Here is a 288,358-nt window from a genome sequence, read left to right as displayed (position 1 = left end):
ATCCCCAGCATACATAGTAAGCTATCACCACCACCACCCCGCCCCTGCACAGTGTTCTACTTTGTAAAAGAAAGCGGACAGAATTAAGTGAAAGCAAAACTCCTTCCTTATCTAACTGTAGTATGATAGCTTTTAAAAAAATTTATGGGGATTTTATTTTGCTTCGGAATCCTAAATATTTTATGTTTCACTTCTTTAATCATCAGAGTCTAACGCTAAAGATTACGGGATTAATGATGTTCTGGATGACATGTTGTTTTGGGTTACTCACTACTCAGTGAGGTGTTCGGAAGTTGTACAATTTTCCCCTGGATACATACTGAACTTATGAGGTAAAGGTGGGAATTTGGGTCCTGAGTTTCCAGTTTTACTTTCCCCACTGTGTCAAGTTGCAGGAAAAGTAGGGCACATTCAAAAGAATCCCTTGGCAATGTGATGCCATGTTACAGATGCCGCTCTGATCCTGGCAGTTATATAAGTGGGTGTCGATCTGTTGAATCAAAATACCAACCCACACAGTATTACCTCCTTTCAGAAATGATGCCAGCCCAGGAGCCATTTCACTTTGCCAGGTCACCTTTTATCAACCTTTCTACTTCTTTTCATTATCCGTTAGGAAACTCAGAGAAAATTCAGCTTACATTTTTACATTTATTTTAAAGAACGCATTTCCTTCTGTAAATTCTACAGCACTGTGTTCTATAGTAAACTCCTACAACTTGTTTCTACATTCAGATTTAAGGGAACTTGAGTCAGGTACTTTTATTATAAGAAGTCATTCTCAGAAATTCTCTTTCACTACCCATCTGGAAAATACCAGCCTCCTTGAAACAGAGACTCAGAACTGGCTGACCTAAAGGAATGAACAGGTTTGGTGGCTTTTGCAGTTTGGGGTGGTGGTTATTTGATTTTCTTATGACTTTAAAAATAATCTTATAAAAAAGAACAACTGGTACTTTTCTTTGGCCAAATGTCCTGGGATTTTATAATCATTGATTTAATAAATGTAAGTGCTTACAGAGAAACTAGCCAGACGTGACTTAGATGAATGATTTGAGATGTGTCTTCTTAGATTTCTGACTTGGGCAGTGATTCAGAAATGGGGTTCCAAAATTCACCACTGATTTGCAAAAAACCTTAAGATGGTTCTTGGCAAGTCATAGTTAGATGATGCAGTCATTGAAAAGGGCCACACTTACTGCAGGAGCAGTAGAGCAGAGCCCAAGAAACTGCTCATTCATGCCCTGAAAGGGACATGCCTTCCTCAGCCACTTCTTTTAATGCTCCAAATGGAAGCATCGAAAAGCCACAGCCCATCCCATTACTGCAGTGACCTCTCTAGAGTCAGCTGCCAATATGGTGCCAGTAATTTGCAAACAAGCCCTTGTCAATTCTTAAGAAGCTTAGTCATATTATAATCCAAACCATCAAACATGCGTGAATTAAGATGGGTGTTTTTTTCAGGTAAACGTATTAATAGACTGTGTAAAGTACCTAATATTTGATTCTAACCCCAGCCATGTCCTTCTTAGAAATGGTCTGATCTGCATGTTTTTCCATCAGTTACCTCCTCTTCCTGCTTCTCTGCTTTGTGAAAATGCTGTCGTTTGCACATTCAGTTTAATTAAAGAGTCTGTGCTCAGTTCTGGATCTTAATGGCCCTATTAATGGTCACTCCATCCTTTTCCTGCCCTGCTCTTTCAGCTCTGCATTTACAAACTCTAGCCTGGCAGTGCTTTGAGAACTTGTACATAGACAAAGCATTTCATCTCATTGGACCTTAAATCTCTTTATTTATAAAATGATGGAGTTGTACTAAATTATTTCTTAGCTTGCTCTGTCTCTAAAAGTTGGGTTGTGTTTCCAGGACTTACAGCTCACTCTGATGGTAAAAGAGATTCTCTCTCCATATCTATTTATGTTTGGGCGCAACAAACAACAAACGGTATCAGAGTGATTTAGGCTGGTGACGCCTTCTTCTCCAATTCACCTCTTAAATTAATTCAATCTATTCTCTTTTCCTTTAGCTATTAAATCACTGGAGGGTTTTGGATTTTTTTAATTTGAAGGCTGTCTCACGATTTGGCTTCTCCCAGTTGATCCTCCGCATTTATGAAAAATCTCTTACAAAAATGTGGTTTACCAGATGCTCAAGGTTTTTCATCTTGTCCTACCTGCCATGGTTTAAAAATCACATGGTTTTAAAATAACCCTATTTTCCCTTCCTAGGTCTTTTATTTGAATGGGCCCTGCAATTTTTATTCTAAAATATTTTCCCTGCTTTTTTACTGTACCATGATCTTGAGATTTTCTTTCTTACCCAACACTGTAATTCTTTCCTTTCTTCCTTGGCCCTGCCCTTGATCCTTAAAATACAGTCTCATTCCCTGCCTTTACATATATTTCTCACCAGTGTCTCACAGTGCTCTCAAATCTAAAACTCTCACGTCAAAGGATAGGCCAAGTTTAGGTTCAGAGATCCCATTCATTCTCTTGACCTTTAACATTGGTTCATATTTTCAGGGTAACTAGGGCAGTGCAGGCACGCCCCACCTGAAATGAAGAACAGTGCCTGGCTTGTAGTAGGCTTTCATAAATATTTGTAAGTGAATCAATTTGTTTCATAATCTCGTGAACATCTGTGAACCCAGAAATAAGACACCTCCAAAATAAGAAAGGCAAGCCTTTACCAAAGGCCTTGCTAAAATGTGATGGGGGAGAGCCTTCTCTTAATGCATCCATGGCGTATTGGTAGAGGGTATAAAGAAGAGTCAAGCCAAATTAGTCACAAGAATTTAGTAAAGTATACAAAGTTATATACTGATTTCTTACAACAGAAGCCTTGATTTCTTTTTTTTATAAATTTATTTATCTTTGGCTGCATTGGGTCTTCGTTGCTGCGCGTGGGCGTTCTCCAGTTGCAGTGAGCAGGGGCTACTCTTCGTTGTGGTGCGCGGGTTTCTCATTGGGGTGGCTTCTCTTGTTGCGGAGCACAGGCTCTAGGTGCGCCGGCTTCAGTAGTTGTGGCACGTGGGCTCAGTAGTTGTGGCTCGCGGGCTCTAGAGCACAGGCTCAGTAGTTGTGGCGCACGGGCTTAGTTGCTCCATGGTATGTGGGATCTTCCCGGACCAGGGCTCAAACCCGTGTCCCCCTGCATTGGCAGGCGGATTCCTAACCACTGCACCACCAGGGAAGTCCCAAGCCTTGATTTCTTAACACATGAAAGCGAAAGCTTCCTAAGCTAGAACACCTGGATAGACACTTCATATTATAGTTTTTTTAATCTCCCATAGGCTAGGCATGTTATATACTTAATGAATAATTGCTGAATGAATGAATGAATGGGTGGATGGAATGAGTGTCTAACAGAAATGCAAAGCAGCATAAATAGACAGCATGGGAGAGGAGAGAAGACTTGAGAACTGGAATCTTGCTGCTCCTCTACCCGGCTGTGTGATCTGAAAGATGAATCTTCTCTGAGCTTCTGGTTCCTGCTCTATAAAGTGGGGCTACATGTACCTATGCCATCAGCCTTCCTTGAGGAACATTATAAGAAACATAAAACTTGCGTTTACTACATCCCACAAGTGTCCTCTTCTCCAGGCCTAGGTGAAGATATTGCTCTCAGACCTCAGTTCTCCTGCCCTAAGAAAAGTGGTCTGTCTTATGTAAATAGAGTGAATAATGTAACTGATATGTCCTTTCTTCATTGAGTGTCTAGAGAACTCAGAGCTAGATTTTCAGCGTACTTCTGGCAAAACGTTCAGCCCTAACTGTGTGTTTGAAATATGAAAGCCCTTGCTTGCTGTCGTCTTATTTCGCCTCAGCTAATTACTCCTTCTCCCTGATCTCATGATTTTATTGGTTTACTTCTTAGGTTTGGTTAGATCTTTGTAACTGGGCTCAGATTGTTTTCGGAACAAGGCTTGATTTTTAAAAGAGAAAGAAAGGAAACAAACAAAAAAAAATGAAGAAAGAAAAGAAGGAAAGAAGAGAGGAGGGAAGTGGGGAGGGAGAGAGACAGAGAGAGAAACAGACAGACAAAAAAGGAAGGAAAGGAAGTGAAGGCAAGAAAGTCAGAAAGCCAGTAGCTGTCTCTGAGGGTTATTGTGATGGTGAGACTGCGTCTCCTTATGCAGTTAAGCCCTCGACAGTTTCTACCTTCCATCAGAGAACCCAATGGACCAGTACGTTTTTAGATATAAGGCAAATAATAATGCAATAAATCTTTATTGATAATAAAAGATATTTTTAAAGGAATTGAAATAATAACAATATATGTAATTCCACGATTTTTAAATCATGCTCCCTGGAGTTCCCACCGTGCATAGATGACAAGGAGGTGGGATAGTGGAGGTAAGGTGATCTTCAGGGTCTTTTTCAACCAAAGGCTTTCAGAGTTGGTTTTTTTTTAAGTTGAAGTATAGTTGATTTACAATGTTGTATTAGTTTCAGATGTACAGCAAAGTGATTCAGTTATACATATATAAATATCCATTCTTTTTCAGATTCTTTTCCATTATAGGTTATTACAAGATACTGAATATAGTTCCCTGTGCTATACAGTAGGTCCTTGTTGTTTATCTATTTTATATATAGTAGTGTGTATCTGTTAATCCCAAACTCCTAATTTATCCCTCCCCAGAGTTATTTTTATTTGTTCGCTGTTATTTACATGTAAGGTTTCTATTCACAGAGGGTTGCTTAGGAAACCAAAAGTTTGAAACTATTGATACATGTGATAAATGGTATGTGACAGGATAGTGAGCTGGTGGATAATGGATGAGGATTTGCAAATTTGAGCACAATGCATTTTTGGCCAACAGGTTTAAGTGCTAAAACTGTTCCCTTTCTTGTGAGGTTGTTCGTTGTCACTGAGAACAAGTACAGCACTGTAAAATGATGTGCAAATATAGAAAAGGAAATCCATTTAAAACAACATCCAGTCACAAATTTTAAATATTTTTAAAAATCAGTAATTTCACGAAAATGCCCCAAATATAATTATATATAGAAGTACCCCTTCTCCCACACTCTCACCCCACTTATCCCTTCCCCACCAGGAAATCCCATAAGCTTTAATGGAACTCCTATTTGAAACATGGGCGTGTGAATTAGCTAGAGACGAGAATATAATCCATTTTCTGTTACATTCTCTTTCTACCCACTAGAGGGCAGCAAAAGGCACAGGGAAAGGGAAAATACTCCATCATTAGCATTAAGTTTCTCAGCCAACACTAGCCTTTCTGAGAACACCTAAAAAGTCCCTCAAATTCCCATATATGAATTATTAGCATGTCAGATTCCCTTCTTCTTTTCTTAAATATTTATAGAACTTTGATAACTCCCTTTGAAGTTATAAAATTTATCTGTTGGCTTGGCAAAACATATTCATTTGAAGTATGAACGTGAAGATATCTCTTAAAAAGACATTTATATAAAAGTTGTGTTTTAGTTGTATATTTCTGTGTTTCAAACTACTCCAAAATGTGATTTTAAACAACCATCATTTTACCATCTCTCAGTTCTGTTGATATCAGAATTCTGGGCAATTCTGCTTCATGTGATGTTGGCTGAGACTGTGTTCATCCGGGGGCTCAAGTGGGCTGGAATGTCCAAAATGGCCCACTCCGCTGGCTGGCAGTTGATGCTGGCTGTCGGCTGGGGGCACAGCAGGGACTGTTAACCAGAGCATCCAGTTTTCATACTTCATGTGGCTTCTTCCTGTGGCTTAGACATCTCACAGCACAGCAGTTATGTTCCAAGAGGCATCATCCCAAGGATGAGCATTCCAAAAGGCAGGAAGCAGAAGTGTCCAGCCCCAGACATGGCTTCTCCAGCCTTCTAAATGGTCAAAGCAGTCGCAGGATCAGCCCAGATTCAAGGAGAGGGAAATAAGCTCCATCTCCTGATGCGAGGAGAGAATCAAAGGGAGGAGAGAAATGGGTGCAGACCATCTTTGGAGACCACCACATTGAGGGTTAAGAAAAAGGCTATTTCTTACATTTGGGGAAGATAATTATAAGTCATGATGGATGCAGAGGAATATTTCTTTACTTAATAAATGAGAATTGCTTCTCAGTGTTGTATTTTAAGAAGATACACACCAGCCACTCCCTATGTTGTCCCCTCTCTGCAGATCTGTTGCCTAAAGCAATAAAAAATGGCCAGAGGATCAGTATCCGATGAAGAAATGATGGAGCTCAGAGAAGCTTTTGCCAAAGTTGGTAAGTAAACCTGATACCTCAAGTCACACAATTCTCTTCTTTTTTAGTAGCTTTAGGACAGATTCAGTGAATGGTAACATGAGCAAAATAGCAGAAGGGACAGGAATACAATGGTATTGGTTAGAGGAGCTGGGAAACATTTTTGAAAGCTGTTCTTCAAGACAATTACTTCTTTATCTAAACATGGAATATGGGCCCTTTGTCACCTGTAGCCTTTCCTGGTAATGGCCAACTAAGTCTCATCTTTCATAGCTTGTCTGCTTTCTTTGGTTTCCTTTGTTTTCCTAGTATTCCATACTTTTTCTTACTCTGTAGCCCCAAACCTGTGATTTATTTTCCCATCTGTTTCTATGAGAGTCTCTTCAGATTCAGCTGCAGAACCTCTGTTTTGAAATGATGACTCTTGGATGTTGGAAGTGATGCTAATGCCCATATCCAATAGCAACAGGCCTCTTGTGAGATTCTGACTTTGCATGGGGTCAGGCCACAACCCCTGAATGACTGCCTTTCCTGCCCGCTCCCCTCCAATCCAGCCTACTCTCACCTCTCTTCATGCTGTGACCCAAATCGCCCCAAACCTTCAGCTCCCCGTTTGCCTTACAGATTCTGATGGCAATGGGTACATCAGCTGCAATGAGCTGAATGATTTGTTCAAGGCTGCCTGCTTGCCTCTGCCTGGGTACAGAGTGAGAGAAATTACAGAAAACCTGATGGCTACAGGTGACCTGGACCAGGATGGGAAGATCAGCTTTGATGAGTTTATCAAGGTGAGTATGACGCAGAATCCAAGGAGATGCATTTGAAATGTGGGAGTTCAATTCGGAAAACGTCCAGAAATACATTCCCACCCTCCTTGCTTCAACATTGCTTATTCTTTCCTTTGTGGTTTTCTCAATCACAGATTGGGTTTCTAAAGATAAATTATGTTTTTGCAGGTTTTTCATGGCCTGAAAAGCACAGAGGTTGCCAAGACCTTTAGAAAAGCAATCAATAAGAAGGAAGGGATTTGTGCGATCGGGGGCACTTCAGAGCAATCTAGTGTTGGGACCCAACACTCCTATTCAGGTAGGTGTACCAGTGTGGGGAGGGGAAGCTGAGGTGGAGAGAGTGTTGGGCTGAGCTGAGGGCGGAGGGAGAGAGAACCATGTCAGAAGGATCCACGTCTTCTAGGGTTACAGATTCCAAACTCAGTATTCAAACCAAGGGGTGCAAAGAAAGACAGATGTTAACATGAGTTTATTGACTACTGCCTATTTTCCTACGTATAAGTGGGCCAGCAGTTCTGGCTCCAGGTAGGGTCCGATACCAAATAATCGGATCGCCATTTAAAAAGTACATGAAAGGCTGCCAAAATTCCTTTGCAAATCTTCTGGACAAAAAGAGCTACTCAAGCTTCTACCTCCAAAATTCATGCTCCAAAATGCCTGCTGAGCGGTCCAAAAAAAATTGTGTTTTCATTGATTTGGAGGAAAGTTGTATATTTATTCTGAAGGCTGCCATCCAGCAGCCTTCGTGGAAACTTCTCCAGAACAGTACAGTAATCCAATAATTCCCAAACTGAGATCTTCAAAACATTAGTTGATCTTAACGATCAGCTCATGGTTAAGTACGATTCTTAATTGCAAAGAAAATTTCACAGCCTTTTACTATGTAAACGTGCATTAGGAATCTTCAAGACAATAATATGCTGTGTGATGTTTCCCAAACTTTTGTGACTTAGGATTCTTCTGAGGGACTCTGTTTTTTTTCAGTGACATGCAATTTGGGAAACACGGTGCTGGGCTGTAAGGCATAACTTGAGGCTTTATTAAAATTTCTAAAATCAACTTCTGGCAGCTTTACTGAGAGGAAAGAAATAACATATCACAAATGATTTCATTTCATAGCAATTTCATTATACAGTTTTCCCCTGCTACCTGAAAGTAGAGTGTTCCTATGAAACCTTTCATAAGCTGAAATGGCGTAAAGCAAAGAAGCAGTTACCTTAGGACATATCTTGCTAACAGATGCACAGAATAAGTTGAGATGAGACAGATGCTCACAGACACAGCTGAAAACAATGGCCGCTTGATGCTGAGTTGTGGAGTGTAGTTCCTGGGGAAGGAGCTGGGCAGGGCCACTCTCCCTGCTAGGGGTATCCACCGCCTCTGTAAAACAAACACTGCAAAACAAACACGGAGAGCTATTTTTACTTTTAACCTTTTCTCATAAAAGCAAAAATCCGCTTCGGATTTCTTTTGGTTAATGAAAACAGGTACCAGTGTAGGTCTTTTGTAAAAGTGAAGTGGCATACAGCAAGTTTCAAAAAGTGGGGTTACCTGTACTTGTATAAAGAAGCTCAGAGATATTGCAGAGATTGCCTGTGATCATCCCACATTTAAATCAGCAGAGCTAGAGCTAAGCATTAAACCATATTTGCATTTAAATTGTATATAAATATAAATAAACATTTAATTATTTATATATATTTACATGTATAAAATACAGATATGTATATATTTACTTCTTTGTTTTTAATATATGTCTTTATTTTTTTAATATTTATTTATTTGGTTGTGCCGGGTCTTAGTTGCGGCAGGTGGGCTCCTTAGTTGCGGCACATGGGCTCCTTAGTTGTGGCATGCATGTGGGATCTAGTTCCCTGACCAGGTATCGAACCTGGGCCCCCTGCATTGGGAGTGCAGAGTCTTAACCACTGTGCCACCAGGGAAGTCCCTATATATTTGCTTCTAAATATAATATATTTGCATATTTGTAGCTTCTAAATCTGCTTGCTATGTATATGTTTTATGATTGGAGTGAACAGAGATTCTGTGCCTATTTCCCAAATCATTTGAGATTTTTAAATGTCGATAAATGTGAGATGATAGGATAATGGACAAGATCAGCCTCACAATGTCTCTCCTGGGCACAAGAATCTAAGATCCATGTGTATAATTTTGTTTGTATCAGATTTTCACTTTGCAAATAAGTCATTTTAACCATTTACTTGCAGAGGAAGAGAAGTATGCCTTTGTCAACTGGATAAACAAAGCCCTAGAAAATGACCCCGATTGTCGGCATGTCATCCCAATGAATCCAAACACCAATGATCTCTTCAGTGCTGTTGGAGATGGCATTGTCCTTTGGTAAATAACACTACCTTCTTGGCTTCCGAAGGTTTCCCTAGAATTTTCTGGAATACCAACAATTCACTGCGTTTATCTTTAGGCTCACTTCCTTTGGTACTCAGCTGGATCTGAAATGCTTTTCCAGACTTTCACGTGGCAGGTTCAGGAGAGCAAACTGATTTCAAAAGCAGCTTATAATGAGAAATGTAAAACTACCATCACTTGGGCGGAGGAGAGGGATGCACAGTACAGAGACAAACATGAACGTAGAGATATAGTTACACAAGGTCAAAATCAATTATTTTTTGGAATATACGCCATTTTGCTTCATCTGAGCATGGCCCGCTGTGAGAGTACATAGAATTGAACGATAATAGCAGCATGATAATTGAAGCATCCAATGCAAATCCTCAAGCAAAAGAACTATTATGTTGAACTATTATTATGAACTAAATATATGTTGTGTGGAAAAAAAAAAAAAAGAACTATTGAGAGGTGCACAAATGCTGCAAGCGCCTGGAAAAGGAGGGATATATTCTATGCACGGGCGCCCTCTCAGCACGGTTGGTCAACTCAGGATGGTGCCTTTGAAAATGCCTCTGTGGCTCTTGCTTTGGCAGCCTCTCTGTCATTGTAAGATGTGGCGTGAATGAGGAGGCTTGAAAGGCCCAATCTCAGGTGGGCTCGGGAATTGAAGGGAAAGATGTGTGGGCAAGACTTTGAGCTTCCTACCCCTCCCCTGCTCTGACCAGAGCAATTCCACTTTCGGTATTTTGTTTATCAGAGCTCACCAAGAGATTTCATTTTTAAAAAGTTCGACGGCTGAAAAAAGACATCAGAAACCTAGCCTGCATGTTCGGGTCCTGACTCTTTAGGTCCTGACTCTTTAAGACCACCCCCTGGTCTTCCCTCAATCTCTTTCTAGTTGTACCTCCCAAGACCCCCATGACTCAGGCACCCAGCCCAGGGCACGAGTGAAGGGTTGTATGACTGACTGGATGCTTGAGCAACCTTACTCACTCTTCCCCATACACGCCCTGCTTACAACTTGCAACTCTGGCTTTGCCTTTTATTTTCCTTTTTAAGAATGTCCTTCCCCACCCTCTCCTCCTACACAAATCCATTTACTGTAAAATTTTCTGGTTCTTCCAACTCCTACTGATCTCTCCCTTCACTGAATTCTTAAAGCACATATTGTTTGTAGGACTTTGGGAGCCATTATCATGTTCTGCTTTGGTCTGTTATGTAAATTTTCATATCCATATATTTTGTCTCTGTAATTTGACTCTAAGCTTTTCAAGGGCAGGGATATCTTATACTTTTTTAAGCCACCCCTCTCTCCTACTGTTTCCCAGAGCTTCTAGTTCACTAGAGTTTCATATTTTTCAAATAATGATTTAGGGGTGGTTTGCCTAAATTGCAGTAAAGTGCCTTTTATTTCAATATATGTACACACACACACACACACACACACACACAGAGCAAAGTCGTGGAAATACATCTTTATTTAAGCATCTATATGCTTAAGAATTGTTAGAAAAAAAGTTAATGTTGATTTCTCTTATTAAAAAAAGAAATAGTCACATTCAAGTTTATTATTCTTTGATTTTATTGTTGTTCCTTTGGATTTTTTCCCAACTTCCTTTCTTTAAATAAGATGGAAGTGACCTAAGGAAATTTATTTTTAATGACCCATTGGAGGTTAAACCAAAGCTAAGTGGGTAAAATAAGTTTTTCATAAATAATAGCTGCTTATTTTGGATGTCTGACCAATGTGTTAGATACTTAAGTGGGAGACATTTCTAAAGTACTGATACTATAATGCCTACAGGAGAATGTAAAACATTTTATTATATGATCAGTTGAAGGTATAGAGTTTGACCAGCTGTCAAATAGAAATTTAGACATTATATAAGCTCAAAAGTGTATAGATAATCTTTTATATAGTGGAGCCATTTTCATGGCTGAGAAAGTGAAGTACTCATAGAGAATTTGCCTTGGGTATCCACCCAGAACTTCCTAATGTGCTAAGGGAACCAGAATAATCTTCCAGCTTTTTAGGTGAGTGAAGGAAGTAGGATTCTTATTTCCTGCCTCAATATATTGTATGGCTTCAAGGAAAGCCATAGATTTTTGAATCTAGTCGAAATTGCAAAAGTGATTTTATATCTGAACACTGGGTAGTACCAATGATGTTGCTGTCCTCTTTGCTTATGGCATTGCTAGAATTTAAATTCAATGTCACTGGGCTCTTTTATTTAGAAGCCTGCTTTCTTTAATTGTTTCTCTTTCAGTAAAATGATCAACCTATCAGTGCCGGACACAATTGATGAAAGAGCAATCAACAAAAAGAAACTCACCCCTTTCACCATTCAGGTGTGTCTTCCCTGTGTTACCTTAACGTAGGATTGTGCTTTGAAGAAATGAGTCGCCGTGACTGCTGAGCCGGCCTTTTTCAGGTGCTCAGACATTATTTCCAAAGCCCAGGCTTTGGGCTGGTGATCTGTCATGACTAGTAGGGAGAGGGGAACACATTTCTATTTTGTCTTGTATTAATATAGTAGGGGGGGGCGGTGAGGGAAGTTAGTGAGTATTAGTAGTTGGGGTAGACTTTGTTTGTTTTGGCCACGTATGAATAAAATTCACATTGGCTAAAATTTAACTCAAACTTTCCCTGGCAATTTATCTTGGAGCTGATGCCAACCACACAATATTTTATCTGAAAAGATCAGCCTTTCTAAGAAGTGAGGGGGTAAAAAACGGGAAGTGCTCTGGCAGCCTGCACGGTGGTATTGGCCACAGACACCAGTGTGATAAATACAACTTGCTTTTATGCCTTCAGTTTGTTGATTAACTGGAACAGTGACCGGTGGTAAGTAAGCTGCATTTCTGTCTTATGTTCCAGCATTTTCACATTATTGTAATCTTCTTGCTCAGAAGCCACATCTCACTTCTTAAATCATGAGCAATATATTATGTCCTGTTTGGATTTAAGCAACCCTGTGTTGTTAAAAAATGGAAGCGGTGATCAAAGCAAGAACTGTGATTAAATGTACATGAAGGCACTTAACGTCATATTTAATCTTGATGTTAAGTTTTAGTCTTGGCCGTAAGTGGACATGATATTTTTTACTTGTCATTTTGAGCTCTACATTAGGGTAAAAACTCAGTTTTCTTCTGATTGTCCCCTTCCCAATTCACTGATGGCCTATGTTTTTTAAATTTATCATAAGAACAAGTTCTGTACATCTTTGACTCTGATATCTCCTTCTTTGTGGACTCAAAAATAATAGTACAGTTGACCCTTGAACCATGGGGGGAAGGGGGTGTGTCAGCCCTCCGCTCGGTCCAAAATCCAAATATAATTTACAGTCTGCCCTTCCTGTACTTGGTTCCTCCATAACCACTGTTCTGCGTCCATGGTGTCAACCAACCGTGGATCATGTAGTACTGTAGTATTTACTATCGAAAAAACCCTACATATAAGTGGATCCAGCAGTTCAAACCCCTGTTGTTCAAGGGTCAACTGTAGAAAGACCCTGGACTGAAAATTTCACTGACCCTATTGCAACTGTATATGAGTTACCTTACATACATTGTTGTTAGTTATAAGAACATATAATCTGTATGTATGTGGATATGCATGTGTGTGTTTGTGTATGTGTGTGTGTACTCAAGGTCCCTAGATATTATAGATACTCAATAAATTGTCCTAGTAAAAACCCCTCTGTCTTTTCCAGGAATTTCATTTGAATCTTTTTCATTCCTTCAATATCCAATCTGAACGTCAAAAAGATATTTTGTTGTTCTCTTTCATGACCTTGATTTACATTAACAACGGGGTTATTGACAATAGCCGGTGACAAGACAGTGACTGCCCTCAAATGTGCCCCTTCCTTGCTGGCTGATGGAGATGCTGAGAGCAGCGGCTCCATCACAGAGCAGTATGGAAAAAGAAGACTCGTTAGTTTCATCCTGACCAGGATGAGCCTTCAATTCAGGGCTCTGGCTTGATGGATTAGGCACTGCCTGGGTTACTGGATTTTACTCCAGTAAAATCCAGGTGTTACTCCCTGCTTTTTTCCAATGTTAAAAATCTAGTGAAGACAATGCCTCTAGACCTAGGAACTTTCTAGAAGCAAAACGTTGCTGCTGCCGATCAAGAATGATCATTTGGCATCTGCAAAGTCAAAAACAAAACTTGCATACTTTTTCTCCTTCAGGAGAATCTGAACCTGGCTCTGAACTCTGCCTCAGCCATCGGCTGCCACGTGGTTAATATCGGGGCTGAGGACTTAAAGGAGGGGAAGCCTTACCTGGTCCTGGGACTGCTGTGGCAGGTCATCAAGATTGGGTTATTTGCCGACATCGAACTCAGCAGAAACGAAGGTACCAGCAAAGCCTCCAACGTTAATAATGGCATGACTTTTTGTTAGTGCGTGTGTTGGGGGCTGTGAGAGGAAGATGTCAGGAGTTGTCAAACTCAGAATCCTCAGTTTTTGAAACTACAGTTATATCCAATCCATTGTATTAATGTAACACATTCTAGCCACACTGCCCAGACTTTTTAAAACAACAGAGCAAAAGCTTTTTTAAGACCACAGACTACTCATAATGCTTATTTAGAACCTATAGCTCAGTCTAGCTGTCTGAGACCCCAACCTCAAGAGCTTTTCTGAGTTCACTTTGCCTTTAGACACTTTGTAACAAATTAGGCTATTTTAAACTTGGATTTTACAAAGTGATTCACATTTATATACTGCAGTGATAGCACCAGAGTAGAAACTCAGTCTCTTTCTTACCAACATTATAGGAAATTACATTTAGAGTTTCAGAGTTCTCAACTAAATATTGTAGCTGTCAGTCTTATTCCATCAGCTGTCAGCATCCTAAGCATTTAAACAATTCAGCCTGTCCTTTAGACAGTAAGAGTAGACCTTGATAAATATCATACAAAACACACGGTTACCTTTCATTTTTCCTGTACAGATCCTACTAATATGAAATCTGTAGCCAAATTCTAACCTTTTTTTAATGTATATTTATATTTTATTTACATGTCCAAATCAAAGTAACCAGTGAAGAATCCTGGGGTACCATTTGAAAACAAGTATATTAAACAGAATATAAAGAAGAAAAAAGCAAATAAGGAACTCAGAACACATTAGAAAGAATATTGATTTGCAAATAATGACCTCAGCTAAATTTAAACCTTCTAGCTGAGCAAAAATGACTTAATTCATCTGGGAAACAGAGGAAAGAGTTAATTATACTTTTTGAGATGCTATAATTATGCAGGTAAGCATTTGAAATATAAAACACCTATGGGAATAAACAAGAGGACATTGTCATTATTACAAAATAGATTTCTTAAAAGCAAAAATGTCATATCATATCAAACGTGCTCTGACAGACCCAGCAGAGTATTCTGAGTCAATAGTCTTGGTTATTTCCATGGCTCTGTTCCTGTATTCTTAGGCATAGCACTGATATTCATTGGTGCCTTGTCTTCTCCACCCGAAAAATGGGGATAATAAATAGGCTTACAATACCTTACACCTCTTTTTAGGGAATAATAATAAAGTGTTTATTCCATGGGAGAGGCTCTGTGTCCCTCTATCCCAGAGAGATAACGTGGTATCTTTGACTTCCCAGCAGGGCTCAGTTTAATTTGTAACTAATCCCCCCAAATATCCCCTGCATTTATTTTTCTTCGTTTTTTGCGCTTCTTCAGCACTGGCCGCTCTTTTGAGAGAAGGGGAGAGTCTGGAGGATTTGATGAAACTCTCCCCTGAGGAGCTTCTGCTGAGATGGGCTAATTACCACCTGGAAAACGCAGGCTGCAACAAAGTCAGCAACTTCAGCAGTGACATCAAGGTAGGAGGAGTGTACTTTGTACACGACTAACCACAGGGGTGACGGGAATTTGGGCATTAACAGAGAAGAGACAAAGATAAAGACAAAGGGCTTCATCTCTTCAGTACTGGTGTTAGTTAGAGTGGCCGGCGCTGTTTTGGAGCCCATGCTGTTCTCGAGTCCATGTGCAGCTCCAGCTCAGGGCCACGTACAGACCTGCCCAAGGCCCTAGCAACCGCACCGCATCAAACGAGATGGGTGTCCCCTGGAGTTTCAACATCAGAACGTAGAGGGATGAGGGTGAGATAGAGGAAGAGCAAGAGGTAAGACTGATTTTTAGGTAAAGAGAGTCTGTGTAGGATTCTAATGTCTTTCTGATTTTATCAACGGGAGCATCAGATGGGGATTCCTTTAAAAAAAATTAAACGAGGATTACTCTTCTAATTATCCTAATCATAGCAAACAGTATGTACTGCGTGCCAGGCACTGTTCTAACTGCTTTATGCATGTATTGACTCATTTAATCCTCACAACAAATCTTTGAGATAAGGATTATTATTTGCTCATTTTGCAGATAAGGAACCCGAGGTAAAGAGAATATAAGTAACTTGTTCGAGTTCACATAGCTGGGAGAATGGGGTCAGGACTCAAACTGAGCAGTTGACCTCCATGGTACTTGACCACCATACATACTGCTCCTCTAAAACAATTCATAAATTTCTTGAAAGCTTATTATTTGTAGAAACCAGAGTGATGTTTAAAAGATAATGATTCTGGAAACCATCTGCAATGAGAATTAACCCCAGAAAATGTAGAAGACACAGTTAGTCCTACAACAGCGATCCAAAGGGAGAAAGGCTGAGGGAAGCAAGCACTGTAGTTTTCAAGTTTGTGAAAAGTTCCATGCCAAGGTGAAAGGAGCAGCTTGTTAGCATTGATAACAGATGGACCGACACAGAAAGAGCTTAAGGAGCGGGAAGGAATGTCAGTCTCAGTAGGAAATGGTATGAGATGCTGGAATGCAACATGAGAAAAACATTTCAGTCTCCACTTTCTCAAAAGTTAAAGACATTTTCTCCAAAGAGGAAGAGTCAGAGGAAAGGTCACATGACTCACCAAGTCAACCCAGGCTTGTAATTCTTGAGTGACAACTTCCCCCTGCTGTGGACTTAATGGCTTTTAGAACTCAAGGTCTGCCAGGCACAGTACCAATTAGAGTGAAGCTTCTAGATGGAAAGTCCCCAGTTCCTTAGGACATAAGCTAATAATGCCAAATTTATTTTTTCTAACTACACAGCTTTCATTGCTTATTAACATTCTTCTTGCACCACCAGCCAAACTGGGATTAAACAGGAACTGGACAGCATTATCTCCCTTTGTGCTCAACACTTAGGCTCTGCAATTATTTCAGCCAAAATTCTCAAACTTTTCAGATAAAATTAGGATGCTTGGTTGGAGCCATAAATTTACCTGATTTCCTATGACTGAAAAGCAGTGTTCTTTAGAATATGAGATAGGAACTGGCAAGCTGAGCACTTATACAGTGGTTGTGCCTGTTCTCCGGGAGTAGCTGCCTCACCACCAGCGTCAGTGCTGTGACATGTAAGGCTGAGCATGTGGCAACTTTGGGAGGTGCCCTTAAATCACACAAAGTCAGCAAAGGAGGGGAGAACCCCCAAAATACAATGAATGAGACAAGTTTCTTAGGGTCTGGTGAAATGAGGTGACTCTTAGCAAAGCTAAACAGATGTGACACATGATGTGCAGATTTTATTCATGCCTAACCCTGCATGGAACTTTCACTGACTTCGAAATACCTACAGCGAAAAGTAAGAGAAAGGAGAAGGTAGAGAGAAGAGGTGAAAATCAGTTTCCCAGGTGCAACATCCATGGCCGGTGCTCTCTCTTCTTATCTTTCTAATGTCACAAGAGGTGAGCATACCTCTGCTATCCCTGGGCTCTACCCAGTTTATAAAAAACAAACAGAGCGACAGCTGATTTTTCAGTCTTTAAGAGAAATTAAGATGTCTTTAAATGATTTAAATAAATTACCTGAAAATCTGTATGCTTTCATTGAATGAGAATAAACTTATAATTTTAAGACTATGATTCAGAAAATATTTGTCAATAAGCCTATTTCCAGAATCTAAGAAAACATGAGAATTCAATATCCATATCTACTCTGCAATAGCTAAACTAAACCATTTTTTCTAGCTTCTTGATAAATAGTAAATGCACTTACCTTAATATTGCTCCCTTTACATAAAGACTGCTTGTGAATGCTTCAATATTCTGTCTTCGAAATCTTTTTCTTTTGCTGATTGTCCATTTAAATGTGTTTTTAAACTCTGCCTTAAACTTCTGCTTCCTTTTTCTGTCACTTTTTTTTTTTTAAATTAAACCTTAGCTGGCTGACTTCTACAGCAATATAAAGGTATATATATTTTCCTGTATACAATTTAATACATGTAAACAAATTATTTTTCTTCCCTAATATCAATAGAAGAGCATTTGCCTTTTATGTATGTCCTGTATTTTTAACTGTTATACTCTTTTTAAAAAGAAAGGCAAATATAATATATAAAGAGACAAATAGAAAATTCAAATCAGTGAATGTTCGCAGCTTTGTTAATTAAGTTGCATTGCTGAATGATAGTTGTATGAGAAATGAAGTATGTTTGCTTTCGGGAAATTATTGTCGTGCTAAGTATGTAATTAGCTGTGCCATTTTGAAATTGTAATTTCCTCATTTCTCACAGGACTCAAAAGCTTATTACCACCTGCTTGAACAGGTGGCTCCAAAAGGAGATGAAGAAGGTATTCCTGCTGTTGTTATTGACATGTCAGGACTGAGGGTAAGGCCATGCCCCAAGTCGTGTTAGATGTGATGATTCCTCTGCATTGGCTGTTCCATTGCCCTGTGTGATGCTGGCTCCAGAGTTCCATGAGTGAACATCTCTGCTTAGAGCCATGTTAAATTGTTAAAAACTGTTAACAGTTTTGGGTTGTAACTGTGGAAGATTGAATCTGGAACTAAAATTAAGAAAAGAGAGGAATGATAATGAAATGCCATACACCATCGGAAGCACTTCTGCATGTGTCCCATCATTTAATAGGCCCTCCAACACCAAGAAGGATTATTTTTTCCATTTTTAGGTACCTGAATATTATTTCTAGAAATAGACAGGATATTTACACAAATAAATAAATTCCCACTATCACAATGAAAAACAAAATGAGATTCAGAAGGGTTCATTCATATGTCCAAGATCATATGACAGATTATTGGAAGTCATGTGATCCAAGGCTGGGGCTCTTTTCCTCTATTAATAATAATAAGAGGAAACCCCACTTGCTAGGTTCTTCCCATGTGCCAGGTATTATGCTGGGCATGTTGCTTACACTGCCCCTAATCCTTGCAAACATCACTAAAGTAAGTGCTAATAACTCTGTTTTATAATTGAGAAAACTGAAGGTCAGAAAAGTTAATAATCACCTCAGGGCCACAGAGCCAGTATGTGGCATAGCAAGGATTTAAGCCCAGGATGGCTCCAAAATCCACTCAGCCACAGCCCTGCCTCACTACACCATTGAGGGTAACGGGAGAAAGGGCTGGACAAGATCGTCTAAGTTTTTAGAGGTGTCTGGTATGAGGACTCATTGAAAACAAAGTGGACAACCTGGAAGAAATGGACAAATTCTTAGAAAGGTATAACCTTCCAAGACTGAACCAGGAAGAAACAGAAAATATGAACAGACCAATCACAAGTAATGAAATTGAAACTGTGATTAAAAATCTTCCAAAAAACAAAAGTCCAGGACCAGATGGCTTCACAGGTGAATTCTATCAAACATTTAGAGAAGAGCTAACACCCATCCTTCTCAAACGCTTCCAAAAAATTGCAGAGGAAGGAACACTCCCAAACTCATTCTATGAGGCCACCATCACCCTGATACCAAAACCAGACAAAGATACTACAAAAAAAGACAATTACAGACCAATATCACTGATGAATATAGATGCAAAAATCCTCAACAAAATACTAGCAAACAGAATCCAACAACACATTAAAAGGATCATACACCATGATCAAGTGGGATTTATCCCAGGGATGCAAGGATTCTTCAATATACACAAATCAATCAATGTGATACACCATATTAACAAATTGAAGAATAAAAACCATATGATCATCTCAATAGATGCAGAAAAAGCTTTTGACAATATTCAACACCCATTTATGACAAAAACTCTCCAGAAAGTGGGCACAGAGGGAACCTATTTCAACATAATAAAGGCCATATACGACAAAACCACAGCAAACATCATTTTCAATGGTGAAAAACTGAAAGCATTTCCTCTAAGATCAGGAAATGAGACAAGGATGTCCACTCTCACCACTATTATTCAACAAAGTTTTGGAAGTCCTAGCCACGGCAATCAGAGAAGAAAAAGAAATAAAAGGAATACAAATTGGAAAAGAAGAAGTAAAATTGTCACTGCTTGCAGATGACATGATACTATACATAGAGAATCCTAAAAATGCCACCAGAAAACTAGAGCTAATCAATGAATTTGGTAAAGTTGCAGGATACAAAATTAATGCACAGAAATCTCTTGCATTCCTATACACTAATGATGAAAAATCTGAAAGAAATTATGGAAACACTCCCATTTACGACTGCAACAAAAAGTATAAAATACCTAGGAACAAACCTACCTAGGGAGACAAAAGACCTGTATGCAGAAAACTATGACACTGATGAAAGAAATTAAAGATGATACCAACAGATGGAGAGATATACCATGTTCTTGGATTGGAAGAATCAATATTGTGAAAATGACTATACTACCCAAAGCAATCTACAGATTCAGTGCAATCCCTATCAAATTACCAATGGCATTTTTAACGGAACTAGAACAAATCATCTTAAAATTTGTATGGAGACACAAAAGACCCCGAATAGCCAAAGCAGTCTTGAGAGAAAAAAACAGAGCTGCGGGAATCAGACCCACTGACTTCAGACTATACTACAACGCTACAGTAATCAAGACAATATGGTACTGGCACAAAAACAGAAACATAGATCAATGGAACAAGATAGAAAGCCCAGAGATAAACCCAGACACCTATGGTCAACTAATCTATGACAAAGGAGGCAAAGATATACAATGGAGAAAAGACAGTCTCTTCAATAAGTGGTGCTGGGAAAACTGGACAGCTACATGTAAAAGAATGAAATTAGAATACTCCCTAACACCATACACAAAAATAAACTCAAAATGGATTCAAGACCTAAATGTAAGACCAGACACTATAAAACTCTTAGAGGAAAACATAGGAAGAACACTCTTTGACATAAATCACAGCAAGATCTTTTTTGATCCACCTCCTAGAGTAATGGAAATAAAAACAAAAGTAAACAAATGGGACCTAATGAAACTTCAAAGCTTTTGCACAGCAAAGGGAACCGTAAACAAGACAAAAAGACAACCCTCAGAATGCGAGAAAATATTTGCAAACGAATCAACGGACAAAGGATTAATCTCTAAAATATATAAACAGCTCATGCTGCTCAATATTAAAGAAACAAACAACCCAATCCAAAAATGGGCAGAAGACCTAAATAGACATTTCTTCAAAGAAGACATACAGATCGCCAAGAAGCACATGAAAAGCTGCTCAACATCACTAATTATTAGAGAAATGAAAATGAAAACTACAATGAGGTATCACCTCACACCAGTTAGAATGGGCATCATCAGAAAATCTACAAACAACAAATGCTGGAGAGGGTGTGGAGAAAAGGGAACCCTCCTGCACTGTTGGTGGGAATGTAAATTGATACAGCCACTATGGAGAACAGTATGGAGGTTCCTTAAAAAACTAAAAATAGAATTACCATATGATCCAGCAATCTCACTACTGGGCATATACCCAGAGAAAACCATAATTCAAAAAGACACATGCACCCCAATGTTCACTGCAGCACTATTTACAATAGCCAGGTCATGGAAGCAACCTAAATGCCCATCGACAGACGAATGGATAAAGAAGTTGTGGTACATATATACAATGGAATATTACTCAGCCATAAAAAGGAATGAAATTGAGTCATTTGTTGAGACGTGGATGGATCTAGAGACTGTCATACAGAGTGACATAAGTCAGAAAGAGAAAAACAAATATCGTATATTAACACATGTATGTAGAACCTAGAAAAATGGTACAGATGAACCGGTTTGCAGGGCAGAAGTTGAGACACAGATGTAGAGAACAAACGTATGGACACCAAGGGGGGAAAACCACGGTTCGATGGGGATGGTGGTGTGCTGAATTGGGTGATTGGGATTGACATGTATACACTGATGTGTATAAAATTAATGACTAATAAGAACCTGCAGTATAAAAAAAAAACAAACAAAGAAAAAAACTAATACTAAACTTTCTTTGGGTTATTTGTATGGAAATATGTTATTATAAATGTTTCAGACATTACATGAAATTTCTAAAAATCTTATATGTTCTGGTGTAATGTTATAAGTCATAATTCTAGTTATTACCTTAAAATGTATATCTCACAAATAACTAAATTTCCTTGTCAATTGCATTATTATAAACTTTCATCAAATCTTTAACCGTGGTCATTTTTAAGTCTTTTGTCATTTACAGACAGTTCTGGGTGTAATCTGATGCTTTTGCAAAAATGTTCCTATAAAAGGGTTTCATCTTCAAGGAATTCATGGAAAAGACTCTGACAAGTACAGGTTTCTGGTAACTGACTATACTGCTGAACTGAATGAATAAGCATTTTCAGAACTCTAATGGAAAACTGATGAATTCATAAAAGTGCTAACAAAAGATCAAGATGAAAAAAAAAATAATTACATGGACAGAGTAAACTGATGAAGATGGTTATAATTTTTGTGACTTTCTGTTTGAGTAAAAAAAAAAAAATCCCACAAGGACTCAGAGGCAAAAAATATACAAATCAATTTTCACTGCAAAGTAAAGGAGCTGTTACAGTGGAGGATTACTGGACCGAATGTCAATATTATGACATAATATGAGTGTGTTTCGTGTTTGGTAATTGCAATCATTGTTGCTTTTGTTGTGGTCATCCAAAAAAACAAAAAAATTTATTCTTACAGTTGTCTCATCTGTTGTTCGGCCACATTATCTGACACAGGTAGGATTTAGAGAGAATAATCTTAGAAAATCAGTATGGGTGAGATCCTCCAGAAAAAAAATCCTGTGGGTCAATCCAAAAGAAAATCTTGATGGAATGTTTTTATCTTATTTAGAAAAACAACTTTGGAAAGAAAATAAAAGATTTTGACAAAAAAATAAATAGAACCATACAGTATAAAAAAAGAAAAAAGAGAAAGAAAACAAAGGGCACAACAAGGGTCCGATTAAAACTTCAGTTTTGCCAGCACTTTAGTACTGATGTAGAGAAGTTGCCTTACCCATTCTTGTGCCTCATTTCATATCATTAGAGTTAAAGCCAATGAGTTAATATTAAAGTTAACTCATTCCTGCATGAGACGTAGAGCTCCTGAAATGTATAGTGTTATCTAGCAAAGCATCATATTAAGAGGTAATTCTAGTTTTAATAAGTTCCAGTTGTCTGAAAATTTGTGGTTTCATACACTTTTAAGAGCATTAAAGGGCAATGGACCGTATTTCAACAAAACTTTAGTCTTCTGATAAGAGTCTGTTTACAAATGACTGGAGATTCTCTAGAATTATTTGAATAGACTTTTACTATATTAAGGGGGTGACCCTCAATCTGAAGTCTGCAGAAGCCAAATAGATATTTTATATTTATCAATGACACTGTGTAGCTTCAATTTATTTTGTCTGAGCTGTAAGTACACCAACTCGGTGTGGGAAAGGCGGTTAAACTAATCAGAAGTTCTTGTTGGCAGATGTAAATATTTTTGATGAACTGAAAATAGGAATATAATTTATCACTTAATAAATGAACATTTTTCATGAGGTCTATGCAAAAAGATAATAAAAAGGAAACCTAATGGTTGAAAATAATTAAGATGAACTTAAATGATAAAACTGTAGAATCTACTGAATCTCTTTAAAAGCAAGACAACCAGCTATTCATCTGAAATGGTTCTGTTCTGTGTAAAGATGGAAGGACTCGATGACTTAACTTTTGAGATTCCTTTTACTTGTGACTTTCTGATTTGGGTTCAGGCAAATACAAGTGATAATTTGCTGTTAGAGAGGCTTTGAGACGTCCGTCCTTTTTCATTGCAGGAGAAGGATGACATCCAGAGGGCAGAATGCATGTTGCAGCAGGCGGAGAGGCTGGGCTGCCGGCAGTTCGTCACAGCTACAGATGTTGTCCGAGGGAACCCCAAGTTGAACTTGGCTTTTATTGCCAACCTCTTTAACAAATACCCTGCCCTGCACAAACCAGAGAACCAGGACATCGACTGGGGGGCTCTTGAAGGTAACTGGAAATTGGCTGCTTAAATGTTCGGAAAAGCAGTCACAATTCTAATTCAAGGGCAATTCAAAATCACCTCCTAAGCAAACCTAAGCCCCTCACATGGAAGATTTGCAAACAGGTCATCAATCCTCTGGTACATAACAAAGAGAATAAATAGATTAATCAAGTCAATTACAGACAAACAGGAATAATCAAATACCGTTATATCACACCCATTATACATAGGCTTCATCCGTTATCAGAATTAAATGTTTTAGGGAAGACAATGCATTTAATTATCAGATGAAATAAATCCTGAGTTCCAAAAACCTAATTTATGTACTTAATGGACTGAGTGTTAATTCCTAGGGGCAAGAAGTTGCAGCCACTCATCATTTAAAAATGATATTTAACTTACGTTAAGAGGTGCTTACTGAGATTTTTGTTTGGCTTCTTTGATTTGGATAATGGGGGCCACAAAATAATATTCTGAGGCAGAATCCATGACTGTTATATTTAGGGGGCTAAAGCCCTAAGACTGGACAAAAAATCACACAGCTTTAGTCAAGTTCTAATAGGTGATAGTGCCAGAGATGTTTTTCTTTTTTTCATCATGAATTGTCCCGATATTGAGACAGAACATCAATACAAAAGTAATAATAAATGAATATCACCAAAGAAAGAAAATCCAGATTTAAAGAATTGGTTGATCCTTTTCTGCAACGCTTTACTCTAGCTGGAAGTGCAAAATCAATCTGTGTTCCAGCACTGCTGCATTTGTATGATTTGATGAACAGTGGTCCGGGGTCTGTGCATTCTGTTGACTACCAAATATGTATATCAAGCCCTCTAATCACGCATTTCTAGCTGCCTCTAGATCATCCAGATTTGGGTCCATCACTATCGCTTGAAATTCAGCATATACAAGACAGAATTGATCATTTCCCCTTCCCCCATTGCCTCTCTACCCCCTGCCCCCATCCCATCCACTGTCCTTTAGAAATTCTCCATTTCCATTAATCATACCATTTTTTTTCTTCAGTTACCAAAACTCTGGGTTCCACTTTGGATATCTTCCTCTCCTTCACCCCCAAATCTCTTGAATCAACAAATACTAATAATTCTTCCCACAGAATGAGCTTTAGATTGTTATTTTTCCTTTCGGCTCTTCCAGACTCATTAAATCATACACCAGCTATTTCACTAGGTCTTAGGGGCCTGTTCCTCCATCCATCAAGCACTTGAATGTGCCCACGTGCTGGTGTCAAACACTATCCCCTCTGTGTGTTTAATTTAAATGCATATTGCCTTTCAGTAATTCTGCACACTGCTGCCAGGCACATCACAGTGCTGCTTTCATTATATCTCTGCCTTGCTCAAGAATTTATTATAGTAATAAAAAAAAGAACCCATAATGACTGTCATTGTCTAATATATCAACCAAAATCTGCTACCTGGCATCCAAAGATCCCTGATTCTGGTTCCAGCCACTCAACAGCCTTGTCTCTGTGGACTATACAACACAGATCGCTGAAAAATCAGTTCCGAATGGTTTTAAGACAGACCTTGCCTATCGCTCCCTTTGTGTTTATATTTACACAATCTCCTACTTCCACTCCTTACTTATCCCCCCAAATCCTCTCCTCTTTCCTCTTCACTATCCAGATTTTACTAACCCTCTAAGGTAAAGCTCAAATTGCACTCCCTCCAAATTTAGCCCATAAAATTCTCTCCTTTATCTCAACTCAGATATAAATATCTACCTCATATGTTAGCCCTCTAGCTTGCATGATCCCTCTTTGATGCCTAAAATACTTGTTTTTCCAGAAAGAATGTAAGCCTTTGAGGGACAGCCCTGAAGAATTTCCCCACACAGGATCTTGGGCACTACTAATAGATGCTCTAGAGATACTCATTGAATTGAAATGGGAAAAAAAATTAACACAGAATAGCAACCCTCACCCAAATCCATTAGGGTTTTTATTTTTTTCTACTTCCAGTGTTTATTACAGCCTCTTTAGTTAAACTTTGATCATAAAAAAAAGGCATATTTTCTAGATATGAAAAATAACTAGTCTTATACATGAAAGATAACTGGTCTTCATTCATTTAGGTGAGACAAGAGAAGAGCGGACATTTAGGAACTGGATGAACTCCTTGGGTGTAAACCCTCGAGTCAATCATTTGTACAGGTAAGAATATTGGGAGACTCTTCCTTAATATGAGGTACCAAGACCTGGAAAGATCCCCAAGATTTCAAATACCACTGTGGTGTGCAATTCTCTTTACAAAGTGTGTGCACCTCGGTGAGAAGGGGGAAATGCCACACTGAGCAGCAGATGTTAAGAAACTCACTTCCATACACCAACCTTGCTGTGTATTTAGTACAAAAATCATAACCCAGCAGCAAAAGGACAAATGGAATCCCTGTTGTAAACGCAAGATCTGCTCAGAAGCAGGCCAAACAGTAAATGTTCGGTTTGTGGTTGTATCTCCTATGCCATTTGTTAGAGCCGTATTTCTTTTTCTGGAGGCTGCGTGTTTCTGCTGAAGGGGCAAAGGTGGTCACACCTGGGGGAGACCTCCAGTAAATTCCCTCCCTTTCTCTGAGTCAAGGTTTCTTCACCTTTAAAGATGGAGCTACTGATGCCAGTGTTGCCAAGTTGCTGGGAATGTCCCTTGAGCTAATATATAAGGAATTGCCTGGCCCGCTGCAGGAGCTTCATAAATGCTGAGTATCTGAGAATTCTTTTGTGTTTGTTTTTGTTCAGTGACTTATCAGATGCCCTGGTCATCTTCCAGCTCTATGAAAAGATTAAAGTCCCTGTTGATTGGAACAGAGTAAACAAACCACCATACCCCAAACTGGGGGGCAATATGAAGAAGGTAAACAATGACTCTTTTTTTTTTTTTTGGTTGCGTTGGGTCTTCGTTGCTGCACGCGGGCTTTCTCTAGTTGCTTCGAGTAGGGGCTACTCTTCATTGTGTTGCGCGGGCTTCTCATTGCAGTGGTTTCTCTTGTTGCGGAGCTCAGACTTTAGGTGCACGGGCTTCAGTAGTTGTGGCACATGGGCTCAGTAGTTGTGGCGCACGGGCTTAGTTGCTCTGCGGCATGTGGCATCTTCCCGGACCAGGGCTCAAACCCGTGTCCCCTGCATTGGCAGGCGGATTCTTAACCACTGCGCCACCAGCAAAGTCCCAAACACTGACTCTTCTGATGTTCTGGTAGGCAGGTGAAGTCATAAGCCTGCAAGAGTACCTTGTGAATACTTTATCAGGAGGCCAAACTTAGATAACTGTTTATCCATGGATTAAATTAGAGTACTGCAATCAGAAACCTGAATGGTTTTATTAAAGTGAGTTCATTATTTCAGTTGATTACTTATTTATAATTCCATGTTGGATGTCTTTAAACTTTATGATGTAAAAATTCTAATTAAGATAATTAGAGCAAGCAGAGCTGCAGGGTTGCTTTTCCCCCAGCAAGATCATCATTCTAATTTTCTAAAGAATCGAAGCCTTGTACTAACAGTTTGACTTGTACAAATAGTATGTCTAGTGTCAACGTAATGGGAACAGATTGTTTTGTAAAAGGAGCCACGGGGTTGGCACGAACATTTCCCACCATTTCTCATGCCTGTGACCCAATGATCCATGAGTCATAGCCACAGGAATACCTGTCCCACATGTCAGTCCACCGTGTGCGTGTAGGATGGAGAATTCAGATGTTCTCTGTCAACCTCTATGAATTCAGCTATTTTAGGAATATTATAGACAGGTTACTTAGTATGGCTCTCTAGTTCTGTAGTGTGATATAGCCATGAAAATGTTCATCATAATAATTCATTTTGGTTTTGCACTTAAAGTACACTATGAATATTTTTTTGGTGGGAGTGAGGGGTTCGATTTAAGAAAAGATAGAAAATTATTTGACTAACTTAGAATCCTAGAATTGCAGAGCCAGGCGAGACTTGAGAGATCAATCAATCTTACCTTATTATTTCATTTTGTGTCTTTATTATCTTATTTTCTCGGGTATTTATCATCATAGAGATGATGACATTAGATTGTTTCCCTTCCTGCTCATTAACAGCTTGAGAATTGTAACTATGCAGTGGAACTGGGGAAGAATCAAGCGAAATTTTCCCTGGTTGGCATTGGTGGACAAGATCTCAATGAAGGAAACCGCACCCTGACATTGGCCTTGGTCTGGCAGTTAATGAGAAGGTAATGCAACTCAGGGGAATGGCATTTTATTGAATGTATTCTTTATCTAGAAAAATACTTGCAAATTTCAGGGATGTGATTTAATTTAATAAGACTATATGTTAAACTAAACTTAAAACCAAAGGAATGTTGGCGGGGCAGTCCTCTTTTTTTTTAATTTCCGTTCAGTTCTGACAGTTTTGTTTCAGGTACTTTGAAACTCTGTTATTAGGTTCGTCAGTGTTTTAGATTGTTATGTTCTCTTAATGAATCACCCTTTTTCATTATGGAGTGACCCTGTTTATGCCTGGTAATATTCTTTTCTCTAAAACCTATTTTTCCTGATATTAATACAGCCACTCCTGCTTCTTCTTGATTAGTTTAGCGTGGCACATTTTTTTTCCATCCTTTAACTTTTAACTGATTTGTGTAAATACAGTCACTTATCTTTTAAAGGGACTTTCAGAATAAGGGGGGAAATATGCTATATTTACCTACATATCTGTCATTTCAGGTGCTCTTCTTCCCATGGTGTAGATCCAGATTTCGATCTGATATCATTTGCCTTCTACTTGAAATATTTCTAGCAGTGCGCATCTGTTGGCAAGGAATTATTTCAGCTTCTGTCTGTCTGAGAAAATCTTTATTATATTTTCATTTTTGAAAGGTATATTATCTGAGTGTAGAATTCTAGGTTGATAGTTTTTTCTTTCAGTATTTTGAAGATGTGTTCACTGTCTTCTAGTTTGCATCATTTCCAATGATAAATCTGTTGTCATTCCTGTCTTTGTTCCTCTGTATGTAATATGTCTTTTTTCCTCTGGCTTCTTTTAAGATTTTCTCTTTATCACTCATTTTAAGTAATTTGGTTATGATGTGCTTTGGTGTTTCTTGTGCTTGAGGTTTGTTGAGCTTCTTGAATCTGTGGGCTTACAGTTTTCATCAAATTTGGAAAAATCTTGGCCTCTATTTCTTCAAATATGACTCCTGTACCCACTCTCTAGTTTTTGGGGAACTCCAGGTACACATTTATTTGGTCATTTGAAGTTGTCCCAAAATTCACTGATGCTCAAATCATCTTTTTCCTTTACATTTCATTTTTTCCTCTCTCTGTTTCATTTGGGATAATTTCTATTGCCTTGTCTTAAATTCACCACTCTCTTCTTCTACAGTGTCTACCATTAATTCCATTTGCTGTATAATTTTTTTATCTCAGACATAATAGTTTTCGTGTATAGAAATTTGATTTGGGTCTTTTTGACATCTCCTCTATTTCTTTCCTTAACCTTCTTGAACATATAGAATATAATTATAATAACTGTTATTTCTGGGTCTGTTTCTATTAACTGATTTTTATCTTCATTATGGGTCATATTTTTCTGCTTCTTTGCATGCCTACTGATTTTTCATAATATGTGAGGCACTGTGAATTTTACCTTGCTGTGTGCTAGATATTTCTGTATTCCTTTAAATATTCTTGAATTTTGTCCTGGGATGCAGTTAAGTTACTTAAGCACAATTTGATCCTTTGGGGGCTTACTTAAAATCTTAATTAATCTCGAGCTAATTTTGTCTCTCAATACTGAGATAATCTCTTCTGAGTACTTTACTTGATGCTCCATATATTATGAGGTTTTTCCACTCTGATTGGTGGGAACCAAATTTATGCCAGCCCTGTGTGAACTCCAAGGATTGTTCTGCCCATTCATTTCTGAAAGTTCTTTTCCCAGCCTCTGGTAATTTCCTCACATGAATGCTCCAAGTAGCACTCAGCTGAACACTTGAGGCAAACCCTCTGAAGATCTCTGGAGCTTTCTTTCTAGATGACTGTCCTCTCCAGGCAGCTCTCTTCTCTCTGCTATTCTGCCCCACACATTCTAGCACCCTGGCTTCCTTGAGTTCTCAACCCTGTCCGCTTGGCTCAGGGTCACTGTCATGCTCTGTTTGAGTTCTCTCTCCCTGCACTGCAGCCTGGAAACTCTCCATGCAATAATCTGGGACAATCTCAGGGTTTACCACATTTGTTTTCCTTCTCTCAGGGACCACTGTTTTGTGCTTCCTGTCGTCCAATGTCTGAACAACATCGTTTCATGTTTTTTCATTGTGTTTTATGTGTTTAAGGCGGAAAGGTAAACTGATCCCTGTTATTCCATCATGACCAAAAGCAGAATTTCCTGCTACTTCCTTAACAGAGAACTTTAGATACCTTTTAGAGTCAAACATAAAATTGATTAATGTGAGAGCTATGTGGCCATATTATTTAAGCAAGAGTAGAATATAATAAGATACAAATAGAAAATAAATGGTAAGAAAAGTAAACAATTTTTGGTACAAAAACATGAGTCTGGGAAGAATTCTAGACAGCAAATCTGTAAGCATGATCTGGTTTACTTTTACATGCTTTGCCCTTTCCCCCTTTACTGATAGCTCCGACCAGGCAGAAGTCTTCCGTTCCTTAATTAGAACCTATGTTAGTATGACTTAATTCATTTTTCTACCTGGAAGGAAGCCCAAGAAACCATACGTCACATTACATTATGTCTAACAAGGTAATGGCAGAGACAAGGGTTTGTCCCTAAGCACTGCCGCTTTATTCCCAGGCCACTGTCTGCAGATCCTCATATTTATAATGGTCCTTGGGGTAATCATGTCAGTGTCTCCAGGTGATGTAGGGTGATCAGAAATGATCATAATCAATCTAACTACCTGATTCACATTTGCTTTATCAAGTATGATGCTCCGTTACTCCTTTCTCAACTGGGATCTCTTTAATGATTGAAGGCAGATGGCATAAGGCTTCTCTGGCACAGAAAACTCCAGAGCTAAAGAAACTTTAGCCTCTATTTTACTGCATGTATCTAGAACATCACTGAAAGTTCCTAAGGGCCGTTCTCACTGGTGTATTTTCAGAAACGATTTCTGAACTACTCTCTATTTTCTTTCACATGTGTTTTTAATTCTTAACAGACTGGCTTTTGGTACTGATTGCTTTAAAAACCAAAGCAACAGTCTTTTTAGTTGCAACTGTTAAATTGACTCATGGGTTTGAAGATGAAATTATCTTTGATATTTTCTATTTTAGTGACTTAAAAAGAAAACTCAGTCCAACTCTCTTCTATTTTGAATTTCATAATATCTGAAAATCACCTTGTAATATGATCTTCGTTCTGGAAGTTTTATAAAAATGTGACCCAACATCATAGTTGACATCATCATGATAAGGGCTAGTTTGCTGCTGTGTCTCTACCTGGTACATAAGTCATATTTCTCATGAGTCTTTACTATATAAGAATTGTGCCTATAAGAAAATGGACAGAGAAATACATTACTGTGAAAGGCGATGAAATGACTGATAATTACGTAAATGCCACCAGAAGGGTATTTTTTTTTTTCTCTGTGTGCCACACAAGAACAGATCTAATAAATTTAGAGCCAGTTCTAGCTGGACTTTATTTCATTGGATTTCACAGATGTGCTAATTTGGTCATTTATCTGGACAATAAATGGCATGCCATTTTTCCCTCTAAAAACAAATGAAAGCTTAAACCTCCCTTTCCCCTTCAGTAGCCTGGAAATCGTTCTCAGACTGGAAAGCTGGCAAATTGCACGTGTCTAAGTTTGGAGACAAAAGCCTGAGACAAGTAGGCCGCCGGCAGACAGCCACAACAGTGAGACCCCAACAGATGAATCAAGAGTGTGAGGCAGGCAAAGGAGGGAATTCTCCCCAGATCAAACAGGCTGTGGCTGGTGAACTGGGGCTAGGTCCTTGAAAAACAAAACACTGAGGTATGTCCCTCTGGGTCACATGTTAAATAAATAACACAAGTGTTTGATGGCAGGAAAGCACACAAGTCATAATCACAGCCCCTCCAGCCCCACACCCCATCCATCGTCTGTGGTTGGATGAGGCCCTAGCTTAAGCTGCAGCTCATGGGGCCATTGCATTTTGACAGAGGGCTTCTCAGCACCGCATGGTGTGCAAACACCAGGGATACTGGGATCTTGTCTGGAGGGTTCCATTTAATAATAGCACAGTTCCCCCAAAACATGTTTCATGATAAGGAGTGATTATCTCACAAGGGAAATCCCAGGAAGACACAAGCCAAATTGATTTTTGTTTTCAATTTTGAATCTACATTCGGTGCTTCATGGACTTTCTAGACTGGAGTCTCCAACCTAAATTTGTGCCTTTCTTCCCTTTGTTTTCCTGATGTCCTTACAAGCAGGTGTCTGATTCCATTTAAACCTCTGCATCTCCCTTGAGGTGGCAGGACAACTCTGTGCTCACTAGCATGGTGTGCCACGACGAGGGGCTCTTCTCAGACCCCTGAATGCAGTCAGCTGCCTCCAGGATATTCTGCGTCTAAGTTCCCCTGTCCCTTTGTGGCCTTTTGTATTTGCACGAATAGACTTTTGTATAAAGGTGAGCTTCTCCTCTGCACCATTTTCTTCCCTCACTCAAGGAGTGGCTTGAAAGCACCGCTCCTGTTCACTGGAGAGAGTCAACAAAGCAGGCTGGGCCTCCTGGCAAAGGGAAGTGAGAGTTCGGTCCTGAGATGAGTGAGGCTGCTGGAAGATTAAACCTAGTCTGTTTCTCAGGTTATTTATGGACGTGACCTGATGAAACAAACACTAACCCACCATCTCTTAATGAGTGGACTAGGCAGAAATTCTTACGTGGTATAGTAAATGCTGGTAACTTCATGCACATGCTGTTAGGAAACAAGCTGGTTATGACATAAATGATATGATCAAACCTCAGGCCTTTTTCCAAACTAGTAATATTTTGAAAATCTAACTGGAACTTATCCCATTTGTACTCGTTACTCCTTAGCATTTTGGTCCCATCTCTGGGCCCAGACTAAGCATTTCTCAATTTGACTTTCTCCTTGCTTTTCCTGGGAGAAAGTCATTCTGTTCGTTTCATCTACTACTCTACTCTTTCATTTGCTAGATGCCCAGTATGTACTGGGCACTCTGCTAACCCCTGAAAGCACTGAGATGAATATGGTCTATGGACTCTGTCCAAGGGCACGAGGTAGGCAGAGAGACATGCATATCAACTCCATCCAAAGCTCTGGGAAACAGGTTGGAAGCAAGTGTAGCAATAATGATTAATATATGGCATGGGTCAGAAAAATGATCCTTGAACTGGGACTTGTTCTCAGGATTAGAAATTCACTAGAGAGGAAGGCCATCCAAGGCAGAGCGCGCATCTGAGTCATGGACGCAGGAGGCAGGAGGACGCATGGTGCGGTCGGCGAGCTGCCGATGGTTCTGTGCAGCGGGAAGAACATAAGTGTGTGTGACCATAAAGCCTTGAAGAAGGAGGGGAAGGAGGAAATGAGAGAGGCGCTGAAAAGGGACACTCAGGTCAAATTGTGAAAGGACTCGTGTGCCATTCTAAGGAATTTGATCTGTGTTCTTTGGGCCTCGGAGAGTCACTTTAAATGACATGACCGGAACAGTAGTTTAGAAAAGGCAGAATGAAGAGGAACCAGCTGATGTGAGGGAGTCTGGGGAGGTGTCATTGAGAGGACTTGGATGCCATATTGGTCCACGTGATTTTATTGTTTTGATAAAGAAAAGTTGCAGAAACACATTTCCTCCCCATCGCCAATGATAGGAAAGTGCTTTCACCTGAAGGAAGCAGGGCATTGCTCCTGTTTCCGAGATTGCACTTGGAAACCATGTGAGAGATTGTGGAAGAACTGTGTTTAGCACAGAAGTAGTAACTGGAGGAAGATACCCGATGGATTATGTAATGAGCAAAACCCTGGGCACCCAAGTGGAGGGTGACCTCATTTAGGGAGGCCCTCCAGACAGGACTCAATGGCAGGATACTTGAGTTTCATTTTGGACAACACACAGTGAAATTCTAGTCTTTTGTGGGTAATTTGACTCTCCCCCCCTTACAAGACTGAACCGTGAGGCCAGCAGACCTGCCCACCTGCTCTACTGCTTGGCTCTCTCCCTGCGTTTACCCTTTGAGAGAGATTAGCTTGGGGAGTGGTGAGTCTTCTCTGCTCCATGGAATTTTAAGAGCTTGAAGCATCTTCTTAATGTTTCCCCTGCAAAACCCACTTCTCATAACAGTATGTATCTAAGGCAATTCTTACCCTCAAACTAGAGATTAACTAGAGATTAATGTGTATTCCCAATATTTCTACTTCTGTGATACACAGAGGAAACTCTTATATTTTTTCTTTATTATGTTGGCTGCCTGGGCTTTGAAGTATAGCTGATTTACAATTTTGTGTTAGTTTCTGCTGTACAGCAAAGTGATTCAGTTATACATATATATATATATATATATATATATACATTCTTTTTCATATTCTTTTCCATTATGGTTTATCACAGGATATTGAATATAGTTCCCTGTGCTATACAGTCGGACCTTGTTGTTTATCCATTCTATATATAATAGTTTGCATCTCCTAACCCCAAACTCCCAATCCATCCCTCGGCCACCCTCTTCCCCCTTGGCAACCACAAGTCTGTTCTCTATGTCTGAGAGTCTGTTTCTGTTTCATAGATATGTTCATTTGTGTCATATTTTAGATTCCACACATAAGTGATATCATATGATATTTGTCTTTCTCTGTCTGACTTACTTCACTTAGTATGATAATCTCTAAGTCCATCCATGTTGCTGCAAATGGCATTATTTCATTCTTTTTATGGCTGAGTAATATTCCATTGTATATATGCCATATCTTTATCCATTCATCTGTCGATGGACATTTAGGTTGTTTCCATGTCTTGGCTAATGTGAACAGTGCTGCTATGAACATTGGGGTGCATGTAGCTTTTTGAGTTATAGTTTTTTCCGGATATATGTGCTTGGGCTTTTCTGACATTGAATTGTTCCTTGATTTTCATAGTTCCTTTAAGAAAAGTGTCACTGGTTCAAATCCTTTACTTCATTTTCCTTTCCCTGCTTCTCTTCTGCTTTCTCTCTGTACAATGACCATGGTATTTGCTCTGCAACTCACTCTAAGTATAAAGTTCTATTTTGTTATTCTAAAAGGAACTAATGTCATTACGTATTCTTTTTTCCTCAGATGTAATGGTGTTCAGTCCATCTTCTGTGATAGGAAAAAAAAAAACTTTTCTATGCTGGCGACTCTCTGTGAATAGTGAATTCTTTTTTTAAAAATCTTTATTGGAGTATAGTTGATTTAAAATGTTGTGTTACTTTCTGCTGTACAGCAAAGTGAATCACTTATACACATACATATATCCACTCTTTGTTAGATTATCTTCCCATATAGGTCATTACAGAGTATTGAATACAGTTCCCTGTGCTATACAATAGTGAATTCTTTAGCAACTTTTCTCCAGAAATCATTCTTGATTTTGTTCAGGTACACACTGAATATTCTTGAAGAACTTGGTGGTGGGCAGAAGGTCAACGATGACACTATTGTCAACTGGGTGAATGAAACATTGAAGGAAGCGGAGAAAAGTTCATCCATCTCCAGTTTCAAGGTAACGTGCTTGTCTCCTGCTCGCGGCCACCTGACCTTTATGCTTATCTTTATTGCTTCCACTCTGTTTTCAAGAGTGACCTTCAGTGTGAGGTCTTTGAGGCTCCCTCTCCCGTTTTGATTTTGCTTGAATGACCCATTATTGTTTTGGCGTTCATAGGCCATTTCATTGACAAATTTCTTGTCGTTTTCTCCTGTAATAATTTTAAAAAACCAATCGTTTTTTACACGGGATTTTAGACGTTTTTCTTCCAAAGTAACGTAAAATATAATGTTTTTTAAATGTGCATAGCTCCATGGTTCAGATTGTTAACATAATGAGGGTGAAATGTAAAATGCTAAAAATCTCCCATGGGATGTTTCTTTTTTTTGAAAAAAAAGCAGTTGTTTACTTGTATCCAAATCCCATTTTTATTAATAACAGCATGATATTTTATTACATTTCTTCACTCATGTTTTATACATTAGCTGGATCCTTCCTCAAGGGCCCTGCGCACTTGATCGACAGTATAATATCTGCGTCATATCTTAACTACATTTTCCTGGCTTAAAGGTCACGATGGCGGGGAGGGACCCCTTCAGAGTTATATTAACAGGGCGGGTGAGGCAGTTCGTCATGCTATCAATCCTCTGCTTCAAAATCAAGGAAAAACTGAAAATCTCTCCCCTCCCAGAAGGGGCAGAAGGTATATCTCTAGGCTGGGCTCTACCAGGAGTGCCCAGTCGCTGTGAGCTCAGCACAGGAAACGGCCAGCTCTGTCCCCCCTCTGCTTACCATCCGTTTGGTCTGGAGGTCGAAGTGGAGGCTGGTGACAGACGTGAGCAAGTCCTTCCAGAAGGAGATTTGGGAAGGCGGTGGCGAACAGTACAGTACAGGGTTGCTCGAGGATGGAGCGTGGTCTGAGCACTAGGGGCTCCTTGTTTGTAACAGGGGGCTCGTCATTTCCTCTTCACAGACATCATGAAGACAGCTTTACCATTTTCCCGATTTTTTTTCTTTTTTTGGCTCCTTCGGGCAGCATGCGGGATCTTAGTTCCCTGACCTGGGATCCCACCCGCGGCCCCTGCGGTGGAAGCGTGGAGTCTTAACCACTGAAGCACCAGGGAAGTCCCACCATTTTCCTGATTTTATAGTGAGGAAACTGGGGGCTCATTTAACTCCTGAGGTTACAGCTAGTAATTGCAGGTGGTGTCCATCAGGGAGGGGAAAGCACGTTTCACCTGCGAGGTGAGGTTATAGAGCGGAGGGTATCTATAGGTCACTTGATGACCATGGCTATGAAGTGAAGGGCTCCGGGCGTGTGTCTCTCTGTAAAGCAGCTGCCACTTTACAGGAAAGCATCCCATTTCATTACCCAGCAGCTTCTGGGGTGATCCTGTGGGGATATTCACTCTTGGGAATGTTTGGCAATTTTTTGCTCCTTGTGATGCTCTGGGCTAATTTTCTCCTGTCTTCTCACTGAGTCATTGCGGAATCGATTAGGTCAAAAGGACCACAAAAGGAAAATGTCAAATTAGCCCCACACTGCTTTTAAGTGAAACCCTTCAAAAACTGAGCACAGCGCACCCCGATTAACCATTGCAGAAACAGTCCTGGGCCCTCCTCACCTGTGAACGCTGCCAGCTGCTGGCCGTCTCGCTGCCTGTCAGCCCACCAAGGCTGTGGGAAGAAAGTAGGAAAGAAGGTGAAACTCAAATCTCTCCATTTTGCTTCCGTTGTGCTTCCTTACCAAAAAATGCTATGGAGATAGAAGCTCAGGCTAATGGTGGAAATTAGATTATGATTATATGTATATTGATCTTAATTTTGTGGTGGTTCTTACATAACCCAGAAGTAAATAAAAATGGACCCATTCTATTTTTTAAAATAGTATTCTACCTCTACAGAGGGCCAGTGCTGGAGACCTAGCATCTTGCGGGGGTCCTGTGTCTTGTTTCTTGCTTAGAATTGATTCTGATTTGGACCCGCAAGGTATGAGGTGTTTGGACTTGACTATGCTCAGATGGTGACACACAGTTGCCTCGGCATGTCTGTACTCACAGGTGCAGAGTTTTGTGCATTTACACCTTAAAAGCATTCACAGGGAGTTCCCTGGTGGTGCATTGGTTAAGAATCTGCCTGCCAACACAGGGGACACAGGTTCGATCCCTGGTCTGGGAAGATCCCACATGCCGCGGAGCAACTAAGCCCGCGAGCCACAACTACTGAGCCTGCGCGCCTAGAGCCTGTGCTCCGCAACAAGAGAAGTCACCACAATGAGAAGCCCGCGCACCGCAACGAAGAGTAGCCCCCGCTCGCCGCAACTAGAGAAAGCCCGCGCTCAGCAATGAAGACCCAACGCAGCCAAAAAAAAAAAATAATGTTCCTTTTAAAAAAAAAATCAGGTAGAACCTTTAAAAAAAAAAAAAAAGCGTTCACAGCTTTGCGTGTGTCCATCAAACTGTTTACAGACGCCAAAGAAAGAGCCCAAGATTTTAAGTCAGAATACCTGGGTTCAGATCCCAGCCCCACCACTTATTAGCAAGCCACTTAACCTCAGAAACTCCCTTTGCTTGCTGTAAATTAAGATTAGATGCCTCCATCCAAGGCTTGTGGCAATAAGTGAGATTACCTATAAAAAGTGCTGAGCAAACTGTGAGACGCCAATGGATATTAGTTGCAGTCATTGCATTTGATCACATAATTGCTGTCACTGTCTACCTGGACCTGTGGACCCTTTTCTTTCCCTAAGGTCCCCAGGAGAGGAGCATTCACTGAATCCCGTCCAACTGAGCCCACATCACTCTCCCTGCCTGTCACCTCTGGGATGTCCCCTGAAAATGAAGCGGGGCTCCTCTTAATGTCTTTAGTCTCTCTTTTCTGATGGTTTCTTTTTCAAATCATCCCTTCCTCTACTAATAACCAGTACTTGAATGAAACATACTATATATCAACCTCTCTGCTTTTCTCTAGCTGCTCTAACTTCCTTCCATTCACTATTGGGGAATGACTCCCTGCCTGTTGGCAGACAATGGATTTCCTCCACTTAGTGAACCACCAGGAAGCTACTAGTGATGCCCCTACAGAAATGACCACTGGTTTGAAACACCATGTGCGACACTGTGGCATTTCCCACACCAGGATGTATATATTCGTATTGAAGAGGAAAGAACCACTCACTTTCCTTGAGCCAAACAGAAGTAACTTGGGAGCATATTGTTAAAGCCCGTGCTTTCTCTCTCTGCAGGACCCAAAGATTAGTACAAGTCTGCCCGTCCTGGATCTCATTGATGCCATTCAACCAGGTTCCATTAACTATGACCTCCTGAAGACAGAAAACCTGAACGATGAAGAGAAACTCAACAATGCAAAGTACGTAAATAAACCTGAGGTCGGGGAGGAAAGGATGAGTCGGCCACTGGGCAGCTGTGAACTCTAGTGCCTGTGCCTTCGTGCAAACACTTTTAGGTTCACTGTTGATGCTTTTTCTTCTCATGACTTACTGTGTCCCATCTTCATTATTTTCAATACTGGGCAATAGCAGTTTAAGGCTCCAGGTGTTAGAGGGAACAAGACAAAAACGATTGGTAACAATTGAAACAATTGAAATTGAAAACAGTTGACTTCTGATTGATAAGCAAGCCTGTAATTTCATAAAACCAATTTCCTAATCATAATCTATGGGAGGCTTCCTGAATAGAGTTTGTACACGGTGCGAGCAAATATAAACATTCTATTTGTGAATATCTGTGGCTATGCATGGGCAGGCGTGGGGTTCAAGACCAGAGTCTTCACCAGCTTGAGAGCAACTGCCATTTGCTTTACTTGTAGAATGAGGGTCAGCAGAACCCAAATTTGGTCTGTTGTCAGCTTTTATAAATCAGGTTTTATTTACATAGTTTCTATAGCTCTTTCCCTGATACAATAGCAGAGTTGAATAGTTGTGACAAAGCCCACAGAGTCTGAAATATTTGCTATCTGGTCTTTATGGAAAGCTTGCCTTCCTAGAGAGGTGCCTTTCTACCCTAGAGACGTGCCTTTCTCAGAGCAGGCTGTATTAGTTCCTAGGTCTGTCATAACAAAATACCACAAACAAGGTGACTTCAAACAACAGAAATTTCTTCTCTCACTGTTGTGGAGGCTAGAAGTCCAAGATCAAGGTGTCGGCAGGGTTGGTTCCTCCTGAGGGCTTTGATGGAGAATCTGTCCCACACCTCCCTCATCCTAGGGCTTATACATGCACCACTGCAGTCTCCATCCCTGTCTTCACATGGCCTTCCCTGTGTTTCTGTGACTTCACGTAGCTGTCTTCTCTGTGTGTGTGTATGTCTGTGTCTCTTCTCCCTCTCTTATAAGGACATCAATCATACTGAATTAGGGCTCCAACCTACCCCAGCATGACCTCATCGTAACTAACTATACCTTAAATAACACTTTTTCCAAATAACATCACCATCTGAGGTACCAGGGGTTAGGGCTTCTGCATATGTTTTTTTTTGGGGGGGGGGGCAGTGTTCAACCCATAACACAAGTCCAGGGTTAACGAATGACTAGTGCCCAGCAGCCCTGCTGTGTATCTAATCCCAGCAGCGCCCTTCTCTCTGTGCCCAGTTTGGGAAAGTGGGGACGTGTGTTCCTGGTATGCTGATGTTTAGCACAATCTAATGGAGAGAAGAGAAATAATTCAACAGCAGTTACAGTAGAGTGTGAGGGATGGTATGGAAGGAGGATCCCAGGGTGCTGTGGAGGGGGCAGGAAGGGAACTGAAGCTCTACCAAATAACATCTAAGCTGGGACGGATTGAAAGGACAAGTAAGAAGGAGCTGGACGGGTGAAAGAGCTAAGAAGAATATTCCAGCAGAGGGAAGAACATTGATGAAGACCCAGAAATTTAAAAAAAAAAAAAAAAAAGGCCTTGAACCTATAGATGTTCAAGAGGGATGTGATTAAGTTTAAGGAACTCGCCCAGGGTTTTACAATTATCAAGTGGTTCAACTGAAATTCAAAGTCTGACTTCAGAGCCCAGGCTCCTAAGCACTGTCCTGTAAGGGCAAGATACAAAATTACTTAGAAAAATGGGTAAAAAGAATTATATAGACTCCTAAAGGTGGCTATGGTGGCAGGATTGTGCATGGTTGGTTTGGTTTTTGAAGCTCTATTTTCTAACTTTTTAATAATTTTTCCTCTATTTTATAATGGAAAAATTAATTTTATTTCATTAATAGTTAATATAGAGGAAGTGATTGAGAGATGGACGAAGAGAAAGAATGGGGATGCTCTGGCCTGATACTCTTAAATTAATTTGATCAATAAAGTAAGAGTAAAGTTATTTCAGGAGCGCAAAGGGAGTAATGGGGCTTTGGGTGGAATGGAGAATCTCTGGAGTAGCCACTGCAAGAAGTTACTAGATAATGAATGAGGAGAAGAAAAGAACTGCCAGGTAATAGGGTGGGCTCATTTGAAAATAGACTACAACTAATAAAAATTATCTTCATATAACTATAAACAGAGCAAACATATTCTGCTACAGCTATGGTAATCTTACATGAAAAATGTGTAATATAAAACTCTGGTTATTCTACTATTATAGTATCATAAATAAATACACATACATGGAGGCGAGAATTAGAATGGAACAAGGAAGAAAGGAGTTGATGGGTAAGGTCGCGGTATTACAGATGCGTTTCCCCTTTTTTCTGCCTTGTAAAAATGTTTCTGTAGTTGAAATGGTGTCTGCAGACTTTCCCTAGCACACACTCTCGTTCAGTTCTGTGACTTTTTCTGCCACTGTACAGCCCAAGCGAATAAGCATGCTGTAGGCACCAAAAGTGGTGCTAGCTAGGAAGCTCTCTAAGGACAAATAATAAATTTGCTAATTATCACGAGGCTGGACAGCAAGTTTGACGGAGTCAGGAGCTTTGTCAGGCCAGCGTTTGCCCTCAAATCTCGGGAGGAACCCAGTGATTGGCCCCAGCCATACCAGGAATGAGCTCTGTATAGTAGGTAGTTTATAGTGCCGAGCAGAGAGTATATAGTATAGATTATGTGGAATAGAGCATAACTGTGATCCTCAGGGGTCCCCTTCTTACTTGCTTAGGCTCCCCTCATTCTTCCTCTTTTCTCTTTTAGGTATGCCATCTCTATGGCCCGAAAAATTGGAGCAAGAGTATATGCCCTTCCAGAAGACTTGGTTGAAGTGAACCCCAAGATGGTCATGACAGTGTTTGCTTGCCTCATGGGGAAAGGAATGAAGAGGGTGTAAGGCCCAGCGGGCGGGACTGGAGGCGCACGTGCGTTTCTGACTGCTCAGCACCGGGTGCTCCCAGGAAACACGGGGACAAGTCAAACCATTCCAACGTTTTCAACTTGGTGACATTCTACAAGGTTCCAGACAAAATGTGTATCTGTTCAGCCAAGTAGCCTTCGTGTATTTAACAAAAAGTGCTTTATTCTTTGCAAAAGACCCAGTCTCTTACAAATTTTTTTTTTTATCATTGAATTGATTGCTTTGAAAATCTAGAGACAAAAAGAACTTATTTTCCAGGCACCCTTTCTGCTTTTGCCACTATAGTCAAGTATAGAAGCTGTAGTGTTGTTAATTTTAACATAATCTTTCAAACCAGCTTAAATCGGCGGCTTTCTTGTTTAGGGTGAGAACCGGGAGGGGAGAATCATCAAACCAGCCCTAAAACCGGCTTCTGGAGGCCAGCGTTTGGTCTGTTACGAGCCTCCTTCGTGTAGCCCCTCTGCACCCTGTCTCCCTGTGACTTCGCTCTCCACTCAGAACTCTGCCTTCTCTGTGGCCGACCTCTGCCGGCCACCCTCCTCTTGGGGCCATTTGGATCATCTGTCAAATCAGTCAGGCTGTTGGGATCTCCAAGAGTCTCTGGTAACCTGAAGACCTAAGACTCATCATCAGAGCCTTTTCTCAGAACTAGGGTCCCAAATGTCATCAGATTTTATTTTTTCAGCCAATAGGAAGCCCTCTATTTTTAACCCTACGATTTGGGCTCTGACCAGATCTAACATCTTGAATACTGTGCCTTCAAATAGATTCTTACTTAACTCTTGGTGGAAGGTTCTATCCAAGGAGGGTGTCATTGAGCAGCAAGACACTAGGGGGCAGTGCAGAGCCATAACAAAGCGTCTGTTCTTGGGTGCTGCCTCCCCGTGTGTTTAGCTCTGTGTGTTAGATCTAGTTATTGTGGTATGGCTGAATATCTGGTGACTGGGAACCATCTTGCTCTGATTTCATTTGCTCTTAGATCATAGTGCATGTGATTGCTGCCAGGCCATAGCACCGATGTTTACTTTTTTGGTACCCTCAAGCTCCCAGGGGCCATATGTGCCAATGACCAGTGACCCCCACCTCACCCCCGTACCCCAACACACACACAGACACTCACACACACACACACACACACACACACACACACTCACATACACACATACCTAGCCAGGTGTCAAGCTGGGTAAGAACTGGCTGCATTGCTTTGCGAAGAGCTAATGACTGGATAGTTAAAAGAATTCCAAAATAAAACCAGAGGAACAGTGTGAATTTGAGCAGTTCTAATAGACTATGCAATTTCCTTGAAAACTTACCAAAGGCTAAATAGCAACAGAGCACCGGGCACCAACACTAGACCCCCCTCTATCGTGCTGGAAGGGCTCATCAATGAGGTATCTTCTTTAGGGGTGGTATGTAGTGGAACTTAGCCATTTTTCAAAGCAATTGAAATGCATCGCCCCAGATCTGCTCCACGGCAGTGGGCTCAGGAAGCCGACATGTTGGCTTCTCCCGGCCCATAACCTGTGTTTCTGCTGCATCTGAATGCAAAGTGGCTGGCTTTGTCTTAATCTGCACTTCACGTAGCCTCAGACAATTCTCCCCCATCTGCCTCCAGGAAGAATGTTACTGCCTTAAAGGACAATGAAGATAAAGTAATGCTCAAGTTCTCTCCAAATAAAATGTTCCCTGTATTGGACGTCTTCTGAAGGTTTCGTAAGAGTGTACTCTAACTTATTCATTCATTCAGCCAACACGCACTGAGGGCTGAAATGTGCCAGGCACTGTGCACGGTTTTGGGAAAACACCTGTAAATAAGGCAGGCATTGCGCTCAGCTGATCAGGAAAGACTGATGATAAACAACTCCACTGACAGCTGTGATGAGTGATTGATGCGGGCAGGGTGAGACAGGCTTACAACAGAGGAAGCCATCTAAGGAGAAATATTTTAGCTGAAAGCTGAATAAGTTGGAGGGAGTTGGACGAAGAAGAGGCTAAAATGAAAGGTTTAAGACACAAAATCTCAGACACACATTGAACCCAGTGATGAACAAAAGCCAGACTTGGGAATTGGTGTGAAACGGCTTCTAGAATGATTCGAGGAGGAATCTTTAGGGCTGGCGGTGCCTGGCGGTCTCCTCTCTAGCCTGGCTGGGCCTCACTTTGGCTGGCACGGGGTGGGAGGCGAGGTGTTTGCTAAGGAATTCTGCTGCAGCCGGCTCCCGCGGGTGGGCTGCTGGGACAGAAAAGCATCTGTTTGGCAGGGTCACATTCTGTGCTGCACAGGTGTCACTCGCCCACACAGCTGCTGGGAAGCTGGGCTTTTGTGCTTAAGCTGTGTGTCCTGGCTTCACCAGCAGCAGCTCTTTGGAGATGGCTCTTTCCTGGCCTGACATTCCTACAGCTTCTACACTCAGGAGGTAGCGGCCTGCCCTACATATCAAGAAGTTACCAATATTAAGTGTGTTTTTGTGTGTATAAGACTGCACTGATAGGTCCTGACCAGAGAGACTGAACAGGTACAGGAAAGCAGAATACTATCAAGGGAAGAAAACTAAAACTCTTGGAGACGAGAAGGCTAAAGGAGTACAGCCATCTGAACACGATAATTTTTCTAAATTTAAAAGTTTATTGTTACACTTTAGCCCATCCAAGTATGACATCAGAAAGTAAAATCGTAACCAAAGGGTCTACAGTGGAAAGCAGGCCACCTTCCCACCCCCGTGTCTAGTGATGTGCTTTGAAGCCAGCTCATATTGGCTCCACCTGGCTCCAATGTTAAACCATTGTTATCTTGAAATTGGCCATGGTGGGCGTATTTACACCATAGAAATAATCAAACTCTACAAATAGGGGTTTTTATCCCCAGAGATCTGGTTTACCAACCCACCACTACCTCTGTCCCAAAACCTCAGTTCCCCTCGTCAGTGACCACTGTTACCAATTTCTTTTGTATCTTTCTAGAAATAGTCTACGCACATGTTACACACACACACACCTTTTTATTGCAAATATTAGCATACCATACACTTCATTCTGCATCCCATTTTCTTCACACCAAACCTTGGAGACTGTTCCACGTTGCCAAATATAGACCTGCCTCAATCTTTTCAACAGGTGCACAGTATTCTGTTGAATGGATGTGCCAACCTGTATTTAACCAATGGCCTATAAATGGATATTTAGGTTGTTTCAATCCTTTGCTACAGCATATAAAGCCACAATGAAAATTATGTCCACTTCTTGTGCTCAGAATGTTCATTTTAATGTGACAGGTACTTACGTTACTGCTCTAGCAAAGGTATTAAACACTGTAGAGTCACACATCAGTCCTCCTCTGAAGTTTCCTTGAAGTATTTGACAAAGAGCCCTGAGCTGGGATGGGCCCTTGAGCCCCTCCCATCTTCTACATTTCACGTCCAAAGTATGTTAATCCAGTGGGGAGATAATGGGCACATGCAAAATGTACTCAAAAGCAGGATGTGATAAACGCTATAACAAATTTGTCCATAAAGTATGGGAGCTCAGGGGAAAGATGAATTCTGAAGGAAGGGTCAGCAACATTTTGCAGAAGATCTGAGCCCCGACTAATGAGAAGTGGGCAGGAATCATGCCTCACCGTGTTGATGTCTCCAGCAGTGCCAAGCACTTTCTCGATTTTTAAGGAGAGCTGGGTAACTGAAAAATCGATTTGCGTTAGACAAATGTTTCCTGACTGTGGGAGATGCCAGAGAGAAGTCATTGTGAGAAAAGTTGTGAAATAGACCTACCTGCAGAGTTTTTAGAAGGGGATGGATTCCTGTTTGTTTGGAAATTATGCCATTAGAGCCTGTCTTGAGACAATGCATAGGACTAGATGGGCTTTTCAAGTCTCAGCCAATCTAGTGATTTTATCCACCTAAACGCACACACACAATCTAGTCTGTCCCGTGGAGCACAATGGTGGTCTCGATTATAAAAAGTATGGAAACTCAGCCCACCTTACAGCAGCCCATCTCAGACTGATGCTTAATGCACAAGAGACATTCCCCTGTGCTCCCAGTGTCCCTGGGCGGCTCCTAGGGCCCCCTTCCCTGTAGTTACTGTACCTGTTGTCATTCAGCAGCTGCCGAGATATCATCGACTTTGCTCTCTGTCCCCCACAACGCCCCAGTGTACCAGTGCGCTTGGATGAAATGCTGGCAGTGCCCTCTTAGTGAGCTTGACATGGCACGTCTCTGCCGGCCTCACGAGCCAGTAACCGGAGCTGAAGCTCAGCACAAGTCAGCAGTGCTGACTGATCCTCTTGTGAAATCTAGTTCCTTTGACAGTTTCCTAATAAAATTCCAGGAATTAAACTGTCAGCTGCCAAGGACTGCTCTTTCCACGGTGTCCTCACCCCCTATTTTCCAGAAGGCAGAGTTTACCAACGGAGGCTGTGTGTAGGTGACCAAAAAAAAAAAAAAAAAGGAAAAGGAAAATTGTGTAAATGTTTTCTCATGTCTAAAGTCTACATATACTTAATAACCCACCTTAGGTCAGACAAAAAAGCACGGGTAAGCTAGTCAGTACCCACCATCTCACCTTTAACAACTCGGAGAGAGGTCGGCGAAATGGCAGGGATTTTTATATTATCTGGCATGTCAAAATTGGGGAGTCCCATTTCAATAAGTATTTTGGTTAATAAAGAGCTACCGTGTATAATTTTTGGAATAGTAATTTTTAGAGGATTAGAATGCATGCAAATATTTAATTCTAAAGCTCTGTGCAATACAACATAAAAGTTAATGATTCAGCAGGCATTTTTGGATTGGGCCAGAGACCACGGACCCACCGTTAAGAGTTGGAATGTTCAAACCTCCTTGCTCTAAGTTTGGGGCTAAGACCAGGGGCACTTGGAAGCTGCTTAGAAATGCAGAATCTCAGCCTCACCCCAGACCTACTGAATCAGAATCTGCAGTTTCATAAGATCACCACTTAATTCATGTGCGCATTAAAGTTTGAGAAGCACTGTCCTAAAAGAAGATCTGCAGTTGATAGTCAGTTGCATTTGAACCAACTTTAAATTAGATTACACTTTCCCAGTAACACCAGACTTGAGAGATTGAAAAAACCCTCCACTAACATTTCCCCATCATCATTGTTCATTTGAGGTAGCCAAAGTGGCTCTGCCCTCCATCTGGGTATATCCGCCATCACCCAGCCTTGTCCTTTGCTGCCCCTCTCCCCCATGGCCCCTCTCTTCCCTGTGGCACCCGCTACCAGCCACAGGCCCCAAAAGCTTCATGTCCCTGGTCCTGCTGGGTAACTTAAGGTGTCTCTTGGCACTGCCTTCTCTTACCTGCTGCCCAGGGCTGCTGCTTTCATGCATCCGACCCAGTGGGTGCTACATCACTTAAGTCTTCTCTCTTGTTCCTTCAATACCTCCATCAAACCTACTGACTTTTCTCCCACCATCTCTGGAGCAACCTCTCTATGACTTCCAGTGACAGCTAGCTGACTTAGTAAACCAAACTGTCCCGAGGGAGGGGATTGTGGCCCTTCAGTGCCTACTCTTTTCTCCTCCAAAACATGCACTTTACAATGACTTTCCAGGGCTATAGCTTCATCATTGTTATCTTTGCCAATTTCCTAAAGGCAAAGAGAGAGCAAAGTGCCTTCCAGATAAACAGCTATAATATGCAAAGGTCCAGAGGATGGAAGAAGATGGTTATCTTTGAGGAACTGAAAGACTAGTATGGCTGAAGGAAAGGGAAAATTGCCATATCATGAGAAACAGATGGACTAGAGAAAGGTTTAGAGCTGATTCTCAGACTCAAGTGTGCTTGAGAATCACCTGGGGAAGTTGTCAAAACACAGACTTTCCAGATCCCACCTTGAGATTCAGTGCTTAGAGGGCTGGTGGGTCCAGGAGTCTGCATTTTCCACAAATACTCTCAGAGATTCTGGGACTCACAGGCCACCCCTGGAGAAGCACTAGTCCAACCCAGCTGTTCTCAGCCCTGGCTGCACGATCGAATCATCTCAGGAGATTTACAAGAAGCTGGTGTCTATGCCCCGCCCTCTGAGGTTTTGATATAATTGATCCGATGTGCGGCCAGGGCAGCTGGAGATTTAAAAGATGCGCAGGTGACTCTAATTACCAGTCAAGTTTGAGAACCAATGGGCTACAGCCTGGGGCGCTCTTCAAAGGCGCGGCCTGGGTGGAGCATCTTAAAAAGCGGATAGACCGGTAAGAGGGAGTAGTGGTTAGAAACGGGGAATGAAGGCATGGAAGTGCTTCAAGGACAAACCCTGCTTTCTTCACAATTTAACCATCCAGCTGACAAGCATTTGCCTCTCTGGGTGCCTAGTAACCCTCCTGGTGCCACAACTCCCAGGCTCAGTATTTGTAGCCAAAGCGAGGGCATGAGAACCTGGGATGGAGTTCTCTGCCTTCGAGCCTCAAATCCCCCTCTTCAATGACTCCCAAGATGGAATCATCTTGCCTCCCCCCTCAGAAACACAGGGGGCTGGATACGCCAACCCTTTGTGCAAATTCTAAAACTGCTTCGCTCTGCATGAATAAACATGAGAGAGAGTGTGTGGAGGGAAAACACATTTATCAATTATGTGTCCTCCAAACCTCCCAAGATTATGCAGCTTTAATGGCTGAAAGATTTTGAAAGGAAAACTTGTAAATTGAGCTGCACCTAAACTCATGACAAAATGCTATGAAATTGACTGACTCTCTCAGCGCTTACCTAACAGTAAGCCTGAGCTGCATATCCAAGTCCCGGCCAGTCCAGATCACGGTGGCGTTGCCCTTCTCCTCAGCCCGCTCCAATTGAGAGAAGGCAAAGCAGCCACTATTCACAGGGGAGGTTATCTTTTTAGGCACCGTCTTAATAAAGGCAGAGGGTTATGGCTCTTGAAGAAACTCTTGCCATATTATTTTTGCCACCTAATGTTCCAAATTGACTGGAGAGCAAATGTACAAATTAGCTGGTCCCCAGGGGGCATGATTCAGTGAGATCGATCCCCCAGGACCAGATTGGCTTCTGGGGCAGTGACTCATCCGCTAACTCTTTGGGAGCAGCAGAAAGAGAGGACAGCTGTCACCAAGGTCACCTGACTTGGGTAAGCCTCTGGGAAGAGAACACATTGGCCCCTCTCAGCTCCCTTCCTGGTTTATCTTTTTTTTTAATGAATGGGACATACTGAACACCTGTTTTGCCCGTCACTTTCAGCTGCTATCCCATTGAATTCCCACAACAGCCCTCAGAGGTAGGTTATCATTAACCTCATTTTTCTGCAGGGGAAACTGCACCTCCGAGAAGCTAAGAGATTTGCCTGTGAGCCAGGGTGGCGTCCATCTGATCAAGCTGTTGTGTTCTTCTCTCTCTCTCTTCATGCAATAAGTTCAACTTAAGAGTTCAGTTTGAGGAATTTTGCCTGTACACATTGTAACTACCACCACAATCAAAACAGAGAATTTTCCCACCACTCCAAAAATTTCTCCTGTACCTCTTTGTAGGTTAATCCCTTCCTCCCCAGCCTCAGGCCCTGGCAACAACTAACCTATTTTCTGTATCTGTAATTTTGCCTTTTATTGTGTCATATAGATGTTCAGAGTATAAAAAGACCTCCTACAAATCAGTAATAAGACAAACCATCTGATTCAAAATCAGGCAAACAATTGGAACACACATACACACACATATACTTATGGCCAATTAGCACAGAAAAGGTTCTCAACATTATTAGCCATCTCAGAAATTTAAATGAAAGCCAAATTAGACACCACCATACACTTACTAGAATGGCTAAAATGAAAAAGACTGCATCAGATAACAAGGATGTGGACCAACTAGAACTCTAATATATTGTTGGTGGGCGAGTAAAATGATACAACCACCTTGAAAAAAAAGGTACAGGAGTTGCTTATAAAACTAAATATCTCCATGACCTAGCAATTCCATTCCTAGATATCTACCCAAGAGAAACAAAAATGTTTGTCCATCAAAAAAGCCTTGTGAAAGTATATTCATAGCAGCTCTATTCATAGTGGTCCCAAACTGAAAACATCCCAGATGTTCATTAATAGGATAATGGATAAAAAAATAGTATTATATTACTCAGCAATAAATAGGAATGAATTGCTGGCATATGCAGCAACATGAAAGAATTTTAAAAACATACTGGGCTTCCCTGGTGGTACAGTGGTTAAGAATCCGCCTGCCAGTACAGGGGTAACGGGTTCGCCCATGTGCCACAACTACTGAAGCCTGCGTGTCTAGAGCCCGTGCTCTGCAACCAGAGAAGCCACCGCAATGAGAAGCCCGTGCACGGCAACAAAGAGTAGCCCCCCTCACCGCAACTAGAGAAAGCCTGTGTGCAGCAACAAAGACCCAATGCAGCCAAAAATAAAAATTAAAGAAAATTAAAAAAAAAAACATGCTGAGTAAAAAATGCCTGACACAAAAGAGTACATGTTATATGCTGTGGACTAAATGTTTGTGTCCTCCACCCCACCTGCCCCTCATTTATTTGTTGGAACCTAATCCCCAATGTGATGATATTTGGAAGTGGGGCCCTTAGGAGGTGATTAAGTCGTGATGGTGGATCCCTCATGAATGGGATTAGTGCCCTTATAAAAGAGACCCCAGAGAGCTCTCCAGCTTTCTTTCTGCCATGTGAGGCTACAGTAAGAAGGGGGTTATCTTCGCACCAGGAAACAGGTCCTCACCAGATATTGAATCTGTGCCTTGATCTTGGACTCCTCACCTTCCAGAACTGCGAGAAATAAGTATTTGTTGTTTAAGCCGCCCAGGCTATGGTATTTTTGTTTTAGTAGCCCAAACTGACTAGGATGACATGTGAAGTTCTAGATCAGGCAAAATTAATCTGTGGTAATAAAATCAGAGCAGCTGCTGTTGGAGTTGGGGGGACCTGATTGGAAGGGACATGCAGAAATTTTCTGGAGTGATGAAAATTTTCTATACCTGGATAGAAGTGTGGGATACTCAAGTATACATATTTTTGGAACTCATCTAGCTGTGTACTTAATACCTGTGCATTTCATTGTATGTATCTCAATTTTGAAAAGACACTGCCCACTGCTGCCTAGGACTGGTTTATAATAGCTGCTGGTCTGTAGGAGACAAAGGAGTAACTAAACCAGAAATAACTAAACCAGTAACTAAGTCAAGTCATCTGACTGGTGACTGGATCTTTGAAGGCCGCAGTGTTATCATGGCATAGAAACTCTGAAAACCAGAGTAAGACAACGTTCTGGACTGGAAGCCCAGGGGCTGCTTGAAGCCTTGTGCAAAACGGAGAGAAGTGAGCGAAGAGGTAGAAAGATAGAAAAGGAAAACAAAAGGCTTCCCAATGAGCTTACAAACCCAGGTTCCAAGTCACAGAAATCAAATGCTGAGAAAGGCAGCCAATAAAACCAAAGCTCAGTGCATAAAATCAGCCCAAATACAATTAAACTTCTAGAGCAGCCTGGCACAGACTTTAAAAATAAGTGTTCCGAGGATTCTCAGCAAGAGCTCTGAAGAAACCATACTCATAAAAAATGAAACAATAAAATATTTTAAATGATATTTTAAAATATGGATATGAAAACAACATGGATAAATGTGAAAAAGTGCCAGTTGCAAATGTTGGAAAATATTTATATAGTTATTGAAACAATAACAAAAAAATACCCACCTCAACTGACTATGTAGTCTAAACAAGACACAAAGAATGAATTAGTGTATTTGAAGATAATGCTGAGAAAAGCACCCAGAACTCAGCATACAGAGACAAAGGTTATGGTTTTTAAAAACATGAAAGGACAGTTACAAGACATGGAGGGCAGATCAAGGATCTCCAAAGGGACTAGCAGAGATCCATCCAACAGCTGAGGAAACAACAAAGTGAGTTTCGAAAACTGAAGAAATATCTAAATCCTCAGATCAAAACTACATTCTGTGTACTAAGCAAGATAATTAAAAATAATTCCACATCTATACCAGAGTAATGGATCTGAGGAGCATCAAAAATAAAGATAATCCCTTAAAAGACATTGAATAGAAAAGACAGCTGACCTGCTGGGAAACAACAGTTCCTGGATGGTCAGTTTCAACCACACAACAGTAGATGCCAAAACACAGCAGAAGACCTGTCACATTAGAATATTACATTCAACTAAACTAGTCTTTGAAAGTGATGGCCGAATAAAGTTATTGTTAGATATACAGAGCATAATAGAATTTACCACCGTTGGATCTTAACTGAAGGAGCCTTTAAAAGATTGCTTCAGCAAGAAGAAATGATTTTAAATCCAGAGGGAAAACCATAGGATACAAAATAGAGAGCACAAAAGCTAATAAAGTTTGTCAATAAATTTTAACTGTTACTTTAAAATTACTTTTTGTAATTTTAAAGTTATTTTAAAGTTACTTTTTGTGTTAAAAAAGTTCACTTTGGTTAGTTTTTCCCCCTCTCCACTTCAGTGTGGTTATGTTATTTATTTGAAACAAAATTACATTCATTTGGTTTGGTTTGTATTCATTTTATTTACTTGACTGCTTGTTTTGAGTATGTGAAAAATTAACATGGTTCTAAAATTCAGAGGTATTCAAAAAGTTTTACTCGAAGAAATGTCCCTCCCCCCATCTCTTCTACCCGGTTCTTATTCCCTCTTCTACCCTCTTCTTATTCCCACTGTTTTTCACTCACCTGCTGGAGGAAACCTATCTCATTGATTTCTGGTCTGTCTTTCCTGTGTTTCTTTCTCCACAAACAAGCAGAAACGCATGTATTTTCTTTGTCTCCTTCTTTCTTATATAAAATGTATTGGGTTGGCCAGAAAGCTCTTTCGGGTTTTTCCATAAGGTGTTATGGAATGGAAAAACATGAACAAGCTTTCTGGCCAACCCAGTAGTTTCAGTGGCGGTGGTCACCTCGATCCCTTAAATATGTTTCAATACCTTTGAATCCCAGAGAGAGGTTTGAACTCTCAACCCTTTCCTTCTCAGAAGTCCACTGAAGGGAGGATGATTTATTTTGCACATTTGCCTGCCCTGACCTCAAGGGCATTCAAATGCACTTACCAGTGGGAATGTAGGGAGGGGACCAGGGTCCCTCCACTTAACAGAGGTTAGATGTGGCCTCACACCAGACAAAATGTTATATGGTGCTACCTTCAGAATGACGTGTGGTGGGCTTTGATTTAGACTGTTATGGTGTTATGGCTGTTATGGTGACCTTCCCTAAATAAACATGATTCACAGCTACCTGATTTTTTTACTTCTCAAAAGAGCTCCCCACACATAGCATTCCTATTCTTTTAGGGGTGGACCCATCATTCCACATGGACAAGGAAAACTCTCTTTGAATGGAGATCCTATAATCCTCCACATAAGCTCTCCTTCTCAGCCATAAATTTGAAAAACTCACCTTTTATGTCTTCATCTAAGTTGAAAATGTTGAAAAAGAGGAAAGCAAGGGAAGACCTAATGAGTTAGTACTCCACAGGAGACCTTCCTCAGCATGGGCTGAGATCCATGGGTCAATACACTGTGGCTATGGTTCTTCAACAAACAAGACACGTTTCCACTGTATTACTATCCTTTTATTCTTGGCTTCATCTTCCCTGAAGAGTTAAATATTTTCTAGATAGTCTACAATGAGAATAACAACTCTCATCATACTTTCTTTTTGAGGGTGGGAATGGAAGCGAGTCGATTGAGCACGGAAACGACAGGGAACATGCCATTATATTTTAACCAGTGTGTAAAGAAGGCTCTTAAGTAATCAGCTATCTGGACCCTTCTCTTCAGAGAGTTTTGTTTTATAGCAAATCGCTGTGGGGATGAAGCTTTATAGCTTTGGAGTCCTTGTGGCCACCATCCTGTTCTGTGAGCAGCATGCCTTCGCATTTCAGAGGTAACCCGCTAGAATCCTAGATGGTGGTGGGTCTTTTCCCCCACTTGTTTGCCCCTCACGGAATCCAGTCAGTGCATTGGACTGGGGAGCAAAACATTCAAGTCTGAAGGTCAGCTCTTTCTGAAACTTTCCACGTTGCCCTTCCAAATCGTAGATGTCAGTATAATAAGGATCTCACTAGATCTAGGGTCTTTTTTTCTTTTCTGGCTCTAGTTTTATTACTGAGAAAACTCTGGATGATATGTATATTCAGTAGTTATGAAAATCAAAGAAATAGACTCTTGACTTTTTAAAATATGTAATTATTTACACCTTAACACTTCACGTGATTTATGTTTTTCTTGTCTTTGCGTATACTATGCACTGACTATGGATAATTTATTTTTTTCTTGTGCATAGAACATGGGAGGGAGAAGAGGATAAAGGTATCAAACAGGAGGTTTGGGTTGTGATGGGTGTTTAGCATGGAATAGGAAAGGAAGAATAGTTGTGTTATAAAGAACAAACACATGAACATATCTAGTTCTTATTTTGCTTGGTAGAGTGAATCCCTTAGGATTTTCTACTATAAACCACTTGACAAAATACAAACAAACTCATGCCCTAGCATATATAAAACATGGTGTAAATAGTTTTGAGGCTATATGTATTATTGTAATTGATTAGTCAACTTTTAGGCTTTTCAAAATTGATATTATTTCCTTTGGAATTATCTTTTTTTCCTGTTGTTTTTTTCTATGATCCTTTTCTCCTCCAGTTGCCTCTGAGATGTATTCCTCTCCTCAGTGAATGGCAAAGAGGGAAGGGACATACCAGGGGCAGGGAAAATTCTGCCAAAGAAACTGAGTCATAAAGAGCCATAGGACAGCATTTAAGAAAATAGAGTTTGGGAATTTCCTGGCGGTCCAGTGGTTAGGACTCGGCACTTTCACTGCCGAGGGCCCGAGTTCAATCCCCAGTCAGGGAAATAAGATCCAACAAGCTGCACAGCGCGGCCACAAAAAAAAGTTTGACTTGTGAGTCAGAAGCTGTGTTTGCCCATCATTACTAAACTAAGTATAGTTGGTTGATTCTTTTTTGTTGAATATAATCGCCAAGTATCAAGTAACAAATTTCATCACCAAATGATTGTTACTGAAATTGACATGGGAGTCAAATTGCTAGGAGAATTGGTGACCTATGTCTCTATGTATTGTCAATAAATCAGATGGCTATAATTTCTAAGGTTCTTGCTAGTTCTAATATCCAATGACTTGGCAGTTGGCTTTAATTAAGGGTAAAGGAGAGGGAAGGAGAAAAACTGCTCTCAACAAGTCCAACCTGGACACTGTAGGCAATGGCAGTGTCATTGCCAGAGAGGGAAAGGGGAGGAAGTGAGTGATTATTTAGCATCTGTGTTGTCCCAGGCACTGGGATAGGCACTCAGAAATGTTAACCTGTTAAGTGCTCACAATCCTCCGTTCTTTTTTACTGACATTTTACAGAGGAGGAAAATAAGCCTCAGGGAAAATAACACTGGCTCCAAATCAAACAGCAAATGTTGAGTTTGTATTCAACCCCATTTTCACCTCATTTCTACTCTTTTCACTGCCTCTAAAAATTATAGAAATTAGGAAGAGAGCCAATTTGAAGGGAGGTCAGATTTAGTCACAGTGAATTGGCAGAGACAGGCAGTCTGGAAGGTAGCCTGGAAGAGAGGCCAGGGCTACAAGTCCGGTCTCAAGGTCCTCGCTACGGCAGGTCTAAAGGTGGCCTCAGCGGCAGCCTGGCACAAACATTGTCACAGCTGGCTGTGGCAGAGGTCAGCAGGCTCACCTACAGACCACCATCTGCATCATATAGTAAACTAAAATCCTTAATAAGACAACCACTAGCAAGATATACCAAAGCTTGACCATGTTGCTGCAAAACGAATAAGCTTATAACAGTTCAGTGGGACTAGACGTTACGCAAATAAAGGAAATACACAGAAAGAAAATAGTAAGAAATGAATGAGAAAAATTCCCTCATGCATGGCTCTTCTTACTATGTTTTGCTTCAGCATATGCTTTGAAGTCTGATCGATACCTATGCTTGAAGAGAGGGGTGAGACTATGACTATATTTTAATCAAATAATATCATGTTGAAAATATTTAATACTTTGTACCTATCGTAATGGTCCCCATGTACTGGGGGAGGGGAACTGCAGCTTTGTGGGCAGACGCATATCTGATTCCTGGGTCCCATTCCTCCACTAGAAATAAAATCGTAAACTCTGCTTTCTGTGAGTAAAAATATATATATATATTTTTTACCAAATGTTTCTGAGCATTGTTTTTCCACGAATTGCCTATTACCAAAGCTAAAAGAAAACTCTAATTTTATTCAGGGCGACAGACTTTGATGAATTATTTCTGGGGGTAAAAAATATAACCCCTCCTAAAAACAGCTAAGGGTCTGGCTTTTTTTTTTTTTTAATTATTAGCACCTTTAATTATTATTTATTTATTTGTCTGTGTTGGGTCTTCGTTTCTGTGCGAGGGCTTCCTCTAGTTGCGGCGAGCGGGGGCCACTCTTCATCGCAGTGCGCGGGCCTCTCACTATCGCGGCCTCTCTTGTTGCGGAGCACAGGCTCCAGACGCGCAGGCTCAGTAATTGTGGCTCACGGGCCCAGTTGCTCCGTGGCATGTGGGATCTTCCCAGACCAGGGCTCGAACCCGTGTGCCCTGCATTGGCAGGCAGATTCTCAACCACTGCGCCACCAGGGAAGCCCGGTCTGGCTTTTTTTAAAGCCGCTCTTTGTTATTGTTTTCTTGTCATGATCATTTTCCTAATAGCACCTTGTGTTCAGACAATCAATGGCTGATCTGCAGTTGCATTTTGATAAATCTCATCAGTAAAATGCTCTGGAATGAAAACAAAAAAGTTTTAAAGGCATAAATACCATATGTCAAAGAGAAAGACAGCCCAAAAAAAAAAAAAAAAAAGTCTCCATGTTCACTTGATTTTAAAGGCCAAACACTATAAAGGGTAAAAATAAGATAGTAGCAAGAATCTCGTAAACAGTCATTAATTGCATTGTGCTCTGATTACCTGTGTGGCCAGTCAGCTGAGGCTATTTATTTGGAAAGAAGATGAAATAGGAAGAAAAGAAGGAAAAGGAGTTGGAGAGTGGAGGAGGCTTGAGGAGAGTGGGGGAGGCCTTTGAATTATTAATAGACCACAGGAAGTGTTCCTTTTGTTGACTTCATATACTGTCTGCCACCTGGAGACCAGCTTGTTCTCTTTCACTTAGCTTCTACTGATATATTATTTCCATCTTACAGAACAGGGCACACTAGTGGCTTTAAAATGCTGTAATGCATAAAACAAAATTGCAGCCTTGGGCTATATTCCATTGTTCAGAGCCATCTCACCAGCTTTTTAAATTCAAAAATAATCTTTCAGAGCTATGGCAAGTGTGAATCATCCCTGTAAACCATAGCAGGGAACAGACCTTGAGGAGCACAATCCTATTCTTAGAGGGGAAGCAGCAGAGGAAATGTTGCCTAGGTATTAAAAACACAGGAGCTGGAGAGTTGAGTTGAAACCTCAGGTCTGCTACTTACGAGTCATGCAGTCTTGAACAATTTGAGCCCTCCTTGAGCCTCGTTTTACTTTTTGTGTAAAGTGACCTGTTATTTCACTGTGCTTGTATTTTTAACTTTATTTTTGGTGCAAGCCTTTTTTTCCCCTAAATGGTTATTGGTTACATCTGTAACTATCCCTTCAGAGTCATCGGTCAAAACACATCTTTACAAAACAGAAATAGATACAGATATAGAAAACAAACTTATGGGGGGGGAGGGGGAGGGATAAATTGGGAAATTGGGATTGACATATACACACTACTATATATAAAATAGATAACTAATAAGGACCTACTGTGTAGCACAGGGAAGTTTACTCAATACTCTGTAATGACCTATATAGAAAAAGAATCTAAAAAAGAGTGGATATATGTATATATATAACTGATTCACTTTGCTGTACACCTGAGACTAACACAACATTGTAAATCAACTTTACTCCAATAAAAATTAAAACAAACAAACAAAAAAACCCCACGCCTTTATTTTTCATCTCCCATTGCCCCAATATATTCTATGTGGCTGAGTAATCTTTCCCCGCCCTTGCACGGAAAGTTAGAAAATTCTATGGCTTTTTAGCCCACTCTTAAGTAATTGGTGGTCCTTGGGTCATGTTGAAATGCAAACCTCAATTCAGAAACTAGAATGTCTACTCCAACCAAGGCATTATTCAAATATCTCAGTCTTCATAGGAAAACAACTCCTCACCCCTCTCCACACACACACACCTGACTCCTTTTCTCATTAGTCCTTTTCGTGGGTTTTAACTTCTTAGAGATTTCTGAGATTCCCTTGCTGGGGAATTCTGCAGACCAGGATAGAGGCAGCTGTTTCTAGGTAGCCACTTGTGACTCCCATCTTTCCTTCTAAGAATTTTGCCTTCACCTCCAGGTTCTTGCTGCTGTGAGCTCTCCACCCCTTTAGGTGGCGCTATTGGACGGCATCTGAGCCATAACGAACACATAACATGAAGTGCCTTTTCTTCTGATATTAATGGCTAATCTAGTCAACTGGAGGCCAGCCCATGCAGGTTTAGCTTTCTCAGGAGCAAGTCAGGCACCGGTGCTCGTGTCAGTAAACTTGAGGAAACATGCTTAGACTCACCCATCCTCCTCCCCACTAGGCTGAGTTGAAGGAAGTAACATCCCCAAACTTCATCCCCTTTGGGAGAGTGGGGATTCACAGAATCGCAACAATTTGATGCAAAGAAATATACTCACAAATTCTCCCCCTGTCTCCCCTCTGACCACTTTTCACATCCTCTCTCTGACTACGGGGGCAAGGAGCCAGGAAACTGATTTGAAAAAATGGTAAGCTCGACATAAGGTGATCTTGTTACCAAATGAGATGTGAGGCGCCCCCCTCTTGGGGCCCCGGCTGAACCGAAGTCCCCCTGGCTGGGTCAGGGAGCTCTTTCCGGCTCAGGTTTGTGCTGCCAATGATGAAACTGTTTGGTGCAAGCAAGACAGGCTTTTACTCAATGGCCAGAGAATGGAGAAGGGGAGCTCGAGCTCTAAAGGCATCTTCTCCCAGAAGGGAGGGCAGTAAGGGAATTTTAAGGGTTAGGAAGCAGAGAGGTCATCAGGGCTAGAGGAAGGGGGCGGAGACTTCCAGGGGCAGCCAGGCATGCGCAGTCTTCCATGGTCCTTTGCACACGGCACAAGTTGTGCCAGCAGAGTACAAATCCCCCCTGAGGGCGGAGATCTAAGCATGGTGATGAAGCAAAGCGCATTCCCTGACACCTCCAGGTTTCATCTACGTAGGTGTGTTCCTGTGGTCAAGTCAGAGCCAGTTCGGGGCGGTTGACCGTTGTATATCTCTCAAAGTACAGCTGCAAAACATCTCTGCCGAACACCAGGTACTTTTGAAACAAACACAGAGATAAATCAAGTTCAGGAAAGCAGTGACCTTTAGCCTATTTTGCCCTCTATCTAGGATCTAGCTGGTTCAGTCTGGTTTTGTTGTGGGCCTTTGCAGCATCCTGTTGATAAAACCCAACTAGCCTGTGTGGTTAAAACCAGTTTCTGTGCCTGGGCTGCCTAGCCTCTGACTGACCCCATCTCATTATTTGATTCTGTTGTGTTGGCACTTTTGTCAAACTTGAGATAGGAAGAGTCCAGCTCACCACAATTTGAACTTGGACATATTAATATATTTTATGGTAAATTTATATCCCCATAATTTTACTCCTCCACATTTCCTAATTTATTTTTTATATTTCCTTAATTTTTTTCTCGTTAAGAAAGAGACCCATTTAGATAACACATTTTTTACCTTTACATTTTTTCTCCTTCTGTTGACTAACTTTGTTACTTTCTTGTCTTCTAATACATTTGAAAAACGCCCAAGCATCTTATCTTCTAGTCAACACAAAATTTCCTTTATGCGGAATTGAAATTCAGCCTCTATTTTTTTAAACTTTTTATTTTATATTGGAGTATAATTGATTAGCAATGCTGTGTTAGTTTCAGGTGTACAGCAAAGTGATTCAGTTATACATATACATGTATCTATTCTTTTTCAAATTCTTTTCCCATTTAGGTTGTTACATAATATTGAGCAGAGTTCCCTGTGCTATACAGCAGGTCCTTGTTGATTATCCATTTTTTTTTAAATAGATCTTTATTGGAGTATAATTGCGTCACAATACCGTGTTAGTTTCTATTGCACAACAAAGCGAATCAGCCATATGCATACACATGTCCCCATGTCCCCTCCCTCTTGAGCCTCCCTCCCATCCTCCCTATCCCACCCCTCTACGTCATCGCAAAGTACCGAGCCGATCTCCCTGTGCTATGCTGCTGCTTCCCACCAGCCAACTATTTTACATTCGGTAGTGTATATACGTCAATGCTACTCTCACTTCGCGCCAGCTTCGCCCTCCCACCCCATGTCAAGTCCATTCTCTATGCCTACCTCTATGCCTTGCCACTAGGTTTATCAGTACCATTTTTTTTTCTTTTTAGATTCCATATATATGCGTTAGCATATGGTATTTGTTTTTCTCTTTCTGACTTACTTCCCTCTGTATGACAGACTCTAGGTCCATCCACCTCACTACAAATAACTCAATTTCGTTTCTTTTTATGGCTGAGTAATATTCCATTGTATATATGTGCCACATCTTCTTTATCCATTCATCTGTCAATGGACACTTAGATCGGTTCCATGTCCTGGCTATTGTAAATAGTGCTGCAGTGAACATTGTGGTACATGTCTCTTTTTGAATTATGGTTTTCTCAGGGTATATGCCCAGTAGTGGGATTGCTGGGTCACATGGTAGTTCTATTTTAGTTTTTTAAGGAAACTCCATACTGTTCTCCATAGTGGCTGTATCAATTTACATTCCCACCAACAGTGCAAGAGGGTTCCTTTTTCTCCACACCCTCTCCAGCATTTATTGTTTATAGCTTTTTTGATAATGGCTATTCTGACTGGTGTGAGGTGATACCTCATTGTAGTTTTGATTTGCATTTCTATAATAATTAGCGATGTTGAGCATCTTTTCATGTGCCTCTTGGCCATCTGTATGTCTTCCTTGCTGAAATGTCTATTTAGGTCTTCTGCCCATTTTTTAACTGGATTGTTTGTTTTTTTGATATTGAGCTCCATGAGCTGTTTGTATATTTTGGAGATTAATCCTTTGTCTGTTGTTTCATTTGCAAATACTTTCTCCCATTCTGAGGGTTGTCTTTTTGTCTTGTTTATGGTTTCCTTTGCTGTGCAAAAGGTTTTAGGTTTAATTAAGTCCCATTTGTTTATTTTTGCTTTTATTTCTGTTACTCTAGGAGGTGGGTCAAAAAAGATCTTGCTGTGGTTTATGTCAAAGAGTGTTATTCCTATGTTTTCCTCTAAAAGTTTTATACTGTCTGGTCTTACATTTAAGGCTTTATTTAATCTGTTTGGAGTTTACTTTTGTGTATGGTGTTAGGTAGTGTTCTAATTTCATTCTTTTACATGTAGCTCTCCAGTTTTCCCAGCACCACTTATTGAAGAGGCTGTCTTTTCTCCATTGTATGTTCTTGCCTCCTTTGTCATAAATTAGGTGCCCATATGTGCATGGGTTTATCTCTGGCCATTCTATCCTGTACCATTGATCTATATTTCTGTTTTTGTGCCAGTACCGCACTGTCTTGATTACTGTAACTTTGTGGTATAGTTTGAAGTCAGGGAGTCTGACTCCTCCAACTCCATTTTCTTTCTCAAGATTGCTTTGGCTATTTGGGGTCTTTTGTGTTTCCATACAAATTGTAAGATTTTTTGCTCTAATTCTGTGAAGAAATGCCAGTGGTAGTTTGATAGGGATTGCATTGAATCTATAGATGCTTTGGGTAGTAGAGTCATTTTCACAAAATTGATTCTTCCAGTCCAAGAACATGGTATATTTCTCCATCTGTTTATGTCATCTTTGATTTCTTTCATCAGTGTTTTATAGTTTTCTGAGTACAAGTCTTTCACCTCCTTAGGCAGGTTTATTCCTAGGTATTTTATTCTTTTTGTTGCAATGATAAGTGGAGTGTTTCCTTAATTTCTCTTTCTGATTTTTTCTTGTTGGTGTATAGGAATGCCAGAGATTTCTGTGCACTAATTTTATATCCTGCAGCTTTACCAAGTTCATTGATTAGCTCTAGTAGTTTTCTGGTGGCATCTTTAGGATTTTCTATGTATAGTATCATGTCATCAGCAAATAGTGACAGCTTTACTTCTTCTTTTCCAATTTGTATTCCTTTTCTTTCTTTTTCTTCTCTGATTGCCATGGCTAGGACTTCCAATACTATGTTGAATAAGAGTGGCGAGAGTGGACATCCTTGTCTTGTTCCTGATCCTAGTGGAAATGCTTTCAGTTTTTCACCATTGAGTATGACGCTTGCTGTGGGTTTGTCATATATGGCCTTATTATGTTGAGGTAGGTTCCCTCTAGGCCCATTTTCTGGAGAGTTTTTATCATAAGTGGGTGTTGAATTTTGTCAAAAGCTTTTTCTGCATCTATTGAGATGATCATATGGTTTTTACTCCTTAATTTGTTAATGTGCATTGACTGATTTGCGTATATTGAAGAATCCTTGCATCCCTGGATAAATCCCACTTGATCATGGTGTATGATCCTTTTAATGTGTTGTTGGATTCTGTTTGCTAGTATTTTGTTCAGGATTTTTGCATCTCTGTTCATCAGTGATATTGGTCTATAATTTTCTTTTTTTGTGATATCTTTTTCTGGTTTTGGTATCAGGGTGATGGTGGCTTCATAGAATGAATTTTGGAGTGTTCCTTCCTCTGCAATTTTCTGGAAGAATTTGAGAACAATCGGTGTTAGCTCTTCTCTAAATGTTTGATAGAATTTGCCTGTGAAGCTATCTGGTCCTGGACTTCTGTTTGTTGGAAAATTTTTAATTACGGTTTCAATTTCGTTACTTGTGTTAAGTCTGTTTATATTTTCTAATTCTTCCTGGTTCAGTCTTGGAAAATAGTACCTTTCCAAGAATTTGTCCATTTCTTCGTGGTTGTCCATTTTATTGGCATATAGTTGTTTGTAATAGTCTCTTATAATCCCTTATAATCCTTTGTATTTCTGCAGTGTCAGTTGTGATTTCTCATTTTTCATTTCTAATTTTATTGAGTTATATCCTCTCCCTTTTTATCTTCATGAGTCTGGCTAAGGGTTTATCAATTTTGTTTATCTTCTCAAAGAACCAGCTTTTAGTTTTATTGATCTTTGCTCTTGTTTTCTTTGTTTCTATTTCATTTATTTCTGCTCTGATCATTATGATTTCTTTCCTTCTACTGACTTTGAGTTTTCTTTGTTCTTCTTTCTCTAGTTGTTTTAAGTGTAGGGTAGATTGTTTATTTGAGATTTTTCTTGTTTCTTGAGGTGAGATTGAATTGCTATAAACTTCCCTCTTAGAACTGCTTTTGCTGTGTCCCATAGGTTTTGGTTCGTTGTGTTTTCATTGTCATTTGCTTCTATGTATTTTTTTTATTTCTTCTTTGATTTCTTCAGTGATCTCTTGGTTATTTAGTAGCACACTGTTTAGCCTCCATGTATTTGTGTTTTATACAGTTTTTTCCTGTAATTGATTTCCAACCTCATAGTGTTGTGGTCAGAAAAGATGCTTGATAAAATTTCAGTTTTCTTGAATTTTCTGAGGCTTGATTTGTGACCCAAGATGTGATCTATCCTGGAGAATATTCCATGTGCACTTGAGAAGAAAGTGTAATCTGCTGTTTTTGGATGGAATGTCCTATAAATATCAATTAAATCTATCTGGTCTATTGTATCATTTAAAGCTTGTGTTTCCTTATTTATTTTCTGTTTGGATGATCTGTCCACTGGTGTAAGTGGGGTGTTAAAGACCCCTACTATTATTGTGTTACTGTCGATTTCCTCTTTTATAGCTGTTAGCAGTTGCCTTATGTATTGAGGTGCTCCTATGTTGGGTACATATATATTTATAATTGTTATATCTTCTTCTTGGATTGATCCCTTGATCATTAAGTAGTGTCCTTCCTTGTCTCTTATAACATTCTTTATTTTAAAGTCTATTTTATCTGATATGATTATTGCTACTCCAGCTTTCTTTTGATTTCCATTTGCATGGAATATCTTTTTCCATCCCTTCACTTTCAGTCTGTATGTGTCCCTAGGTCTGAAGTGGGTCTCTTGTAGACAGCATATAGATGGGTCTTGTTTTTGTATCCATTCAATGAGCCTGTGTCTTTTGGTTGGAGCATTTAATCCATTCATGTTTAAGGTAATTATCAATATGTATGTTCCTATGACCATTTTCTTAATTGTTTTGGGTTTATTTTTGTAGGTCCTTTTCTTCTCTTGTGTTTCCCACTTAGAGAAGTTCCTTTAGCATTTGTTGTAGAGCTAGTTTGGTGGTGCTGAATTCTCTTAGCTTTTGCTTGTCTGTAAAGCTTTTGATTTCTCCATCAAATCTGAATGAGATCCTTGCTGGGTCGAGTAATCTTGGTTGTAGGTTCTTCCCTTTCATCACTTTAAGTATATCATGCCACTCCTTTCTGGCTTGTAGAGTTTCTGCTGAGAAATCAGCTGTTAACCTTAAGGGAGTTCCCTTGTATGTTATTTGTCGTTTTTCCGTTGCTGCTTTCAATAATTTTTCTTTGTCTTTAGTTTTTACCAATTTGATTACTATGTGTCTCGGTGTGTTTCTCCTTGGGTTTATCCTGTGTGGGACTCTCTGCGCTTCCTGGACTTGGGTGGTCATTTCCATTCGCATATTAGGGAAGTTTTCGACTATAATCTCTTCAAATGTTTTCTCGGGTCCTTTCTCTCTCTCTTCTCCTTCTGGGACCCCTATAATACGAATATTGTTGCATTTAATGTTGTCCTAGAGGTCTCTTAGGCTGTCTTCATTTCTTTTCATTCTTTTTTCTTTATTCTGTTCCACAGCAGTGAATTCCACCATTCTGTCCTCCAGGTCAGTTATCCGTTCTTCTGCCTCAGTTATTCGGCTATTGATTCCTTCTAGTGTATTTTTCGTTTCAGTTATTGTATTGTTCATCTCTGTTTGTTTGTTCTTTATTCTCCTAGGTGTTTGTCCTTTAATTCTTCTAGGTCTTTGTTAAACATTTCTTGCATCTTCTCAATCTTTGCCTCCATTCTTTTTCCGAGGTCCTGGATCATCTTCACTATCATTATTCTGAATTCTTTTTCTGGAAGATTGCCTATCTCCACTTCATTTAGTTGTTTTTCTGGGGTTTTATCTTGTGCCTTCATCTGGTACATAGCCCTCTGCCTTTTCATCTTGTCTATCTTTCTGTGAATGTGCTTTTTGTTCCACAGGCTGCAGGACTGTAGTTCTTCTTGCATCTGCTGTCTGCTCTCTCGTGGATGAGGCTGTTTTCTTCTGCTTTTAACACTTATAAGTTTCCTTTTTCTTTCTAACTTATTTTTTTACAAAAATGGGATAATATTTCTTACAATTCTCCACTCACTTCTTGCTTCTCTCTCTTAATGCATCATGTAAATCTCCCCCAAGTTTACTATTTTAACTAACTCTTTCTTTATAATGGCTACAAAACATTCTAGAATGTGGAGACATCACCAACATTCAACAATGCTGTTACTGATAAGCGCTCATGTGGTTTCCAGTTATTGTTACTATGAATCATCTTGTGATACATATCCTTGGACATATGTCATTTATCACTGGTTGAATAGTTTACACTTAACCATACCAATGATTGGCACCAAATCTCTGAATCTATTGTTTCTGGGAGCTCCTCTTCCTCTCTTTTGATAATCAAGTCTCCATAGGCTTATTTCCAGAGTTTAGAATCTTTTAATCAGGCTTTCCAAAATAAACCATCCTCCACCCTGGTGTCAAAATTATTCTTATAAATCACAAGTCAAATGATGTCACTTTCTTAACTCCTAATTGCCTACTAGATAAAGGCCAAATTTCTCAGCGTGCATTGGAAAACTTCTCTAGGGGAGAACTAACATAAGTTTCCAAACTCACTTCTGTTTGGCTACCATTCTTCTCTTGCCCTAAACACCTAAATCCTACACTTGGCAAAAATAAACAGCTTGCCATTTTCCCAACAATGCTCTTTTGTCTCCTGCCAGTCTGCCGTTACACTGCTTACTTACCCAGTTACCTCTTCCATGAAGCCTTTGCTCATAATGACAAGCAGAAATTATCATAACCTTTTGTGCTTCTGGAGTTCTCATTACATGTTTTTGTCTTATTTTTTAAATAAAATTTTATTTGAAATATTTTTAGATTTACAGAAAAGTTGCAAAGATATTACAGAGTTTCTCTATACCATGCACCCAGTTTCGCCTGTTGTTAGCATTTTATATTATCATGGTATATTTGTTAAAACTAAGAAACCAACATTGGTACACTACTCTTAACAAAACTGCAGGCTTTCTATAGATTACACCAGTCTTTCCACGATTCTGTTCCAAGACCCAGTCCAGGATACAGTGTTTCATCATATTGCAGATGTTCAATTTCTTGAGTGACATTCTTTTATATACATTGTCCAGTGTTTTATTTGTTTCAGGCAGGAGGGTAAACTTGGTCCCTGTTTCTCCATCTTGACTGGAAGCAAAATCTAAGGTTATTTTGAAATCTGTGGTGAGGTCCTCTTTTCTTTCAACATTTTGTTTCCTTTTTATAATTTCCTAGAAGCCCCTCCCAATATAATTTATCTTATTTTCACTTTTTATTTAATATCAAAATCCTGTTTTATTTTTCCCCCCCAGTGGCCAGGTTTTATCTGCTCTTCCTAGAACCTCCAGGCAAGTTCAAATTCTGCAGAATACTACTACAACATACGAGGTAACTTCTCCCTCATTTATCTTCTTATTGTTTATATTTTATACAAGTCTGGTGTGCCATGTTCTCTCCTCTATGTCGTCTGACTTATATACAGCTGGTATAAACCCCTCTCCTTGTAGCCTTTTCCTCCTTCCCATAATCACATGATTTTACTGGTTCCCCAAATCAAACTGTCTTCATTTGTACTATTGGCTTTTCAGCCAATTACATGACAGTACCTAGACACTGAAAGTGTGAACTTACTGGTTCATTCCTGGGTTTCAGCACCAAAAAAAAAAAAAAAGGGGGGGGTACTTACAAAGATGCTACAGTAACAGAAATCCAGTAGATCTTTATTTAAAAAGCAATAATACTTAACCAAGGTGTAAGCATAAAGAACACAAAGAAAAATTTATTAAAATTTTCATGCCTGGGACTCAACTCCCCAGAAAATAGAAAACTGATGCATTACAAAATATCCTGATAGAATATTGATGGCTGCATGGTTGTTGGGTTAGGGCTCTCTGAGAAGCAGAGGTCAAAACTATATTAGAGATGTTAGAGACTTGTTAGGTGGGGCTGCTTGTGAAGGATGAAGAGGAGGGAGCTGGAGGTGGCAGAGAGTACCCACAGACCATCAAGCAGCTCTGACACGTGTGCAGAAAGGAGAGTTGTGCGTGGACAACCTCTAGACCACAGGGCAGTCCCAATGAAGGTTTGGCTGGACCGTGATAAGTCCTTAAGCCAAAGACATCTGTAAGAGGAAACCCTAATCTAGCAGGAACGGAGCTGCAATAATACGCCCGCAGTGCTCTGTCATTGGCTGGCTGCAGCCCTGGAGAAGCCAGTGGGGGAATCAAGAGGGACAACAGCGGGGAAGGTTAGTGAACTAAGCCTCTCCCAACAGAAGAGCTGCCCGGCGCGTCCTCACAGCCACCACACCGTGGACAGAGGAAATACTGCCAGAGGAAGCATCCGAGATTCAGGAGTTAGATCTTGTTCTGCCACTTCTTGGTGTGTGATTTTAGGCGACTTAGCTTCGAGCCTTAATTTCTTCCTCTGAACAATGAAAATAATAACACCTGCTTAGTTTATGGCAAAATGTTGTTATAATGATCAAAGGCAATGAGTGTGAAAGTGCTTTAAAAAAAGCTCAGTAAAGTAGAAAAAAAATGTAAATATTATGTATGGGAAGGCATTTCCCAAAGGCAATTAGATTAAAGGAAAGGGACACTAACATCATAATAGTATCAAGGATATGGAATTTTTATTTAAAAAAAAGCAACATTTAATCGACTTTCTTTCTAGACCAACTTTCATTTCTCTTTAAACATTTGACATACACATCCAGTTCTACATTGGGCCATAAATATATTCATTCATGAATTCATTCATTAGTTCATTGCCTCGCCAAATATTTATTGAGTACCTAGTAAGTTCCAGGCCCTCTTTAGCCACTGGGGTTACAGAAAAGAATAAAACAAGCCCCCTGTAAAATAAATGTTTACACTACCACATGTGTAAATGGGGACCAGTGACCAGGAATGTCTTTTTTATTTCCCTTATAAAAACCCTTTTATGGCTTTAGCTACAGACGAGAGTGATGTGAAAAACTGTCTTTGTTTTTATCAATTTTCCCCCTTGAAACTGCAGATTGTCCTCTGGCAGCCAGTAACAGCTGAATTTATTACGAAGAGAAAAGAAGTCCATTTTTTTGTGAATGCGTCTGATGTAAGCAACGTGAAAGCCCATTTAAATGAGAGCAGAATTCCGTTCAGGTAGGCATGATTCCGTATTTACTGAGCAGCTATTCTAAGCACCTATGATGCATTTTACTAGTGGATGGTATCATTGCTTCCTGGAAAAATAAATACTTACACTAAACATGGCAACATGGAAATCTCTGGAACGGATTGGTGATGGAGCCCAAGGGGCTAGCTCAGTGACCCTGGACAAGTGGTTTGCCTCTCATGACCTTGGTCCCTTATCTGAAAAGGACTCTTACCGTTCCTCCCGGTTCCTTCCTTCTTATAGTTCCTCTACTCTGTGCCTGGACTCGGGGAGCAAAATTGTCACTCACTTTAGTAGGCTTTGTGGTATCTCTTGAAAAAGCAGCTGCTGAAGGAGATTTTGCTTCCTTCACAAGGTCAGTGAACATTCTGGAATGTCTGGCCCTAAACTAAAATTTGCATTAGGTGTGATTTCTGTTCAGAGTTCATGCCTTCTTCCTTTTGGAGTCTCCTTTCTGTATCTATTGCCCAAGCGCCAGTGTCCCTCTGCTGCCCTGACACTTCCTGGAGGCCATGCTCTCTTCTGTGTATCAATGGGCAACCTTTGGATAATACACTATGATTATTATTAATAATATGTTATTGGTGTTTTCTGCCTTCCAGGAAAGGTGCTGAGCCTTTCTATACATTGTATCATTTAATCCTTATTTAATCCTGTGAAGTAAATACTATCCTCTTTGTGTGTATGAAAAACATTTTCAAAGGAATTTCTCAAGGTCAGCCAGCTAGAACGTGGCAGAGCTAGGAGCCATACTCAGACCTTTCTGATGTCAAAGCCTTGGCTTTTACCTCCTGACCTAAGTAAAAGTAAAGAAAGCTTTATTAGAATGACAGCTAACTTTCAATTGTTCATCCCAGGTGACAGAATGGCTTCAGTCTGTCTTAATTAAGATGTTTGTGCCTAGTTAACTGTGTGATCCTTTGCAAGAGAAATTAAATGAGATCACTTTCCTGTACCTTCCCTATTCCTGTGCTTTTATTTCTCTGGAGATTTGACCAACTTTGGCCACGCAGAACCTATACATGCATCTGGTGTATGTCAGTGACTCACAGGGAAAAATAAAAAGAAAAGGCTTTCTGCTTCTCCTCGGTCCTTAACTGAAAACAGAATAATACAGTGTTCCTCTGGGTTGAAATACATTGTCCATTAACCTGTATGTTCACCTAAAACACACTAATGAGTCACATTCAAGAAATGTTCATAATGTTGGAGAAGGGGTGAGATTTTGGAGGCCCTGAAAACATACCCCATAGGAGCCACTATCCCTCCAATGCCCATGAGGCTCTACCCAGAGGGCTTGTATATTTCAGCTTATCATAATGTTAGCTGGCGGTGTTTTCACCTTGTGCTTGTTAGATTTCTTAGTGATTTTTCCCCCTTGCTCACCTGTTGTGCCTGCAATGGGCCGTGCAGGAAAATCAGAGCCCTCTTTGGAAACCAGCTCACGCCCTGTTTCATAACCCAGGGTCTTGTTGGAAAATGTGGAAGATCTTATCCGGCAGCAGACTTCCAATGACACCATCAGCCCCCGGGCCTCCTCCTCCTACTATGAACAGTATCACTCACTAAATGAGGTAAGCTGTCACGTTTCTCTTGAAAATTCCTATTTTCGTTTAACAAGCTTTGCCATTTCAGCCATGGGAAATTATTAGAGAATCATAATTGATGGAAGAGGGTGAAAAAAAAATCACAATTAGGTTGATTATACAGAAGTAATTCATCCTTTTGTAGATATCTTCCCTGGGAAGATTGTGTCATATTTTGGAAATTGCCTCTAAGCAGCCTGTTTGTCCATAGCTAAGAGTATCTCTGTTAGGAGTAACACTGCATTCTAAGGAACAACAGGAAATTGAAAATAGGGCCTTTCTATTGAAACTGCCACAAAAAAATTAACAGTCCAATTAATCATGTCTCCTTAGACCATTATCCTAATTGTACTCTTACTGAATAATCGCCATATTATCTCACTGAATTAAAGGAATTTATTCACTTATATTTAGTACGCAATAAAGTGTTTAAGTGCATGTTATTCCTCTCAGAAGGAACCTATTTAAGTAATAATAGTAATAATAATAATGTTGATAATGCCTGTGTTTTAATATTTAAGAAATTGGGTTTTTTCCTATTAGTACTTATAGGTTCTGATTTTTCTAGAGGGAACCTAAGCAAGATATCCATGTTCAGTTGGCCTCAGTAAGCTTTCGCATCATACTCTAAGTGCCATTTCCCCATATTTGTTAGTTGAAAGGGTAAACCCCTTGGAGCACTTTCTTTTCAATATAATATACTCCAAGTAGTACAAATCCCTTGATACCTTCTATTCTTTCATGGGAGTCTGCTGCTATATTCCTTAATATAAGTATTTTTTATCATCTTTGGCTAGGTGCCCAGAAACTGTTAAGAACCATATCCATATTTTTAAGACATCTAAGGCTTAAGTAATAAGAAAGTTTTCTATTGAATCTTCAAAAGCATCTGTTCTTTTCCAGTTAGTTAAACCAGAACTCAGTGTGCTTCTATAATCGATGTACCTGGCTGGTTGACGGGGATCTTAAAATTGCAGCCCTCTCCTTTTCTCTCTCCTACCTTGCCTCTGTCTATTCTACCTAGACCACCTCCCTCCAGCCTCCTACATCAGCCCTGCATGAGCAAACTTGAGGTCCAGAGTTGAGAGGCTGGGTAGGCACAATCTGCAAATGGAGAACCTAACTGTGTCAATGCTGTGTTGGGTTTGGTGGGAAGAGTGGAATGCCTTAAACAGAGGTATTTAAAAACATTTTTCTGGGAATTCCCTGGCAGTCCAGTGGTTAGGACTCTGTGTTTTCACGGCCGAGGACCCACATTCAATCCCTGGCTGCGGAACTAAGATCCTACAAGCCGCACGGTGTAGCCTAAATAAATAGATAAAGGATATGAACATTAAAAAAAATTTTTTTTCTGGTATATTTTAAATATTTTGTTCAAAGGGCTTATTTTTTTCTTACCCTCACCCCAGGAAAGAGTTGGAAAGACATGGGAGGAAAAAAGTATTAGTTTGCCATACACTGTATTAGTCGGTCATAAAAAAAGGGACATATACTGAGTGGCTTAAACAACAGAAGTTTACTCTCTCACAGTTCTGGAGGCTGGAAGTCCAAGGTCAAGGTGTCAGCAGGGCTGGTTTCTTCTGAGGCCTCTCTCCTTGACTTGCAGATGGCTACCTCCTTGCTATGTCCTCACACGGCCATTTCTCTGTGTGTGCACATCCCTGGCGTCTCTCTGTCCGTGCTAATCTCCACTTCTTATAAGAGCACCAGTCAGGTTGGATTAGGGTCCACACCAACAGCCTCATTTCAACTTAATTACCTCTTTAAAGGCCCTGTCTCCAAATGCAGTCACATTCTAAGGTGCTGGAGGTTAAGGCTTCAACATATGAATTTGAGGGAGGACACAATTCATTTCATCACAATGACGTTCCAGAAAACAGTTTGGACCTCTCCTCGCTCCCGCGCCCAATCCTTTCTAAGAGGTTTGTAGGAACCGTGGCAATCTTGCTCCCCGGAAATTCTGCCAAGTCCTTTCTTCCCCTTCAACACTGATCTCTCCTTCAGTCCTCACCACACGTTCGCTTGAGGGGCAAGAGGGGTTTCTTTCGTCATTGACTCTCACTAGGAAATTTTAAGTGATCCCCTGCAGGGGAGAAAAACAAATGACTGAAAAACATCACTTAAAACAAATGGCAAAAGAAGAGAGTTATTCAAAGGATGTGACCATCATTACCGCAGATTGTGAAATGAATAAAGTTTTCCGTAAAGCTGCCTTTATATAACACAGCCTCCCTGTTGGAGGAATTCGACTGAACCATCAATGCTGTAACACAAAATAGTTTGATGTAGTAGTTCTCTCAGGTGTACGCATGCCTTAGAGGAGTAACACGGTAAACAGAGGCCCAGTGAGGAAATCCCTGATGGTTAAATTTCCGGCACCTCAGACACTGACAGCACTGGTACTTGGCAGCAGGTAGGCCTTCCAGGAGCATCTGAACTCTCGGCACGAGACAACCACTCCCACACACCACTCACCCTAGTTATGTTCCTCTAAGAGGATCCAAGGGTAAATGGTGCTCCTGTTCCCATCAGCTAGGATTGCTATTTGAAATTACCTCTAGAAAAGTTCCCAGAGATAAGGCCATGGGTTGGTCATTCCCACTGCAGAAGGTATAAAAGTTTAAAAGTGGCCCCTGAGAAGTTGGTCTACATTAAAACATGGCCAGGCTCCATCATTCAATGCCTGCTTCCAGGTGGGCACTAGCCTAAAGTCAGACCCAGAAATTTTTGTTTTTTCTTTCTATTATAATCTTGACAGAATCACAGGCCACTAGACTTCCACCCAGGAGAGAGGTCCAGAATCAAACTCCTTCCCTGGGTAAAAGAGAAATTTTTTTTCTCCAGATTGTTTTCCCCTTTGCTTCTCATCATTTCACAGATTTTGTTGTGAGTCCACAGGTCTTCAGTAAGAAATAATGGCACCTCGATTGATCCTGTTCAAAGACAGTGCCCAGGACTTCCTTAGGTTACTCTTGAAAAGTGAATATTTAAAAAAAAAAAATCTCATATAGAAATGAACTCTTGAATGGTAAAGAGGATTTCATACACAGAGGCAGGGATTCAATGTGATGAGCCTTTAAAAATAACTTAAGGAGTGCTGCTTTGAAGATTATCTTTTCCTACTTTGTCGTAAGTTTCTTAGTACTTTTTCCCTAAACCTTGATATTTTTCAAAACTTTAGCTTTATTGATTTTTCTAAACAGCAGAAGAAATACCCTGCCCCAAGTGTTTTAGTTCCTCATTCTCTCCACATACAAGTGTTTTCGAGGGATCGCCCTTGCTCGAAGAAGTGGTCTGTTTCCTTTGGCAGGAAAATGCTTTGAACTTGCTCTGTGACTGCTGGTTTCTGCTCTGATAGATCTATTCTTGGATAGAAGTTATGACTGAGTGGTATCCTGATATGGTTGAAAAAATCCACATTGGATCCTCATATGAGAAGTACCCACTTTATGTCTTAAAGGTATGTTGTGGGAAGAGTCATTGACATTTCAACTTTGGGGGATGTGTTAATTCTCCAGCAGTGCTTGTTATTACTTGGATTTTTTTTTTTTTGAGTTCTGGAAATATGTGTATTATAAGTGTTCCTCAACTTTAATATCCAGCTTTTAGGGATTGGTTATTACCTTTAAATTTTTTTCCTTTACTAATGTAGTGTTGGTCTAAGAGTATCAACTCTGTGACATAGATAAGCCATTTAACCTTCCTGGGCTTCAATGCCTACCTTCATAAAATGAGGGGAGTGGTCTAGATTAAATTTCAAATCCTGTTTTATTAACACCACCACCTCTGACTAACTGACTTAGGCCAAAAAAAAAAAGAGTAGGGGAATCTGTGATTGAACAAATATTGACATTGATACAGTTTTTAGAACCAAAGAAAGAGTTGAACAGCGAAACTTAGGAAAGGATAGGAACCCGGGCAATGCTGGGATTTTGGGCAGCAGGGCTGATATGATAGCTTTTGCTTCAGTCACCACCTGTCTGGTTCTTTATTTTCAGTTGAATAAATTGGCCTTAGTAAAGTCAGTGAATGTGGCCACAGGAAGAATATTGGGAGCCATGAAACCAAACTAATTCCTGCCTGTTAATTTCTAATTCTGCAGTTCTGTTTTTTTAACCACTCTTTCCCCTAAAGAAAAAAAATAAAATAAAATAAATTAAAAAGAAGCTCTGGAAAAAAATTTAATCATTGGAAAAATACATCCGATTTAGGAACATTTAATTTATACATAGTTTCCCAACATTATCTAAATTGTGATAGGTGGGCCTCTTCGATCATCCAAAGATAAGATTTTGACTCAGGATTTCTGGGTTTTCATCTGTTCTGACAAGAACTTGCAGTGCAAACTCAAGGCAGACGTAGGAAAATTGGGTCCTCTTGGCAGCCAAGTTGGTCAACCAGACTGGATCCATGTAATCATGGCCTACCCACCCATGCCATTTACTTTCAGCCGTGTTGTGTGTACTCTTTGGAACTTGTGTTTCCGGGATGTACATGTTGGAAAACCATGCTTTCTGCATGCATCACTCCCAATCGTACTCAACCAAGGATGTGCACATCATGTGAGTCTCTGGGATTCCTCCATCTTCCCAGTGTCATGACCGACACCAAGAGAATTTGCTCAGCACAGTTAAACAGAAGGTCTAGTAAGGCAACTAGTGCAGACAACTCAGGATTTCCTTTTACACTGAGTAGATTAAATCAGCTGGGTCGTTCTCCTCTTTGTACAATTTGACCCTTTGTGGCCAAAGCCATTTGACTTTCTCACTTGCCTTCTTATTGGCTATCACTAGCTCCGGGTTAGTTCAGAAGAACCTCCCTGAGTGGCGTAGATGGCAATTTAGAAATCGAAATCTCTCTTTTTCTTGTTTTGGAATTCCAGCCCCACACATTTGTTTGATTTTGCAACACTCTTCTCCCTTCCCTCCATACTCTAAAATGTGTGCCTAACTAATGTTTAAAAGCAAATGAATTACGATTCATTTTGTTTGGAGGTGTTTTTGAGAATTCTTCTAAAGACATCAAAGCCTGTCATGGAGGAAAGGTTGGGAGTTCTTATTCCAGAAAGCTGGAAGCTCCACTAATCCCCCAGATGGTAAATCAGAATGAGGCCTCTGTCCCCAGACCTGTTGGTAATAAATTGGTGTGAAGCTAGACGTGTGCTTATTTTTGTGTGAAATAGGGAAATAATCTACACATTAAGAGTGTGCACCCGGGGAAAATGGTGAGGGAATCCAAGTTTATCTTGGACCACTGACTTTCCTCTCCCAAGCCTTTCTCTGTCCCACCCCTCCCACAGAAAGCTGCGCACCCAACACATAACCACTTAATTCTAACTAGAGTGTGAAGGTATGGCCTGAAACACTAGCTCTCTGGTATCTACTTCTACACCCACCTCATGCAGCTCTGGTATCACAAGGGGATTGTGAGGGAATAAAAAGAGCTTTACACAAGACTAAATCAACTATACTTCAATAAAAGATTTTAAACATTTAAAAAAATAAAAGTTAAAGTAAAAATAGTTTTAAATCGAGTCCTGGCTTCAGACCTCAGTCCCAACCCTCACCAGCTATGTGACCTGAGCTACTATCCTTTAATCACACCAGCTTTTAATTTCCCTTGAGAATTCTCAAAGGAATGCAGAGAATAATAGGTATTTCATAGATTTGCTAAAAGGATTAAGTAGAAGCACTATATATATGGAAGTTATTATCCTGAAGCCTCTTATTACTGTTTTTTGATTTTCTCTGTGCAGGTTTCTAGAAAAGAACAAAAGTCCAAAAATGCCATGTGGATTGACTGTGGAATCCATGCCAGAGAGTGGATCTCTCCTGCTTTCTGCTTGTGGTTCATAGGCTCTGTAAGTATTCACATTCTCTTAAGCCAGAGTTTCCCGATATGTGGCCTAAGACCACTTGCATCAGAATCAACTGGCCTGTTTATTAGATGCATTTTCCCAGGTCACATCCTAGAATTCGTGACTTAAAATGTCTGGAGGTGAGACTTGGGAATCTACAATCTTCACAATCTTCTCAGGTGACTTTTATGCATGTTAAGTTTGAGAACCAAGACTTTAAGCATTTAAATTACCCTAAAGATTGTCTATCTTATCCTTTCTACATTTCTGGCTGGTGCTAAACACCGGAACATAATTAAGAAATAGTATGCCGTTGTGGTATGTTTCCTAAGTAAAAGAAAGAACTGAAGCAGTTATCGGAATTGAGTACCAATGAATTTTTTTCTTTTGATTTGAATTATGCAGATATCCTTTGCCATATTCTGCCCTTAGAATTGTACATAAAGCAACATTACAGAGCAGATCGTATTTTCCCATATATCATAATGGGGAATTTTGTCCCTGAAGGCGGCCCTTGGCATCAAAAATCCATATATGAGACAAAGAGTACACCATAAAAGTAAAAACTGTAATGACTGTAAACCTCTATAATAAATGAAAACCGTAAAAATCATGCTTCAGATCTGATAAAATGGGCATATATGTCCTCTACACTGATTCATACAAAGAGCTATTGCCACTGGAAAAATAACTTGAAGTATGTGTCCTTCTGATAATGGTTTTTGTTGTCTCTGTAGCCACACAAATGTCTCTGTATCTATCTGGACAAATAAATCTCTACCTACCTTTATTTGCCTTACCATCTTCTCTTCCCACCAATGGAACTGCAGAATCCCCGAGCCTACTGAAAAGTTCCCAACCGCCAGACCCTAAACACAGCCATTTGATGATCTGGAACCTTCCCCAACCTGGATAGTTTTGTTCCTTTTTAGATAATGAAGGGGGCAGCACTTAGTGGAGAGAGAAACATGCAAAGCGAGAGGGGAAGAACATTTCTTTTTCATTCTGTCACCGAACCTGAAAAGGACTGGAAAGAAACTCCGGTTCGTAGGGACTCTAATGCATGTCGGTAAAGTTGTCCCTAGCTGCCGTCCCTCCTACCCTGACATCTCTTCCCTCCGGTTACATGTTACCCTCTCCCTCCACCCATCTGCTGAATCTTTGTAAGATTAAGTTTGTTATTCCACAAATATGATAAATTGCCGATGAGGTTCTTTTTTCTCCTCCAACTCTTGCCACGGTTCTGAATGAATGAAAAGTCCGTATGTGATGTGGGTCCCTAACAGCCGAGAAGCCTGCAGGCGAGGGCAGGGGACCGATGCCTCAGCCGAATGCCGCCCCCCCCCGCCCCAGGCTGAGAGAAGGGGCTTCTGTCCGAGGATGCTGTCCTCCGGAACTGGCACCACCCCACCGAGCAGCCCCCTGCGTCCCCCAGCCTGGTCCCCCTTTGGCCTCCTTCAGCATCCGAGGCGGGTACGCGTGGCTCCGAGGGGACGCCACCCCGGCTGCGGCCATCGGGGGCTTCCCTTCCGAAGGGGCTGCGGCCCGGCCCCAAGGCCATGTCCACGCTGCCCTGGGAGCCCCGGGACTGCCGGGTTAGGACGGTAGCAGCCTTGGATGACTTTCTCAAAGAGGGCAGAGGAATTTTCCTTCCACGGGCCACAAGGGGCAGGGCTGGGAGAAGAAATAGACTCGCACCTTAGCTCATGCAAATAATGATTTTCTAGCTCAAGAAGAGAATATTGGTGGAGTGGAAATGGGAGGTAAGAATGGGGAGGAAATCTGAGTAAGCCAGCTGGCTTCTAAGCCAAAAGGATTCCTCTTTGTTTATCTTTGAGACAGTCCGACCCTGAGAACAGCTTTAAAAGGGAAATTAGTGCTGAGACGGTAATTAGTGCTGAGAGCGTCTTCAGCCAGCAGGCGCTCCGTAGGTACGGAGCACAGGGGGCTTGGGGCAGTTCCTGTCACCCGTTTGTACAAAGTAGGGCCGGGAGATTCAAGAGGATGTATGTGTATGGCTTCCTCATCCCACCTGGCTTTTTGTCAGACCCGATTCTTGGCTTAGGTTTCCAGAAGCCATCGGCAAACATACACATGCATGCTGGAGCTGCCACATTTATCCCTTTGCCTGCAGCCTACTTTGGGGAAAAAAGTGCCTTACTGACTGTAGCCATTACAGTAGCCAGTGTATTTTGACAGGTGCCTATCCTTTAAAAAAAAAAAGTTCTCGTGTTTTTGTTTTTTTGTTTTTTTTTAAATTGCTGGCCTACTCTGAAATCCCTGGCAGATCACTGGGCCATTGGATTTTTTCCATTATGTTCATTACCATGTACCTCAGATCTCTCTCTCTCTCTGTGTTACAGTTTCTCGTCTTGGACTTTCTTTTACTATTACTATAATTTTTTTTTTTTTGCTTTAAAATGAGTGTGATGCCATATCCAGTCGACTTTATTCTCTCACCATGTACTCTGTAAGAGATGTGGGTGTTTATTTGGTCGGCATGCGAGCAAGTGCTGAAGTAGCATGATCAGTATACACGGAAGGTTTTTAGGAAGCATGGGAAAAAAATGTTGTATTGGCCATGATGGTGACGTGGTATAGTCAAGCTGCCTTTTCAGAGGTCCTATCTGTTCAGTGTGAAGTGATTTTTAAAAATAATAACCTGCTTTTCTGACTAGCTTAAAGATGGATTTGAAAATGGTTTTGGACGCAATTAGGTTATGCTATTTGGACAATAAACTCACCTTGACCTAAAAAAAAAAAAAAAAGTTCATATGTGAGATTCATCTAACAAATTATCTTCTCAGGTCCTTGAACTCTTTTACATGATTAAACCTAACCTTAACTCTGTTTTAGTAAATTTCTCCCATGGCCATTATCTGGAGCTCAGAAAGAATTCTCTCTCTGATCCTAGATCCAGAATATGACCATGTACAGTGACCTAGATCCAGAATATGACCATGTACAGTGACCAGGAAGGCCAGGGGGAGCCTCTGAAGACACTGACTTCTTAATTTCTTCTCATTCCTCACACTTGCTGTGTATGCTTTTTTTTTCCCCCTTTAGTAAATTTCCAGTCCTTGGATATATCTGCTTCCTCCTAATTCATCAGCTCCTTTCCAGGAATCTCTTCCTTCCCTAACTAGTATGAATCCCGTCACAAACCACCCTTCACCCGTATCCTGAATTTCCTGCTACCTTGATCTGCCCTTTAGGAATTCCAACCCCAAACGCCCCACAGAATTAACCAGCCTTCTTCTGGGCCACTGTGCACATCCCAATTTTACTATTATACAACATTAAATTGTTGTTCTTTCCCTTCCAACTTAACACTTTTCTTAGCTTTTTAAGGGCAATGATTATCTCTAAAGTCACTTTTTTTTGGTTCCCCGTAACTGTGTATTTTTTGGTCCACATAATCAGCGCTCAACATCCACTTCTTGTATTTGAAATTTAAATTAATGCTGCAGGTTCAGGCTGAAATACAACTCTGGGGTCCAGAGAGGACTTAAACAGTGCCTACTACTGGGCTACTTTCTTGCCATTGGGGAAGGTCTAAATTATCCATCCATACTTAGAGATCGGAGAAAACTGGGACTTAGAGCTCTTTGCTGTATTTCTAGTTGTCATGAGAATAACAGTTTATTTCAAAATCTTCCATTCATAGTGTCTTATATGCCTTTATGTACTAATTTATTCTCTGTCGAATGGTTATTGGTTAATTTGTTGGCAGGCATTGTTGCTGTTGTCTAGGATTGTAAGAAAGACAAAGCCTCAGCATCCCCCAGGCAAAGAGAGCTGAGTAATCATCTGTCACAGGTCCAGCTGATAGGAATTAGTCGAGCCTTTATCTTCTGCCTTCTATGTGCTCACTTGCTCTTGTGCTCTCCTCTGGCACCCTCAGTCCTCATCTTTCTTCTTGCTTTTTGCTTTTGTTTTAAAAAGTAAGACAGTGATTTCAATTATGTTACTTATCTTACTGGTGAGTCATTCCTTCAACAAGTATTTATGTATTGTCTTTGTGTGTCAGGCATAATTTCTGTAGTGACCAACCTCATGAAGAGTGATTCATTCACTAGATATAAAACCATAACTGTAAATATATTTATAGAATACTGTGAAAACTCACCAGATAACACATGCTTGGAGAGCCCCATGATACACAGATCAAAAATTAATAGTAAAGAATTAGATCCATGAAAATGATCAACTTGGTTGAAAATGTTATTTTAAAAAATCACGTCTTTAAACAGTTGATATACTGTCAGAATTATGAGGCTTATAGAGTTCTAGAAGTTACGTTATTTCAGTGACATGATTAGATATCTAGATGGCCTACTTTTGAAGTATAAATAACTGGATAAATGTCAAATCTGAAAATATTTTTATAAGTAACGTTTTACAAAGTTAATTAAGAACATTTCTTTGATTTCTCTGTATCTATGTAACCCTATCCCCACCCCTGCCTTTTTTTATTGAAGTATAGTTGATTCACAATGTTACGTTAGTTTCAGGTGTACAGCAAATAGATTCATATATATATATATTCTTTTTCAAATTCTTTTCCCTCATAGATTATTAGAAAATATTGAGTATAGTTCCCTGTACTCTACAGTAGGTTCCTGCTGGCTATTTTATATATAGTGGTATATATATGTTAATCCCAAACTCCTAATTTATCCCTCCCCTCATTTCCCCTTTGGTAACCGTAAGTTTGTTTTCTATGTCTGTGTATGTAACCCTATTCTTAGTCCCCACATGCCTGAAGGAAACACAGGTTTGCCCAGTTACCAAGTACAACCCAATCTTTCCCTTTGCCAATCAGGAAAATACCTCAGGTCGTGAGGATTCTGCAACATTACCTGGCTAATCCACTCAGGTCGGTCTTGCATCGGGGTCCACTTCTCCTCTTACAGGCATTAAGAAGTCCCCTTATTGCATTTTCCCTCTATCCTTCCTTTTTCTAAGCCTCTCCCCTGAGATCATGGCCTCCATTGTCACCAATTCCCACTTGCTCTGGACCCTCATCTTCTTTTATAAATTTATTTATTTATTTATTTATTTTTGGCTGCGTTGGGTCTTCGTTTCTGTGCGAGGGCTTTCTCCAGTTGTGGCAAGCGGGGGCCACTCTTCATCACGGTGCGCGGGCCTCTCAGTGTCGCGGCCTCTCGTTGCGGAGCACAGGCTCCAGACGCGCAGGCTCAGTAGTTGTGGCGCACGGGCTTAGTTGCTCCACGGCATGTGGGATCCTCCCAGACCTGGGCTCGAACCCGTGTGCCCTGAATCGGCAGGCAGACTCTCAACCACTGCGCCACCAGGGAAGCCCCCTCATCTTCTTTAATTGTGGACCTAAACAGGCTCACCACCAGTCCAGATGGTGCCTTCGTGCAGAATCAAACAGCTAGCTATCCATATGCAAAAGAATGAATTCAAACTCCTACCTCACACTATATGCAAATATTAACTCAAAAATGGGTCAGACACCTAAATTTAAAAACTAAAATTATAAAATTCTTAGAGGAAAACATAGAAGTAAATCTTTGTGACTTTGGATTAGGCAATGAGTTATTAGATATGACACCAAAAGCACAAGCAACCAAAGAAAAAAGAGATAAATGGGACTTTACCAAAATTAAAAACCTTTGTGCTTTTCCAGGGACACTATCAAGAAAGTTAAAAGACAACTCACAGAATGGGAGAAAAGTTTTGCAAATCGTATATATGATCAGGGACTCATATCCAAAATATATAAATAACTTTTACAAATAAACAGTAAGAATACAAATAAAAGACAATTTTAAATGGGCAAAATATCTGAAAGGACAATTCTCCAAAGAAGATATACAAATAGCCAATAAGCATTATGAAAAGATGCTCAACATCATTAGTCATTAGGGAAATATGGATCAAAACCACCATGAGATACCACTTCATACCCACCAGGATGGCTAAAATTTTAAAAAGACAGATAATAGCAAATATTGGTAAGAGTGTGGAAAAATTGGAACTCTCATCCATTGCTGTTGGGATCATAAAATGCTGCAGACACTTTAGAAAACAGTTTGGCAGTTCCTCAAAAGTTTAAGCATAGAGTTACCATTTGACCCTGCAATTCCACTCCTGGGTGTACACGCAAGAGACTTGAACACATATGTTTACAAATGTTCAAAGTAACATTATTCATAAGTCAAAAAGTGGAAACAATCCAAACGTCCATCAACTTATGAGTGGATAAATAAAATGTGGTATATCCTTACAATGGAATACCATTCAGCAATGTAAAGGAATGATGTACTGATTCATGCTACAACATGGATGAATCTTGAAAACATTATGCTAAGTGATAGAAGCCAGACACAAAAGGCCATATATTTTATTATTCCACTTACATGAAATGTCCAGAATGGGCAGATCCACAGAGACAGAAAGTTGATTAGTGGTTGCCAGGCTGGGGGAAGAGGAGATAGGAGAAGGGGGGTAATTCCTAATGGCTAAGAGGTTTTAGGTTTTTGGTTTTTGGTGTTGGTGGGTGGGGTGATAAAAATATTCTTACAATCAGATAGTGGTGATGGTTGCATAACTCTGTGATATAAAATCCACTGAATTGTGCACTTAAAAATGGTGAATTTTCTGGCATGTGAATTATATCTCAATAAAGCTGTTAAAAGTTGGCACCCCTTCCTCTGGGATTTCAGCTGCAACCACACATGAAGGTAGGGCTTGACACACAGAGTATAGGCTATATTTCAGCCCTCACTCACCCTTTCTGTTTGGAGCCCTGCTTATGAGACAAGAAATTCTCAGACTAACATTGATCATCTCTCAGAGACTAACTTTTTGCTGAAAGACTCCCATCCAACCATTGCTAAAGTAGGAAAGAAATAAAGAGAGTGAAAAGGACAAAAAAACCCACCATAGCACGTCTATTAAAATTTCAGCAAACATTGTAGAAATAAAAATGATAAATGCTTTATTGTTTGAAAGAAAATAAGATCTCCTAATCTTTTTTTTTCTGATAATGAATGCCACATTATTACTGAAAAATGACTCTAACATAAATTTGCAAATTTGTAGCATAAAAATGTATTTAACTAGTTGCTCAACTATTTAAAAGATTGCCTCTTTCATTCTATAAAATTATTTCCTTTTCATTAAGCTTTTGTTTCTGATCTATAGTAGATTAAAAAGTAACTTGTACTTTTGCTTTCTTTTCTCCCATATTTAATAAGTGGTTATCTATGGCAAATAATTTAAATTTGACTATTATGGTTGTTCTAGGAAAATATGGATATAATATTTTAAATATTTAAAGAAAAGATGGTAAAGTTTTAGCTATAGCAAAGGTAAGATTTAAAAGACATTTTTCTTAGATATTAACCCCTTATTGGTCATATCATTTGCAAATATTTTCTCACATTGAGTAGGTTGTCTTCTAGTTTTGTCAATGGTTTCCTTTTTTGTATGTGTGAACCACTATATTGTACACCTATAACTTATATAAAATTGTACAGCAACTATACTTCAATTTTTAAAAAAGACATTTTCTTTTTATCAACAATGAAAAAATATTTAACAAAGTCTTTTGAGTAAAGTTTAAATCAACAACTAATTGTGAACTAATCCACGAATTAAAATGTAACGATGTTGCCACAAATGAAGAATTTATACCAAAGCTTAGTCCTAGATGAAATGATCTAACTGGCTGAAATTTGTCTTTGTGGTTCTGCTGCGTCTATATTTGGTCATTTTGGAGTGAACTTCTCAGTCGTTGGAATGTGGATGTCCTTGGATCATGTTAAAATATGTGACCCTAAGCTGGGTATGAGTCTAAAGCACAGGAGAACAGTGTCAGATGGTATCTGTTACGAAACTCATAGCCAGTACCTAGGAAAAGCTGCCACTGGCTTTAAAGCCAAATGATCTGATGCTTGGGAAACAAACTCGATTCTAGCAAAAATTTAGCTCACAACTTATAAGGACAATGCAGAAAATATTATCTAGACGTGTGGGAATAAGACAAGGTTAGTCTAAGCTTTGACTGAGAACGGATTATTGTGAAAAGAGTGGAAATATATCTAGGTTTTTGTTTCCTTAAATCTTTGTAGTGGGCTTTAGGCTTTAATAAAGAATTCTTTTTGTTTCTTGAAGGAAGTTTTAGAAAATAGATGGTTGTATTTTCTGCCTCCATAAATAGGAAGACCAATTGTCCCACATCCAGGGCATTTACCACCACTTAGCAACATAGTACCCTAAGTTCAGACTTTTCAAGGAATTAATACTCTTCCTGAAAGTTGAATCTGCAAATCTAAACATCTCAAAATTTTTTTTAATAAAAAAATAGACTAAGTTTAGTGGATGTTAACTAGATGGATATTAACTAGACTTATTGTGGTGATCACTTCACTATATAGACAAATTTTGAATCATTATATTATACACCTAAAATTAATACAGTTGACCCTTGAACGGTGCAGGGATGAGGGGCGTCTACCCTCCCTACACTTGAAAATCCAGGCATAACTTGACAGTCGGCCCTCCATATCCACAGTTCTGCATCTGTGGATTCAATGAGCTGCAGATCATGTAGTACTATAGTACTTACTATTGAAAAAAATCTGCATACAAGTGGACCCACACAGTTCAAACCTGTGTTGTTCAAGGATAATATGTCAATTATATCTCAGTTAAAGAAGAAGACACAGACTAAGTTTAGAAGGTCATAAAAGATATATCATCAGATATACTTGGTTTAATTTGTAGGTAACTCGTTTCCATGGGCAAGAAAATCTGCCTACCAGTCTTCTGAGGCACATGGATTTCTATGTTATGCCGGTGGTTAACGTGGATGGTTATGACTACACATGGAAAAAGGTAGGTGAAGGTAAAGAAAACGAAACAGGGGATACAGGATACGTAGGCTGAATTATTTATAGAATCCTGGACCCTGGCATAATGGTTTTATTATGAAAAAAAGTTTTAATTCATTATGGAAAAGTTCAAACATATATGAGTGGGAATAATTGTATGGTAAACTCCTATGTACCCATCACACAGCCAATCAACTCATAGCCAATCTTTTTTCATCTATATCCCCAACTCCCTTCTATCTTACCCATATTATTTTGAAGCAAATCTCAGATACCATATAATTTCAACAATAAATATTTCAGTATGCGTCTCTAAAAGAGGTCTTAAAAAAATAACGGTACAATTATACCTAAAAATGAACAATAATTATTTACTAGCATAAGATTTCCAAGCAGTGTTTAAATTTGCAATTGTATCATAACTTTTTAAAAAGTTTATTTCTTTGGTTCAGGATCCAAATAAGGCTAATATATTGTGATTGGTTTATAGCTTTTATTTTTACTTTAATCTGTAGATTCTCTCTCCATCTCTCTTTTTCTCTATTTCCTTGCAATTTTTTCATTGAAGAAAAGAGCTTCCTGTTGTCTGGATTTGCTAATTGCTTTGCCATGTTCCTTTGTCCTCTGTATTTTCTAAAACTTGATATTTGGATTCTAGAAGCTTTGTAAGTTTCAGGTTTGACGTTTTTGGCAAGACTACTTCCTTGTAATAGTGTGTTCTCCCAACAGGAGGTGCACAATGTCTGGCTGTATCTCTTTTTGTGATGTTAGCTACCTTGATGCACAGTGCCTACATCCATTCATTCTTGCTAGGAGTCGTTTGAATGGTATTTTGATTGTAAAAGCATGAATTGCAAGAATTAGAACAGCATTCTAACCGAACGTGCATGGTAGCAGAATTGCATTCTAACCAATATGCGAATTTAATCCTAGTACCCTTTAATTCAATCATGAACATAAGTATGAATATCATGGTCCGTCTCATCTATACTGGAAACCATTACTATTTCTAATCCATCAACATCATGATTCATGTAAAATCACTCAAGCAATATGAAGTACAGTCCTTTCTAATTTAATGAGGGGCACATAAAAACATAGTTGAACATATATGAAAAACCTACTTGAATAGCACATACAAACACTAAGGGGAATGAGAATAATTGCAGTGATTAGATATATAAGGAATTATACAGGAATTATTTTATGTAGAGGGTAATTTAAGCAGAAGAGATAGGAATAGTGAAGGAGATTGATGAAAAAGTCATCTCAGGGAAGAGGAATACTGAGAGCAAAAGTTTGTCCGTAGGAGTGAGCAAACCCTGAACTAAGTAAATGAGAAATACCTAGTATAGTACCTAACACAAAATTGGTGTTCAATAAATGGTCACATTTGTAGGTTGCTATTACACTAAATTTATGCCTTCACTGGAATCACAGTGGAATTCAGCCACCTTTTAGATATCCTTACTCCCCAACTGTCCTTTGTATCTTAACTCTGCCAATTAGTCCCTGAAGTATGAGAACTTGATTTCCTCAGAACGACTGTTGCTACCAGAATCACAGGGCTGGGGTTGGAATCAGACTGGGAGGCTTGGCAGAAGTGTTGGTGGAATAGGGAAAAGTGTGCCATGTCACCCCAACCCAGAACTTAAACAAAGTCTGTGCAACTGTTTACATGATCAAATTCCCAGATTACCCCAAGAACCCAATGGGGTATTTGCTTTACGTTTAAAAACCAGAGTTGAATCGGTACAAAGGAGCCATCAGGCTAGAGGTGTCTTCACAGCTCTGCCTCCTATAGGTTTTAAGTGAGTGTTGAATTCAATCTAAAGAGAGCATTGAAACTCATGACTCAACAATTTTGTATTATAATCATCAAGCTTGCTAAAAGACTTGATCTTAATTATTCCCACCACAAAAAAGAGATGATAATTTATGTGACATGATAGAGGTGCTATCCCCAAAATGGCAATCATATTACAATATGTAAATGTATCAAATCAACATGCTGAACACCTTAAATTTATACAATGTTATATGTCAAATACATTTCAATTAAAAAAAAAAAACCTCATGACTCATGGTTTTAATTTGAGTTGAAACACCAAGTTATTTTACTTTTCGCAGAAGGAACTTAAAATGACAATGCATAAAATTAAAGGAAACAAGGCGAAATAAGAAGACCAGTAAGCGGCCTAGCAAAACCAAATGAAATTTTTTTTTTTTTGTATAGGTCAAAGCTCATGAAATATCACCATTTCAGTTGATTCAAGTTTGAGTGAACCCAACTGAGACCTGGATAGAACAGGGGCTATGCAAGAAGTACTGTGAAGACAGTGACAGGATAAAGAGATGGGGTTGAAGGAAAGAAACACAGTACTGTCCACTTAGGCTTTAAAAGTCGTGTCTTTCCTGAACTGCAAACATGGCTGCCCTGGTTACCTGTGTTTCGTTTATTTAGAATCGAATGTGGAGAAAGAACCGTTCTTTTCATGAAAACAATTCTTGCGTCGGAACAGACCTGAACAGGAACTTTGACTCCAAACACTGGTGTGGTAGGTTGTTTGCTTTATTTCTAGCAAATGTCTCTTCATTTAAAAGGTGGTATTCCTAAAAGCCCATTAATTCAAACTGATTAGAGGGGAGGCCTATCTGAATCAGAAGATAATTTAAATAAGAAACTTTTTGGTTAAACGTAGTGCTATGAAGTTTGACTCAAATCAGCAAAACACCCTTACCCTGTTCCTCCCTGCCACATCCATACCTTTAAAAGAAGGAAGTTGGACTAGTTCTTTAAGATCCCTTCTAGCTTCAAAATTCTAAAATTCTATTTCTCTAAAATCATAAGGAAGTGGCCACTAAATTTCCAACTTTCATAAACAAATAACATTCATTATGAAGATATCAAAGGCTAGGGTTGGGTGGGTACCTCTTATTTTCAATTGCTTTGGAAAATATTGACTTCTATAGTGCTGCAAAACATTTTGTGGGGTTTTTTTCCCCTTTGGCTTGTGGGATCTTAGTTCCCCAACCAGGGATTGAACCCATGCCCCCTGCAGTGGAAGCGTGGAGCCCTAACCACTGGCCCATCCGGGAATTCCCAGAACATTTTGTTTTGTATTCACTATTCACTTTCTTAAGTTCTTTCTTTCATGAATATCGTAAAGAGAAACTTGTGTCCAGCACTGTGGGAGCTCCTTGTTCCTTGATTCCAATGAGTTAAGACCCTCGGTGAACACGGATTTAGGCATTCGGGGATATTGTCTGCTCTCAGGGAGGTAGGTGTTAGTTCACCACCCCCTCACTATGTTTCACAGTTACTGCATTTAAGAAACAACTACAAAGCCACACTAAACTTAACGACGAGCTGGAATCACCCGTATTTTTGGAGGTGGGAGCATGTGACGACAACGGAGCACAGCTATTGAAACCACAGATACATCTTCGTCCTCCCATTCCTTTACTCTACACAGTCCTAGGTACATGATCTTCTGTATTTCCTTTTTAAAAAAGAACTGAAAATTCATGATTTTGAACATTTCATCATTATCCCAGAGTAGCTATGAAAACTTTTCGGTAGAGTACTTACTTTTTTTCTTCATTTCCTCCTTCCTCTAAGTCAGAAACCCCATGAGGGCAGGAACCACTATCTGTTACCTAGTGCAGTACCTGACACACCGAGGGGTCTCTGAAAGCTATTCAAATGAACACGTGCATGAAATTAGTTGTTTTAAGAGAGCTACAGATACGGCAAGTAAACCGAGGAGAGAACAGTTGATCCTGCCTCAGGCTCAAGGGAATCACTTAGTGGTTTCTTCCGTTGTTAAGATTGTTCAAGAAAAGTGCCCACGGAGGTGTAAAGACTGCCACAGCAGTGATAATTGGGCAGGGAGCCAGAGGAACGGCAGCTGATATAAAAGACCTCTGAAGAAATAGAGCTGACAGTTGCTAAGTGCTGAGCAGTTTATATATTCCATCCCCTGAGTTTCATTATCTACGCATCATGCATGAAGAAACCCAGACTTTAAAAGGTTAAGTCCCTTGCTCAAGAGCACAGAGCTAGGAAGTGGCAGAGCTGGGCTCTAAAGCCAGGCTGACTAACTCCAAATTTGTTGAAATTCTTCTACGTCTGACAATCACTCTTCAGTTATAAGTTCCCTTTTGGAACTTCTTTCATCCGCAAGCTCTTTTGCTGCTCTATTTTACTTAATGTTTTTCGTGGTAAAACTAGCATTACCTAATTTGAATAGCCAAGTACTCAAGATGTATTCTGTTATTGACATTAAGAAATATCTCAGGTCCCGATTAGGCCTGGTTTTGTATTATTACATATCACAAGAGTTAAAAGCAGAAACAGAAGCGGTAAGCATATGGATAAGAGAGAGTTTCACATAAAACAAACAATAACAGTGAGGAACGCTTTTTCTGCCAAGTGCCCCAGCATCTCTTCAGTAATATGTAAGACAGTGAGAAAAAAGAATTAAATGTAATCTTTTCCTTGTCCCTACACCTAGAATGTGCCTTTAAGATACTTTGTAAAGGATCTAAAAGAGCACCTCACTTATTAATAGGAAGCGATATATCAAGCCTAGTTATTCATTTTATGTTCATTTTACCTTTCCTCTGTATTAAAAGTGTGTGTGTGTGTGTGTGTGTGTGTGTGTGTGTGTGTGCTGGAGATGGGAATAGGTGTAGGGGTATCTTAGTCTGCTGCCATAAAACAATATCACAAACTGGAAGGCTCAAACAAGAGACATTTATTTCCTGCAGTTCTGGAGGCTGTAAGTCCAAGATCAAGGTTATCAGCAGGGTGGGTTTCTCCTGAGGCCTCTCTCCTTGGCTTGCAGACGGCCGCATTCTTGCTGTGTCCTCACATGGCCTTTTCTCTGTGTGCAAGCATCCCTGGTGTCTCTCTCTTCTTATAAGGACAAGAGCCATAGTGGATCATGGCCTTACCTTTATGACTTCATTAAACCTTTATTAACCTCCTTAAAGGCCCTATCTCCAAATATAGCACATTGTGGGTTAGGGCTTCAACATATGAATTGGGTGGGGGGGTTGGGTAGAATTCAGTCCATAACAGGGGGTATTTATGAGGACCTCTGATCTCAAACTTCCTAAAACAGCTCCACTCATTTTCTGAAATAGTAAGTTAAACTACACAGTTTTTGCAACTGGCATGGGGTGGAAAAAGCTTTTATTTCTTTTCCTAGAGACCATACGGTCTTTCAATTTTTAAAAAAATTGTCATAAAACATATATAACATAAAATTGCCACTTTAACCATTTTTAAGTACAGTTCAATGGCATTAAGTACATTCACGATCTTGTGCAACCATCACTACCTACCATCCATTCCCAAAACTTTTCATCATCTCAAACAGAAACTCTGTAACCATTGAGCAGTATCACCTTATTCACCACCCATAGGAGCCCCTGGTAGTTTCTAATCTACTTTTTGTCTCTATGAGTGTGCCTACTCTAGATATTTTTTTGATCTCATTGCCTATAGATCAAAGAATGGTTGAGTGTGAAGGGACCTGGCAGACCAAGCACCTCTTGGTACGGATGAAGAACTTAGGCTGAAAGAGATGAAGTAGCTTGCCCAGATTAACATGCCTATTTAATGGCAAAACAGAATCTCAAACACAAGTCTCCTGACTCCGCATGGCTCTTTCAACCAAAAGTTTGAAATCTCTAGAATCACAGTCACAAAATGAGAATCTGAGGCTACACTGTCCAGTACAGTAGCCACTAGCCACATGTGGCCGTTGAGCACTTGAAATGTGTCTTGTCTGAACTGAGGTGTGCAATGAGTATAAAATACACACCAGACTTCAAAGACTTAGTATGAAAAAGCAACACAAAATATCTCATGAATAATTTTTTTATTGATTACATTTGAAATGATAAACTCTGTACATATGGGGTTAAATAAATTAAAAGTATTCAAACGTAACTAAACTATCAAAAATGTTTTGTCCAATAACATTATTGATTCAAAATTAACACAAATACTTGGAAAGGCCTTGGGTGTTCAGCACAGCATTTTCTTGGGGGCGGGGGGAATGTTTGACAAACATTAAGGCTGTTTCTGTTGCAATAAAAGGAAGAAAATAGAGCAAGCTTAAGTAAGAAAGGCAGGCTTTATGTATAAAATAGATAACTTATAAGAACCTGCTGTATAAAAAAAATTTTTTTTTAAAACAAGGCAAAAATAAATAAATAAATGAAAAAATAAAAGTACTGAAGGGGAAAAAAAAAAAAAGAGGAAGGCAGGCTCTGTAAGGATAATAAGGATCATGGAGTAGCCCATGGAACCCAAGGACTGGGATGCAGGCAGACCTCGGAAACAGACTAGAACTGGGCCTGGAGCTCTATAGGGAGGTCAATGGCTCCTTTCTCTCCCCATCTCATCTCTGCAATGCACACTGGCCTTCTCTGTGTCCCAATCCATGTGACGATAATGATGATGATAATGCTGATAAACAAGTTACTAAACACTCAGTATATGCCAGCGCTGGGAAAAGCATTTTATAATTTATCCATTTAGTAGATAAGGAAATTGAGGTATAGATAGGTTTAAAAAAATCAAGATTGACTTGCCTCCTAGGGCATGCCCAATAATTCTACTCTTCCTCAACCACTCCAGAAGATTGATTGAAATGCAAGTGAGTGATAAACAGCTTAAATGCCAAAATAGAAGACTAGAACTTTTTAAAATTACTGTTGAGTCTTAACAATTAGCAGTGCCTTACTGGCATTTTAAAAAATAAAACAGAAGTATATTTGAAACGAAAATTTCCAACATGTTAAGAGTTGACGGTGCCAGATGCCCATCTTGTGCCGCAAGTGTTTTTTTTAAATGTAAAATACCCATTGAGTGAAAAGAATTTGTCTTGCTTGGTTGCTTTGGGAAGCCGGAGAGCATATGGGTATTCAGATATCCTGCTGGGCCACAAAAGTTCTGTTGATATTGCACAGAATGGGGATTCCAAACAGTCCTTATAATGGAAATCTAAAAGTAGTGTCCAATTTAAGGCCTCATCTTTCATTACCGTTATTCATTCCTATATAGGACTAATTTGGATTACATCAACTTTTGACTCATAGGTTAAAAAAAATTACCCAAGCCATATAGCTATTAAATGGCAAAGACAAGATTGAAATCAAGTGATGGGGTGATTAACAATATGATACATAGCCTCTTACTGTAAAGAATGGTTACCACCAATGGTGCCCAATTTGAGTCTCCTAAAATAAGAGCATTTACTTCACAGGTTTGCTGTAAAGATTAAATGAGATATCGCCTGTAAGTCTTAGCAGAGTTCCTGACAGATAGCTTGTGTTCTTTGGATGTCAGCTGGTGATGTTATTATTGTTATCTTCTTTGTTTTCAAGCGAGCAGCTTGACTGAAACTAGAATCTGCATCTTGATTTCAAGTTATCAGTGGAGGGATTCCGAATGGCAAAAGACAAGTGAGGGACCCAAATTGGGGCTAATAAACGGTTTCCAGGAGGGAAGAATCTTTCTGGGTCAGAGGTGGCTCCCTGGGGCTCTACCACTGTGAATTAGTTACAGAGGAGAGAAGTGATGGGAGTCAGGCTACCATCTGAAGTGATGTTTTGTATAATTTCTCAAAGGAATGAACACATATTAGTCTAGCACCAAATATCACCATTCCGTTTTACTTACTAAACCACTTTAGCAAGTTAGAAGTAGCACTGAATGCAGACTTACATATTCTGAGTTCTCAAATGAGACTTCTATGGGCTGTATTCATTAGTGATTTTTAAGCTACACATGTCAGGAAAACCAAACTTACAATGATGAAAGAAAATGGGGTTTATTTTTCTCTTGTAACCACAAGTTTGGAGGCAGAGCTGGCATATCTGAGACTCTCTTAGCCACTTTCTCGAGGCTGCGAGATGGCTGCCCTCAGGCAGCAACTGTTGGATGGCTTGCTATGAGGGCATGTAAATATTTGAATTCAAAATAAACATAAACAACATTTAGGGGACATTAGAAATATGTTCTTTACAGAGCTCGAGTGAATCCATTTATCGAAAAATGTCACACCCTATATATTAGGAGAATACATGGTCAGGGAGATCACAAATTACAATAGGTTGCGTATCTACTTATGAATCCACTCCATCAATTTCACTACAGGGGAAGGTGCCTCGAGTTTCTCGTGCTCGGAAACCTACTGTGGACTTTACCCTGAGTCGGAACCAGAAGTGAAGGCAGTGGCTGATTTCTTGAGAAGAAATATCAACCACATTAAAGCTTACATCAGCATGCATTCATACTCCCAGAAGATAGTGTTTCCGTATTCCTATAGCAGAAGCAAAAGCAAAGACCACGAGGAACTAGTAAGTGCTGCTTAATTAATTTTCTCATTAGCATTTCAGAAGTAAAATAATACGTAGTTCAAGAATCAAAAACTGTGGGGAAAAATGTTCTGTAGAGGACAAAGGGGGATAGATGCTTTATATCTTGATCTAACATTTCTGAGAGTCACCCTAGGTCAGGGTTCATTGAGAGATTGTAAAGAACTGAGCCTTATTTTGAGGACATGAACTTCCGCCTAGCAGAGGGGCTCTCTAGGAAAATGTCAGACAAGCTCTTGGGACGTCAGGAGGGAACCAGTCTACCTTGACCTGATCTACATATGAAGCCATATGAACAAGGACAAGGACAAAACTTTCTGGAATTATTGGTCTGTTTGTAGGTGCTAGCTTTCTACAACAGCCCACCACAGGTCAAGTCTTAGCACAATACTTATCGATTTGATACTAGCATTGGGAATTGTTTATACACTGACCTTCCTAACTTGCAGGGGTTTGATCCTATTAAAAGCAAGTCCAATTTCAGCATTGAGGCAAGACCTCCCTCCTTTTGTGGAATGCAGTGGATGATACAGTGAGTTCAAAGAGGACTCGTACAGTCTGTTATCCCCTCATCACTTTTTGGTCCCAGATAGTCTATGCTTGGGTTAATGGCAAAGGATGCAAGGGTTCTTGATGGATTGTGGCTAGGTCTGGACAAATTCTCATCCCAGATGCTCTCTAGACAATGGAAGTGCTATGGCAACAGTCCACTTCTTGCCCAAGGTCTGATCTTTATGTAGTGGTTTGTTTCTTATTGACTTGTTTTGCTCTGATTCTCTTAACAGAATAAACTATAGCCACATTAGGGGCTAGCAATTCCTGATGACAAATATAAAGTTATTTGCAGTTGCTAAGAATAACTCCTTTAGAACAGAAACATCCTTGATACTTATGATTCCTTTTTCCTCTCAAGGGAAAACTTTTAAGGAAAGCTCCTTTATTGGTGTTATCTTTGAAGAAGTGAGAGGATATTCATCATGATCTGGAAATAGATTTAGTGTGATTTTGAATTATTTTTGGATCACTGTCATCACAAGTGTTTGTTGAGAGTTATTATGTGTAAAATACTGTGTTGATGGACATTGAAAGAAGCATCAGGTAGGACCCTGCCCTTTAAGAGAATATGATATGGTTAGGGAGCTCAGCCATTAGCAATTGTTACAGATAGCTGTACTCTTAAGGTATAGTAACTACTAAGTAAGTGGCACAGATGGTACAACTCACTTCTGACTGGGATAGCTAGGGGGTGGCCTCATTAATTCATTCAGAAGGAAACAGATAAGTGAAGAGATAAAGTCCCTGTCCTGAGGGCTTATAATCTATTAAGATGTGACATACTGTAAAGAAAAAGGAATGATAAAGTGCCAGTGAAGTGAAGGAACAGGCACAATTTCAGCCAGATACTGAAAGATAGGATTTCTGTAAGTGGACCCGGAGGGGAAGACCTTTCTAAGCTGAGGCCAAGGTTCTCCCCACAGGAAGTACGTTCAGGGGAATGTAGGGGCAAAAAAAAGGAAGTTGATCCCTCAGAAAGTAGATGAGGTCAGCCTGTGAAGAAGAGGTCACCTAGTCTGAGTGTCAGAATAAATTTACATTTTATTCTGTAGATCAGGGGGTTCCATTAAAACTTTTGTTTTGAGCAGAGGAATGGCACAACATCATATCCACTGATATTCCTCAAGTCCTTCAAGGGAGGGATAGTGAATACCATGATGCTAGTGCCAATTTCAGAAAAGATGTGCATAAGCTAGAAACAAAAATAGTGGAACAGGGGACTTAGTTACTACCCTGCAGCACACCAGGGATATAAACTTTTTTATTTGATGAGTCTTTGGGAGGTATTAGACATTTTACACGAAAAGGAAATAGAGTTTGTGAGAAGGATGAGGAGGGAATCATACATTGCTGACATATGTGTATTGTTTAGAGAAGCTGGGTTTAAAGTTTGGTGAAAGTTTTGTCTAGTTGTTTGCCTTTGAAATATAGTTATACTTTGTTTTACAGTATAACTTGGTTGCATATACTTCGTTTTACAAAATAAATGAATTCCTAAAAAAGGCATATGAGAATTATTTTTTCTTCAACTTAAATAAAATGTCAATATATTGGAAGAGTCTGTGTCTAAAGCCACCCAACTGTGATTTCCGTAAAGAGAAAAACATTTTTAAAAGTTAATTTAGTCTTCTCAATTTATCTCTTGGATACATGCAGATTTTTCATATATACAATTCTCCCCACACCCCGGCTCTGTTGAGATATAATTGACTTATAACATTGTGTAAGTACAAGGTGTACAATGTGACGATTTGATACACATATATATTGTGAAATGATTACCACAATAAAGTTAATTAACACGTTCGTCACCTCACATAACTAGTTTCTTCTTTCGTGGTGAGAACACTGAAGATCTACTCTCTTAGCAACTTTCAAGTATATAATACAGTATTGTTAACTATAGTCGCCAGGCTGTATTTTCGATCCTCAGAACTTATTCATCTTATAACTGGAAGTTTGTATCCTTTGACCAGCATCTCCACATTCTCCTCCCTCCGCCACCCCCAACCCCTGGCAACAACCATTCTGCTCTCTATTTCTTCATATTTACAGTTTGATTGAATAAATATATGATTGGGTTTTTGTTTTTTTTTTTAAGAAACTTCTACCTGTCTTGTTTTAAAGCTGTACATTAACTGAAATTCCATATCCTATTGATTTCAGTCTCTAGTGGCCAGTGAAGCAGTCCATGCTATTGAGAATACTAATAAAAATACGAGATATACACATGGCAGTGGTTCAGAAAGTTTATGTAAGTATTTCTTCTTAAGATCTTAGGGGACTGTGAGGTACTAAAGAAATTTGTGTTTGGTTTTTCTGGGTGGATTTAATTTTTCTAAGTGGAATCTTTAAACATGGTCCCATGTAAAACAATCGGATTATAACAGTTAGAATTGGAAGCATAATAGCTATGACAGTACTGAACAAGGCTGTATTAATACATAAATTTACTAAAAAGAAACCAAAATGATACTAAGAAATTATGCTCAGTGCTATAGAGTAGGGATTATAGAATTGGTATCACACTAGTTGAGTGAAGCAGAAAAAGTCATAAAGGGTCAAAAGAATGTTTAAGATGCCCAGGGCCACCATGTAAGGTTGTGCAGGTTGAACACTGTACAAATCTAGGAATACCATTTACATTAGATGCTTTTTAGTGACAACCTGTGTCCAAGAGTATAGCTCATGGCACACTACAGTTGAATGTCCTTTGTTTGTATCACACTGATGGGAACATGTGTGTGGCAAGCTCTTAACAAATATTTTAAATTAATTTCTGCTGGGAGATATTTATTGAGGGACTCCTTTGTATCCACAGTGGGATAACAGACAATTTTGCTCTTTTTGAAACTGGAGGGGGAGATGGGGGAAGAGAAACAGAAAATAAGCATGTAACAAGGTGTCAGCAAATTATAACCCATAGGCCAAATCCAGCCCACTGCTTGTTTTTGGAGAGCCTGTAAGCTAAGAATGGTTTTTCCATTTCTTAAATGGTTGAAGAAAACCAAAAGAAGAATAAAATTTTGTGACATGCGAAAATTACATAAAATTCAAATTTCAGTGTCCACAAATAAAGCTTTATTCAAACACAGCCACACTCATTCATTTTCATATTGTCTATATAGCTTTCAGGACAGTGGAGTTGAGTAGTTCTGACATAGACTATGTGGCCCTCAAAGCCTAAAATATTAATTATCTGGTCCTTTACAGAAAAAGTTCGCCAATCTCCGATATAAACAATTAAATAGTAAAATATAGTGTAATCCCATTGATAAGTGAACAACATAATATAAGCATATAGGTTTGAAAATGACTGCCTGAGAGAGAGGCAACTTAGCTCAGGTGGCCTGGGAAGGTCTTTCTCGGTAGGTGACATGTCTGGGAGACCTACCCAGTAAGTGGCTGCCAAACAAAGGTGTGGGAAAAAACCAGGGAGAGGAAATGGCATGTGAAAAGGCTTTGAGATAATATGTTCCAAGTCCCAGAGTTTCCTTTAACAGGTATGATTTACAGGGGGATAAAAACACATTCATATTAATAATCACATCCATATTATTTTCAATAAATTACTTGAGCACCAAAGGCTCTATTAGTAGAAAGTCCAGAATCTTCCTCTTCTTCCTCAATCATCCCAAATTATCTCAGGACAAACTGAGGCCAGATTGGTCCACATGGTATCTCTGTCTCTTGCTGTCACTGGTCTATCTCTGCCTTTGCCGACCCAGGTCCTTGCTCTGGGTCACAACTTCCTTTCATAATTCAGAGCTTTCTTGATTCCCATCCTCTGTCTCCTTTTGTTCCCCAAAGCATGACCACAGTGCCTCAGGGCTGGAGGCGCTTCTAGAGCAACTTCCTGTTTTGACGAAATCATTCCATCTCCAGGCATGCATTCATTCAATACAAATCTCTGTGTGTGTGTGTATGTGTGTGCGCGCGTGTACGTAAGTATAAAAAAATATCTGGAAGAAAAAATGCCAAATATTAATAATAGCTATCAGAAATATTTGCTGAATGAATAACAACTAATCCACTGTTGATGGATATTTTTCAATACTTCAGTATAAACAGTGCTTCAGTAAACACCTTTGTCATTAATTCAAGTATAGGTGTTGGAAGGAGGAAAAATGATCACTTTGCATATTATATGATTGTCTACCTGGAAAACACAAAAGTATTAGTAACAAAGAGTTGAGTAAGGTGGCTGACTATGAACTAAATATATACGAATCTATAACTTACTTATATACCAAAAACAATCAGGAAGAAAGTAAAATGGAAAAAAGATACTACTGCCCCCCCCAATATACATGTATACACATGCAGATGTGTACATATAGATACATACATACATATATAGATTCATTGTTAAATGTATATATGTGCGCACACAAATCCATATGATCTCTATGAAAAACCTAGAAAACTTTACTGGTGTACATAAATGAAGACAAATAAAAGGAGAAACCCACTATGTTTTTGAGTGGAAAAGCAATACAAAAAAAAAGTGCCCGTCATTCTAAATTAGTTTGTATATTTAATGCAGTCCCAATGAACACTTAAATGACTTTGAACTTCATTTGAAAGAATACATCTGGTAGAAGAGCTTGTAAAATTCTGAAAAATAAGATTAATAAGAGAGAATTTGCTCCAACCAAGTATTAAAATACATTATAAACCTGTCGTAGTTGCAGTTCTTTTTTTTTTTAATTATACTAATTATAAAGACACAAAGAAGCAATTATGGATAAACAAGAAGGTTCATTGTAAAGGAACTGAGCCTGGAAGTGACATCAATAGAAGGGAATAGTGAGTACAGAAAGACACTCAAATATATAAGATCTAGTATCTCATAAAGAAGGCATTCCAAACAGTTAAGAATGTTAGATTGTTCAATTAATAGGGTTGGAAAAACTGGTGAGTTAATTAGAAAAAAATTGTAATTATATTACTAACATGTCTTTCTCCAAAATAAATTCCAGATACATAAAATATTTTAATATAAAAACACTGCCATAAACCAAGTTGAAGGCTAAATTACCAAATAAGAAAAAACAATTCTCCACATATTACACAGGGCTAATAACACTACTGCTGCTTTTATAAGTAATCTATAAAATGACTCAAGAAGAAAAATGAGCAAAGACAATTGATAAAAATATAAAGATGGTCAATAAATATACCAAAAAAATGTTCAACTCACTGATAATCAAACATAAAGACAATTTGATATTATTTTTCACCCACAAAATTGCCAGAAATGTATAATTCACATGGATGGTATGGGAATGGAGCATGGGCATATTCATACCCTGCTAATGTAGGTATAAATTAGTTCAATTCTTTTGAAGGCTATTTGGCAACATGCAGCACAACTGTGAAAAGTACATACCCTTAGACTAGCAAATCTGTTTCTGGGAGAAAACATTCTAAAGAAACAAAGAAGCAATTACGTATACACAAGGATGTTCATTGTAAAGTTGTTTATATTAGAAAAAAGTAAAGCTCTCCAAATAAATAATTATTAAAATTAATTACATCCAGCTTTACAGAGCAATGCTATGAGATCATTAAAAATGATAAGGTAGGGCTTCCCTGGTGGTGCAGTGGTCAAGAATCCACCTGCCAATGCAGGGGTCATGGGTTTGAGCCCTGGTCCGGGAAGATCCCACATGCCACGGAGCAACTAAGCCCGTACGCCACAACTACTGAGACCATGTGCCACAACTACTGAAGCCCGTGTGCCTAGAGCCATGCTCCACAACAAGAGAAGCCACCGCAATGAGAAGCCCGCACACCGCAACTAGAGAAAGCCCACGTGCAGCAACAAAGACCCAATGCAGCCAAAAATTAAAGAAAAAAAAATGATAAGGTAGATTTGAACTCATTAATACATAAAGCTGACCAGGATAGATTATGTTTAGGAATGTTCCTGAATAGCTTGTATAGAATGATCTTATTTATGTAGGAAAAAAATTGTCAAAGTATGCACTGAAAAAGAAAGCACTAGAATATAAATGGTGACCATCACTCCTTGGTAGGGTTATATGGGTAATTTTTATTTTCTTCCTTAACCTGCTTTCCTTCAATCTCTATTTTCTTCCACAAACTTAGATTATTTAATAATCAGAAAAAAGCAAAGCTATTTTCATTTTTAGGGAAAAAAAAATCCCATCTTGTTAGTTAACTTGAAACATCTGTATTTCAAAAAGTAATTTCTTTTTTCTTTTTGTAGATCTAGCTCCTGGAGGTTCAGATGACTGGATCCATGACTTGGGCATCAAATATTCGTTTACAATTGAACTTCGAGATACAGGCAGATACGGATTCTTGCTGCCAGAGAGTTACATCAAACCCACTTGTACAGAAGCTTTCGCTGCTGTCTCTAAAATAGCTTGGCATGTCATCAGGAATGTTTAATGCCCTTGATTTTTTCACTCTGTTCCCCTATTTTAATTTACTGATTCCAGCCAAACCAAATCTTTGTACCAGTTTCTTTTTAAGTTTTATCAGTTTTCATAAAAGGTTTTCCCATTCCTTGGTTTTGTCAAAGAACAAAATAAATGCTACCTTAAAATTAAGGCAGACAAGTGTTCACATTTGTTTTTCCTTTTTTTTTTTCTTTGAGAGGCTAGGTACTGATTTTTTTCTTTGATTCGCGACATTTGACTAGACATCTCAAGCAATTGTAATAACTACTTTCATGCAGAGCATTGCATCCTGAACAAGAAAAGGAAAGGCTGTCACAAGTACATTAAAGATTTCTGCTCCAAATTTACAGTAAGTTTCTGCTAACGCCTTTAAAAACACACCCGTGCATTCCGTTTGCTCCACTGTAATAGGCGATGGCCGAGAAAGCAGAGGCGTGTGAAAAACAGGACAAATACCGCCTGTCACTCCAGTTCAGCTGCTCAGTAAAAACGTTGAGCGAATGAATGCAGTTATCTTCGACAACAAACGTGGCATTTTTGCATATTCACAACAGCTGTCTATTGTAAGAAATTATGTAATAAAAGGAGAAAACGCTTTCTCTTAAATTCACTGTTAATTGGGAATTTTGTCTCTCCCGGGTTCCCGGTTTCTTCTCCAGGGCTCGCTCGTTAGGCACAGGTTTTTCGATTTCGACCGCACGCCTAGGAGGCGACGTTACGCCCAGGGGGCGTGTCCACAAAGGGGCGGTGCATGCGCGCTGACGACTAATCCGGCAGCCGGAAGCTGCCTCGGTCTACAGAGGAACAGGGCAAACTCTTGACTTCCGGCGGCATTTTGAGACGATCCTCCCAGCGGCCTGATAGTGTTTTCCTTGTCTTTTCTTACTTTCCAGTCTCTCTTCGTTCCTTTTTTTCATACGTCCCAGGCTCGCTTGACCCTGGCGAAGCGGCGGGCGGGTTCCGCTCCCTAGCCATCCCGGAGTCCCCTGGTAGCCGAGGACCGGTTCCCGGGAGCCGCGCGCGCACCTCCTTCTCGCTGTCGTCTTCCCGGGGCCAGGCGCGGGGACTGAGAGTCGCCTCCCCCGCTCCTTGGAGCGGCGGCGGCGGTGCCACCTCCGGACTGCGCTTGCGAAAGGAGCTCGGCGAGGAGGTAAGTTTGAACTCCGTGAATTGGCGTGGGTACCGGGGGAAAGGCGTTGGGTGGGCCCGGGATGGGGAGGCCCCGCTTGTCCTCTATCCCTGCTTGGGTCACGCCGGAATTTTGAGCTCTCCTTGAGCATCCCACCCTTAACTCTGCAATAGATCCCTGTGCTCCTGACTGGTTTCTCGCCCTGGTTCTGATGCTGGCGAGTTTACCTAAGGGGGCAAGTGGATTCAGAATGGAGGCTTTGCTGGGTCACTGCCATTTGATGTGAGCCGGGGAACTCTTGCGCGGTATTCGCATTGGTATGAGATGGAAGGGTGCCGGAGTATGGTCTTAGATTGAGAAGCTCCCTCTTTACACATTCCAGACCCGTTAGGGAAAGGTATCTTACTTTTGGTTATATTTGGTCTTGGTTATTTCCCGGCAGTGATTACGACGCAGGTCCTCGGAGTTGAGGAGTGCTACTTTATCTTCACAGTCCCTAGGTAGTTACTTTTGGCAGCTGTCAGAAACCCGGAAAGGTGGAATGAAAGGAGAGGCTCTGATGTTTGGCATTGTCTCTTTCTAAATAGCTTAAAATAATTTATGTGGCTGGAAAATTATTCAGAGTCGATATCACGTGAATGATATCGGTAGGATCTTGTTTGTGGAGCGTAGTGTCAAGCCATTCGGTTATATTCCGAGGTTTTCAGATAATTTGAACTACTTTGAAAATTATGGGCGTACGCAACCTCTTCAGGTTTTTGATTTTTTTTTGAAGAAATAATTTAAAAGTTTGGAAAAATCTTCATACCTCAAGTTTTCAAAGTTTTGCCAAAAATACTGTTGCAGTAAGTCCAAATGCTTATGCAGTACAATCCATGCGTATGTATGTGGTGCCGGTTATCGGAGTCTGGTTCTGCAGTGTTTGAAATTACTGACTTTAGAACCTAAGCGACAATGTTTTGGACAGTTTTGTGGACATATTTCTAGATTTTCGAATAATTTAGAATTTAATGAAATATTTCGATTATAACATGACAATTTCAAAAAGAGACTAAGAATGTAGGCGCAGGTATGTAGCAATTTGTGTCTGTAAAAATAGTTGTATTGTGAAACTAAGACTTTAACTGTGGGGATCTGGGAGGATCTAGTTTAATCAGGTGCATGCCTCTTACGCGCTTCCTAACTATTGGTGATTGGAAATGAACATTGATTGCATATTTTAAGATATGCAAATTTATCTAATTTTCATATTTGTAAATTAAAACTAAAATCCCACAGGTGGATGCTATTTTACTTTCTGTACAAGTTGTCAAACATTTAATAAGTTATCGGTGTTAATTTGTATTGTAATAGGCACTGACATTTACATATAGAAAGCAGTTGTTTAACATTTATTTATAGAATTGGTTTTCAGTAAATTTTAGTCTTTCCTACCTCCCCCAAACCCCGCTCTGCTTTTCATATAGAGTTGAGTTGGAGCTTTTTCAGCAGATATTTAGAAGCAGTTGAAATGTTAACTGGTGTTGGTATATATAAAGTGTCTTCTATTCTTTTTTTGGTCGTTTGTATGTTGCAGTTCTGTTTACTTCGCTTTATAGTAGTTGCCAGCATGGGATATTCTCCCTGCATAGTCTTTTTAACAAAATGTATTTTCTGCACAATGCTATAATATTGCCTTCCTCATACCTGTGTAGTCAGTTTAGTTCTGACGATTCTGTTCTGAATTCAGTTTGAAATTGTTTTAGTCTATTCTACATATGAGCAATCGGCAAGATTGTTCAAGAAAGTTCTTTTTTTTTCTTAAATTGTGTTAAGAAAAAAATCGCTCACACTATGCAACAAATAAACTTAACTGTTTTTCTTTCAAAACGAAGAAATATAAATATGAAGAGGTCTTATTTTTAATATAGCACTTTTAATTTTAGAATGCCAGTGGATATTTATTCTCCTATCAGTTAGTACCAGTAATTATGTAGCTTTAATTGCTTAGTTATTTGACAGTTTCCTAATATGATGGTGCTACTTATCCAGATTAAAGTCTTTTATGCTTTCATTTATGCTACCGGAAAATGAGATCTCAAAAAGATGTAATTGTGGATTGCAGTGAGAATACTAGAACTAATATGTTTTATTGACAAGATTTTAGTAATCAAGATTCAGAAATAATTTAGAAAGAGGCCCCTGTGTTTCTCCCTTCTCAGTCATATTTATAGCATGAAGCTATGAGTACATTGTGATATTTGTAAGTTTCCAGGGGAAGGAGGACATTTCCCATTTATTAAGACTTTTTGTTGTGTCTTAATAGATTTAAACTTTGTGTCCCATGTTTTTCATTTTCTTTACGCCGCGCGGCTTGTGGGATCTTAGTTCCTCTGACCGAGGATCGAACCTGGGCCCTTGGCAGTGAGAGCTCGGAGTCCTAACCGCTGGACCGCCAGGGAATTCCCTTCATTTTCTTTTTCAGTTGAAAAAGTATTATAACTTATGATATTTATTTACTCTACAAATGGAGAGGAGAAATAGGAGAATAACTCAACAGACTTTTACCACTGTCACTCTGGCTTTGCTAATGCTCGTGTTTGGGAAAGACATGATAATGTGAGTGGGAGTGTGATGGTTACTTAAAACTAAAGAATAAATTGAAAACTGAGGGAAAGCCTTCAAAGTCTCTGAGATAGGGAAGACTTTAATATTTACATTTTTATCTTATTGTTTCTAATTTTTCTCATATATTTTGAAGCATTTACTTCTTATTGAAGCCTGTTCAGATATGAATTGAAAAAGTTTTCCTCCTCTCAGTCAAATCTACATTTTATTCTTTTGTGGTTTATCTTTCTCTTTGGGCCCAAATTTTTAGAGTGAAAATTCTAATCGTCATATTAGATGGTAACATAGTTTTAAATTAATATATATGAGCAAATGTTTTTCTGGTGTACTGTAGGTTATGTGTATATATTTAGATAAATGGGATTTAAAATGTTATATTTTGTATTTGCAAGTGTAAGGCATTTTATCTGTGCAAATATCATAAATGTTTCATAATAATATTTAGATAATTTGTTGACTACTGATAGACGTTCCTAGATAGATGATCAGAAGAATTCCTGTTTCTGTCAATTAGAAAAGTTCAATTTCTACTTTTTCTTTTTTTGCCTCAGGGTTTTTTTTCTTCTTCTTTTTTTCCTGTCTAGGCCTCCCTGTAACCTAGACCTGGTCCTGAAACTCAGTGTCACTTTAGGCCAAGGTCTGACACTGTTGGACTCTCTAAGAAAAGAGGAGAATACGTCTTTACTTCATTGCTGTTCTTCCCTAAGTTGGAAGACTCAACAGTAGCAGAAGTAAAACTCCTGGGATAATCACTATGTAGGTGAATCTTGTAGTTCTTGATGTCACCTGTAAAGGCTACTTTGTCTCTGTTGGAAGGAACTTTTTTAGTGTCAAGAATACAAGTAAAGGAATAAGATTGGATCATTAGTCCTCACTTGATTGTCTGTCGCAGTCCAAACCCTTTGAAGTCTTCAAAGCTTATGTTAGGGATCTAGGATGGGAGAGAAGCGGTGAGACCATGCTTTCCAGCAGTAGGTCAGAGGAGGAGAGGAGAGCTGATCCAAGCAACAGGTTATAGGTGGGGAAGAGAAACAGTTAATAATACCCGGAGCCCTCAGAAAGACAAGAAAAGAGATAATACGTGACCAGTGTTTCAAGTATAATAATAAATAGCTTGTTGCCCCAATTGTGGAAAACACTACTGTTGATTTTTTTTGGAGGAGGAAGGGTGTGTTGGGAGTAGGGGCATGTTGGGGATAGAGATTTTGGGGGCACTGATAGTGGAAGGAAAAATGTAAGCTTAGGGTTACTTGTCTTGATGCAGTGTGGTGGGATGGTGTGCCTGTTTCCCAAGTTGTAGATAACTAATAATAACTAATAAGAAACTTTTAGAACACATTCATTTTTAAGTTTATTAATAAATGTTTTTAAAATTGAATTAATGAATGAGGGTTTCAATGTACACCTGTATGTTTTTATAGTAACAGATAATGAGACTTTAAAAATTTGTTTTTGTTCTAACTTTTTCCATACATTTTGTTACATGTTTACTTCTTATCGAATCTTAGTTATAAATTATAAAAAAAGTGTTTTTCTCAGTTAATCAAAGCTCTTCGTTTTCTAGATCTTTCTCAGCTCCACTGATCACTTATCTTGGCTTTTATTTATGTTCAGTGAGTCAAATGTACATGTGGAATTTACCAACTTTTCCTTTATAAATTCACATTTGGGCTGAGAATGAGCTCAAGAAAAGTTAAATCAAAGATTATATTACAATACTCATTCTAGTGTGGAGGGTGGACCTCATAGTTCCTTACTTGATGAACAGTTGATACATAAGTGATTTTATGTTGCACAAATTCTTGTTCACTTATGTGACACTCTGTAATTTTTAAAAATTTGTAATTACTTTAAAGTTACTTTTTTTTGAATCACTAAAAATTGATTGTAATCGTAATTAATGATTACATTGTATATTAGAAAATAAGAATATACATTTTTTCCAATTTACAACTACTGTATTGTATCATATCATATTTTCCTTTTGGTTCATTACCTGTTAATTTGTCAAATGTCCATATTCTTTGGACCTTTTCAAAGTGTGACTTGACAAGAAGTATCTAACTAGACCAAACATTGTAATTTTTTTTTTTAAGTTTTGATTCTGTACTACCATGATTTAATTTCCTTTTAAGTGATAGGACCTTACTTTGAAACCACATTAAAGAGCATTTGTGAACTTTATAGAGACCAGTTCTTTACCAAGTGGAACTTTTACTTCTTTAGTTGACATCATTCATTCTAGTAACTTTTGACTACTAACAAAATTTCAACTAATATTTAGTGTATAAAGTGTGATACGGTTTAGTTCCTTTTTCTTTCTCTTAGGCAGTTCCTACCCACTTCCCACAGTAGTGTACTCTCTAGATTATTCTAGGTCTAGAATTTAACATTGTTTTCTAACATATATCATAGTGCTGTTATCTGATATTTTCATTTCTAGTTGAATCACCTGATTGTATATTTTAGTTTCTAATGTTTTATTTACTTTTGTAAAATATTTTTATAATTCGTCTTTCTTTTCTTGTTAATAATAATGGTAAATAGCCTGTTTATTTCTTTTAGCACCTTTGACTTTTATGTCAATTCAATGCAGTATAGATTATCAAAACACCTTCACTTTTTCTAGTTCTACAGCCTGTCATATTTTGAAAGAAGGTCATTTATCAACATTGAGGGTTTTGTTTTTTGTTTTTGTTTTTTGTATTATTGCAAAATAAATTTCCTGATTATGCTGTTCTTCTTTGGCTTCTGTAAGACAAAGAAAATATTTAAATAGTATTTTTCTCCCAAGCTGATTTTTGGAACATAGCTGATGTTATCACTTAAACTGTGTAAAACAAAATTTCTACTCCGACTAAAATTCTTACCTGATTTTATTTTTGGCAAAGCTTTCTTTAACCGTTAACTAGTTGATGGAGAATGATAGCACAACTTTCTTTAAAAGACAGTTGTTAAATCTTGAAACAACTTTTATAAGGAACTTAGAAACTAAACGTTTTATAGTGTGTTTTCTGAAATTGAATGTACTATGGAAACTTAACTGTGTGAGTAGAATCTTACTCACTCTGTAGAAGAGGTAAAATTCTAGCCAAAAGATTCAGAATTGTTGAATCACTAATAAGGTATGTCTTAGAAGATAGTTTCTGTTTACCTCTGTTTACTTGTGACCTCTCCTATGGCTTTTTTCTTCTGAGAAAAATCCCCTGTAATTTTGCAGTGTTATCTTATCTACCATTTTATCTACTTGTAAGTTATTGGCTCAGTTATTTAAAACTGAAGAATTTTACAGTTTGCCTCTCTCTTTTTTGGTTAAAGTAGTACAAAATGTCAAAAATTAGAAGGAAGGTCACAGTGGAAAATACCAAGACCATATCTGATAGCACATCCCGAAGACCCAGTGTATTTGAGAGGCTTGGACCCAGCACTGGCAGTACAGCAGAGGTGAGTTGTCACTAGTACAGTCACAGGGGTTCTCTTGAATTCCTGTTCTTCAACTTCTTATTTATATCACAAAAGTGAATAGGTTGTTTTATTGTAGGAATATTGGTTTAGTAAATTTTTTCAAATGTGTTTCATAAAAAAGGAGTGAGATGGGCATTAGGGTTTATGGGCTTTTTTTTTTTTGATGTTTTTATTATTTGGGGAGTAATATATCTCAGGTTAGTTGGAATTTTGATAGCATTTATTTTAATTTTGTCCCACTAGCATCTTTTTTTCCAGAAATAAATATGACTAAATATGAAATTTACATAGTAATATCTGTCTCTTAGACACAGTGCCGTAACTGGCTGAAGACTGGCAACTGCCTCTATGGAAACACATGTAGATTCGTACATGGCCCTTCACCCCGTGGTAAAGGTTATAGCAGCAATTATAGAAGGTAAATTGAGAACTTTGAATTGTTCATATACTATTAGAAGATGGCTTTTGTAATTTATCTAGTATAAAAATCTGAAATACTACCATATATTTGGTCAGATTTTCTATTTTGGTGGTAGTCTTATCAATAGCCAAGATCGACAGGATCTTTTTAGTTGTTAATTGCAAGATTAATAAAGATGTTTGCTTTAAAATTAATTTGCTCAAAAATTTGTTTTTGTAATGTATGGCTTACTTTCGTGCCCTGCCCCCCAATTATATATTAAAGTGCTGTTTAAGACGGCAGAATTTCATGGATTTGCTTTTAGTGAGGAGAGACTACTTTCAACTCTTAAAATAGTAAAATTTAAATAAGTATAATTTTAGCTTTTTAAGATGTTGTAAATTCAAATCTTAATTACAAAAGATAATCTAATGCAAGCTCTGTAGGTTAAAATGCATTTGCCAAATCTCTTATCACAATATATTGAGGTAAAGGAAAGTATGTATTTATATGTGGATAAATGTACTACCTATTTAGAATATCATTTTTCCTTTAACAAAGGCAAGGCTAAATTAGACTTTCCTAATAAAAATCTTTTATTTTTTTTTGGCTCCCTCATGATGATTTTGTTATGGTGTTTAAAGATGTAACATACATAAAGATTGTCACAAAAGCAGTTTAAACTTGATGGGTAAACAACTGATTTACCTAGTCCTAAAATTGAATGTGCTGATTGCTTTGGCTTCAGCAACAGTGTAAAAACTGAACATTAGCATTTGGAGATTTCCTTTTTAGTTGGGTGAATTTTTGTGTATGTGTATAGATTTTGAAGTTTAACAGAACTTAAAATTCAAAACCTTAACATTAGCTGACTTTCTGTTCACTTAAATGTTGTACATTGTTAGGTTACTTGTGATGCTGAATACTCTGTTTTATTTGTATTAAGATTGTCATCTGTCCCTCCTGTCAATGTGGGAAAGTTAGTCTTTATAAGTTTCATACCTGTGCAAACACACACATACCTGGAGAAACTGTTTCAATAATTTTAATGTTTTGCTTATATTATTACTGTACTTTTAATACATGCTTTACTTCATCTGTGACATTAACATACTCAAAATTTTTATACAAGAGATGGTTGTGAGGAAAATGGGCAGAGAAATTTGTCTAAAATGGAAAAAAGTGTCATTACTAGATTTAGAATAAAGGATTTTTTTGTTATAATTTTGCTATTTTGTGCATTTTTTTCCCCAATAACTTCCTTTGTATTTGTGTATTTTCCCTTTTTTTTGTAAGGAAGAAAAATATAGTTCATAATGTGATTCAGAGATGGAAAGAAAAGTAATATATTTCAGAAATGCTTACTTAGTCACAAATCATTTAAGTCACTGAGCATTCACTGTATGTAGAGCATTCTGTTAGGTACTGTTTAGGATAGAAACAAGTTTATAATAAACTGTCTTATTATATAAAGGAGACTAGGGCATATAAAATTTACATGTGCATCATAATTATAATTTAAAGCATTTAAGTGCTGGTTCTTTATAAGAAGTTCCATTTACCAGTTCAGCTTTAACTGTTAAAACATTTAATATAGATCTATAAAATGTGCATGTAAATGTTAATGAGATCCTTTAAAGTGAATTGACTGAAATTATTTTTTCACTAATCATGTGATTTGTGTTAATGATTGATAAAGGACTCGATTTGATTGAACAGCTATTACTTGAAATAGATGTGAATATTTTTGTAATTTGTTTATATCCTTTAAAAACATTATACACATTTTTTTTTGGTGGCTAAAGAGGGACATATCATTCCTTGACAACTATTGCCCTCTTTTAATGGTGCTCTAGGAATAGTCTATAAAGGCAGTGTGTTTTCTACCTCTGCTTTATTTTTCTCACTTAGTGATGGTGTGAAAATAATTGAACAGCCATTTATCAAATTGCTAGTATAAATTATGAAGCTTTACCAGTGTTAAATATAAATATGTATATTTTTCCTTAATTAAAAACAAGAGTATAAAAGCAGAGAATAAACTCGTTGAAAATCTTGCTTTGAATTTTTCAACTACTTTCTATTCTGAAATAATTTCAAATTTAAGAAGAGTTGTAAGAATAACATTCAAAATTCCTGTATTTGCTTTCATTCTTGAGATGCGTAAAATATTTTCACAGTTGTTGATGTCGCATCCAACCATATACATGTATAGATGATAATACTGTTGTTTCTAGATTAATTTTGCAGTGCTGTGGTTTAAAACTTTACCTTCCTACTTTTTGCTTTCAAATATAACTAATATATTTATGTGATTCATAGGAAAACAAATTAAGCTATTAATTACAAATTCCTTTCTCTCAGCTCACCTGTAGTTTCTTATTAATATCACCAGTACCTGCCACCCCATGGAGTTTTAATGTATGCATTTTGATTGGTACTGGGAGAAAACTTGTAAGTGATGCTCATATTTTTTTATATATTAATATATAAGCTGAAATTTATTAATTGTTTTTCTGAAGTTTAGGAGCCATGGATAGTAGAAAACTATATTTAGATTTGTGAGGTTATTTCTGTAAATATATTCTTATAAAATGTTATATAAATATAGATTTTTGTTGTTTTGTTTTGTTTTTTGTTTTGTTTTTGTTTTTTGGTTCAAAGGTCACCAGAAAGACCTACAGGGGATCTTAGAGAAAGAATGAAGAACAAGCGCCAAGACGTGGACACTGAGTCCCAGAAACGAAATACAGAGGAGTCATCCTCACCTGTTAGGGTAGGAACGAATTTCCCAAAACAAAGTTAAATTTCAGTAGTGATTTGTCATTTATGTTCTATTTTAAGTATTATCTTGTGTGCTAAATATATGGTAAATGTGTAATGTTGCATTACAATGTTCTATATGGATCATGTAATTTAGAGGGAAAAAGTCCTCTGGAAAAACTCATAATTCTTAACCGTTTTAGTTCTTGGTGGTAGTTAAAATGAAGGGACCTGGTTGGCAGAGCTCCAGCTGAACTTCATAGGGTTTCTGTGCCATGGTGGACATCCGGAGTATTTAAATGTATTCTTAAGTTTTCAGAATTCAGCCAGCCATCGTTTCCTGCCCGCTTCCAAGAAGGGTTGAAGTGCCTTGCAGTAGAACACTTTTAAATTAAAACAGTGAAGGCAAGGCATGGTGGTGACAAACTGAACTAGAAAGCACATATGATCCCAGAATTTAGTGGTGAAACCAAAAGAGAAGCACAATTTATGATGTAGTTTATGGATTAAAAGAAAACATAGATGTTTGTCAGGAATGGAAATTTCCCAGATCTAATTTTTTTTTTTAAAGAAATTTATCGTGCTCTTGTGTGTGCATTTGCAACGAATTTATTGAGATACAGTTCATCCATTTAAAGTGTACACTTGGGCAGCTTTTCACATATTCAGTCATGCTTCCATCACCACAGTCTATTTTAGAACAATTTCATCACCCCAGAAAGAATACCCATAACCTTTAGCGGTCATTTCCCTAGCCCCTCAGTTGACCACCAGCCCTGGGCAAACACTATTCCAGTTACTGTCACTGTAGATTTGCCTATTCTGGTTATTTATATAAATGGAGTCATACAATATGTGAGTCTTTTTGTCACTAGCTTCTTTCACTTAGCATAGTGTTTTCAAGGTTCGTGAAAGATTAGGGGATGTATCAGTATTTCACTTCTTGTTTTTGCCAAGTAATATTCCATTGTATTGAGATATCACATTCTGTTTATCCATTCATCAGTCGATGAATGTTCGTGTTGTTTCCACGTTTTGGCTCTTATGAATAATGCTGCTATGAACATTTGTATACAAGTTTTTGTGTGGCCATATGTTTTTATTTCTCTTGAGTTTATATCTGGGAGTGGGATTGCTCAGTCATATGGTAACTATGTTTAACCTTTTGAGGAACTGCTAGGATGTTTTCCAAAGCAGCTGCACCATTTTAAATTCTTTACATCAGTGTGTGAGATTTCCAATACGCCACATCTTTGCCAAAATTTGCTGTTATCTAACTTTTTGATTATACCTATCCTATTGGTAATCTCATTGTAGTTTTGACTTGCATTTCCCTGATTGCTAGTGATGTTGAACATCTTCTTGTGTGCTTATTGGCCATTTGTATATGTTCTTTGGAGAAATGTCTGTTCAGATCCTTTGTCCATTTTTAGATTGGGTTGTCTTTTTATTGTTGATTTGTAAGAATTCTTTATGTATTTTGGATCCAAGTCCCTTATATATATGATTTGCAAAAATTTTCTCCTATTCTGTGGGTTGTCTTTTCATGTTCTTGATGGTGTCCTTTAAAAAACAAATGTTTTTAATTTGATGAAATCCAATTTATCTATATTTTTGTTGTGCTTTTGGTGTCACATTTAAGAAACTGTTGTCTAATTCAAGGTCAGAAAGATTTATGCCTATGTTTTCTTCAAAGAATCTTAGAGCTTTAGCTCTTGCATTTAAATCTTTGATCCATTTTGAGTTAATTTTTATTTATGGTGTGAGGTAAGGGTCCAACCTCATTCTTTTGCATATGGATATCTAGTTGTCTCATTATAACCTTTTTACGAAAGTTACTGAATTGTATAAGCAGCAACCTCTGATAATTTTAGATATATAGAAGCTTTCTTTTGGCTATTTTGATCCTTGAAGAAAAGCTGTGTCACAGTTTTACATTATAGTTTGTAAAGACATCTTTGGGGACTTAAAGTAATGCAGTTTTAAGTATGTAGCTTTCTAATGTCTGATATGATACATAAAACCGTTTTAGAAATCTCAAATGGTAGTTCTCAGCTGGCAGTATGTATCAAAATCCTTTTGGAGGAGAAATGGTCTTTTTCAAAATATACACGCAGGTACTTTACCCTTAATCTACTGAATTAGAATTTCTGGGTAGGAGCCGAGCATGTGTATTGCATTTTGAAATAACTTTTTATTTCAGAATAATGAATGGACTCCATGGTTTGCTGGTATATGTTTAACAACCACTCAGAAAAAAAAGAAAGCCATACTTTGTAGGATTTACCAATTTCTTTGGTGTAAATACTCCCATCATGGTCAGTTTCAAGCTTCTAAAATGGTATCACTGAATACAGAGTTGGGAAGTGTGGGACTACACACACACAATAAATGTAATTAACCACAAGAGTAAAGTATACTAAAATATTTGGGAAGTGAGTTTTGAATAATTAGTACTGTTGTTTTTAATATTACTTATTTAATTGTTAGTTTTTATAATTTAATTTTTAGTTACAGTTTGTGCAGTTCCTAAAAATTTAACAGTTAGCTCTTGTGAGTCAGTGTGAACTGGCTCCAGCATACCACTAGGTGGACTGTACTTAATGTAAAGGGCAGACATCTGGAATTCATATTCTGAACACATTACTTTAGGAATTGTTATTTAATGCTACTGTCAGTTTCCTTATCTGTAAAATGGAGGTGATAGCTATATTATCGTGTTGCTGTGAAGAAAATATATGTAAAACAAGTATCATGACTGACTCTTCCAATGTGACAGCTTAATAAATGGTATGTACTGGTATTAGAATAGCTCTTAGCCTTTTTTCTCAAATATAAATTGGTTTTAGGCTCTTAATAGGAGATGAATATCGGCATTGGAGATTGAGGTTTTTAACAGATATCAAAGTGTAAGTAGTTGTTGATTGTAAAGGTTTATATGTTCAGCATATCATGTTAGTAGACAGCAAAGTTGGTATTTTGTTAAGACATTTAAAGCCTGATTCTTGCTTTCCATAGATGAGATAGCCCTCAAAGGCACTTAGCTTCATGCACACCTAAGAGATAAAGTCTCAAGATTCAAGAGTAGTCAGGTTTTAGGGAATTCACTATCCAAACTTAGAGAAAACTGTTAATAAGTTAGGATACCAAGTATTAATTATTTTGAGTGCTATATCTGGCACGAAAACAGGTGCTGATCATTTCTACGGTACATTCCCTATTGTAACATGTGTGACTCTTGATCTTCACATAATGAATTTCTATGGGAAAATCAGATGTAGTTTATGTAGGGGGCAAGTATCGCATAGGTAACATAGCATGGCTAAGATAGGATGTGTGTGATTTTCCGCAAACTAATTCCACCGTTTCTCTGCTATTGACCTCAACTCCAATGTGTCTGAGGTTGATAAACCCTGAACTTGTGGAGAGACAGATTCATAAATAGGTAAACTGTAATGCTATAGACTGTGGTAGTATGTCAGAGAGAGATGAACAAAGCTCACAGTGGAGGGAATAAATAACTGCCTGGGGAACCAGAGGAAAATGACATTTGCACTGGATGTTGAAGGATAGATGGGATGAAGGAGGGAATGGGTGAGAGTCTAGGAAGAGGAAGAAAACCAACACAATAACAATAAGGAGTTTTAAAGGACTAGTGTGTTTGAGAACCTGTGAAGCTGTGCGCCTAGAGTGAAAGAATTAATGGCATGTGTATGTGAGATGAGGGCTGAAGAGATCTATCTTGTTTACCAATTCACCTCCAGACCCTGGAACTAGTAAGTTCACTTAACTGAATAAATGAGAAGTGATTCTGATGTGCAGCCATTGTTGAGAACTCCTGATGGTCTCAGGTCTGTGCTGTCCAGTGGGGCTGTTGAGCACTTGAAGTGTAGCTAGTCTGAATTGAGACGTGCTGTAAATGTAAAATACATACTGAATTTCAAGGACATAGTATGAAAAAAAGTCAAATATCTCATTAATAATTTTTTATGTTGGTCATATGTTGCATTGGCAATATTTTGGACATATTGGCTGGTCTAGGTGATCAGAACCATGCTTAACATAATGGAACTGAATTTATCATGGTGAGAGGCTAATTTGAGGTAGTGTCAGTAGGATTTGATGACCAAAAGAATGAGTGGAGGGGAGGTGTTCAGCCTAACTACAGGCTTTCCATGCTATTAACTAAGATGGAAAGGCCCCTTTTGTACGCTAGACTCATAGCATCACGGACTACTAACTTTTGGCACTGTTTTCTGTATTTGCACAAACACTAATATGCTATTTTAGAACATTTGTGAAATAATAAACATATTTTTATGGTACTGGATACTTTCCACCAGTCTATAGAACTTTTCAAATGCAGTAATTGAATTGTGTTTTCTTCTTCTATAACAGAGACTTGTTATTTTACATAATTCGAGCACAAAATTAAAATAGCTTTGAAAGCAAAATTAGACCTGTGAATATAGAGTCAGGAGGAACATTCAAGCATTTGTTGATGATTAGGGCATGCATGTGCTATAGGGAATCTCTGTCTCTTAAGAGAAGCTTTGTGGCCACATTCAAGGAAGTATAAAATAATTCCTCGTTGTGGGAGGATATCTAATAGTTGAGGATTTAGAGATGCCCTATGAGCATCCCTTGCTCACCTGAAATCTTACCTCAGAGCAGATGGGCAATGGTCTGAGTTTATTTGTATGAATTGATCTTTTAAAACATTTTTTTTCTTTTTTAAGTTATAAAATACATTATACATTTACCATTTTAAACATTTTTAAGTGCACAGTTCTGTGGCATTAAGTATATTCACATTGTTATGCAATCTTTACCACCATCCATCTCCAGTATTTTTCATGATCTTTGTTTTTAAAGTCTTAATCTTTTTTGTCAATCTGCTTTCTCATATATGAAATTAAAACCATTGGAATAATGTTTCAACTGATCTGTGTAATATATTTAAAAATATTTTTTCTTAATCTATCATGTTAATGACCTTCTCTGGTTCCAATAATAAGTCATTTTCAGAAGTTTTTCTTTTGAGACTTCAGAATGATGTTCCCTTTTCCTTGTCCAGTATTTTTTCAAAGGTCATTTTTATCATTTCCTACCCCACCTCAACCTGATGACTTATCTTCAGAGAATCTATTTAGACTTGATATTTATCCTCACCTTCACTCTGAATCTATTTAAGATGACTACTATGCAAATTACTTTTTCAGATCTCAGTCTTTAGCTGAATCTCAAGTTGATTATCCAACTTCCAGCCTCTTTCAGGTATTTTATAGGCTACCATTGATTTTGACTTTGCACACTACAGTTGATTTTGACCTACCCTTAGTGCTTGGTTCTCTGGTATTCTGAATTGAGAACTAATTTCTAGCATGAAGCTTTCTGTCTCTGGGAACTGTACCTCCCAGAATGTATACATAATTATTAGTTTTGCTTCATAGTCCCCTACCCAGTTCTATTCCTGTCCCTCATTTCCCTCCCCCCACCACCTAAAAAAATTCCCTTGTTCTTTTTCTACATCTTGATATTTCTGGCTAGATGAGGAAAAAGTTTCACTGATAAGGAAGGAGATAGGACTATATGTGTTATAAAAAGCTGCTTCATGCAATGGAGGACTTTAACTTAGAAGGCCTTATTAACAGTTTTATAACTATCCTGAGTAAGTCTCTTGCACCAATATGTCACAAGTTATAGTGAGAACCAAGCGAGGACGTACATGTGAAAATTCTTTGGAAAGAATAAAACACAGTAAATGTAAAACAGCAAGAGTAGAGAGTCACCAAATTAAAAATTTGAGAAGTGAGTATAGGATTAAGTAGAACAGATGAGTGTTGTTTACCCATTTCAAAGGAAAAGGTTTAGAAGAGAAGGGGAAGGGTGTAAGTGGAGATACAATATATACCACCTGGTAGGAATTTGATAATGTATATATAGTACACGATTGATTACGGTGATTTTTAAATGTAGATTAAAATGTTCACTTTATATAAAAAAAATGTCTTTAGCCTTGTATGATCTGCAAATGTATAATATTTTTTGATAGTATTAAAAGGAGTTCCAGTTGCCAAACCTTGGCGTAAAACAACCATTTATTTTGTTCATGGATTCTGTCAGGAAATCAGAAAGGGCACAGTAGGCATGGCTTATCTCTTCCTTTATGTCTGGAACCTCAGCTAAAGTGCTAGGATGCTGGAAGCGGGAATCATTTGAAGATTTTTTCACTCCCATGTCTGGTTGTTGATGCTGGAAGTCAGCTGGAGGCCTCAGTTTCTCTCTATGTGGACCTCTTTGTTTGGGTAGCACGGGCTTTTTCTCTGATGGCTAGGAGATAGAGAGAGAGAGAGAGAGAGCGCTAAAATCTGGTACTAGGTGTGCTTGTTCCTACTGGGGTGGTGTTTTTTTTAGGCCCTCCCAGCTGACAGAGCAACGAAATATATGTGTGTATACTAATTGGTGTATATGCATATATCTATAAATATTACAAGCAACCGTCTTTATCTGTATTGAGCTGAACATGAGTTCTTATTGATGTCTCTTAACTCTAATTCAGTACCACTATTACTCTTTTGTTCTTTGTTCTTTTTTCTTTTTTTTTTTTTCCTCAAATGTCCCTTCCTTAGCTTGTGGGAGGTCTTTATATTAGATCCTGAGCTCTGTTTAAAAGTTTACTTTACAGAATGTATTCATTTTAAGTGTACCATTTGAGTCTTGACAAATGTACACACCTATATAACCACCACCACAATGAAGATACAGAACATTTCCATCAACCCAGAACATATCTTCATGTCTTTTTAGAGTCAGTCCCCTCTCAAGCCAGGCTCCTGACAACCTCTGATCTGTCACTATAATGGAACCAGATATTATATGTTCTTGGGTCTTGGTTCTTTTAGCACAATAGTTTTGAAATGCAGCCATGTTGTCGTATGTGTCAACAGTTTGTTCCTTTTATTGTGCGTTAGTGTTTTATTATATGGATATGTCAAGATTTGTTATCCATTCCCCAGTTGATGGACACGAGAGTTGTTTTCTGGTTATTATGGCTATTGGCCATATGGTTTTCTGGTTATTTTGGCTATTATGAATAAAGCTGCTATGAACATTTGTGTACAGGTCTTTGTGTGGACATATGTTTTCTGTGGGTAAATACCTAGAGGTGGAATTGCTGAGTCATATGTTATGTGTAAGTTATGTGTCTTTTAACTTTATAAGAAACTGCCAAGTAGTTTTCCCTAGTGGTTATTCCATTTTACATCCTCAACCCACAGTGTATGAGAGTTTCAGTTGCTCTACATTCTTGCCAACACTTGGCATTGCTCTACTGGGTATATAGTGGTTTTAACTTGCATTTCCTTTTTTTTAATTAATTAATTTATTTTTGGCTGCGTTGGGTCTTCGTTGCTGTGTGCAGGCTTTCTCTAGTTGCGGCGAGCAGGGGCTACTGTTTGTTGAGGTGTGCTGGCTTCTCATTGCGGTGGCTTCTCTTGTTGCTGAGCACGGGCTCTAGGCGCGAGGGCTTCTGTAGTTGTGGCGTGCAAGCTCAGTAGTTGTGGCGCACGGGCTTAGTTGCTCCATGACATGTGGGATCTTCCTGGCAGGGCTTGAACCGTGTCCTCTGCATTGGCAGGCAGATTCTTAACCACTGAGCCACCAGGGAGGTCTCTTAATTTTCATTTCTTGATGATTAGTGATGTTGAGCATCTTTTCATGTGTTTATTGGCCTTTTATATATTTTTTGTGAAGTGTCTGTTTATGTCTTTAGCTTATAAGTTGGGCTGTTTGTCTTATTACAGATTTGTGGCTCTTATATGTTCTGAATACCACCAGTCATTTGTAGGATATGTATATTGCAAATATATTTTCCCAGTATGTGACTTGCCTTTTCATTTTCTTTGTGGTGTCTTTTTTTGTTTTTGCTGCACCGTGCAGCATGCGGGATCTTAGTTCCCCGACCAGGGATCAAACCCATGCCCCCTGAAGTGGAAGCACGGAGTCTTAACCACCGGACTGCCAGGGAAGTCCCTGTGGTGTCTTTAAAGATACCCTTTAATTTTGATGAAGTCCAATTATATCCTGCCTGTATTGACACAGCTTCAGTAGTCCTTGATAATTTCTTTGTTTCTGTTAAGATGTTCCCAGCTTATTGTATATATTTTATATCCTCTACTTGGAGTCAGCCATTTTCCCCTACCTACAGCCCTGGTTCTTTTATTGGGAGATGGTATTTCAGGACCACTACTTGGAAACCACTAGATTAGTCGTTTTTAGGGCTTTTCATTGTATTTCACCTAGGAAATACATATGTATCTTCTCTTTAAAAACATGCAAACAAACATGAGTTCAAATAGTTCAAATTTAGAATTGTAAGACTTTTACCTAATTCTTTGATTTTATAATTGTATCACTTTCTCTTATGCTGAAAATTTTAGTCCCTGTTGACATTCATTTGCATTATCTTACATTTAATAGTTCCAGAATAATAATTAACAATAGTATTAATAATATGATTACTTCAAACAGTTTAAGATGTCTTTGTAGTTCTTAGGATATATCCCGTGAGGGAAATATCTGTGATATATGTTTCTTAGGAAGAGATAGTCAAATTATTGTATTTTTTAAAAATTAATTTTTATTGGAGTGTAGTTGATTTTCAGTGTTGTGTTAGTTTCTGCTCTATAGCAAAGTGCAAATTATTGTATTTTAAGTCACTTGAACAGTTGTCTATGTGGTTAAACCACAAAATTGATGAAGTTGGGTTGATTCATTTCATTTTGATTTTAGTTTTAGGGGTTTTTTTAAAATATAATTTTGATTTCTAAGTATATAAAACATTTTCATGGTTTCAAAGTTATGAGACTGATGCCTGCTGGGCTAATAAGGTACCTTATGGTTTCAAAGTTAAATCTACAGAACAGGTTACATTCAGGAAAGTCTACCTTTTATCTCTTGATCACTCTACTTTTTTCCCTATAGATAACCTAAAAACTAAATTATTCATTATCCCGCTACTTTAAAATATATATACACGACTATTTGCTGGTGACATGATACTATATATAGAAAACCCTAAAGACTCCACCAGAAAAACTTTTAGACTAATAAATGAATTCAGTAAAGTTGCAGGCTGTGAGATTAATATACAGAAATCTGTGGCATTTCTATACACTAATAATGATCTATCAGAAAGAAAAATTAAGAAAAATCTATTTACAGCTGCCTCACAAAGAATAAAATACATAGAAATAAATTTAGCCAGGGAGGTGAAAGACCTATACCCTGAAAACTGTAAGACATTGAGGAAAGGGATTGAAGATGACACAAATAAATGGAAAGAAATACCATACTCATGGATTGGAAGAATTAGGATTGTTAAAATATCCATGCTACCCAAAGCAACCTACAGATTTGTTGATTCTTTCAGAATTTCTACATAGACAATCATGTCATCTGTGAACAAAGACACTTATTTCTTCCTTCTCAATCTGTATACTTTTTATGTCCTTTTCTTGTTTTTATTGCATTAGCTAGGACTTCCATTATGATGGTGAAAAGGAATGGTGAGAGGGGACATCCTTGTTTTGTTCCTGAGGTTAGCAAGACAGTTTCTCACCATTAATTATGATATTAACTATAGGTTTTGTATAGATGTTCTTTATCAAGTTGAGGAAGTTCTCCTCTGTTTCTAGTCTGTTAAGAGTTTTTATCATGAATGAGTGTTGGATTTTGTCAAATACTTTTTCTTTGTCTATTGACATGGTCATGTCATCTTTTTCTTTTTTAGTCTGTTGATGTGATGAATTACCTTAATTGACTTTTGAATGTTGAACCACCCTTGCATATCTGGTATAAATCCCACTTGGTTGTGGTGTATAATTATTTTTAGATATTGTTGGATTTCATTTGCTTATATTTTGCTAATGTGTTCAGGAGTTTTGCATCAATGCCCATGAGAGATCTTGGTCCTTTTTTTTTGTTATTTTTCTTGTAGTGTCTTCATCTGGTTTTGGTATTAGATATTTAGGTATTAATGCTGGCCTCAGAATAATTCTGTAAGTATTCCCTCTGCTTCTGCCTTCTGGAAAAGATTGTAGAGAATTGGTATAAGTTCTTTCTTAAATGTTTGATAGAATTCACACATGAACCCATATGGACCTGGTGCTTTATGTTTTGAAAGGTTATTAATTATTGATTCAATTTCTTCAGTAGATATAAGTCTGTTCAGATTGTCTATTCTTGATGTGTGAGTTTTGGCAGATTGTGTCTCTCAAGTAATTAGTCCATTTCATCTAGATTATCAAATTTGTGGGTATAACATTATTCATAGTATTCCTTTGTTATCCTTTAAATGTCCTTGGAATCTGTAGTGATGTCTCTTCTTTTGTTTCTGATATTGGTAATTTTTGTTTTCTCTCTTTTTTTCTTAGTTAGCCTGCGTAGAAACTTGATCTTTTCAAAGAGCTGGCTTTTGGTTTTGTTGGTTTTTCTCTGTTGATTTCCTGTTTTCAGTTTCATTAATTTCTGCTCTAATTTCTGTTACTTTTCTTCAGCTTACTTTAGATTTCAGTTGCTCTTCTTTATCAAGTTTTCTAAGGTGGAAACTTAGATTATTGATTTTAGAGCTTTCTTCATTTCTACTATATGAATTCAGTGCTATAAATTTTTCTCTAAACACTGTTTTCACTGCATCCCACAAATTTTTTTTAAATTTATTTATTTATTTATTTATTTTTGGCTGTGTTGGGTCTTCGTTTCTCTGCGAGGGCTTTCTCTAGTTGTGGCAAGCGGGGGGCCACTCTTCATCGTGGTGCGCGGGCCTCTCACTGTCGCGGCCTCTCTTGTTGCGGAGCACAGGCTCCAGATGCGCAGGCTCTGTAGTTGTGGCTCACAGGCCCAGTCGCTCCACGGCATGTGGGATCCTCCCAGACCAGGGCTCGAACCCACATCCCCTGCATTGGCAGGCAGACTCTCAACCACTGCACCACCAGGGAAGCCCTGCATCCCACAAATTTTGATAAATTGTACTTTATTTTCATTTAGTTTGAAATATTTTGAAATTTGAGATTTCTTCTTTGACCCATGTATTAAGTAGAAGTGTGTCGTTTAATTTCCACATATTTTGGGATTATTCAGCTATCTTTCCGTTATTAATTTCCAGTTTAATTCCATTGTGGTCTGAGATTAGACATTATATGATTTTTGTTCTTTTAAAAGTGTGTTTTATGGTCCAGAATATGGTCCATAAAATGGTCCAGAATGTTCCATGTGAACTTGAGAAGAATGTGTTTTCTACTGTCATCAGATGAAGTAGTCTGTCGATGTGAGTTATATCCAGTAGATTGAAGGTGCTTTTGATTTCAACTGTTTTCTTGCTAATTTTCTCCCTGCTGGATCTGTACATTTCTGATAGAGGGGTGTTAGAGTCTCCAAATGTATTAGTGGATCATGTATATCTCCTTGCAGTAATATCAGTTTTTACTTCATATATTTTGACACTGTTGTTAGGTGCATATATACTAAGGATTGTTATGTCTTTTTGAAGAATTGTCCCCTTTATCATTATGTAATGCCCTTTTGTCCTTGCTAACTTTCCTTATTCTGAAGTCTGCCTGTCTGAAATTAACATATCTACTCCCACTGTCTTTAGCATAGTATATCTTTCTCCATCCCCTTCCTTTTAATTTATATGTGTCTTTATTTTTATAGTTGGTTTCTCATAGACAACATATAGCTAGCTGGGTCTTGTTTTTTGATTCACTCTGACAATCTCTGTGTTTTAATTGGTGTGTTTAGTCTATTGATGTTTAAAGTAATTATTGATACAGTTGTATTAATATCTACTGTAATTGTTACTGTTTTCTATTTGTTATACCATTGTTCTTTGTTCCTATTTTTTTGTCTTCCACTCTTTTTGTGCCTTTTATGGTTTGAATTGAGCATTTTATACTACTACATGTTCTCTCCTTTCTTAACATATCAATTATACTTGTTATTTTTACTTTTTTAGTGGTTGCCCTAGAGTTTGCAATTACATTTACGATTAATTCAAGTCTACCTTCAAATAATACTATAGCACTTCACAGGTAGTCCAAGTACCTTATAATAACAAAATATTCCTAATTCTTTGCTCTGGAATATCTTAAGCGGTATCAGGATTTTCTGCTCTTGAAAGGTTTGGTAGAATTCCCATGTGAAGCCACCTGAGTCTGATACTACTTTATGAAGAAGTTGTGTAAGTAATTTATTTTTCCAGTGGAAATTAGTAGACTTTTGACTTTAAGTCAGGTTTGTTAACTTTTTTTCTAGAATATTATGTACTTTGTCTAGGTTTTTAAACTAGTTTGCATAGAGTTGTGCAAAGAAATCACATTTTTCAGTTTTCTCTGTTCTAATGGCTATTTTCACATTGTCATATAGGATTTTGAATACTTCTGCTTTTTCCCTTTTTCCTTCATTAGTTTAGTCAGTGGTTTATTTGCATCAGCTTTTGGATTTATATATTAGTTCTTTCTCTTTTCAACACATTTATTTCTCTTTATTAATTCCTTCCTTGGTTTATTGTATTCCTTTTCTTTTTTGAATTGGTGGAACATTTATTTATTTATTTTCATATACACACACGTATTTAATGCTATAAGCATTTTTCTGATAACTGCTTTAGCTGAATTCCATGGATCTCATATATCATGCTTTCATTGTCATTATTTTTAAGGAATTCTCATCTTTAGGTTTGTATTTCACCTGTGGTCCAATAATTGCTTAATGGCATGTTTAAAATTTTTCAGATTGAAGAGCCTTTTGTTTGTTTTATGTGTGTATTGTTTTGATTTTTTAAAAAATAACTTCTATATTATTGCTTTTTGTATTTCTTTTTCTCAGATTTGGTAAGATTTTCTTTGTGGCCTAAGATATGGTCAGTTTTTCTGAATGTTCTGCATATGCTTAAAAAGAAGGTATATCTTCTATTTTTTGGCTTTCAGATTCTAAAGTATATCTGAAACATCTGTTGTTTTGATCTCCTGTAGTTTTCATATCTTTGTCTACTTGATCTATCTTGGTTTGAGAATGTCTTTTAAAGTATCTTGTTAGTAGTATGCTTCTGTCTAGTTCACTCCCTGTCTCCTGTAGCTGTGCTCTTCAGTGCTGTATTAGTCGGTACATAGATACAGAAATATTAATAATTGTTCTCTCTTCATTGTAATTTTTAAAATGTGGTGCTTGGAGATGACCTGATTTTTGTTATCTGTTGACTGTTTTTTGAAGTTTATAATCTTATTTGTTTATTTGTGACTCTGCTTATTCTGAGACGAGCTAGTATAATTTTTGTGACCACTTCATAAAAGAAAATCTCTGATAACCCTATTATGGGATTTTTCTTCAGTATAGTATAAACAAAATAAACTACAGTTTCCTAAGTGTAGATCTAAGTTTCTTTACCGTCTGTGTTTCTATAGTGTTAAAAGGATCTGAAATTGCACATCTGTGAATCATTTTAAAATTTCAAAATGTCAGTTATATCTGTCCTAAAAGCTATATACTGAGCTAAGTTGTTGGGCTAATATTCAGGCCAAAAAACCACAATAAGGATTGTTCATTATTTAAAAGTTTTTAGCCTTGATCAGAAGTGTCCAGTTGAAAAGTTTTGAAAACATTAAGGTGAGAACCATAATCTTTTAAATATTAATAATAGCTTTTTGAATTGTTAATAGCTTTGATATAATATGTGATAGTAAATGACAGAAGAAAACTTTGGGTTAACATTAACTTTAACTCGAGCTGCTGAAAGAAGAGTTTTACGTGCTTTCTCAAGAACATAAACAGCAGCAAAACAAAGACAGAATTGAAACCAAGGATTGAGCAGCAAGTGTGAAAGCCAGTAGTGACTTTAAGACTTTTACAGGTATTAGAGCTGCTCAGACACTAAGCCTTGGGCCCATCTGTGAAGAGAGAACTGGTGACTTGGAAGATGGAGTTGAAGAGTTTATCCAGAATGCAGCACATAAAAACAAGGTTATAGAAAATATTGAAGAGGTTCACAAATGTGGGGGAAAAACTTAGAAAACCTAATGTACATCTAATTGGAATCCCCGAAAAAAAACAGAAAATGGGAAAGGCAATATTGAAAGAAATAGTGGCTGAGAATTTTCCATAATTAATGAGATATAAGCCTGCAGAAAGCACAATACATATCAAGTAGATATTATATCATAACTGCAAAACATGAGAGGCATAGAGAGAATATTGGAAACACCCAGAGATAAAAGACAGATCTTTCTACAAAGGAATGATAGACTGATACCATCAGTAACAATAATGGAAGCCAAAATACAGTGGAATGATATTTTCAAAGCTGAGGTGAATGTATGAACCCATAGTTATGAGCCCAGAAAAACTGCTTTTCAAGAATGAGGATATAATAAAGAAGCTTTCTGGTAAAATTAAGAGTGTTGACTACCAGGAGACCTTCATTACTTAGAGAATGTCTAAAAGGATATACATCAGGAAGATGGAAAATGACCTTAGAAGGAAGGTCCAAAATGCAACGGTAAAGGTGAACAGAGAAAACGTTTACTAAGTCAGAAAGTGTATTTTTTTTTTATGGCCAATGCAGTTGTCAGAAGTGTGGCATTGTACTCTGAGGAGGTGAAGTGTGGTACCAAAGGTATGGTATAAATTACCTTGAACTCCCCAGAATGCAATCAGTTTTTTTCATTTTGAAGCTGCATTTTGGTTTGGGGGATTGACCCCAGATTCACTGCTAGACCCTCATTAGTCTAATCTGGTCATAATAATCCCATTCTCCTTGCTAATTCTGTTGATTCAGGAACCAGGCCTAATTCATTTAGCCTGTGGCTATTATCTTGATATCAGTTATTGATTCAGATGTGGCCATGTGACTGAAGTTGGCCTACTCAGACTGAAAGAAAGAATTATTTTGTGATTGGAGAGAGGCACACACTGGGTGAACCTAGATTGCTTATCATCGTGGTAAAAGAAATATGCCTTAATGTGAAGTCAACAGTAGGAATAGCAGAGCTGTAAGAATGGAAAAAAACAACAAGAAAATTTGGTCTCCAGTGATTTCAGTGTGTTACTACATCACCCAGCCCTGAAGTTTACCCTATTTCTAGACTTCATTTTATGTGAGATTGTAATTTAAATTTATATAGCTTATAAGATTATAATTTCTTATTTAAACTCTACCCAAAACACCCCCCCGCAAACAAGTTCATTAATACAAGAATAATTTCAGTTCTATACTAGGAGAGGTAGAAGCTATATGCTCTATGCTGCTCTGGCAGGACTAGGTTAATTTTAGTTATCACATTTTATTGAAGCAACATTGGCAAATTAGTATGCCCAGAGAAGATGACAGAGTAGTGAGGGGTATGAAAATTGTGAAATGTTCATATATGATCAGTGTGTAGAGTATCTTTGGCCTGATATAAGAAGATATTGAAGAGATTTAGTGACAGTGTTGAAATATTTAAATAGCCATCACGTGGAAGAATTATTAGATTTGTTTTGCACGATTCTAGAGGTCAGAACTAGTTCCAATCAATAGAAATTCTGGAGAGGTATAAAAGAGTTGTGATCAGTATGAGAAATAATTTTCTAATATTTAGAACTTTCTGAAAATGGGGGCAAAGAATGCAACAGTGGAGAGCTATCAGTGGAGACCTTGGGAGTAAATCTTTTTTTCCCTGAAATTATTCTATTAGAGGACTTCTATAACTATACAATAGTTAGGAAAAAAATTTCAGCATGGGGTAGGAAATTGAATTATATTACTTCAAAGACCCCTAACATTTTATTATTATGGTTGCTAATCCAGTTATTATAATATTGGTTTTCAGTTCTTTTTGCCTCAACACTTCTTTTTAGATCATATTCTTGGTAATGCCTCCTTACTAGCTAAAAATAAAATTTATAATAAATATAATCTGTCCATACATATAATGTTTAAGAAATAAATATGAATGTAATATAAAGTAGAAATAAAGTGAAAGTAAAGTTCACAATTATTTATTGCATTGCTGAAATGTAAGAGACTTTTAAAACCAAACATTTTTCCTAAGTTAGGCATAGACTTATGTGGCAGCAAAACCTGATTTTAATTGATATGAAGCTTATTATACATTCTTTACCCAGTTGGTGAATTCATATGTTTTGCTGCAAAAATATCAGTATATTTGATTATAGGTTGCTGCTCCAGACCCTACTGGCATTGTTACTTAATATATTTTGAAATCCAAATAATTCTGAATTCATAAAATATCTCATCCCATGGGTACTGGCTAAAATATTGTGGTTCTTTCACAAGTATTTCAACATGTACATGTTCCAGAATGATTAATTTAGAATACGTAATAATCAAATGGTTGTACCTCTAATTAATATGTTTGCGTATAAGAACAGTAAGATGATAGTCCATTCTATTCAAGAAATTACAGGAAGGTGAAAGAGCAGACCATGCTGTACTACATGGGACAAGTTATACCAGACCCTTTATATTTGAATATGATCAGAGAAAGAGGGAAATAATTTTATTTTACAAGGAATAACATGCTTAAACAAGTTATACACTATTGAAGTGGAAAAATGAGGAAATACAACATTTAAAAAAATGACATGAGCCTTAGGTGTTATCAAAATAATTTCCTCTATTATGATTTGAGGTGGGATAGTGACAAAGTATTAGGAAAAAATATATCTCCTAACTTGAAATTCCACCACATATTGAAGCCTGCATTCAATCTCTAGTACTTAATAATAGAAGTTATATGTGATCTCTGGGGGCAGTATTAGAGTCATATTGGAAAACAATAGGTAATAAAAAATTATATAATTTCAATATGTAGGGTAAATATTATGAAATACTTACATAAATTATTAATGAAATTTATTGAGATTATTATATCTGTTTCTAAATCTGTTAAAAATATTCTGTTACAAATTTGCAGATTATTTTGTTTTCCAGTACCAGAATTACTGCTCTGAAACCCTTTTCAACTACATTTGTAGTTGGTATTACAACTACATATAGACAAATGTAGTCTGATACCTTATAGACCAAAAAACCCAGAATATATTATTCAGTAATTTGGAGATGACTTTCTATGAAAATTTTTTGATATAGCACATACTAATGTATATTTATAGTGGGTATAATCTACAGAACATTCAAAAGTTACCTGGGATATAGAATAGCTCTTCATTGATATTCCACAAAATGTGTTTTAAGAATAAAAATAGATGTGTTCCTTTTTCTCCTTTGTCTTATGTACAAATAGGAGTGCATTTCTTTTTTCTTTCTCTTTTTTTGATGTTTTACCGTTTTGTCATGGCTGATAACAATTATATAATCTTTTAATGATATTTGTCAGCCTCTGTTGTCGTACCAGCCACTATATATGTCATTTAGCAATAATACTTACAACATGACTTCATACCTAAATAAGTAAAATTTAGGGGCAGTTATATGCTAGAGTTCTTTAAAAAGAAGACAAAGAGAAATTAATTTGTGTTTTAAGCAGCCAAATTTTATGTCTGGTAATGCCCAGAAAGAACTCTCAGCACTTAATGTCCTTGTGTGTTAGTGTCTTTCTTAGTCAGGAGTTAGTGTTAATAAAAATGAGACATGGTGGGGGGAAGATAACAATTCCATGACACTGGTTATTTTCTTACCACTTAGTAAAATGTGGTTTAGAGTCTTCATCTTATGTAACAGGGTATTTAATTAAATTTTACGAGCTGAATTACTATTGTCCTGCTTTGTCTATAGGCTACTGTTATACCTGGAATAAAATGTAAAACTTCTTGGTTTTTAGCTGCAATGTAAGGATAACTTTTCTAACTATTTTAGTTACCATTTTGGTTTCATCAAAATAGGGAAAATCCCCTCTTTTAAAGCATTTATAAAATTATTAGATGAGTTTGGATTTATCTTTAGGTGTGTAGGTAAATGCTTTTACGTTAGTATATGACAAGTCTTAGATCAGCAATCATATTTCAGAATCTGCTGTGAACGGTGTAACCTTTTTTAAGTCATTTTAAAATATAGTCACTTACAATTCCTCCAGTTGTACTTTATCCGTTTTAAACTTTACCCCTGTAATTTTCACGTAGAAACTGAGTATGTAGTATACTACCAAATGCTTATTAAAGTACTCGATTTTCATTGTATCTTTTAAAATCTTAGTTGCTTCAAACATTTACCAAGTTGCCGTTCTTTAGTAAAATAGATAATAGTACAGTCTTTTCATCGTGATGCTCTAGAACGTGTTACTTCCTCTACTTAGTGGATGTGTGATTATTTGCAAGAGTGATTCTTTAATGAAACAAAGATGAAGTTAGAAATATTCTGTATTATAGTAACTACCTCATGTAGTTTTTATAAATATAATAACCCATATGTATGTATGTACTTTTTAGAAAGAATCTTCAAGAGGGAGACATAGGGAAAAGGAAGACATAAAAATCACTAAGGAGAGAACTCCAGAAAGTGAAGAAGAAAATGTAGAATGGGAAACTAATAGAGATGGTGAGTTTCAAAAAATCTTTGTTTATATAGTCAATTTATTGATTATTCATTTTGTAGACTTCCTGTGGGCTTCAAAACACTTTCCAGCTATAGTTTCAGAATTGTCTAATTGACTTGTGTCCATCTTATTGAGTTATAAGGCAGAAAATGGCATATAGTAGCAGAACAAAAGCAGAGAAAGCTATTCTCCCTAGAACTTACTATACAGCATCACAGTCCTTTGGAATTTTATGACATTTGTAAATCTTTAAGTTCCTCAGTACCAAGGTTTAAAAGAATCTAAATTTATGTTTATTGTTTTGCATAAAATATTAAAAGTGAGATTCTTAAACCTTAAAGACCTACGAAAATTATTTCTAAAGAATTGTTGGATTTCATCTTTCAAGAAATTGAAATCAGATGATAATTGAGACCTGGGATTTGTTCATAAGAAATTAGCAAAATTATCTTGAGTCATTGTCTTTAACAAGTAAGCATTTACTTTCCACACCATGAATGTTCTCTCTTCTCTACTTCTGTGATCTTCTGGAATGTGAGCACTGTAGCCTCACACTACCAAATACAGAGAAGGGGAACTCACATTTGTTGAATGTGTTGGGTGTACTGGGCATTTTAATATAACATATAATTACCTCATTAAATCAGTAGCTTTGTTACTCTACTTATAGATGACAAAACTAAAGAGTTTAAGGATGTAAGCAACTTCCTCATCGGATAGCTGAAAACTTAGACCAGGCGCTAGAAAATTATAGCTTGTGGGCCTGCCACCAGTTTTTGCAATAAAGTTTTATTGGAGAACAGCCATGTCTGTTGGTTACATATTTTCTGTGGCTGCTTTTGAGCTACAGTAGATGAGTTGAGTACAATGACAGCCAAGAGCCTGCAAGCCTAAAATGTTTACTACTATATTTAAGAACTATCTCTGAAAACTTACAGACTAGTACTTGAAAAGTACCTTAAATGGCTGTCCAGTAATTTGAACGTCAGTACTTTTTAAGGAAATCCATTCCATCTTTATACAGTATTGTCTGTTAAAACATTGCTTCTAAGAACAAGTAGGAAACTTCTCTATGATTACTTCATGGGACTTCATAAATAAATCTAATACCTCCTACAAAATAGCAGTAAATAAAATATTACAAGCCTTAACTGTTCAAGGATGAATGGCTAACTTTTCCTAAATTCTAAGGGATTAACTCTTAACACACTCAACATTTTTTTTCATTTTATTTTTGTATAAAATACATTCTGAAATGTATTGGCTGCTTATTTTTCAAAATAGAAACTTCTATTCCCATTACAATAATGCATGCTAATTGTTGACCGTTTTAAAGGTTCAGAAAAGCCTAATTTAGTTTGCTCCTTTTCTTCATAGTAGCTCTTTGAAACCCTCTCCTTAAATCTCCAACTCCTTAAATCTCAAACCTTCCAGCCCCTTTCTCCTGCTTGCTATTTACAACACAGAGATGATGGAATTCTTTATCCACAAACTCTTTCAACTTCCTGCCACCACACCTATAAACTAGTCTTTCATTCACATCTAAACTTTTTTACTTCCCTCTTTTTCTTTACAAGGGGCCTCCCTCCTGCTGCATAAGGTTCTATTGCCCTGATTTCCTCCCACCTCTGCAGTCTCGTTCATTTATTTTGCATTCTCTTTTACAGCTTTAACATCCATCTTGGCACATTTTCTCTTTTCCCCATATTATTTTGAGCCATCACCCTGCTTATTCCTACTTTACAACCAAATTCTACTTTTTCACCTCATATTTATTCAGTCTTCTCACCCTTGTCTTCACTAAAACTGTTCTTTAAGGTCACAGTAACCTCCTCTTTGCTAAATAAAAGGAGACATACTTGTCTCCTTCTTCTATAACCTTTCTGCAGCATGTGACACATCCCAGAGCCCCTGTCTTCTTGAAACACTTTCCCCTTGGCTTCCATCTGTCATTTGTCAGGTTTTCTGTTCTCCTGTTGAAGCCCTTTGGTCTTACATAGAGGCTCCTTGTATGCTCTCTATCCCTTAAATGTTGATTCCCAAGGCTTTGCTCAGACTATCATCTTTAAAAAATGAAAGTGATTTTACTACAAGAGGCTTTTTATGTGAAATTCTTTTAAAAGGTGAGTAAATGTCTCTTATAGTAGTTTTACATACAAAATACATTGCTATTTCTTACTCTTTCTCTTGAGGTTCTGATTGTTGTGTATCTCTATGGTTTTCCTGTTTTAAGGAATACTGAAGCATGGAGTTAGACTGAGCTCATTTAATATGTTTACCTTCTGCATTTTCAATCTAAAGTGAATAGCAGTTTTAGCTAGACTCAGAAGAAGTTGATCTGTATGAGTAGTTGTCAAACTTTTCAGTCTCAGGACACTTTTCACTCTTTTTATGGACCCCAAAGAACTTTTGTTTTGTGGATTATCTGTTTCAGTAGTCTCCGTATTAGAAATTGGTTCTGAGAACATTTTGAAATATTTATTAATTTATTTAACAATGACAGCAGTAAACCTAACATATACTTTTATGGAAAATAGCTATGCTTTGTAAAGCAAAAATAGAAATTGGAGAAGGTGGCAGTGTTTTACATGTTTTTGCACATTTTTGGGTTTTTTTTTGGCTACACGACTAGGCTTGCGGGATCAGTTCCCCAACCAGGGATTGAACCTGGGCCATGGCAGAGAACGCGCCAAATCCTAACCACAAGACCACCAGGAAACTCCCTGAAAATCTTTTTAACTTCTTAAAGTAAACTCTTAACTGGCTTAACGAAAGACCTCTAGATTTTCATATCTGCTTCTGCATTCAGTCTGTTACTGATATCACATATCATGTGACTTCTGGAAAACTCCACTGTATACTCAAGAGAGAGTGAGTAAACCAGGCAAATAACGTAGTATTATAGAAATATTTTTGATCTCCTGGAACTCTAGAAATTGTCTTGGGAATCCTTAGGAGTCCTCAGACTACTCTTTGAGAACCACTTGTCTCTAGAAGCAGCTTCTAAAATTTTTAGTTGTTTCCCCTTTACCAAGACTTCTTTTTTTCTCATTTTCCATTCTTCTGTCCAGATGAAATCATGCTCCCAGGGCATCATTAACATCTGTGTATTAATGACTCCAATATCTGGAGCTCTTAATTGAGGCATCTACCAACTGGATGTCTCCACCTGAGTCCCATATCTTAAGAGCACCACTTTCCTACTGGTTTCCCAAAAGCCTGAGAGTCATTGTTTCATTTTTTGTTTTTTTTTAAATTAGTTATCTACTTTATACATATTAGTGTATATATATCAATCCCAGTCTCCCAATTCATCCCATCCCTGCTTTCCCCCCTTAGTGTCCATACGTTTGTCTCTACGTCAGTGTCTCTGTTTCTTCCTTGCAGACCGGTTCATCTGTACCATTTTTCTAGATCCCACATATAAGCGTTAATATTTGTGTTTTTTTTAATATTTGTTTTTCTCTTTCTGACTTACTTCACTCTGTATGACAGTCTCTAGGTCCATCCACGTCCCTACAAATGACCCAATTTCATTCCTTTTTATGGCTGAGTAACATTCCATTTTATATATGTTTATCCATTCATCTATTGATGGGCATTTAGGTTGCTTCCATGACCTGCCTATTGTAAATAGTGCTGCAGTGAACACTGGGGTGCATGTGTCTTTTTGAATTATGGTTTATCCATTCATCTGTCTTGTTTATCCATTCATCTGTCGATGGGCATTTAGGTTGCTTCCATGACCTGGCTATTGTAAATAGTGCTGCAGTGAACATTGGGGTGCATGTGTCTTTTTGAATTATGGTTTTCTCTAGGTATATACGCAGTAGTGGGATTGCTGGGTCATATGGTAATTCTATTTTTAGTTTTTTAAGGAACCTCCATACTGTTCTCCATAGTGGCTGTATCAGTTTACATTCCCAGCAACAGTGCAAGAGGGTTCCCTTTTCTGAGAGTCATTGTTGATACTACATTTTCCCCTCAACCCAGACATTTATGGAATTCTGAACATTTCTATCTACTGAATGTCTTTCAGAACCATCTGTTTCTCTAAATTACTACTAATATTCTAGTTCTTAAGATATTTGTTGCCTATAAATATATTTTACTAAATAACCTTCTAACCTCATGCCTTGAGATTAGCCTTGTCTCCTAAATCATTCTTCACTTAAAGGCAGAATACTCTTCACAAAAATTTTTTTTACTGAAGTATAATAATATGTTCAGAAGAGTACATGATTCATGTGTACAGCTTACTGAATTTTCATGAACAGAACAGCCTTGTATAACCAGCACCCATCAATAAATAGAAAATTCTTAGTATCCCATAAGCCCCCTTGTACTCCCTTTCCAGTTACTGCCTCCCAGCCCCCATCTCCCAAAGATAACTGCTGTCCTGATTTTCTGCCACCATGGATTAGTTTTGTCTGTTTTTGAGCCCTATATAAGTAGAACCTATAGCATGTACTCTTTTTGTGCTTAGCTTCTTTTTATTTTTTAATAAATTTATTTATTTATTTAATTTTTGGCTGCGTTGGGTCTTTGTTGCTGTGTGTGGGCTTTCTCTAGTTGCGGCGAGCGGGGACTACTCTTCGTTGTGGTGTGCGGGCTTCTCATTGTGGTGGCTTCTCTTGTTGCGGAGCACAGGCTCCAGGCGCGCGGGCTTCAGCAGTTGTGGCTCGTGGGCTCTAGAGCGCAGGCTCAGTAGTTGTGACACATGGGCGTAGTTGCTCTGCAGCATGTGGGATCTTCCCAGACCAGGGCTCGAACCCGTGTCCCCTGCATTGGCAAGTGGATTCTTAACCACTGTGCCACCAGGGAAGTCCCTGCTTAGCTTCTTTTGCTTACAATATGTCTGTGAGATTATTGCGTATAGTTATAGTTCATTAATTCTTACTGGTACATAGTATTTCACTGAATATACCATAATTTATTCATTCTACTGTGGATAAACATTTGAGTAATTTCTAGTTTGGGGCTGTTATGAATAAGTTGCTGTTACTATTCCTAATCATATCTTCGGTAAACATGTACCCATTTCCCTTGAGTTTATGCTTGGGAGTAGGGCTGGGCCATGGAGTTTTCATATGTTCATCTTTAGTAGATAATGTCAAGTCAAAAATGATTCTCCTTTCTCTGTTGTTTTTTGCCTTTTTCATCTTAGCCATTCTGGAGGTGTGTGGTAGTATCTTTTTGTGGTTTTAGTGTGCATTTCCCTAATGAGTAATGAAATTGAGAACTTTTTCACATTTATTGGCCATTGTACAACCTGTTTTATAAACTCTATTCTCGCCTTTTGCCTACTGTTTTATTGTGTTACTGTTTTTTTTAATTGTTGAGTATTCTTTATATATTCTGAATATGAGATCTTCATCAGATATATGTATTGCAAATATCTCTCTCATTCTCTGAGTTAGAGTGAGCTTTTAAAAGAATAAATTGGTTCATTTCATTCCCCTATTTAAAATTCTGATTTCCCATTGCCTTGAGGATCAAGTACAAATTCTTTTGTACCTACAAAACTTTTCATTATCCAATTGCTTTCTGTGTTTCCAGCTCCCCACTCCCAAGTCTTTGTTTTTATTTGGTTCCCTAAACTTATCATATTTGTTTACCATAAGGACCAGTGTAGTAATATAAAAAGCAAAAGTATCATTTCAGTAGAGGAGAAAATGTATGAACATATTTTGGCAATCTTGGTGGTACGTACATCCTCCTAAAATAAAGCATAAAATCCAGAAGCTATAAAAGATTTGATTATATAAGGATTTAATTTTTTTGTGTAACTAAACACGGAAGGGATCTATTAAAAATAGATCACTATAAGAAAGTATTTGACATGTGTAATGTGTAACCATATAATAAAAGCACGGTATAAACTTATAATGAAGTTCCACAAATATATAAGAAAAAGATAGTCCAGTTGGAAAATGGGGGAAAAAAACAAAAATTGGTTATGAAATTCATAGAGGAAATAGAAATGCTCAGCCTTACTACAGGGAAATGCCAGTGAAAATAGAGATAGCATTCTTCACCCATCAGATTGGCAGAAATGAAAAATACTGGTATTATCAAGTGGAAGTTTGCATTGGTAAAGCTGTTTTGGAGTATAATTTGGCAATATTAAAAATAAAAATCATACTTATCTTTTGTCCAGCAAATCTAGTTTGTTCTAAAAAAATACTTACTCCTGTGAACTAAGGTAGGTATCAAAATGTTCATTGAAGTGTTGTTTATAATAGCAAACTATTGAAAACAAAGTAAATGTCAGAAGGAAAACGGTTAAACTATGATATGTTCATATCATGAAATGCTTTGCAGATGTTAAAATGAAGGTGTTTTACCTTTGTGTATGACATGGAAAAATCTATGGGACAATGTGTGTAGAAGAGTATAAATATAAAGGCTTATTTTTATATCTATTGAATATGATTACTTGCATACAGTAGATTGTTGGAAGTAAAATTGTCATATTAAAGGGTATGAATGTTCTTAAAGCTTTTACCCATACTGCCAAATTATTTTCCAGGCTAGAAATATTAGTTTACATTGCTACCTCCAAAGAATGAACATGCCTGTTATCTGTACCTTTGCCAGTACCAAATATTATAATTAGGAAAAAAATGGCTCTTTAATACATGAAAAAGGCTTATTTATATATCACTTGCATTTCTTTTTGTGTTTATATCTGTTCATGTCCTTTGCCCGTTCTTTTAATTAGTAAGAGTTCTTTATATATAAAGAATGTCAGCCTTATGTACTGCATGTATTTTTGTTATATATTCTTAAAAAATCTCTGCCTGTTAAATGTGCCATTCTAATTATATTTAATATTTTCCTGATGACTTACAACAGCTGATTCTTATAGATGATTCCTAGGTAATTGTAATGATAACCTTAAGCTGTAAGATATGAGAGACATTTTCTAAACTTATTAAATGGTTTCAGACTCCTTTTTTTTAAAAATTTTTATTGGAGTATAGTTGATTTACAATGTTGTGTTAGTTTCAGGTGTACAGCAAAGTGATTCAGTTATACATATACCTATATCCACTCTTTTTTTTTTTTTTTTAGGATTCTTTTCCCATGTAAGCCATTACAGAGTATTGAGTAGAGTTCCCTGTGCTATACAGCAGATTATTAGTTATCTATTTTATATATAATAGTGTGTATATGTCAGTCCCAATCTCCCAATTTATCCCTCCCCTCCTCAGACTCTATTTTTGAGTCCTATCCTAATGTTTTGTGCTTTCTGATTTTTCTTCTTTTGTCATACTATCAGTTGCATTATGCCTACTTCATAGCCCATCTCTTATAGATTGGGAAAACATCTTACGTTTGATTATAACAGATATGCATAAAGTTAGAATAAGTAGTTTCTGAGTAAAGACTTGAGAGCTTTCCCTCTAAGCAAAATATATTAGCTATAGTACCTTGACTTCGACATATATTTTAACTGCTCAGGTCTATCCCTACCTCCACTTCCCCCTTGGTTGAGTGGTTAGGGATTAAAGACTGAAAGCCAATTTGTCATTTTTTTACATGTGTTCTGTATGGGTGATATTTCCAGATAGCAGTTTTTAGATGAGCAGAACATTATTGATAATACCTTCAGAAACACTGTAAATCATTCTTCTCAATTAATTACCCTTTCCTTTGTTTTACCCTTAGTATTTAGTAATGAAATTTTATCTGTTAATAATTTAAGAACACAACAACCGGATCATCGAACCCTACTATTCACTGATGTAAAGTGTCTCAACGGAGTGTAAAATCGTAACTAGAGATAGCCACTATTCATTTAATTAAATTCAGTATCTTTAATTATTTTATCTAGTAAAAACTGCATGCCCATAAATATTTAGTAATTGCTTGCTGACTGAAAAGCATGATTTAGTCAATGTTATGTATTTACTGAGAAATTATCATCATACACCAATATAAGATGAGTAATCAAGTTTTGTGACACAGATAATAAGATATATAATTACCCTCTTAGTCCCCAAGCATGAATGGATAGTTTTCATTCTAATGTATTTACCTGTACATGACAATGATATCTGTTTTTTTTGTGCTGTAAGCAATCAAGTAGGGCTCCTTATCTTTATTGTTTTTTAGTTCTTCATTTTATTTCTCTACCCCAGGTTAAGAAGTGATGATCTTAAGTGCTAAAAGTATGGCTTGAGAAGGCACCTCACTTTATAATCAGTCAAGCCCAGTGTGTTCATGTGTTAGAAGTCAGTGAAATTTCCTCCTCCAGGCTTTTGGCATTATTAGCAAATAAGTAGCAGTGCCAGGAGCCTCTGAAAGCTACATGTTGTAATGAAATAGTTCTGCACACCACTCTTCCCCCGCCCAAACCAACCCTCAGATTCTTTTCATTGGAAAGGATGAATAGAAATAGATACATGCTATCAGATCCATTGAAGAGATGGACAGTTCTAGTCTAAGAAACTAGTACAAATCACTTATAATGAAAATGTTATAGATCCTTCAGAAATTAGCTCATGTACACATTAGTATTAAAATTATTTAACTTTATTTTTAGATACAAATCAGTTAGGATATTAATTTTTTAAAAAGCAACAAAACTATGGAAACATTATTGCACACGTAATGTGACCTTAATTTAATACTAACAAGTCTTTAAGAAAATGAAGAAGATAATGAATCATATCATATGCAGCATGAAATATTGAAGGCTTTGGTGTCTTTAATGCTTAGAATTTATAGCTGAGTGTTTTAATTGTATCTTTTAAAAATTCCATCTCCTAACCAAAAACCCAAACAGCCCAAAATCACTTCCAGAAAACCCAGGAACCTTAAAAATGTTTGTTTTCATAAAGAAATTAGCCATATTGATTTTAATTCTTTATAGAAACAGTATATGTTTCTTTTATCTTTTTGAAGTATGTTGTTCTTGTTAAAGAATCTACCATTTTAATTTGTATAAAAAATAGTTGAAAACTTTTCTCTGATTTTTGGTATAGATAATTATAATAGTTTCTGACAAGTAATGGAATTTTTATTTTAAAGATTCTGACAATGGAGATATTAATTATGATTATGTTCATGAGTTGTCATTGGAAATGAAGCGTCAAAAGATACAGAGGGAATTAATGAAGCTGGAACAAGAAAACATGGAGAAAAGAGAAGAAATTATTATTAAAAAGGAGGTATGCTATTTATTGAAATATGTTAGTAATTAACATCAAAATGAGTATTGACCAGAGAGCCCATTAGCTGCTTGCTACATCTTAAGTTGTATTAGGATATCGATACTTCACATATGTTAATTAATCTTCACATTTCTCTCTTAGATAAATAGGACATATATTTGTTATTGACTAGATAAACAAAACTGAGTGTCTGTTGCCTGGAGTCACCAGCTAATGTAAAATGGGACTTGAATCTATATACATCTGGTTTTTAGGCCCATGCTATTTCTAGAATACTTGTTTCTTTTTTAAAGAGTAGAAAGATACAATATACTTGAATATAATTTGTGTTTTTTCTGAGGAGATTTTGAAATTTCATAATTTTAGTTTGCTTTATTGATATTAGTGCTATGCTGGGGCAGTTAGTATTGGTTAACAGCATAGGTTCAGGAGCCAGACTAATATTAATATGTGGTGGCTATCATAACACTTAATACTTCATCTGAAGTTTGGTATAATTTAAAAACACGTGCTTTGTTGTCTGATTATAACAATCATGATTGGAAGAGTTTCTGAATTGAGTTACTGAATTCTTTTGGAAGGTTTCACCAGAAGTGGTTAGATCAAAGTTATCTCCATCACCTTCTCTAAGGAAGTCTAGCAAATCTCCAAAGCGAAAATCAAGCCCTAAGTCGTCATCTTCAACTAGCAAGAAAGACAGGAAGACAACTGCAGTATCCTCTCCCTTGCTGGACCAGCAGAGGTCAGTAGGGTGATAAATAGTGCCAGAATGAAATAGCTTTTTCTGAAGTGATATTCAAAATAATTACTTGGTAGATTACATAAAGATACTTTTAATACATTCAGTATTTAATGTAAACTTTTTTTTTCTAAGAAAAAAGTGTGAAAAGTTTCCATTTAAAAGAAAATTATAGAGAACAATAAAGCAAAGGTCTGTGTCACATCTATATATGCTTCAGAGCTTTTTTTTTTTTAAGAAATAAACAGCTATATTTCTGGTCCTTCCCTCTTGAATTTGTTGTTTATGATACCTATGCATGTGTGTTTATACTTCCATAATATGTATTATCTTACAATATATAGTGTTACTTTCATCTATTTAATCTTAATATAGATATAACTTTTCTTCTGCAACTTACTTTTTCACTTAGCATTTTTTTACATTTATCTATATTGATATATGTAGCTGTAGTTCTTTCATATTAGTATTTATGTATTTATCTGCTTTTCTTTTGTTGAACATTTAAGTTGATTCCAGGTTTTAGCTATTACAAATTATGCACAGTGAACATTCTTCTTGTCTCCTTGTGTACATGATCAAGAGATTAAATTCTTTATAGTATGTATGAAGCAGGAATATATTATTTAGAATTATTGTAGTAGTCAATTGAAAGAATAAAGATAGAAATAAATTACACTGAGGGGTTGAGAATAAGGCAGGAGATACCTTTTCATTTAATGTCACTATGGACTATTTAAATTTTTTTAAAGGACATACATTAATTTATTATTTAAGAAAAAGGCTGAACTAAAAACCTCTTCCCAATATTTGATCAGTTGGCAACTGTCTGTTTGAACCCATAATGAAACTCATAGTTGTCTCCTTCTAGATTCCATTTACTTTTTACCTAGTTTATTATATCATCCTACTAACTCTATTTACTTTATCTAGTGTCCATTCTGCCACACATATAAACATTTTCATTCAGCTGCCCTAACCCTTCACTTTACAGATGTTGTGAGAGAAATCTTAAAATAACAATTCCAATTAATTTATTATGCCATTGAAAAACTCAGTAGTTTTCCATTCTGTTGACTGAAATTCAGATTTTTTAGAATAGCATTCATACTTTGATCTTGCCACTCTTGTCCATATTTTCATCCAGCCTTCTTCCTACACTCATCACCTTCAGTCCTTCAGTGTCTAGCTCAAATTCTGTCTTTCCATTAAGTTTTCCCATTTCTCCTTACTGAACATAATTTCTGTTCCCTTTATATATCAGATTTTATTTATACCTCTCACTTAATACTAATTGCTATTTGCATTATATTTTAGCTGTGGCACACATGTTTTACAACCTCTATTAAATTTAAGCTCCTTGAAGATTGCAATCTTGATGGTTCACTGTTCTATCTCCCCACAGCACCTACTCTGCAGAGAGCTTTGTATTGTAATAAGGCACTCTGTAAAGTTGACTTGATTCTCTCCTTTGCTCCTAAGATTGAATAAAGGGATATGAAAGAAGTTGAAATATAGAGTGATATGATTTACCCCACTTGCTCTTTATTCTTTTGATTAACCAATTATATAACTTTCCCTCAATTCCATTCATTTCTCAAAAAACCGCCAGCATACCAGAAATACTCCTTTTCATTTTCTAATCCTTTCTAAATATTTATAAAATCTTCAAAACTTAATCTCTTCATAGAAAGTTTTTGTAACTATTTAGATGAAGGGTTAGTTTCATCCTGTTCGTTTTCATGTAGTCTTCTCTTACTGCTTTGTTAGTAACTCACTTATCCTTTGATGAATATTGAGCATGAATAATTACTCTCATTGATTTAACTACTATATTTCTGTATTATAAGATATTGACTTTAAGATGCACCATTAATTTAATAATAGAAGCAGAAGGATCTGGAGAACAATACATTAAAGGTACAAAGAAAGCATTGAATTGGGTATAGCATTTCTGTAGTTGTGCAGTTTACATTGCCTAGAGTGGGTCAGATCATCAACTTTTAGTTACATTGTGGATCATACTATAAACTGTTTGAATACATTCAACAAGTTAAGGATTGAAATTTCAGTTAAAATTCAGTGGAATGTTGCAGCCAATGCCAGTAAATCAACTGAGGTGACAGTCAGGTAAACAAACTCTTTGGTTTTACGTGGTTATCATGTTGAGTAGGCAGAGATAATCACAGACAAATTAAGACTCACACTTCTCCGTGAAAATTGGCAGTTTTCTTAGACATTTATTGTGAGAGAGAGCCTGATGGAAAGCTTTAAGCTGAGATATGTGAAGTATGTCAAAAGCTATTCAAAAGAAATAAGTTTTGGGGAGAGAGAGAGAAAGGCTCTAAAAGTGATAGAAGTAGATAATTGAGCTGTGTGCCACAAATAGGAAGTGGGCTCTTTGCCACTAAAGGATAATCATTTGACTTAAAAAAAAATGTTGAAAGATCTTGTTGACTTCAGCATGCACAAAATCAATTTTGGCCCATTCTGTTGGAAGTTACTTGCAAACTCTGTATCTGTAACACAACTATGTTTTACTACTACATATATTTTTTAAGGTATTTGAAGAAATTCTGCACTTTAGTGAGTGTACTGGCATAATCCTGGTTGTTATAATAGCTTAATCCCAGAATGTGAATTTAACACAACAGAAGTTTATTTCTCACTCAAGAAGTGGGTGTTTCTGATTAATAGGTGACTCTTATATACATGCAGCTTCAGTACCTAGGCTCCTTCTGACCATGGCTTCACTTTCTTATGTTTTTGAGGACACCAAAAAATGCAATATGTGAAGAAAAAAATTAGAGTATTGCACTTATTTAGTTATATAGTTTACAGTTACCTGGAGTATGAGAGTCTTATTAGTTAGGCCTGGAAGTGGTGTACATCACTTCTACTCACATTCTTTTGGCCAGAGCTTGGTCATTCGGCCACATCTAACTTCAAAAAAGTCTAGATAGTATGGTTCAACAGTGTGGCCAGGACAAAAGTGTAGTAAACGCCTAGCTAGTTTCTGTCACAGGCAATAATGTGAAAATACAGTTTGTGTCAAGAACTTCTCTATCATTTTATCTTGAAAATGGTTTTTAAAGTAATTTTTGATGCTATCTGTACCAACTATTGATTAGTGTGTGTCTTTTAAGTGGAAAAATATTTAGAAATGTAGACATTTATCACTTATCTGTTAAATACATTAAAAATTTGAGTCACTTCATAAATATGCAGTGAGATATGTAACTAATAATTGTTTTGGCAGAAGACAAAGATAAAAAGTAGATTTGGTCATATTTTAATAATTTCTGACTTGCTAGATGGTTGACCCTATCTATGACAATAAAAAGTAGGGATAAGGACTAAGGTAAATTTTCTGAATGCCCACTATGAGTCAGTTGCTTTTATCTGTTTTTAATCTTACCAGCAATTTTGAGGAAGATACTATCCATTACCTTTTTTACAGCTAAGGCATCTTGGGATTAGAGAACTCTAGGTCACAGGAAGTAAGTTCTAGGATTTTGGCTTAAGTTGTCATTTATAAATATCAATAGCTAGTGAAATAAGTACCTGGTGAAAACTTACCAGATGTGTGAAGAGAAAGGGCTACTTAAAAACTCAGTACCAGACTGAACATTCAATATTGCAGAAAACAGGAACAAATTTAAATAAGAAATTAATTCAAAATTTTAATATGATTTGAGAGGATATTGATTGATCTGTTGATAGCAGTTGATCGTGAAAATAAAAGCAATCTGTGAACAAAGATATTTTGGATGAAAAATGATTTTTAAAACTGGAAATAGCAGAATAAAGAGATTGCCAAATTTAATATTAGTAGAATGAGTGCAACTTAAAAGAAAATTTACTGAATTTGAAAACACATTTAAGATATTTCCAATATTTTAAGATATTTGAAAGCAAAAGGAGAGATGGAATAATGGAAAATAATGGAGGAGTGATCTAGGAGATGCAGTAACTATAATAAAGCAAACCAGAGAGACTTGGGTCATATGGAGAATTGATGAAATAAAAATAGAAAAAAAAATGAGTAAAAGACTAAGGTTTCAGATTGAAGCAGCACACTGAGTGATGGAAAAGGTTAAAAAAAAGAGAACCTTCGCTTATCTTGATGAAATTTTTAGTTTGTAAGGAATAATATAATAATGCATACAGGCAGAAAAGCTGGGTAACCTGCATAGGAAAAGAAATTGACTCTCTTTGGACTTTTCATCCAAAACACTAAATGCCACAAAGTATTGTAACAATATTTATAGAGCTCTGTGGGGAAAGGATATGACACCAAAATGCTCAAACTGTTGTCAGGGTATGGAGTAAAGACAGACAATTTGTAATGTGTAAGGGCTCAAAGTTACAGCATTTAGATAAAATGTTTTTAAATGCCAAATTAAAGAGGATAGTCTAGACCCAAAAAAACAATCCCAGGTAGATTAACTGTGAAAGACAAAATTCTAAAATTTAAAGGATCATCTCTGTAATCTAAGAGTTGGAAAAGATTTAAATGAATGTTTAAGATTTAAAACAAAGATTTAAAAGAATATTTACTAACAGTGCTTAAGGTTTCATTTATAGTTGATGTAATTGTTCTTTATAATGCTGAAAACATGGAAGCCACCTGAAAAACTTATCAATGTGAAGTTGTTTAAAGAAGTTATGGAGCATATCTATTAAAGGAAATTCTGTACAGTCCATAAGAATAATTATCAAAATCCACTTTTTTGTTATAGAAAGATACCCATGCTATATTTAGTACAAAAAATTTTACAAAATATTGTATTATGACTGTGCGTATGGGGTGGCAGGGAGGGAAGAAGGGAAAGAGACATGGAAAAAGTGTGGACATATATCCAAGGTGTTAACATTGGCTATCCTTGGGTAATGGAATTATAGGTGATTTTTACTTTTTCATCTACTTTTCTATAATAAGCTTTAAAAAAAAAAATTCAGTTCATGCAGTTGTTTTATTTTGTGATATTTTCCTTGCTGAAAGAATCTCTTCCTACTTCACCTCTTATCTTTTCTCAGAAATATACCCTTTAAAATTATATAATAAGCAGTGTTAATGAAGTAGGTAGCAAGTAAATCTTTGCTCATTTCTGTGTTATTTCTTTTTGATATTGATTACTAGTATATAAAATAGTAAATGGCAAGTTATTGAAAGGAATGCTACCATTTTTTAAAAGTGCTTTGTTAAAATGAAAATAATATTTATTTGACCTTCTAAAAGTCTTTAGACTTCTGATAGCTTTGTGTTACCTTCAGGAATTCAAAAAGCAACCAAAGTAAGAAGAAAGGACCTCGTACTCCTAGCCCACCCCCTCCTATACAGGAAGATATTGCTCTGGGGAAAAAATATAAAGAAAAATATAAAGTAAAAGACAGGATAGAAGAAAAACCAAGAGATGGAAAGGACAGAGGACGAGATTTTGAAAGACAAAGAGAAAAAAGAGACAAGCCAAGGTAAGTAGGATTGTATATTTTTAATAATCTTACTTTCTTAGAATCTAAAATACTATTCAGAAGCTTTTAGGCGTTACTACAATGGATTATTTAGTGTTTTTAAACTATGTATAAGTATTTAATACTTACCATATTGAAATATGAATACTTCAATCAATGTTAATGTTTATAAAACATAATATAAATCATTATGATTTAAAAAACATAAAATTTCTTAATTTTAACAATTTTTAAATGTCAATTTGATAGTGTTTTTTATATATATATACTGTATATATGCATATACAGTATATTCACAGTGACATGACATAGATCTCCAGAACCTTTTCATCTTACAAATCTGAAACTCTGTAACCCTTAAACAACTCCTTTTCACTCCCCCACCTATCCCCCGGCTCCCCAGTCCATAGTAAACATCATTCTACTTTCTGTTTCTTTGATTTTGACTCCTTTAGATACCTCATATAAATGAAATCATTTTGTCTTTTTGTGACTGGCTTATTTTACTTAGCATAAGGTCTTCAAGGTTCATCCATGTGTGGCATGTAACAGGATTACTTTCCTTTTTAATGCTGAATAATATTCCATTGTCTATATACCACGTTTTGTTTATCCATTCATTTGCTGATAAACGTATGGGTTGCTTCCACCTCTTGGCTGTTGTGAATAGTGCTGTTATTCATGAACATGGGTGTGCAAATCTCTTCAAGACCCTTCTTTCAGTTTGTTTGGAAATGTACCCAGAAGTGGGATTGCTGGATCATATGGTAGTTCAATTTTTAATTCTTTGAGGAACTTTCATACAGTTTTCCATACCAGCTGCTGTACACCATTAACAGTGTACAAGAGTTCCAATTTCTTCACATCCTCACCAACACTTATTTTCTGTGTTTTGGATAGTAGCCATCCTAACTGGTATGAGTTGATACTGTGGTTTTGATTTGCGTTTCGCTGATGACTGATGATGTTAAACATCTTTTCATTGCTTTTTGGCCACTTGTATATCATCTTTGGAGTGATGTCTATTTAAATCCTTTATACATTTTTAAATTGAGTCCATTTGATTTTTGTTGTTGAATTATAGGAATCCATTATAATTATGGATGTTAACCCCTTATCAGATATATGATTTGCAAATATTTTCTCCCTTTTTATAGGTGGCCTTTTCATTCTCTTGATAGTGCTTTTTGATGCACAGAAGTTTTTAAAGTATGAGGTAGTCCCATTTGTCAATTTTATGTTTGTTGCCTGCGCTTTTGGTGTCATATCCAAGAAATCATTGCCAACTCCAATGTCATGAAGATTTTTCCCTATGTTTTTTTGTAGGAGTTTTAAAGTCTTAGATCTTATATTTCAGTCTTTAATGCCTTTTGAGTTAATTTTTTGTATGTGGTGTAAGGTAAAGGTCCAACTTCATGTTTTGCGTGTAGAAAACCACTTTTCCCAGCACCATTTTTTGAAGGAACTCTCCTTTCCCCATTGATGTTCTTGGCACCCTTGAAGATCATTTTACCATATATGCAAGGATTTATTTCTGGGCTCTGTTTTACTCCATTGGTCTGCTTGTCTGTCTTTCTGCTAGTACCACACTGTTTTGATTACTGTGGCTTTATAATACATTTTGAAATCAGGAAGCATGAATCCTCTTTGTTATTACTTTTTGAAATTATTTTGGCTATTTGAGGTCCCTTGAAATTCCATATAAATTTGGGATGAATTTTTATATTTCTGCAAAAACTATCTTTGGGGTTTTGATAGGGATTGCATTGAACCTGTAGATCTCTTTGGATGATATGGCCATCTTAACCATATTAAATCTTCCAGTCCTTGAGCATGGAATGTCTTTCTGTTTATTTTGTCTTAATTTCTTTCAGCAGTGTTTTGTAGTTTTCAGTATACAAGTCTTTGACCTCCTTGGTTAGGTTTATTCCTAAGTATTTTTTACATTAAGTAATTTTTATGCTTTATTTTGTTCTTTTTTATGCTATTGTAGATGGAATTGTTTCTTAAAATTTCCTTTTCAGATTGTTCATTGTTGTATAGAAACACAGCTGATTTTGTGTGCTGATTTTGCATCCTGCAACTTTGCTGAATTCATTTATTAGTTCTAACAGTTTGTTTTGTTTTGTGGAATGTATAGGGTTTTCTACATATAAGATCATGCCATCTGCAAGTAGAGATAATTACTTTTTTCTTTCCAACTTAGATGCCTTTTTAAAATTTTTTTTGACTAATTGCCCTGGCTAGAACTTCCAATACTGTGTTGAATAGAAGTGGTGAGAGTGGGCATCCTTGCCTTGTCCCTTAGAGGAAAAGCTTTCAGTCTTTCACCATTGAGAATGATGTTTGCTATGGACTTTTCTTAATTGCCTTTTTTATGTTGTGATCATTCAGGATAAATTATCCATCCAGTAAGTAGCTGATAATAGTTTTTTGATATATAAGTTCAATAAAACCCAGTCTTTTCCCCCAAAAAGATTTTGGTGATAAGCTTAGCCCTTTCATTGTCTTGGTAAGAGATCATCTTGTCTAACTTATTTAGATGAATCAATTTTTTTTTCTCTCCTCCCTGTGGTGACTTAGAAGAACCAGAATGATTCTGTCAGCTGTTGCTAGGACCTAGCAACATTATTATGTCTTATTGGAGCAATAAAAAATGGTTAACTGGAGCATCCATAATTCTTGAACATATTTTCCTAAAATACACTCTTTATCTTATTCAATCTGGTTGGTTTGTTTTTGAAAATGACATGTAAATCAGATATAAATTATGTTAAATGTTCTTGCTGATTTACATTTTAAGAAGTCTTTATTCTTCTCTAATGGTTCTTGGTGCTCTTGTTTTGTTATTTTGACCCAGAAATCTTTGAGAGGTGATTCTTAACTTATATCCCTGGGTAGTTCACCACTGAAATGGTAACACATTTTGTATTATGAGGAATTGAATATTACAGAGGTTGATTCTTCATTTTCCATTTTTTTCTCCCTGGCTGTCTCTACCAGGAGCAGTAAGGTATGCCTAGGATTCACTTGTTGCTCAGTGTACAGAAAAATCTGAACTTGGTTTATTTCTTCTGTCTAAGGAAACTAAGCAGCAGATTACTGAAGGACTGCATGGGTACCTGATTGTCGCTGGAGTTCTAAAGCCATATTTGACAAGGTTGAAAGGGGGCATTTTGATTTAGGAGGAGTTGATTTGATTTCCAGGTGTTTTTTTTTTTAAGGCAGATTCATTAACTTAATTTATCTCCATTACTGTGAATAAAGAATAATTCTAAAGCCAAACAGTATATTTAAGAATCTTTGTCACTGCTTTCAGATTCTGGGGTATGTAATTAAAGGTGAGTATCTAAATTCCTTTTGGAGAAAATTGCCGTTTAACATTAATTTAGATGTTATAATGGGTTTATTGGGAGTCTTTTGGTTATCAGGATGTGCTGTGCTTAAGTGAAAGTATGCTAATACATTTATTATTTATTAGGTTACTGAATACCTAGTGTGTGGTGGACACTGCTTTAAACATTGGTGATGCAGCAGTGAACAAAAATCTTGTCAGAAACTTTGTTACTACAGGTGGAAGTAATACAGTAATCGTGTGTATAAAATAATATTTTTCCAAATATGGATTGTTTTTCTTCCTTCCAAGTAAAGTAAGACTTACTAGGCCTATTGGATATAGGGGATTGCTTACATTTCTTAAAGGGTGGTTCCCAAATGCATATGCATACATGTGAGACAAATGATGTAACAAAGCCACATGATCCTATGACTTTAAGTCCTTTTCCCTGTCTTCTGTGTCTCAGTTCTTCAACTTTCTACACCAGGAGCTACTAACCTGGATTTTAGAGGTCTGATTTGTGAGTTAAAATTTGCCCGTGTATGTTTTCGTGAGGGGGGAGAGTGTACATATCCTCTCAGAAAAATTCATGATTTCCCCATTCTCCAAAAATTCTTAAGAGCTATTAATCATTCTTTAGGCCTTTGCCACTAATCTGGCATTGAGGATTTCAGTACTCTCATCCCAAACCTTTATTGGCCATGTCAACCTAGTTAAGAATATACTCTCTTCCCAGAATATTTGTTAATTTGAGAAACACTAAATTCTGTTACGTAGTTGCTTTTGAAGCGAATAGTTTCCAGGCCATAGTGCTTAAAGGAATTCTGTATCAGTGTCTTCCGATTTTACTGGTAGACTTTACTCAGCAATGATTTATTTATGCAAAATTAATCAAAACCTGCATACCACTTGTTTATCCAAAAAAAAAAAGTGCCTTATGGATTTATTTTATTACTCTGCTTTTAGAGAATGTAGCAATTTCCCGTAATATTTTTAAAAATAAACTTTCTATGACCTGTTCGGTACAGAAAACAGCAAAATCTTTATTACTTGGAACTCAACTAAACCATTTATATTCTGTAATTTGTTTTAGAAGAGATGAGCTCACAGGAAAATTAAGTTTGAGTTAGGTATTTAGTCAGAAAATCACTTGAGAAGGGAATATTTTGTATCAGTATTCCTAACCTACTGTATCTAGATAATCCTAAACTGGATATTTCAGCAGTGTTTCAGTGGACCTCTAATATCATCTTTATCAATGAAAATCTATATTCTATATTCTTTGCTGAATTAGGAACGACCAGTATATTAGTGTAGTTTAAGAACAAGGGCCTAAGGAAACACAGAAGCTTTTTGGATAGTAGTTAACCAGAGAAGTTAGCTAACAAGTGCATATAGTTCATTCTGCTGGTTAAATATGGTTTTATGATAGGTAGTATGTTTTAATCAAAATACTAATCAAAATGCAGAATTTTGTGGTTTAATAAGATAGTATTAAGAGCATAGTAAGTTATTGTATTTTTTTCTAAATCACTTTATTATAATTATCTGAATACATCTTGATAGGAGTATAAATGCCTGCATGAGTCTTCCTCAGATTTTAAAGACAGATGTGATCATTCAAAACTTACTGACTTTGACATCAGCTTAGTAGAATAAGCAGATTACCACCAAATTGACAGTCTTATTTTCTTTCAGTGATTGCACACATCTGAATAATTAAAATCAGAATGTTTCAGATGTTTGACAAAGACTATTACCTATTGGATTAATTCTTTAATTTATTCATTATCTACCATTCATGTTCAAATACCATGGTCTGGACTGGTGAATCTTATTCTGTGGCTATGAAGGACAGGACAGGGAGGAATCCACGTGTGCACTAAGCATTTCTATAGACTGAATTGATAGTTTCTTTCTTTCTTTATTTATTTTTGGCTGTGTTGAGTCTTCGTTTCTGTGCGAGGGCTTTCTCTAGTTGCAGCAAGCGGGGGCCACTCTTCATCTCGGTGCGTGGGCCTCTCACTATCGCGGCCTCTCTTGTTGCGGAGCACAGGCTCCAGACGCGCAGGCTCAGTAGTTGTGGCTCACGGGCTTAGTTGCTCCGCGGCATGTGGGATCTTCCCAGACCAGGGCTCGAACCCGTGTCCCCTGCATTGGCAGGCAGATTCTCAACCACTGCGCCACCAGGGAAGCCCGATAGTTTCTTGAGTAAATGTGTACCTGTGACTCAGTTATATATAGAGGATGGAAGAATTACATGTTAATGTTACATTAACATTATTATTATGGAGCATTTCACAACATAAAAATAGAATAGTATAATGACCCTCATATCCATCGTTTCATCTGTACCCCTATCCACCTCCCCCATCCAGTGTTATTTTGAAGCAAACCCCAGACTTCTTATTTCATTTCATCTGTATATATTTTAGTATATATCTCTAAAAGAGAAGGACACTTAAAAATATACAATCACTATCTATACCTATATCTATCTATCTATATCTATATATATATACACAATATATATATATAACTGAATCACTTTGCTGTACACCAGAAACTCACACAATGTTGTAAATCAACCATACTTAAAAAAAAAAAAAATACAGTTACTATACCAGTATCCCATCTAAAAGGAAAAAAGGAGAATAATGTAATTTTAAAATTCAGACTTTAAAAGCATTGATGAATTTATAATATCTTTTATAATATTTTCCCAATTAGTGGACATTAGCACAAATAATATCATGAAGGATATGCAAATCTTTTAATATTAACGTGGAACCTTTGTATTCAGATTGGGAATTGCTTGTCTGAGACATTGTCTTTTTTCTGCATTTAATTGAGCCCTGTCTATAGACCTAAAAACTATTTTTACATGAATACTAATTTAGGCTAGGGATATAAAATTAAGACACTTAAAGAAATATGTAATATAGCTGAACATAATTATATAATATACTGAATTCATGGTAGACGTGTTAAAAATGAAATCATTTTATAAATATCAAAATAACTGCATTGGGGGGCAAAAAAGCCATTTACATTTAGTCCAATTGATCAAGGCTTGGACTCCCTTTTATAGGTGTGATATTGGGAAAATCTGTTGAACTCAGAAAAGCTCCTGTTTTGCAGCCAAAATCTAGAGTGGTATTTATGTTCCTAAAAATTGTGCTCTTAACCCTTTGTCTATCATGCTTGATGGAATTAGAGACTTGAGAGGAAAATTGTTCTTCGGAGAGGTTTTCAGTAGCAGGAGGTGGTTGGGAAGTTTAGCCCTGTTTAATAATTGGTCCAATCAGAAATGCATAACATGGCATACAAAGGCCAAAAATTTAATCTGGTAAAAATGTGGGACTGTGTGGTATGTAGTGAGACTAATGAAATATCAGATGCCCAGCCACAGTATCAAAATCCGTCTCTGTCTGGCTGTGGTTTGGTGTTATCTGGTGGTAATTTTCTACTGACAGTTAAATGACCTGTGACTGGATCGAACTTCCAGGACAGTGGCAGCGATTTCAATAATCTCCCTTATTTGACATCCATTTTCTTGGCCTGAGCTGAGGAGATTTTGGGTCTGAGAAGTCGGACTAGGGACTTGAGAACCGTTCTTTACCTCCCTCTTTCCCAAGACTGGATTGCTTGCTGTTTCTTGGCAGGGGCTGGGCCTCTCCATCTCCTCATCACCCCATCCTGTCCCAGGAGAAAGTGATAAGCTTAACTTGTTCCACCAGGTAGAAGATAGGAGCCAGCTGTCTTAATATTTGTTATGCTGGTGTATATTGTTTCTGGGCTTTATTGCATTTGGAATACCAACTCTCTTAGAGCTTAAAAACAATCTTTGTTATGCTGGTGTATATTGTTTCTGGGCTTTATTGCATTTGGAATACCAACTCTCTTAGAGCTTAAAAACAATCTCCCCATGTGCCAGGGATACTGGATATTTGTCTCTTCTGACTCTTGGTCACAACAATAGGTACAGTTTTTAGCTCACTCAAGTCATGGGATTGAACAAGTTCATGTAAGGCTCTTGAACCAGATTCTGAAAAATTATTATAATTAAATGGCACATAGTTCTGGACTTGAATATCATTGAAGGATGTGCTAATAATGCTTATCTTAACATTCTTCTCCATTCTTAGACTGAGGTTTTTGAAATTAATTCATTTCTACATAAATGCAAAAATGAAATTGAACAAAAATTATTAGTACTTGGCTTAGATTTACTTGTATTATGTACTTCTTACTAGTTTGCTTGAATCAAATCTGTTTTTCAAGTACCACTTATTTATGGAGGAGACATCTTTCAAAAGATTCCCACAACAAAAGTATTCTCCTAGTTTCTGTAGATCATTCGGTTAGAAATGATTCCCCTTCTGAGGAGTATTAATCACCTGCTGCAAAGGGAGAGCAAGCTACTAGGTCTAAAACAAATCATCACACAGAAGCATTTTCTTTCTGTCTTTCATAGTTATTTAGGCAAGTTGCTCAATTTCTGAATGACACTTCCCTGCCCAAAACTCCAGTGATTTCTTTTATACTTAGAATAAAATCTGAACTTTTATCATGACCTAGAAGACTCCATATCCTCTGTCCCCTGCCTGCTTTCTGACCCTCTCTCATGAACTTTTCATTCTCCCGTGAATCGTAGTTATACTTGTCTTCTTTCTGTTCTTTTTATATATCACCATCCCTCCTGCCTCCTTTGTGGTTGCTGAGTCCTCAGCGTGAAAAGCTCTTCCCTTAAATTTTCAGCTCTTGGCTCAAAAGCCATCTTCTTAGTAAAGGCCCTTTCCTTACCAAGCACCTAATGTAGTCCCCCGATGTACTTTTTTTGGACCTAACAGTTTACACTTCATTACTCTGTTGTATAGACTTGTATGTTGCATTAACTAGCTGAAATTGGCTTTCTTTGTTGTTGGTGGGCTACTCCTGGACTCTGCAACTAAGATAGACTGTTTTTCAGTCCTCTCTGTCTCAGTTACCTCATAGGGTTGTCGTCATGAAGACCAAATGAGTTAATATACGTAAAGCACTTAAAACAATGCTGTGGACATAGTAGCAGCATATGTTACCTGCTATTGTTAATATTATTATAATCATCATTATTATTTTGTTAGTGATTTTGTCTGTCTTCTTCATTTCTGTATCCTCGGTGTCAAAAATAATGCTTAGCATAAAAGGTACTCACTTAACATTTGTCCAGTGAATCAAAATGACTCTTTTCCTTCCTTCCTCCCTCCCTTCCTTCCTCCCTCCCTTCCTCCCTTCCTTCCGGCATCCCGTTGGAGGTTAGGGCCTCAACATATAAATTTGGGATGGAGGGTGGACACAAACATTCATTTGATAATGGATGATTAAATCAACAAACTTTTTTTTTCCCTGAAGGATAAGTAGGAAGAAAAATATGGTTAAAATGCTGAAGCCGTAACGTGACAACACATTGGTGCTCTGTCCTTACTATGATAGCTTGATTATGTAAGCTTGAACCGAAATTTTTTCTTCCATGTTATAGACACCAAATTGGAATAGACATGTGATTAGACTGTAATGTGTTTTTAAAAGATAGTTTTATGAACTATTTTATTTAAGTTTTGTGAACAAATCACCAAAGGGTATTGCAGACATTCCTGAAACAATTATGAGTATACCCCAGAAATAAACTCAGAACTAACCAAAATGTCATGTCAGTTCAGTGGAGAGCCACATTCTTTATTTTTTTCAGTTTAGGTGTTTCCAAACTGACTAGAACCTAATGAAATGGAAATTGGAAAGCACCAAACAATAGTCAAATTAGAATTTCTCAGTCTTGCAGTGATTTTTCTGTTCAGTATTTGAATAGCCATTGGTCATAAATGGTTTTCCAAATTTGGGCAAGACCCACTGAGCATTTGTACTCATATCTGTTAGTAAATAAATTTCAGTTTAGACTCAAGTTATGGTGGTTTATGTCTTATTTTTTTTATGTGAGAAAGGAATAACAATTTTTATTAAAAGCATGAAAGTACTGCAGAATCATAAATAACTATAATGTTTAGGATAATGTGGTGTTCTAGTTAGCTAACTTTTATTTTTTAAGTCAACTATTATCCAAAAGGTGATTGTGTTTATTTGCTTAATTTCTTGTTTTGCAAAATTCTTTCCTATATATCTGACCACTTTCCTGACTCAGTAACATGTATTTTATAGATTTAAACCTTTTATTGATAAAAGTTCTACTAAGGCATCATTTATAAACAGCATAGTTTAGAGCAGCGATTCTCAACCAGGGTTGATTTTACCTCTCTGGGGACATTTGGAGATACCTGGAGTAGTTTTTTATCGGCATGAATGGGGGTGGGAGGGAGATGGTACTGGCTTCTAGTGGATAGGGGCCAGGGCTGCTGCTCGACATCCTACAATGTACAGGACAGCCTGCCACCACAAAGAATTACTGAATACAGAATGCCAGTAGTGTCAAGATTGAGGAATCCTGGTTTAGGATTAATAATGATTTTGCCAACATTGCGGAAGTTAAAAAAATATTTATCATAGGCAGTGAAGGTAATTCTAAAATATTTTGACAGGAACTCATAATTTTTTTGAACAAACATCTGTCCTCAAAATGATTACTTTGAGAAATATGATACTTATCTGAGCATGTGATGTCTGAAGTGTTATTTTTTAAACATTAGTCCTGTTTCTTTTTAGTTATTGCCCAAATGTGTGTATTCTAGCTCTCCGTCACACACACCTTTTGCATATTCATTGTAGACACAGCCCAAGACATAACAGATTATAGGAGTGATTCAGATGTGCTTCATGAGTTTATAAGTTATTTCTCTGGCAGCAGTCAAAGAAGATGATTTGAAGGCAGCAGAGGAAGCCTCAGTTAAACCAAAGCTTATGAACTAAATTTCAGTTTGTGCTGCCCAAGAGTGAAGGCAGGTTATTTAAGATAAAGACAGTATAGACAGTATGTCCTTTCCTTAACTCCAGCTTTCTTTCCCTATCCTAAATGTCAGCCCAGGCAGTGCAAACTTTTGTTTGGCGTAGCTGGTGATAGCTTTTCCCTTCTCCCACAGCCCTGAATAATAGGCGTTCTTACACCCACTTTCTATCTAGATCTTATTAGTATGTTTTCTCTTTAGCTCTTTGTGGGTTCCCTCCTCCAATACCTATTTACACTGTCAGAGATTATGTCTGGTAAGAGTGAGTTCCATACTTTACGTGAGAGTAAGAACCATCTGTGCTCAGGGAGAATGTTACCTGGAAAGGGGAGTGTGCCTTGGAGCCAAATCTCAGGAGAAGGGTAGTGTATGTCTCATCTAGAACGGTTGTCTCAAGCTGACTTCAAAATCAGTCAGATCTTTAAAAATCAACTTGTTAATGATTTTACATCATTGTGAATTAAAATTTATCTTGGAATTATTACTCACACTTTTAGCTTTAACTTTTACATTCAGGTTTTTTTGTTTGTTTGTTTCTTTGTTTTTAAAGAAGATTTTCCTTTGGCTAGAAATGAAAGCTCTTGAACACATTTTTTTATTGTTGTTGCTTTCTTTGTAGGTCCACTTCCCCAGCAGGACAGCATCATTCTCCTATATCTTCTAGACATCACTCATCTTCCTCACAATCAGGATCATCTATTCAAAGACATTCTCCTTCTCCTCGCCGAAAAAGAACTCCTTCACCATCTTATCAGAGGACAGTAACTCCACCTTTACGCCGCTCTGCTTCTCCCTATCCTTCACACTCCCTGTCTTCTCCTCAGAGAAAGCAAAGTCCCCCAAGACATCGGTCTCCAATGAGAGAAAAAGGGAGGCATGATCATGAACGAACTTCACAGTCTCATGATCGGCGTCATGAAAGGAGGGAAGGTAAATACTCTATTGTGGTTTTTTTTTTTTAGAGTTCTTTAAGTGAATATTTTCTTTATTAAAAAAAATGGACGTTCAGATTTATTGTTAAAATAAGGGACAGAAGAGAACTGTGTTATACTACATCTCTGTAACACATGGATGATAGCTCTTGAGGGCAATAGGAGGTGCTGAAGGACATGGAAATGTAAGCTACTAAATAGATGTAAGTGGGCATTTATATGTATGCTAAGTTGGTCCTTTCTTTAGTTATGATGTTTTACTTGAGTACTTTCAAGTTCTAGAAATTTGGAATGGTATGATTCTTAGAGCATCAGTCTAATTGCTTAGCTAATTCTTTAAAAACAACAGAGGTGAAGGAAAGAAAAGCAAACCAGGGAGCAGAGTTTGAACATATCAGAACTATTTTGACAAAGAGGTGAGGGCTGGGGGAATGTTCAGAAAGTCAGTGTGAACCAAGTGATCAGTATTCCAGGTCTAACTCAACAAAGAAGTCAAGCAAAGCAGTTTTCCTTTCTAGATCCCTGAGAATTATGTTAACTTTGAATTTGCTATTTTCTGTTGACGCTGAGATGTTATCATCAAAACTTGGCAATACAATCTATTAGCTCTCATCTCTTTCTGTATTTCTTATCTAAGCTCCTTGTCCTTGTTTCTTTAACTTAACAAGTCTTTTTCCTAACATCTCCCGAGTTAGTTTTTTAACATAATGAGTACTCAGGAAATACAATACTTGCTGACTTGCAACAACATTTCTGTTTAATATGCATTTTTAAAGCATCGTACAGCATGCTTCTGCACCCCACACAAGACTGACAAAAAGTCACAATTTGAGTATCGTATAGCAGTCACCTATGAAACGTGTTGAAGTTAGTTTTTCTCTTCCAATCAACAGTGCAAGTTATTTTATTCAAGAAATGATGGATGCATAGGTAGGGACTGGAGAGAGCACCTATTTTAAAGAATTATTCCTTGTGTACATGATTTTGGAATCAGATCAGCATAGCAGTATTTATGGAACATTGGTAAGATGGGAAAATTCTCTTATACCTATCTATGAACAACTAGAGTTGACTGGGAATATAGTATATATTTCGTGACTACTTACTGAATGAAAACTATTATTTCAAAACATAACTTATTAAACACACTAATGAAGGGGAAATTTAGTATGCAGTTGAGTCTCATAGGAATGCTTTTTGTAGTAAGAGGGGTTTATGTTATAGGAGGAATCCTTTTAATAATAAACCATACATTTTTAGGTTCTTTGTAAGGAGGATGTTTCTTTAACCTTCCATACAAGAGATGTAGTAGGTGTTTATTCCTCTCTAGAGGTCATTTTTTGAAATAAGAATAATTTTAGTGAAAGGATGGGGAGGTAGGTAAAGAACAAAATATAGTAACTAGATGTATTCGTAAAGACAGCTGGGGGTATCATAAAAAGAGAATCTAATACTAAGTGAACAAATTTCTAGGCACAGTTGGTATTGGAGGAGGACTGGAAGGGATAGATGTGCACAAGAAGAGATGGGGATGTTGTCAGATTCTTGCCTAGCGCTTCTGTCCTTATATGGCATTCATGGATGTAGGCATATGGGCAAAGTTATGTTGCAGGGGAGATAAGTTATTGAGTTATTGATGAGAATCTAGGGGGTCTTGTGGATACTGGGCAGAGAAAGTCTGTGGACCTAGCCATAGGTAAATTTATAATGTCCTCGACCAAGAGCTGCTACAGTTGCTAAAATAGCCTCAGATCTTGGGGCTGTTCCAGAGTGTAAGAGCAATTTATGAAGGAATCTGATAAAAAGTACAGGGTTTGTTCTTTGAGGGTCTCTTGTTAATTCTTTCAGTTCATATCAGATTTATGCTGTAATCAATTTATACTTTTCTAGGCATCTCTAAAGAATAGTTTCTAATCTTTGCAAATTCCTATGATGTACGGGGCTGACTAAACCATTTAAGCTCTGGGCCTCTGTTCCTTCATTTATACAATGACAAGTTTAGATTAAATAACTATTGAGGTTCATTCCAGCTTTTTTAAATCTGAAATTATTTTTTTAAATATTTCTATGAAATGTTAGAAAATGCCTTAAGTAGAAAACTCTTTAGAGACAGGAGTGTGATTTCATTAAATAGCTCAAAAAAATAAATAAATAAGAGAGAGCGAGAGAGAGAAAGGGTGAATAACAGTATATGTTTACCAGCCAGCATACTAATTGTAGGCTAGTCTCAAGTGCTTAAGTACATTGGAGGTAGTCATGTGTGCTCTAGTCTGGCCTAATACTTGGTAGAGATGATTAAAGTCACTTGTGCCTCTGGATCTAAAAGTGATTTCTAAAAAGTAGGCCATCATTGATAGATCAACTTACTTGTTTCAGTTGTTTAAGATTTGTAAGTATGGGTACGTTGATGTGAGAAGATCGAGAAGATCATGTTCAAAGTTTATCCAATCAAGACAAATAATCCAGGTGTTAATAAAATTACCTTTGGAATTTTAGCTTACAGATAGTTTTATTTTTCTCATTTGCCCATGTTTTCTCCTTTTATTTTTTGTAAAGAGTATGAATTACCATTGTATTAAAAAATTTAAAGCTCTGTATTAAATACATCGTCTGGTTTCCTAAAATTTTGTGAATTACAGTGTATTTCCAAAATTGCGTTACAGAGACTAGAGGAAAAAGGGATAGAGAAAAGGACACAAGAGAAGAACGAGAGTATGAACAGGATCAGAGCTCTTCTAGAGACCACAGAGATGACAGAGAACCTCGAGATGGTCGGGATCGGAGAGATGCCAGAGATACTAGAGACCGAAGGGAACTAAGAGACTCCAGAGACATTCGGGACTCCAGGGAGATGCGAGATTACAGCAGAGATAACAAAGAGAGCCGCGATCCCAGAGATTCTCGGTCTACTCGTGATGCGCACGACTACAGGGACCGTGAAAGTCGAGATGCTCATCGAAAGGAGGATGCATATCAGGAAGAATCCCGAAGTTACGGCAGAAACCATTTGAGAGAAGAAAGTTCTCGCACTGAAATAAGAAATGAGTCCAGAACTGAGTCTCGAAGTGAAATTAGGAATGATCGGATGGGCAGAAGTAGGGGAAGAGCTCCAGAGTTACCTGAAAAGGGTAAGGTTTTTGACTTGTCAGTGAACTGTATGTTGTATGTTCATAGAGAAATTATTAACCTCCTAAGATTTGTTTTCTAAAGATATTATTTCTGACGTTCATTATCACTTTGTCAAAGTAATTTTCAATTAATTGAATTTGTGAATTTCCCTATAAGCTCCGAATAGGAATTATTAGCTACAGTAGCAGAAGGTAGGTGGGGCCTGACTTAGACCTCCTGGTTGAATTATGTCCAGTCATGCCTACCACCTTGTTTAATGTGGAACACTAAGAAAATTGCTATCAGGCAAAAAAGTAGCATCAAAAAGAAATAATTTCTAATAAACAGGTATATAGATAAAATGATCATTAAAATGGGATTAAATCGTGGGCTTTCAAAATTGATGGTGTCAGAAGTGACTGACTTGTGTATTCGTTAGTACTTGTGCTTCTTCAGAACCACCTCAAAACATCATTTATCTGGATCTTGAGCCATTTTTCTTATCTTTCTCTAAAAAGCATTTGCCATCACCATTATCATCAATAACTACCTACCTATATGGTCTTGACTGTCTCCAAACTGCCTTAACTGAGTTAGCTTTGACCGCTCTCTTCCTCCACCCACTTCACTCCCCTTCCCCAAAACACTGCTGCAGAATTGTGACCACTCTTACTCTTTCCAGAGGCCTGTTGGTTTATCCTGGTCAGTATTACAGTTTCATGTTAAGATGAAGGCCCCTCACCTTCTCATTCATAGTTGTCTTGGCTTTTCTTGGCCCTTTGCTTTTTCATATACATTTAAAAAATGAGTTGTCTTTTTTTTTTTAATTTCATGAAAAACTGTTGGATTTTTATTTCACATACATTAAATTTATTGATTTGTAACTTTTTCTGTTAAGGTCTTGTACGTGTTTTGTTCCTGGGTACCCTCTATTTTTGTTGCCATTGTAAATGGTACTTAAAAAAAAAATTCTCTCTTTTTAATAATGCATTCACATGGTTCAGAATTTCAAAGCTGCAAAAGGATGTATAGTGAAAGCCTCCCTTCTATCCCTGACCTGGTTCCTTCTTTCACCAATTTTGTATGTATCCGTCGGAAGAATATTCTACACAAGCAGATGTATATGTCTATTCATTTTCTCCTCTGGTTTTACAAATATAGTTTAAAACAATATTTTTATTTAAAAAAAACACACAACTATATACTCTATACCCTGCTGTTTTCACTTAAAAAATATCTTGGGGACTTCCCTGGTGGCGCAGTGGTTAAGAATCTGCCTGCCAGTGCAGAGGACACAGGTGTGAGCCCTGGTCCAGGAAGATCCCACATGCCATGGAGCAACTAAGCCCATGCGCCACAACTACTGAGCCTGCACTCTGGAACCTGCGAGCCACAGCTACTGAGCCCATGTGCCACAACTACTGAAGCCCGCACACCTAGAGCCCGTGCTCTGCAACAAGAGAAGCCACCTCAATGAGAAGCCCACGCACCACAACAGAGTGTAGTCCCCGCTCGCTGCAACTAGAGAAAGCCTGTGGTGCAGCAACAGAGACCCAACACAGCCAAAAATAAATAAATAAATAAATTAAAAAAAAAAAAATCTTGGAGATGGTTCCATATCAGTCAACTTGGTAAATAGCCACCTCCTTTTGAAAGGGTGCATAGTGTATGTTGTAGGATATACCATAAAGTTAATAAATCCTATATATTTAGGTGTTCTGATCTTTTTTTTGTTTTTGAATACTGCTTAAGTGAATAACTGTGTACAGGTGCACCAAATAATATATTTTAAAACATTTTTTCTGATGCTTATTGCTGGTGTATGGAAATGGTAATTAATATTTTTATATTAATCTTACATTGTGATGTTGCTGTATTTTCTTAGTAGATCTAATTAGATTCTCTTAAACATTTATGTATGGGAACAGATTTGGCTCTTCCTTTCTGAGTATTATTTATTTACTGTCAAGTAACCTGCTGAACAGCTGTTTCAATGAACTGTTTACTACAAGTGATATAATGGGCGTCTTTGCTTTGTTTCAGATTTTAAAGGATTATTGCTGGCATTTCACCATTAAGCATGGTGTTTGTAAATTTTTAGCAGATGCTTTTTATTGTGTTAAGGATGTCTCCTAATTTTCCAAACTTAGCTGACAGCTTCTATCATGACTGCTTTTCTGTATCTTGAGATCATATAGTCAGTCTCTTTTACCTTGTTACTTATGTTAATGTATTTTTTAAAATTTAGAACTATTCTTGCATTTCTAAGATAAATACACATTTCATTTTTTAAAAAAGTTCTAAAATAGGTGTGTTAAAATTTAATTTTGAATTAAGCATCTTTGTTTTTAATTGAGATTGGCATATAATCAATGGTATGATGGTAAATATTTAACAACTTACTCTTCAGGATAAAAGCCCTGGCTTGTAGCTAATGCCAATTTCCATGGTATAAATTACTCCTGCCATAGCAGATTTTGAGCTACTAACGTCACTCAGTGTGGACATGGGAAGAGGTGCACACAGTTGGCTCTCCGGTTCCACCATACCACTGCATAGCTTTTGTTTTTTATATTGTCTTTGTTTGGTTTAGAGATCAGAGTTATAGTAGCCATATAAAATGTGTTGGAAAGCGTTGCTTCTTTTTTTCTCTTATTTGGAACAATTTATGTATAAATGATGTTATCTTTTTATATATATATATAAATTTATTTATTTTTATTTTTGGCTGCATCATTGCTGCACACGGGCTTTCTCTAGTTGCAGCGAGCAGGGGCTACTCTGTTGCGGTACACAGGCTTCTCGTTGCAGTGGCTTCTCTTGTTGCGGAGCACAGGCTCTAGGCGCGCGGGCTTCAGTAGTTGTGGCTCGCGGGCTTTAGAGCGCAGGCTCAGTAGTTATGGCGCACGGGCTTAGTTGCTCCGCGGCATGTGGGATCTTCCCAGACCAGGGCTCAAACCCGTGTCCTATGCCTTGGCAGGCGGATTCTCAACCACTGTGCCACCAGTGAAGCCCTAGTTATCTGTTTTTTGACAGTTTGATAATATTTATCTGTTCTAAACACTTTCTGAATTTTAGTATGATTTCTTCTTTGACTCATGAGTTGTATAGAAATAGGATTTTAAATTTCCAGTCATGCTTTTAAAAATAAATCCCCTACCCCAATTTTAATTGTCATCGGAGAAGATTGAAGTCAGTCTTTTGGCATTTGTTTTTGTTGAGACTGATTTTGTGGCTCATCAGTCAGTTTTCATGTATTCTGCATATGCTTTTAATGGTTGCACCATATGAAGGGTGTATCTCTAAGATCAAGTTTGTTAACCATGCTTTCAAATCTACATCTGCTTTTTCTATCATTACAGAGATGTGAGTTAAATCTTCCACTGTCATTTTGAATTTGTTGATTTTGTGTAATTTGATCAATTTTTGCTTTGAATATTTTGAGGTGTTGCTAGTAGGTACACATAAGGCAAATTATTCCTTTTATCGTTACAGAATGATCCTCTTTATCCCAAATGGTGTTTTTTTTGTCTAAAAATATTATCCCACTCACAGATTTCTTTTGGTTAGTATTTGTATGATATAGCTTATTCTATCCTTTCAACCTTTCTATTTAAATAGCATATAGTTAGACATATGTTAGACATATGTTGAATCTTCTCACAGTGTCTTCCTTGATTCTTAACTTTCAGATTTTCCATCTCTGTATCTTTCTTTCGTTTTCTGAGTTGTATCCTCAGACATAACTTTTTTACTAATTTTCTCTTAGCAGCATCTGTTCTGACAATTTAACCTTTTCATTCCTCGATGTTATATGTAGACCATTTGTAGTCTTTTTTAAAAATGTTTTAAATTTCTTCTTTCTGGTCTTTAATTACTAAAATATTCTTTACAGATATATTGATTATTAAAATACCCCCATTAAAATATTTAGAATTATGCTATAATTCTTTCAGTGCTCAAAGCCTGTTATACGTAAGGTGTGTGTGTAGCTCTATGCAGTTTTTTAAACCACTTTATTGAGGTGTGTTGACATACAGAAAGCTGTACACCGTTAATATGTACAACTTGCTGAGCTGGGAGACACGTAGACACCCTTGAAACCACCGCCACAGTCTGTGCCATTAACATGTAAATGTTTCTTCTCACGCTCTTTATTACTTGTGTGTGTGTGTGTGTGTGTGTGTGTGTGTGAGAGATGAGAATGCTATTAACATACAATCTACCCTCTTACCAAATTTTTGAGTTTCCAGTACAGTATTATTAACTATAGACACTGTGCTGTACAGTAGATCTCTAGGACTTACTCATCTTATACAACTGAAACTTTGTACCCTTTGACTAATACCTCCCTGTTGCCCCTCCCCGGAGCCCCTTGGCAACACCATTCTACTCTTTGCTTCTATAAGTTTGACTGTGTTAGATTCCACATATAAGTGATACGATGTAGCATTTGTCCTTCTGTGTCTGACTTATCTCACTCAGCATAATATCCTCCAGGTTCCTCAGTGTTGTTGCAACTGGCAGGATTTCCTTCTTTATAAAGGCTGAATCCATTATATGTATATACCACTTTTTTTTAACCACATTTTTTTCCCATTCATCTGTCATTGGGCATTTAGGTTGCTTCCATGTCTTGGCTATTGTAAATAATGCTGCAGTGAACATGGGAGTAAAGATATCTCTTTCAGATCCTGATTTCAGTTCCTCTGGCTCTATACCCAGAAGTGGAATTGCTGGATCATATAGTAGTTCTGTAATTTTTTGAGGAACCTCCACACTGTTTTCCACAGTGTCTGTGTAGCCTTGTATTACCATCGCCACAATCAAGATACTCAGCTGTATCATCACAAGACTCCCTGTGTTACCTCTTTATAGCCACACTCAAATCCCCTCCCCTATCCTTGACCCCTGGCAACCACTAATATGTCCATCATTTTATAATTGTTATTTCACAAATGTTACATAAATGGAATCCTGCTGTATGTATGCTGTTGAGATTGGCTTTTTCGCTCAGCACAATTTCCTTGAGGTTCATCCAAGTTGTTGTGTGTATCAGCAGTTTGCTCCTTGTTGTAATATTCCATGGTCTGGATGTACCACAGTTTGTTTAGCCTTCACCCATTGAAAGACATTTGGGTACTTTCCAGTTTGGGGCTATAACTACTGTGAACATTCTAAAATGTTACTACTGTGAACATTCATTTCCCAGTTTTTTAATGAAAAATTTCAGGTACCACCTACTGTCAACAAAGTACCTTAGTTCTGTATTGGAATGTTTTCACTATAAACTGTAGTCAATGCAATATATCCATATCCTTAATTATTTTTATGATATTTCTGTGATTTAGATATGAATTAATAGTTTTTATTTTTTGTTTCGTTGTTTTTTGGCTTAATTGAAATGAGTCTCTTTGCTTTATGATTCCATTACATGTCCTTTCTTATAGATAGGGAAAACTGGGACTTAGCTTACCCAAGTCAGTCATTAGACACCTTGGGTGTTCTGATCCAACATTTAATATCCTTTTTGACAATGAATACCACACTTTGAAATACAAAGAAAACCACCAAAACCAAAAAAACCCCACATATCTTTATATGTTTTTGGGAGGAAAGATTGTGACTGACAACTTGTTGAATAAAGTGTACGTGTTAAATATTTGTGTGAATATCCTTTGTTTAGGAAGTCGAGGCACAAGAGGTTCTCAAATTGATAGTCACAGTAGTACTAGCAACTATCATGACAGCTGGGAAACTCGAAGTAGCTATCCTGAAAGAGACAGATATCCTGAAAGAGACAACAGAGATCAAGCAAGAGATTCTTCCTTTGAGAGAAGACATGGAGAGAGAGACCGTCGTGACAACAGAGAGAGAGGTTTGTTGAATGAAATATTATTAAATAGTGACCAACATCGATTGGGAGAATTGTTTTTTTTTTCAACCATTATCAATTTACTTTTTAACAAAGTATCTTTTAAGACTTTTGCTTGTTGACACATTTTAAATTATTATACTTATTCATATAATCTTCCTTTTTTACTTAGTTTAGGAGAGATTATGTAAATAGCTAGCTACCAGTACCTACTTGGTAACAGAGCAGATACTGAATTAGTAGGTACTTGCATACTGCAAGAGTTAAGGTGCCTTGCTGTATGTCTCTTACCTTAACCAAACAGCTCACAACGTTTTAAAGAATATAGATGCTTGGGTGACATTTCAGGTATTTCTGATTCAGGAGGTAAAGTTTCTCATCTGAGTATCCTGGCCACTCACTCACTAGCTGTGATACACAGTCTTGTAAGGACTGCCAGGGAGAAACAAGAAAAAACTGATGAAGATAGGGCTGGGGGTTGTTTGGAGAAATGTTTTATTCGTGTTCCTTTCTGAGAGTATGTAATACTTGGTTTAGCTCATTTTAAATTCTTGTATATTTTAAGCTAAAAATGTTCTGTTGCTCTACTAGATGATCTCTTAAATCAGTTTTTTTAAAAAAAAATAAATTTATTTATTTATTTATTTTTGGCTGCGTTGGGTCTTCGTTGCTACGTGCGGGCTCTCTCTAGTTGTGGCGAGCGGGGACTACTCTTCATTGCAGTACGGGGGCTTCTCATTGTGGTGGCTTCTCTTGTTGCGGAGCACGGGCTCTAGGCGCATGGGCTTCAGTAGTTGTGGCACGTGGGCTCAGTAGTTGTGGCTCATGGGCTCCAGAGCGCAGGCTCAGTAGTTGTGGTGCACGGGCTTAGTTGTTCCGTGGCATGTGGGATCTTCCCGGACCAGTGGTTGAACCCATGTCCCCCTGCATTGGCAGGCAGATTCTTAACCACTGCGCCACCAGGGAAGTCCCTTAAATCAGTTTTGAAGCAAGATACTAGAAGGCATTTAAGAAGGGTTATAAGTACTTTCTTTAACAAGCTTTTATTCTGTACAGATTAGGGCCTTTAAACATTTATGACCTTATGAAGGTCTTACTAACCTTGCCTGGTTACTAAAGTAAGGTTTGCTGTAATGCTGAGATTAATATAGTACAAGACTTGATGGAGTAGGGAATTGAGCATTGATGCTTCACAGTGGGCTCAAATTAAATCAAATATTCTTTATAATATTAAGTCAGAGAATGTATATTTTAAATCCTTTTATCTTTCAATATCCGTGAGTTTAGGTATGATAAGAGAATCTATGTTTCATATTTTAGGAGATTTGGGCTAAGAGAAGGGTAGTGATTTTTCCAGTGTTAGAGAAGTAAGTTCTAAAGCTAAAAGTCAAACTCAGGTCTTCTGACTATAAGTCTTATTCCCTTTTTATTTTATTTTACTGTAACTACTTCAATAAATATCAGTTGTATGATTGAAAGAGAAATATATTTTTGATAATGATATATTCTATAAATGTTTATTGAGTACCCATGCACTTTGCTAGGTTTTTGGAGTACAACACTTGTGCTTGTAGAACTTTATAAAGGGGACGATATCCCCCCTGAAAAAAGAAAAGTGATTGTTGGGTGCTGTCAAGGAAACATACAAGGGATCCAGATAGAAATAAAGGATGAGAGGGACCTACTTTATTCAGATAGTGTGCTTTTGAAAAATTTGCGATGACATTTATGCAGAGGCATAAATGTAAGGGAAGAAGCTAGCATTGCAAGTATTGGAGGGTAAAAACATTCCATGCAGAGGAAAGAACGTGTGCCGATTCCCTGAGATAGGAAATAGCTTAGTATGTCCTAGAGTTTGAAATAAGATCATTGTGACTAGAGTGTGGTGAGCAAAGGGAGATAGATAAAGGTTGAAGGTAGAGATGTGTTCAGGACCTTGTTCTGTGCTCAGGAATTTAAATCTTCCCGTTAGTTCTTCACAGCCTAATTAGGGTACAAATAGACCGTTAAATATGATAAATACTACTACTATATAAAGTTCTGTGAGAGGACAAAGATGCAGACAGAATACTGAGGCAATCTATAAAAGCTTCCTAAAGCAGAGACATCTGAATTAGGGCCTGAAAGATAAATTGGAGTTGGCTAGAAGGAACCATGGAAGAAACACTGCAGGGAGAGGGTGCAGCATGTGCAGACACACAGGACTAAAAGAAACATATGCTTTGGAGTAGTAAAGAATTATGAGGTTGGAGTAGAGGTGTGCTATAATTGGTAGGGAAGGAAAGAAGCTAGGAAGAAGGATGGGTGAGAGACTATAGACCACGTTGTAAATGGCCTAGAAAGTCAGGCTAAAAATTTTGGATTTATTTGCCTTTTTCATTGCCTAGGAGATAAGTGCTTTTAAGCAGTTTGTTTGTTTGTTTGTTTGTTTAGCAGCTGGAAAAAAATACAGAGTTTTCCTCAAAAAAAGAAAAAGAAAAAAGGTATTAAGGAGTCTGGCAAAAGACTGAAGACAAGGATACCCACCAGTTAGACCATTGATAACATGGGCATCTAAGAAGAGCTGATCAAAGTCTAAGTTAACAATATTAATTTTAGGGATTGAGAGAGGAAATAGAATTAAAGAAATATTTTGAGAGTGAAATTGATGGTACTTGAATATGACGGGACTTGGAAAACTCAGAGGTTTCCAGCTGTCATGAATGGGTATACCATTGATTAAAATAAGGAAATACATGAAGAGAAGCACGCTTTTGAAGAACACATTTTTGGGGAAAGATAGGGAAGATAGTTGAGATGTGTTAAAGTGGTGTTCCTTTCCATTTTCTCTGAAGTAAGTAACCTTGTCATTGTGGTTGGGAAAATAGAGTTTTTATTTGTCAAAAAAAGCTTGCCTGAGTAAAGGAATCTGTTCCCTAACACTGCTATAATCAGGAATTTCAAGTATGAATTGCTATAAGTTGCAGTATTGAATTTGTTTCAGGTTGTTTTGTAATCATTGTGACATTAGTATGATCCCCAAACCAAGAATTCAGACAGTCTAAGACATGAGTGTACAGCCTTCCAGGAATCTAGAGTGCAGTACGATAGAACCATTTTAAATTTAAACTGGTTTCAGCAAAAGTAAAAAAGGATTTAAGAAAATTGACTTCTAGTCCTGATATCCCAAATATCTACCATCTCTGTGACTTTGACAAATCAACTTCTGACCATAAATTCTAAGAAGAAAAGGGGTAAAGGGGCTGGACAAGGTTTAGCTTTGTTTTGTTTTAGCTTTAAAATTCTGTGAATTTTCATATCTTGATCTAATAAATATGGATAATTCTTATCGTTTTCATCTGTGATAAGAAAGGAAATTCAAATTATTAGATTGAACCCTTCACTAAAAATATCCTAAAATTATTCTGCTTAATAAGTTGATGTCAGAGTTTTCACTTACAAACCTGTTGGCCATATTGTAGTATGCCTTTTATGACTAACTAGTAAACAATACTGTGTAGTGTGAAAATAGAGACATCGCAGTAGCCTAGATCATAGCACAGTGACCTACTTTCAAAAATGGCTATCTCTGGAAAAGTTTATGCCATTTTCTTAGACATCTTTTGATCCCAGACTAATTTCTCAACTGGGCATACTAGGTAGCATGCATTCAGTTTGTGTTTATATGAGTCATGTATTTAAAAAAAAAATATATATATATATATATATATAAATGTGATGAGTTATCATTTAACATTTTAAGAAAACAGCGCTTCATCTGAGTAATCAGTTATATGATTAAATAAAATTTTAGTCGATTAGTAGTTAGTTATTAATTATAAATATATATCACTAATATGAAACACTTTTTACATTTGATTATTTCAAGATTGCTAAGCATCAGTACCCTTAATATTCTAGTTTATGATAAATTGATGTTGCAGCAACAAGTATTGACAGATGTTTTGTTCTACTATATTTTCCTCACATAATAGCTGCACTTTGATGTGTATATATTTCGGCCTGAAATTAGAGGTGTGACTTACGAGGGAAATTTTTTTTTTCCTTCAGCTCCTATCTTCTACACCTCCTGCTGCCCCTATCCTTTGCCACCAGTGTTCTCAGGTCCTGCTGGGGGGACAGAGAAGATCAGAGGTGAAGGGTAGAGATGGCAGAAAGTGGGGTTGGAGCAGTGGGCTGGAGGCAGGGTAGGGAGCATGCAGAGAAAGATCAAAGGTGGATCAGTGGGAGGCGGGAGGGGGGTTGATGGGGAGCAGAAAACATGGTAGGTAGAGGGCAAATAAAAATTACCTTTAAGAAAAAGAAATATTCTTAAACATCTAGTGGTGATTATTTGGATGATTAAATTAAAAGTAAATACAGTACCTGATTTACATTTGTTGCCAGTGTGACCCTATACACAGATAAAATGTAAGATTTGCCATACTGTCTTACCAATAGGTTATCTGTGAAATTAATCACTGACAAAACTTGGTTTTCATTGTAGATCAAAGACCAAGCTCACCAATTCGACATCAGGGAAGGAATGACGAGCTTGAGCGTGATGAAAGAAGAGAGGAACGAAGAGTAGACAGAACGGATGATAGAAGAGACGACAGGACTAGGGAAAGAGATCGGGAAAGAGAGCGGGAGCGGGAGAGAGAGAGGGAACGGGAGAGGGATCGGGAGAGAGAGAAAGAAAGAGAACTAGAAAGAGAGCGTGCTAGGGAACGGGAGAGGGAGAGAGAGAGAGAGAAAGAGAGAGACCGGGAAAGAGAGAGAGATCGGGACCATGATCGAGAGAGGGAAAGGGAGAGGGAGCGAGACAGGGAAAAAGAGCGGGAGCGGGAGAGAGAAGAAAGGGAGAGGGAGAGAGAGCGGGAGAGGGAGAGAGAGCGAGAGCGAGAACAACGAGAAAGAGCGAGAGAGAGGGAGAAAGAACGAGAACGCCAGAGGGAGTGGGAAGACAAAGACAAAGGACGAGAGGACCGCAGAGAAAAGCGGGAAGATATCCGAGAAGACAGGAATCCAAGAGATGGACACGAGGAGAGAAAATCAAAGTAAGTGATTGTGAGCCAGTTTTTTACATGTCAGTGAGGAGTTCAGAAAGTTCCATTTAATGCTTCTCAGGGGCCCCTGATATCCTCTTAATTCTTTTTCCTCTCTACATTTTCCTTTATTTTAGTTTTATTTTATGTATTTGGTGTTCAACATCTTTTGAATTGTCTAGAAAAAAAGTTTTCTCATTCTACTATTTCTGTATCCAAGGGATATAGTTAATAATTCTTGTTTACTGTTTGATTACAGCCATTTTTAAAAAAATTAATTAAGTTATTTATTTTTGGCTGGCTTGGGTCTTTGTTGCTATGCGCGGGCTTTCTCTAGTTGCAGTGTGCAGGGGCTACTCTTAGTTGTGGTGCGTGGGCTTCTCATTGCGGTGGCTTCTCTTGTTGAGGCTCACGGGCTCTAGGTGCATGGGCTTCAGTAGTTGTGGCGCACAGGCTTAGTTGCTCTGCAGCATGTGGGATCTTCCCGGACCAGGGCTCGAACCTGTGACCCCTGCATTGGCAGGCAGATTCTTAACCACTGTGCCACCAGAGAAGCCCAATTACAGCCAATTGTGATGGTACATTGGTTTATTTGACTGCTACAGACTTGTTTTTAACAGGAATCCAACCTAAAAGTGGTAGAATCAGTGGGTTTATGTCCCATCATATCCACTTTATAACTAGTTAATGGAGTTGGCTTGTCACCAAGACATGATGCTTGTGCTATTCCTGATAATCCTTTATGAGTTTTGTGTATGTATAAGTCTAGAGTCACTACCCCCAGGCTGCAGAAGCATTCACAGTGTCTGAGAACTGAGGAAATTCTGGAACCACTGCATGGCTAGAAGAGAGATAGAGAGGTATCCTCTCTTGGGTTGTGGAGTTATAGTAGGTTATTGGAATAAAAAGATGTGTCCTTATTATCTTATATATCTGAGGGCATCTTCTCTTTTCTCCTTTCTTTTCTCTCTCTCTCTCTCTTTTTTTTTAATACCAATAAGAATTTATTTGCTCTGGTATCTGGGAAGTCCAGGGTTAGTTTTTATTTGTTTTGATGTGACTATATCCAGATTCTCAAACAAACCATAGAGTGGTGTATCTCCACTGTTTTTTTTTCTGTATTAGTTTTAGACTCAGAAGGCTTTTACCCAAATGATGGCTAGGATGACCCCAGGGTTATACCTATCAGCTCAGTAGCCCTCTCTGTGCTGGGGCTCTCATCAGTAGAGGAGTTAGATAAGAGAGCTAAGCCAATCACTATAGCCATGAGAAATCTGGGCTCTGGTCAATTTTGAGGTTTTATAGACATAAAACCAAACATATCAAAATTAAGTGCTTTTTTTTTTTTTAAATACCAACTAGAATAGAGGGTATATTTAAGTTTGTTAAGACAAACTGGAAATAATTTATATATCTTCAATTTCTTTGCCTCTACCTCTACCTCATTTGCCTCATGGTGAATACACTCTCTGCTTTAGGCTTTTTTCATCATTGCTATTATGGATTTTGGTTATAAACCAACAACGTAGCACAGAAATGGAGGCTTCTTCCATCAGGTCTTGCCTTCCCTTCAGTCTGCAGCCAAGGTTTTCTGTAGTTCACTCTCTCGCTTCCCTCTCCCCACATTAAAAAAAAAAAAAAAATCTCATATTAACATAAAATTGATAATACCTTTAACACTTGCAGGCACACAGTACATATTATTTCTCTTCTCTCCTCTGACCTCTTTAACTCTCTATCTTCTAAGATTAAAGTTCTGAAATCTTTGTTATTTATTTATTATTATTTAATCCTATGCTTTGATTATATTTTACATGCTTCTGATCTCAGCTTACAGTAGCCAAAATTTCTTCTAGTTTTTCATGGCTAGACATTCCAAGCATTGACAAGGGCCCCAGAAATTTAGGAGTTAACAGCTCTATAAAATAACTAGTTATATGAGGTTAACATCTTGATGTTTTCATCAATTATATTGTCATCTCAGTAGTTGAATTTATCCAGCACTTTTGTTTTTAACCATGGTTATGAGGAAGGTTTGTTGGATTGCCGTAGTATTTATTTTACTCTAATTTTGTTTCTGTAGATACTTCCTTGAAATTAAATTTCGTTTTTTTGCATGTTTTATATTTTCTTATGTTATCAATTATCTCTTGCTGTGTATCAAACCACATGAGAAGTTAGAAGTTTAAAACAACCACCATTTATTTGGTCATGATTCTGTGGGTTAGCAATTTTGTTTCGGCTCAGCAGAGTGGCTCTTCTCCTGGTCTCACTTGGGATCACTCATGTTTCTCCAGTCAGTCTGGCAGTTCAGCTGGGTCTGAATGACCCAAAATGGGCTCACTCACATGTCTGGCAATTGGTGCTGGCTGTTGCTTAGGGCATCTTCTTTTCTCTTCCATATGACCTCTCATCCTCCAGTAGTCTAAACTCTGCTTTTGCATATGATAGTAGAAACATACCAAGAAGGCAAAAGCAGAAGCTGCAAGGCCTCTTGAGTCCTAAATGTCCAAACTTAAACTGTCATTTTCACCGCATCTTCCTGTCATAGTAAGTCACTGGGCCAGCCCAGATTCAAAGAATGGGGACAGAGACTGCCTAATGATGGCAGGAGCTTTTGATAAGGAATTGCACAAGCTTGGGCCTGTGAGTTGTCATACTACATCTGGGGTCTCCTTTTCCACCTGGTTGCTCATCTATATCAATGAGCTGTCAAGGAGATAATGTGCTCATGTGCTGCAGTGTTTCTCAGCTTTTGGCCATAGTATTTACAAACACTGTTAGCTTAAAAAAAAAAGTGGTCACAATTTAACAAAAATATAGGAAAACACTAGAATAACTTAAGTATCCAGAGATATAAATCACTAGTCATTTAAAGTTTAACTGAAGACCAAGAAATACAGTTAACATATGAATTATTTTATTAATTTGTCATCAAGCAGAAGATTTAGTTCTAAGAGATGAGAAGAAATCGATTTTTACAGTGTACCCACAACATGACTGGCACTGGGTTTATGACATAACTTATTCCTCATTGCAATTTTATGAGATGGACCCCCATTTTTTCAGCTGTTTTCAGATGAGAAAGCTAAGAATGACTTCAAGGAATTTACCTAAGGTTGCATAATAAGTAACATGACTAGAAGTTGAACTCAAGTCTTTTTTGACTCCAAAGCCAATACTAGATTTTCTCATTTGGCTTCCCAACATAAGGTATTTCTATACCATAAAAAGGTAAAACTAATGAATAAGTTTCAGTAGAGGGTACATTGATTCCTCTGCTATATGTTACCACTTTGCAGTAGTTAAATCTGGTGAATTTCAGTGAGTGATTCTACATATACATGAAAAAAAAAAAGAGATGGTGCCATGTATTTTAAGTCCACAGTTGTAAGTCTTAACAAATGAAGAATTTTATTAAAGATGCTGAATACCCTTAGTATGATATAGATAGCTCTGAGAGTATTGGTTGTTTTTTTTTTTTTTGGTTTTAATTGTGTTCTCTTTATTTTTTGCCAGTGTTACCTTTATTTATTTATTTTTAATTTTTATTAGAGTATAGTTGATTTACAATGTTGTGTTTCAGGTGTACAGCAAAGTGAGTCAGTTATACATATACATATATCCACTCTTTTTTTTTTAAGATTCTTTTCCCATATAGGTCATTACAGAGTACTGAGTAGAGTTCCCTGTGCTATACAGCAGGCTCTTATTAGTTGTCTATTTTATATATAGTAGTGTGTATATCTCAATCCCAATCTCCCAATTTATCCCTCCCCACCCTTTTCCCCTGGTAACCATAAGTTTGTTTTCTACAAACTATACTTCCATTTTGTAAATAAGTTCATTTGAGTGTTATCTTTACTTAGATCTCTAATTGTGATGGGACATTTAAAGTTCTGGATGAAGCAGGAATACACACTTTATTTATTTTTTGAGACCTAAAATTCATAATTTATTGATTACTGGATATTCATTCATTTATATAATAGAAAATTACCATAGAATTTCCATCACTACCATTTTCTCATTCTATTTTTTTTCTGTTTCTTTCTTGCCATACTCCGTCACTCTTTTTTTTTTTTTCTTTTAACATCTTTATTGGAGTATAATTGCTTTACAATGGTGTGTTAGTTTCTGCTGTATAACAGAGTGAATCAGCTATACGTATACATATATCCCCATATCCCCTCCCTCTTGTGTCTCCCTCCCACCCTCCCTATCCCACCCCTCTAGGTGGTCACAAAGCACCGAGCTGATCTCCCTGTGCTATGCAGCTGCTTCCCACTAGCTTCTGATAGTATTATAATCCTACAATTATACATTCTAGTCACAGCAAAAAATAATAGTAAAAATGTGGTAAAGAAATCTTTTTTATCCCCTGGAATTTTATAAATTACATTTGTCCAATTTAGGAAGCGCTATAGAAATGAAGGGAGTCCTAGCCCTCGTCAGTCACCTAAGCGCCGGCGAGAACATTCTCCTGACAGTGACGCCTACAACAGTGGAGATGATAAAAGTAAGCAGGATCTGTTTTCCACGTCTCTATAGTCATATTCATTTGTAACCACGAGACCATTCTTTCACATCAATAGGAAATGATGAATTAAGATTTAAAATGTTTTCTTGCTCTACTGCCTCTGAATATCTCCCATTGTGACTAAAGTATGTGTTAGAAATACAGTCATTGTACCATAATGGCACTGTTATTTCCTACTAGTTGTAGTAAAGCCATATCTTTACTTTTACTGAAGTTGTTATTTTTAAACTTTTAAAATGAAAAGGGAGAGATTGGTTTATTATTTATAGGTAGCATGCAATATTGTTAACATGGTGAAAGTGTGATTACTTTTATCTTTTTGTATAGATGAAAAACACAGACTCTTGAGCCAGGTTGTTCGACCTCAAGAATCTCGTTCTCTTAGTCCATCCCACCTTACAGAAGACAGACAGGGTAGGTGGAAAGAGGAAGATCGTAAACCAGAAAGAAAAGAAAGTTCAAGGCGCTATGAAGAGCAGGAGTTCAAAGAGAAAGTCTCTTCTGTAGATGAGCAGAGAGAACAGACTGAAATCATGGAGGGCTCAAGAGCGCGCTCACAAGACGTGGTAGGACACCACCCGTCTGAAGATCGAGACACATCTGGTCGAGCTCATGATGAAAACAAGAAAAAAGCAAAAACTCAAAAGAAGCCTCTTAAGAAAAAGAAAGACGAAGATGTTGGAATGGACAGGGGTAGCACAGAGACAGCGTCTGAAGATGGTCAAGTATTTTCACCAAAAAAAGGACAGAAGAAGAAAAGCGTTGAAAAAAAGCGTAAAAGGTCCAAAGGTGATTCTGACATTTCTGATGAAGAAGCAGTCCAGCAGAGTAAGAAGAAGAGAGGCCCACGGACTCCCCCTATCACAGCCAAGGAGGAATTGGTTGAAATGCCCAGTGATAAGGATGGCACTGTGGAGGATCCTCGGAAGAAAGAAGATACGGCGTTCAGTGACTGGTCTGATGAGGACGTGCCTGACCGCGCAGAGGTGACAGAACCAGAGCACGCTGCCACAGCTGCTACTCCTGGAAGGACTCCTTCCCCGTCTTCTCTTCCTCCTCCTCCTCCTCCTCTTGCCACGACGACGACTCCTGCTGCCACCAGCTTCAACACACTGACCACCACCATTTCCACCTCTTCCACCCCAGCCAACACCACCAACACTTTTACCAACGAAGACTCACATAGAAAATGCCACAGAACACGAGTGGAAAAGGTAGAGGCGCCTCATGTTACCATAGAGGATGCACCACATCGCAAGCCAGTGGATCAAAAGAGGAGTAGCAGCCTTGGCAGCAATCGGAGTAATCGTAGTCATACCTCTGGCCGTCTCCGCTCCCCGTCCAATGATTCTGCACATCGAAGTGGGGATGACCAGAGTGGTCGAAAGAGAGTACTGCATAGTGGCTCAAGAGACAGAGAAAAAACAAAAAGTCTAGAAATCACAGGGGAGAGAAAATCTAGGATTGATCAGCTAAAGCGTGGAGAACCCAGTCGAAGTACTTCTTCAGGTAATAAAAATGAATTATAATCTAACCAGTGTTTCCTATGTTAGTATATTTGTATATTTTGTACAGTTTTATGTTTTGTGCAAATCATAATTTTAAAGTAAATGCCAAATTGGTTACTTTATATGCTGCCTTAAATTTCAAGGAACCTAAAAGCTTAACTAACCATCCCACCAAAATGTTACCTGTTATCACATTACTAGCAGCATTATAGTAGAGGTACATTCAGTGAAGTCAGTTTAATATCAGGATTTTAGTAGTATATCTTGGTGGAAGCGCTTACGTATTCAAGTCCTCTCTTGATGCCTAAAATTTTAACCTGCTGGCTCTTCTTCCTGCAACCAGTACTTTCTCTTTTGACCACAGAAAATAAGGTAGGGGGATAGGAAGAGGTCAGATAATGAAATGATCGTTTCTGTTACTGCTTAAACACTTTATGTATTTATTTCTTTGAAGATATTTTGTGGTTATAGTGGAAATAAACAAGGAAACATGCTTTTTACATATTTTAATTAATACTTTGAGAGGTGGAATTTTTCATTAAGATGGGTCCTTTGGATAATTTAAAATAAATATAGAAAAAGATAAATTGTCAGTTTTAAAGGACCTTAAAAATGAAGCCTTTTATTTCCATTTTATCACGTGTTAACTCTTTGTATATGGTGTATTTATTTTAGATCGCCAGGATTCAAGAAGCCATAGTTCAAGAAGAAGTTCTCCTGAGTCAGATCGACAGGTCCATTCAAGATCAGGGTCGTTTGATAGCAGAGATAGGCTTCAGGAGCGTGATCGTTATGATCATGAGAGAGAGCGGGAGAGAGAGAGGAGAGATGCACGGCAGAGAGAATGGGAGCGAGATGCCGATAAAGATTGGCCCCGGAACAGGGACCGAGATCGACTACGGGAACGGGAGAGAGAACGAGACAAAAGGAGAGACTTGGACAGGGAAAGGGAGAGGTTAATCTCTGATTCCATGGAAAGGGACAGGGACAGGGACAGAGACAGAAGTTTTGAGAGTCCTCAAATAGAGTCCGTAAAACGCAGTGAAGCAAAACTGGAGAGTGAACATGAAAGAGACCTAGAAGGCACTTCCCGGGACTCTTTAGCTTTGGATAAAGAAAGAATGGATAAAGATCTAGGATCTCTGCAGGGATTTGAAGATACAAATAAAGCTGAGAGAACAGAGAGTATGGAAGGTGAGTGTCACGCCTTTTTGTCTGTTTCAGTGCTCCATTCCTTTTCAGATTTCATAGCAAACAAATATTTCCTTTTGAAAGGTCATCTGATATGCATATTGACTCCATTGTTTTAGGGAAAATAGAGTTTATAAGGAAAAGCCCTATGATACTTAAAAAATGTGTTCCACTCATTAGTACTATCAAGGTAGACTTGGTTCAAATAAGCCTAAATGAAATAAATGATTACAGTCGTCCCTCAGTCCCTCAGTATCTGCAGGAATGGGTTCCAGAGCCCTCCACGGATAGTAAAATCTGGGGATGCTCAGATCCCTTATTAAAATGACTTCCCGCTCCTAGAATGAGGGACCCCGAGAAGGCCACATCCAGCCTTTTGCCCACTCAGAGCCAGCCTCAGCTGCATGGACATCCACTCTCCAATCCTTCACCCCTGATAATGCTGTACAAGCTGACTTAACGCCTCTGCACTCTGAATGGGCTTCCTTCTCTAGCCTTCTCTGTACTTGCTCTTGCCATTGCCTGGTAGACCTTTTCCCTTTTATCTTCTCTTACTCAAACTGCAAGTCCCAGTTTGTGCATTATTTCCTCTACGAAGCCTTCTCTGCTAAAGGTGCTTACTCTTTCAAATCGCCATAGCACCTTGTTTATACATCTTTAATAGCATCCCTGTGCCATATTATAATTATTTTTCCATAGTTTTCTCACCACTATACTGTACTCCTTTGTTAGGCACCATAGCTTTTCATTTCTTTATCATCAAGACTCTAGCAAGGATGCAATAAATGGCTGATGAATGAAGATATGTTCTGCCTGTGCAGACATGTTCTGCGTCTTATTCTTCGGTGAATTATAGCCCAGGTTAATAATAGCGATGGGCCCCCTGAAAATTCTCCTGGAAATTCTGCCTCCACGAACTGTCCAATTCTAGTACTGGTGCTTACACCATTGTTCTGACATAACCTCTCTACTTCAAGCCCCCAAGAAACTTCTGGGATACTTAGTACATAAGCAGTAATAGTTCATATTCTTCTTATTTGCTGTGTTGTAGCACTAGTCCCAGAATAAAATTCACATTCTTTTAAAACTATAAACATCCTTACATCTTTTGGTCATTTGGTTAGATATATTCCAATACGCCAACTGTTACATATTTTTTCTACTTGACAAAAACATTTCTGCCTCAGTGGTCTTCACATTTTTATCTCAAATTTGAATTTAAATGGCATCAATTTGTAAGCCATAGTACTCTTGGAGGTACAACCTTGGGGTATAATTGAATATAATTGTAACCAGTCATTGTAATCTCTCTCTTGTGATTGGAGTTCGTGCCCTTCATCCCTAAAATATACCATTCATTGGTTGTGATCACAGATAACACAGCATAGAAATTTAGAGGTGAATTACCTATTGTGAAATGGAAAATTTTATCCACTTAAAGTAGGACAATGAGTTTGATAAAGCTTGAAAAGTTAAAAATCCTATTATTTGCATTTATGTTTAGATGTATATCTGTGTAATGAAGTTATTAAAATTGTTTACTTTAGAAGTGAATGGCGGGGGTATGAGGAGATTACTACAGAATTTAATAGAGTAGAAAATTATTAGAATGACTAGAAACATCTCATAGTATATTATATTTTATTTGCTGTAAGTTTTATAAAGCATGCTGTTGCATTTTGAAAACTAGTGTTGTAAACTCAGTAAAGTGTATGGATAACACCTGATTAGAAATATTAAGTGTACTGTGTAGTTTTATGATAATTCGAGTTCACAGCTAGGTCACCAGGAGACAAAGCTTTAGCCTAGGTAGTTGAGAAAAGTTGGTAAATAAAGAAATGGAAGGTACGCTAGTGGTTAAAGTTTCAAATAAATTTTACTAATTAGTTTGCAAGTTCTTTAAAATTAATGAGTTTATTTTGATAAAGAAATTAATGCATCCTTTTGAAATTAGATTTCTCTGGACTTAAAGTTTTATTATAAAAAATTAACAACATAATATCAACATTAACATGTTAGTGGTAGATTTTATTTCTCATATTTTAATTGTAATTTTATAACCTATTTTGATATTGCTGTCCATATTGTGTTCTTGCCATTAAAACTAAATTTAATTTTTAAGTTTTCTTTTGGAGTTATCAAGTGTTTTGAATAATTAAGAAATATAGTTTTCAAATAAAAAATGCTTTTCAACTTTTTTTAGTGTGCACAGCTTCTCCTCTTTGGTTTCACTTAGATATCCCTTTCCCTTAACACTCTCTTTGGCATGAAATTAATTTTTCTGTTTAGCAGGAGATGACGAATCCAAGTTAGATGATGTGCATTCGTTAGGATCTGGTGCTGGAGAAGGATATGAGCCAATTAGTGATGATGAACTAGATGAAATTCTGGCAGGTGATGCTGAGAAGAGGGAGGACCAACAGGATGAGGAGAAGATGCCAGGTAATCATTTGCAGAGGTGGTTGAATGTAAGAAATGTTTAATTATGGTATTGTGATAGTCTTTGTTCCCTTTCGTGCTGTAAGGATTGATAAAATGCAGTTAGAATTTTCCCATTTCTGTTTTAACTAACATTGAAGGGCCAATAAAATGAAAATTATAGTTAATATGCTCTGCTCATTTTTAAGTAGACATTGCCTGTAAATTGGAAAGGGCATTATTTAAAATAGCACAATTGTGAGATTTCCTATCAAACAGTGATTGTCTAGCAGTGTTCTAGATGGTAGGTGTATGGTACAGAGCGTCACAACTGTGCTGCCACAAACCAACTTTTGAAATGACCATTCAGAAATTTACAAAGGTTGAGGTTATATTTGAACACTGTGTATATACTTCTCTCTCAATTTTCTAAATTCAGTAATTATTTCCATTTATAGTACTTTATTCATTGCCAGAGCTTACTCCAGTGACTGTACCATGAAGCAGCCCCCTTCAGTGTTCTTGTTGAATCATCCCAATTAGTCTAATTGTTACTAACAATTTTTTTAAATCATTGTGAGGGTCTTTGCTTTGTTTGGGTATACAGAATATTAAATTCTTATTTTGACTTAATTTGCTCTTATATTTTACAGTTTTTTCTACTCATGTATAATGTATATATGAGTGTTATCTTTATTATTATCAGCTATTAGGTATTTCTGAATAGAACATTATTTTGTTAATTTCCTAAACTGTGACTTATCAGTGGATAGATTATTCTCAATTTTAATCATAGCCACTGCCTGATTCTTAAAGTTATTTCATAATGAATCATTTGTTTTTAAAAGGTAAACTGTGTCTGTGTATGCATGCACACATGCAAACTAAATACACTCCTAGATTTAATTAACCCTTGAAATGATTCTGGTACCAAGCTTCAAAATGTCAGACCTAATCTTAGTGAAATAATGGAGTTCTTTCATTGAGGGTCTCTCAAGCAATTTAAATGCATTATTTGTAGGAACGGGTTTGCTTAGGTGTTTGTTTGCTTGCCTTTTTTTTTGGTTTTGGGGTTTTTTTATTGAAGTATAATTGACATAACATTAGTTTCAGGTACACAACCTAATGATTTGACATTTGTATACATGGCAACATGATCACCACATTAAGTCCAGTTACCATCTGTCACCATGCAAAGTCACCACATTAAGTCTAGTTACCATCTGTCACATGCAAAGTTACAAAATTTTTCTTCTTGTGATGAGAACTTTTCAGATATACTTTCTAGCAACTTTTAATGTCGAAATACAATATTATTGACTATAGTTACCATGCTATACATTACATCCCCATGATTTATTTATAACTGCAAGTTTGTACCTCTTGACACCCTTCACACGTTGTGTCTAAACTTCACATTCCTTCCCTCTGGAAGCCACCAATCTCTGTATCTATGAGTTTGGTTTTCTTTTTGTTTGATTCTTTTCGTTTTAGATTCCACATATAAATGAAATGGGGGCGGAGGCACTCGCCTGTGACCTCTTTGCCTCTTTTCTTTTGGTGAGAAGGTTATTTGTTGAGGTCCTTAAGATTTTAAATATTAGTTTTTGTAGAAAATCTTTTGTTTTAAGAATATGCCTTTTTTGATTTATATTACTTGTTATTTAATGCTTTCTGTGGCTTGGAATCTGTATTTCTCTACAGATAACAAGAATGTATTTCTTAGTGTAATAAAATTCTGTTCTTTAACTTTTTGTAGATCCATTAGATGTGATAGATGTGGACTGGTCTGGTCTTATGCCAAAGCATCCAAAAGAACCACGAGAGCCTGGGGCTGCACTCTTAAAATTCACGCCTGGAGCCGTCATGCTGAGAATTGGGATCTCTAAAAAGTTGGCTGGTTCTGAACTCTTTACTAAAGTCAGAGAAACATGTCAGAGACTTTTAGAAAAACCCAAAGGTAATTCCGTCCCACTTTGACTATATAATGTTTAATATAAATATTAAGGTGCCTTTGAAAAGGATTCTGTTCTGTTCTCATGTAGCAGTTACAGTATAAGAACTTTTTTTTTTTTTTTGAGGACTCACTTATTTTCAGTATTTAATCCTCATGGTCAAAGTTCATTTTTATTTTGAGAAAAATTTAAGCCTACAGAAAAGTTGTGAACATAGCACAATGATCTTACTGTATCAAAGTTACTTTTTAACAGGTAAGTTCTAATGTCAAAGTGCTCAGTGGTTTACCCAGGGCTAAACGAAGTAGAGCCTGGGGAAGTGAACTAGATATTGTTCATATCTAAGCAAATTGGTTATCTTGGCAACCCTTTCCCCTGGGAAATGGGGAATTCTACTCAAATGCAGATGTTTAGGTTGAGCCTTTAACAAAGTGGTTAAGAGCTTAGTCTCTGGGCCGGATGGCCTGGATTCCAACAGGCACACCACTTACTAGCTGTTACTTAATTTCTGTGTTACTGTTACCATCTACGAGCTGAGGATAATTACACCACCAAGTCATATGATCGTTAGGAGGAGCAAATGAGTTATTACAGGTAAAACACTTAGAATCGTTTCTGACACACAGTGATGTTCAGTAAACATGAACTGCTATTTAGTTTAGAATATTTTATCGCATTGATATTGGACCTTACTGCTACAGCTTTTCATTCATTATTCCAGAACACTTTTAGTTTATAGGGTCCTTTTTTTTCTGTTTCTCTGGTACCTAGCTTATTATGTTTTGGCAGCTTATTAATACTTTATTAATGGGGAGGAGGAGTGTAAAAAAGGAGGAAAAGAGGTAAAAGGTGACAGCACTAAGATTATTTAATGTTATGTCACGTTCATTAGAGTAAAAGAGTTTAGGAAAAAGAATTGAGCTTCTGCTAATATAAAATTGAAAAAAAATTGTTTTACGTGTTTCATGATCCGTGTTCTTTCTTCACCTGTTAGCATAAGCAGTAAGACTCTTGATTGTAATATGGCTCAGTATACAGAGAATGTATGTGTAAGAAACATAAATTATAATGGTGAATATGTGTTAACCTGACAGGTGACCAACGTCTTGAGTCCTTGCCCCACTCTTCCTGCTTTGATTGGTTCTGTGATCTTAAGCAAGTAACTCTTGTGGGCATAAAATGATGTAATGAAACCCCTAAGGTCTTATCCACATCTACAGCTGTTTGCCCCTGTGACTCTTTTTTTTTTTTTTTTTTAAGGAATTTATAAAATTAACCACACATCAAAATGTATCAGGAAAGAAAAGTTGTCAGAGAAGGGTTTGTTCTAAAATAAAATCTCTTGCATTCAGAAGTCAGCAGATTAGAAAAGCAGTATTGAGTTCAATAGTCTTCACTATTTTTCTAGATCATTTTTTTTCGCCAAACTATACAGTCAAAAATTTAGAAAAAATATCAATATGATTTTTCTTCTGCAGTACATCTTTCCTGTAGCCTACTTCACAACATTCCCTTGGATGTATAAGCAGTCCCCATAGAAAATAAAGATCCAGCTATGCTCTGTCCTTTTCAGTTTTATAAGGCAACTGTTTCAATCCACATACAATAAGAGAAAATAGGAAGAAAAATATTTCCCCCTTAGTTTAAACCTTGCTTGGAAAATGGGCAGGGGTACCAATCATAAATTATGAATAAACTTTAAAATGCAGATGGTAATTCTGTCGAGGTCTATCCAAATCTTCCTAAAGGTTCTCTCTCTCGAACTAGGGGCTAACCTTTTTCCATATTCACTTTTTGAATGGGAAAAGCAAGAATTACTCATAGTGTGATGGAAAATCTTTGAGAAGTGCCTTATACTTTAATTTTCAATTCATCCTTTTTTGGTTTGTTTTTTTTTAACATCTTTATTGGAGTATAATTGCTTTACAATGGTGTGTGAGTTTCTGCTTTATAACAAAGTGAATCAGTTATACATATACGCATGTTCCCATATCTCTTCCCTCTTGCGTCTCACTCCCTCCCTCCCACCCTCCCTATCCCACCCTCCCTGTCCCACCCCTCTAGGTGGTCACAAAGCACCATCCCTGTGCTATGCGGCTGCTTCCCACTAGCTATCTGTTTTACGTTTGGTAGTGTATATATGTCCATGCCACTCTCTCACTTTGTCACAGCTTACCCTTCCCCCTCCCCATATCCTCAAGTCCATTCTCTAGTAGGTCTGTGTCTTTATTCCCGTCTTGCCCCTAGGTTCTTCATTGCCCCTGTGACTCTTGCTAATGGCATTTCAAGTTAAAATCTATTGCGTAGTTAGCAAAATCAGATTATAGTTTGTCCCTGACTAATGATCACTTACTTTAAACAATGAAAACATACACTGTAAAGAAGGATTTGATTGTTCCTTACCAAGTGGTCCTGTTTTTTGGTGGTATGATAGCTTTGTTAGAGAACTAATATATGATACAGAATATAAGTTCCCTAAGGAATAGGACTTTGTTTTGTTTACTGCTGTATTGTCTAACAATCTATTCTTACTAATTATGCCATTGCCTTGAAAAGTACCTGACACATAGTAGCTATTCAATAAATATTTGTGAAATAACCGATAGTGATTTTTTTCTAATCCATTTGGTCTGTTTCTGTGCCCTAGTGCTGAAGAAAGTATATCTCCACTCCCTATGTAATTTTTAAATTCTAAGGCTTAAAACAGAAAACTTGAATGTGTACTGAAATTTAAATTGCTTTTGTCCAGGTTTTCTGATTATAGTATGATTAAGTTCTTTGAAGCTAAACTTTCCCAGTTATTTTAGTTCCTTTGGTTTACTTGTACTTATATACATGTTTAATCTGTCTCGAGTTATTTGGTGCCGGTCAATTCAAAACCAGGAAGAGACTAAGTTTAGCCATGTTATACGTTCTAGGGAGGTTTGCAAGTGTGTTTTATAGTCTACTGTTGTGAAAGCAGAAAAGATTTAAATAAAAAGTAATTTGTCCTAATGAGCAATTGTCAAGGAAGTGCATGGACTCAATGGAGATTTATTTATTTGTATCTATAGTAGAATGGTGGTGAATGTTTGGTGCTTTTTTTTTTAGTAGTGTGCATTATATGACTGTGTCATTGGTTGGCTCAAACATGGGTATGGCTGAATTACCTGAGGAACTGCCTTTTCCCCCAACTAAGGTATCCTAGTTCCAACTGTGGAGAGTCTGTAGGTCTGGTGGTAGAGCCCTGGCACTGTATTTTTAAAAACTCCTCAGATGATTCTGATAGACATCAAAGTTTGTGAACTATTTTTGAGTTTTTATTTACATTTATTTTTGCTTTTGTTATCAACCTATTCACTAGGTGTATAACGTACCGACTAGGTTATATTACATGAGACAGGTTTCTTAATTATCTAATCTCACTATTTATGCTCTGCAGTTCAGGAAATGAAATATGTAATGCAATTCCATTAATTCTCAAATGTCTGTTTTGTTTTTACCTAGGTGTTATTTACTATTTCCCTTTGTGGGCTCTAGCAATAACCTGTTTGATCATGTTGCTATAGAAACACTACCTGATACCATTCATACTCTTGGCCATCTCCTGGAACATTAACTTTGAAGTTACTACTCTTTCTGTTATTTATTTAGATTAATGACTGACCCTATTCTGTAAATTTTGATTTCTTGTCTGTTTTTAACTCAATCTCTATTTTTATTAAGTGTTTTCTCCCTACTTTGCATGTTATGACTTAAAACTAAGTGATTTTGATACATTGTGTCCCATGTTTGTACAGTGACCAAATATTGGATAAAATTTGCAGGTTATCTAACAAACACCTAATCACTTTCCTAAGTTTTTTAGGGTTCACAGAATGTAGTCACATTACTACATTTGAATCTTGCCATAATAAAGTCCTGAATCTAGAACTTTTAGTAGTTGATGGTACGCAATATATTGAATTTGACTTTACTGATTCTTAACTTGAACTTTTTTCCCATAGTTAGTAATCTGTGTCTAAATTCTGTCTCCCAATTCTGCTTTTCTTATATCTTAAAGTGGCTATCAGAGTATTTATTTTTGTTTGAGCCTAGCACCAAAACTACATTTTGGAGTTCTCTCACAGAGAATCTATTGCCTTTAATATGAAATAGTTTTCACCACTGTTGGTAACTTTGATAAAGTATAGATAAACTTAGTATAGATAGACTTTGTGGAATATTCATCTAAGCAGTTGATAACACTTCTATTTTCAGAAACCTTAATGTGTGTTTATTTTTTATTGAAAGAGGCAGAAAATCTTTTTGAACATGAATTGGGGGCTCTCAACATGGCTGCATTACTACGAAAAGAGGAACGAGCAAGTCTTCTTAGTAATCTTGGACCATGCTGTAAAGCATTATGCTTCAGGCGGGATTCTGCAATCCGAAAGCAGCTTGTTAAAAATGAGAAGGTACTGTTGTTTCCTTAGAAAAATTGGAACATGTTTGTTGAGTAGTATGGATGACATATTCTTCATTTGATTGCTTTAAGGTGAAATTAAGGTCTCATTATCTGCTTTTATGAGTTTGGTTTCCCAGTCTTTTACACATATAAAAGAATTTTATTAGAATTTATAGTACTTTTTATTTTACTTTAATAGTTTTGAATAACATTTGTTTTGAATAACAAATTGTTATTGGTACTGGAAAAAAATTTTAAATAGTCTATTCCTGTGAAATATTTTTCATTTGCATAGTTTCTTTAGATAATGAAATAATATACTAGAAACTTATTTAAATGGAAGGTCAAGGAAAAAAATTTCCCAGATACAGAGTGGTGAGGAGATTATATAGTGTTTATGAGAATATACCAAATTGAAGAGAGGAAATAAACACAAGTGATTATATGTAAACATTTACTTGAAGAATAAAGGAAATTGAAACTCAGCTTATTTTCTGTTTGGTTCAGGTAAGGAACCCCAGTTGAGAAAGACAACAGAGGAATTTTTTTGAATGATGAAACTTCTGATTGCAGTCATGGTTACTTGAATATATACATGAGTGAAAACTCACAGAACTACACATAAAAAGCTAGTTTTACTGTATCACAACTTATATATATATTTTTTAATTTTATTTATTATTTATTTATTATGTTTATCTTTGGCTGTGTTGGGTCTTCGTTTCTGTGCGAGGGCTTTCTCCAGTTGTGGCAAGCGGGGGCCACTCTTCATCGCGGTGTGCGGGCCTCACTACCGCGGCCTCTCTTGTTGCGGAGCAGAGGCTCCAGACGCTCAGGCTCAGTAGTTGTGGCTCACAGGCCCAGTTGCTCCGCGGCATGTGGGATCCTCCCAGACCAGGGCTCGAACCCGCGTCCCCTGCACCGGCAGGCAGACTCCCAACCACTGCGCCACCAGGGAAGCCCACAACTTATATTTTTTATAATGCAAATGTGGTCAAGGCATCACTCTTCCTTTAAAGATCCTAGAAGAGAAATAATAGCAGAATGCTGGAGATATTCAAATCTTTATTTCATTATACACATGGTTGGAGAACATTAACAAAATTTTATGACAATAACTTTCAAAACTGCTAATGTAGCTTTAAGTTCCAATAATAGAGATCTACATCATCTTAGAACAAAGGAGGTAGTAGTTTCTCAGTAGACTGCACTGATCAGCTGTCTTCTGGAGAATTTGTTCAGTTCTGGAGCCTACATCTTATGGCATATCAACAGACCAGTAAGGAGTATGGAATGTTCGGTGCTTCTCTTCAGAGAATTGATTGTCAGTCATGTGAAAATAAGACTGAATTAGTGTGTAGCTCCATAGAAGAGATTTTATTTCAAAACGTAGAAGAAATAGTACTGTTCAACAATAGAATGTGCAGTGTGGTTTTCGTTGTTTTGTTTTGTCATTGGAAACGATGAAGTAAAAACTACTTGATTACCTGTCAGGGATTGTTGAGGAGATTCCTACTTTAAGCAAGAAGTTAGACTAAGTGCCCTCAAGATTGCTTTCTTTTCTAAGATTCCTTGAGTCTACAAACAAACATTTCTTAATTTTGCTTTTAAATATCCAATACAGCTAATTTAATATTCTTTGCAAACTAATTTTTCTTATAACTGATATTTTTGTTAGCAGTTAACCTGTCTTTTCTACTGTCAACTAATAATGTACATGTTTAATTTGTTTTTGTTTTCTCCAAATAGGGCACCATAAAACAAGCTTATACAAATGCTCCAATGGTAGACAATGAACTCTTACGACTGAGTCTTCGATTATTTAAGCGGAAGACTACTTGCCATGCCTCAGGACCTGAAAAGACTGAAGATAATAAACTCTCACAGTCCAGTATCCAACAGGAACTGTGTGTGTCTTAAGACTGAAGTCCAGGCACATTTTCGGTACTATTTCCCTTCATCAGTGCATATTCTTTTTCAGAGTTCTTTGGTTTGACAAGTGTTATTAGTGACAAAGTCAGAAAAGACATCAGCCATGCTAAAAGAGTGACAAACTTTAAGTAAGTTAAAGACACTAGTTTGGCTAACAAGATTTTACAAAAATTTTTACACAGTACTTGATTGATGATTGATTGATTGATACTCATGCAAAATAATGTGAACGCATCTAGATTTAGTAGTTTATTCTGTACCTTTTGTTAAAACAGAAGACTTTGAAAACGGTCGTCCTGCTCTTCCAGGCTACACAGATTTTTTTATGAAATGGAGCCACTGATTTATGTACTGGATCATCCTTATAGAAACTGCGATTTTCTCCAGAAACAGTGTGTTCACCAGATGAACACACACGCCATGCACTGCTGTGCTGCACAGGACACAGAAAGGGGGGCTGGGCCTGCATGCTGTGTGTAGGCAGGAGCAAGCCACAATCCTGTTCTCCTTTCTAAAACTGTAACAAAACTACTTAATGGCTCTTTGGTTTTTTTAATATATGTGCATTGTTACAATGTATATTGGATATATTTCGAGTCTGAATGGTTTTGTTTGTTATCAGAGACTGTTGACTATTTTTATTTTTAATAAATGTACCTTCCCTTTTCTTGTTGTAGATTTACTGTGCTCTTCATTAATCTTACTCCTGATGTTCTAAAACATTTGTCATCAACATTACATGTTTCATACTTCAGATAGATATTTTACTGCTGAAGTTATTATTGGACAGCTGTGAATAATGCAATAATATTTGAGGATGTGCTTCAAGTATAGCTCAGTAATACTTGAAACAAACCAAGAGTTAACCAACCTATGTAATCTGAGCTTTAAAATCCTACCATCATACTTTTCAGAGCTATAACCTTTGATTACATTAACCTGCCTCCAGATACAGAGTGGTGAGGAGATTATATAGTGTTTATGAGAATATACCAAATTGAAGAGAGGAAATAAATACAAGTGATTTTACGTAAGCATTTACTTGAAGAATAAAGGAAATTGAAACAGATTATTTCCTGTTTGGTTCAGGTAAGGAGCCCCAGTTGAGAAAAACAACAGAGGAATTTTTTTTGAATGATGACACTTCTGATTGTGGTCATGGTTACTTGAATATATACATGAGTGAAAACTCACAGAACTATACATAAAAAGCCAGTTTTACTGTATCACAACTTACTTATAAGATATTTTTTATAATGCAGATGTGGTCAAGGCATCACTCTTCCTTTAAAGATCCTAGAAGAAAAATAATATATAAAACAATTTACTTTTTATAAATTATAATATATCTGCTTTATTTTGTATGTACATATTTATCTCATGAAGTGGACTCTTAGAAGGATTTGAAATGGACTCCAAACTGCAGAATTTGTGGGCAGACAGTAATAATAATAATGAAGGAAACAAATGAAAATTGTAATTTGATGATTGCCTTTCACAGGTTTGTGTTAAAACTGTAATCCTGTTACCTGTCTCAGTAGTTGTGTATCCTTTTCCTACAGGTAACCTAATGTTACTGGTTGAAAGGTTATATTTATTTCAAGAAACATTCACTGTGAACTTAATTTTTACAAAATACTTACCCAGCAAAGGAAACAGTCTTATTTCCAAATGACCTGGAAAGCATGTATAAGAAAATTACCTTCTTGGTTTTTGTTTTGCTACTTGTAAACAAAAAGATTCAGGTGTGTTTCCTCTTCCAATTGGTAAATGTTTTGAATAAAGAAAAAAAAGATAAAATTCTTTAATGACCTGGAGAATGAATAACCTTTAGAAAACTACTTCCTGTTTTAGTGGATAATATCATTCTCTGTAGCATAAAGATTTAAAGTCATAGAACCTCTAATATTAGTTCCAAGAATTGTGGAGTGTAACAGAAGTAATGGTTTTCCTGTTTTGTGCACTGACTTTAGGAATATTTCACAAGTTATTTCTTTACAGAAATGAAAACTCTGTAGGTAGGTTTGCCATATAGTCAGATCTGTTGCCATTTTAGTTTTGAATATCTTTTTGTTAGGTTGTAAAAGAAAATGTTAAAACTGTTTGCTTAGTCACAGTATTCAGAGCTTTATGCTCCCAGTGGGAATGTCCTGTTAAGTCTCATAATTTTTAAAAATTTAAACATTCTGTGTATTGCTAATCATATACCCATAAAGTTCTTCTAAAGCAAATCTTTTTGTTGAATTTTCCATAAAAGCTCTTGGACCATAAAGTCTCAAACCAGTATTCCTGGAAACATCTTCCGATCTATAAATTGTTAGTACAGTTAATGGTCTTCTGTCTCGTAACTGATGATGAAGTTTGTCCATTTGCCATAACTGCACAAGTGGACTCCAGCTGCTAGTGATAAGGAGTTGTCTGTCTATAGAAGAGGCAGAGTTATGTCTGCCATCCAAATTAAATAAAATGGGAGTTAACAGATACTTATATTTTGTTGAGTCAGTTGTTTGATTTTTTTGTGTGTTTTTGGCAGATGTCCTCACTATTTAGTAAAGTCTTATACTAAACTTATAATAGTTGGTAACTTCACAAAAATTTGTAACTATACTCAAGTAGTACCTTAATATGTTAAAATCTGACCCATCACTTCTCTTTATTCTGATCAGTAACTGCAGGTTACTGTCCCCATCCTTCCCCATGACCACTTATGAGACTTTTCCTTATTAATTTGAAAATCTGTGGCATCAGCAGAACATCCCACATTATTCCTTACTGTAAGGTTAAGGTAAATAGTATCTATATTGTCAATGATGCTTTTAAATCTCAGAAAGAAGAGCCAGCATCTGAACCTCAATTTGTTATTTTAAAAGGTGTATGGGTTCCAGCACAAGATAGCTACATAGGAGGATCCTAAACTCACCACCTCCCATGGCCACACTGAATCTACAGCTACATATGGAACAATTTCCTCTGGACAAAACCCAAAACTAGCTGAGAGACTCCTACAAGGAAGAACCCACATCTAAGTAGGAGAGGCTGAGACAAAATCTCACCATAAACCCCACTCTCAGTATGGAGACCCCCCAATCAAGAGGGAACTTGCAACCCTGAGGTTCTCCCTGAGGAGTGAAGGGTTTGAACCCCACATTTTGCACCACAACTTTTAAAACTTGCCACTGAGAGACAAGCCCCGCAAACAACAACATAAAGAGACCCACACTGAGACATGTTGTAAAGTTCAAGTTAAAGACAAGGAGAGTATCTTAAAAGCAGCAAGAAAAAAAACAACTTGATACCTATTAAAGGAACTCCTGTATGATTATCAGCAGATTTTATCAACAGAAACTTCACAGAGGAGAAGGGAGTGGCATGATATAGTCAAACTGCTGAAAGGAAAAAACTGCCAATCAAGAATTCTCTACCTGACAAAGTTGTCCCTCATAATTAAAGGAGAGAGAGAGTTTCCTAGACAAGAAAAGCTAATGTTGTTAATCACCACTGGACTGGCCTTACAAGAAATGTTAAAGGGATTTCTTTAATCTGAAATGAAGGGGTGCTAATTACTAACAGGAAAACATATGAGAGTACAAATCTCACTGGTAAAGGTAAATGTATGGTAAAATTCAGAAAAATCTAATATAACAGTGATGGGTTAATTACTTATAAGGCTAGTATGAAGGTTAAAAGACAAAATTACTAAAAATAACTATAGCTATAATGATTTGTTAATGGATATACAAGATAAAAAAACAAATTTTAACACTAAAATAAAATGGGGATTAAATGTAGAGCTTTAGGTTGAGTTGATGCTTATGTTTTTATCCACTTAAAATGGACTATGATAAATAAGTGTTGTAAGCCTCATGGTAACCACAAAGCAAAACCCTATAATAGATTCACAGAAGATAAACCTGAGCATACCACCACAGAAAATCATCAAATTACAAAGAGAGAAGAGGAAAAAAAGGAATTACAAGACAGCCAGAAAGCAATTTAACAAAATGGCAATATGTACATACCTATCAATAATTAGATTATACATAAATAGACTAAATTCTGAAATCAAAAGACATTGAGTGGCTGAAAGGATAATAAAAACCAAGACTCATCTAATATGCTGCCTACAAGAGATTCACTTCAGATGTGTGGACACACACAGACTGAAAGTGAAGGAATAGCAAAAGATATTCCATGCAAATGGAAACCAAGACAAAGTTAAAGTAGCTATACTTACATCAAACAAAATAGACTTTAAGACAAAAACTGTAGTAAGAAGCAAAGATGGTCACTGTGTAATGATAAAGGGGTCAATCCAACAAGAGGATATAATATTTTACAATATTTATGTACCTGACAGAGAACCTAAATAAAGCAAATATTAACAAACCGACAGAGAGAAATTGACAGTAATACAATAATAGTAGGGGACTTTAATATCCCATTTCCATCAGTGGATAGATCATACAGATAAAAATTAATGAAACATTGACCTTAAAAGGACATATTATACCAGATGGACTTAGAAATATATACAGAACATTCCATCCAAAAGTAACATTCTTCTGAAGTACACTTGGAATATTTCCAGGATAGATCATATGTTAGGCCACAAAAAATCTTAATAAATTAAAAAAAAATCAAAATCATATCAATCATCTTTTCTGACTTACAATGGTATGACTAGAAATCAGTTGTAAGAAAACTGGAAAATTCACAAGTATGTGTAGGGAGTCTACTGGATGACCAGTGGGTCAGAGAAGAAATCAAAAGAGAAAATTTAAAAACCTTGAGACAAATGGAAATACAACATACCAAAAGTTATGGGATATAGCTAAGCAGTTCTAAGAAGGACATTCATGGCAATAAATCCCTACATTAAGAAACAAGAAAGGCCTCAAATATACAACCTAAATTTACACCTCAAAGAACTAGAAAGAGGACAACAAACAAACCCCAGAATTAGTAGAAGGAAGGAAATAACAAAGATCAGAGCAGAAATAAATGAAATATAAATTTAAAAGCCAATAGAAAAGATCAATGAAACTAAGAGCTGGAGGGTTTTTTTTGAAAAAAATAAACAAAATTGACAAACCTTTGGCAAGACTCACCAAGAAAAAAGAGAAGATTCAAATAAAGTTAGAAACGAAAAAGATGTTACAACTGATACCACAGGAGTACAAAGGATCATAAGAAACTACTACAATTATTCAGCAGCAAATTGGACAACCTATAGGAAATGGACAAATTCCTAAAAACATACAATTTTCCAAGACTGAGTCATGAAGAAACAGAAAATCTGAACAGACTCATACTAGTAAAGACATTGAATCATTAAGTAAAACCCTCCCAGTGAAGTCCAAAAGTCCATGACCAGAAGTTTTCACTGATGAATTCTACCAAACATTTAAAGAATTACTACAAATCCTTCTCAAACTCTTCCAAAAAAATACAAGAAGCAACACTTCCAAATGCATTTTATGAGGCCAGCATTACCCTGATACCAAAACCAAAATAGGACACCACAAGAAAATTACAAGTCAATATCCCTGATGAACATAGTTGTAAAAATCCTCAGCAAAATATCAGAAAACCAAATTTAACAATATATAAAAGGATCATACACCTTGACCAAATCATTTATTCTAGGGATGCAAGGATGGTTCAACATCAGAAAATCGATCATTGTGATGCACCCCATTAACAAAATGAAGGATAAAAAAGTATATGATAATCTCAATAGATGCAGAAAAAGCATTTGACAAAATTCAACATCCCTTCATGATAAAAACTCTCAACAAAGTTGGTATACAGAGAATATACCCTAACATACTAAAGGCCATATATGATGTGCCCACAGCTATCATACTCAATGGTGAAAAACTGAAAGCTTTTCCTCTAAGATCAGGAACAAGACAAGAATGCCCACTCTCACCACTTTTATTCAACATAGTATTGGAAGTCCCAACCAGATCAGTTAGTCAAGAAAAAGAAAGAAAAGTCATCCAAATCAGAAAGAAGTAAAACTCAACTATTTGCAGATGACATGATACTATATAGAGAAAACCCTAAACTCCATCAAAAAACTATTAGAACTAATAAATGAATTCAGTAAAGTTGCAAGATACAAAATCAGTGTGCAATAATCTGTTGTGTTTCTATACACTAACAACAAACTAACAGAAAAAGAAACTAAGGAAAGCAATCCCATTTATAATTGCATCAAAAAGAATAAAATACTTAGGAATAAATTTAAGCAAGGAGGTGAAAGACCTGTACACTGAAAACTATAAGATAATGATGAAAGAGATTGAAGATATAAATAAATGGGAAGATAATCCACATTCATGAGTTAGAAGAATTAGTGTAAAAATGTCTATACTACCCAAAGGAATCTACAGATTCAGTGCAATCCCTATCAAAATTCCGATGGCACTTTTCACAGAAATAGAACAAACAATCCTAAAATGTGCATGGAACCACAAATGACCCCAAATACCAAAGCAAATCTTGGAAAAAAAATAGTAAAGCTGTAGGCATCATACTCCCTAGTTTCTAACAATATTATTGTACAAATCTATGGAAATTAAAACAGCATGGTATTGGTATAAAAACAGACTTGTAGATCAATGGAACAGAATAGAGAGACCATAAATAAACCCATGCATATATGGTCAGTTAATATATGACAAAGGAGTCAAGTATATACAATGCGGAAAGGACAGTCTCCTCAATAAATGAGGCTGGGAAAACCAGACAGCCACATGCAAAAGAATGAAACTGGACCATTATCTTACACCATAAAAAAATTTAACTCAAAATGGATTAAAGACTTGAATGTGAAACCAGAAACCATAAAACACATAGAGGAAAAAATAGGCAGTAAGGTCCTTGACATCAGTTGGCAGTAATTTTTTGGAACGACAAAGCAAAGACAAAAACAGCAAAAAAAAAAAAAAAAAAAAAAAAAAGAAGAAGAAGAATAAACAAGTGGGACTGTATCAGACCAAAAGCTTCTGCACAGCAAAGGAAACCAACAACATGAAAAGGAAACCTACCAAATGGAGAAAATATTTGCAGATCATATATCTGGTAAGAGGTTAACAACCAAAACATATAAAGAACTCACAGGACTCAAACCAAAAATCTCACACAGAAAAAAACCCCCAAACAATCCCATTATAAAATGGGCAAAGGATCTGAACAGACATTTTTCCAAAGACGACACACAGATGGCCAACAGGTACATGAAAAGGTGTTCAACATCACTAATCATCAGGGGAATGCAAGTCAAAACCACATGATATTACCTCACACCTGTTAGAATGGCTGTTCTCAAAAAGACAAGAAACGACAATTGTTGGTGAAGATGTGGAGAAAAGGAAGCCATTTTGCACTGTTGGTGGGAATGTAAATTGGTGCAGCCACTATGGAAAACAGTATGAAGGTTCCTCAAAAAACTAAAAATAAAATTACCATATGATCCAGCAATTACACTTCTAATTATTTATCCAAAAAAAATAAAAACACACACAACTAACTGTTGAACAATCATCAACAGGAAGACACTGGAACTCACCAAAAAAGATACCCCACATCCAAACACAAAGGAGAAGCCACAGTGAGATGGGAGGAGGAGCGCAATCACAATAAAATCAAATCCCATAACTGCTGGGTGGGTGACTCACAGACTGGAGAACACTTATACCACAGAAGTCCACCCACTGGAGTGAAGGTTCTGAGCCCCACGTCAGGCTTCCCAACCTGGGGGTCCGGCAACAGGAGGAGGAATTCCTAGAGAATCAGACTATGAAGCCTAGTGGGACTTGATTGCAGGCCTTCGACAGGACTGGGGAAAACAGAGACCCCACTCTTGGAGGCCACACACAAAGTAGTGTGCGCATCGGGACCCAGGGGAAGGAGCAGTGACCCCATGGGAGACAACCAGACCTACCTGCTAGTGTTGGAGGGTCTCCTGCAGAGGCGGGGGGTGGCTCTGTCTCACCGTGAGGACAAGGACACTGGCAGCAGAAGTTCTGGGAAGTACTCCTTGGCATAAGCCCTCCCAGAGTCCACCATTAGTGCCACCAAAGAGCCCAGGTAGGCTCCAGTGTTGGGTCGCCTCAGGCCAAACAACCAACAGGGAGGGAACCCAGCCCCACCTGTCAGCAGACAAGTGGATTAAAGTTTTACTGAGCTCTGCCCACCAGAGTAACAGCCAGCTCTACCCAGCACCAGTCCCTCCCATCAGGAAACTTGCTCAAGCCTCTTAGATAGCCTCATCCACCAGAGGGCAGACAGCAGAAGCAAGAAGAACTACAATCCTGCAGCCTGTGGAACAAAACCCACATTCACAGAAAGAGAGACAAGATGAAAAGGCAGAGGGCTATGTACAACATGAAGGAACAAGATAAAACCCCAGAAAAACAACTAAATGAAGTGGAGATAGGCAACCTTCCAGAAAAAGAATTCAGAATAATGATAGTGAAGATGATCCAGGACCTCGGAAAAAGAATGGAGGCAAAGATCGAGGAGATGCAAGAAATGTTTAACAAAGACCTAGAAGAAATAAAGAACAAACAAACATAGATGAACAATACAATAACTAAAATGAAAACTACACTAGAAGGAATCAAAATCAGAATAACTGAGGCAGAAGAATAGATAAGTGACCTGGAAGACAGAATGGTGGAATTCACTGCTGTGGAACAGAATAAAGAAAAAAGAATGAAAAGAAATGAAGACAGCCTAAGAGACCTCTGGGACAACATTAAACGCAACAACATTCGCATTATAGGGGTCCCAGAAGGAGAAGAGAGAGAGAAAGGACCAGAGAAAATATCTGAAGAGATTAGAGTTGAAAACTTCCCTAACCTGGGAAAGGAAATAGCCACCCAAGTCCAGGAAGAACAGCAAGTACCATACAGGATAAACCCAAGGAGAAACACGCCAAGACACATAGTAATCAAATTGGCAAAAATTAAAGACAAAGAAAAATTATTGAAAGCAGCAAGGGAAAAATGACAAATAACATACAAAGGAACTCCGATAAGGTTAACAACAGATTTCTCAGCAGAAACTCTACAAGCCAGAAGGGATTGACATGACATATTTAAAGTGATGAAAGGGAAGAACCTACAACCAAGATTACTTGACCCGGCAAGGATCTCATTCAGATTCGATGGAGAAATCAAAAGCTTTACAGACAAGCAAAAGCTAAGCGAATTCAGCACCACCAAACTAGCTCTACAACAAATGCTAAAGGAACTTCTCTAAGTGGGAAACACAAGAGAAGAAAAGGACCTACAAAAACAAACCCAAAACAATTAAGAAAATGGTCATAGGAACATACATATCGATAATTACCTTAAACGTGAATGGATTAAATGCTCCAACCAAAAGACACAGGCTCATTGAATGGATACAAAAACAAGACCCATCTATATGCTGTCTACAAGAGACCCACTTCAGACCTAGGGACACATACAGACTGAAAGTGAGGGGATGGAAAAAGATATTCCATGGAAATCAATACTCAAACGGAAATCAAAAGAAAGCGGGAGTAGCAATACTCATATCAGAAAAAATAGACTTTAAAATAAAGAATGTTACAAAAGACAAGGAAGGACACTACATAATGATCAAGGGATCAATCCAAGAAGATATAACAATTATAAATATATATGTACCCAACATAGGAGCACCTCAATACATAAGACAACTGCTAACAGCTATAAAAGAGGAAATTGACAGTAACACAGTAATAGTGGGGGACTTTAACACCTCACTTACACCAATGGGCAGATCATCCAAACAGAAAATTACTAAGGAAACACAAGCTTTAAATGACACAATAGACCAGATAGATTTAATTGATATTTATAGGACATTCCATCCAAAAACAGCAGATTACACTTTCTTCTCAAGTGCACACAGAACATTCTCCAGGAGAGATCACATCTTGGGTCACAAATCAAGCCTCAGTAAATTTAAGAAAATTGAAATCATATCAAGCATCTTATCTGACAACAATGCTATGAGATTAGGAATAAATTACAGGGAAAAAACCGTATAAAACACAAACACATGGAGGCTAAACAATACATTACTAAATAACCAAGAGATCACTGAAGAAGTCAAAGAGGAAATCAGAAAATACCTAGAGACAAATGACAATGAAAACACGATGATCCAAGACCTATGGGATGCAGCAAAAGCAGTTCTAATAGGGAAGTTTATAGCAATACAAGCCTACCTCAAGAAACAACAAACATTTCAAATAAACAATCTAATCTTACACCTTAAGGAACTAGAGAAAGAAGAACAAATGAAACCCAAAGTTAGTAGAAGGAAAGAAATCATAAAGATCAGAGCAGAAATAAATGAAATAGAAACAAAGAAAACAATAGCAAAGATCAACAAAACTAAAAGCTGGTTCTTTGAGAAGATAAACAAAATTGAAAAACTCTTAGCCAGACTCATCAAGAAAAAGAGGGAGAGGACTCAAATCAATAAAATTAGAAATGAAAAAGGAGAAGTTACAACAGACACCTCAGAAATACAAAGCATCCTAACAGACTACTACAAGCAACTCTATGCCAATAAAATGGACAACCTGGAAGAAATGGACAAATTCTTAGAAAGGTATAACCTTCCAAGACTGAACCAGGAAGAAATAGAAAATATGAACAGACCAATCACAAGTAATGAAATTGAAACTGTGATAAAAAAATCTTCCAACAAACAAAAGTCCAGGACCAGATAGCTTCACAGGGAAATTCTATCAAACATTTAGAGAAAAGCTAACACCCATCCTTCTCAAATTCTTCCAAAAAATTGCAGAGGAAGGAACACGCCCAAACTCATTCTATGAGGCCACCATCACCCTGATACCAAAACCAGACAAAGATACTGCAAAAAAAAGAAAATTACAGACCAATATCACTGATGAATATAGATGCAAAAATCCTCAACAAAATACTACCAAACAGAATCCAACAACACAGTAAAAGGATCATACACCATGATCAAGTGGGATTTATCGCAGGGATGCAAAGATTCTTCAATATACGCAAATCAATCAATGTGAGACAACATATTAACAAATTGAAGAATAAAAACCATATGATCAGGGGGAGCTTCAATATGGCGGAGGAATAAGACGTGGAGATCACCTTCCTCCCCACAAATACATCAGAAATACATCTACATGTGGAACAACTCCTACAGAACGCCTACTGAACGCTGGCAGAAGACCTCAGACCTCCCAAAAGGCAAGAAACTCCCCACGTACCTGGGTAGGGCAAAAGCAAAAAGAAAAAACAGAGACAAAAGAATAGGGATGGGACCTGCACCAGTGGGAGGGAGCTGTGAAGGAGGAAAGGTTTCCACACACTAGGAAGCCCCTTCGTGGGCGGAGACTGCGGGTGGCGGAGGGGGGAAGCTTCGGAGCCACGGAGGAGAGCGCAGCAACGGGGGTGCGGAGGGCAAAGCGGAGAGGTTCCCGCACAGAGGATCGGTGCTGACAAGCACTCACCAGCCCGAGAGGCTTGTCTGCTCACCGCCGGGGCGGGCGGGGGCTGGGAGCTGAGGCTCGGGCTGCGGTCAGATCGCAGGGAGAGGACTGAGGTTGGCTGCGTGAACACAGCCTGAAGGGGTTAGCGCACCACAGCTAGCCGGGAGGGAGTCCGGGAAAAGTCTGGAGCTGCCGAAGAGGCAAGAGACTTTTTCTTGCCTCTTTGTTTTGCGATGCGCAAGGAGAGGGGATTCAGAGCGACGCCTAAACGAGCTCGAGCCGCGGTTATCAGCACGGACCCCAGAGACGGGCATGAGACGCTAAGGGTGCTGCTGTCGCCACCAAGAAGCCTGTGTGCGAGTGCAGGTCACTATCCACACCTCCTCTCCCGGGAGCCTGTGCAGCCCGCCATGGCCAGGCTCCCGTGATCCGGGGACAACTTCCCCGGGAGAACACACGGCGCGCCTCGGGCTGCTGCAATGTCACGCTGGCCTCTGCCGCCGCAGGCTCGCCCCGCATCCGTACCCCTCCCTCCCCCCGGCCTGAGTGACCAGAGCCCCCGAAGCAGCTGCTCCTTTAACCCCGTCCTGTCTGAGGGAAGAACAGATAACCTCAGGTGACCTACATGCAGAGGCGGGGCCAAGTCCAAAGCTGAACCCCGGGAGCTGTGTGAACAAAGAAGAGAAAAGGAAATTTCTCCCAGCAGCCTCAGGAGCAGCAGATTAAATCTCCACGATCAACTTGATGTACCCTGCATCTGTGGAATACCTGAATAGACAACAAATCATCCCAAATTGAGGAGGTGGACTATGGGAGCAAAGATATATATATATTTTTCCCTTTTTCTCTTTTTGTGAGTATGTGTATGCTTCTGTGTGTGATTTTGTCTGTATAGCTTTGCTTTTACCATTTGTCCTAGGGTTCTGTCTGTCCGGTTTTTTGTTTGTTTGTTTTACTTTTCTTCCTTTATCTTCTTTCTTTTCTTTCTTTCTTTCTTTTTCTTCCTTTCTTTTTCTTTCTTTCTTCCTTCCTTCCTTTCCTCCTTCCTTCCTTCCTTCCTTTCTTCTCCCTTTTATTCTGAGCCGTGTGGATGAAAGGCTCTTGGTGCTCCAGCCAGGAGTCAGTGCTGTGCCTCTGAGGTGAGAGAGCCAAGTTCAGGACACTGGTCCACCAGAGACCTCCCAGCTCCACGTAATATCAAACAGTGAAAATCTCCCAGAGATCTCCATCTCAACACCAAGACCCAGCTTCACTCAACGACCAGCAAGCTACAGTGCTGGACACCCTATGCCAAACAACTAGCAAGACAGGAACACAACCCCATCCATTAGCACAGAGGCTGCCTAAAATCATAATAAGGCCACAGACATCCCAAAACACACCACCAGACATGGACCTGCCCACCAGATAGACAAGATCCAGCCTCATCCACCAGAACACAGGCACTAGTCCCCTCCACCAGGAAGCCTACACAGCCCACTGAGCCAACCTTAGCCACTGGGGACAGACACACACACAAAAGAACACGGGAACTACGAACCTGCAGCCTGCGAAAAGGAGACTCAAAACACAGTAAGTCAAGAAAAATGAGAAGACAGAAAAACACACAGCAGATGGAGCAAGGCAAAAAAGCACCAGAACTAACAAATGAAGAGGAAATAGGCAGTCTACCTGAAAAAGAATTCAGAATAATGATAGTAAAGATGATCCAAAATCTTGGAAGTAGAATAGAGAAAATACAAGAAACGTTTAACAAGGACCTAGGAGAACTAAAGAACAAACAAACAGTGATGAACAACACAATAAATGAAACTAAAAATTCTCTAGAAGGGATCAATAGCAGAATAACTGAGGCAGAAGAACGATAAATGACCTGGAAGATAAAATAGTGGAAATAACTCTGCAGAGCAGAATAAAGAAAAAAGAATGAAAAGAATGGAGAACAGTCTCAGAGACCTCTGGGACAACATTAAATGCACCAACATTCAAATTATAGGGGCCCCAGAAGAAGAATAGAAAAAGAAAGGGACTGAGAAAATATTTGAAGAGATTATAGTTGAAAACTTCCCTAATATGGGAAAGGAAATAGTTAATCAAGTCCAGGAAGCACAGAGAGTCCCATACAGGATAAATCCAAGGAGAAACATGCCAAGACACATATTAATCAAACTATCAAAAATTAAATACAAAGAAAAAATATTAAAAGCAGCAAGGGAAAAACAACAAATAACACACAAGGGAATCCCCATAAGGTTAACAGCTGATCTTTCAGCAGAAAATCTGCAAGCCAGAAGGGAGTGGCAGGACATATTTAAAGTGATGAAGGAGAAAAACCTACAACCAAGATTACTCTACCCAGCAAGTATCTCATTCAGATTTGATGGGGAAATTAAAACCTTTACAGACAAGCAAAAGCTAAGAGAATTCAGCACCACCAAACCAGCTTTACAACAAATGCTAAAGGAACTTCTCTAGGCAGGAAACACAGACAAGGAAAAGACCTACAAAAAGAAACCCAAAATAATTAAGAAAATGGTAATAGGAACATACATATCGATAATTACCTTAAATGTAAATGGATTAAATGCTCCAACCAAAAGACATAGACTGGCTGAATGGATACAAAAACAAGACCTGTATATATGCTGTCTACAAGAGACCCACTTCAGACCTAGGGACACATACAGACTGAAAGTGAGGGGATGGAAAAAGATATTCCATGCAAATGGAAATCAAAAGAAACCTGGAGTAGCAATTCTCATATCAGATAGAATAGACTTTAAAATAAAGACTATTATAATAGACAAAGAAGGACACTACATAATGATCAAGGGATCGATACAAGAAGAAGATACAACAGTTGTAAATATTTATGCACCCAACATAGGAGCACCTCAATACATAAGGCAAATACTAACAGCCATAAAAGGGGAAATCGACAGTAACACAATCATACTAGGGGACTTTAACACCCCATTTTCACCAATGGACAGATCATCCAAAATGAAAATAAATAAGGAAACACAAGCTTTAAATGATACATTAAACAAGATGGACTTAATTGATATTTATAGGACATTCCATCCAAAAACAACAGAATAAACATTCTTCTCAAGTTCTCGTGGAACATTCTCCAGGATAGATCATATCTTGGGTCACAAATCAAGCCCTGGTAAATTTAAGAAAATTGAAATCGTATCAAGTATCTTTTCCGACCACAGTGCTATGAGACTAGATATCAATTACAGGAAAAAATCTGTAAAAGATACAAACACATGGAGACTAAACAATACACTACTTAATAACCAAGAGATCACTGAAGAAATCAAAGAGGAAATCAAAAAATACCTAGAAACAAATGACAATGAAAACACGATGACCCAAAATCTATGGGATGCAGCAAAAGCAGTTCTAAGAGGGAACTTTATAGCAATACAATCCTACCTTAAGAAACAAGAAACATCTCAAATAAACAACCTAACCTTACACCTAAAGCAATTAGAGAAAGAAGAACAAAAAAACCCCAAAGTTAGCAAAAGGAAAGAAATCATAAAGATCAGATCAGAAATAGATGAAAAAGAAATGAAGGAAACGATAGCAAAGATCAATAAAACTAAAAGCTGGTTCTTTGAGAAAATAAACAAAATTGATAAACCATTAGCCAGACTCATCAAGAAAAACAGGGAGAAGACTCAAATCAATAGAATTAGAAATGAAAAAGGAGAAGTAACAACTGACACTGCAGAAATACAAAGGATCATGAGAGATAACTATAAGCAACTCTATGCCAATAAAATGGACAACCTGGAAGAAATGGACAAATTCTTAGACATGCACAACCTTCCGAGACTGAACCAGGAAGAAATAGAAAATATGAAAAGACCAATCACAAGTAATGAAATTGAAACTGTGATTAAAAATCTTCCAACAAACAAAAGCCCAGGACCAGACGGCTTCACAGCCGAATTCTATCAAACACTTAGAAAAGAGCTAACACCTATCCTTCTCAAACTCTTCCAAAATATAGCAGAGGGAGGAACACGCCGAAACTCATACTACTAGGCCACCATCGCCCGGACACCAAAACCAGACAAAGATGTCACAAAGAAAGAAAATTACAGGCCAATATCACTGATGAACATAGATGCAAAAATCCTCAACAAAATACTAGCAAACAGAATCCAACAGCACATTAAAAGGATTATACACCATGATCAAGTGGAGTTTATCCCAGGAATGCAAGGATTCTTCAATATATGCAAATCATTCAATGTGAAACACCATATTAACAAATTGAAGGAGAAAAACCATATGATCAGTTCAATAGATGCAGAGAAAGCTTTTGACAAAATTCAACACCCATTTATGGTAAAAAACCCTCCAGAAAGTAGGCATAGGGGGAACCTACCTCAACATAATTAAGGCCATATATGACAAACCCACAGCAAACATCATTCTCAATGGTGAAAAACTGAAAGCATTTCCTCTAAGATCAGGAACGAGACAAGAATGTCCACTCTCACCACTATTATTCAACATAGTTTTGGAAGTCCTAGCCACGGCAATCAGAGAAGAAAAAGAAATAAAAGGAATACAAATCGGAAAAGAAGAAGTAAAACTGTCACTGTTTTCAGATGACATGATATTATACATAGAGAATCCTAAAGATGCAACCAGAAAACTACTAGAGCTAATCAATGAATTTGGTAAAGTAGCAGGATACAAAATTAATGCACAGAAATCTCTTGCATTCCTATACACTAATGATGAAAAATCTGAAAGAGAAATTATGGAAACACTCCCATTTACCATTGCAACAAAAAGAATGAAATATCTAGGAATAAACCTACCTGGGAGACAAAAGACCTGTATGCAGCAAATTATAAGACACAGTAATGAAAGAAATTAAAGATGATACAAATAGATAGAGAGATATACCATGTTCTTGGATTGGAAGAATCAACATTGTGCAAATGACTCTACTACCCAAAGCAATCTACAGATTCAATGCAATCCCTGTCAAACTACCACTGGCATTTTTCACAGAACTAGAAAAAAATTTTTCACAATTTGTATGGAAACACAAGAGACCCCAAATAGCCAAAGCAATCTTGAGAAAAAAAACGGAGCGGGAAGAATCAGACTCCCTCTCTTCAGACTGTACTATAAAGCTATAGTAATCAAGACAGTATGGTACTGGCACAAAAACAGAAATATAGATCAATGGAACAGGATAGAAAGCCCAGAGATAAACCCGCACACATATGGTCACCTTATCTTTGATAAAGGAGCAAGAATATACAGTGGAGAAGAGACAGTCTCTTCAATAAGTGGTGCTGGGAAAACTGGACAGCTACATGTAAAAGAATAAAATAACAACACTCCCTAACACCAGACACAAAAATAAACTCAAAATGGATTAGAGACCTAAATGTAAGACCAGACACTATAAAACTCTTAGAGGAAAACATAGGCAGAACACTCTATGACATAAATTACAGCAAGATCCTTTTTGACCCACCACCTAGAGAAATGGAAATATAAACAAATGAGACCTCATGAAACTTAAAAGCTTTTGCACAGCAAAGGAAACCATAAACAAGATGAAAAGACAACCCTCAGAATGGAAGAAAATATTTGCAAATGAAGCAACTGACAAAGGATTAATGTTCAAAATTTACAAGCAGCTCATGCAGCTCAATATCAAAAAAACCAAACAACCCAATCCAAAAATGGGCAGAAGACCTAAACAGACATTTCTCCAAACAAGATATACAGATTGCCAACAAACACATGAAAGGATGCTCAACATCACTAGTCATTAGAGAAATGCAAATGAAAACTACCTGAGGTATCACCTCATACCGGTCAGAATGGCCATCATCAAAAAATGTACAAACGATAAATGCTGGAGAGGGTGTGGAGAAAAGGGAACTCTCTTGCACTATTGGTGGGAATGTAAATTGATACAGCCACTATGGTGAACAGTGTGAATGTTCCTTAAAAAACTAAAAATAGAACTACCATACGACCCAGCAATCCCACTACTGGGCATATATCCTGAGAAAACCATAATTCAAATAGAGCCATGTACCAAAAAGTTCATTGCAGCTCTATTTACAATAGCCAGGACATGGAAGCAACCTAAGTGTCCATCATCGGATGAATGGATAAAGAAGATGTGGCACATATATACAATGGAATATTACTCAGCCATAAAAAGAAACGAAATTGAGTTATTTGTAGTGAGGTGGATGGAGTTAGAGTCTGTCATACAGAGTGAAGTAAGTCAGAAAGAGAAAAACAAATACTGTATGCTAACACATACATATGGAATCTAAGGAGAAAAAACAATGGTCATGAAGAACCTAGGGGCAAGACGAGAATAAAGACACAGATCTACTAGAGAATGGACTTGAGGAAATGGGGAGGGGGAAGGGTAAGCTGTGATAAAGTGAGAGAGTGGCATGGACATATATACACTACCAAACGTAAAATAGATAGCTAGTGGGAAGCAGCCGCATAGCATAGGGAGATCAGCTCGGTGCTTTGTGACACCTAGAGGGGTGGGATAGGGAGGATGGGAGGGAGGGAGACGCAAGAGGGAAGAGATATGGGAACATATGTATATGTATAACTGATTCACTTTGTTATAAAGCAGAAACTAACACACCATTGTAAAGCAATTATACTCCAATAAAGATGTTTAAAAAAAAAAAACCATATGATCATCTCCATAGATGCAGAAAAAGTTTTTGACAAAATTCCGCACCATTTATGATAAAAACTCTCCAGAAAGTGGGCATAGAGGGAACCTACCTCAACATAATAAAGGCCATATACGACAAACCCACAGCAAACATCATTCTCAATGGTGAAAAACTGAAATGATTTACTCTAAGATCAGGAACAAGACAAGAATGTCCACTCTCACCACTATTATTCAACATAGTTTTGGAAGTCCTAGCCACGGCAATCAGAGAAGAAAAAGAAATACAAATTGGAAAAGAAGAAATAAAACTGTCACTGTTGGCAGATGACATGATACTATACATAGAGAATCCTAAAAATGCCACCAGAAAACTACTAGAGCTAACCAATGAATTTGGTAAAGTTGCAGGATACAAAATTAATGCACAGAAATCTCTTGCATTCCTATACACTAATGATGAAAAATCTGAAAGAGAGATTATGGAAACACTCCCATTTACCATTGCAACAAAAAGAATAAAATACCTAGGAATAAACCTACCTAGGGAGACAAAAGACCTTTATGCAGAAAACTATAGGACAGTAATGAAAGAAATTAAAGACATACCAACAGATGGAGAGATATACCATGTTCTTGGATTGGAAGAATCAATATTGTGAAAATGACTACACTACCCAAAGCAATCTACAGATTCAATGCAATCCCTATCAAATTACCAATGGCATTTTTTACGGAACTAGAACAAATCATCTTAAAATTTGTATGGAGACACAAAAGACCCCGAATAGCCAAAGCAGTGCAAAAGCTTTTAAGTTTCATTAGGTCCCATTTGTTTATTTTTGTTTTTATTTCCATTTCTCTAGGAGCTGGGTCAAAAAGGATCTTGCTGTGATTTATGTCATAGAGTGTTCTGCCTATGTGTTCCTCTAAGAGTTTGATAGTGTCTGGCCTTACATTTAGGTCTTTAATCCGTTTTGAGTTTCTTGCCTTATTATCAGTTCTCTTTAAAAATTTCTAAACTATATAATAAACTGCATTTATTCATTAGTTTTTTAAATCTATTTGAGTATTTTGAAAGCAATGGCATACTCTAGGGGAAACCTGTACTTGGAGATGTGAAATAAGATTTTTAAAAATAACCTACGTGGATCTATAGATATAACTTCCCAACTTTATTGAACTGTTTCTTCTTTCATATTTCCTATCATATTGTCTTGATATGCATTTTTGTGGACTTAGTCATTTTGAAAACTCAGACACATTCTTTTCCGAACTAGCGCTCTTTTGGTTGTGTTAGAAATATAAGTGGAGTAGCTTTGGCAAAGATGGGGAAGTAAAGAGACATATGAATAAAATAATTGTAAACTGCAATAATTGCAATGAAAGGAAAAACCATAGTTCCAGTCAGCTGGAAAATAATGGAGTGAAGTTTGGGGTAGGGTATTAGTTTAGATTGATGGTCGGAGAAGGTTTTATGTATATAATGAGACCTAAACCTAAAAAGCAGCTAGCAGGACAAGGAATGGGAAGAGAATTTCAGGCAGAGGGATTGCAATGTGCAAAGCCCTGAACTAGGAAAAGAGCTTTGGTCCATTACAAGAACTGAAATCCTACTGTAGCTCATCTTTGGATGGAGTGGGGGGAATTGGGTGGGGGAAATGCTAGAGGGAGGGTCTAGGACAGTGCTATTCAACAGAATTTTCTACAGTAATGGAAATGCTCTGTATATGCACTGCCCAATATAATAGCTTTATGTGGCTACTGAGTATTTGAAATGTAGCCAGTGTGTGTTTTTAAACTTTTATGCAACATTAACTAAATTTAAACAAGTATGTGTGACTAGTGGCTACCATTTTGGACAGTATTAAAGTGTTTCCCAAAGCGGTACACAAGAACTTTTTGTTGCAACTTTTATATTTAATGTTTGTTATTTCCATTTTGGGCAAGTGGTACAGATTTTTTTTAATTAACTGTAGCAATATGACATTTCCTTTTAGGATAAATGGCTGAACAAATTAAGTAGAACAGGTGGTATGGAGATAGGACAAAAATTATTGGTGCTCAAATAACTGAAGTTTAGAAAGTGCAGGCTACATACGAAATTAGAATTTTATCTCAAGGCGAACATTGAGAGGGATAATGGAATTGTATAGGGCTCTACCTCCTCTTTCTCTGAACCAGATCATGTCCAGGAGGACTTCCACAGCCAGTCTTGCTCTTCTGCATCTCCTAAATGGTTGTTACAAATAACGGACACAGCTTTTGCTTTTCAGAGGGGAACGTGTCATGTCCAGAAAGAGTAGTTTTTGCTGAGATCTGGTGCTGTCAGGTCCCTGTTGACTCACTGCACTGCCTCCTTTCACTTTCTCCCCACACTTCTGCTCAATCTCAGCCCTTTTGGAAGCCCTTACGACTGCTTTGGCATTTGAAGATCATATCGGTCTCCTAATTTGATGGGAAATAGAATTTGAGGAGTAGTTTTACAATCACTTTGTTGCTTCAGTACAACTTATAGGAGGAAAATCGGGATCAATATTGATTTATGCCACCATGTTCCTACTGAAGTCCTCTCCAAACCAAAACTGAATCCAATGGGCACTTTAATTCTCAGCTCATACAGTTCCATCAGGATGCATTCTGTCTTAGATGAACACCAATAATAAATACTTGGAATTATTATATCAATATAGACCAAATAAATGAAGGTTAGTTCATTTTATTGATGTCATTCTGATAGGTGGGAATTATATTTCCTCTCTTTGTCCACATTTCCTTTATCATAATTAACACATGGCCAACTCTAGAAGCAAAGGAGGCTGGGAAATTGAGTATTTCAATTTTCTAGCCCTTATATTAGAAATGACCAGAGGAGATGAGGGTTGGATATAGATGTTAGGTTTGCCAAAAATGGTGTCTTCCACAATTTCAGTAGTAAGGAGGAACATGGACACAGGTTCAGTCCTGTTGATACCAACCTCTTAAAACTTAACAATAGTCCAGAGACCTGGGTTCTAAGCCTACATCTGCCACAAACTGGCAATGGGATCTCGAGCTAGCCATTGTCCCTTGGCTTCCCCATCTATCAAGTAAGCAGGTGCTAGAGAATCATAAGATTTAGACAGAAAGCTGACATACAATGGCTCAGAGACAGGCCAAAGATGTGTCAGTTGGCTTGTCAGGAACTAAGAGCACAGGATAGGAAAAGGTCTCAATGGTTAGCAATGAAAGTGAGGAATAGGACAGGATTTTGACTATGAAAATCCTCCAATCCTTCTCAATCTTCCTACATCACAAACTTTAATTCAGGTTATGGTTTCTGAAAAAAAAAAAAAAGTTATGGCTTCTGGGTCAGATTTTCCTCCTGACATTAATATAGATTAAATATATCTTAGCTAGCTAGCTCGACAGACAGACAGACAGATGCTCTATCTACTATCTACTTCTCCAAGTAATAATTTAGGGAACAGAATGGGAGAAAAATATTTGCAAACGATGCAACTACAAGGGGTTTAATTTCCAAAATATACAAACAGCTCATACAACTCAACAACAACAAAAAACAGACAAACCAATCCAAAAATGGGCTGAAGACCTACGTAGACATTTCTCCAAAGAAGAAATACAGATGGCCAATAGGCACATGAAAAGATGCTCAATGTCGCTAATTATTAGAGAAATGCAAATCAAAACTACGAGGTACCACATTATACCAGTCAGAATGGCCATTATTAAAAAGTCTACAAATAATAAATCCTGGAGAGCGTGTGGAAAAAAGGGAACCCTCCTACACTCTTGGTGGGAATGTAAATTGGTACAGCCACTATGAAAACCAATATGGAGGTTCCTCAAAAAACTAAAAATAGAATTACCATATGATCCAGCAGTCCCACTCCTGGGCATACATCCAGAAAAAACTAATTTGAAAAGATGCATGCACCCCATTGTTCATAGCAGCACTATTCGCAATAGCCAAGACATGGAAACAACCTAAATGTCCACTGACAGATGAATGGATAAAGAAGATATGGTACATATATACAGTGGAATACTACTCAGCCATAAAAAAAGAATGAAATAATTCCATTTGCAGCAACATGGGTGGACCTGGAGATTATCATATTAAGTGAAGTAAGTCAGAAAGAAAAAGACAAATACCATATGATATCACTTATATGTGGGATCTAAAATATGAAATAAATTAACCTATCTATGAAACAGAAATAGAATCATGGACATAGAGAACAGACTTGTGGTTGCTGAGGGGGTGGGGCCTGGGGGAGGGATGGAGTGGGAGGTTGGTGTTAGCAGATATAAGCTTTTATATATAGAATGGATAAACAACAACATCCTACTGTAGAGCACAGAGAACTATACTCAATATCCTATGATAAACCGTAATGGAGAAGAATATTTTAAAAAGAATGTACATATGTGTATAACTGAATCACTTTGCTGTACAGCAGTAATTAACTCAACATTGTAAATCAACTATACTTCAATAAAAAAATAAAAAATAAATAATTAAGGGAACTCTTCTTGAACATGGGCTGGACTTGATGACTCATTTCTAACAAATGGACGAGCATGGATGGTGAAGGTGAGTGACTCCAAGCCTAGGTCATAAAAGGCATTTTGGCTTCTTATTTTCTCTCTTGGATCACTTGCCCTGGGGAAGCCAGCTGCCATGTTCACAAGAACATTTCCAACCACTCTTTGGAGAAGTCCATGTGGTGAGAAACAAAGGAAGGTTTTCTGTCAATAGCCATTTGAGTATTCCATCTTGGAAACGGATCCCCCAGCTCCAGTCAAGCCTTCAAGCCTTCCTTCTAATTCTTTAGCTTAGTTCAGTGTTGTTAAACTGGATTTGTTCCTTCATCAGAAGAGGTAAAAGATATGTCATTTAAATCACACCTTTTACATTTGTCTGTTTACATATTATCTGCAAAATAAGCTGTATCTAGAGATAGCTGGGATTTGAAGATTACTGGAAGATAATTTGCAGATCTTTCAACCTGCATCCTTTAATCATTCCACATAAACTCTAATTATCAGCAGAATTCTTCTGTAGGTGCAGCTATATCCAAGAAAACATTGGACCAAATAACAAAAGTCTATTCAAATTAAATGAGATAAGCATTTAAAATTGCTGTGTAAACTGTAATTTACTATACAAATGCAAGATACCTGCAGCTATCATTTTCATCTAACCAATTCTTTACAGAATAATGCTATGGGCTGAATTGCGTCCCCCTCACCAAATTCATATTTTGAAATCCCAATACCTCAGAAGGTAACATATTTGGAGATGAGGTCTTCAAAGAGGTGATTAAGTTATAATGAAAGAGGATGAGACCCTAATCCAATATGACTGATGTCCTTATGAGGAAGAGACACCAGGGGTGTGTATACACTGAGGAGCAACCACGTGAAGAGACAGCAAGAAAGACAACCATCTGCACACCAAGGCAAGAGGAAGTCAACCTGGCCAGCACCTTGATCTCGGACTTCCAGCGTCCAGAACTGCAAAAAAATTAATTTCTGTTTTTAACCCACTCTGTGGTGCCATGTTATGGCAGCCCTAGCAAATGGATACAGCTGGTCCCTTCTCCATCCTGTACATCCCTATAGCCACAGTTCAAGTATAGGAGGTTCACGTCATTATCTTTAAAATACTCAAAGAATAAAGTTTTTTATTAAACATTGCAAATTGCATCCAATAACAACCATTAAGTACACCATACAACAATCTATCTACAATTAATTGAGCCCAACAGTAGTTCATTCTTGCATAGCCAACAAATTAGGGCAAAACACCCTGCCATTTATACAGGAGTCCTAGCACTTGCAGGCAGGCAACGGGGAATTCCACTTTATTTAACACGCGATAAGAAGCATCGGGAGAACTATATGAAAATGAATATGAAGGATGATTCTGATTTAAAAGCACATTAAGTTTGGAAACTAAACAAAAACATCAAAAAGACACACAAACATCCGTTAATACTAAATCCTCGATCTCATTTCTTGATTTGGACCATGCTGCTTATTATTGAGACACCCCCATTCAGATCCATTCTCCCCACTGCCACCAGAATAATCTTTCTAAGTTACCCTAAAATACAGATGTGATCGACCTGTTTTCTAGCTGGGGTCTTGGCACTGTCAAATAATAACCTTAAGCAAGTCAATTAGTCTCCCTGAGTGTCACTTTCTCAAGCTATAAAGTAAGTGAGTTGCGTTGTAGGTTGTTTTAAGTTTCCAGGAATTTCTCTGTCACTCCTCCGCTTAAAAACCTGTGAATGCTTCCTGTTTTCCATGGAACAAAATCCAAACACATGCTTGGTCTGTAAAGGCCCTTCACAGTCTCACCCCAATCTACGTTCTAGCTGCATCTCCCTCCCATCACGACCTCCAATGGCTCCGTGTGCTTGTTCATCCTCTGTGAGACTCTGAGCATCTTGGATATTGTGTCTTAATCCACCTTTGTGTGTCCGATGTAGCACACTGACAGGGTTCAGAACAAGCTACCCCAGGGCTTACCTGGTGGTCCATAGGTAAGGGAAGATCCAACATGCTGCGCGGCAACTAAGCCCACATGCCACAACTACTGAGCCCGTGCGCCGCAACTACTGACCCCATGTGCTGCAACTACTGAAGCCCGCGCTCTGCAACAAGAGAAGCCACCGCAATGAGAAGCCCGCGCACCCCAACGAAGAGTAGTCCCCGCTCGCCGCAACTAGAGAAAGCCCACACGCAGCTTTCAAGGACCCAGCACAGCCAAAGAACAAGCTACCCCAAAATATGGCACCTTGGTGTGCTATTTTAAGCTGAAGGAATTTGAGAAAAACAGCAGCAGAAAGATCTCTGACCTTCCCCCACCCTTTTCCCTTGAAACAGGTCACAAGAGCCTCATGTGAGAGGTGCCCTCCCTTATCTCCAAGATGGTGCGATACTGAGAAGCATCCAAGCAAGCAGGTCTTGCAGAGTTTCCCCCAGTTTATTACATTTAGCTGCTACCCCCTTTGCCCCATCATATTTCTCCACAACCTCCCACTCTTCATCAAACCTAGCAGAAAAACACTCAAGTTTAACTGCTGCTTCGAGTCTTCATTTTCTTATGAAAGCTCCTGTGTCATATAAATTTATATCAAATAAATCTGAATACTCTTCTCCTGTTAATCTATCAGTTTAATTTTCAGACCTAGCCAGGGGTCCTAAGAGGGTTGGGGAAAACTTTTTCCTCCCTTACATCCCAGTGCCAGATATAGAAATACTTTCTTAATAAATGTTGGATGTTGCTTCTGCCCTGAATACCACCTGCCTACTTAGCACTCCAGTGCCTCCTTTATTATTTATCAAATTTGTATTTATCCTTTAGATACAGTTCAAATGCCACTTCGGTGAATTTTTTCTTTTCCTGTTCCAAATTAAACACTCTCTCCTCTCTGCACTTTTTTTTTTTTGTCTATCATAGCACATCTCCACTGTACATTATTAGAGTCCCTATTATGTCACTTCTGCAGTTATATTCTAGTTGGTTGGATATGTGCCCAGATTGTTTTCCAGATTAGGCACAACTTGTATTCAGAGACCATTTTTTGCTTTTGATTTTTTTTTTTTTTTTTTTTTTTTTGGCCACACCGCTCGGCATGTGGGATCTTAGTTCCCTGATCAGGGATCGAATCCGTGCCCCCTGAAGTGGAAGCATGGAGTCCTAACCACTGGAACGCCAGGGAATTCCCCCCAGAGACCATTTTAAACTGAACATTTTAGTCCCCATTCCCATGTCGTTCCAGTGCTTTTTCACTTGAACATAGTGTTAAATTAATTTAACAAGGAGGCCATTAGACTGAGGCGGCTCTAACGCCTTAGCAGCCTATGCAGGCAAACCAAAGCATAAGCCTGAAATGCTTCAAGGTTAAGAAATCAAAACCTAAGGACATATCTTATGATACCACTTATATGTGGCATATAAAATATGACACAAATGAACTTATCTGTGAAACAGAAATAGACTCACAGAGAACAGACTGATAGGTGCCAAAGGGGAGAGGAGATAGGGGAGGGATGGATTAGGAGTTTGGGGTTAGCAGGTGCAAACTATTATTTGTAGAATGGATAAACAACAGGGTCCTACTGTATAGCACAGGAAACTATATTCAATATCCTGTGATAAACCATAATGGAAAAGAATATATGTAACAATCACTTTGCTGTACAGCAGAAATTAACACAACATTGTAAATCAACTATACTTCAATAAAATAAATTTTTAAAAAAAGGAACAGCAAAAACAAAAACAAACAAACCTAAGGACAACCAATCACAAACAGCCAATGAAGCTTTCCTAGATGAGGCAACTGCTTAAACTACAGCCAATCAAATAAGTTCCTTGCTTTGCTTCTACCTCTTCTCAATAAAAGTCATGTTGCAGCTCCCCTTGGAGAAGGGGCTCCTAACCACTTCCGGTTTGGTGCTGCCCAATTTGAAACTCTTAAGATTCTTTTTTTTTAATTTATTTTTTTATTGAAGTACAGTTGAATTACAATGCTGTGTTAATTACTACTGTACAGCAAAGTGACTCAGTTATACATATATATTCTTTTTCATATTCTTTTCCATTGTGGTTTATCACAGGATATTGAGTATCATTCCCTGTGCTATACAGTAGGACCTTGTTGTTTATCCATTCTATATATAATAGTTTGCATCTGCCAACCCCAAACTCCCAATTCATCCCTCTCCCACCCCACCCCCCTCCCCCTTGGCAACCACCAGTCTATTCTCAATGTTCCTGATTCTGTTTCTGAAACTCTTAAGATTCTTAACATGCTTCAGTTTATCTTTTAACAATAGTGAACACAGATGTTTACTGAATCCAGTTGTGGTAGGTTAAAATTTTCTACCCTGTCATACAATTTTTTTCCTTTGGATTTATTCCTTTAAGTAAGGACAGGAGTTTTGTGATAGAACCATTATACTTGGTCAGGTTCTAGTTAATTCCACTTAAAATTTTCATCCTTTTAGTGTAGGTTTTTTTTTTTTTTCATATTAACATGCAAATATAGGTCATGGAGATTTCTTAGGCCTCATTAATTTTTACTCTCTAGTTCCCAGACTTTAGTTCTCTGCATTATTTTTCCATGTCATTTTCATCTGTAAGTGATGGGGAAAAAGGACAAAATGATTAAAAATAATAATTATTTTAAAATGAAAACTAGGATACAGTTTTTACATTTGTGGCAGCAATCCCATTTCAATTATTATCTTCATTCTTGCTCTGTCTCAGGCCCCCCCCTCCCCGTGGATAAATGCCAATTTTTTCCATCTGCACTGCTGTCTCATGTGTAATATTTATAAATTCATTACAACTGTTCCAAACCATCAAGGGCAATTGAAGGCAGCAATAAACTTTGTCAAAACTGTTACTATGGTTAACCAGCTGCCTAGGACATTCACCATCATGGATTTAGCTTCAGGAAGTTAACTAGCAAACCTGGTTACAACCACTAGTGAGCAGCCTTGAAGAGATTATTGCTTAATTAATCTTTGTATTGTGCTAATGAAAATGTTAAATAGGTTCATTCTTGAATTGGATGGTTCAGACAGAATGTGAATTCCCTAAAGGGCAAATGTGGACAGATTTCCTATTAAAGTCAGCTGTCCAACCAAGAAGCTCTTTTAGTCATTTTGAAGTTAAAAAGGGCTAGTAGATAATTTCATAATAAGTCGATGACATTTCTAGTGGCTACATGTGAGATATTACTACCACCTCTCCTGAAGATCTTTGCCTGTTCCTTTGGAAAAGAATCTCATTATTACAATTCTTAAATAGATACTGGCTTTTATTTTCCATCGGACTCCACAGGAAAAGGCATAAATTAAACTTGGAGCACTTATCTTTAACAAGCAGACTTCGGTGGGGATGGGAAAATAGCACGTGCCGGTGGTGTCATTGTTCAATCAGGAATCCATTAGGTTAGAAAAATTCTATCCAAAACTTTATATAATTAAACCAGAGGAAGGTCCTGTTGGATAGGGTTTTTGTTTTGTTTTTTTAATGAGGGGAGTCCTGTTTACTTTGCACTGGCCTGTCACGTGGGGTTCACGTGTGGACAGGAGCAGCCCCGTTGGTCACGGCTCGTAGGCGCGCTCCATGGACACCGGTAACTAGTTAATCCCTAGTGTGTGTCCCGGGACTGCTGTGCTGGCTTTCTTTCCCCTGCGAAATGTGAATGAAATAAACATTCATTCATGGAAACATGAAAGGACCCTGCCTCGAGGGTCGGGTGTGTGCAGGGAAGGAGATTATAAGCACAGGTTAAGGTTGGGATGCCTATTTTTCAAGGGGCTGGTAATTGCTGGCCATTAATACCATTCTCCCGTTTCTCCCACCCACACTCCAAAAACCATCTGTGTGGGCACTTCTTTCCTCTTTGTCCGTGTGGGAAGAGAAAATTCCTCTGTGTATGATACAGCGGATGGGTAGGAGGCACTTCCTTGATCTTGAACGTGTTTTGTATTCATAAATTGAGAGTTACTTCAATTATGAAAATGTGTTTTTTTCCTGCTGTTGGTACATAATGTAGAGTAAAGCCTTTTTGGTATTTTAACTGCGAGAAGAGCTTAGATACTGGGAATTGAACTAAACCTGCTGAGCGTAAGTAATAGCAGGCTTTAATGACTAACAATGAGTTTATAAAATATAAGTTTAAATAATGAACTCTCTGAAATCTAAGTGCATACATACTTTAAGCTGTAAGTAACTTAGGCTGGTTAAAGACTTATTCAGTTGGAAACAGTTTTTAAACATTGAAAATTGAGAACTAAAAACATCTGCATTGAATCAAAAAGATTTCAACCTAATCTTAAGCACAAGCGGGCTGAAATTATATTTTTATTTGAATGAAAATCCCAAATGCCAGAGGCTTTATGGATAACACTGAAATGTAATGTTATTGTTTCATAACTCAGATATTATGGTCCTAATCATGATGCACTTTGTCTTAGATGCACACCCTATCTAGTACTTAGCGTTATGGTGTATTAAAATAGATCAGAGGGGCTTCCCTGGTGGTGCAGTGGTTGAGAATCTGCCTGCCAATGCAGGGGACACGGGTTCGAGCCCTGGTCTGGGAAGATCCCACATGCCGCGGAGCAACTGGGCCCGTGAGCCACAATTACTGAGCCTGCGCGTCTGGAGCCTGTGCTCCGCAACAAGAGAGGCCGTGATAGTGAGAGGCCCGCGCACCACGATGAAGAGTGGCCCCCGCCTGCCACAACTAGAGAAAGCCCTCGCACAGAAACAAAGACCCAACACAGCCATAAATAAAATAAATAAATTAAAAAAAAAAATAGATCAGAGAAGTGAAAGTTAACTACTGGTGCCAACTGTTATTCTTCCCCACATTCCTATTATTATAGGCATTTTACATAATTCTTGGTATTCAGTTGACAGTGTTGAACTGAGCCTTGCCCTGTGTGTCCCAGAAATGGCTTACTGCAAAGAACCACCCTTCCCCACAGACTTAGAAAGGACTCGTGGATGACCCCTTTGTTTATCTATGACAAGGCTAGAGTGACTAGCCTTGTCATGGGTTGAGTGACTGCTATGTGCCAGGCCCTTTCCCATTCTGTTCATTGAATTCTTATAAACCCCTAAGAAAGATGTCATCAACCTCAGTTTTCTCATGAAGAAAGGAAGGTTCAAAACAATTACGTGATTGCCCAAGGTCAAAGAGCGACAATATCAGACTTCAAAGTATATTTTCAACCACTATGCCATGCAGACTTCATGAATGAAATATGCCACCATCAAAGCAAAACCAGTGTTGAAAAGAGGAATCCACATGTTAAAAGGATTCATTTTTGTGAAATTGCCATTCAAATTCTGAAGCTAGTCTTTTCTTTCCTCTCTTGCCCCTCCCCAAACCTCCCTTTTTCCTCACTCACCCTCTACAGTTCTTTTCTTTACTCCAAACTTCCAGCTGCCTCCCTTTTTCCACGCTTGCAGAATTATACCCTCAACTGTTTATCAACTAATCCTCCATAAGGTATTAGCTGATAGATTGATCCTTTGGGAGTCATGAAGTCATTGACCCAAATATTTACTTAGTGCCCATTAAGTACCAAGCAGTATTCAGTGTGCTGAGAATAAAATGTTGAAGGAGAAAGACAAATTCCCTGTCCATGAAAGCTTATAATCTAGTAGTGTCAACTGACAATGAACAAAGTCAATCAAATCATCATAAAATACATTTTTACCATAATAAGTACTATGATGAAAAGTGAAGCTGGGTAAAGAGCAGGGGTGCCGTTTTATAGTAGTAACCTCTCTGATGAATAGAGGCTTGAATACGAGATAAGGTTATTTTGGCAAAAACATTTCATGGGTGGTGGCGTGTACTTCCAAGAGGAAGCATGTACTATCTGCTTATCTCTTTTTGTGATGGTACCATCTATTGACTATTATTGTCTACATCCATTACTTCATTATATGTTGCAAATATAATGATTTAATTACATTCTATCATTCTTTATCCATTTATAAACTGGAAGCCTTTTATAAGGAGAAATTTTCCTCATCAATTATTTGGTTATAATAAGGTACAATTCATACAGGAGAAAACAAGATAAGCACTTATTCTTTCCCTCTATTCACCAGTCACCCCTTTTCCCCAAAGGTAACTGAGGGGTTTTTATTAATTGAAGTACAGATAAGTGATTCAGTTATACATATATATATATATATATATATATATATATATATATATATATATATATATATATATATATACATTCTTTTTTATATATATATTCTTTTCCACTATGGTTTATCATAGGATATTGAATATAGTTCTCTGTGCTATACAGTAGGACCTTGTTGTTTATCCATTCTATATATAATAGCTTACTTCTGAGGGTTTTAAAAATATAATCAAATACTCATGCATTTACACATATCTGATCTAACTAAATCCAATGCAGTTACTGATAGTGTTCCTATTGATGCCACAGTTATACCATCTCTGGCCAAAGGGAATCTTTTTCAAATGGGCTCCTAAACGTTTTTTGACACAACTCGGTTCTTTTTTTTTTAAGTTTCCCTATTTTCTAGTATAAGATGTTTCCCCAATTATTTTGTACATTTCTTGCGAAGATCTGGAATCAGCCATTTCTCCAAAGATCCCTGTTTCTTTTACTGGGGGTAGGGGGTGTGCGTATTTAAGGCCAAGATCTTGCCTCTGGGCCTTTTCAGCGGAGAGATACAGGAAATACGTATATTTCTTTGTTAAGATAAAACACAATACGAGTTCATGCTGGTACAACTGATGTTTACAATTCAGTTCAGAGCTACGAAGTCTTCACTTAATCTTTTCTATCTTACATCAGTATATTTTTTCTTTCACATTAAAAATTCTGCTTTCTCCCACTCTAGCCACTTTTATTCAATATATTATTGAAAGTCCTAGCAAGAGCGATTAGGAAAGAAAAAGAAATAAAAAGCATCCAAATTGGAATGGAAAAAGTAAAGCTGTCTCTATTTGCAGATGACATGATAGTATATATAGAGAACCCTAAAGATGCCACCAAAAAACTGTTAGAACTAATAAATACATTCAGTAAAGTTGCAGGATACAAAATCAATGCACAAAAGTCAGTTGCATTTATATATAATAATATATATAATAACAAACTATCAGAAATAGATTTTTTAAAAATCCCATTTATAAATGCATCAAAAAGAATAAAATAGGGAATTCCCTGGCAGTCCAGTGGTTAGGACTCCACACTTCCACTGCAAGGGGCACAGGTTCAATCCCTGGTTGGGGAACTAAGATCCTGCAAGCTGCATGGTGTGGCCAAATAAATAAATTAAATACCTACAAATAAATTTAACTGAGGAAGTGAAAGACCTATGATATGCACTGAAAACTATAAGATATTGATGAAAGAAACTGAAGGCACAAATGGAAAGATATTCCATGCTCAAGGATTAGAAAAATTAATATTGCTAAAATGTCCATACTACCTTAAGTGATCTATAGAGTCAATGCAATTCCTCTTAAAATACCAATTGTATTTTTCACAGAAATAGAACTCCTAAAATTTGTATGGAATCACAAAAGACCATGAATAATCAAAGCAATCTTGAGAAAGAAGAACAAAGCTATAGACATCACACTCCCTGATTTCAAACTATATTATAAAGCTATAGTAATCAAAATAGTATGGTACTGGCATAAAAACAGACACACAGATCTATGAAACAGAATAGAGAGCTCAAAAATAAACCCATGCACATATATTCAATTAATTTACAAAAAATGAGCCAGTGGGGAAAGGATAATGGATTAAAAGACTTGAATGTGAAACCTGAAACCATAAAACTCATAGAAAAAAACCCAGGGGGTAAGCTTCTTGACATGAGTCTTGGCAACGACCTTTTGGATTTAACATCAAGAGCAAAGGCAACAAAAGCAAAAATAAACAAGTGGGTCTACATCAAACTAAAAAGCTCTGCACAGCAAAGGAAACCATCAACAAAATGAAAATGCAACCCATCAACTGCGAGAAAATATTTGTAAATCATATATCTGATAAGGGGTTCAAATCCAAAAAATATAAAGAAATCATATAAATCAATAGCAAAAAACCTAAATAATCAGATTTAAAAATGGGCAGAGGATCTGAATAGACATTTTTTCCAAAGAAGGTATGCAAATGGCCAACAGATATGTGAAAAGATGCTCAACATTAATCACCAAGAAAATGCAAATCGAAATTATAATGAGATATCATGTCACACCTATTAGAATGGCTATTATCAGAAAAACCAGAAATAACAAGTGTTGGCTAGGATTTAGAGAAAAGAAAACCCTTTTGCACTGCTGGTGGGAATGTAAGTTGGTACAGCCGCAAAATATTAAAAGTATAAATACCGTATGACCCAGCCATTCCACTTCTGGGTATTTATCTGGAGGAAATGAAATCACAATCTTGAAACGATATCGGCACCCCCATGTTCACTGCAGCATTATTTATAAGAGCCAAGACATGGAAACAACCAAAGTGTCCGTCAGTGGATATATGGCCAAAGAAACTGATATATGTAACACAACTGAGTAGTAGTCAATCATAAAAGAAGGAAGCCTCATCATTTGCAAAAACATGGATGAACACTGAGGGCATTATGCTAAGTGAATGAGGTCAGACAGAGACAAATACTCTATAATCTCACTTATATGTGGAATCTTTAAAAAAAAAAACAAAAACTCATTAAAACAAAGAAAAAACTCATAGATACAGAGAACAGATTGCTGCTTGCCGGAGGCAGGGAGTAGGTAGGGGTGGGCAAAATGGGTGAAAGTGGTTGAAAGGCACAAACTTTCAGTTATAAGATAAATATAAGTCCCAAGGATCTAACGTACAGCACAGTGACCACAGTTAACGATACTGTAGTGTATATTTGAAAGTTGCTAAAAGAGTAGATCTTAAAAGTTTTCGGGCTTCCCTGGTGGTGCAGTGGTTAAGAATCCACTTGCCAATGCAGGGGACACGGGTTCGAGCCCTGGTCCGGGAAGATCCCACGTGCCGCGGAGCAACTAAGCCCTTGTGCCACAACTACTGAGCCTGTGCTCTAGAGCCCACGAGCCACAACTACTGAGCCCATGTGCCACAACTACGGAAGTCCACACACCTAGAGCCTGTGCTCCGCGATGAGAGAAGCCACCGCAATGAGAAGCCCGCGCACCACAACGAAGAGTAGCCCCTGCTCACCGCAACTAGAGAAGGTCACACACAGCAACGAAGCCCCAAAGCAGCCAAAAGTAAATAAATAAAATAAATTTATTTTAAAAAAAAGTTCTCATCACACACACAAAATTGTAACTATGTGTGGTGATGAATGCTAACTTATCGTAGTAGTAATTTCACAATATAGATTATATAGCAAATCATTATGTTGTACACCTGAAACTGATACAATGTTATATGCCCATTATATCTCAATAAAAAATTCTGCTTCCCAACATCAGCATAACTACTCACATCAACATAACTAGTCATTTACTCCCCACCCCCAGTAGCTCATGTAATAACCTCAGAATACTGATACAAACACTACTACCGATAACATGATTACTAAAATAGGTTTGCAATTTTTTTTCAGTTTTCACCCTTTTATTTTTAACCTATCTGAATCTTTGTTTTAAATGAAGTTCTTTAATACAGCATAATTTTTTATTTTGCTTTGTTAGTCAATCTGAAGGTCTTTTTATTTTTATTTATTTTTAAAATATTTATTTATTTATTTTGGCTGTGTTGGGTCTTAGTTGTGGCACGTGGGACCTTCCTTGTGGCATGTTTAGCTGCAGCATGCGGACTTCTTAATTGCAGCATGCATGTGGGATCTAATTTCTCGACCAGGGATCGAACCTGGGCCCCCTGCATTAGGAGCATGGAGTCTCACCCACTGGACCATCAGGGAAGTCCAGGTCTTTTTATTTTTATAGGTAAATTAAGCTCATTTACTTTTATTGGTATGATTGATATATTTTGCCTCATATTCTTTGGTTATGTGACCTCCTGTCTTATTCTCTCTGATGTATCTTTGTGTTTAGGAAGGTTTGTATTTTTTGTCCTTTAAACGAACACTTCCTTTTAATACCCTTATTCCACTTTTTTGGATACCATCTATTTTTTACTTTGCCCAACCTTGACAGTAGCAAAGTAACCTCTTCGTTCTCCTCCTTTCCCTATCATACAGCATTTAATTTGAATATTATTTTTACTCACGGTAAATATTATAGAGCTGTCAATTAGCTTTTCTAGCTTCCATATACTCTCCATCTTCTCTCTTTATATTTTGATGGTTGGGCTACACACACATTGTCAAATCATAGTTCTTACTACACTATCTCCCATATTTCTATCATTTAATATTAGTTCTATACATAAATATATATTTAATATTCACCATCAGTCCTTAAGCCTATGTCTCACTCGTCCTCTTGGTTGGTTCAAGCTTATTCTCAAAAAGATTCCTCATGGGAATGATAGTCCCAAAATTCTAATATGTTCATAACAATGTGTCTGTGGCTGTTATACTTGAAGGCCAGTTTGTCTCAATATATAGTCCTTGGCTTACATTTTCTTTCCTTGGGTGTTTTAAGTTTCCTACCCCTTACCTTCTGGTATAAAACATTGTAGTTCAGAACTCTGATATTAGTGTTATGTTTTGTCCTTTAAAAGTGACTTGATTGCCAGTCTCTGGTCAGTGTATAATTCTGAAAATACCACTCTGTCTTGGCAAGCTGGAGAGGCGGGTTACATCCCCCTTCCTCTGAATTACAGCTGTGTGACCTCAGCTAAGTTATTGAAACCTTATATGCCTCAGCTGCAAAGTGGGGATAGCAATGGCAGTAAGATTAGTCTGAGGACTGGATTAGGTCATGTTTGTAAAGGACCCCAGTGTTTCCAGGAAGCCAGCTGTACCAACAGGTTTCTTTTGAATAGCACTTCTTTTTCGGTAGAGTTTAAAAACTCAAGACTAAAGTTTTTGGAGCCACCGACAAACGACAGTCAATAGCGACTCACATTTCAGTAACTTTGTAAAATGCTTTTGTGACTGGAAGCAGCTTAAAGAGCAATTAGTTTAGTATTGAAGAAAAATGGCATTATCTTCCTGTGTGTTATACTTCTTGCTTTTTAATAGGATTTTTTTTGTTTTTTGTTTGTTTTTGGCCTTGCTGCTTTCAACTCTTGCCTTTCTCCACGGTCAGAAAAGCCATCTCAATTAGTGCAGTCCCTTGAGTTCTTTAAATAAGACTGATCAGATGATCGATATTTAACCAGCTTTATCAGTTCTTTGGACAGACCCATTAACTAATGAAAACATCTGTTAGCATGCAGGGTGGTCCAACAGTCAGAAGAAATTGGTTTGCTAGATTCTCTCTCTCTCCCAGGATTTCTTACCAGTTATCTAAATTTCCAATCAAAAAAGCACTCTGCTGGATGTTCCCGAAGGATGCATTTCTATTATTCAGAACAAGAATAATCTCAAAATGTGTTTCTGGTGAGCAGGGTTTATTTTGCGTGGGCTGACACACAATGACAAGCATCTGGGGACTGATAGTGTCACTGATGCCTTGACGTAGCTTCAGGGCTTCTACATCTAACAGTCTGATGAACAGTTTTGGCCTTTGAGGCCAAAGCTGGAAAAGAGGAAAGGCAAGTCCCTAATCCTGGATGGATGCGACAGCCCCTCCCTGACTGTTTTTTTTCTTGCTCTAGACGACCTTTTTAAAAGTTCTCACTGGGACTTCCCTGGCAACCCACTGGTTAAGACTCCATGCTTTCACTGCTGAGGGCCTGGAGTTCGATCCCTGGTTGGGGAACTAAGATCCCACATGCTGCGCGGCAAAAAAAAAAAAAAAAAAAAGTTCTCACTGGAGCTATATCTTTCGAACAAGCGGGGCACTGATTGGGCACAGGGGTTGCAGATATACTCTGCCAACTGCCTTTTTCATGCAGGAATAAACCCACACCTGCCCCGTCCGTTTGTGAGCCCAGCATACACGCGGACGGACTTGGTTTTGCTGAACGCAACCTTTGCCTCCCCTTTAATTATCCAAGGAGTACCATTGGGTTTACTGCTCCTTCAAACACCCTTGCCCTGTGTTTTCTATGCACACCTGAGGGTTACAGAGGTGTTCTGTGTGTGGTTCCTTTGCTTGTCAGATGATGGTTTCCCACATGCCACCCTTCTGCCTGACGTCACTTCCCCGATACTTTAAATAATGCTTATTTTTCAAAATGCACCACATCCAAGAAGTCTCCCGGGATCACTACCTCAGACCAAATTTTTAGATGGCAATTTTCTGTGCTGTTGGAGCATCTGTGACATGTTGGACATGTTTGGCTCAAATGCGTGAGGATGAGCAATGAAGCCTAGAGGACCCATGAGTTGGGTAAAGATACACATTTTTGATCAGCTAGAAGAGGGATCTTGGTAGTGTGTAAGCAGCTCACAACAGCTGCTGCACCAACCCCGGGCGAGTGCAGAGAGGAAGGGGAGAAGAACGGTGTGCCTGGGGAGCTTGAGGGGAATGGACGCTGCATTCCAGGCTCACTTAGGCTTTGGAAGATTCCAGGCAAGTTAGGCCAGGCTGCAAGGGATCCATGTGCTGGACTAAAAGCAGGAATTGCTCCAGGTGGATTTGCCAGGGGAAGAGGCAGGCAGCTCTGTGCACTCAACAAGGAAGGTTCAGGCACAGCTGGATCCAGGAACTCAAGCAATGACATCAGGGTTTTCTCTTCTCTTCCATTCTCTCTCCAGCTCCCCCATCCCTACACCTGCCACTGAGGTCTTGCTTGTCTCTGCTGGTCTTTGCTCTGCCTGCAGGCTCTCTGCAGTTTCAGGAGAGATGTTTTCAGAAGCCCCAGGCTCATTCTTAACTTAGCCGTCATGCCTCTCCTCTGAGGTCCACAAATCAAATGCAAGGAAAATTTTCCTTGGCTGGCCAAAAGGAGGAGGAAACTGTCTGACTTCAGGGATCTACCCAGCACCCTTGGTTCTTATCTGATTCTATTTAGGACTCATTCATTCAAAAACCCATTTCTTGAACACGTACTCTGTGCCAGGCACGGGATACAGTGGTAAGTAGGGAGAGCAAAGGGAAGAAGTTGAGTGATTTCAGGATGGAGTGGGGAGGGAGCGATTCACTGTTCCTATTTTGGTGATACTCACAGGCTGATGGTCTGAATGATGCTGATTCTAAGTGGCCGTGACAAAGTATGCTGGGGAGCGTGTGACCCACCGACGTCTCCTTGTCAAGTCCCACTGCACCCCTACAGAAAAAGACCAGAAACAAAATTTTTTTTAATTGACATTTTCCCCAATAGCTAAAGAAACAGAGAATAGACCTGAGAACCAAAGGCACCGTGAGTATGAACCACTATCTCGTGCCCAGTGAGGAAAGTGCTCCTCAGCCAACATCCCAAAGAGAGGCCAGATATGCTGCTCCCCCGAGGACCCGTTCCCTGGCTGGGTGGGGGCAGGCCTCCAGGGCTTTTTTCCCCAGAGGACTTGAGGGACCTTCTGGGGAAGACCTTCGATTTAGAAATAATTTAAGGTTCAAAAGAAGTTGCACAAAAAAAAAAGCATCGAGAGTTCCTGTGTACCCTTCCCCCAGCTTTTCCCCAATGATAACATCTTACACAACCATAGTACATTTCCACAACTAGGAAACTGCCATTGGTACAATACTATTAATTAAACTGTAGGTCTCAGATGGCTAACAGGCACATGAAAAGATACTCAACATCGCTAATTATTAGAGAAATTCAAATCAAAACTACAATGAGGCACGACCTCACATCGGTCAGAACGGCCATCATTAAAAAGTCTACAAATAATAAACACTGGAGAGGGGTGGAGGAAAGGGAACCCTCCTACACTCTTGGTGGGAATGTAAATTGGTACAGCCACTATGGAAAACAGTACGGAGTTTCCTCAGTAAACTAAATATAGACTTGCCATATGGTTTAGCAATTCCACTCCTGGGCACATACCCAGACAAAACTCTCATTCAAAAAGATACATGCACCCCTATGTTCATAGCAGCACTATTTACAATAGCCAAGACATGAAAGCAACCTAAATGTCCGTCGACAGATGAATGGATAAAGAAGATGTGGGATATATATATATATATATATATATATATATATATATATATATATATATAATGGAATACTACTCAGCCATAAAAAAGAATGAAATAATGCCATTTGCAGCAACATGGACTTAGAGATTATCATACTAAGTGAAGTCAGAAAGAGAAAGACAAATATCATATGATATCACTTATATTTGGAAATATAAAACATGACACAAATGAACTTATCTGTGAAACAGAAACAGACTCACAGACATAGAGAACAAACTTGTGGTTTCCAAGGGGGAGGGGGTGTGGGGAAGGGATGGATTGGGAGTTTGGGGTTAGCAGATGCAAACTATTTTATACAGGATGGATAAACAACAAGGTCCTACTGTATAGCACAGGGAAATATATTCAATATCCTGTGAGAAACCGTAATGGAAAAGAATATGAAAAAATGTATATATACGTATAACTGAATCACTTTGCGGTACAGCAGAAATTAACACCACATTGTAAATTGACTATACTTCAATAAATTTAAAAAAAGATAAACTGTAGGTCTCATTCAACTTTCGCCACTTTTAATATGCACACGTGTGTGTGTGTGCACAAGCACGTGGTACTATGGAATGTTAGCACACGTGTAGATCTGTATGACCAGCACCCCATCGGGACATGGAACTGTGATGAGATACTTCTGCATGTCAATGTCTTGAATGTCAATCCTGAAACAGATCCTGGCAAACAGGGAAGACTGGGTTCCCAGCTCCTCTGCTGTACCTCCCTCCTGGCCAGCAAGGAACTTGAGACAATGTCTGGTGGTAGAGGAGGAAGGATCATTTCCAGCAAACACTGGGAGGCGCTGGTCTCCCTGACCCTGTCTGGGCTCAAGGTGGCTGTAAAACAGGGGCGCAAACGCCAAAGGCAAGGCCACAAATCTGGGGAGTCTGGTAACTGCTGCCCCCATTCAACAGAGGAAAGTGGTCTCATCAGCACCGGTGAGGGCAGGAAAGGTGACCCAAGGCCCATCCGCTGAGGTCACCGCACCAGCAAGCTCTGCAGCTGGAGGTCACCCCCCAACCCAAGCTCAGGAGGCGCTCTTGGGGTGCATTACCAGAGTCTGTGCCCTTTCCCGCCATCACCCCCAGGGAGCGGGCAAAATTACAAGGGTAAAAAAACGACAATGTGAAAGTGAAAGTGAAAGTGGAGGTGGAGCTTTGCTTGACACCCTGTAGGCTGCTGAAAGCTTTTTCCCTCCTCTCTTAAATAAGGGAAGTTAAAAGCCCTAGGGGGTCTTACTTTTGTGAAGGAAACACTATTTTCTCCAAAGTACTGATGAAGTGTAGTCGTTTTCCTTCACAAAAAATTGGCTGAAAACTCAAGGCCAAACTAGGGCACTGCAGAGAAAAGTCTAAAGAAAAGAAAGCCCAGGAGGGCCTCAGATGAGAAGTGATTTCACGGTGGGAGGGGGGAGCTCCTGACCGAGGATCTTGGAGGACCGGGCGGTCAAGGTCACGCACGGCTCCTCCCAGGGCCCATCCCAAGGCGAGGCTGTGTGTGATCCTGAACAGGCTCGTCAGGCAGGTGCAATGGGGTGGCCCAGAGCAGCCCCATGGGGTCTCCTCTCCTTGTTGGCAATGATGGAGATGCTCTCTCTGTTCTCGGTAGATTGTCCTCCCCTCACTCTCTGTGGAAGTGCGGGGTCTGCATCAGATCAGCCAAGAGCTCAGGGGCTTATCATCTGGACACACTAGGTACCAGTCTGGTGTCAGCTACAGCGCTTTTCTAGGGCCTCTGGTCTAAGGCGGGAACTGCCTTGATTTTTCTCCCAGAGATTTTGGGCTCAAAACACCTCCATTTCCCAGAGCCCAGTACTGGGAGATGCCTTAGATGGTGAAAACTTCAGCTCTCTGAAGGCATCACGTGTCACTGTAAATGCCATCAGTGCCATCAACCAAGGCTCTGAGGACGGGAGATAAAGAGGGGAAGGAACAGACATTTAAGACCTCACTGTGTGCCAGGCACAGTGCCCGGTGCAGTATCTGTTATAGCACGAAATTCTCATAAAGCTGTGTTGATGAAAAATTAATCAGTCAACCTAGGAAAGAAATGGAAAATTCTATTTGAGCCAAACTGAGGATTATAACTCGAGAACAGCCTCTCAGAAAGCTCCGAGAACAGTTCTACCCGTTAGAGGTCAAAGCATAGTTATAAGTTGTGGTGACAGGACTGTACATTAAGTGACGTGTTACTGATAGTTTATACAATCTAGCGAGTAGTAGGTCATCATGGCTTCTTACAAGATTAAGAAGGAATGTTCTCTTTTAAGGAGCTGTCTTGTTGGTGCCGGGAGAGTGGTGTTCTTTATGGTTGAGCAGGTATTTCCACCGATGGGGAGGTCTGCTTGATACACAATGCACATGCACAGTGGGGGAGAGAGGATGCCAAAGGGCAGAGAAAAAATTTTATGTCTAAATTTTTCTTGTCTTGCCATAAAACATGAATTTAATTTCACAGCTGCAATGTGGGCTTTTACCTCCATTTTCTACCAAGCAAATGGAGGTGAAGGTACATGCCCAAGATCTTCCAGCTAGAAAGCAAAGGCAACAGAATTGAACCTGGGTCAGCCTGACTGCAGGTCTGCCTGCCGTCCACTGCCGGGCACAGCTCCCGGGAAGCCACTTCAGCTGATCAGATGGGAAAGGCAGCTGTCAGACACAAGGAGGGAGCAAGTCTCCCCCAGATCGCTGCTTTCAATTTTCCCGACACTCATGTATGTCTCCTCCCCGGAGGCCTTATTGGCGTGCGCCCAGGCCAAGGGCAGGAAGGTGAGCGTTCAGGTCTTCTGCTCAGGCCTCGATTCTGGCCAGAGAAGCCTCCTCTCGACCTCGCTCTGTGCCCCCAGAGCCCCCTCCCTTCTCTCCCAGTCCTCTCCTCCAAGTGCCCCGATTTCCAGCGACCTTCAGATCTGATATATTGAACGTCTCCAAAGGATATTCCCATTGACATTGAGCATGCCGCTGTGTGGAGCTCAGCAATAAAAGGGGGAAATTAACAGGCATTTAAATTCTGAAATGAGTGATGAGAGGTCAGAGATTTCCGAACATCTGTTTCCAGCATTTTCAAGCGGGCCTTCAATTTGCAGGCAGCACTGAGCCACGTGGTGATGAGCAGTTACTTGTGACTTCACACAGTGCCGCGTCCAGGAGCTGGGAGTGGATGGTGGGACCCAGCCACTGCACTCACGTGCTCTGTGGCTCGATCCAAGCGGTGTGTCCACCGAGGTTCAGGGCCCCGGCTCTGCTTGTAGGATTCTATACACCCGTCTGAAAACCCTGAGTCTGCATTTCCCCAAGTGTCAGAGTTCTGGAAACTGAGGATTCAAAAAAGAAGTCCTTGTGCCAAGGAACGGGACGTAATGTTTCTAGGGCTGCACCATCCAATAGGACGGCCAGTAGCCATACGAGGCTGTTAAGTATCTACAACACGGCCAGTCTGAACTGAGATGCACTCTGAGTGTAAAATATACACTGGATTTCAAAGACTTAGTATAAAAAAAGTAATTATCTTTTATGTTATGTTGGTGAAATGATAATATTTTGGCTAAACTGGGTTAAAGAAAATATATTATTAAGTCAATTCACGCAAACTATTATATATAGAATGGATAAACAACAAGGTCCCTACTGTATAGCACAGGGAACTATAGTCGATATCCTGTGATAAACCACAATGGAAAAGAATATGAAAAAGAATGTATACATATATATATATAATTGAATCACTTTGCTGTACAGCAGAAATTAACACAACACTGTAAATCAACTACACTTGAATAAAATAAATTTGGAAAAAAAGTCAACTACTTTGTTTCATTCTACTCTTTTCAACAGAGCTACGACAATTGAAAACTACATTATGTGGCTCACACACTTCTGTAAGTCACTATTGCTCTAGAGTTTCTGTAGCTTGGTGTTTCTTGGGCAGTGGGGAGCTGCTGTCACCCCTAGAGGGCCTTTTAGAAACTCTGGAGGATCTCTGGTGTCACACTGCCTGGGGGAGGTGCTCCTGACATATAGCGTGCTGGGCATGAGGAATGGGTGAGTCCCGTAATTACCAGAGCAGTCTGACGCAACAGAAGAGTTATTCATGACTCCACATCATTCTGAATGTCCCACCAGACATGAGATAGATGAAAAATTGGTTAAAATGATCTGAGCCTAAACCAAATTCCATTTTACATATAAACACAGGTATTTGGTTTTTGCACAAACTAAGATTTCCAAGGACACAGCTACTGTGTAAATCAAACAAAGATTGCACTTTGTTTCAGCTGGAACATTACCAAACGCCGTTCCTCATGTGTTAGAAATTCCCAGCACTGTTGGCAATACCGCTCACCGTGCTGGAGTTGCCGACATAACACGATCGTCTTGGTCATTCACTGTCATTCCACGGAGAGGTGTAATTTTCTGCCTGCTTCACTCTATCTCCTAGTGCTTGAGCACTTGTAAACGGAAATGCATTCCATTTCATTTAGACTACTTTCCCTTTCTTTCTTCTGTATTATAATTAGGACTTTATATTGGTTTTAAAAAATTATGCGTGTAGATAAATTACAACTGAAAGGGGTCTTGCACACAATTTTTTTTAAACAGAAAATGGCATATTGCATCTGACAGAATTACAAACCATCACTCAAACCTAGTCATGCCTCTCTTGACTCAGAAGAGTTGAGTCTTTGCCTCTTAAACACCTTCTCATTCTTTTTTATTTCTTTCTTTCTTTTTGGCTGTGTTGGGTCTTCATTGGTGCATGTGGGCTTTCTCCAGTTGCGGTGAGCGGGGGTTACTCTTCGTTGTGGTGCGCAGGCTTCTCATTGCAGTGGCTTCTCTTGTTGCGGAGCATGGGCTCCAGGCGCACGGGATTCAGTAGTTGTGGCACATGGGCTCAGTAGTTGTGGCTCACAGGCTCTAGAGCGCAGGCTCAGTAGTTGTGGCTCACGGGCTTAGTTGCTCCGCAGCATGTGGGATCTTCCCGGACCAGAGCTCCAACCCGTGTCCCCTGCATTGGCAGGCAGATTCTTAACCACTGAGCCACCAGGGAAGTCCCAAACAACTTCTCATTCTTTAGTTTCAGATGCAGTGGCCCTTCCTCCAAATAGCCAAGATGTCACCTGCTCTGTGCTTCCCTGCATTCTGCTTCCCATCATCCCATCCTTCATCACACAGATGGTACTGCCTGTGCAACTATCTTCCTCCCTGGACTGTGGGCTCCAAGAGGGTAGGTTATGTACGTTTGGTTTATTGCTCTACACCCAGCACCTAGCTCATGCCTGAGCACACTAGTACATACTCGATACTTAGTGAGTAAATGAATTAATAAAGATCAGGGTGAGTTGGTATCTAGAGATCTATAAGGGTGAATGGGAACGAGGGCCAGCAGCAGGGTAGAAATAGATGATAACAGCAAGGGAGCCCAGTGCCTTGGATGCTGGTAAAATGGAGAGCCTACAGTGCGTAGAGTAATGCACTTTGAAATCAGGTAGATTTCACTTCGAGTCCCAGTTCTGCCTTGTACTACCTTGGTCATCTTAGGAAAGTCCATTGACTTCTCTGAAAGAGTGATAAGGGTACTTCCCTCATTTGTTGGGGGACTTAACTGAGAACTGCTTGGAAAGCACTTACTGCCATGTCTGGCAAATAGTAAGAGCTCAGTACATGTTCTTGTCATTAAAACTCTTTCATAGAGGCTGGGTGTGCCTCTAACAGAGGCCCTGGTTGCCCCAGTGTCAGTGCCCATCACCAGTAGGGAACTTCTACAATTCAAAATAAAAAAAAAAACAAAAACAAGGACAAATGACCTGATTCTTAAATGGGCAAGGGAACTGAATAGATACTTCTCCAAAGAAGACATGCAAATGACAAACAGGTACGTGGAAAAGGTGCTCAATATCAGTAATCATTAGGGAAATGTAAATCAAAATCACAATGAGATTTCACCTCAGCAAGTTAGGATGGACACACACACACATATACATCTAACCATCATCTGAGCCTTCAGTGAGTCATAATCTTTTTGCAATAGGAACAAAGATCACTGATCATAGATCACCATAATAAATATACTTGAAATTTTTGAAATTCTGGAGTTTTAAATATTGCTAGAATTACCAAATGTGACAGAGAGAGAGGAAGTAAGCAAATGCTGTTGGAGAAATGGTGTTGATAGATTTGCTCAACGCAGGGTTGTGATAACCCTTCAATTTGTAAAAAAACAAAAAACAAAACAAAACCCCGCAATATCTGCAAAGTGAGATAAAGCAAAGCACAATAAAAACAAGGTCTGTCTGTAGAACTACCACATGACCCAGCAAGCCCATTTCTGGGTATATACCCAAAGGAATTGAAATCAGGATCTTAAAGAGATATCTACACTCCCATATTCACTGCAGCACTAGTCACAATAGCCAAGACATGGAAGCAACCTCAGTGTCCACTGATGGATGAATGGATAAAGAAAATGCGGCATATACATATGATGGAATATTATTCAGCCATAAAAAAGAAAATCCTGCCATTTGCAACAACATGGATGAACCTGGAGGATAATATGCTAAGTGACATAAATCAAACACGAAAAGGACAAATACTATTATACATGACACCACTTGTATGAGAAGTCTAAAATAGTCAAACTGAGAGAAACAGAGAAGAATGGTGGTTGCCAATGGCTGGGGGGAGGGGGAAACAGAGAAGTATTCAAGGGTACAAAGTTTCAGTTATGCAAGATGAATGAGTCTTAAGAGATCTACTCTACCAAAAGTGCCTATAGCTAACAATCCTGTAGTGTATACTCAAAAATGTGGTAAGAGGGTAGAACTTATGTTACGTGTTCTGATCACACACAATAATAATGATGGGGTGGGAGGAAAAGTTTGGGCATGATAGATACAGTTATGGCATAGATTGTGTGATGGCTCCATGGGTATACACTTATCTCCAAACTCATCAGGTTGTACACATTAAATTTGTGCAGCTTTTTGAATATCAATAATACCTCAATAAAATGGTTTTAGGAAAAAAATAACAAAGATCAGTTGACGAAAAAGATGTTAACTTCATCCAAAAACACCCTTACAGAAACACCCAGAATAACATTTGACAAATATCTGGGCACCCTGAGGCCCAGTCAAGTTGACACATAGAACCAACCATCATGGTTTACATAAACGTGTCCCCACTAAACTGAGTTGAGAACTGGTACTAGTGTCTTTAATCTGAATCTCAAGGTGGAGCACAGACAATATCATTTACTGACCACCGACAGTGGTTCTGGCCCTGATCAGAGGACTCATATTTCTAGGTAAGAAAATGCTACCTCCTCACAGATACCCAATTTTACAAGTCTTCCTTCATCCAAAAGTCATTAATTCTTAGGTCGAACAGGAAGCCTTGAACTGTTCATGCTGAAATGTGAGCCCATTAAATTTTGTATAACCTTCAGTGGAGGAGAGAGAACAGCCTATCACGGCCCCCCAGTATTATAACAGCATCACCTCGAGCAAAGTAGGACAAGCTTCCCTGTTCAGCCAAGATCACTGCGCCTCCCTCACGGTGGAAAGTCATCTGATGGACACATTTATACAAAGAAAGGAGCTAAGATTTCTTGAAGGATAACTATGTGCTACATACTATAGGTATATTATCTAATTTAATCATAACAGCCGTAAGTAGTATTCTTGACTCTGACAAATGAAGAATTTCAGAGAAGTTACTTAATTTACAGTTAAGTGGCACCAAATGTTGACCCTCTATTATATGGTGGGAATGGGCCTTGGTGGGAATCCAGTTTTAGCTGGTTCTGTAGCTCCTGGTCTCTCCAGGACTCCATGCTGCCCCCCTTAAATTGTGGCACAATTGCCCTTGCCATCTCTGGAAACAAACAGGATTGCCTGGAAAGAGCCTTAGGACTCTCCCGGGGGGGTCTGCAATGAGCCAGCAGATACCAGAGGCTTCTCTTTCCCCAGAAGATGGACTGAGCCAAGCTCTCCCAAGGTCTCCAGATGTGGGCAGGTGACTTTCCCAAGCATGGCTGTAAATAGCTGGTACCCAAGCTCAGATCATTTGCTGCCCAAACATAGACTGGACTTGAAGCTCAGGGCAAAACCTTTCTCAGGCTTATTCCAATGAAAAGGGAGTGCATTAGTGGGAGGAGTATCTTCTGCTGACCACCTCACCTGTGCACCTGGGTCCCAGTGTACCTCCCTCCCCAGGCTGCCAAGGGGCAGGGATGCACGACGGTTGGCCACTGGTCATTCCAGTCTGTATCAGTGAGGCCTCCTGGTGTACACCTGACCCTGCTGTGTGCGGCCTCTTCACCTCGCCGTCCCTTACTTTTTGATGGCACTTTACAGTTTATTTTCACATCCATTTCTTGCTTCATCTGCTAAATCAGGAGTTGGCAAGCTACCGCCAGTGGGCAGAATCCTGCTGCCTATTTTTGCTACTGGAATACCCAACCCCATTCTCTCATGTTTTGTCTTTAGCTGCTTTCCCCAAAATGGCACAGCTGAGCAGTTGCTGCAGAGACCATTAGGGTCTGCAAAGCTTAGACTATTTACTATGAGGCCTTTTACAGAAAAGGTTTTGCCAGCCCTGCTTTAAACAATCCCAGGAGGCAAATAGCAATTACTATCATTATTTCCAAGTGACAGGTGGAAAAAAAACCCTGGGATGAAACCAAGTGGCTCAGAAATGTTTTCTTAAGGACACAGAACTGCTTGGCAGAGCCAAACCGAAAGCCAAATGCCTTTCCTCCATGTAAGGATTCACTCTGAAGCCAGGCGAGGCTCGGCACCAGAGGGTGGATCTTTGAGAAGGCCTCTCCGGCCAAGTGACATTGACTTGGAGAAAAAAGAGAGGCAAGTTTGTTCTCTAAAACATGTCGGACAATCAACACTTAGCCTGTGGATGTTGAGAACCAGCCCTGAGCTAGAGGCTGCAGGGACTGAAATACCAGCCAAAAGGTTGCACAGCCTGTGCAACCATACACGGCAGCTCTGAGAAGCCCCAACTTGGCTCAGAAACTTCCAGAAATAGATTTTGGGAATATAAGGTTGAGTCAAGCTTGGGCGGGTCGGGGGTGGCCGTGCGGAGAGAGAGAATACACACATGCCTGCATACACATATACATGGATCTTTCGTTAAGTAAGTATGAAAGAAACAGAATAAAAATAAAATAAAATGAGCACCTCCAGGCTCTTTGTGCTGAGCTGCACGATTAATCACGAAGGCCTTGCCTGGGAGACAGCAAAATAAGACATTTTAAGAAGTCATTTTGCATGAGCAGGTCAAAGGTGAGGAGCCAGAAGAAGGCCAATTGGAGAGTCAGGTTTCTCCCTGGCACCGGTGGTTCCTCTTCTCTCAACCAGAACCTGGAGACAGACCTGTGTTTCCCCAGCCAGCCCCAGCTGTAGCCGAGTTCATGCAGACGTTAGAGAAATGAAACACTGGCTTGCTGGAAGATATGAGGGTAGTGGTTCTCGAACTTTCATGTGCTCAGAATGCCCTGGAAAGCCTGGGAACACACCAATGATGGGCCCCAACCTCCGAGTTTCAGACTCAGTAGTTCTGGTGGGGTTGGTGGGGTGGCGGGGGGGAAGAATTTGCATTTCTACTATATTCCCAGGTCAGGCTGATGCTCCAGGAACCACACTTCGGGAACCACTGGATGATAGACTAGTCAGTTTAATAGCATAGACTTGGGAGTCAGACTGCCTGTGTGCGAGTCCTGGTCTGTGACCACCACCTCTGTGACCTGGAGCAAGGTCCTCAAACTCTCTGCCTCTGTTTCATCAGCTAAAAAAACGGTGTTTTGACAGGGATTAAATGAGTTAATAATACACACAGATCCCAACCCACAGAATATAGTAAGCGAGCCATTGTCTCTCTCTGCCTCATTTAAAAAGGGAGAAGGAAGAAAACGAGGCGGTACGTTAGGGAGGGGGCAGGAGGGCAGACAGGCAGGGCCAGGGGGTGGCCAGGGACCCTTAGCTTTGTCTGCATGGTGGCTTGGGCTGTCCCAGCCATCCTCCACTTCCTGCTTGCAAACTGCCCACCGACAGCTATGTTGCTACCTTCTCATCGCCAGGGGAACAGGAAGAAGGGGGAGTGGCCCGCATCATGATACATCATCCGCAAGGCGCTGCCACACCTGCCGTGTCACGTGGTCTTCTCCACCCCAGGCCTTCTCAGATGCAGAAACCTGAGGCTCAGAAAGGTCAGGTGACCCCCCAGCATCAGGAAGCCAAGGCACCTGCTGGCTGCAAAGCAGCGGCCCCATCAGGGGACCTTACAGCACGACCGGCCAACACTTCAGCTAGATCTCCCCTTCCCTTTCTCCCTTCTTCCAGAGCCAAGAGTCAGGGTCAGTGTTCAAGGGCTCTTCCTGGGAACGGGGCCTGGCAGAAGGACGGCTGAGGGTGGCCCTCCATGGGGGAAGGTGTTGGGACTTCCCAAGATAGCGCTTCATCAACCCCCAAAGAGGCAAAGGGGACAAGTACACGGCCACGGCACGCCACGTTCACAAAGCGGTCACAGGACAGGGGGGCAGGGCTGGCCTGAGGGCACTCCCTGGGCCCCAGGCAGCCATGCAGAGGTTTGTCCCTGGCGTTTGGAGAGAGAGGGGTAGGGCGGTAGCTGTGACACCAGGGAGGCCAGAGTGTTTCAGGCTCGGAGTTCCACTGCCCTGGACCACGCTCAGGCTGGGGAGGCCCGCCCCATTCCATCAGGCGGTGGGTGTGTGTGTGATGGGCAGGGAGGTGGCAGCGGAACTCGGAACCTTCTTGCTCAGGTCTACCTACTCTGTCAAGGACTCTCCCTGTCCTTCCTGCTTTGCCCCAGGCTTCAGCCCTCACCCTCCATCTGTCTCCTCTCTTCCTGTCTCGCCATTGCTGGGGCCCATGACCACCTGGCAGTTGACCTCCCCTCCCATGAACTGGCCCAAGCGCAGCCCCGGCACACAGCAGGCTGGAGGTCAGGCAGGCCGGCACCCTCTGCTCCAAGGCTCACTCTTTCCATCTTTGCTTGGTGCACCTAGAGCGAGGAGACAACTGGAACGTTGGGGAGATCCTGAGAAATTTCCCAAGTCCGAGGCTACATCCTGCCCGTATCTCCTGACCCACTGCCTTTCTGTTTAGAGACAGGTGTCATTTTCTTTCCAATCTGATTTCAAACCAAGTAACAATATCATCAGAGGGACTTGAAATGCCCAAAGCCACATAGGCTGTCATTATGAATCTCTCTCTGCCCCAGTCAACCCAAAGTATGATTCCAAGGAACATTGTAAATTGCAGCTAGGTGACAGCTAAATACAACACAAACATATCACACACCTCATAAGCGCAGTGAGAATGACAGAAACAGGCTGAAAAATTAATCTGTCACACACACATCTCTGACTTGTCTGTTTTTTCTGATTTAACCACACTTATGCTTTTATCAGCATTAGATAATCTTCAGCCACTAAATTGTCCTTATGGGATTGTAAATGTCTTTGAAGTGAACATTTCCACACAGAACTCCCCTGATGTATCAGAAGAGTTTGAAGGAGCTTCATGATGTGATTTGAAAAGTGCTAAAAGGCACCCCCTATCCCAGACCTTCTTCATTGCCACAGTGACTGAAATTCCCACAGTTAAAGGGATATGACACTGAGTTCAGAAGGCATCTGCTAAAAGTCAATTCCATTAACAAAACAGACCAAAAGGGCTCTTAACTGAGGTCCCAGGCCTGCCCTTCAGTGGTTTCCTGACAAGGTCTGTCACTTCAGTGCACGTGTTACGTGCGCATAGCCCTCTAGAGAGAGGTCTCTAACTCCCATTGTATTTTCAAGGAGGTCCATGACTCCCCAAAGGGTAAGACTCATTAAATTTGTTGTATTTGACATTTTAAAAGGTTAGCCCAGGACCCTAAAAAAGAGAGAAAACCACCAGGTGACCTGGAAAGAAGGGGCTGCCAGGAAGGGCAAACCAGTTGGAGGACCACACAGCAGACCCCGGGGAAAGGGGTCAAGGTCACATTTGAACTTCTTCATGATTACGCCTAAAGAGGACCTCTTACATCCCCATCTCTCCTCCTTACCCTCCTGCCAACAACTACATGTACACTCTGCAGAATAACACTATATAATTTTTTATGTGCATACAGCATGACAGGTACTATGCTTAGCACTACTTCTGTTATCTTATTTAATCCACAAGACAAACTTTTGAGATCCGTGCTATCACTCCCCCATTTTACAGACGGTGAGACTGAGGCTTAGAGTATCAAGTACCTTGGTGAGGTCACCCAGATAATAAACAGCCAAACTGGGCTCAGGTAGCCTTAATCCAGAATCCATGCTTTTAACCACCATGTGTGTGGTTCTCAAACATGACTGGGTATCAAAACCACCTGGAGGGCTTGGGAAGCACTCAGATATCTGGGCCCTACTCTAGAATTTCTGATTAAGTAGCTTTGGACTCAAGAACTGGCATTTCTAACAAATCCCCAGATTTTGCTAATGCTGCTGGTCTGGGGACCCCTTGCCACATGGTGAAGCTCCCTCCCTCACACAGGTTCCTAAAAATGTGTTCAGAAGATCACATATTTTTGTAAAATTTAAGAATACAAGACATTTGTGTATTATCTTCTTAAAGCAGATCCTTAAAATTGTATAAGCTTTGGGCCCCCCCAAAACCTGGGTTTTCCCTAGACCCTGGAGCCTTCCGTCGATCACGTTGCTCCTGATTTTATCTCAGACCTGCCTCGTGTTACCGTCCACACCCAGGAGCATTAGCTGCCCCCAGTCCAGCAGGCTAGGATCTCACCAAGTTCTTCGGTCTGTCAGAGGCTTATCTATGAACACGATCTGTCTGCAGGTTTCAGACAAAGACAGGACGAAAGTAGTTTTATGTATTAAAGTGACCGCCTCAGCCATCAAGACACGCTGGGGGGAGTCGGCGTTGGGATCTTAAGGATGTCACACATGTCCCTGCAGGAAGGGAAGGGAGATGGGGAGGCCCCTTCTGGCGCCTGGACTAGGGAGGGTAGTGAGAGAAGCCCTTCTTTAGTTCCGGATGGTGATGGAGGGAGTGGGTGTTCACACTGATTGCTTCAAATCTCCCCCTGGCAAGAGCTCAACATCACCCCACAAGTCAGTGGGCATGGTGTTTGGGAAGCAGGAAAAAGAGGAAGGGGAGAAATGAAAGCCGGACCGGACCTTTCTATGGCGACTCAGGCCTGGGAGGTCCCGCAGGAGCTTGGTTGCCCCCATCCCGTCCCCACCACTCAGCACCGGCCAACGGAAACACAACAGGAGCCACAGATGTAATTTTACATTTTCTAGTAGCCCCATTAAAAAGGCCAGAACAGGCAAAAATCAATTTGGAATCTATTTAATCTAACATATTTGAATTCCGATCACATCAACATCATCAATATAAAAATCATTAATGAGACCTTTTCCACTCTTTTTCATGGTAAATGTCGGAAATCTGGGTCTTAACACTCACGGCACATCTGCTCAGACGCGAGATTTTCAACAGATAAAGTGAAACGTGGTTCTAACAAAATAACGTTGTGTTTGGTGTTTAATGGAAAAATATTTTATGTTGCTCCAGTTTTCAAATTTATATCTAAATAAGTTATAACTTCAGATCCTCAGTTGAACCAGCTGTATTCAAGTGTTCAATAAACACATGTGGCTAGTGTTGGAACAAACTGACTTCCTGGACCTCCTGGAAGTTTATACAGAGTAGAGGAGAAGTTCTATGTCCCTGAAATAGTGGTAGTAATGGTACTAGTTGTCTGGACGCGTCACAGGGAAGAGGGAGGGAGGGATTTTGGAATTTGGAGAAAATCAAAAGGAGAAAATCCAAGATGGTTAGGATTCCTGTCATCGAATCTCCCGTCTCTGAAATAACTCCTTGTAGCAGTAATTACCACATTTATACGTTTTGGGATGCGTTGTTTAGAATCTGACTCCTCCACCAAGCCGTTAGCTCCATGAGGGCAGGAAGTGTATCTTACTACTGTTTCTAGTTATCATAGCTCTCAGTTGAAAGAAGACATGAATCACACTAAATCTTTGAAGGACAGCTGGCGGGGGGGCTGGGGGGGGAGGTGGTGATTCTGCCCATGCATAAGCAAATCAGCCCAAACAGAGGTGATCATCTGAGCAAGACTGGCAAAGTCAGCATAGAGCCTACCGTCGAGCTAAAAACAAACTACCAAACTGGGCTGAATGTCTCCATTTTGCAGGCGAAGTACTTTGAGGTATTAGTAGGTGATGGGAAGTTAAGTCCTGCATCTCCACAGAACCTGATGCGCTCCCATCACACATGGCCTGAAGCCACTCTCCTTCCCATTCAGATCCTGTTTTCTGGATCCTTCTTTTATTTCCTGCAGTTCCAGGGAAATCGGAGCCAAGCAGCTCAGACTCTTACTGAGCGATGGGGAAGGGCCACTTGCAAGTGGGGAGTTGTGTTAGTTCGTGACTTCTAGGGCAAATGACAGAAATTGAACTCTGACTTCCTTAGGCGTAAAGGAGAACTCATTGCAAAAGTACCGCAGGGGACCCTGCAGGAGACCCTGGACAAGAATGGAACTAGGGTCAGGCACAGCCAGAACCAGGCCGGCCACACTGTCTCTTCCCCCTCTCCGCCTCTCTCTCCCTGTGCCCCCTCTGTCCTGTCCCCTCCACCATCTCCTTCTCCCCCACCCCTTCCAGGCCAGCTTCTTCTCCGTTCTGAGCCACGTGTCAGTAAACACTCAGCCACCCGTAACCAAGCTTTAGAGCTTCCCTTTCAACCACCAGAGGGAGGCTGGCACAACTCTCGAATCCAAATTCTAGACGCCCACTTGGGGGTCTCTTTGGCCCTGCTCGCCCAGGTGCCCTGCCCTGGATAAATCATCGTGGCCGGGCCTGGGAAGTCACAGTACATACTCCAATGTCAAAGGGTGTTGAGAAGAATTTTCCTGTTGCCTAGATTTGGTGATTCAACTCCAGTTTTTTTGTTTGTTTATTTGTTTGGGTTTTTTGTTTTTGTTTTGTTTCTAAAGGAGTACTCGCACTTTGTGAAGAGCGTCACCTCCAAGGCATATCCAAGAGATTGCCAAGCTGACCCAACCATCATGCTAGATGGGCCCTCCTAACCCCTGTAAGATGACTGGAGAGAGACAGAGGGGCTTTAGACCTTGTATGGAGTGAGATGATTCAAGGAGAGTGGTGCTTTCCTGCCCTCAAGCCAAGGGAGAAGGGAGGTTCTGAGAGAATCATGCTGGAGAGGTGGGCCAACGAGGATGGGAGCCTGGCACTCAGGGCCAGCTTCGTGGGTGTGGGAGCTGTGCAGTCACACAGGGCCAGCACCCAGGAGGGTGCCACACTTGGTTTAATGCTCTGCTGTCACCATCTTGGAATTCTTAATGGTTCAACAGTTCTGCACTGGGTCCCGCAAATTAAGGGGCCCATCCTGAGGGCAATCCACTCTCCATGGGGACGTTGCCCAGGCAGTGAACTTGCTGGTCTATCCTTGTGCCTCCATGAACAGGAGAGAGCTGTCAGGACCGAAAGGGTAGCACTAGGGCACCCAGTACTTCCCTCCATTTGAGGTGGCAAGGATATATGGGTTTCCATTGGTCAAGGAGACACAGTGATAGAGAGCTAAGAGTAACCCATCTTGCTGATATCCTAACAGAAATCCATCCCCATGCAAAGGGACCCTGGCAGCAAGAAAACTGGGGCCTCCTGATGGTGGAGGCTGAAGTGGACTAAGGAACGATGTTGGGCTTAGCAGGGCCCCCTACACCAGGGAACCGAGCCATGGGGAGGCCCTACAGGATCAGGGAACTCAAAGTCTTCATGTGCCTTGTGAGAGGGCCATGGATGGGACGTCTGCCTCACCGAGGGCATCAACAGAAGTAGTTCTGGACCCCGATGAGAAGGGAACTGCAACTGAATCCCACTGCAGAGCAGTCTGCCTCCCCCTCTACTCCATCCATCTTCCCTTCACTCCCTTCATTCCTGAGAAGAGAGGTGGAGGAGGCAACTCAAGGGCAGATCATGCTGCCTTTCCTACTTTCCCACCGCAGGTCCTGGCACTCCGGGGAGAGGACAAGGTGAGCTAGGAAATGCCCGTGAGACCGGAAGTTTCAAACTGGGCTGTAATCAACATCTACAGTCGCCTGAAAGTTACGGCGGGATCTGGCCTGGACGCACTGAAGGAATCCTCTCCCCAACAGCGGTACGGTGAGCGTCCACATAGCACGGCTGGGACAGCAAGTGGAGGAAAGACACATCTGCTTTATGTATACAGGCGGCTGAGCTGAGATCATTACGCTGACACGGCAGCACCACAGCACCCTTGATGAAGGGGCCCTGGCAGACCTTGCCAGATGTGCCCACACCAGGAGAGGGTGTGACGCAGGCCCATGTCACCTACTTGGGCTGACAGCCACTCATGCCTTCTGATGCCCTTGGGGTCCTAGCATCACATAGGAATGGTGCTCCCCGAGATGGCCTGCTTTGTGTCCCCTACTGCACAGCCTGGGGCTCTGCATTCAGGAGGAGCTCACTAAGTGCACTGAGTTACTGCCCAGAAGAGCATCCAGCTCTTTCTGTAACAGTTGAGAACAGTGGTTCTCCAACATCAGAATCTCCCACAGGATGACTTGTTAAAACACACACTGCTGGGCCCCATATCTGGTGCTTTGAATCAACAGGTCCAGTGTGGAGCCTAAGAATCTGCATTTATAGAATTCCCAGGGGACCACCCTTTGAGACCCACTGGGTTCAGTACTGACTTCCTCTACCTGAAAGCCACACCAGCCACCAGAAGCGGTTGGAGGTGCTGACAGAGGTGGCAGGTGGGCGAGTGGTTCTCTTCCTGGTCTGCAGGGCTGGCATGCTGCTGGGTAGGGGACTCAGCCTGAGGTTTATCTCCCTCCCCAAGCCCCTTTTCTACTCTGATGGGGGCTGCAAGGTCTGTCCTGGAGGTGCCAGGGGCGTGGTATAGGAGGCAACCTGAGAGTTGCCTGCAGAGACCCGGTGTGATTCCCCTCCGCCTCCACACCCCTCCGGACTATTTGAAATAACATCTAAGAGCAAGGTTGCCACTGCCTGAACAGCCTCTTCTCAGTCTCCCATGGGCTTTTTTTTAAAATGTGGTAAAATATACATAACACACACTTACCATTACGATTGATTTTAAAGTGTGTACAACTCAATGGCGGTAAGTACATTCACATGGTTGTGCAACCATTACCACTACCAATTTCCAGAACTTATCTTCCCAAACAGAAATACTGTACTTAAACAGTAACTCCTCATTCCACTCCCCTCCATTCTACTTTTTATCTCTCTGAGTTTGCCTATTTTAGGTACCTCATATAAATGAGATCATACTGTGTTTGTTCTTTTGTGTTTATTTCAATTAGCGTAATGTTCTCAAGGTCCATCCGCGTTACAGCATGTGTCGGAACTTTATTCTTTAAAGCTGAATAATATTCCGTTGGATGTATGTACTACATCTTGTGTATCCATTCATCTGTTGTTGGGCATTTGGGTTGTTTCCACCTTTTGGTTACCGTGAATGCTGCTGCTATGAACAGCGTTGTGCCAATACATGTTTGAGCCGTACTTTCAATTCCTTGTGCTATATACCCAGAGGTAGAATTGCCGGAGCATATGGTAATTCAATGTTAATTTTCTGAGGAACCACCATACTGTTTTCCAGACTTTAATCTACCTTTGTTCACCAGGAACAGGGATCTGAGAACCTCACCAGTATCCTGCACAGAGGATGTGAGGCCGGCCTCTGGCAAGGGGCTTATTGCCCTGAACTGCTATTGGAAGTGGCGTAACCAACCTCCTTATTTAACACGGCCCTGTCACCCCAGCACCCTCACTCTATGAGATGAGCAGGCTGTAGCCGAGAGAGGTGAGGCTGATCTACAGCTTTGCTGGCTCTTCACTCCCCAGGGTTTAGCCCAACACCACCTCCGCAGAGACCCTGGCCACCCCTCCCCCTAATCATTTTCTAGCCTTGTTTTACTTTCTGCACATTATAAGCTAAAGTTACCTTACGTATTTGTCTCCTTGTTTATTCTCCTTCTCTTCCAAGTTGACTTAAGTGAGGGCAGGAACCTCGTCTGTCTTAATCACAGCCCAGCCCTAGCATCTAGAACTATGCCTGGCACATTGTAGGCACTGAGTTGTAGGCACTCAGACAATTTGACTGATTGAATAAAATATAAATATCCTATAAGGATGTACATATAACTCTGATATTTGTAAGAAATCTTCTGTGACCTTCACAATTCTCCCAAGCATATTATCTTCCCCATAAAACCAGTTTTGTTTTTTTTTTAAAAGACAAAGTCACACTGAGATGCTCGCTAAGTGACTGACTCCGGCTCACCAGTTCTTGCAGAGAGTCTAAGACTCAGATGTTAACTCTGCAAATGCCAGGTTCTCCACCCTTTCCACAGTCCTGGGATGGTCAGGGAAGGGTTACTATTCCATTAACCAAGGTCTCTGGTTGTGATCACACTGGTAATTTTCTTTCCATTAAGATGTTAAAGCCCTATGATTTTCTAAGTAATGGTTTCTCCTGGTGTAAAAAAAAATGCTCTAGGTAGTGAGAAGAAAGGAAAAAGAGAGGAGCTTGACTACATAGATGGGGTGAGAGGCCAATCAGCGTTGCTGTCCTTGGTCCTGATGTTTTCATAGGAACACACCACAAATTGGGGCAGAATTTCTAGGAATGCTACATATGGTTTTACTATTTTCATGTCTACTGGTTGAAAACTGAACAGAGAAAGGTGAGACCTTGTCCTGAGCCTGAAGTAGAGCTAACTGGCGGGGCGGGGGTGGAGGGGGGACAGGAAAGCACAGCCATGAGCCATATGACACAGACCCTCAGGTTCATGGTGCTTGACCCAGGAACTAGGAATTTCCACTGGTGGCTTGGAGCTCCCCTCGGGTTCCTACAGCCTACACATGACACACAAACTATGCCCTGGTCTCTGAGTTTCCTGTGCTCTACTGTGGCTGAGTTGCTTGTGCTTTGCCAGCCTCAGCTGTTCACCTTCCCCACAGTAGCAGTGGGATTAGACAGGAAGAAGGGGCAAGAGATCCAGCACAGAGGAGGTCAGTCAAAATGACCAGGGTGTGGCCTTGCAGAGGTTCCACCTGGTGCCACTAGGACGGTACTTGCCAATCACACTTCCTTTCTCAGTGTGGTCTGTCCTCCCTCCCTCCTCTTCACTAAGCCATATGCTCCCTCCAAAGTAGCCTCCTTCTAATGAATCTATCTGACTTAGATTACCACACTCCCTCTGTGATTTTATTTTTCAGGTTTTTAAGATCCCATATGTTTATTTAAGATGGGCCTGCCTTCTTTGAGGACAGTATCTGCCTCTTCCACTTCCTCATAAGCCCTTCCTGTATTCAATAAAGTACCAGAGGGGTCATGGGGAATTGGAGCAGTAGAGAGTGAAAGATGTTGAGGAAGAAGAGGGCTTCAAGGGGAGATGAGGCAATCAAACACAGCAGACACACAGAGAGAGAGAGAGAAGACAGAGAAAGGCACAAAAAAGGGGATTTTGGATTCAAGAATTAGAAACTCACCTGAGAACTTGAAGAGCAATTTTGGCATAGTTTCAAGAAAAAGCTAGATTAAAAGGCATTAGGAAGTGAACGAAGGATGGTATCCAGTGCTCGTAAGATTTCAAACACAGCTCACCAAGTATAAATTTAAGTAACCATGTTTTGAGAGCTTTAAAAATATTCACACCCTTTGGCTCAGAATTTCATTTCTAAGCATGGCTATAGACAAAGATGCAGGCATAAGAATGTCTATCACAACAGTACTTACAACCATGAGAAAATGAAAACTACCTAAATGTCCAAAATTGGATATCAAAGATGACATATTAGTTGTTACCACTATTATGCGTACAAAGGACATTTAATCACCTAGGATTACAACATCATGTTTAATTAAAGCTCAGAATATAAAACATATTTAGTATGAGTCAAATTTTATAAAATAAAAAATTGGTATCTATTGATCTATTTACATACCTACCACTTAGGCACCTAGTCTCATAGATAAAAAGACTAAAAAGGAAACTTGCTAGAACATTAGTAGTCATGGTTATATCTACATTGTGGGCATATAAGTGATTTTCATTTTCTTTTTTTATAGTTTCTGTATTTTCCAGATTTCTGTACTAATTATGAGTCATGCTTACACTCAGGGATACTGTAAAAAGTTTGCTATAAAAATAGAATGAGACTGTGGTGAGGAAGTAGAAGGAAGGAATGAAGATTATCTTTTAAAAAGTTCAGAAGAGACAAGAGGGTTTTGACTCGATGTCAACATAGGAGGCTCCTGAATTAACTTCCTTTTAAGGAACACCACATCTACAGCTACATATGGAACAATTTCCTCTGAAATAAATCTGGAAACTAGCTTAGTGGCTCTTACACATATGGCAAATGAGGAAAAACCCACAGTAGGGTTTAGGTAGGAGAGGCTGAGAAACAGTCTCACCGTAAACTCCACCCCAAATGCAGTGACCCATAGCTAAGAGGGAACTCACAGCTTCTCCCTAAAGAGTGAAGCGTATGGACCCCACATCTGGTGCCCAAACTTTTAAGACTGCCACCTGAGAGATGGGTTTCCAAAACATCTAGCTTTGAAAGCCAGTGGGGCTTGCACCCATAAAACACAAAGCCATGGGGAACTAAGACACAGTTCTTAAAGGGCTCCTGTGAACACACTGTGGCTAACCCCCCAGGACCCAGGGCAGAGGCAGCAGACTGAAATGAGCCAGTCTTTCTGTGAAAGAGACCTGCTTGCTCATCTTAAAAGCTTAAGCCTGACAGCTACATGTAAAAGAATGAAATTAGAACACTCCCTAAAACCATACACAAAAATAAAGTCAAAAAATGGATTAAAGACCTAAACATAAGGCCAGAAACTATAAAACTCTAAGAGGAAAACATAGGCAGAATACTCTTTGATGTAAATTGCAGCAAGATCTTTTTTGACCCACCTCCTAGAGTAATGAAAATAAAAACAAAAGTAAACAAATGGGACCTAATTTAACTTAAAAGCTTTTGCACAGCAAACGAAACCATAAACAAAACAAAAAGACAACCCTCAGAATGGGAGAAAATATTTGCAAACGAAGCAACAGACAAGGGATTAATCTCCAAAATATACAAACAGCTCATGCAGCTCAGTAGCAAAAAAACAAACAACCCAATGAAAAAATGGGCAGAAGACCTAAATAGACATTTCTCCAAGGAAGACATACAGATGGCCAATGAACACATGAAAAGATGCTCAACATCACTAATTATTATAGAGATGCAAATCAAAACTACAATAAGGTATCACCTCACACTGGTCAGAATGGCCATCATCAAAAATTCTACAAACAATAAATACTGGAGAGGATGTGGAGAAAAGGGAACCCTCCTACACTGTTGGTGGGAATGTAAATTGGTACAGCCACTATGGAGAACAGTATAGAGGTTCCTCAAAAAACTAAAAATAGAACTACCATATGACCCAGCAATCCCACTCCTGGGCATATACCCAGAGAAAACCATAATTCAAAAGGTACATGCACCCCAATGCTCACTGCAGCACTATTTACAATAGCCAGGACATGGAAACAAGCTAAATGTCCATCAACAGAGGAATGGATAAAGATGTGGTACCTATATACAATGGAATATTAATCAGCCATAAAAAGGAACAAAATAGTGCCATTTGCAGAGACATGGATAGACTTAGAGACTGTCATACAGAGTGAAGACAGAAAGAGAAAAGCAAATATTGTATAGTATCACTTATGTGTGGAATCTAGAAAAATGGTACAGATGAACTTATCTGCAAAGCAGAAATAGAGACACAGATGTAGAGAACAAACTTTTGGATACCAAGGGGAGAAGGAGGGCTGGGATGAGTTGGGAGATTGGGATTGACATACATAACTACTATGTATAAAATAGATAACTAATGAGAACCTACTGTATAGCACAGGGAACTCTACTTAATGCTCTGTGGTGACCTAAGTGGGAAGGAAATCTAAAAAAGAAGGGATATATGTATACGTATAACTGATTCACTTTCAGGCGCTGTCCACCTGAAACTAACACAACATTGTAAATCAACTATACTTCAATAAAAATTAATTTTAAAAAAAAGCTTAAGCATGAGGGGAAGGCTTCTAATTTAACACACATTTAGCGGACACCACAACACTCTCCAGAGACTGGGGAGGCCAGTAGGCACCATCTTTGTGCTCCCCCTCTGCCTTGCTCCAGGTCATCAGTATCTCCTGGAAAGAAGCCTGTGCACATGTCTGGTACCCTAGTTTTTGCTGCTGCTTCTTGAGGGATACCCCTTGATTGCCTGGCTCTGATGGCCAATAGGGCTTACATTCTCAGGTCTCACTGGACTATAACAAGCAGAGAAACGGTACTTAACTGGCCATCCCCTCACCCCCACGGCACAGCAGAGACAGCAAACAGAAACATCCATCCCCAGTCTTCTCCTGACAGAAGTATATTAGCATACTTTAAAAGCTGCCACCTAAGTGTCTAGCTTCCAATCAGCCTGCATCTAGGTGGTGACTGAGATCCTCCCCTTTAGTACACTGACAGATCTTGGCATACCCTCAACTACTGGAGCCATTAAGAACAAAGAAGGCTGCTCAGACCATCACAAAGGTTTGAGAGACAACCAAGAGCTAGGGCAAGGTTGAATAAGTTTTTTTTTTTAATTTTAGTTGATTTACAGTGCTGTGCCAATCTCTGCCGTACAGCAAAGTAACTCAGTTATACACATATATATAATCTTTTTTAAAATACGATGTTTGTTTTTATATCTTCTTAGAAAACGAAGAATAACTTGGAGGGCTCACATCTTAACAGATTCAACATCTTTTTTTTTTTTTTTCAGCACACTTCATGGCTTGCAGGATCTTAGTTCCCCAACCAGGGATTGAACCCATGCCCCCTGCAGTGGTAGCATGGAGTCCTAATCACTGGACTGCCAAGGAATTCCCTAAACAGTCTTTTTAAAAAAAATATTCTTTTCCATTATGGTTTATCCCAGGAGATTGGATATAGTTCCCTGTGCTATACAGTAGGATCTTGTTGTTTATCCATGAATGATAAGTTATCTCCTAAATGAGAGCACTCCATCAAGACTGGGAGAGGTGGCTGTTTTATCTACTGCATAGAAACCAACACAGAGAGTGAAGGAAAATGAACAGAGGAATATGTTTCAAATGAAGGAAACAGATAAAACTTCAGAAAAAGACCTTAATGAAATGGATAAGTGATTTACCTGATAAAGAGTTAAAAATATAAAGATGCTCCCCAAGGTCAAGAGAACAATCCATGAACAAAGTGAGAATTTCATCAAGAGACAAAGAATATTAAAAAGTACAATGTAAAAGCACAGAGCTGAGGAATATGATAACAACTGAAATATTTTAAAGAGGAGTTTAACATCAGACTATGTGAAGTGGAAGAAAGGATCAGTGAACTCAAAGACAGAGCAGTTGAATTCATCCAATCAGAGCAGCAAAAAGAAGAATGAAAAAGAGTGAAGATACCTTAAGGGACTTATGAGACAATATCAAGTGGACCAATATTTGCTTTATAGGGGTCTCAGAAAAAGAAGAGAGAAAGGGGCAGAAAGCTTATTTGAAGAAATAACAGCTGAAAAACTTCCTTAATCTAGGGAAGAAAAGATATACAGATCCAGGAACTCCAGAGAGTTCCCAAAAAGATAAATCCAGTAGATCCACACCAACACAAATTATAATTAAACTGCAAATTTAAAGACAAGGAAGAATCTTAAAAGCACCAAGAGAAAAACTTCTTGTTACATGCAAGGGAGCCCCATAAGATAATTTGCAGATTTTTCATCAGAAACTGCAGATGAGAGAGAAGTGGCATGATATATTCAAACTGCTGAAACAAAAGAACTGCCAAACTAACAACACTCTACCTGGTAAAGTTGTCCTTCAGAATTGAAGGAGAGATAGAGTTTTCCAGACAAGTAAAAGCTGAAGGAGTTCATCATTAGACAGCCTTACATGAAATGTTAAAGGGACTTATTTAGGCTAAAATGAAAATGTGCTAATTAGTAACAGGAAAACATATAAAAGTATAGATCTCACTGGTAAAGGTAAATATATCATTAAATTCAGAATAATCTAATGTAATGATGGTGAATAAAATCACTTATAAATCTAGTATCAAGGTTAGAAGACAAAAATAGTAAAAACTAACTATACAATAAATTTCATAAATATACAAGATAAAAGATGTAAATTGTGACATCAAAAATAAATTTGGGGAGGATTAACCAAGATGGCAGAGTAGAAGGACGTGCTCTCACTCCCTCTTGCGAGAGCACCAGAATCAAAACTGGCTGCTGGACAATCATTGACAGGAAGACCCTGGACTTCACCAAGAAGGATACCCCACGTCCAAGGACAGAGGAGAAGCCACAGTGAGACGGTAGGAGGGGCGCAATCAGAGTAAAATCAAATCCCATAACTGCTGGGTGGGTGACTCACAGACTGGCGAACACTTATACCACAGAAGTCCACCCACTGGAGTGAAGGTTCTGAGCCCCACGTCAGGCTTCCCAACCTGGGGGTCCGGCTACGGGAGGAGGAATTCCTAGAGAATCAGACTTTGAAGCCTAGTGGGAATTGATTGCAGGACTTTGACAGGACTGGGGAAAACAGAGACCCCACTCTTGGAGGGCACACACAAAGTAATGTGTGCATCGGGACCCAGGGGAAGGAGCAGTGACCCTGGGGGAGACTGAACCAGACCTACCTGCTGGTGTTGGGGGGTCTCCTGCAGAGGCGAGTGGTGGCTCTGTTTCACCGTGGGGATAAGGACACTGGCAGCCGAGGTTCTGGGAAGTTCTCCTTGGCGTGAGCCCTCCCAGAGTCTGCCATTAACCCCACCAAAGAGCACGGGTAGGCTCCAGTGTTGGGTTGCCTCAGGCAAAACAACCAACAGGGAGGGAACCCAGCCCCACCCATCAACAGTCAAGTGGATTAAGGTTTTACTGAGCTCTGATGCCACAGCAACAGGGAGGGAACCCAACCCACCCATCAACAGTCAAGTGGATTAAGGTTTTACTGAGCTCTGACCACCACAGCAACAGTCAGCTCTACCCACCACCAGAGCCTCCCATCAAGCCTCTTAGATAGCCTCAACCACCAGAGGGCAGACAACAGAAGCAAGAAAAACTACAATCCTGCAGCCTGTGGACCAAAAACCACAGTTACAGAAAGATAGAGAAGATGAAAAGGCAGAGGGCTATATACCAGATGAAGGAACAAGAAAAAACACCAGAAAAACAACTAAATGAAGTGGAGATAGGCAACCTTCCAGAAAAAGAATTCAGAATAATGATAGTGAAGATGATCCAGGACCTCGGAATAAGAATGGAGGCAAAGATTGAGAAGATGCAAGAAATGATTAACAAAGGCCTAGAAGAATTAAAGAACAAACAAACAGAGATGACCAATACAATAACTGAAATGAAAACTACACTAGAAGGAATCAATAGCAGAATAACTGAGGCAGAAGAACGGATAAGTGACCTGGAAGACAGAATGGTGGAATTCACTGCTGCGGAACAGAATAAAGAAAAAAGAATGAAAAGAAATGAAGACAGCCTAAGAGACCTCTGGGACAATATTAAACGCAACAACATTCGCATTATAGGGGTCCCAGAAGGAGAAGAGAGAGAGAAAGGACCAGAGAAAATATTTGAAGAGATTATAGTCGAAAACTTCCCTAACATGAGAAAGGAAATAGCCACCCAAGTCCAGGAAGCGCAGAGAGTCCCATACAGAATAAACCCAAGGAGAAACACACCGAGACACATAGTAATCAAAGTGGCAAAAATTAAAGACAAAGAAAAATTATTGAAAGCAGCAAGGGAAAAACGACAAATAACATACAAGGGAACTCTCATAAGGTTAACAGCTGATTTCTCAGCAGAAACTCTGCAAGCCAGAAGGGAGTGGCATGATATACTTAATGTGATGAAAGGGAAGAACCTACAACCAAGATTACTCTACCCGGCAAGGATCACATTTAGATTTGATGGAGAAATCAAAAGCTTTACAGACAAGCAAAAGCTAAGCGAATTCAGCACCACCAAACCAGCTCTACAACAAATGCTAAAGGAACTTCTCTAAGTGGGAAACACAAGAGAAGAAAAGGACCTACAAAAACAAACCCAAAACAATTAAGAAAATGGCCATAGGAACCTACATATCGATAATTACCTTAAACGTGAATGGATTAAACGCCCCAACCAAAAGACATAGACTGGCTGAATGGATACAAAAACAAGACCCATATATATGCTGTCTACAAGAGACCCACTTTAGACCTAGGGACACATACAGACTGAAAGTGAGGGGATGGAAAAAGATATTCCATGCAAATGGAAATCAAAAGAAAGCTGGAGTAGCTATACTCATATCAGATAAAATAGACTTTAAAATAAAGAATGTTACAAGAGACAAGGAAGGACACTACATAATGATCCAGGGATCAATCCAAGAAGAAGATATAACAATTATAAATATATATGCACCCAACATAGGAGCACCTCAATACATAAGGCAACTGCTAACAGCTATAAAAGAGGAAATCGACAGTAACACAATAATAGTGGGGGACTTTAACACTTCACTTACACCAATGGACAGATCATCCAAAATGAAAATAAGGAAACAGAAGCTTTAAATGACACAATAGACCAGATAGATTTAATTGATATATATAGGACATTCCATCCAAAAACAGCAGATTACACGTTCTTCTCAAGTGCGCACGGAACATTCTCCAGGATAGATCACATCTTGGGTCACAAATCAAGCCTCAGTAAATTTAAGAAAATTGAAATCATACCAAGCATCTTTTCTGACCACAACGCTATGAGATTAGAAATGAATTACAGGGAAAAAAACGTAAAAAAGACAAACACATGGAGGCTAAACAATACGTTACTAAATAACCAAGAGATCACTGAAGAAATCAAAGAGGAAATAAAAAAATACCTAGAGACAAATGACAATGAAAACACGACGACCCAAAACCTATGGGATGCAGCAAAAACGGTTCTAAGAGGGAAGTTTATAGCTATACAAGCCTACCTAAAGAAACAAGAAAAATCTCAAGTAAACAATCTAACCTTACACCTAAAGAAACTAGAGAAAGAAGAACAAACAAAACCCAAAGTTAGCAGAAGGAAAGAAATCATAAAGATGAGAGCAGAAATAAATGAAATAGAAACAAAGAAAACAATAGCAAAGATCAATAAAACTAAAAGTTGGTTCTTTGAGAAGATAAACAAAATTGATAAGCCATTAGCCAGACTCATCAAGAAAAAGAGGGAGAGGACTCAAATCAATAAAATCAGAAATGAAAAAGGAGAAGTTACAACAGACACCGCAGAAATACAAAACATCCTAAGAGACTACTATAAGCAACTTTATGCCAATAAAATGGACAACCTGGAAGAAATGGACAAATTCTTAGAAAGGTATAACCTTCCAAGACTGAACCAGGAAGAAACAGAAAATATGAACAGACCAATCACAAGTAATGAAACTGAAACTGTGATTAAAAATCTTCCAACAAACAAAAGTGCAGGACCAGATGGCTTCACAGGTGAATTCTATCAAACATTTAGAGAAGAGCTAACACCCATCCTTCTCAAACTCTTCCAAAAAATTGCAGAGGAAGGAACACTCCCAAACTCATTCTATGAGGCCACCATCACCCTGATACCAAGACCAGACAAAGACACTACAAAAAAAGACAATTACAGACCAATATCACTGATGAATATAGATGCAAAAATCCTCAACAAAATACTAGCAAACAGAATCCAACAACACATTAAAAGGATCATACACCACGATCAAGTGGGATTTATCCCAGGGATGCAAGGATTCTTCAATATACGCAAATCAATCAATGTGTTACACCATATTAACAAATTGAAGAATAAAAACCATATGATCATCTCAATAGATGCAGAAAAAGCTTTTGACAAAATTCAACACGCATTTCTGATAAAAACTCTCCAGAAAGTGGGCACAGAGGGAACCTATTTCAACATAATAAAGGCCATATACGACAAACCCACAGCAAACATCATTTTCAATGGTGAAAAACTGAAAGCATTTCCTCTAAGATCAGGAACGAGACAAGGATGTCCACTCTCACCACTATTATTCAACATAGTTCTGGAAGTCCTAGCCACGGCAATCAGAGAAGAAAAAGAAATAAAAGGAATACAAATTGGAAAAGAGGAAGTAAAACTGTCACTGTTTGCGGATGACATGATACTATACATAGAGAATCCTAAAACTGCCACCAGAAAACTGCTAGAGCTAATTAATGAATATGGTAAAGTTGCAGGATACAAAATTAATGCACAGAAATCTCTTGCATTCCTATACACTAATGATGAAAAATCTGAAAGAGAAATTATGGAAGCACTCCCATTTACCATTGCAACAAAAAGAATAAAATACCTAGGAATAAACCTACCTAGGGAGACAAAAGACCTGTATGCAGAAAACTATAAGACACTGATGAAAGAAATTAAAGATGATACCAACAGATGGAGAGATATACCATGTTCTTGGATTGGAAGAATCAACATTGTGAAAATGAGTATACTACCCAAAGCAATCTACAGATTCAATGCAATCCCTATCAAATTACCAATGGCATTTTTTACGGAGCTAGAACAAATCATCTTAAAATTTGTATGGAGACACAAAAGACCCCGAATAGCCAAAGCAGTCTTGAGGGAAAAAAATGGAGCTGGAGGAATCAGACTCCCTGACTTCAGACTATACTACAAAGCTACAGTAATCAAGACAATATGGTACTGGCACAAAAACAGAAACATAGATCAATGGAACAAGATAGAAAGCCCAGAGATTAACCCACGCACCTATGGTCAACTAATCTATGACAAAGGAGGCAAAGATATACAATGGAGAAAAGACAGTCTCTTCAATAAGTGGTGCTGGGAAAACTGGACAGCTACATGTAAAAGAATGAAATTAGAATACTCCCTAACACCATACACGAAAATAAACTCAAAATGGATTAGAGACCTAAATATAAGACTGGACACTATAAAACTCTTAGAGGAAAACATAGGAAGAACACTCTTTGACATAAATCACAGCAAGATCTTTTTTGATCCACCTCCTAGAGTAATGGAAATAAAAACAAAAATAAACAAATGGAACCTAATGAAACTTCAAAGCTTTTGCACAGCAAAGGAAACCATAAACAAGACGAAAAGACAACCCTCAGAATGGGAGAAAATATTTGCAAATGAATCAACAGACAAAGGATTAATCTCCAAAATATATAAACAGCTCATTCAGCTCAATATCAAAGAAACAAACACCCCAATCCAAAAATGGGCAGAAGACCTAAATAGACATTTCTCCAAAGAAGACATACAGACGGCCACGAAGCACATGAAAAGATGCTCAACGTCACTAATTATTAGAGAAATGCAAATCAAAACTACAATGAGGTATCACCTCACTCCTGTTAGAATGGGCATCATCAGAAAATCTACAAACAACAAATGCTGGAGAGGGTGTGGAGAAAAGGGAACCCTCTTGCACTGTTGGTGGGAATGTAAACTGATACAGCCACTATGGAGAACAATATGGAGGTTCCTTAAAAAACTAAAAATAGAATTACCATATGACCCAGCAATCCCACTACTGGGCATATACCCAGAGAAAACCGTAATTCAAAAAGACACATGCACCCGAATGTTCATTGCAGCACTATTTACAATAGCCAGGTCATGGAAGCAACCTAAATGCCCATCAACAGACGAATGGATAAAGAAGTTGTGGTACATATATACAATGGAATATTACTCAGCCATAAAAAGGAACGAAATTGAGTCATTTGTTGAGACGTGGATGGATCTAGAGACTGTCATACAGAGTGAAGTAAGTCAGAAAGAGAAAAACAAATATCATATATTAATGCATGTATGTGGAACCTAGAAAAATGGTACAGATGAGCCAGTTTGCAGGGCAGAAGTTGAGACACAGATGTAGAGAATGGACATATGGACACCAAGGGGGGAAAACTGCGGTGAGGTGGGGATGGTGGTGTGCTGAATTGGGCGATTGGGATTGACATGTATACACTGATGTGTACAAAATTGATGCCTAATAAGAACCTGCAGTATAAAAAAAACAAACAAAACAACTAATACTAAACTTTCATTGGGTTATTTGTATGGAAATATGTTAATATAAATGTTTCAGACATTACATGAAATTTCTAAAAATCTTATATTTGTATTTGTATGGAAATATGTATGGAAATATGTTAATATAAATGTTTCAGACATTACATGAAATTTCTAAAAATCTTATATGTTCTGGTATAATGTTATAAGTAATAATCCTAGTTATTACTTTAAAATGTATATCTCAGAAATAACTAATTTTCTTATCAACTGCATTATTATGAACTTTCATCAAATCTTTTACCGTGGTCATTTTTAAGTCTTTTGTCATTTACAGACAGTTCTGGGTGTACTCTGATGATTTTGCAAATATGTTCCTATAAAAGGGTTTCATCTTCAAGAAATTCATGGAAAAGACTCTGACATGTACAGGTTTCTGGTAACTGACTGTACTGCTGAACTGAATGAATAAGCATTTTCAGAACTCTGATGAAAAACTGATGAACTCATAAAAGTGCTAACAAAAGATCAAGAAGAAAAAAAACAATTAATTACATGGGACTGAGTGAACTGATGAGGATGAGTATAATTTTTGTGACTTTCTGTCTGAATTAAAAAAAAAAAAAATCCCACAAGGACTCAGAGGCAAAGAATATACAAATCAATTTTCACGGCAAAGTAAAGGAGCTGTTACAGTGGAGGATTACTGGACTGAATGTCAATATTATGACATAGTATGAGTGTGTTTCATGTTTGGTAATGGCAATCATTGTTGCTTTTGTTGTGGTCATCCATGTACAATGCTTGGTGTCAGTCTATTTATCTCTTGCAAAAATAAAATACAGTGTGTGTGTGTGAAAAAAAATAAAATAAAAAATAAATTTGGGTAGAAGGGGGAATAAAAATGCAGAGCATTTGGACTTAAGTTATTAGCAGCTTAAACAGACTGTTATAACTCTAAGATATTTTATGTAACCTTTATGGTAACCACAAAGCACAAACCTATAGTAGATACACAAAAAATAAAGAGAAAGGAATCTAAGTGTTCCCCTATAGAAATCAAATCACAAAGGGAAAAAAAGAACAAAGGAATTACAAAACAGCCAGAAAACAATTAACAAAATGGCAATAGTAAGTCCATACCTATCAATAATTACTTTAAATGTAAATGGACTAAAGTCTCCAACCAAAAGACATCGAGTGGCTGAATGGATAACAAAATAAGACCTAACCATATGCTGCCTACAAGAGACTCACTTCAACTTAAAGGACACACACAGATGGAGAGTGAATGGATCAAAAAAGAGATTCCAAGCAAATGGAAACCAAAAGAAAGTTGGGGTAACTATACTTATGTCAGACAATAGACTTTAAGATAAAGACTGTAATAATAGATGATAAAGGTCATTATATAGTGATGAAGGGGTCAACCCAACAAGAGGATATAACATTTGTAAATATTTATGTACCCAACATAGAAGCACCTAAATATATAAAACAAATATTAACAATCCTAAAGGAATAAAGAGACAGCAATATAATAGTATGGGGGTTCAGTTCCCCAGTTTCATCAATGGATAGATCATTTATACAGAATATCAATGAGGAAACTTTGGACTTAAACTACATGTTAGACCAGATGGACCTAACAAACATATACAGAATATTCCATCCCAAAGCAGCAGAAGGAACATTCTTCTCAAGCACACAAGGAACATTCTCCAGAATAGGTGATATGTTAGGCCACAAAACAAGTATTTATATTTTATTTTTTTTAAACTTTTATTGAAATATAGTTTATCTACAATGTTGTGTTAGTTTCAGGTATACAGCAAAGTGACTCAGTTATATATATATATATATTCTTTTTTAGATTCTTTTCCATTATAGTTTATTACAAGATATTGAGTATAGTTCCCTGGGCTACGCTTGTTGGTCCTTGTTGGTTATCTGTGCTATATAGTAGGTTCTTGTTGGTTATCTAAGTGTCTATAAATTCAAGAAGACTTAAATCTTGTCAAGCATTTTTCCTGATCACAATGGTATGACTAGAAATCAATTACAAGAAGAAAACTGCTGAAATTCACAAATATGTGGAGATTAAACAACATGCTATTCAAAAACCAATGGGCCAAAGAAGAAATAAAGAAACCAAAAAATATCTTGAGACAAATGAAAATGGATTTACAACATATCAAAACCTCTGGGATGCAGCAAAAGGAGTTCTAAGAGGAAAGTTCACAGCAATAAATGCCTACATTAAGATACAAGGAAGATCTCAAATAAAAGAGCCTAACTTACACTTTAAGGAATTAGCAAATGAAGAACAAATGAACCCCAAAGTTAGTAGAAAGAAGGAAATAACAAGGATCAGAGCAGAAATAAATGAAATACAAACTAAAGAGCCAATAGAAAATATCAATGAAACTAAGGGCTGGTTTACTGAAAAAAAACAAAATTGACAAACTTTCAGCCCAATTCACACACAAAAAGAGGTGATATTACAACTGATACCACAGAAATACAAAGAATCAGAGACTACTATAAACACTTATATACCAGCAAATTAGAGAACCTAAAAGAAATAGATAATTTTCTAGAAACATACAACCTACCAAGACTGAATCATGGAGAAATAGAAAATCTAAACAGACTGATTACTAATAAGGAGAATGAATCATCAACTAAGAATCTCTCCCCAAAAAAGTCCAGGATCAGATGGTTTCACTTCTAGCAAACATTTCAAGAAGAAGTAATACCAATCCTTTTCAAACTCTTCCAAAAAAATAAAAGAGGAGGATACATTTCCAAAATTTATTTTATGAGGCCAGCTTTACCATGACTCCAAAACCAGACCAGGACACTACAAGAAAAGGAAATTATAGGCCAATATCCCTGTTGCACATAGATTCAAGAGTCTTCAAAATACTACCAAACCGAATTCAACAATACCTAAAAGGATCATACATCATGATAAAGTGGAATTTATTTCAGGGTGCAATGATGGTTCAGTATCTGTAAATCAATCAGCATGATATACCATATTAACAAAATGAAGGCTAAAAATCATATCATCTCAATAGATGCAGAAAAAGCATTAGACTAAATTCAACACCCATTCATGATAAAAACTCTCAACAAACTGGGTATAAAGGTAAAGTACCTTAACATAATAAAAGCCATCTATGACAAGCCAACAGCTAACGTCATATTCAATGGTGAAAAACTGGAAGCTTTTCCTCTAAGACGAGGAAAAAGACAAGAAAGCCCACTCATGAATTCCACAGCCCTACCTATGTTCTCTGTTGCCTAATGCTTGTAGGACAAGGAGATGCACACACATAATCACCAACATAAAAATTTAAAATGACTCAACTAGTCAACCAATATGGCAGCTCATTGGTGGTGAGAAAAGCTATTTGAACCAGAAATTTTCAGCTCTTTTGAACACCTTCTGGTTTAGTTCAGTTAAATGGAAGAAAATTGCTTTCCTAAATGTAGAATTTCTTAATACTTGGGAGATCACTGGTGTACCTAAGAGGTCACCAAACCAAGATTGGAAGTCATAGTGGTTATAACAGGACTTGGCTGGAGTAGGTGGCTTTAGTCCAACAGTTCATACCTGAGGAGGATCATGTGGAATGTATTGAAGTGGTCAATTGTTCCTAATAGGGAGAGATGGTTTTTGTGCCCTTATATATTTCTTAAAAGCCTATAGATACTAAAGATTATGGTGAAATGTAGTTCTCAGGGGGTCCCACAACAAGTATAGGTTCTTATAAAGAATCTGAAAGGACCCATACACCATGCCGTTTACACAAGATTGGTTAAAGTTGTCTGAGGTAGTCCTGCAATTCCAGAGAGGCCAAATCAGAGCCCCTGACCAGTCAAGATCAGCCTTCATTTCAAGAGGAAGCCAAGAGACTGTGCAAAAGAATGGTCTCAGTTCCGGGCAGACCCAGCAAGCGTCACTCTGACCTTTCCCTTTACTTTTCTTTCTACTCTCCCTCCCCACCCCACATCCAGGCTCCTGCTCTGGTGGGTTTATGTTATAAAGTGGAAAAATTAAAAAGGTCATACAGAGACCCTGTTCCCAGTGCCACTGTCAGCGGCACCTACCCATCACTGGCTCACAGTTTGCTTGCTGGCAGTTTGTGTTCCGTGGCTACTGAGCTCTCCAACCACCTCCTGAGAATCACTGCAGCATGACCCTCTAGGTGAGGAACCCGACACCGCTATTGTTCCTGTGATTGTTTTCCAAAAATAAATAACTGTTGAGTTCCATGTAAAAAAATAAATGGCAGTTACTCTTGTTGTATAGGAAAAAAAAAGCCTGAAGGAAATATACTAAACTGTTTTTGATGACTTCTTTTCTTCTTTGTGCTTTCTTACATGTTTTACATTTTTTTTTTGTTTTAAACAATAACCATGTCCTTTTCTCAGAGAAAAGAAATAAATATTGCCACAAAACATTCAACCCTAACAAAAAAGGAAATAGTATTTAAAAGCTTCCTGGTCAAATTTCTATTAAAAGCATGGCTGTGCATTAGGTACTGAGGTGAGTCATTTCCTGCTTTGGTCATGCTATTTTTGTCTACTAACTTTGGAGCCTTAATCCAAACAAAAACAGCTTTTTTTTTGACTCACTTCAACTTCTCCTAGCTTCAGTTTTCCCTGAAGGAGTTAGATTAGCTGTTTCTAAGGTCCATGCCAACAATAAATTCTGTTTCAAGAAATGAAGTTCTAACCAGCAGAAAGTTGACAACACCTACAAGAGGATTTTGCCAGTAGAAAAATTGTTTGACTTATTTTTTTGGCTGACATAATACTTCAATTTAGTATCAATTAAGGGTCTACTTTTAATTTGAACAATTTTTTTTAAACCCCAACATTTGGCATTTTGTAATAAACCTGCCAGTTATTTTATACTGGTCGTTCATTGTGAATATAGAATAAAAGTAATGGTCAAACTGTCAAAAAAAAACAAAAAAAAAAAAAAGGAAAGAAAGCCCACTCATGCTGCCTGTATTCAACATAGTCCTGATAGTTCTAGCCAGGGTAATTAGGTAAAAAAAGAAATAAAAGCATCCAAATCAGAACAGAAGAAGTAGAACTGTCTCTATTTGCAGATGACATATTATACATAGAGAATCATAAAGACTTCCCTCAGAAATTATTAGGACTAATCAATAAATTCAATAAAGTTGCAGGATACAAACTCAATATACAAAAATTAGTCATTTCTATACACTAATAACAATCCCATTTACAATTGCACCAAAAAGAATAAAATACCTAGGAATAAATTTAACCAAGGAGGTGAAACTATAAGACGTTAATGAAAGAAACTGAAGATACAAATTAATGGGAAGAATATTGTAAAAATGTCCATACTACAAAGCAATGTACAGATTCAATGCAACCCCTATCAAAATTCCAATGGCACTTTTTTTTTTTTTAAACAGAAATAGAACAAACAATCCTAATCCTACATGGAACCACAAAAGACTCAGAATACTGAAAGCAATCTGGAGAAAGAAGAACAAAGCTGGAGGTATCACACTCCCTGATTTCAAACTGTATTACAAAGCTATAGCAATCAAAACAGTATGAAATTGGCATAAAACAGACACACAGATCAATGGAACAGAGAAAAGAACCCAGAACTAAACCCATGAATATGTGATCAATTAATTTATGACAAAGGAGCCAAGACAATACAATAGGGAAAGGACAATTTCTTTAATGGATGGTGTGGGGAAAAATTTACAGCCACATGGAAAACAATGAAACCAGACCACTGTCTCACACAACAAAAATCAACTCAAAATGGATGAAAGACTTGAATGTAAAACCTGAATCCATAAAACTCCTAGAGGAAAACATAGGCAGTAAGCTTCTTGACATTGGTTGGTGATGATTTTTTGGATTTGATGCCAAAAGCAAAGGCAAAAAAAAAAAAGCAGAAAATAAACAAGTGGGACTATATCAAACTAAAAAGCTTCTGCGCAGCTAAGGAAACCATCAACAACATGAAAAGCAAGTCTACTGAATGGGAAAAATATTTGCAAGTCATTTATCTGATAAGGGGTTAACATCCAAAAAATATAAAGAACTCACACAACTCATTAGCAAAAAAACAAACAATCCCATTAAAAAATGGGCAGAGGATCTGAACATTTTTCCAAAGATGACACACAGATGGCCAACATGTACATGAAAAGATGCTCAACATAATTAGTCATCAAGCAAATGCAAATCAAATCCACAATGAGCTATCATCTCACACCTGTTAGAAAGGCTATTATCAAAAAGACAAGAAATAATAAATGTTTGTGAGGATGTACAGAAAAGAGAACACTTGTGCATTGTCAGTGAGAATGTAAATTGTGCAGCCACTATTGAAAATAGTATGGAGGTTCCTAAAAAAATTAAACGTACAACTACCATATGATCCAGTAATTTCACTTCTGAGTATTTATCCGAAGGAAATGAAATCACTGTCATGATAAGATATTCGCACCCCCATGTTCACTGCGGCATTATTTACAATAGCTAAGACATGGAAACAACCCAAGTGTCCACTAACAGTGAATAGATAAAGAAGATGTGGCATATTTATATAATGATTATTCAGTCATAAAAATGAAGGACTCCAGCCATTTTCAGCAATGTGGATGTAAATTAAGGGCATTAAGCTAAGTGAAATAAGTCAGACAGAAAAAGACAAATATTGTATGCTATCACTAATATGTGGAATCTTAAAAACAAACAAACAAACAAACAAACCTGTACTCAGACCCAGAGAACAGATTGGTTGGCAGACACAGGGGGTTGGAGTGGGTGGCTGAAACGGGCAAAGGTGGTCAAAAGGTTCAAACTTCCAGTTATAAGATGAGTGAGCCCTAGTGGTATAATATACAGCATGGTGACTATGTTTTTTTAATTAAAAAAAAAAAAAGTTCAGTTGAAGGGATGGGGGGAAGAAAGAAAACTAATTCAAGGGGTAGCAATGTTTGGCAAGGCTTGATTTGGGGTTATTTTTAAAGATGGTACAATAAACCATCATTTTAGACAGAGAAGAATAAAATAGGGAGGGTGAAACTGAAGACCCAAAGGAGAGAGTAATTCATAAGAATGACCAGAGCCACAGGGACAGGTCAGTAGCACGGGGAGAGGTGGTCTTAGAGGGAAGAGGGCCCTTTCTTTCCCGAGATGATCCAAGGTAGAGAGGAGGAAGGGGGGAAGAGCCTGGAGCGACCTCAAAAATGACCTTGTTCTGCTCTGGCGCAGAGCATAGAGCCCAGGGGTCGGGGTAAGCTTGGGCTTTAGAGGGAGGTAGGCACCTCGCTTTGTCTGCATATCCACACCTGGGACCAGAATCCTTCCCATCTTCCTATTAAAACAGGTCCCAGGCATCCACAGCTCTGTGCTCCCACTTTTCTCCCTTCTAGAAAAGGGAGAAAAGACTCTTGCACAAGATAAATATATGGACAAAGTCTGTTTCTGGTTGTGGGTATACTGCACTGGGCGGGTGGCTCCTGGGGGGAGTCTGGGGGAACACAGTCTTCTCCTGGGGGCCACTGCGAACTCAGCGGGTCTGAAGCTGAGGCCACTGCCGCCTGCCCAAGCCAGCTCCCCTCGCAGGTCGCTATTCCTGTTAGACGCATTGATGTCTGGACAGCACTGAAGACCAGAGCTTCCCCCGTCAAGGATCCTTTCACCTCTTCCTTGGGGTGTCTCCTGTGCCCACCTGGGGAATATCCTCACTGTTGGCCTCCCGTCCTAATCACCTCTCAGAAGGATGACAAAAGTACCTACCAGCTGGTCTCCCTGCCTCCAGCCTGTTCCCACTGCCCCCCGCCCCCGCCAAACCCCGTAGTGCCTTGCTCTCCTCAGCTTAGGGGCCTTTGGCTATGCTGTTTCCTCTTGGTGAAGTGCCCTTCCTGCCTTCTCTTGGCCAACGCTGGTCATCCTCCAGACTCAGCTCTGACCCTCCCACTCAGGTTCAGCCCCTCCCTGGCACCGAGCCGACTGCACTGTGCAGTCTGGAGGGGTGTGTGAGGGCAGGAACATAGTTCTAGTTAAGCCACAGTCATGTGATCCCAGCATCTAACCTGGTGTCAGGCCCTTAGTGAGTTCTCAGTAAGTGATGAAGGAGCTGAAGCGAAGGGTGATGCTCACAGCTTATTCTACTCCAGCTGGATGACTAGGGAACGAACACCTGTGTTATGTCTCCTCCAGGAATCTCACCTAGCTATCCTAAGTGCTTTGAATACGCTATTTCAGTAAGTCTCAGGTCAACACAGAGGCAGAGGTTATTATTACTCTTTTGCAGATGAGGAAATGGGCTTAGAGAGGGAAAGAGTTTACTCAAAGTCACCCTGTTAGCGCCCACCACTGTCTAACTCCAAAGTCCCTATAATCACACTCTATGTATCACCATATATTATCTCATTCCCCAGCTAAACTCCCTGGTGACTGCAAAGCTTAGGGAACTAGGCAATTACTCCTTTGCATAGAAGTCTAGGACTTCTAACAAACAATTTTATGCCATCTATACATCTTTCAATGTCTATTTCTTATCTTTACATCAGGCTGAGAGGTCCCCGCAGACCAGAACTATGTCTCATTCATCTTTGTACAACCTACAGTTCTCAGCAAGTTGTAGGTATTTTGTAAATATGTACTGACTTGATAATCAAATTGTTTGTTGATTTATTAAATGAAGTTATGATGGTGAATTTCCTGGAGTCGGGGCAGGAAGTTTTTTTGAGCACATGGCCCATTCCGGCACCCAAATGATACTACATCGGTCATTTTCTAAGTACAGGGCCAGCCCTTGGGGCTGTAGATAGAACAAATTTAAATTCATGATGAATTCATTAAAAAAAAGTCCAGGGCAAGAAATCTTTCAGGAGCACTAATGACATCTCCATTTAAAACTGAATTAATTCTGTATGGTTTAAATGTTGTTATAGTGAAGTGCAAACAAACACAGGTGTGATGAGGCATTGCTTTGGGAAAAAGAATCTGTGAAGTGAGTCAATCATCATAGCTTAGCTGTTCATTAATACTGCTTGACGTTTTCTACCTTACATCTCTTTCTTCAGTTCATTTACTCCTCTCGTATTTACAGAGCACCTGTTTAAACAATGCAAGGGGCTGGGTGCTTGGGAACCGGCACAGAAATGTAAGTCTGCTCTGTAGGTCTTCGCTGCCCCAAGAGGAGCAGAGATCCAGCATGTAGAGAGTTCAGCTAAACTGCTCCGTGATTTTGCTGCCTTGGCCTCCATCTCGTGTGGCCAAGTGGTCCGCGGGGGCCTTAAATTGACATTAGCCTCTCATGCAAGTGCATGCCCTGGATTACAGCCCGTAGATTCACAAGTAAATTTAAGTTCCCTGTGACTTCTCTGATGACCCTTGTGATAAACAGTGTCTCTGCCTCCCAGGGCCTTCCCCTTGTGTGCCCCTTAGGTAAGACCCCCAAGAAGCTTACCAAAACCCTGCTCTTTTGGTTTAAACTCACCAATCTGGCCTTAGCCACAGAACCCCAAAGCACTCCCCCCACCCACCCTAAAAAGGCCTGTGGCCCAGGTCCTGCCACTCTGCCCACACCCTGCCTTGACTTCCCTGCCTGGCCCGGCAAGGCATGCTGGGTACCTCCTCCAGGACCTGTGGGTAGTAAACCTCTCTGTTTCAACTTCCCCTGCGGTCTTTTGTTGAACCTCACCGTCGACACCCTGTGGCTCTACACTTAACAAACGTTGATCTGACAGACACAACGCAGCAGCAGCTGGGAGCTTGTTAGAAAGGCAGGATCTTAGACGCCATCCCAGACCTACTGAATCAGAATCTCCAGTTTAACAAGATCCCCAGGTGATAGGGATGGACGTTACAGTTTGAGAAGCACCATAAAACTCACCAACATCCCATCGGCCATATAGGACGGTCAAATGAGAGGATTTCTAAATGACTTAAAACCTTTTGAATCAGGTCTACTCTATACATGTATCAAGTCATTTTGTTGTGCACTTTAAACTTACACAATATCATATGTCAATTATATCTCAGTACAGCTGCAGGGGAGGGGAAAGGCCTACCCTGACCACCCTATTTAGTCCTACCACCTGAATCCCTCACGCCACCACCCTCACAGTCTCCTTGCCCGGCTCTTTTTTTTTTTGCATGATATTTATCACCTAACATGTAATGCAAGTTTATTTTGTATATAGTTCACTCTGTCTCCTACTGGAATTTAAGTCCACAAGGGCAGGGGTGCTTCTGATGGTCCTCTAGCCCCCAGCTCAGCCTGAGGCTAAGCTGAAAACAAATGTTTACTAATCAGATGAAGAATAGATGGCTGCTTCCAGGGCCCAGAGACCCTTCCTAGTGCATGACGTCTAGTCTGTCTACCGGCTCTGAGTCAGTGAAGAGCAGCCTGGAGTCCTCGTGCCTCGAGGGTAGCATGGCCGTGGCGTTTAAACTGGGATGCTTTTGAGATGGGGAGAGGAGGCACTATTAATAACTCTGCAGATACAACAGGTACATAACTGTGACCTCACTTACGGGGCCCACTCTGTTGCAGCTACCATCCAGTTCTAGGGAAGGGATCATGTCGTGTATTTTTGTCTTAGTCTGGAATCATCGAGTTGCAAGAAACGGGATCCAACTCAAACTAGGTCAGGTTGAAAAGTGCCTTATTGAAGGTTACAGGAACATCTGGCGGAACCAAGTACAGGAGTTGCAGGCAGGCCTGAGTGCAATGGGAAAGGGGGAAGCACTCCCTTGCTACTCCGCGAGCCCACGGTCCCCTCATCACTGTGCCTCTGTCTCCCTTCTCTGCAGCTGCTTCCTCTCCACGCCTGTACCCCTGACTCCTAACCAATTCTTTTTTATACTTTGTGGTTGTCCTATGGGCACACCCCTGGCAGCTTGGGTGGGACAGTTTTTTTCGGTGTATTTTTATTTGTAATATTTTTTGTGATTTAATTTGCTTGCTTTATTATGGTAAGCACACAACATGAAATCTACCCTCGTAACAAATATCTAAGTGTACATTACCGTTTGGTTTACTATAGGCACGATGGTGTACAGCACATCAAGAACTTATGTCTTGTGTAGCTGCAACTTATTAAACAGAAACTCCCTGTTTTCCCTTCCCAGTGATTTAGGTGCTTAAATCTACTTTAGATCTTCTTGACTTGCTGATTCTCCACCAGGTGCTGAATTATTTGCTCACAACCTCACAGTCATTCACAGAACGGATACTTCTTGATGTATGGCTGGGTAATAATATGGTTCAAGTGTGGAGCTACCTACAGAGACCTGGTTTTGGCTTCTGACCATCCTGGGTTCAAATCAGAGTTTCTCAGCCTGTGAGTTGTTTGGCTTTGGGCAGGTCAACTAGTCTGAGTTTCAGCTTCTTCATCTATTACAAAATGGGGAATAAATATTTACCTGGCAGGGCTATTGTGAGGATTGAATGTTACAACAATTGTAGAGTACCCAAAAGTTTCTGGCAAACAGTAGGTGCTCAATGAAAGGTCATTTCTTCCCATTTCCCTTTCTCTACCTGGAAGCCTGCTCTAGCTCAGGTGTGAAAAGAGAAGCAGAAGAGCATTCCCTGGCATATTTCTGGCTTACAGCAGTTTGGGAAAGCTAAGTAATCTATGGGACTAAGGGAGAGAGGAGAGGATGCTAGGATATTTTTGGCATGTGTTCATGGTTTGGTATGGCCTAAAACTTGGGTCAATTAATATTCCTTTAATATGGAATGTTTTTTCTTCCCTGTCCCTTTAAGCAGTCCATGTCTTCCACCAAGCCTTTTCTTGTAGCACTTTTGGGGTGAGCCTGTTGTCTGGTGCAGAGTTGCTGGATATTTAGCATCTCCTGCCTCTGCCCAGTAAATGCCAGTAGCACCTCCTTACCTATTCATTGTTACAACCTAAAATACCTCCGTGCATTTCCAAACACCCCCAACTACGTGATAATATAGGTGTAGCATCCACTTCCAACAGAGTGTCAGGGTCTCGGTTCAGATTCCCAGGAGAGAAACTGATCACTCTGCAGCCACTGAACTGGACCCTGGTCCATCCAGCCATGACTGAAGCGTGAACGGTCAATCACAACCACAGGATACGCGCAAGGCTGCCAAGACCTGCCCCCTCCGTGGAAGCTGAGGGCAGGGATAATTCCCAGAGAGGGGACTGTGCCTCATCAGCCTGTTAGATCAGCTAAGGATGGGGCCAGTGGAAGGAGTTCTCAGAGACAATTACACTCGCTCAGGAGGCCCCAGTGACAGTGCTCAGTATCTCACCATGCTTTTCGAATCAAAGCCTACAGGTCACCTATATTCCCTTCCCTTCTCCTTCGAACGCAACCTCACCCCCACTTTTTATTTTCTCCATTTCCACTTTCTCTCATCTTGTACTTGTCTATGCCTCCTCCAACCTTTACGTCCATAAACACGTGATCTCAGCGGTTCTGGCTCCTCTTGCATACCAGATAACATTAGTTTACTGAAACTTGAGCGAGCTATTTCATAGTGATCAGAACGCAGGAAAATGCCCTAATTTACCCCCAATTCATACACTTTTGGTGTACGTGTTTGCCTTGCACAGCTGTTCACTATTTGAAGAGGCCATCACAATGCTCAGAAGATAATCAAAGAAGCTACTTAAGAATAACATGCTGTCTTTAAAAAAAAAAAAACCAATGCCGATGCTGAACTCGGAATGGTAATGAGCTCAGACAGGAACCCAGCTGAGATTTCCATGGCCAACCCCCCCGCCCAGCTGAGATATTTGCATTTTATACGAACCTTTTTACGATACTATAAATTTCACATTTTTACAGTTACAGGTCTTCATCATCATGAAAACCATTTCTGCACGTATCTTTGGTAAACGGAATTCAAATTTCCACATGATCTGGAAATACTAAATTGTTAATAGCTTCTCTAGGGTCTTGTGGCTTGTTCCGACCTCTTTGATGATTTCATCATTGTTTATGCATATAAAAATCACAATTAGGCTCACATGCCTAATGTTAAGTCTCCCAAGCATTTTTCAGCCCATTTTTGCTTTTTGATACCATTCAAAATACAGGACCAGGGGTTTGAAAAGCAATGAGTGTATTGATTGAGGCTTCTAAATCCTTCTCACAACAAGTTTTTTCAATAAGCAACACAAAATAGTACAAAATCATGGAGATATAATATACGCTGGGCTTACAAATTGTAAATACCACTGTATCTATTGTTATACTCTAAAGCATTCATTTGTAATATGCAATCACAAGGTCTGACCTGTAATCTTTAGTTGTTTCTCTCAGTATTTGGCTCTTACATCTGCTTTTCCATTTAGAATCTTTCTTAAACATTGCTTTAACCTCATTCATTTGAGGTTTTGAAGCTGCTCTTTCTACATTTGCTTACTTTTTAGGTCACAAAGCTTTTTGGAGCAGACTCAAATTTCTTGGATCTAAGCAAGCATTTGATTTAAAAGTTATCTTTGAGCCGTTTAGCAGCGACTTATGGACATTGTATGCTACTCTACGGGAATTCTTCTGAATGTTTCATTCATTTGTATTTTATCAGTTCCATACATTTGGGGGTAAAGAACATAAAGTAGGGGATGTGGTCACAAGACAGCAAATTTAACTAGCTGTTTTTTGATTTACCATAAAACGAAAGTTTGTGCTGCCTTGAGGACATCCTTCACATAAAATGAAGGCCTTTATTCCATCGCTGTTACCTGCCAGAGTTGATCAACAAATCCATGGTAAACGCCGTCCAGACTGGCTCCACGGCCACGACTCCACGCTGCCATCTTGGGCCCGGCTTTGAGAAGCAAGGAAGGTATTGGTTGAGGCTTATAAACCCCTATCTCACACCAGGTGTGTGGGGTTAATGGTGCAATGGGGCAATAGAAAAAAAGCACTAAGTTTCCATGGGAACAAATGGAAACTGAAGAATTTGGACACACCTGTAAAGGATCTGATGGGTCCTGCTTGGGTGTCTGACAAAGCCCTCTTGTCCTGACAGTATTGGGCCATAAGAGGTGCCGGGTCTGTCTTTTGAATTAATGTAAGAACTTCCTAGCGGATCTTGCCTGCTTCAGCCTCAACAACGCGGCCCCTGGTTTATCCTTCTCAAATGTAAATGTGATTCTATCGTGTCTTCTTTGAAACTCTTCAAAGTTTTCCTATGGCTTGCAGGGAAAACATACAAATGAGTTGGCAAGACCTCTAAAGCTAGCATCCTTTGGCCCCAGCCATCCCTCTGGCCCTTCCTCAAAGCACTTCCTATTAGTCTAGCCCATTCCAGCCCTGTGGAGCTGCATGGAGCCATTTTCCTTTCATGTGTACGTATCTGTCTAAAGGGACTCTCCCACCCCATCCCGCTTTTACCTGCCCTGGTAACCCCCTAGCAAACTCCTATTTATCCTTCAAGACCCAGTTCAAGCATTACTTCTATGAAGTTTTCCCTGACCACCAACCCCCTTCCAACAACTGAATTAGTAGTTCCCTCCTTGCTGACACAGCTCTGTGTTCATACATCACATAGTGTTGTAATTATTTTTTCTCCAATGGGCCAGGGGTTGTCTCCTTGATTATATAACAAAGTCGCTTGAGAAGATTTTTTTTTCATAATACCTATGAAAAAGGTATTTTAGGCTGCACCTTTGAAGATTCCTGGGGTGGGGCTCAGGAATTTTTTTTTTTAAGTGCTCCAGGTGATTCTTTTTTTTTTTAACACTTTAAAAAAATTATTTATTTATTTGGCTACGTCGGGTCTTAGTTGCGGCACGAGGGATCTTTTGTTGTGGCGTGCGGGCTTCTCTCTAGTTGTGGTGCACGGACTTAGTTGCCCTGCGACATGTGGGATCTTAGTTCCCCGACCAGGGATCAAACCAGCGTCTCCTGCACTGGAAGGCGGATTCTTAACCACTGGACCACCAGGGAAGTCCCAAGCGCTCCAGGTGATTCTGATGTGCACAATGAAACTCACTGTTGAGACTGTTGAGACTTATCACACTGAATTGTGAGCTCTGGGCAGGCCAGGACTGGGCTTTATTCATTTTTTACTACGCATCTCGCTGCCCCCCATCTATAGCAGAATGGCACTTAGTAGACTCTCAGTTCATACTGGGTGTGGGTGGAGGGAGAAGGAGAAGGAGAGGGAGGGAAGGAGAGGGGAAGAGAGGAAGGAAGGAAAAGAAAAAGAAAAAAGGAAGAAGGAAGGAAGGTAGAAAGAAAGGGAGACAGGGAAGAAAGAAGGAAAGGGGGAAGGGAGAAAGGAAAGAAAGAAGAGAGGAAGGATGGGAAGAGAAATAGAGACGGAAGGGAGAGAGGAAGGAGGGAGAGAGGGAGAGAGAGAAAGGAAAAAGCAAGGGAGTTCTAGGCTTATTGGAAGCATCTTACCTCTGGGGGAAAGTACTGCAAATTAATACAGGTTGTTTTTATAAAAAGAAACCTCCTGGTTTGGCCATAAGCACCAGATCTATCTCTCAAGAAGATACAAGCCAGAAGATATACATTTAGAAAGGTGAACTGTGGGCGCAGTTAACCATGGGAGCTATTAATGGGTTGGCCAGAAAGTTCATTCAGGTTTTTCTGTAAGATGTTATGGAAAACCCCAAACGAACTTTTTGGCCAACCCAACATAAGCCCCTTATAAGCACCACTCCGAACCACCCACAGAAAACACATCAATCAGCCCCTTGAATTTGGCCAGCTGTACATCACTCCTCTGATAGCCTGACATCTGGCTTAAAAAAATCTCCCCCTTCTGTGAGTCACAAATTATTCCCAAGACCAGCCAAGTGTTTCCATTCTCAAACCGGTTTTTTGACAATCAGGTGGTCCTCATACCAGAAGGCAGGATAAGCCTCCTGGTTCCACTGGTCAGCCCTGCCCCTGCCCAGAGCCATGGCCAGGCTGCTTTGCTCTGGCAGCAGAGATCTGCACTCAGCAGGCATCTTGTACAAGAGAAGAGTCCAGAGCGGGATTGGAAAGAAATCTTCCCCAGCTCCTGAGGGGTTTTCCAGCAGCAGGATTAGCGCGTCATTTCCCTCTGCACTGAATACCAGAATTGGGGCTAAGCATCGTGCAAAATCAGCCCCCCAGGGCTGCCAGACTGGTACAAAGGCCGATCTTTCCCAGCTTCTGGGATAACTGTTTCACACTCCTGGTTTTTGTAATTAGTGCAAAACAGACCTCAGGACTTTAGCAACCAGTCAGAGCTGACGAGTCGCTAATGACTGCGGGTTTTTGTCTTTAAATATATGCCCTGGTTAGGGAAGGAAAACTCATTGTGCAGGGCGCAGCATTTCAAGCACAAACGTGATCTGGGGAAGAGTTATGATTGCAGCAACCACTGCACGACTCCCCTTTGGGGCTCTGCCAGAGTTCCCATAAAACGCTCCTTTTTCTGGCGTCTACGCCATGAGCTCTCATGTAATCAATTTAAGAGGCTTTTATGAGATGCCAGAGCACGTTACTTAAAGCATTCCCATTTATTTTGCCTTACTTTATGTTTTTATTACATAGAATTTGAATTAAATCCATTTGGCAATGTTTTACAGTGGAGGGAGGCGGGGGTCCGTCAGGAAGAGAAAAGGAATTTGTCATGAGGGGAAAGTTCTAGCTGTCAGGCTGCTCAGACTTCTTGGAGGAAGCAGAAGTAAAGGTGCCTCAGGTGGGAAGCACACCCTCCCCCAACTTGGTGAGAATGGGCAGCTCCTTAAGCATCACTAGGCTTCCCTCTCTCCTACAATCAGTGCTAATTTTTCCAAAGGCTCTCTCTGCCCATCACTGTTCTGTTCAAAACCCTCCAGTGACGTTACGTTGCCTTCAAAATAAAGCCCAGATGCCACAGTGTGAAGTTTTTCATCATCTGCGATCGGCCCTCAATCTGCCTCTCCAATGTGACTTACGTTCTTCCCTTTTCTTGCTTCTCGCTCTCCGGCTAAACATGCACTCCCACTCACTCCCACTCACCAGCCTTCGAATCCTACCCGATGGTCAAGGCCCAGACACAACGTCATCCCAGCCTCAACATTTCACAGAATACTTCTGGAAGGAAGTAGTTGCTTCCTGTTCTGAATACCTGCGGCATTTTATTTTTACATCTTTATGACAATTATCACTTTTTATCTTGACTTGTGCATGCATCCTTTTCAAAAAATTGTAAGTCCAGAGCAACAGTTGCCCACATGTTTTATCTTTGAATTACGCTCAGCACCTAGTGCCCTAACTTGAACGTCAGAGGGACCCAATAAATACTCCTTGAATGGCTATGTCTATGCTGGCCCCCTAGTAAGCAATTTCAGAATTAAGAAGCACTTGCCACTCAAGTGTAAATGGGCCTAAGTGCTTGATTTAGAGGCTGCTCCCAGAGTCACAGCTGCTCACACTGCCACCCAAAAGCAGTCCTGGCAATCACACAGATCAGCCTCACGGCACCATTGGTTCAGCTCCGCACCAGCCCAGAGCCAAGGCCAGGCTGATTTGCTCTGACGTCAGAGATCTGCACTCAGATGGCATCCTGCCGAACAGTACTGAGTTACTGAGGACCAGGGTTGTTTCACCCGGCTGCAGTAAAGAGGATTCTACTTAGGTATTACATAAAATCAAGCTCATCTTGAGGATCCAGACGGAGCTGTAATCAGGCCAAGCCCCCCGTGGACACACCTGGGGTCTGGATCTGGGGCCCTTCATTCTGGTGCCCCTCCTCGGTCAGACACCACCTCACCTCGGATTCTACCTGCTGGGTCACCCGCAGGCCCTCCATCTAGGCGAGGTCTCCTCATGCCCAACTCCACTGCATGGCCTTGGAGCTGGAGCTCTTGCACCCAGCCGGTGAATGCACCGTCTCTCTTGTTTTTAGTTTAGAGTTCTGAGTAAAGGCACTGGATTGGTCTAGTGCATCTCTGTAAGCCAGATGACCGTGGCCCTTAGGTCAGGTGCCTTCCGTGGAGTCCAGGGACTCGCGTGCATCCCTGGGGGTGTGCAGTGGAAGCTATTGGTCAGGCAGGCACTGCCACATACCTGTGGAGGGTCGTGCCCTGCCTCCACCGTGACCTTGTGCCTCGGTGAGCATGGGAAGGACGGCCTCTGCTCCCTGTCTGAGCAGCAAAAGAAACACAGTGATCAGATGTGACCCCTAATTTACCCAGATGTCCAGGCTTTGATGAGGTGAAGTGAGAATTGGGGGCAGTGGTGTGGGGAGAATGAAATCACCACAAGCGACCTCAGGCTTGTTAGGAAATAAAACCTAAAAACATACACAAGGGAGAAAGAGAAGAAATGAAGTCAACACCATAATTAGCAGCTGAAGCCCGAGGACAGTCTTCCGTACTGAGTGATAAACCCAGTGCCTTATTTAGAACCTTAAATAGAGCTCATTTGGTCCTCCTGTATTTTAGACTCATATTCTATTCCAGGTCTTCATCTTTAAGACATTTGAGGTTTGCTGTTGGATATTTAAAAAGAAAAAAAAATCATAAGCCATTGCCTGATTAATGCCTAAGACACAGCCGTTTCTGATGTTCATTGCGAGCTGTGCCTCCAGAAGTGGCTGATGCTTGTTCAATTTTTACCTAACAAGCTCTCCGTTCTCAAGTCTCTGGTACTTTATAATCACAGATGGAGAGCCACGATTAGCTGTGCAACCTGGTGACCACAAGCACTAGTTATTTCTTTTAGCACACTCAGGCCGTGATGTATCTCTGAAAAGAGTCTAAGATCTGATCACAGGGCACTAATGGTCTCGGAGGCCCTATTGCCCTCCCCCTCCCCACTCCCATGTTTCCTTCAGGAATCCTTTGGCTCAGAGGATGAATCCAATACCGATCTTAAGAGCCAACATCTATTGAATGCCTAATCTACACCAGGCACCCTTGTCAGCGCGTCCCATAATTACCTCACTGAATCCTCACGACAGCCCCACGGGGTCGGTACCATCCATACCTCTAATTTACAGAGATATTTTCAATGCTCTCCTTCCAGTCTGGGCCGGGGATGAAGTGGGGGTGAGGAGGAAGGAGGGTACATGAGCGAGAAAGGCAGGGCACATGCTGCACAAAGCCGACTTGATAAAACTTACTGGGTTGTGAAGTAAAGCGAGTGACTCAACGTCTCCATGCCTCAGTTTCCTCACGTGCAAAAGGAGAATAACAGCACAGACCTACCTCACGAAGAGGTTGGGAGGATTAACTCATGCCTGGAACAGACAGAGAGCTCTGTTATTGGCAGTGGTTACAAGTATCCTATCAACTCATCATGCTCCAGCCCAATGCCAACTGTGGCCCCTCCCAGTAGTGCCTTGCTTCCCAGAGTTCTAGGAAGCAATCTGAATGGTTGATTTCCAAAGAGATGCGCTAAGGGGAAGCTTCCTGAGGATGGAATTCCTGGACCTACTACGAGGTGATTAAAATAGGTTGTGGCACGTAATATTAGTTTATTTAATTTGCACAACAACTTCTGAGATAACAGATGATTTTATCCTCATTTTACAAGCGAGGCACAGTGAAATGAATCCCTTTGCCCAACATCAAAGTTGGGCGAGCGGAAGAGCCATCCTTCCAGCCTGGGCACTGCACCAGTGGCCACCCCATCTCACCACGCTGAGTTGCAATGAAAGGAAGAGGGAGTGATGGGAACACATCCTAATGGGACCTGCGTTTAATCAGTGGGCCCCCTGCGGTTTTGTTTTTTCAATCAGGCAGACCTGCCACCTCCTGCTCCCAACCCTGGCACATCTGCGGCAGCGGGAAGCCCAGCCCTCCCTGCCCACGGGCACCCTCCTGTGTGCCTGCAGCTCCTTTTCTCATCCCCCATCATCACCCCAACGCCACACGCAGAAAAAGACAGGGGAAAGACAGATATCTTCTGTATGGCCTGGAAGACTTAAATTAAGGAGTTAATTCTGCTTGAGTATTAAGACAACAGAAATATGGAATGATTATGGGGTACTTTCTTTCTTGTCAATTGATTGTTAATTTCACGTTACTTTTTACTTACTTTCTTGGGGAAAATTCTACATTCTCCCCCTCCACCCGGTAGATGGATGTCTTGAGATCTCTCTCATGTCCCTCATTATTTTCACGTTTATGCTTTTTTTAAAAACTATTTTTTCACTTTGTCACTCCCTGGGGCTGCCATTAAGTCCTACAGCCTCATTTATCACTTCAGCAGCATTAAAATGTAAACCTGAGTTCCACCCCTCACCTGACCTCTGCCATGGGGTTTCTCAGCTCCTTCCAATGAGGGCTAGAAACTCTCCCCAGCTCTGCTGACAGGAAGACAGAAGCGGGGAGCCAGAGCCCCTGAAGTCCAGCCACAGTCCGTGTGCAGAGCGCAGCTTGGCTGACGTGAGTTTTTAGATAGCTGAGCACTCTTTAAACAAAAACCTGGACAGTTATTTCCATCCCTACAGAAGAATTAAACTTTAACAAATTCCCAGTGTTTTTATCTCCCAGTAGAAAGATCCTTAGGGATTTTGCCCTGGGCATTTCAGACTGAGGCTAGTTCTGTTTCAGACATAATCTCCTCAAAAATAGGAGACCCTCAGCCAATCAAATTTGAGGGCTTCACCTGACCACTCCCCCCACCCCAAAGCACATTTACTAAGTGGTCCATGACAGTGGGTGCGCTTTGCATTTTTCCTATAGTAAGGGAGGAAAAGCAGCGGCTTCCCATCCCAGAATCTTTGACTACTTCTTTATGCAACAAATAGTGAGCACCTACTAGGTACCAGGCAGTGATTGTGCTAGGGCAGAAAAGAGACCCTACGATGGTTCTAGGAAGGAAAGAAATCATACACCAGTTTCCATCCTCTGAACTCAGATCCAATGAAGAGATACATTCAAGAACCTGACAGGAGGAGATTAAAATATCAGCTTTATTATTAGTAAAAGCTGGATTGGAGGATGTGGCTTAGCTATGCAGCCTTTTACTATTTCCCACTCCTGCCCAACCCACCCCTGGAGAGCCAGCCTCCCGCAAGGGGCAGAGCGTGTATGCCCAGGGAGCTGGCCCCGAGCTGAGAGCTGACAGGCAAACCTCCACGGGGGCCAGATCTGAAAGAGAAAGGACCGTACCAGTATCAGGCCCTTTTCCAAGCTCACAGGTTCCATACACCCATTACTCCTCTGCAAAGAAGGAACAGTGAGGGCGGGAGGAGGGCCAGGAATGTTGTTCTGGCTGAAGCCCCTGCACCAGGAACTAGAGACGCCCCCTCACAAACACGCTCCCTCCTCTCATGGAGAGGACAGCCCAGCGGGGAAAAGGAAAAGGAAGTATACAACGATGGAGGCAAGATCATTGCTTTACAGAGTAAGGGGGTCTCTGGGATAAGGCCAGAAGGATGAGCGGGGGCCCTGCCAGCTGGGCAGGTTGCGGAGGGCTCAGATGCACGAAGGCTCAGAGCCTGATATAAAGCGGGTGAGTGCAAGATGAGGGCGGACGTGGGGAAGCGACCAAGGTGGACTTCCCCCTCCTGGCTCTCTAAGGACCAGCTTCCTTCACCTCCATGACTTTTGCACTCAAGGAATAAGGAAATGAGCACAGGACCCAGGAGGCAGATGCTCCAAGGGCAAAGGCCGGCTTGCTCATGTGCCTGCGGCGGCCTCGTACATGTAGGTGCTCTGCAAGTATTTGTTCTTTGAACTCCACATCGCATCCCTCCAGCAGCTCTCTGCCCCACCTGCAGCAGGCCACTTTTCCTTTGAGCCTGTTTCTTTTAGCTGCAGAGACCCCAATCCGAGTCACCTTCCCACTTCCTCAGCCTCTGCTGTGAACATTCCAGAACTGATGTTTGCATAAGCCTGATGCTCTCAGAAGCACGGCCCTCTGTAAATACAGTTTTATTATTAGAAGACGATGAATTTTTAAAATGCCAATTCCAGCCTTTTCATTGTGACAGAGTGTAACTCAAGTCTGCATATACTTTGTTCTTTCTTCATCAGAAACCTTGCAGGTCTCAGCTCTGGGCTGAGGACACGACTCTGGGCAGCGGTCAAGGCCACAGGTGCCCAGGGGAGACGGGGTGGTCCTGTGAGTGATGGAGCTTGCCCAGTCGGAGCACGGCCGCCCAGCTCCTAGGAATGTTCAGGAATATAGGTCCAGCCATAGCTTGTCAACATTTTCAGCCTTATACTAATTTTTCCTTTCATGACTCCAATTGGAGGACTTGTCCTAATTAAGGTTTATGCCTTATAGCACTGATTCTTAGCCAAATAGGGTTGGGGACACACAGGGCAGAGCCTGTGACGTCACACCAGTCTTGGTTCAAATCCTGATTCCATTGCTTATTGGCTGTGTGATTTTGGCAAATCATTTAATCTTTCTGGACCTCATCTGCAAAAGAGGAATGTTCATAATCCCTATTTCAAAGGATGACTGTGAGAGATACCACAGGTAAAGCATGTAGCACCCTCTTCTGGCAGAGCAAAACCCCAGATAGAGGTTTCCCTGCCCCTCAACGCCTCCTGCTCCCAACAGAGAACCCAGGGGAAATGGAAAGCCAAGTGGGCATCTCTTGGGGAGAGAAAAATAAGACCAGAATCAGCCAGCATCTGGGGCACTTCCTTAATTCTCAGCGGGTTGCTGATCTAACTGAGAAACAATTTGCCACACACCTAACTGGCCTCCCTTACTGATGGGATCAAATAAGCTTGCAGGGCAAAGTGTGAGGCATGGAGGCCTCTTAAGCCCTTGGCATTGACCCTTGGGCCCTGCAGGGGTATAAAGCGGTTCCTTCTCTTGGATGAAGACTATTTCCCTGCCTCCTCCTGGACTTGACCGGAGAGCTTGATGTGATTCACTTTCATGGCATTTATTATTCTACCCCGTTTCTCACTGTCTGCGGGCAGGTCTCTTCCCCATTAGAAGGCAAGCCAGTGGGATGTAGGTTGGACGGCGGGCAGAATCTTAGTCTCCTTCACCCTTGTATCTCCTCCTCCTCCACCAGCTTGCCCAGTGGCTGCCAAGTAGTGCTAAAAAAACCCAAAACCCGAACCAAACAACTCTCCTAATGAAGGACTGAGCCAAGACCACCACAGTGCCACAGTGCCTAAATTCTCTGCTAATCCCATGCTAGCTTTTATCCATTGATAGTTTTCACGTCCTTTTCCACTTTAGCTCTCAGTGATATCAATTATTGCCTCCACCATAAGACTGTTGTCTGTCTCCTCCTTTACCTTACAGATTCTTTGGGGGTCTGTACAACTTTGAACATGAAACTTTGGAAATAATGGACTGTGGAGAATAGGAACTAGGTCTTTAAAAAAATTTTTTTTGAGGCAAAATTCACATGATATAATTAGCTATCTTAAAGTGTACAATTCAGCAACATTTAGTACATTCACATGGTTGTGCAACCACCACCTATATCTAGTTCCAAAAGATTTTCATCATCCAAAAGGAAATCCCTGGGACTTCCCTGGTGGTGCAGTGGTTAAGAATCCGTCTGCCAATGCAGGGGACACGGGTTCAATCCCTGGTCTGGGAAGATCCCACGTGCCGCAGAGCAACTAAGCCCGTGAGCCACAACTACTGAGCCTGCGCTCTAGAGCCAGTGAGCCACAACTACTGAAGCCCGCACGCCTAGAGCCCGTGCTCCGCGACAAGAGAAGCCACCACAATGAGAAGTCCGGCACCACAACGATGAGTAGCCCCCGCTCACTGCAACTAGAGAAAGTCCGCGTGCAGCAATGAAGACCCAACGCAGCCAAAAATAAATAAATTAATTAAATTTTTAAAAAGAGAGAGAGTTTTGCTTTAAAAAACAAAAACAAAGAAAAAAAACAGAAGGACATCCTGTACCCATCAAACAGTCACTCCCTGTACCTCCTCCCCACCAGCCCCCGGCATCAATCAATCTGCATTTTGTCTCTAGAGTAGATTTACCTATGCTGGATATTTCATTTAAAGGCAATCACATAACATGTGGCCTTTTGTGTCTGGCTTCTTCCATGTTTTCAAGGTTCATCCACGTCGTAGTAGGCATAAGCACTTTACTCCTTTGTATAGCTGAGTAATATTCTATTGTGTATACATTTGTTTATCCGTTCATTCGTTGAAGGCTATTTTAGTTGTTTCGACCTTTTGGCTATGACGACTAACACTGCTACGAATATTTGTGGGGAACTGGGTTTTTTAAACCATTGTATTCTCGGCACAATGGCCCTGCCATAAATATTTATTAAATCGTTGGATGGATTTCAAAAATGGTTGTGAAAAAATAGGCCAATGTAATAGAATTTAAGGTGGAAGCTTAAAGGGTCCTGTTACCTCGTCTCCAGCTCCAAGGAAAACAGCTCACGCTGTTCAGCGCTTGGCAAATGTAATGGGTGCTGACAGCGATGACGAGACGGGCGGTAGCAATGAAGAGGAAACTCCGGATGATCGCTATAGACCTGGTCCTGGCGGTAGCGCCGGGTTTCAATGGACTCATAGATTAATTCATTATGGCCACACTGGATAACTTAAAGATCGGTGGCCGGTGTCTTAGATGTTCCTCAGCTCCTGCAGAAATCCAGAGAAAGAAATCAAAAGTTCTGAGATTGGACAAGAACTTGGTATTTGCCCCACCTCTGCACCAAGGAGCGGCGGAAGCACCGTCCCGAGAGTGGAGCCGTGACATGCCGGGACGCCAGAGTGATAAAGGGACAGGCCTGTTGCGGGACGGTGGGCCGGGGCTGGCTCCTTTGAGGGAGGAGAGCAAACTGACCCGGAGCCCAAGAGAAAAGGCTGTGCCAGGCCTGGAGAGAACAGCGATATGGTTGTACATCAAAGAGCAATCACATCGTGGAAAGAAAAATGGCTCCTACAGCGGCCTTGTCGGTGGCACCTGAACAAATTGTCAGTAAGTATTTTCAAGGTGTCGGTGTGAATATAAAGTATGTCCTGGATTATGGCACATTTGGAAGAATCATGAATGGTACAGTTTTGTTGTTAGGGTGCCACTTCCCAGTTGTGTGGTGAAGAGCTTGAAATAGCCAATGATCCCACATTCATTCATTCATTCATTCGTGCATTCAGCAAACATGTATGGCATAACGTCCACACGCAGGGCACTGTGCTCGGTACTCCAGGATGGCTGTCAGGAGCTCATTCATCAGTGAGCAGAGGCAATTTGGTCTTAAAGGCTGAATAGAAATTTACCAGGATGGGCACAGGCTGGGGAGGGGAAGGCATAGGCCTGAAAATCTAACTTTGAGGAAGATGAAAAAATACGTCCCAGAGACAAAGTTTTTTCAAATTCAGATAATGCAATTATCACTTTGAAAACCTTTGGGATGATCTATCATCGGGCAATATCTGAAGAAAGTGATTTTGGAGTTAAATATCTTTCTTACTCATAATTTAGTAGATAGTGGTTACCTGCCAACGTTCAAAAGGAACTGAAGTGATTTACAATAAAAACTCCTTATTCTCAGTGTGAGAGAAAGCCCCGCTATCTGCGGTTTTAGCAGACGCTGTGGCCCTCGGGGTTCCTGCAGGCAACCACCTCTACCTGCCCCGGCTCCGGCTCTGCCCGAGGGCTTTCCCAGGAAATGGAAATGCTAGGAGGCAATGGCCCAGCAGCCCCAGGCCAATGACAGAAGAGGGTTGAAGGATAAATACTCCAACCTCCTCAGGTAGGACATTCTCCATGGTCTTCGGAGGCCCCCCCGTCCCTGGCAGGATTGAATCCCAACCTCATGCCCTCTGTATTGCCTCCCTTCCCTTCCCTTCCTCATTTCTCCGCCTACTCACAGCGCTTCCTGGGATCACCTCCCGAATTTGCATTCAAAACTTTGTCTCAGGGTCTGTTTCAGGAGGAACCCAGCTGTTGCAGGTTGAACTGTGTTTCCCAAAAAGACGTGCGGAAGCTTTAACCTTCCCTCCCCGACCTGTGCACGTGACCTCATTTGGAAATAGGATCTTTCTAATTGAAATCAAGTTAGGACGAGGTCTTCCTGGATTAGAGTGGGCCCTAACCCATTATGACTGGCGTCCCTATAAGAAGAGTCATAGACAGGCGCAGGGAGAAGGCCACGTGAAGGTGGAGGCAGGGATTGGAGGGATGTGTCTACAAGCCAAGGAACATCAGGGATCGCCAGCAACGTCCAGAAGCCAGGAGAGGGGCATGGAAAGGATTCTCTCCCTCAGGACCTCCAAAAGGAACCAGTCCTGCCGATACCTGGATTTTGGACTTCTGGCCTCAAGAACTGTGAGTGAATAAATTCCTGTTCCTGTAAGCCACCCAGTTTGTGGTCCTTTGTTATGGCAACAAAGGAAACAAATACACCAACCTATGACAAAAGTGAATGTTTCATTCTTTTGAATTTTTTAAGAGTCTGGGGTTCTTTGACCATGTGCTTCTGAGACCCTTACTGCCGGGGTCAACACTGTCCCTGCTCTGGGGTCAGACTGTGATGACAGGAGGGAACAGGCAGAAAGGACGGGAGGAGGAGGCTAGTGGACTCTGCTGGAGTCTCCTGGGTGGTCACAGCCAGTGAACATAACAGTGTGACCAGGTTTAACAAACAGGAGGGATTGGAAATGCCTGATGCTTCTGTAACATTTACAGATATTTTCTATACTCCCCCACAAAACCCTACACTCACATGTAACTGAGCTTGTACAGCTGTTAAATGCTACAGTATGCTGTTTGCCATCATTAGATGGACCACAGCACTAATTGAATACTGGCAGGGGAGTTCATATAACTGTAAAACTTGTTTATGTCAAACTATACATTCCAAATCTCTTGACTGTTTACATTTCTATTCCGTTTCCAAGAAAGGAAGGAAGGAAGGAAGGAAGGGAGGGAGGGATGGAGGGAGGGAGGGAGGGAGGAAGGAAGGAAAGAAAGAAAAAGAAAGAAAATCACTGACCTCTTTTGGAAATTATCTTAATCCTTTATCAAAACCCAATTCCAGTTTTCAAACCTTCAGCTGTCTCTGTCTTCTTTTATCTACCTTTATTGAGCCAGCTGCCTCTTCCTTAACTTGCATTCAGTCCTTTTCTGTAAGAAATAAATCTGCTTTTAAGTGTTTGCCCTTGAGCCCTGAAGACAGAGGAAGGACAGAGGAAAATCAGCACAGCCTGATAAAGACGCTGCAAGCCCTCTCCTGAGGCTGGGGAGACGCTTCATGCGTGTCTTTGGAACCTTGGACTTTTCCTCCTGGTCTTTTATCCCCTAGGCCAGAGACATCAGGTACCCAAAGCAAAACCCAGTGCGGGCCTGTGGCTGGAAGTGGCCGTAGCAATTTGGAATCTCTTTTAAGGATTCCCTCCCGCTCTTCAGCAGACAAGCGTTGCCATGGTAACTCTCCGGGGGCATTTTCAACCAGACAGAGACATTCCAACACGTGAAGATGGTTGGTTAGGAAAATCTATCTTGACAAATAGTTGGCGTTTTAATTTGAGGCAGAGTCAGAAGAAACTCTGCCTAGGGCTCCGAGTGACCCTTTGAGCAGGAGAATGCAAGTGATCAAAGTAATCTGAAATGTCTGTAATCAGACTACCAACTGGGGAGAGCAGGGCCCGGAAGCCCTTTTGGGCAGGTCTCTCCATAAGAAAGAGGCCCGGCTAGTGAGATAGCCTGTGAGTGCTGATAAGAGCAGAAGTCAATGGTGTTGATTCCTCCTGGAAAGGGAGACGGGCGCTCTTTTCTTTTACACTCTTACTCACTTATTCACTCTCTCCATCTCCCTCCTAGAATCTTCCTGCCTTTCCGGGTTCCATTTCTCTTAGGTCACATCCCATATTGGATTTTGAATTCATTTGAACCTGGAGTTCAATCCCAGCTGTGTGACCTTGTTCCTTAACCTCTCTGGGCCGCAGTTTCCTCATTTGTTAAATGGAGCTAGTACGGTGGAGGATACTTGTAAACACTGAATGAGATGACATCTGTACCTGGGTTAGCACAAAAGCAGCACAGAGCTACCCAATAAACATTGGTTCCTTCCCCTCTTATCACTTTTCTTTTTCTTTGTATTCTTTGTGTAAAGAAGAGTGACCACCAATTAGAGAGAGAGAGAGATGCCATCCTTCAGTTCAGTGGGTGTTTGGCTAAAGCAAAAGCATCTGATGGTAGCTACTGTTCAAATGGAGAGACCCTCACAGGATAAAGGCACGATATCCCAAGACAGCTGGAACAGGACCAGCAGAAGTATCAATTAATCAACAAAATCTTGCCATGCCACTTCCAGTAAGTGCAGACTGCTGGGGGTAGGGGGAGGAGGAGATGCAAAAGTGTGTCCAATAGCACACTATGAATGTAGTTAATGCCACTGAACTGTACACTTAAAAAATAGTTACGATGGTAAATTTCACGTTATGTGTCTTATCACAATTTTTTTTAAAAAGTGTCACTAGTGATTTCCTGAGGATTTTATTCCAAAGTGGAAAAAAATAATAATGCAATTAATGCATTAAACGAAGAAATAAATCCATTTAGGATTTATTCATTAATAACAACCAAGGCATCCTTAACCGGGGTGAACTCTGCAAAGAGAAAAACACTCTAAATTTTGAAAGGCCAGTGAGAGAATGAAGAGTCGTTAAAATCCCAAAGATTGCAAACCACCTTTCAGATCCCCTTGAATTAGGATCTGAGGCACACTCAACACTGGCAAGTCTTTAGGCTGCCTTTAAACACATTTGCTTTTCTCACTAAACATCTCCATATTCTACCCCTGAAGGTAAATCGATCTCCGTGGAATGGCAAAGTTGTTAAACAACTGAGTCTGAGACGTAGTTTGTTTTTGTCGGGGCCAGAAAACCTTTGAGGGCATCTCCTGCTCTCTAGGCCCCCAGTTCAGGGAACACATCCTCCTCCTCCAAGAAGGTTGCTTCTCACCTACTGGGTGGGCTCTAGGAGGGGCTCGGAAAAGTTCTGTTGTAAAGGTGGCTTGAAGGGTTGCATTAAATTACCACTTAGAATGGCAAGTGCAGTCAATTATTTAATGAATCTTCCACTGCAGGGTTTTGGGCTTTTGTTTTCTTCAAATTAAAAGTGAAGTGGGGGGCTTCCCTAGTGGCTCAGTGGTTAAGAATCCACCTGCCAATGCAGGGGACACGGGTTCGAGCCCTCGTCCCGGAAGATCCCACATGCCACGGAGCAACTAAGCCCATGAGCCACAGCTACTGAGCCTGCGCTCTAGAGCCCACGAGCCACAACTACTGAGCCCGTGTGCCACAACTACTGAAGCCTGTGCTCTAGAGCCCGTGCTCCACAACAAGAGAAGCCACCGCAATGAGAAGCCAGCGCACCGCAATGAAGAGTGGCCCCCGCTCGATGCAACTAGAGAAAGCCTGCACCCAGCAACAAAGAGCCAATGCAGCCAAAAATAAAAAATAATATAAATAAGTTTACTTTTAAAAAATGAAGGGAAAAAAAAGCAATTTCAGTGAGACTCTGCTTGACAGTTTTTCAAGCCTGTGGAGTTTCATTTCCAGCTCTACCCCCAGAAGAAAAGCATGTCAATCATGCACAGGTGTCTGCAGTCAGGAGGGGGCTTCTGCTGTTCTGGGAGTGAATGGGACCAGAGGTGTGAGGCCACTCACGGGCTGCAGAAAGGGACAGTAAACACTGAACCTGTGGGGCAAGGTTGAGCCTGCTCTGGCCTCTGGCTCACGGGCTCCCCTTTCTCTTTAACTTTTTATTTTATATTGGAGTATAGTTGATTAACAATATTGTGTTAGTTTTACGTGTACAGCAGAGTGATTCAGTTATACGTGTATCTATTCTTTTTGAAATTCTTTTCCCATTTAGCTTGTTACATAACATTGAGCAGAGTTTCCTGTGCTATATAGTAGGTCCTCGTTCGTTATCCATTTTAACTATAGCAGTGCGTACATGTCAATCCCAAACTCTCCAACTATCCCTCCCCACCAACCCTTCCCTCCTGGTAACCATAAGTTGGTTCTCTAGGTCTGTGAACCTGTTTCTGTTTTGTAAATAAGTTCATTTGTATCATTTTTTTTAGATTCCGCATATAAGCGTTATTATATGCTATTTGTCTTTCTCTGACTTATTTCACTCACTATGACAATCTCTAGGTCCATCCATGTTGCTGCAAATGGCATTATTTCATTCTTTTTTTAATGACTGAGTAGTATTCCACTGTCTATATGTACCACATCTTCTTTATCCATTCATCTGTCGATGGACATTTAGGTTGCTTCCATGTCTTGATTATTGTAACCAGCACTGCAATGAACATTGGGGTGCAAGTATCCTTTTGGACCATGTTTTTCTCTGGATATGTGCCCAGCAGTGGGATTGCTGGGTCATAAGGTAGTTCTATTTTTAGTTTTTTAAGGAACCTCCATACTGTTCTCCATAGTGGCTGCACCAATTTACATTCCCAGCAACAGTGTAAGAGGGTTCCCTTCTCTCCACACACATGGGCTCGCTTGACGGGGGGAAGGAAATAGCATTTCTCAAAGTCCTTACAAATGACAAGTGCTTTATATGCCTTATCTTTCTGAGTCCCCACATCAACCCTGCATAGTAGGTACAACGCTGTGCATCTCATACAAGTGGAAAATGGCTCAGATCAAGTAAATAACTTACACAAGTTAACCCAGATGGTAAACTTGTGTAAGTAGGACTCTAGAGACCTCCCCACTTCCATCAAACCACAAGTTCCATTCAGCACCCTCGGAGGAGGAACCACAGCAGCTCGGGAGAGAGGAGGTTTGCAGCTGGGGTGGAGCAAAGAGGGGCTGGAGAGAAGCAATGAAATGCAGTGCTGCTAAAAAAAACAGCGGCAAAAACCCAGTCATGGCCAAGTCCTGGGGGACTTTGAGTGCTGGAGGGAGGCTCACTGCCCATGTTGAGTCATTAATGGGGAGCCATTGAGGACCGTGAGGAAGGGAGTGCCAATACCAGATCTTTAGGAAGGTTCCTCCAGCCTCGATCTGGGGGACACACCCAAATGGACGGACCCCCTACATACGAACGAGTTCTGTTCTGAGAGCACGTTCATAAGTCCAATTTGTTTGTAAGTCCAACAAAGTTAGCCTAGGTACCCAACTAACACAATCGGCTATATAGTACTGTACTGTAATAGGTTTATAATACTTTTCACACAAATACATAAAAAACAAACACAAAAAATAAAGTTTTAATCTTACAGTACAGTACCTTGAAAAGTACAGTAGTACCAGCTACATCACTGCTGTTTTTTTAAAAATAAATTTATTTCTTTTATTTATTTATTTTTGGCTGCATTGGGCCTTCGTTGCGGTATGCAGGCTTCTTATTGCGGTGGCTTCTCTTGTTGCGGAGCAGGGGCTCTAGGCGCGCGGGCTACAGTAGTTGTGGCACGCGGGCTCAGTAGTTGTGGCTCACAGGCTCTAGAGCAGAGTCTCGGTAGTTGTGGTGCATGGGCTTCGTTGCTCCGCAGCATGTGGGATCTTCCCGGACCAGGGCTCGAACCCGTGTCCCCTGCATCGGCAGGTGAATTCTTAACCACTGCGCCACCAGGGAAGTCCCTCACTGCTGTTTTTAAGCTTGCTTCTGGACATCCTGGGCTTGAAATAAAGATACTGTACTACTGTACTCTATACAGTACTGTAGAGTACACAAAAGCACAACCACTTGTAGAGGATGCACATACGTGACAACGTACACCAGACACGTGAACTAACTTACGTGACTGGACATGCAAACGCACGTTCGCATCTTTGAAAGTT

At 39.0% G+C, this 288,358-nt stretch overlaps 3 protein-coding genes and 2 long non-coding RNA genes across 18 annotated transcripts in view; 3 read left to right on the top strand and 2 right to left on the bottom strand.

Moving 5' to 3' along the window:
* LCP1 (lymphocyte cytosolic protein 1) overlaps positions 1–43,322 on the top strand; it is an 81,471-nt gene extending 38,149 nt beyond the window's left edge. For 4 of the 6 annotated variants that reach the window (XM_082435391.1, XM_082435389.1, XM_082435388.1 and 1 more), the window contains 16 exons: positions 6,140–6,227; positions 6,831–6,994; positions 7,163–7,292; positions 9,223–9,355; positions 11,632–11,713; positions 13,561–13,726; positions 15,072–15,214; positions 17,601–17,627; positions 17,953–18,048; positions 23,473–23,668; positions 25,761–25,839; positions 26,419–26,533; positions 27,741–27,874; positions 35,224–35,347; positions 38,574–38,698; positions 41,456–43,322. In XM_082435391.1, coding sequence (XP_082291517.1) covers positions 6,164–6,227; positions 6,831–6,994; positions 7,163–7,292; positions 9,223–9,355; positions 11,632–11,713; positions 13,561–13,726; positions 15,072–15,214; positions 17,601–17,627; positions 17,953–18,048; positions 23,473–23,668; positions 25,761–25,839; positions 26,419–26,533; positions 27,741–27,874; positions 35,224–35,347; positions 38,574–38,698; positions 41,456–41,588 — 1,911 coding nt within the window. In that variant the 5' untranslated portion in view covers positions 6,140–6,163 and the 3' untranslated portion in view covers positions 41,589–43,322. Of the gene's footprint in view, positions 870–6,139; positions 6,228–6,830; positions 6,995–7,162; positions 7,293–9,222; positions 9,356–11,631; positions 11,714–13,560; positions 13,727–15,071; positions 15,215–17,600; positions 17,628–17,952; positions 18,049–23,472; positions 23,669–25,760; positions 25,840–26,418; positions 26,534–27,740; positions 27,875–35,223; positions 35,348–38,573; positions 38,699–41,455 lie in introns of all 6 variants that reach the window. The other 2 variants (XM_082435390.1, XM_082435392.1) reach the window with 2 other exon arrangements.
* A 9,929-nt stretch (positions 43,323–53,251) lies between these two features.
* Positions 53,252–100,049, top strand: CPB2 (carboxypeptidase B2). The gene is made up of 11 exons (XM_082435399.1): positions 53,252–53,513; positions 66,361–66,436; positions 68,069–68,193; positions 69,672–69,780; positions 73,151–73,252; positions 75,548–75,652; positions 84,410–84,520; positions 86,981–87,074; positions 92,693–92,895; positions 95,635–95,722; positions 99,704–100,049. Exons 1-11 carry the CDS (start codon positions 53,440–53,442, stop codon positions 99,886–99,888), a joined length of 1,272 nt encoding a protein of 423 aa, XP_082291525.1. The 5' UTR covers positions 53,252–53,439; the 3' UTR covers positions 99,889–100,049.
* Positions 76,396–80,038, bottom strand: LOC309647790. The gene is made up of 2 exons (XR_014256299.1): positions 78,622–80,038; positions 76,396–78,590 (listed from the first exon to the last, which is right to left on the bottom strand). It is a non-coding gene; the product is annotated as an uncharacterized lncRNA (long non-coding RNA).
* Positions 100,050–100,143: 94 nt separating the features above from the next.
* ZC3H13 (zinc finger CCCH-type containing 13) lies at positions 100,144–188,061 on the top strand. 9 transcript variants are annotated; one of them, XM_082435354.1, is made up of 21 exons: positions 100,144–101,049; positions 104,220–104,391; positions 106,954–107,079; positions 107,409–107,518; positions 110,165–110,276; positions 128,708–128,816; positions 137,854–137,993; positions 138,578–138,738; positions 144,013–144,210; positions 155,102–155,412; positions 158,078–158,542; positions 164,209–164,400; positions 168,448–168,531; positions 168,884–169,436; positions 173,840–173,943; positions 174,292–175,473; positions 176,148–176,666; positions 178,953–179,105; positions 180,841–181,041; positions 185,309–185,472; positions 187,212–188,061. In XM_082435354.1, exons 3-21 carry the CDS (start codon positions 106,963–106,965, stop codon positions 187,380–187,382), a joined length of 5,046 nt encoding a protein of 1,681 aa, XP_082291480.1. In that variant the 5' UTR covers positions 100,144–101,049; positions 104,220–104,391; positions 106,954–106,962; the 3' UTR covers positions 187,383–188,061. The 9 variants fall into 9 exon arrangements, with proteins under 9 accessions (XP_082291480.1, XP_082291481.1, XP_082291482.1 ...); XM_082435355.1 differs by lacking the exon at positions 104,220–104,391 and having other exon boundaries at positions 106,957–107,079; XM_082435356.1 differs by lacking the exon at positions 104,220–104,391 and having other exon boundaries at positions 178,956–179,105.
* On the bottom strand, positions 134,132–137,845 carry LOC309647793. The gene is made up of 2 exons (XR_014256301.1): positions 134,657–137,845; positions 134,132–134,620 (listed from the first exon to the last, which is right to left on the bottom strand). It is a non-coding gene; the product is annotated as an uncharacterized lncRNA (long non-coding RNA).
* Positions 188,062–288,358: the final 100,297 nt, after the last annotated feature.

Source organism: Balaenoptera physalus (genome assembly GCF_965194825.1).
Source record: "Balaenoptera physalus genome assembly, chromosome: 18".
NCBI lineage: Eukaryota > Metazoa > Chordata > Mammalia > Artiodactyla > Balaenopteridae > Balaenoptera > Balaenoptera physalus.
Note: the sequence above shows the minus strand (reverse complement) of the source record. Positions and strands in the feature narration are given on the sequence as shown.

Excerpts from the sequence above, each read along its gene's own strand:
- CPB2 (XM_082435399.1), top strand. The coding sequence starts at position 53,440 with ATGAAGCTTTATAGCTTTGGAGTCCTTGTGGCCACCATCCTGTTCTGT. Across the intron at positions 75,653-84,409 it reads GCTTGTGGTTCATAGGCTCT|GTAACTCGTTTCCATGGGCA; the intron begins GTAAGTATTCAC and ends TTTAATTTGTAG. Across the intron at positions 95,723-99,703 it reads CAGTGGTTCAGAAAGTTTAT|ATCTAGCTCCTGGAGGTTCA; the intron begins GTAAGTATTTCT and ends TTCTTTTTGTAG.
- ZC3H13 (XM_082435355.1), top strand. The coding sequence starts at position 106,963 with ATGTCAAAAATTAGAAGGAAGGTCACAGTGGAAAATACCAAGACCATA. Across the intron at positions 110,277-128,707 it reads AGTCATCCTCACCTGTTAGG|AAAGAATCTTCAAGAGGGAG; the intron begins GTAGGAACGAAT and ends TGTACTTTTTAG. Across the intron at positions 168,532-168,883 it reads GGGGACAGAGAAGATCAGAG|ATCAAAGACCAAGCTCACCA; the intron begins GTGAAGGGTAGA and ends TTTTCATTGTAG.